Genomic DNA, 242568 nt, shown 5'->3' with positions numbered 1-242568 from the left:
TGGATAAAGGAATTTCCCCTACCAGGACATTGTATTCTGACAGCGGGACATGGCGCTGGCAGAATATACTGATGATCGGCTGCATTCATTGACAGACAAAAAAGTTCTATCTTGTCCATCTAACAATTGACTTCTGTCAAACAATGATGACCACATATGGATCAAAATTGTCTGGGTACTGCTAAACTGGCTGAATTTCAATTCATCATTACCAGCTTCACTTTTATTCCCTCCAAACAATACAGTCAATGTCAAATGTTCAAACTCACAGCTTCATCTGGAGTACACAGATTACAGCACATTTATTTCAGGTACTTATATAGTGCTGTAAATTTACATAGTGCTTTACATATATATTGTACATTCACATCAGTCCACTTACATTTGCATACTAGGGCCAATTTAGATAGGAACCAATTCACCTACCAGCAGGTCTTTGGAGTGTGGGAGGAAACCAGAGTACCTGTAGGAAACCCACGCAGGCACAGGGAGAACATACAAACTCCACGCAGGTGGTGCCCTGGCTGGGATTTGAACCAACAACCCTAGTACTGCCAGGCAGAAGTGCTATCCATTTAGCCACTGTGCTGCCCATTTAGCTGAGAATGGCTACTTCAGTAAAAAGTTCAGAATGCAAACAGCTACTTGTGATTATCTTCATAAATGGTGACCATCTCAAAGAATTCTAGGGTCACATTGGTAATACAGGTGAACAGCTACAGGGATCCAAGGACAAAGAGGGGCCACCCCATTGGAACTAGAATACTCTGGTAACAGTCTAGGAGGTGCTGCCCACAGTAGATGTGTCTTCCGGAGAAGTTGTGTGCTATTAGGCTCTGGCCCCGCTACCTACACACTGGTTCTGATAGTGGAGAGCCTCTCACCTGGCTGTAGATCAGTTGTCCAGATGCATTTGCCTTAATATGTGTGTCCTCTCTGAGCTGCTCTGGGAGGAAAGCAGAGAAACTTATCTTCCCTTTGGTGTGTCAAGGAACCCTGTGACTTTCTAGAGCCAAATGGGAATGTTTAATTAGTAGCACTGGAAACATTCAGAACTCTCCACTCTTAATTTACCTGTACTGCCCTTGTGAAGCCAACCAAAGTAGTTTCACTCATCCTGCTATAATCTATCTGTAAAATGAATTTAAAAGCCTGATTACTGTAAAGTTACCCATCCCAGAGAGAGGATAGAGGTTCTATTCACAAAGCTTTAGGACAAGGGTAAAGATGTTTATTTTGAGCCCCGTGTCTGTGAATTAAGCCTGCTGTTGCCGATCAGGTTCAGTTCAAAGCATGACATGGCTGAAAATAAAGATTCTCATCCTTGTGTTCAAACTTTGTAAAATGAGCCTGTTGCATATTTAGTTGTCAATATCTCATTCTGTAATTTAGTGTTGCAAATTTTTAATTGGTATTTTTTCAGATTGGTAGATCCAGCTTCAGTATGAAGGCCATGCTGCCTATGAGGCCACATGGTTTGGGGTGGTATTGAGGCTGGAATGTCCATTCCGGACATTTAGCACTCGCTGCAGCTCACCACAGGTTCAGAGTTACTGAGCTTGTTGCAAGGGTAGGTGGGTGATACTACCTCTGATTTCCCCTCCTCGATCCTCGATGGGCGCCACATTGGGCGAGGTGTGGGTCACACAACAACATAACAGGCCTATCCCAGGGTAGGTTCTTCTGGGCTATACTGAGCACCTAGTCCGAGTCATTGCCTTGCACATGGGGTACCTTTACAAGTGCCATATTCACAAATGCCCTGGGACAGGATGGAGGTCCCTTTCAGGGATAACGCAACTTTAAGGCGGACCTCTAACTCAAAGATGGACGTACAGTGTGTACATTTGAACATATGACTGTACTTTGGTTAAAGTGGAACTTTAGGCAAAAAAAAAAAAGTGAACAGGAAGGAATTTTAATGCAGAAGAAACATCCTTTGTCTCTTCTGCATTAAAGTTACTTACCTGCCTGTCCATTCCTGTACAGTGAGCCATGCATGCGCAACTCACTGTACAAATTCCGTATTGCCGAATCTGATCCCTTCAGATGAAGTCCGGAAGTGACGAAACGCGTTAGAGGATGTGACGTCAAGACGCATGCACGCTAACCGGAAGTGTAGCCGCGGCCATTTTGTTGGTTTGAAACATATTGTTTTCAGCCATTGATTGCTGGTTGTATTAGACAGCCATTGAAAGAGCTGGAAGTTCCTTTATTCAGATGTAAGTTGCTAATAAATTTGTCCCTATGCTTTGGAGATCAGTCTAAAAGAGTCTTCTTATCTTTGTGAGGACCTTGGAAGATCAATCCCTGAGATGAAGGAATGGGAAGAGTTTTGATTCCATAGTATTGTATATGCATACAAATACTCACAGAGGGTAATAGCATTTAGCACTATTGTGTGTTGGGTCACAGAGTGCACACAGTGTTGGAATGGTCACGGAGTGTTCACAATTTGTGTATTATTAATTATTTTTTTAAAAATTATATATATATATATATTTTTTTTTTTGGTGTTTTGCACATTTTGAATGGTTTGTGATCTGCACAAATTAGAGTATTATTTATTTATTTAAGGGTAATGCACTATAGTTCATTTCTTTGTTTTGAGGTTTTTCGCTAGAAAATTAGGATTATTATCCTTCTTACTAGATGGAAGTCTGGAACTTGGACTTTTGGACTTTTGGATTTTGACACATTTGAATTGGACACTTTATGATTGTATTTAGTGATTTTTTATTTATTTTTTAAGTTTAATTTTATTTTAATTTTACACAAAAAGGTATTTTATCATACTTACCTGCCTGTTCCTGTACAGTGAGCCATGCATGCGCAGCAGGGATGCCACATCGCTGGAGCCGAGTGGAGTATAGTTCTGTTTTAACTCTTTTGAACCCTGTGTCAATGTACACCACTACTGTCACTTGTTGCATTTAGGAGGGACATGCTGATGCCCACCCTACTTGTCCAGCATATCTGTGCTACCTCACTCCCAGTAATCGAATGGAATCCTAGCATAGACTCCATGGGGTTTATTTACTAAAGCTGGAGAGTCCAAAATCAGACTCCCTTCTGCATAGAAACCAATCAGCTTCTAACCTCAGCTTGTTCAATGAAGCTTTGGCAATGAAACCTGGAAGCTGACTGGTTTCTGTGCAGAAGGGAGTCTGATTTTGGACTCTCCAGCTTTAGTAAATAAACCCCCATGCGTGCTCTGTTAACTCCCGTACCAATGACCCAGCCAGGGATCTCTGCAGTGCTGATCTGCTCCTGTTGCTTTGGGAGATGGACCGCTCAGAGAGAGTACCAACGACATTGCTAGAGGATTGCTGGAGGACATCCCACCTGTCACAGGTACATGCTTCACATCAGGCTGCTTGTACTGGCTGTAAACATCCATTACCTCTGGTAACCACTTGCTGTACTCCTTAGCATGTCAACACTTGGAAGAACTGTCTTCATACCCCAATGCGCTTTACTGACCAAGGCTGGAAACCACATGTGTATGCAACTTACTTGCACACGCCTCATTTGGAATAACTTCAGACCAGGCAAAGGCAAAGTTTCAATACTTTACTTGGAAGACACCAGCATTGCAGATGACACAGATCTTCTCTAACCTAGTCCCTAGTTAAAGCGGCTGCCCCAGCATACCCGCAAAGGTAAAAGTCCATACTTGGCATTGTCCATAATGGCAGTAGTCCAGCAACTGGTATCTTCAGGGCGGACTGCAAGTCCCAGCAGCCCTTCCTGCATTGTGGACGGCTCTCTGACAGTTCCGTCATGCACACAATGCAAGCTCTCTCTCTTTTACAGTTTCTTGGCTGCCTGTGTCTTCTTTCCCATGCACCAGGCTGAGTGTCTGGGCAGAGCCCTCCCACCTTTTATTAACAGCACAGGGAGAGAGGCAGAGCCCAGAAAAATGCGGGAAACTGGGTTAACTCTTTTCCTCCCGGCTGGCGTGGCAGCTGTCTCACTAACCAACATTTCAACCTGTTACAAGATCCATACAAAAATGGTCACTTCGGGTGGTATCTCTCCTTGACATGACCCTGCTCAGTATGAAGACATGTCATGCTCACAAGCAGGAGCTGAGGTTGGATTTCAACGTTTCATACCAGTTTGCATGCTACAGTAAGCATCTGGTGCGTGTTGTGCAGTGGCGGTAATGGGAAAGTGCAACTGCTCTTACAGAGTGCAACTGCACATTGCAAAGTGCACGGTCTATTTGCCTTTAGTAAATCAACCCCATAGAAAGCAAAGGTTTTGTATGTGTCACACTATACAGGTGCATTGAATAAATTGCATTGAGGCTGCTTCTATGCAGATCAGCTTTAGGCCCCTTTCACACGGGCGTTCCTTTTCTTTCATCAGTTCAGTCACATTTTTTTCAAGCAAAAATAGAACAGTTTACATCCGTTTTTTCATCAGTTTACATTTGTTTTTTCATCAGTTTTTTTCATCCGTTTACATCAGTTTTTCATCCTTCACATCTGTTTTCATCCATTTACATCTGTTTTTGATCCGTTTACATGCGGTTTTGTCAGTTTAGGCCTGTTTACATCGGATTTTTGTCCGTTAACATCCGTTTACATCTGTTTACATCAGTATTTTGGCCGTTCCTTTTTTTTTTAAGGAAGAAAAATAGGGTTTTCTTCCATTCAAAAAATGGATGATAACCACTTGCCCTCCTTAGGATTTACCCCCCTTCCTGACCAGGCCATTTATTGCGTTATGGCACTGCATTAGTTTAACTGACGATTGTGCGGTTATGCAACGCTGCACCCAAATTAAATTTATGTCCTTTTTTTCCCACAAATTGAACTTTCTTTCTGTGGTATTTGATCACCTGTGCGTTTTTTATTGTTTGTGCTATAAAAAAAAAGACCGACAATTTTGAGAAAAAAACAATATTTTTGACTTTTTGCTATTAAACATGTCCAGTAAAAAAATTTCAAAAATCAAATTTCGGCATAAATTTAGGCCAAAATGTATTCTGTGACAAGTCTTTTCTAAAACAAAATCCCAATACGTGTAAATTAATTGGTTTACGTGAAACTTATAGTGTTTACAAATGGCAGTATAGATACTGGAAATTTTTTTTTCACCAGTAATGGCAGCAATCAGCAACTTATAGCGGGACTGTGGGACAGCGGTGGACATTCTAACACTGGGGGAAACTGACATCCCCAGTGACACCAATACAGTGATCAGTGCTAATAAAAAGCACTGACACTGTACTAATGGCACTGGGCAGGAAAGGGTTAACATGAGGGGTGATCAAAGGGCTAACTGTGTGCAGGGAGTGTTTTTATAGGGGGCCGTGTCAGTGTGCTTCACTGTAAGCACACTGCTTTGGATGGCTGTGCTGTGCCATCCAAAGCAGTGTGCATGAGCTGACAGGGAGGAGGACTGTTAGTAAACAAAACAGTCCTCCTCCCCGTCGGAGATGCTTGGTAATCACCAGGCGCTGGCGGGTAATCACTGGCCGGGACCCGGTGATTGACAGCCGCGGCCGCGAATGGCGTGGGTAGGGCACTCGCGGCTCATGCGCACTCGCGGCTCATGCGCACCCCCTACCTGGAAATGCAAAATCATATATATGTACGTGATTTTGTGCACCCCTGCCGCCCTGTAGCAGTATATCTGCTATAGGGCAGCGGGAAAGTGGTTATCGGATATGGACATTAACAGATGTAAACAGATGATCATCCGTTTACATCAGCTAGTCCATAGAAATACAGAAGAAAAATATATACCTACGCAGGGGTGTAGTTACCACAAGACAAACAAGGCACCTGCCTAGAGCGGCATATTTCAGGGGGACAGCACCTCCCCCCAGAAGAAGGGTTGAAAGAAGGGACACGTGCGCCATGGGAACCAGGTTGGGATCCGAGAGAGGCTGCAGGCTGCTTGATGGTGTATGTAGAGTCGGACTCTCGACTCTCATTCCCGTGGATGTCTGAGATGAAGATGAGTGTCTTTCTCTCCAATTAGTGCAAGGCTCTCCCATGTGGGGGACAGGGATTTTGTTGGTCAATGTCAGGCTCTCTCCACGGGAGGGGAGGGTTGGTGCTGGTCGGTGTCCGTGGGGGCAGACGATTTTTGTGTACAAAACCTAAATACACCACTGTACATACTGAACGCCCATGTGAAAGAGGCCTAACTCAATGTACAGGGTGTGAATGAGCCCTTTGAAGGAAAATACTTCCCTTACAAACAGGTTTGCGTTGCCATTGAACTCTTTATAACTCAAAAAGCCTCCGTGCCAACTTGATTAGAAAGTTGTTGGCGAGCCAACATTTGGTGAGACTATCGCTATCAGTCAGTTCCATTAGTAATTAATGGCGCTGATAAGTGTGTAGAGCGGTATGAAGAGATTATTCAGTGTGACTTGTGAACAGGACACTTGACTGTCTATGCGTGCTGCAACTCCTAATCTGTCTGGCAGCAATCTGTGCGGCTTTATTAGCTATGTAAGCACTTCAGGTCTGTGACTGACCCTGACTGACAGATCTCCTGTGATAACCCATCTGCTGGATTAACCTGGCAACATAACACACACACAGTCATTGCTCAGTGTGCGCTTTTCTGTCCCTCTATCGCCCCCTATCTTCTGAAATAAATCCAACCACCTCTATATTAACCCCTTTATAGCTATTATTCACTTTTATTCAGCTTTATATACTCTGTACATTCATGTCAGTGCCTGTCCTCAAGGAGCTTACAATCTAAGGCCCCTATCTCACAATATATACATCTTACAGACAAGAGCCTATTGGGGCCTCATTCACACAAGGCTAGCCTGAGATCCGTAGATTCCTGCCGCTGGAATCACGGGTGCCTGTGCTTAGCTGTGGCCGCTCTATCTGAGTAAATAAATGACAATCTGGTGGCTGGATATGTCTGTGGCTGTCTGCTGGTAAACTAAGGTTGCCACCTCATCCCTTTAAAACCCGAACACGTATTAATTACACAGGTTCTGGGGCTAATTTAATGCAGATAAGGCATCGAGTAACTCTAATTACCACCTTAATCAGCCCCAGAAGCTGTGTAATTAATAAGTGTTCGGTTTTAAAGGGATGAGGTGGTAACCCTAGGGAAAACGCACATGCCGCGATTACCGACAGTGTTTACATTTAGATGAGGTCGCTCTGCCTATGTAAATGAATGACAAGCTTATGGCAGCTTGGATACACATGATGATCCCGGATGCTGATGTTTGCCTCCGTTGCGATCATCCGTCCCTAACAGTGGCATGTGCGTTTACCACGGCCACTATCAGCCTGTCATACGTTTACAGAGGCAGAGTGACCGCAGCTATGCTTACACTCTGAATTTGCTGCAGGAATTCATAGAACAGCCCTAATCGCCTGTGTGAATGAGGCCTAAATTGGCAGCCTTGTATGTGAACATGTAAGACAGAGTCCTTCTCCCCGGAGATTCCGGCTGCTGATGTCAGCTGCAGGAATTCACAGGACGGCCCTAATCGCCTGTGTGAATGAGGCCTAACCACCCAGCATGTGTTCAGGAGGAACCTGCATGAGCACAGGGAGAACATGCAAACTCCATGCATATAGAGTCCTGACCAGGATTCAGGGCCAGTTCACACTACATTCATTTCAGTTGCTTTTATTTTCTGCTTCCAAAACGCACAGAAAGTAGGTTATATGGTTGTCAATGCCATAGTTCACATCAGTGCTTACAGTTCTAGTGTGTTCCGGGTGCAGAAAAAAAAAAGTAGAACATTTTTTTCTGCACAGAACTGTACTGGCATCAAAAACGCATTGGAACGCAGCAAAATGCACCAAAAACGCACTGGAATGCCCCTACTTAAATTAAAGAAAAAGAGAGCAGGGGAAATATAAACTGGAATGCATAAAAAACGCACGGGAATGTGTCAAAAACGCATCAAAGACTCCAGAATGTGCCACAAAACCATCAAAAATGTGCATTATTTATTTATTTCAGGTACTTATATAGTGCCATTAATTTATGCAGCGCTTTACACATATAATATTGTACATTCACATCAGTCCCTAACCCTCAAGGGGTATACAATCTAAGGTAATGCAAGAACGCATCTGGAACGCATCTAGCCTGTGTTTCTATAGTGTGAACCAGAGACCCCAGTGCTGCAAGGCAGGAGTGGGAAGCACTAGGCAGCTTAGCTCGTGTCCCCCCATCAGTGACGTCACTCCCACACACCTATGTAATAATCTGTTTCCCATCTCTTCCCATTAGCAGCTGTTTGCTGACCCCCGCCTTTTTTTTTTTCTAAGCCTCTTATTCCCCCCTCCCCCCCATGATGCAGCCCCCCATATGTCAGAGTTCCCTCTCCCCCCATGTCTGTCCCCCTCCTGTCATCTCCCTCCTCTCCTCTCTCTCAGGTTGTCAGGGGTGTTCTCTGGCTCCCCTCCCAGCTCAAAGATAATTCCCTCACGTCCTCCAGCTTCGAAAGATCCAGGAGGGCCAATGACAAGGAGGCTGCCCCTGGTCCCGGGCCCTGGATTGGTCCTCTCTCTCTGCTGATTGCCCTGGAAACCCTAAACAGGGGAGAGGAGGAGAGAGGAGGATGCTCAGGGAGGAGGAGGTGGAGGGAGAGGTGGGGAAATGCATGTAGCCGGCTACATGTGGAGCCTCAGAGACTGAGATAGAGAGCAGGCAGGCAGCCTTTGGGTGAGTTGGAGCAGCAGGTGGAGGGGTTAGGCTGCTGATGGTGGGGGGAGGCTGCTGATGGTGGGGGGACACTGATGGTGGAGGGGAGGCTGCTGACAGTTGGGGGGACACTTGATGATGGGGGGGACACTGATGGTGGGGGGGAGGCTGCTGATGGTGGGGGGAGGCTGCTGATGGTGGGGGGGACACTGATAGTGGAGGGGACGCTGATGGTGGGGGGAGGCTGCTGATGGTGGGAGGGACATTGATGGTGAGGGGAGGCTGCTGATGGCGGGGGGGACACTGATGGTGGGGGGGAGGCTGCTGATGGTGGGGGGGACACTGATGGTGGAGGGGAGGCTGCTGATGGTGGAGGGGACACTGATGGTGGGGGGAGGCTGCTGATGGTGGAGGGGACACTGATGGTGGAGGGGAGGCTGCTGATGGTGGGGGGGGGGGGCTGCTGATGGTGGAAGGAATGCTGATGGTGGGGGGAGGCTGCTGATGGTGGAGAGGAAGCTGCTGATGGTGGAGGGGAGGCTGCTTATGGTGGAGGGGAGGCTGCTGATGGCGGGGGGAGGCTGCTGATGGTGGAGGGGAGGCTGATGGTGGAGGGGACACTGATGGTGGAGGGGAGGCTGCTGATGGTGGAGGGGACGCTGATGGTGGGGGGAGGCTGCTGATGGTGGAGGGGAAGCTGCTGATGGTGGGGTGGAGGCTGCTGATGGTGGAGGAGGGGGGTGAAGTGACAAGACAGAATACAAGGAGGGGGGACACAAGGGAAGTGACAAGAAAGACAGGCGTAGGTACAATACAGAAACTGTGAGCATATGAAGTATAAATGACAATCTTGCTTTTATTTCCTGGCAGAGCGAAGAGGAGGTGGACAGGGAAGCTGGCACCAAGTGCCCCCCCCTAGAGCGGAGCTACCATGGGCAAGGGGGGCCAGAATGGAGAGGGGTGCAGTTCTGGCTGCGTCAAGTCGGATCCTCACTACAGTTGGGAAGAAATCCAGAAACACAACACGAGGACTGATAAGTGGCTGGTGATAGACCGCAAAGTCTACAACATCAGTGACTGGGTGAAGCGGCACCCCGGGGGCCTGAGAGTTATCAGCCACTTTGCCGGCGAAGATGCCTCGGTGAGTCCTGGGGACACCTGCGGGGTTTTTCTTTTCTTTTTTTTTTTCCCTGACCTGCAGAGCTTGCAATCACACAGCTGTTGTTAGATTCTCGTCTAACAAGAATGATTGACACCAAATGATAAGGTTAGCATTCACTTTAGAATAATGTGGCTTTTTGTATGCTGTAGATCCTTAACTGCAAAATGTTGAGATTTTGTCTAAAAATCCACCAATTGTAAAAACCTCTAGTAATAGTAGAATATCCCAGAGGCACACAATCCACTGTTGCTTGTGTGCAAGCATGCCAGGGGACAATACAATGTACAAGGAAAGAGCTAGGTGCAGTCCTGACTATGGTGTAATACGGTGTGTATAGGACATAAGGGCACTGAGGGGCAAAAAAATCTGTTTATTAAAATGAAATATTATTTGATTGTTATCAACTATGTTTTTATAGAAACATGAAAGAATAAACGCAACGCATTTCTGTAAGGGCTGGTTCACACCATCGAAACGCAGTCTGGATGGGTTCCGGATACGTTTCTGAATGCACATTTTTGACGTGTTTTTGATGCATTCTGGTGCAATTTTTCTCTCCTTTTTTTTCTTCATCTTAAACAAGGATTTGTGCAGTCTGGTGCGTTTAGGTGCATTCTGGTGCGTTTTATTGCGTTACAGTACTGTTCAGTGCAGAAAAAATGCAGCACGCTGTACTTCTTGTTCCGGAACTGGAACACATTATATTTGACTGCACTGGTGTGAACTATGCCATTGGAAACCATATAACCTACAATCCATACGTTTTTGATGCATACTGAACTAGATGTGGTGTTAATCGGCCCTAAATGACCCATCAAACAATGTAATAAGTATTAAAAAAACCCTGCATAACAATAATAATAATAATGTTTTAGTAAGAAAAACAAAATCACAAACACTTTACAAAATATCATCCTGGATTACACGACCTGTCAAATAATGTCACAAGTATATAAATCCTGTATGATATTAATAATAATAATAATAATAATAATAATAATGTTTTCAGTGGGAAACACAAAATAACAAACACTTTACAAAAAGACTATCCTGGATCACATGTATTAGGAATATACAGTAAATCCGGTTGTATTATTATTTTTATTATTAATAATAATAATAATAATAATAATATAATAACACTAGCAAAAAATCATTCTAGACTGTGACTCATCAAATTTTGTCAGAAGTATATTAATCCTGTATAATAATAATAATAATAATAAAATAATAGTAATAATAATTTAAAAAATGCAGTGCTTCCACAAAAGAAACTCCCACCACACTGACCATGAAAAAAAGTCTCAGTAAATGTATCAAATAGATTGTAATGCACCTCCACTCAGTGTGGAATACTTTAGCATCAGAAGTGAGACTCTTCATAGTAATAAGTGATAGTAATGAGTAAAACGTTTCTTGGCTGTACACTGAAATAGGTGAGGTTGCTCATGTATGCACATGGTCATTATCATAAATTTGTAAATGTAAATGTAAAATTTGGTTATGGAATGTGTAGGTAGATGGCTTCAAAGGATTTGTGTTTGAGAGTCTACATACACATATATGTAAACTCACATGTCTGTTTTAGAAGCTAGATTCACAGGAACATATTTCTGATTGGTTATCAAGTACAACTATCCGTTTTATCCAGCTATGATTAATATTATATTAAATACATTGCCAAAAGTAGAATTGAAAATGAAGTCTTGAAAAGCAAACAGGAAGTCTGCCAGTTCACTGCTCCTCAAGATTTTTACTATCGGCAATCTGTTGATCTGAGAACCCTGCTTGTGATGTAGGAAAGTTATTCTAAAACACACCCACTGTTGTCTGCTTGCTGCCCCTTATATGCAGAAGACCAGTCAGCAGTGACAAGATTCTCTCAACCACCAATCAGATTCAAACCTGCTCTAGAGGGTCGAATGTGACCTGTCATACAGGGGGGGAGCACAAAGAGGAGGTTACATAGCACAGGTTTCAGGATCGACCTTCCTAGTGACCCTGTGAGGTGCTGTCTGAATTTGTGTTACAGTGGGTCACAGATCACTAGAAATAAATGTGACTGTGCAGGGGCGGACTGACCATTCGGGCACTCGGGCACTGCTCGAGGGCCCAGAGTCAGTAGGGGGCCCTATGAGATGCCCCTAGTACCTGTCATAGGCTTTTCTGGGTGTGGTTTGAGTGTGCGCGAGGACACGGCCCCATGATCCCCTATTGCCAGGGGGCCCCATGAGTTCTCAGTCCGCCCCTGTGACTGTGTTGATCCTCTGATTTTAGCATAGTTCCAGTGTTTGCTGGATAGCATTAGTAGCTCATTGCCTTTACCTATGAGGTTGAATTAACATATCCTAACTGCATACTTGGCAACACTCCCCAAACTCAGGACTGTCCCACTACCACGATGGGAGTGGTCACTGGAATGGACAAGGCTTGGGGAACGGGCCTCTTTAGTACGTCAATGTGAATTTTGGTAATATATTTTGTGCTTCAGTAAATTATGCAATAATCTGAGATGGCAAACAAGCAGTAGAAAGAAAAAATAAAGGGTCTGTCTTCCCATAACTAATAATTATTAAAAATATGTATATGCATTAAAAAATAGGTGAATGTGGCCTTACATGGGTTGTGTGTTGAAATGAATTTATAAGAAAAGAGATTAAATGTATATTAATGAAATGAATTGGCACCCAATGTGATCATTTTGTATATCTACAGTCAGAAACCTATCACCCCAGTGCATTGCGTTCACATTCCGATTCCTTGTCTTCATGATTACACTGAATAAAAGACTTTATAAAGAGTGTAATTGTGCCCAAGAATGGTGATTTCATACTGATGCATTTTTTTAGAAATTCAGTTTATTTTAAGATCACAAATTATATGGCATGACTGGTGATGTGCTAAAGGCTGACCGGTGCTGTAATGACTAATGACTCCTGCCTAGTGTGCTTACTTACAGTAAAGATGTTCACATTGCTGACAAGCCTCTTCTTTTCAGATTCTCATCCACAGAGAACTGCATAGTAGATAATGAACTAATCCATCTGTGTCAATGGATTAGGGAGTACCCAGGGCAGGGAAATATTACTCGGCTTACTATATTCTGCTCCAAGACATAATGAATCTGTGTAATGCAACACATTACACATGAATTTATTCTTTTTTATAATGTCTATAATAACATCTCTGTGTACTGGGCCATAGCAATCCATTCTTGTGTTCATTCTATAGCTGTTTCCAAACTGATTGGCTGCTAAAAAGAACATTGTTTTTTTTCCAACAATCTAATTAAAACTAAATATATTTATGTATTATATAAATGCATGTTTAAGTGTAGGTAAGGGCTAGTTCACACCAGAAAGCGGTGTTTGAAACCTGCATTCTGTGTGTGTTTCCCACACCGTGTTCAAAACGTACTGCAGTTGCGATCTGCAGCGGGTGTGTTAATGATACCCCAAACCCAGGTCACAAATGCAGTCCCTTTGCCCTCAAGTCACCTCCAGTTGAGGTGTCCTCAAGTCACCTCATCCGGATCGCATGGTACTCCTGTACCATGTGATCTGGTTGAGATGACTTTCCAAAAGCAGTGCATGCAGTGCAATTTCAGCTGATTCAACATAAATGGGCTGATATCACACCACTCAGAACTGTATGTGACTCCTGGTGATTCCTGATGGGAACCAGCCCTAACTCAGTTTGACCTGACATCAGTCTTTTGCAGTCCCTGTACAGGAAAGCTCAGGCTGCGAAGGGATAAGAAGCACAAGGAGCCAATAAAAACTGTACTGTATTTCAAGGAGCATACTGATAGGAGGCAAGAGCAGAGTGTTAAGAAGGTTGAGGCAGCGGTAATACTGCAGTATGTCCTCTAACCTGAAGAGAGTTGCTTCCTCAGGCTGACAGGTACTCACCTGGGACTAAGTTGTCTCCTAATATGGGCTCCAGTCAGCCATCTTGGAGAAGCAAATACCTGTGATTGGCACCAAAATCTAACAAGAATTGGGTGGCTATTTTGATATATATATATATATATATATATATATATATATACATATATATATATATATATATATATATATATATATATAATTTTTTTTATTATCATTTATTTATTAATTTTTTATGTAATATAATATTCGTGCTCAACATTCTTGATTGGTAAGTGGGAAAGCAGCCAACATGTAACTGGGAGCTAATACCATATGGCAGTGAGGGTTTTTTTTTGCTCCCTAGAAATAAGACGTCAGCATGAAGCCCTCTGAGCAGGTTTCACTCCCCTATAGGGAGGCTCAGTTTGTCCAAGCATCTGGAGAAGTGTATGGCAGGATCATGAGATGCAGAGCAAGCTAAACAACATCTCCTTCGACGAATGCAGGTTATGAGCCTTTGGGAGATGGGATGCACAACCGAGTTAATGGCGAGTAATAAGTAATGTGCAGGACAGAAAATGTAATTTATTGTGCAGAGCTGATACCAGGGGAATGTATTGGAAGTGTTAAGAGCTGAAGACACATTTTAAGTATGATGAGCAAACCCAATGAACCTAGGAGCTGGTGGTGGCTAGCTGAGAGGTTTACTCTCCTGGCAGTGGTTTAGAACCCCTAAAGTGCAGGTCTTAGACATGTATGTGGCAGACCTGAAGGTCTGTGTAGGCTTGGGATGGTTACAGTAGAGAGAAGTTGGCCCCTGGATAGCCCTGTATTTCTTTAGCCCACTAGCTGAAGGGTTTGGCCATGTGTTGCAACTAGGGAGCACATACAAACTCATGTGTTTGCTGTTACTCCTTTAACTGTCCAGTCACAGGGTGGAGGAGGTCACCTGCCCTGCCAGAGAGTGCTTCCTTCTGTGATATGACCCCGGTAAAAGACTGGTCCATGTTTGATCAAATTTGCTCAGAACAATTAAGTCCCTAGATTTGGACAGAATATTGTTTCTTTGACCAGAATGACATGGTAATGAACAGGGGCGAACTGACAACTCATGGGGCCCCCGGGCAATAGGGGATCATGGGGCCCCTGTGTTCTTGCCCAAACTCAAAAAAGCCTATGAAAAAGGTACCAGGGGCATCTCATAGGGCCCCCTACTGACCCCAGGTCCTCGGGCAGTGCCCGAGTTTCCAAATGGTCAGTCCGCCACTGGTAATGAATGACACTGGCGTTAGGGCTCACTAACAAAGGAGACACAGCCCAATGTCCTTAGTTTTAAAACTTTAGAATGAGCAGTCCCCACCACTCACCTGTGTAGTGAATGCAGTCTTTCACTGGTTAACACCCGGTCACATCGTGTGCGACTTGGCATGCGATTTGCGTACCATGCGACTTGCAAATCGCATGCCAAGTCGCACCCTATTGTCCGCAATTAGAGCGGTCAAATTGGTGTGATACTGATTTGGTCGGAGCCGCACCGACTTCTAAAGTAGTACATGCACTACTTTTGGTGTGATTTGCACAGACATCTGTGTCAGATGTCTTGCAATTCGCACCTGAAATTGCCATCTCACCCAACTTTGAAATCGTGCGACTTCACTGTAAGTCGCACGATTTCAGATGGGCTTGATGTGACTGGGGGGTTAGAGCACTACAGCACAGTTCAATGAACACCAGCTACAGCAGTGTAAGCAGTTGAGTGCAGCAGTGATAACCTCTTAGGTATGACAATCTATCAACATAGCAGTGAATGCAGCCATCTTGAAGACCATAAATGCCCCAATCAGTAGTCAGGCTATATCTTTTATTTTTATAGGGGGGCACAGTGGCTAGCACTTATGCCTTGCAGCACTGGGGCCCTTGGGTCAAATGTTAGCCACCATCTGCATTGAGTTTGTGTATTCTCCCTTTTGCACAAATTGACTATGCCTATTGCCTTATTGCATTCTGCATGCCGGTCCAAAGCTGGAGGAATTGGAAAGGTTAAGGAAAGACTTGACGACCTACCTTGTGAAAATATCCCCAAGAAAATTCTATGGAACAAGCCTTCAAGCAAATCAGACATGATGCTTCCCATAGAATTGTCAAGAGCTGGATACAACTGAATGGCTATATACATACATAGGGGCTGATTCATACATTGCAAGGGAATTTTCCCTAAGGTTAGTGAATGTGACAAAAGCTTACTTTGAAAAAATAACCAATCATGTGCAAGACAAGTTAAAAAAAAAAATTATTTTTACTTGCCAATGATTGGATGATGAAAGTCAGCAGAGCTTACTAAATGAATGGGAAAATTATCTTGCAAAGTGAACAGCCTATTTGCCTTTAGTAAATCAACCTCACACATTCCCCATAGGCATGAGCCTGACTGCACTGTGCCCATCATTATTACCTAAGTCAACAAAGGCTTGGGAGTTTGTATTGTGCACTTCAATGAGAAGAGATGTGATCAGATTTCAGTATATCTGCATACCCTATTACATCTGTGTCTGAATCGGATTGTACGTTGTATTAGTGTGATGTTATAATTAGACCCCAGAGCCTATAATGCATGTCTTTATGTACGTAGACATGTAGATCTTTAGTCCCGGGGATCTGTGCGGTCTGCTTCTGTCATATCACACAGTGCAAATCGTGAGCCTTAAGCGTATAAAAAAATTAGGAACAGTGCCATAAAGGGTTTCCGAGGGCTGTCTCGTCTGTTAGAGACAGCTGGTCATGTCTGCCTGTAGGAGGGCTCCAAATAAAGCAGCGCTCTGATTGGAGGAGAGCCTTCTGCTGAGGCTCATTGAGAACAAGGGACACAGAGAGATGCAAAGATGAGGTTACTGCAGTTCACAGCAGTGCAGGCAACTGGCGGTCAGGCGCAGTCAAGGAAACCTTTAATGAGGAAGAATACAGTTCAGCAGATAAAATCTAATATCAATTATACACTTACATAGTACAACATACTACTACTACTACATAAACATAAAAAAAAAAAAAGTATATATATATATATATAGTTAAATAGATAGATAGATAGATAGATAGATAGATAGATAGATAGACGGACGGACGGACAGATAGACAGACGGATAGATAGACAGACGGATAGATAGACAGATAGATAGATAGATAGATAGATAGATAGATAGATAGATAGATAGATAGATAGATAGATAGATGGACAGACGGACAGACGGACAGACAAATAGACAGATAGATAGATAGATACAGTATATTGTCGTTTTATTTTTGAAATATGAATATAGAAGAAACTAAACAGGCAAATAGGGAACATATAATAGAATAGAATAGGTAGGCGCTACATTTACACAAAAGAAATAAAACAAGTATAGGTGCAATAAGTGAGGGATTAATATTGCCAAAAATCCCTGTATATAGTGCCTCAAATTTGGTGCGTACCCCCCAGTGCATGGACCAAACCTGAAATTTCTAGACAGATACAAGCCAATTTTACCAATGGATTACATATGTTACCAATGAATTACAAGTGTCCATGCACACATAGACTTTAATCAACGGTTTTTGGCTGGGAAGTTTTTTGGTTGGAAAAAAAAACCCAGGACTAGTGGGTTTCTAGAGAAGTTTTTTAGCTGTAAAAACATTCTAACACTGAAAAGCGCTGAAAAATGCGGTAAAACACAGCAAACTGGCGTTTTTGGACTTTTTTGACCAAAAAATATTTTTTTTTGGTCAAAAAGAACGCTAAAAACCGCAAATGCGGGAAAGTGTTGCTAATCGAGGCAAAACGCCGCTAAACGTTAATGCATAAACACTAAAAAAAAGCTGAAAAACTCACGTTTTAACATGACTTTACACAGCTAACGTTACCAGCGTTATCAAAATGCCCCGTCTGCATGAGGACTAAAGGTAAAATTGTGAAAAAGTCCATAGATAAAGTGACAATCCTTGCAGCTTCTCATATCTGTCCCAAACCACAGCAGAGATGAGGTTGTGACTGTAATCTTCACCACGTGCTCACAGAAGTATAGTGTGGATTGCTCACTCACCAGATCCTTTGTCCCCAGTTACGGTGGTCAAATACGCCTTTGGTCTTATAGGGGACCACTCTCTTTCGGTGTTATCTCCATTACTCCCCTTCAGCAATTCATTAGGATGGCCAAGTATAAGGGATCACAATTTGCCTCCAATATGATGCTTTATAGATATTCCTCCCACAGGAATGCAGCTGACCATTAATTGAATCAAACAAGTAAATTGTTCCCTAAGTGTAGTATTTTAATGAAGAAACAATGGTTACATATAAAAATACTATATTGCACTCACATGTAAAGGTGTCTATAGACTGGCACCAGTGTTTCCAGCTTGTAAAATTCTAAAAATGGCCACCATGCACTTCAAGCCTCGTTTTCACTCTGCTTGGACGTTCCCGTACCCTGAAGTGATGTTATGACGCTCCGACGTACGTTTCACCCATCAGAGTCTTCAGCAAGAAATAGGGAACATAACCTACCTGGTCAGGCTTTTGATTTTTCAGCTAGGGATTGCCTCTCTTCGGATCTGGAAACTACTTTTGCTTTTTTATTGTAATTGAAACCCAACTTTGGCCTTTTATTTACCTAAGGCCATGGTTGTGTGACTCTGCAGTCCAGAGTCTTCTCTCCTCTCCTGTTTACATAAGGCAGGATCTTTCTTTGTCCACATCACTTTCGAGATGTGGACACTTTGTGCCAGTGGTGGAGTCCTCTGAGGATTCAGAAGTGGAGTGAAGGGGATTGTTGGGTACCAAACAATGTGGGCACATCTTCAGCAGTGGAATAGTGGTCTCTGCACCTGGAAACAGAGCAGGCAAGAAAAATGGACAGCAGACTGAGGTGAGTATATCTTGATCCACAAGGCAAGAAAAACAAAAACATGCAGACTGGGTAAAAGGGAGGTGGGAGAAAAGTATTCTGAAATACACTCACTGCAGGCTCCTTGCTGAATCCCACATACATAATTCTTGTTAGTGCTATGAAGATCCTTACATGCACCAATCATATTCAAACCTGCATATGAAGTTTGAATCTGATTGCTGATACATGAAGGAGAGAGAGAGAGGAATATGTAAAGCACATAGGTTGGGAAGTTGACTCGCCCACGCAACAAGTAAGGAGCACTTTAAAATCTGCTTTATGAGAATTACGGTACATTGACCTCATATTAAAGCTGAAGTTTAAGTATGGCATTTTTTTACATAGGTACATCAGTCCACAGTAGACCAATGCAAGTAGGTATGTGCCATATCTGTGGGATCCCAGTGGAAGCTAGAAACCACAGTAGTAGGCAATGCTACTACAGTGTTCGCCACTAACTTCCATGTCCCATGCCAGGTGGCTTGCTGAACACAGTAGGTCATTTGCTCAGCACTGGGTGCCATTTAGAGAACGCTTACTATTTTCTCAATATCTGCAAAGTGTTATCTGCTTGGACAAGGTGGAGATTGTGACATCACTGCCCCATTTTCCCACCTTGTCCAATCAGAGAATGCTCCAATTCAGCTGGTGATCTGTCATAAATCCCCTGATAAATAAAATGGATGCCGTATGTCTAAAAGGTGTCCCCATGGGATGCCCAAAAAATGCTGTCCATGTGCTTCCAGTTGCTGCCATATTTTATCCTACATCAATGGTACCAGCAGCCACGGACCTGTAAAATGATGCCATGCCAGGATCTCCTGCACGTGCAGTACAATCCCTGCCAGCTGCATGCGTATGGCCCCTTTGGCTGACAAAGAGCTCAAGGTTGTGCTGGGCTTGACAAGAGTAAGCAGTGACTTAGGGTGGGGTGGATGAGAAAAAGAATTCCTGTACATTCGAAGACTTCCCAGAAGTGTTGAATTTAGCTACAGTGAAATAGAGGCTGTAGATTCAGCTGTAATTTTTTTTTTAAACTAAGAGGTGGTGATACACTCTCTTTATGGTAAGTTAGTGGACTTTAGCAGTTGCTGTGTTGGTTTTACTTATTGTTAGGGAATGTTCTTCAACGGCAAGAAATTACCTATTTATTGTTTCTTTTTTTACACAGGAAGCTTTCCATGCATTTCATCCAGATCTGAATTTTGTGAGGAAATTTCTGAAGCCGCTGTATGTTGGAGAATTGGCCGAAAATGAGCCCAGCCAGGACCGTGGAAAAAGTGTAAGTCTTCTATCACATTGCTTTACAAAGCCTGGCTAGAGAAGTAACATGGAATGAAAGGAAATCTCTCCAAAGGAAACAGAATTCCTGTCTTAGGGAATTTGGAGATTTCCCTTACTTCCTGTTCTAAAGACACCTCAAATTGTTTGGGTTTCCCTTTCCCCTCAATTCCTTTTGTGGTGGCTATGGTCAGAAGGACAAATAACGGTGTTAACCTCCCTAGAAGAGATACAGATAGCTGTAAAAATGTGGCAAAGGGTCTAAACCTTGGCTACTCTATCCATAACTATACTAAAAAAGTTGCCTTTACATACATTTTAATGCATATACTAGAGCAATTAAACAGAAAAAAGACTTCTGAGTATATATACAATGGGTATAGAAAAGAATCACCCTGTTTTAAAATAATCACATTTTGTTGCTTTGCACCCTGAAATGAAGACAGACACGTCAGAAAGAAAAAAATAAAAAAATAAAAAACAGAATCACTGATTTGGAAAATTTACAAATGACTTGTAAACTCAATGAGGTGCATGTCAGCACCTGTGGTAGTGAGCTCTTAATCCACAGCTTGGGGTTGCCCAGGGCGCGGAGTCTAAGCCCCAGCCCGCTTGTTCACCAGAGCCCCTGATGGTGGGGATGGACTTGCAGCAGGCTGGGACCAGGTCGCGGCCCCCAGGTACACCCAGCTGAGGTAGAAGAGACCGCCAGCAGGAGCAGAGTACGATGGGAGTAGACTCAGGAGATCCAGTAGGCTAGCCGAGGTCAGGACAGGTGGAAGACAGGCAATGTCAGGAACGAAGCCGAGGTCGGTACACAGATAGACAATATAGGAGGAGTGTGAGGGACAAGCCGGGGTCAGTACACCAATATACTAGAACGGACTCTCAGAGGACCACAGGGGAGCTCAGACAACAAACGTTGCTCAGGCAAAGTGAGACAGACTGAGCATGTCTTAAATAGACAGACCAGCTAGGAGGCGGGCCAGGAAGTGATGAAAGGAAAGCACATAAAACCCAGGGAATAGCAGATGACGCCCATAGGTGAGCACAGAGAAACACACATGTGAAAGAACAGCAAAGAGGTAAGACAAACAAACAAGAGGCTGCAAGCTAACTTGTGACAGTGCAGCGCACTGCAGTGCAGTGTCACCTTCTCAATGGCACAAAAATCCATTAAACTTTCAACTTCGATCAGCTGTGGTCACTTTGATTAGCTCAGCATGAAAAGAGCTTTCCTGGAGAATTTCAGTCCCCGGTAGTGCAACTGAAGCAAACAATCTACTATGTGTGACAAGGCACTGTCAGAATCTTTGAGATAAAGTTGTGGACAAGCAAAAGTTAGGAGATGGATACAAAATTAATTCAGACGCTTTATCAATACCTAGAAGAAGATTGAAGTTTATTATTAAGAATTGGAAGGTATTTGGTACAACACAGACCCTCCCTGGATGAGGACGTTTCTCAACACTGGATGAAAGAGTCAGGAGGAAACTGGTCAGAGAGGCTACCAAGAGGCCTACAGCAACTCTGAAGCAGTTGCAGGAATTTATGACAAAGAGTAGTCCTTGTGTGCACGTGACAACAATATCACAAATTTTCCACAAACGTGGCTTGTATGGGAGGATTGCAAGGAAAAAGCCACTCCTCAAGAAAGGCCACATGCAGCCATGGCTGAGCTTTGCCAAAACACACCTTGAAGAATCTGAGGCTACATGGAAAAAGGTGTTATGGTCAGATGAGTCTAAAATTGAATTATTTGACCTCAACACTAAATTATATGTCAGGAGGAAATCCATTACAGCTCACCATCCAAATAACATCATTCCTACAGTAAATCATGGAGGTGGTAATACCCTGTTATGGGGGTGTCTCTCTGCAGCAGGGAGTGGAGCACTTGTCAGGATAGAAGGAAAAACGGATGGGACAAAATACTATCAAATTCAAGAGGAAAATCTGCTGCTCTCTGCCAAAAAGTTGTCAATGGGACAATGACCCAAATGACAATGACAATGACCCAAAGCACACAGTAAAAATGACCCCGCAGTGGTTGAAGGAGAAAAAGGTGAATGTCCTTGCATGGCCTAGTCAGAGCCCAGACTTATAGAAGGAATCGAAGACTGCAGTCCACAGACAGTCACCATCAAACGTAACTGAACTCGAGCAGTTCTGCAAAGAAGAGTGGGCAAATATTGCAAAGTCTAGATATGCAAAGTTAGTAGAGACATATCCCAACAGACTAAAGGCTGGAATTAAAGTAACAGGTGATTCAACAAAATACTGACACAAGGGGGTGATCCTTTTTCACTCAGTGACTCTGTTTTTGAATTTTCTTTTTTTTTCTGACATGTTGGTGTTTTATCTTTCACTTTGATGTTAGAAGTTGCACTAAGTAAATACAGTTGGAAACAAGAAAAACTGGGTCTGTCTTCATTTCAGGCAGCAAAGCAACAAATGTGATTGTTTTAAAGGAGGGTGATTCTTTTATATACCCACTGTATATGTGTTGAACAATTGTAAGTGTTAAGAAACAAAAGCGTTCATAAATAAAAGTGCTTTATAAATGCCCACAAATAATGAAAAACTTCCACAAGTAAAAAATTCTTCTCTTTTGTGTTCAGATGTAACACCACCACCACCACCTCTTATGGGTACACTCTCACCTTATCGTAATGGTCTTTAAATTGTTACTAAACCCACAACAGTTAAAATCAGTTGTTATATGTAGTAAAGCATGCTGGTTATACTCACTGTGGAACCTTAGGGGTTAGGTCTCTGCATTGTGTAAACATGCTGTTTGATCTTGACTTCTCTGATCCTCCCCTTCTTCGAATGCTCCTTTCTTATCTCCTTATAAGACATATCATGTGGAGACAGTCTACACATGATCAGTTTGGTGTGTATTGCTTGTTTTCTTTTCTCTTGGGAGAGTGCATGTGATCAGCACAGGGCCAATCAGTGCTGTCCAGACAGAGGTCAGGGGTTCTGCATCCTCCTGGAGGAGAATGAAAACTCTTCCTACAAGCTTTAACCAATGCTCTGCTGAACACTGATAGAAGTCACAATACTTCTCTAACTGCTAATGAGAAAAGGTATTTAGCAGTTTATATTTACTAAAATAATTTCCATGTTCTGTGTACTGTGGGAGACCAGATGTAGTGAATGCAGTGTCCTGGGATTAGTAAAACTTTAAATAAAATGTCTAATGTGCATATCTCTTTTAGAACCTGGACAGGTCTGTCAGTCCACCAATGTTTTAAGATCTTGTCATGCATCAAGGATCAATCCATATAACCAGCTCAGAGAGATACAAAAGGAAACACCATGGTGCTCTCTGCCCAGCATGTTTCATCATCACAACATAATCACAGGCTCACATGAAACATGTTGGGCAGAGCAAAGGGAGGTCACTGGTGAGAAGAGGTGCTGCCCTCAGCTTCAGGAAAGACATAACAGAGTGGTATGGCAGTGGCAGGCTCATCGTCTCGCCCCAGAGTCCGTCTCCCCAGCATGTGTGATTTAAAGCAAAAGTGATATGTATTTGTAAGTGCGTTTTTATTCATCAATAAATATTTTGGTTTGTTGAGAGCACTATGGTGTTTTCTGTTGTATCTCTCTGAGACGGTTATATGGAGTGATCCCTAATGCTTGATAACCTGTAGAAACATTGGTGCAGTGACAGCCCTGTCCAGGCTCTAAAAGGGATATGTGCTTTACACCTTTGATTTTAGAGGTCAGTAAGATAAGGTGAGAGCATGCCCATAAGAGTTGGTGGTGGTGTTACACCTGAACGCAAAATGGAAGAATTTTTATTTTTTTCTTTATTTTTGGGAGTTTATAAAGGACCTTTATTTCTCAACACTTTTGTTTTTTAACACGTACAATTGTTCAACACGCATTGTTTTAATGTCTTCAACTGTTTATGGTACATACGGTATTGATTATCACATAAAAGTGGTGAATATGTATGACAAATTGCACTTTGTAATTTGTGGCACAATCCAGCACTGAATTGATTATATTAGTGTGGCATACTTTATTTAATTGTGCACGTCATTTGCTGAGTAATATAATCTAGTTTCTCCATTATTCATGTGTGCTTTTTTGTTCTGGGCTCCTGTATTATTGATATTATTCTCAAGCTTTCTCAGACCCTGACCTCTTCAGAAACATGAGCCTAGACTGCAAATCTGTGATAATTGTGAAACGTGTTCATTACCAGTGGGCAGACATTTAAATGGCCATTGTTATTAAGGAAAGTTTTCCTGTATCAGTTAGTCTTTTGCACTATTTATAGCATATTGTAAGGCAAGTCTCAATCAGGTAGAAGGTGGGCAAGCCATCTGTGTCTCATAATTCAACCTCAGGGGAATGGACCACAATGCTTGACAGGTTTGTGTATTGTCTCCCACTATTTAAAAATCTGTTGCTTCACCTTTCTCAGTTGCGTAGCATTATGGGGGAGCGGAGGTAACCTATACTACCGATACCTGTGTCTTTGGGAGAACATGATTTAATAATGTTTGTATCTTTGCCACCTAGTGCCCTAAACTTCATGATGATGGAACACTGCCATTGTGCTTAAGTCAGAAACTTCTCCAAGTCCTATGTAATCAATTGCAGCCAGAATCCACAGAGCCTATTGCATGTGGGTTGGGTGATGTCTGATTTTTTTAAGGAATTGTTTTCCTGTTCTATAATTTGCAGGACTGTGGGATGCTGGTAGTGGTGGGACATGTGGTAGATAGTGGAACCCAGACACTGTTATTTGTGATAATGGTGCATATATACATGATTATTGAACCCTTTATAGCAGGGCTTGAAATTTCCACTCGCCTGCTCGCATTTGTCGAGTGAAAATAACATGGGGGCGAGTGTGTCCTAGGCGCCGCATCGGAGGGTGGGGGGCGGGTGCTACCAGCAGCACCAACTTCCCCCAAGCACTGTGTTGAGGGGGGGCACACTGCTGGTGCCGCTCCTCAGTGTCTAGAGTGATCGCAGTTTCACTCCTGTCACAGGGAGCAGCTGCTGACTCTTGCTGGAGGACTAGGCCTGGGGTGGGGTTGGAGATGGACCTGGGCAAGGTTTGGTGGGGCAACTGGTGGAGAGTAAGGTTTTTGCCTGGCTAGTAGGTCTAGACTTGAAATTTTAAGCCCTGCTTTATAGACATATATGTTCCAATCAATGTGCAAACCTACCTTGAAACATGAAATGTCCTGCAGGAACCTTCATTCATTATTGCCCTAAACAGACAGCTATCAAAATCAGGCTATGACTGCTGGTGTGAGGGTCATGCACTTTCATGTCTCCTTTATGGAAGCCTAAGTTCTCTTTGCACTTAGGCTTACAGGCGTTCATTTATTGAAGGCAAATAGGCTGTTCACTCTGCAAGGGAATTTCACCAAACAGTATTTTGGCTTGCACATGATTGTACCAAAGCAGTGTTAATTTTGACATCAAATTTCGATTTAGTTTTTGTCATAGCTGACTAAAATGCCATTTTAATTTTAGTTGTATTTAGTCATCTGAATTGTTTTAGTTTTAGTTGTATTTTAGTTGACTAAAATCTGCAGTACATTTCAATTGACTAAAATATCCTACATGTCAATAAAAAAAAATCTCCAGTATATTTTAGTCAACTAAAATCTAATGGGTTTAGTTAAATTGTAATGCATTATTTAAGCATTTCCCTAGAATTTCCAAACTCAAACTCATTATATAGTACACTAGTGGAGTAAAAAAAAACAAAAACCTAATTACATGTTGTTATTTGTGGTATCCCTTCCTCACATTTTCATTCCATTTTCGTAATTGGAATTGATTTCGTCATAGTTTTCGTCAATTGCCGATAATTCTGTGTAATGTTTGCTTAGTTTTCATCACTAGAAACATGCCATTGACGAAAAATGACAAAAATAACATTGCAGTGAAGTCAAAAGAACTTCACCTCATACATTAAGTTCTGAGGAAAATTCCCTTGCAAAGTGAACAGTCTATTTGGCTGACATTAGAACTGTTGGATCTGCCCTGACAGGAATAAGTAGATTGAGTTCAAATCTGTAATCTCTCCGATTGTTCTTAATGTTTTATTAAAGCTGAGTTCCAGCACCTGCCACCGAAAAAAAAAATAAAAGTCAGCAGCTACAATGATTGTAGCTGCTGACTTTTAATAGTAGGGCACTTACCTGTCCATACATCCAACGGTGTCCTCACACGGAGCCGATTCTTCAGTTGGCTGTTGGGTGCTGGCGCCACCATCTTGACTAAGGGAAAGTAGCTTCACTACCAGTTTCCTACTCTGTATGTGAGAAATGTGCTGCACTCTGTGAATGGGACTCAGTCCTCTGGGATCTTGGAAGTATCCCAGGGGGCTGCGGGGGGGGGTCAGTCCGCAGCAAACTGAGCCTGAAGTGGGAGTGGGTACCTGTCAAAACCAGGTACCCATTCCCCCCCAAAGGTGCCAAATGTTGCAGTGGAGGGGTAAAGGAGGCAGAAAAGTGGAGCTTCCACTTTTGGGTGGAACTCCGCTTTAAGAACATCCAGCAAAATTCAAGTAGATGGCAGTTACATTTACGAAAGCAGACCCCCACCATGTGGGGAAGGACTGTTGACTTGTTTTGTTTGGAGTCACCCTGTAGAATTTGTAATGTTCATGTTAATTTAAAGATTCATTCAGATTTTATTGAAGAATGTTAAAGTTATTATAGACCCTCACCTTGTCAAAAAACCCATTTGGTTTAAACTAGAAATGAAAGGCAAAATATTTGTGTATAGATTTGAAAAATATTCTAAATACTTTTTTCCCCCGTTTATATGAAGTGATCACATTCGCTCTAAGCTCCTTATCAGGGGCGGACTGGCAACTCATGGGGCCCTCGGGCAATAGGGGATCATGGGGCCCCTGTGTCCTTGCCTAAACTCAAAAAAGTCTGTGAAAAAGGTACCAGGGGCATCTCATGGGGCCCCCTACTAACCCCGGGCCCTCGGGCAGTGCCCGTGTTTCCAAATGGTCAGTCCGCCCCTGCTCCTTATGCAGCTGAAAACAGAGAACTGGGGGTAGAGAAACAGCAGCACACTGAGCTTTCCAGTAAAAGGCTGTGTGGTGGTGGTGGTGGTTGGCGAATGGGGGTGTCAGGTTAAGTCTTCACAATTGGAAGAGAGCAGACTGAGTTTCCAGCACAACTAGAGAACTGATCATGGTGTGTTCTGCTTTGTGTGGTCAGTTTTTATTAGGAAAGCAGAGGGCTGGCAGGAACACCAGGGATTTCACACAAAGAAAGCGATACAAAAAGAGCAGGATACATTTTCATAATAGTACATGGTACAGCACCCACATATTGGGAATATGAAATGTTGGGTTTACATACTCTTTAAGCTTTCTTAATGCAATACTGTCTTCATACAGATGGAGCAAGTGGAAGACTTTCAGAAATTACGCAAAACAGCAGAAGACATGGGACTTTTCAACAGCAGCGTGGTGTTTTTCAGTCTTTACCTATTACACATCCTGATCCTAGAGGCTCTCGCCTGGGCTACCCTCTACTACCTTGGCACTGGATGGATACCAACTATAATGATCATTCTGCTCCTCGCAATTTCTCAGGTCATTTCAATTCATCATAATCCAATTGCCTAGTGAATTAGTTCATTCTTGTGAGAGACCTAATGGACTTGGTGTATAAAATATTAGGAAACCAAAGCGTTTATGAAAAAATTCCAATTAAATTCCTGGTTAGATTTACTAACGTGGATGGGAAAATTACGGATGGAATCTGACTGTGTGCTATAAACAACACAATCACTTTCCAATTTCTCTATTTTATATGTCAGCCCAGTGCTTAACACTCTTAAACATTTTAGTTTTGTACTGTAAATTTCAGCACCCTGGGTATATATATTCATGGGACATGTATTTTTCTGCAGGCCCAGGCTGGTTGGCTGCAACATGACTTTGGACACTTATCTGTCTTCAAGAAGTCAAAATGGAATCATATTGGCCATAAATTCATCATTGGCCACCTGAAGGTACTGTCATAGAGGGGATGATTAGTCGTGTAATGAAAATATGATTCAGGGCCTAGATATGACATCTGTCCAGCATAAACATAGATAAGGAGAACATAATCAGATTATATGCATTTATTTAGTGCAAATACAAAAAGGTAGAAAGTCAGTATAATGGTATTTTAAGAAAATCATCTTCTTTGTGGATAATGTTATGAATTTAAGGGTTAATGCTCTAAGGTGGATGAGTATACCTTCATTATATGAGTCAGTTCCTTTCTGTGTAGGTTCAGCACGGCATAGGAATTGGTGGTTTTCTGATGTTCTATTATTTCAGACTCATATAAGTAATTATCTGGGGAAAGTTCCGAAAACAGTGGGGAATAAAATAGAAACTCTCATTGGTGTCCAAATGTGAATGTAGATGATTTGTATAGACCTCTGCTATGGAAAACACAGTAAACACACCTCGCCTATGCAGAGAAAAGTTACAGTGTCTCTTTGAAGACCCCTTTTACTCATTTGGCCTGTGTTCCCTTGCTGCTGCTGCTGTTTCTTCCATCACAGCCGGTGACACTATCCTGCAGTTCCAGGCAGGGGCGGACTGACCATTTGGAAACTTGGGCACTGCCCGAGGGCCCGGGGTCAGTAGGGGGCCCCATGAGATGCCCCTGGTACCTTTTTCATAGGCTTTTTTGAGTTTGGGCAAGGACACAGGGGCCCCATGATCCCCTATTGCCCGGGGGCCCCATGAGTTGTCAGTCCGCCCCTGGTTCCAGGTATGGTAAGGCATGTCATCTGCTCCCCCATGACAGTGGTCATGTGTAGCAGCCATTCTCTAGGCCTGAACACTGTCAACCTGACTGAAGGAGTGACATTATCTCTCCTTTGGGTTGCAGTCGTGGACACAGGTAATTTTCTGTGGCAGTGGAAGGGGTGGTGAGGTAGCATAGGCTATGTGAGTATAAAGGACATATCACTGTCACTTTGCCCTTATCTTTGATAAGTTTTGATCAATTTTATCTATTGTTAGCTTGTGTATAAACTATTCTTTTATATATATTTTTCCATAATGTTAAAATTGCTATATCACATATATACATTTAAGACAGTTCTGTCAGAGAATGCTGGACTTTCTAATAAGAAAGCCCAGCATTAGCTTTGCACTTGTTGACTGCTCCCTCCTAATTGATGTTTTGGCTATGTTTTTGACCTGAACATAAAACATCAATGAAGAACATGTATGCAAAAGCATTATAGATTCTCCTTAAAGGTTCTTGCCAGATGGTTGGTCATGCCTTTTCTGTATTTTCCAACACAAGGAAACTGGATGTGAGTTAATCTATGGGGTTCCATAGGATCTGTTTTTTGACTAATGTGTTGCCTTGAGGTGCTAAAGGTTAAAGATCTTGCAAGATGTATTTTTGACTGTGTTTGAATGGTATTTTTCTATTTGTGCCAGTTTATGTGGAGTCTTTCAAAGAGATCACACATGTAGCACTTGTACAATGCAATATTTATTGGTGCACAATTTCGATATGAAATACACTTTTTTTAATAAATTGGATAGCATCTCATTGAACTCTCAGACTCCAGCCGGTCAGCTATTTTTGAATCTCTTTTAGGGAGTCCAGAGCATGCAAATTGCTGAAAAAGGGTTCTGTGCTCCAGGTTCTTTGTTAACTCAGGAGCACAATTTAGGAAAGACAAGCTCACTTCTATTATCCTTCAGTAAAAGGGTTCCTCACCTTTTTCAAAAGATTTTTTATTGATATTCTATTCGTTATTACAAGCACAATGAAACTGTCTATAGCAGATCTTGTCCTATATTTGTCAGTGATAGAAATCAAATCTTTCACAAAAATGGGTTACATCTAGGGAGTTGTAGAGCTATGTACTGATATAGAATCTTGCTGCTCAGCTTACTTGAGTCCATCTGCCATCAGGGAGCTTCAGCCAACTGGTGGAACCATCGGCATTTTCAGCATCATGCCAAGCCTAACATATTCAGCAAGGATCCAGATGTGAACATGGTCCACATTTTTGTGTTGGGTGACACCCAGCCTGTGGAGGTATGTGCCACATATCACTGTGAAATTTGTCATGTAATCATTTACTAACAAATGTGTGTCTTTTTTGTGACTGGGGTAATTTTTGGAATGGGTGAAATTTGTTAATTGTCGTAATTGTGTACTTTAATGTTTCATATAAGATATTTAAGTTTTATTTTGTGTATGTACTATATGTGTTATGAAATAAATGTTACTGGCCACTGGGGGTTAAGGCACTCTGAAAAATGCTCAATGTAGGAATAATGCTTATAACTGCTCAATGAAGGGTTATTGCACATATTGCACTGACAGTTGACTGCATACTCTGGAGACTTACAATTAACTGTGTAATGGAGGGACTCTTACCATTGGCAGAGATTCTGTGAAGGGAGGTGTGTGTGGGGGCAGGGTACAGAAGAAGTCCAATGTGTATGTGCTGGGGGAAGGAGCTTACTGCTAGGGCATGCCCTGTTCAGGTAAACTCAGGACGAGAGCCAGAAAGAATCCCCATGGGAGAAGTAGAAAGTGGCAATCCAGTTTCAACACTAATTAGAACTGGCATCATAATAAAAGCAATTTATCTCAGACCTTTTGGGTATCACTCTAGGTGCATGTGCTGAGCATAAAACATATTCAGTGTTAAAGCTTGTGATGCTGTTCAAAGTGCAAAAAATGATCTTGTCTATAAAGGACCTATACTGTCCACATAAGCTTGTTTTATACCAACCATGCTCAAGAATACTTATAACAAATTTTAAAGAGATATCAGAAATACGTGTCTTTCTACTGGAATCCTTAGTCCTTGGTCTTCACCCCTGATGCCAGTCACATAGTCTCTACAAAAGACGAATGCCAAAAGCAGAGTTCCATCAAAGCTTCTTCAAGAAGGATCAAGTAAACAATAGTTCCAAACTGGTCACTTGATCTACAAAGGTGGAGAGACAAATTTGGAGAAACAAAGATATACCTGATATTTGTGTAATATTACTAAGGTTTATGTGGACACTATAGATTAGCCATCAACTAATCTTTGTACTGCTTGTACTACTGTACATCAAATACCTGATAAGTGAACCGGTATGTAGGGAATACTACAGCTGATATTGACCTCTTCTCTCAATCTTGAGTTTGTATGTGGGCAGTTTTCATGTATTTCATTTGGAAAGATCTTTGACTGCTGTCTGGCTAGATTTCTTACATGGTTTTCTAGTATAACCATTCAATGATGGTAGTCAAATATCTTGCATCTGCAGTGCTGTGTAAAGCACTAAAACTTTCTGATAATCAGTTTATGAAAAAGATTTTAAGCTGATTATGTCATTTATTCATATTGTATTTATCTAACATATTGGTGAACTTGGTGCTGTGGACATCCAACACAGATATGCAGTTAATTATGTTCTCCCATCTCCTCACAGTATGGGACGAAGAAGTTAAAGTACCTGCCGTATAATTACCAACACCGGTATTTTTTTCTGAGTGAGTAAATGCACTATAATTTAATTTCTTAACCATTTTACTGATCTTGAACTTTAATTTTCTAAAAAGTATAATTATTATTTATGTTTCCTGCAGTTGGTCCTCCACTTCTGATCCCAGTGTACTTCACAGTCCAAATTATGAAGACTATGATAACCCGCAAGGATTGGGTGGTAAGAAATTTCTACTACCCCCTTTCACATAATGATGTATGCCCAGTAAAACATTTAAGAATATCTCAATAACTCAAAGAGAACACCCATAGTTGTCTGATGAAGGGGACCCTGCATGACCTCAAAATTTCACATATCTTTCATATATCACATACTCAACTACATCACCATCACCATCCTCATCCGCAGATATTGGCCAAATCGTCCTCCTCGCTCCTTCCAAGACATCTGGCTCTCTAACTCCCTTGCTATTTCCTCCCATGCTCGCATCCAGGGCTTTTCCAGAACATCTCCCATCCTCTGGAATTCCCCACCCTAGTATGTCTGGTAAGCTCCTTCCCTGTCCGCCTTTAGGCAATGTTTGAAAACTCATTTATTCAGAGAAGCCTTCTTCAAATCCACCTAAAAATTGTAATTGAGTCCCTTCCATCAGATCATCTCTTGCAGCTTTTGTACCACCTCACCCTCCCTTTTTTTGCATCAGGTAATTTTTATTGAATTTTTTTTCCATTGAACAGAAGAAAAAACACTCCCCCTCCCTTTAAATTGTAAGCCCCATGAGCAAGGCCCTCCTATTCCTTCTGTATTGAACTGTATTGTATTTCTACTGTCCCCCTTTATATTGTAAAGCGCTGCACAAACTGTTGGAGCTATATAAATCCTGTATAATAATATTCAGATCTTTTACATGTTGAAACGATATATTAGTGTGCAATGACATCCTAACTTGCACAAAAAAATACATTTTTAGTAATCTGTTAGGACTTTTTGGATTTCAGTCACAAGAGATGGCAGATGGATATACAAATGCTAAATATAAAAATATGTGAAGCCTTTATCTATTGTCTCACCTTTATAATGACCCATTTCTTAGAGTCACTTCTTAAGGTGGAACTTTACCCATAACAACTTGATACAAAATAATGTTATTCCGTAAGGAACATACATTCCACATTAATGATTATACTATCAAAATGAATGTGTGCTGTATATTTCCTCCTGCATTGTTACTGTTTCTTCTTGCTGGAGGCTGCCATTTTGCTGAAGCCCAGAGCCCCCGAACAGCAGTAAATATTTCTAGTGTCAGCAGATCAGCCTCTACCCTTATTTTTAATGTTTTACATAGCTATAACTGCAAAAGGAGCCAGCCTGAAGTGATTTAGCAGTACTTAATTTTTCTGACCAACATTAAGTAGCTGCAAAAGTAGATCTACAACCACAAGGTGCATGCCAAGAGTACTATTTATTTCTGTCTGGTTGAAGTGTCTCAAAGGCAATCTGTACTGGGAGAAATGTCGAGGCTTCCATTTTAACCTCCTTCTGAAATTGCTTGTTGGGTATGTATGCCCTCAATACTTTGAGTTCCTGACCCATGAGAAGCATGCAGTAAGTAAAGTTAAAGACAAATCAGACTGACTACTTTTTCATTTTAAGAAGATTTCAACAATGGTCTCCATATTTCTTAGTATTAGATTTCCTTTCATTCTGGATAACTATATGAGATAACGATTATTTGTGTATAAAAAAATAGAAATTCTAAAAGGCTTGTGTTGATGGACTTTTGTACGTGTCAGACGGGGGTTTGCATTCTTATACAAGTCTATAGGATTGCAAAATCCAATTGAATGCAGGTGAAGAAGGTCACATGCAGGACAAATGCAGCTTTCCATGAATATTAAATGCCCAAAGCCCATCGGTACAGGCCCTAATGAAGAATACTTTTAGAATATTCTACAACAGGAAGGACTTTAGGTGAGTCTGGGTGAGGTTTTGGTGGAAGGGTATGTCTTCTCTTTCTCTTGACTGTAGAAGCTTGCGCTAACTCACAAGTGTACTCATCTCATGGTATGTTAACACCTCTTTACATTGCACTGTTTTTATATTCCTATTATTATGTTTTACAGGATCTAGCTTGGTCTCTGTCCTACTATACTCGTTTTTTCTTCACATTTGTTCCTTACTTTGGATTTTTTGGATCCATTGCCCTGCTCACCGCAGTCAGGTATGTAGCTCTGACTGACTTAAACATCTGTCAATTTATTTTATATACTGCTTATGTTTATTACTGAAGCTTGTTCAGCTTTGCCTGGTACAGGGCAGCAAAATGTCATGCAGGTCAGGAAATTACTGAAACCAATTTAAAACGTTTTCACAAAACAAAACGAAAAAAAAAAAATGAAATATAAAATGTATTACTTAAAGCAGATCTTTCCCTTTTCCCCAAATTTCACATCAGTATGCATATCTGTATGCTGATGTGAAATCGCCTAACACTTTATTTTTATTTGTATTTATTTTTTTGCTTTTCTTTCCTTTGGTTTTCCTGAAGGAAGTGTTGATGTAGCCCTGGCTGCACAAATGTCACCTGGGAAGGCAACATTACCATTGCCTTCAGGGAAATCTCATACCTAGAATGCAAGATCTTGCAGTATTGTCACCCTGAGAACGCGTAAGATGAAGCCATGATGTCATACACCTCATTTTATGAACGTGCTGTATGAAATTACTATAATTTGCTGGGAAAAAATTATCTTTGAGATCTCTGGGATTTATTTTTTCCAACAGAGGCATTTAGTGCCAGTATCACATACATTTCCAAAATGGCGGTGCGGGAACCAGCACCAAGACAGGACAAAAATAGTTAAATATGAACAAATAGTCCTATTGATATAGGTAAATATTATTGTTCCTTTCCCCACTATTCATTATTGAGAGGTTTATAGCGTAGGGATGGGGGGTGAGGTATGGGAAGGATCTGGCTTGGCCTTTTTAAAGAATACATAAACCCAACAATTCATTTTTCTGATATGTGCCTACTGTACCATGTACCTGTATAAAAATTACCCTGTTCTCTTTGTATTGCTTCCCTTGTGTGAAACATCTGGTGTTCCCACCAGTCTCTTTCCTATTAAAACTGAACACACTAGACATGAGAGCATAGTGTGGTCAGTTTTGTGGCTGTGCTGAGAACTCCCCTCTAATGCTCTGGCGTGTGCTGGCAGACCCCCACTCTGCACAGCCATTCATTGTGAAGGCCACTGTATGGCTGTTTCTCTTCCCCTAGCTATCTGAGCTCATTTTGCAGCTAAGAACAGAGGGTATGTGATCACTTATAAAATAGGGAAAAAAGGAAATGTTTTTATATCTATACACAAATGTTTTCCCTTTCATTTCTATTTCAAATCAAATGGATTGTTTTGCAAGGTGAGGGTTTACATATACTTTAATTAAATGATTAATTATGAAATAATAAATGACGCTTCCCTATACTGACATATTTATTTCAGTACAGGCTGGCTTTGAGCCTGGGTTCACACATATGTCGTGCGGTACGTCGCATGTGATTTGTACAGGAACCGCACCACATTCCTGTGCAAATCCCATTCGAATTGTGTGCGGTGCGATTGGAGCCATACATTTTGTATGGCTCCAATCGCACCGCATCCACACCAAAAATGTGCAGGACCCTTTTTTTGGTCCGCACTAGAATTGGATCACATGGGTATTCACACCCATGCGATGCGATTCTGCACATCACACCGTGTTTTTTACGGACCGATTTCAGGGTGTTGTTACCATACACACCTGCAGCGGTTAGCATGAACGGGGTGTGATTGTGATGCGGTGCGAAATTCGCAAAGAAAACGCTGCGAATTCCGCACCGCATCAGTGTGAACCCAGGCTGCGGAATATAGCAACTCAAAACGTTTATCTTAGATTGTGCATTAAATGCTCCCACATGTCCCAGCATTTAACATACACACCCAGACAATCTATACGAAATAAATATTAAAATGGCATCTTACATAATGCAAATATTTTTGTCAATAAGGCCATCATAAAGCTTCAGGCCACCATTGAAATTCTAATACCCTTACAATCCTCATTTGTAAACATCCAGACATAGTCAGAACTTATTATATCAGTTCTATTACTATTTATTGGAATTAACTTGTTACATTTTTGGTGGAATAAACATTTTGTTTTCTTAAGCAGGGTATACATCTTCAGTGATTTTTTTTCTTTCACCCTCTATTAATGTCTGCTTCAGTATTGATGTGATTCCTTTAAATAGACTTTCTCTCCCTTGATACCTAATCAAATGGCTTGTTAATTCCTTATGGCTGTTCGCATGTCATCTTCCTTTCTGAAACCTGTCCCCTATGCTTTGCAGGTTTATTGAGTCACACTGGTTTGTGTGGGTCACACAGATGAATCATATCCCCATGGAGATTGACCATGAAAAATACAGAAACTGGCTGGGCAGTCAGGTAGGGGACTAACACCATGGCAGGTCACTAACTGATGATGACAGGTGAACTCTAATCCCTTGAAAGGTTTGTGAATGGGCTTATTGTCACCCAGTCTATTCATAGCTCCACCCATTTTTTAATGAATAGCTCCTTCTAGCAGCAGAGATTCACCAAGCCTCTATGCTACTGCTGTGTTATGTCATTACCTTTATGACCGCCATATGTCACACATGTGATGTAACAATAAATATTATGTCCTACTGTATTCATTTGTTGTTATAAAATTGGGCCTCATTAAATTGGATGAAAATTTTCGTCACATCAGATTTCCTAGACCATAGAGGTCATTGGGGACATTCTTGTCCTTGATAATCTCTATAATCAGCCGGAAAAATCGTTGGCTGTGATCCTGGATTCCACAATCGCATGGGCAAGCCCTGGAAAGGCAGCAGAAGGTGGCATAAGGGGGGGTGCCCCCTCCTGTGGCCTGTTAAAGCAATCCAGCAGCTTGTCAGCCGCTAGGATTGCTTTTACAAAAAAGAGAAAATCACCGGCTGAAAACAAAGATTCCAGGATGATGCCTGTAGCTGCAGGCATCATCTTGGTATAACCACTGCAACTCAAGGACGTTCATGGATGTCCTTGGGTGCCAAGTGGTTGTACACCTCTTAAATGAAAAATGAACAAAGCATATCCTTCTATAGTGTGTACTTGCATTGATCCAAAGCACCAAGTGTGATTTCTGTCCACTCTGTCATTCCTCTGTTATCTTAATTAGTCATTTCTGACAGTCTATGCTAGTGGTCTCCAAACTGGCCGGGGGGGTCGGATTTGGCCCTTTGCTTGCTTTTATCTTTGTGTATTTCTTCCAGATCTGTGCAGTAATCCAGCATGGAACTTTTCATTTGTGCTGGACCTTCCTGTAATAAACACTGCTGTTCTCTCTCCTTGTACAGAGAGACTGGTCTTGTATCCGCCCCCTCTAGTTTTCTCTAGCTTGTAGTGGAAGGACCTGTTGAGTCCCACCCAGCTTTGCACCTTGCACAGGCGATGTGCAGCACAATGACAATGTCATTGCACCTTCTACAAGAGTCTCCAATGGCATTTGGTGCACGTCAGGTGGATTTATAGTGGTTATTGAGGAATGATTGAAATGAACGTTTTTATGCCCAGAGTTCAGCTTTAGCCAAAGTATTTGAGATGGCCACAAGCATTACAGTAGCACATGCATTTTCCATACAAATATTATGTCAGATTTAAACAGCTATTTAAAGTGGAGTTCCACTCGCGCTATCAAAAAATAAAAGTCAGCAGCTACAAAAACTGTAGTTGCTGACTTTTAAAAAACAGCCACTTACCTGTCCCTCGGTCCCTCAGTGTGTCCCCTGCAGCTCATTTCACCGGCCGTTCTGTATTCCAGGAGGCCGCCATCTTCAGTGTGGGCACCCGGCTGTGATAGCTTGCGGCTTCACAGCTGGGTACCCGCTGTGCATGCGTGAGTAGCGCTGTGCTACATGAATGGTCCTGCAGTCTTCTGGGACGTGTCATGTGTCCCACAAGACTACAGGGAGGGAGGACACCTTCCGCTTCCTATTGCCTAGGCGATCGGACCGGAAGTGGGAGCGGGTACCTATAAAATCCCCCCCCCCACTTCCCAAAGGTGCCAATCCTTAATGGGGAGCGGGGGAGCAGTCCTTAAAGCGGAACTTCCCCTTTTGGTTGGAGCTCCGCTTTAACACTTCTTTGCTTTGCATTACATAAAAATGAGAGAGAAGCTATTTTTTTATCCATATCTAACTTGTACATCTGTCATTTTTCACAGCTGGCAGCAACATGCAATATAGAACAATCCTTCTTCAATGACTGGTTCAGTGGACATCTCAACTTTCAGATTGAACATCAGTGAGTATATATTTAATATACTGCAGTCCCTGCAGTCATGAATGGATAAATACATAATAGGGCTGAGATTCAGTTGATTTATTATGCCTCTCCACAATTCTTTGCTTTTGCTAATGAAAATCCAACATGCAGTCCAATGTTATATAATTACACCATTTATAGGGTTGAAAAAAAGACACATGTCCATCCACTTTGAACTATGGTGTCCGTTTGTGAACCAGCGGTAAATGATTGCTGCTCAGTTCTCTGGCATTCTCGGAGAACACAGTTCTCCTGAGAATGCAGTTTATGAAGCAGTTCTCCGAACGAAGGGAGAACGGTCTCCAAACGCTGGAGAATGGTCTACAAACTCTGAAAAACGGCTTATTTTACTATAATCTCTCGAGATTACAGTAAAAGATCAGTTTACTAAACAGAGGTAAACTATCTCTGCTTAGTTTTCGGTCCCTCTGATTCTCCAGCTCTGGGCTGGAAAATCTGGAAGAAGAACACAGATCTCCAGTGAAGGGCTGACATGATCTCCTGAGTGTCATAAACTGTGAATGACCAGAGAATAGCTGAGATCTGTTGAATCACAGCTATTCTCTGTGTCATAAACGGACACCTATGTGTGCGTATGAGTTTTTATTCTCTAACAATTTTCATAGGACACATCTAAAAGTGTTTTGAAGTTGTTGATACTACCAGTTAGCAGGGGCGGACTGACCATTTGGAACCTCAGGCACTGCCCGAGGGCCCGGGGTCAGTAGGGGGCCCCATGAGATGCCCCTGGTACCTTTTTCATAGGTTTTTTTGAGTTTGGGCAAGGACACAGGGGCCCCATGATCCTCTATTGCCCTATGAGTTGTCAGTCCGCCCCTGCCAGTTAGTACCACTTCCTGGGGGAGGGAGTTCCACATTGTACTGCTCTAACAATAAAGAACCCTTTCTACAATCTACTTTTTTCTAATTTCAAATTGTGGTTGTATGTCTTCTTCAGGGACCTTAGAGTAAACAGTTTATTACAGTTGCTGAAGTCACCTTTGATATTTTTGTACAATGTAATCATATCCCCTCTTGTTAGTGTTACTAAACCCAGGCCCCTGCATTCACTATATCTGGTCTCCCACAGTACACAGAACATGGAAATGCAATTATTTTAGCAAATATAAACTGCTAAAAACCTTTTCTCAGTAGCAGTTAATGAAGTCTTGTGACTTCTATCAGTGTCCAGCTGACCACATGGTAAAGCTTGTATGAGGGGTTTTCATTCTGCTCTAGCAGGATGCAAAACCCCTGACCTCTGTCTGAACAGTGCTGATTGATCCTGTACTGATCACATGCACTCTCCCAAGAAAAAAAAAACTCTATATCAATAGACACTAAACTGAGCATGTGCAGAGTGACCCCACACAATATGCCTTATCAGGAGATAAGAGGGGTACACTGGAAGAAGGGGAGGATCAGAGAAGTCAGGATCAAACAGCCTTTTTACACAATGCTGAGGATTAACTCCTTAGTTTCCACAGTGCGTATAACAAGAATGGTTTATTGCGTATACAGACCAATTTTACTCTTGTGTGTTCAGTAACACTTTAAGCACCTCTTCTCCAGAGTAAATAACTGTGACCGAGGTAATTGATCCTCATAGTTGAAGTCTTCCATCCCCCTTATTGATTTTGTTGCTCTTAACTGAACTCTTTCTAACTCAACATCTTTCCTGATGATTGTTCACCAAAACTGAACTGCATATTCAAGATGAGGCCACAATATCACAGCAAAAATTCAGAATTTATCTTAAAGGTCAAGTCCACTCAAAAACCTGTTTGTAGATTTAGAAAGGAAGTGAGGAGAGATCTGTCTAATTGGGACACAGACAGCAGTAGGATGCTGACAGAGGTTCTTACATTTACCCATGCTGTTTGTTTCCTACAGTTCGATACTGATGAACTTATGTGGTGCAATGGCTAACTTGACTGGATACAAATTAAATGCATTTGTTAATGCTAATCTACATGTTTGCCAGTTTTCCTCAAGTTCTATTAACTGTCCCTCCTCTTCTCCTTCAATGTTAGGGGTGCTTTAATTTGGAAAGCAGCCACAGACAAAGTAGAAAAGCCTGTCCCCTTCCAGTTTGCTGCAGTAAAGGACAGTTCTCTGTACAGAAACGGTGGTCTCTCTGTAGAGATCCAACATCCCCCCTGCTGAGTCCAACCTATAGCTCCGCAGTCGCCATACTTGCAATTGGCCAAGTCCCTGATGGTTGGAGAGCTCTAGTTCTTACTCAGCAGAAGATCCTCTGCAGAGAGTCTGCAAAGAAAGAGTCCTTCTCCACAGCATGATGGCGAAGGACAGGCTTTTGTACTCTGGCTGTGGCTGCTTTCATAAATGAACTGTAAGATATCCTGCAGCTTTTGTTTAGCTGATTTATACTAGCAGGCCAATTGGGCTAGAAGATGAATGTTTACACTACCCAATGGTTGCCCAAACCTGTTAATGTTGCAGGTGCAGGATGGGGAATTGGAAGTAAGTGGTCACTTTTGGCTTGACATGGAATGGATAGTCCTTACCAGGGGCGGACTGACCATTCGGGCACTCAGGCACTGCCCGAGAGCCCAGGGTCAGTATGGGGCTCCATGAGATGCCCCTGATACCTTTCATAGGCTTTCTTGGGTGTGGTTTGAGTGTGGGCAAGGACACAGAGGCCCCATGATCCCCTATTGCCCAGGGGCCCCATGAGTTGTCAGTCCGCCCCTGGTCCATCCTTCTTTTTTTGGCATTGTTCTAATGGGGTTGATTTACAAGAACTGGAGGGTGCAAAATCTGGTGCAGCTGTGCATGGTAGCTGATCAGCTTCTAACTTCAGCTTGTACAAATAGGGCTCTTTCACACGGGCGTTCCGTCTGTCCGTTTTTCATCTGTTCGTTTTAGATGAAGAATGGACACCCATGCTTTTTTATGGACTAGCGGATGTAAATGGATGATCATTCATTTACATCTGTTAATGTCCGCATCGGTTAACATTTGTTTTTTTGAATAGAAGAAAACCCTATTTTTCTTCCATAAACAAAACGGAATGGATGAAAACCAGATGTAAACGGACAAAAACCATATGTAGGACATACAGTCTGTTTTTGCATTGGTAAAGGATGTAAAAACGGATGTAAACTGATGACAAATGGATGTAAACGGATAAAAAATGGATGTGAACTGATACGTTTTTTTTCCAAGAAACTGAACTGATGGAAAAAATGGAACCCCAGTATGAAAGGTCCCTTAAGTTTTGGCAATAAAACCTGGTAGCTGACTGGTTTCTATGCACCAGTTTTAGTAAATCAAGCCCAATGCTAGCAGTTGTGCAGAGCACACAACAAATCTGGCGGACATTGTGTCTAAGCTCATATATACAATACATTATATTTACAGGGCATATTCTTACCATATTGGTGGAACTTACTTTATTTGTGTGTCATTTGGTAAAACAGTGAACTTGTATTTTCTCTCTCCTTTCTATAGTCTATTCCCAACTATGCCTCGCCACAACTATTACAAGATTGCTCCCTTTGTACGTTCTCTGTGTAAAAAGTATGATGTACTCTACGAAGAAAAACCCATGTGGAAAGCCTTCAAGGACATCATTGGGTCAGAATCTTTTTCTTCATTTTACAAATTTGTTAACTGCTTTGTTGTAATTTCTAGTCCAGCATGTTTCTTACAGTCTTTTGGCAGCTAAAGAGAACCTTGTAGCAGCTTATATTTCTTTGGTAAAGTATTATGGCTGTTGAATCTTGAAAGATATAGCCATTTATTTAAATTTTACACTTTGGGGTGTATTTATATAAAATATGCATAGCAATTTGCCCAGCAGAAGGGCATGAACATTTAATCTGTGCAAAAAAACAAATGTTAGTAGGCTATTTCTTGTTTGGATTGAATGTTTTTTTATTGCTTTAACAGAGAAAATATTGCATTTAGCCGATAAACCACTAAGGGGTCAGTTCACTAAAGGTTACCACATGTGATATGAAGATCATGTGATTCATTTTGTAGAAATATTGCATGAGATAATAAAAGAGTCAATTCATCAAATTAAAATGTGGAATGTGAGGTAAATAATGCACTTTTGTTAAAATTGTAAGATAAGTACCACCAAGAAATGAGATAAATCATAAAAGTGACACTAAACCTAAAAATGTTTTTACCTTAAAGGGTAAGTTCATCTTTGGTAACACATTACATGCTACACCCATATTCAGGGTGTAACATGTATCATGTCACGAATGGACCGCCCCCGCACCCTCGCCCCCCCCCCCCCGCCCCTCCCGAATCCCGTTGTGAAATCAGAGGTACAATTCGCAATGATCTGCTGCTTTGAAATCGCATTATTTCAAGTGAAGTAGCACAATTTCAAAGTTGCATTCAGTGTTACATAGTTACATAGTTAGTCTGGCTGAGAAAAGAGAAAAGTCCATCTAGTTCAACCAAAAAAAAACAAATCCTATACCCACAGTTGATCCAGAGGAAGGCAAAAAAAAATCCAGCAAAGCATGATCCACTTTGTTCTTGCAGGTGAAAAAATTCCTTCCTGATCCCCCGAGAGGCAATCCGATATTCCTTGGATCAACTGTATCTATAAATGTTAGTATCCAGTTATATTCTGTGTATCTAAGAAAGAATCCAGGCTTTTTTAAAGCAATCCACTGAGCTGGCCAGAACCAAATCTTTCTCCAGTTCCCCAATGTTCTTTTTGTGAATTGGTGCCAAAACTGAACTGCATATTCCAGATGAGGTGTTACTAATGATTTGTACCGGGGTAATATGATATCTCTCTCTGGAGTCTATACCTCTTTTAATACAAGAGAGGATTTTTCTCGCTTTAGAAACTGCAGCTTGGCATTGCATGCCATTATTAAACTTGTGATTTACCAGAACCCCCAGATCCTTCTCCACCATTGATTCCCCCAGTTGTACCCCCCCTAGTATGTATGATGCATGTATATTCTTAGCCCCCAAGTGCAGAACCTTACATTTATCAACATTAAACCTCATTTGCCACATAGTTGCCCAATTAAACAGTGCATTGAGGTCGGCTTGTACAATGGAGACATCCTGTAAGGACGTTATTCCACTGCACAGCTTGGTGTCATCTGCAAAGATTGAAATGGGATTTTTAATCCCAGACCCTAGTGTGTGTGAACCAGGGTTTCAGGTCAATTCACTAAAAAACACACATTTGTTATTTGTCACCTGGTGTTTGGTGGTGGTATTTTAGAAATGTATGAAATAACAATTAGAAGAGCTCTGCACGACTAGGTAGTGAAAAGTATACAATGTATCAGTGTAAAAAAAAGGTTCTCCGCTGTTATCAGGAATGAAAAAATTGTAACAGTTCATCAGAGGGAGATCATTTTGTGAATGAAAGCACATTAGAATGTTTTCATATTTTCACAATATTGCTGTGTGCCTTTATTTAATGCATCTGCTAAATAACGCATGTTTTTAGTGAATTGATTACTTTTGAGATAAATATCGCATGAGTTATTTTAACTCATTCATTCATGCGGTATTTATCTCTTAGTGAATTAACCGCTAAGTATTATACAAATTTCATGTGTTGGAAAGCTTTGAAAAACTTTTTGCAAGGCTTTCCTGAATTAAACTTGGTACACGCTAGCAGGTTTCTTTTATTCAACCCAGCGGGCTGAACAAGAAAAACTGCAGAGCTCAGGAGGAGCCGCTGTACTAGCAATCCAATGTTAGTACAGCAATCTACCCCGCTGAACTATTGTGTTCTGACAGGGGGGCGGCCCCACCACCAGAACATACCGGTCAGTGCTGATTGGGAGCCAATTGGCAGACCTTTTTCGGTCAAAAAGTCTTCTGGTTTTTATTGAACCCAACATTCGGCCTGTGTGTACTAGGCTTGAGCCCTAGGCTGTTTTAAAAGGCCCATACCACCAAAAAACCATAATAATTGCTTTACCAAATTCCCTTTGACTTTTCTAGTGGCATGTGATAGCCTCTTAATACTGAAGTTATTTTTTTCATCACAGTAGTATATTAGATAATTCATACATAACAATGTAAAGATTTAAGGGCTTAATCTGTTTCTTACTGATCATGCACTCACAATTATTCTTCATTTCTAAGTTTTAGTTCCTACTGCATTCCAGCCCTGATAAAGGGGGACCTCTGCACCCCTTGAAACATGCTGGCTACTTTTACTGAATGTTACAAGTAACAACATGGAATACTGTTATATTGGAATAGACTTCCAGCAGAGATAGTGAGCCAGTCAACAGTGAGTGGCATCAAACCTGCTTGGGACAAACATAGATCTATACTCAGAGAAAAAAGTAAAAAAAAATTATAAGTAAAAAAAAAGCGTGGGTGAATTGCAGACTCGAAGGACCACTTGGTCTTTTTTCTGCCATAACTTTTCTATGTTTCTAACATTTATTCTGGACACATAGCAGTATACTGGCACTCTCATATGTTTTCTCTCACATGCTTTTTAGCCGATTTTTAGCCTCCTGTAAGATACTGGAGCTGCCTGTGGATTCAGACACTGCTGGAATACTTTTTAACCAGGACTATAATTGTATCTAAAGGTTCAGCACTTCTCCTCCTCCTCCTCCTCACTATAATATGTATCACTATCAGGGGCGGACTGACCATTTGGAAACTCGGGCACTGCCCGAGGGCCTGGGGTCAGTAGGGGGCCCCATGAGATGCCCCTGGTACCTTTTTCATAGGCTTTTTTGAGTTTGGACAAGGACACAGGGACCCCATGATCCCCTATTGCCCGGGGGCCCCATGAGTTGTCAGTCCGCCCCTGATCACTATACATCCTATTTTCATAGAATGTGAATATGATGCCATTCCTGACATATGACTATAAATGTTCATTGGTTTTATAAAAAAGAAAAGGTTGTATTGTTTGACATGTTGTGCACTCTCAGGAGCTTGCAGTCTAACCTCACGACATACTCCAAGAGCCTGCCACACTTGCTGCCCTCTGTCTTCAGTAATTTGAATAATGGCTAAAGTTATGTTATCTATGGATAGGCAGGGTCACTTATTTTGCATTATTTTAGCAGGTTTGTGACATTTTAGCAGGTTTGTGACATTATGACATCAAAGATCAAGATTTGGCTATTTTGTTTCTCTTTCTGAATTTTGATTGATGGATGGTTCTTTAACCTGTTGCCGCCTGCATAACACTTATGTGTTGTGGCAAAAGGACAGGCTTTAACAACCACACAATGCACATATGCGTCTCTGGGTGGGCGATGTGTCTGTGCTGAAAGTGCACTCATTGCATGCTCCCAGCACAGAGACCAAGCCTGTCAAAGGCAGCCCTTAGTCTTTACTAATGACCAGAATCCAGTAGGACTAGTTCCCAATCATGTGATCACTGTATCAGCCAATCACAGTGGTCACATGATCGCTGAGCTTTCCTGCAGTTCCCGGTGTACAAACCTTATTAAAGGTATACCGGTGCTGGGTTAGCAGTGGTTAAATGCTATGGCAATGCACTTATCACATTCCTGATGAAGGGGTCCTGCGTGACGCCAAAACGTTGCACCTTTACTGCTGAAATGTGATTGCTTTAATATACATCAACTCATTGTAACCAATTAGATCCTACTGTCAGTGTACAGAAAGATGATTTCTGGTTTGTTCTTGTGTGCCTTAGAATATTAATGTTTGTGTTCATATTTTCTTTATCACATTTTTGCTTACTATGCTTTGATCAGCATTTGATCTCATTTTCTTCTGTCTTTAGATCTCTGAGAAAGTCAGGGGACCTGTGGTTAGATGCCTACCTCCACAAATGACGCAACTCTGGAATAACCCCACACAGGAGGACCTCTGAACTTTAAAATAGCACAATTCACAGCTGTACTTGTTATCTGTAGGTTTGTAACAAACTGCCTCAAAAGTAAGGTCGGGGAGCTTTCTGTGTGTCAATGCCAGGAAGACTTGTAGTACTTTGCAATGCAGAGGTTTGAAAGTCTTCCTGGCACTGAATGGAATAAATAATTGATTCTGTAGTACATCTCAGCCTTAAAAATAAAGGACTCTTAATGTAACACCTGATGATATACCCAAACCAAGGGCATTATGCTTCCTTCTATCAGTCCCTGTTTTTACTACACAGCTGATTGCACCAAGGCTTTGTAAATAAATCACTTGTTAATCTGCTGAACCTTTTCAGTCCCAGTATGCTGTACAAAGAGAATATGGGATTTATTTTTTAAATAAAAACGCTAAAGAATGAGAACCAGGAAAAGCAATTAAAAAGGGGATTACATGAATGTGTCATTAATCAAATGAATGTGAAATGAAAGTTGTAAAATGTAAATGAGCTTTGCAGCAGAGATGTGACAACTGCCAATTAAAGATGAGTTACTTCAAGTGAGCATCAACAAAGAGGAGTGACAGTAGGTGGATGTCAATAAAGAAGTATGATAGAATGTTGAGAGAGGTGATTGACTGCTGGTGGGTGTTGACTATAATAAATGACATCTGATGGGTCCAAGAACTAGGAAATCAAAATGTAATAGCAAAACCATTAATATGAACACATGTAGGTTCTTGCTTTCCAAAAAAAAAGAAAAAGTGACTGTATATATGAGATCTTTTCACATTAGATCCCATGTCTGCTCCCTTCTGCCTTGGTCTTGATCAACCTTTCTCAAATAGGGTTCTTCCAGAGTTTGCTAGGGGTTCTTTGAGTGAGGAGCAATTTCTACCTCTCAGATAAGTAATCATTGACAGCAAAGATCTTTTTAGCTACCTATAAGCTTCTTCCCCATGATCACACATGTAAGGAGTGTTTTTCCTAGTGACCATTACCCTAGAATTGGATGGTAATTATTAACAGGGGTTCCTTGAGTTCTGAAAGTTATTTCAAGAGTTGCTCTGTTGAGCTACACTTGAAACCAAAAGGTTGAGAAAGGTTGGTCTTTATGAAAGACTCTTATGTTCTCAATTAAATACAATATCTAATTTATTAATTGACAGGAATTGTGGCTATTATGACTCTGTGGTGGCAGGGGGGTGCCAGACATAGGAACCCAGATTGTAAAATATCCCAAGTCCCCAAAATAAGCTATTGGTGATTCAGCATTCCAGGATTCGGCCTTGATTTAAATGTCATTTTTGGGTGAGCTGGCACTTAAAGCCCACGTGTGATGGGTGGTTCTCTGTCTGGCAATACTTCATCAATGGCAAAATTGCTAAATTAAACTTATATTGTCCAATGAATCTCTTTCTTTCTGATTGAACCAGTGTTTCTGCTCTAACACTGCTCCATTGCTGGCAATTGCTTTTGCAGAAACAGAATGACTTCTATAGTTATAATGGAAGTTACATTTTAGTCATTCTACATTTGCTGTTGTCATAGAAATGCCCATTTGACAGCTCCTACAGTAAAGCGGAGTAGCTCATACTCACATTTCTTTTACTCTCTGGATATTTTGTTCCCTGTTTGGAGTAAGGAGAAATACCCGTACTTCTGGATATAGGAGAGCATGTATGCACTTCTCTTATTTCCATGTGAAAGTGCTGTTGCTTGGTATTTGGCCAATCAGGCATCAACACTGTCACGTGGTGGCAGAGAGAGAGTCTTCAGCCATGTGTAAGCTCTAACTAGGATTGACTTTTAGCTTACACAAGACAGCTGTAGAGGTAATAAACCTCTGCCTATTTGATCATGTGACCTCTGAGTCTTGACACCATCTCCAGTGTGATTCTCTTATTACTCTCCTCTCCTGACCATCATGGCCTGATAACAAGTGCCTAAAAATTCCCTGGTTTCCAGTAGTAGACTGCATCTCATGAATGTAACTTCAATCATGAAAATTGTTGAATACCCTAAACTGGCCAGCAATAAGCTTCCGAAAGTAGAAAGAATGTTGTCTGTTGAGGCTTGGGACCAAGACCAGTAACCGGTACTGCCTTTCTGATATGGGCATTTGCCTTTATTCCATGGTGCTGTTAGATAGAAGTTGATAAGTACAATTTTTGTTTTTAAACTGTTTGTTTTAGTTGTTTCTGAGATAATGGTTCCCAAATAATTACAAAATCCAATGTATGCATTGAGAGATTTAAGTATTCATGAAATATTTCTTACAGTGACCTAGCTCCGCTGTTTATTTTATTTTAAATTAACAGTTTAAGTAGTTTGTATGTATATCAAATGTAGGGGGAAAAAAAGGAGTGGCTTTCTTTACCCACAGAACATTTGCATCAAGTTCTGTTCACAGCTCAATAAACAGAACCAGCCTACATCCTTTGAACATTGTATAGAAAGGGCCTCAATATACACAAGTGTTCACAATGAATGCATATCCAAAGTTAAAGTGTTATTAAACCCTCGTGGTGAAATGTCATACGTACAGTAGCAGCTCACAACAGGACATATAATGTTTGCTCTTTGCTTCCTGTCCCCAGCCTTTGCATTCTGCCTTAGAAGTTTCTCGTTTCCTCATTTACATTTGGTGGCTCTCCTGCCTTGCAAGGTGACATCAAGCCACCCTTACGTGCACGCTTCAGCCTGTAACGGGGCGTGCATGTGCCACGTTATCATGGCATTAAGGATGAAGGTAGTCATATGACCATAATATGCCGACTAGGGCACTTTAACATTGGATAGGGTGTGCGCTATTTTATCAAATAGGTAGCTGACATAGGTGGACCTTGGGGGATGAGGGACCATATATAGGATGGCCTGGGATGAGGGACCAAGTACTGCTGATGTGAGCAGTCATGTGATCTCTACAGTGTGCACTCCCTGCACTCCCCACCCTCCCTGACCAACGTTCAAGCTAGTGGCATCCATAAAGAGCAAGTGACAAAGTAAGAGATTGGGAATATATGCTCAAAATTGTTAATGCTGTAGGTGGTTTTGGTGGAAGTGAACACTTTAAAGGCATAATTCACCTTTACCAAAAAACTGCCTGTGCAGATAAGGGGCATCTGTAGATAAAAACAAACTGTGCAGCTTTGACCAAAGTTGTGGAATGCTCTTGCCATAGGTGTAGGCCGTTTGCAAACCTCCCGAAGCCTGACTTGAAAAGTCTCAGAGATGGCATCATCCCTTCCTGCCTTGTTGCTAGGGCATTGCTAATACACTCCCAGCTGTTACTGTTCACTTCCACCATCACAGGAGCAAGCCTTTTCTCTATTCAATCCCCCCTTGCATACGCTTTCTTTCCCCTGATGCAGTGTCTCTGAGCTAGTGGAGGAAACAGTAACAGCTGAGAGTGTATTAGCAACGTCCCAGCAACAAGGCAGGATGGGATGATGTCATCTCTGGGAGTTTTTCAGTGAGGCTTCACAAGGTACATAGATGATATATCTATAGCAAAGGCATAATTCATTATGCCACCCCTTACCTGCATGGGCAGTTTTTGGTAAAGGTGAACTATGCCTTTAAAATAAAAAAAGAGAAGGGCTTAATGCTACTTTAACAGGAATATATTCTATAGACCTCCACTGAGTGTGAGTATTGTGAGCACTACCACTTAGTTTAGTGGAAACGTATCTGTAGAGCCAGAGGAACATCGTTCAACTGTCATGAATAGAACTCAGACATGCAAACCGTATTGAGCATATTATGTACTAAGTAGAAAGGTGTGACATTCTATATACAGTAATGTTCTGCAGTAATCCATGGCAACTAATCAGAAATCCACTTTTCTAAACCTAGAAGACGGAAACAGGTGACTGGTGAAATCCTGTTTCTGATTGGTTGATGTGGATTTCCGCACACCAAGACTCTCAGGCTTGCTTCATTAATTAAGTAAAATTGATACAACTTGATGCAGCTTATAGGAATTCATTTGGATTACATCATATCAGTTTATGTTATTCAAATGCTTTATAATCATAAGGCTTCATTACATATGGATATGCTAAAACCTCTAATCTGGAATTAAAAAAAAACCTGTCCCATAAAAAAGCTTTTCTGTTTTAATCTAAAAAAAATGATAACTTATAACTAATAAGATTTGGCATGACATTATTTTTCTGTTTTTCTTAACACTTTTATATCTAGGTCTCAAATGTTTGTTTACTTACCAATTTCAGGATGTTCTCCAAATCTAATAATAGTGAATGTAAATTATTCTTTTTGGTAATTTCCAGGAAAAGTGAGAACAATGTTAGTTCTGAAGGTGACTGTTCTTTAGTAAATGGATATATTTGTTGACTTCTGGGTGTAAGGAATAGTGACTGTCATTTATGACTCAAGAGAAAATACATTTACAAACAATTTCACATGGTCTCTGTGTCTTTTCTTATGTAGCTAACAACCCTTTACTTGGATAACGTATAACAGAGTGCTTTGAATGTTCGGTATAATATGCAGACTAAAGGGCCATTTTTCTTGGACCTGTGCCCAGTGCAGCAGGAGAGGGTTGCTGGCACTTGTTTGTGACATTTATTTTTTTAATTACTTTTTATTATTTTCTGTACACTTGTGGGGAATCCAGCAGCAGGAATTGTAGCAGATGATATAGTGGATGCTTAGAGGAGTTGCTGGCTTTGGTTATGATTTGGCACCCAGGATTTGATGCTGATGGGCTGCACTACCCGCATGCATGTAGCCTAAAGCTTACTATGTACGTTATAGTCTGCCTGTGCGATCTTTGTAGATTTACCAAAGCTATGTAATATAAGGGCATACTTAACGACCCAATAAATTAGTATCTAGTCAAGCAGCCTCTTGTATGACATAACTTGGTAGATCTAAAGGAGATTGTACAATCAGATTTTAATGTGCTGGGTTAGATAAAGAGTATCGATAACACAAAGCATCACAAAAGCGTAACCCCCAGGGGCGCACTGACCATTCGAGCACTCGGGCACTTCCTGAGGGCCCGGGGTCAGTAAGGGGCCCCATGAGATGCCCCTGGTACCTTTCATTGGCTTTTTCATAGGCTTTTTTGAATATGGGCAAGGACACAGGGGCCCCATGATCCCCTATCGCCCGAGGGCCCCATGAGTTGTCAGTCCGTCCCTGGTAACCCCCTTTAATAGGTACCGACATCCACCTCCCTGCCCAAAAACTCCAGGGACATGTCAAATACACCAGTAGGCTGCGCGTCCATTCAGAAATCTCAGTGTGACCCGCGCATGCTCACTGGGGAGCCAGCTATGAAGCCATAGGAAGTCACAGCCAGATTCTCACAAGCAACATGACGGTGCCTGGAACCAGAAGGTTGATGAAGAACCAGCCTAGGTTATGACAGCACTGCATCCCTGGACTGATAAGTGTATGTTTATTAAAAGTCAGCAGCTACAGTATTTGAAGCTGCTGACTTTTATTTTTTGTTAAGACAACTGAAACCCCTCTTAACTATCCTCCACAACTTTAAGTAGCTAATAAAACCTAAATGTAATCTAACACCTGACACTTACTGAGACCTAACTCTAATTAACCCCTTCATTTGCTAAATCCTCCCAGCATTTGTGCCCAAGCCATACAATGGCAATTGCCCCAGCATCTAAAGCAACCAAACTTTTGTGGGAGCTTTGTACATGGAGCAATTAACATTCTGTCTCAAACAGTACTTTATTGTTACTTCTCTTGCTAATAAAGTAAATGTAAATCCAATCACAAAGATCTCATATAATATCTTAAACACAATGTAATTTCAAAAGTCACTTTTTCATCTTTTTACCAAGGGCAGATCATGTCAGACTAATCTGATTGGATTTTTTTACTATATTACCAATGTTTTGGACCAGGGTGGTGCTGTGAACATGGCATATCTTGATTTCAGGAAGGCATTTGATACAGTTCCTCATAATGATCTAATACAAAAGTTGTACAAGCTAGGACTAAGCCCTTGGGTGGTTCAGTGGATATGCAGTTGGCTAAAGGATAGATACCAGAGCAGGGGCGGACTGACCATTCGAGCACTCGGGCACTGCCCGAGGGCCCAGGGTCAGTAGGGGGCCCCATGAGATGCCCCTGGTACCTTTCATTGGCTTTTTCATAGGCTTTTTTGGGTGTGGGTGAGGACACAGGGGCCCCATGATCACTTATTGCCCAGGGGCCCCATGAGTTGTCAGTCCGCCCCTGTACCAGAGTGTGGTTGTAAATGGGGTTCATTCGGAAAAGAGACCAGTCCATAGTGGTCTACCACAAGTCTCTGTACTAGGTCCTGTTCTATTTAATCTATATGTAAGTGATATAACTAAAGGTTTGTTGGGTAAGGTATGTCTTTTTGCTGATGACACAAAGCTGTGCAATAGGGTTGATATGCCTGGAGGTGTCTGTAACATGGAACATGATTTGGCATTGCTGGAAGATTGGTAAAAAAAAAGGAAATTGCAGTTCAATGTTTCCAAATGTAAAATAATGCAACTAGGGAAAAAGAATCCCTTGAGAGAGTACAATATTGGGAGTACATTGTTGGCCAACGCTACAGAGGAAAAGGACTTGGGGGTACTCATTTCAGATGATTGCAAAATGAATAAACAGTGTGGCCAGGCAGCGGGGAAAGCAAACAGAATTCTAGGATGCATCACTAGAGGGGTCACAAGCAGGAGGAAGAAGGTCCAGATTCCCCTATATAGATCTTTAGTTAGACCTCATTTAGAATACTGTGTCCAGTTTTGGAGACCGCACTTACAAAAAGATATTGATAAGATAGAACGAGTCTAGAGATGGGTAACAAAAATTGTGAAAGGTCTGGGGGATAAAACATATCAAGAGCGACTTCAGGAACCCCACTGGACGGACCCCTGCAGGACACGGATTACGGCTATACTGATGGTTTTTATTATTACTTTCACATTGTGAGGTTAACCATTTGTGGCTTATTAAATATCTTTTTATACTGCACTTAGAAGGTGCCTCTCCTTTTTTCCTTATCAGGAACTTAATATGTACAGTCTGGAGAAAAGAAGAGACATGATTAAAACCCTTAAATACATCAAGGGGGTGAATAAGGTTCAGGAGGGCAGTATTTTCAACATAAAACCAAAATCAAGAACACGGGGACATGATCTTAAACTAACTTGAGGAATGTTCAAAACTAATCTCAGAAAGTACTATTTTACTGAAAGAGTAGTTGATGATTGGAATAAACTTCTAGCAGAGGTAGTAAGCCAGCCAACAGTAAATAGCTTTAAACATGCTTGGGACAAGCAAAGATCTACACTCAGACAAAAAAAGTTAACAAAAAACAAAAAAAAACACCACCCCCCATAAAAACAAACCACAAAAAAACCCACAAAAACAAAAAAAGAAAATAAACACCGCCCCCCCCCCAAAAAAAACACAAAAAAGAAAAACAGGCACACTCGATGGACCACTCGGTCTTTTTCCACCACCACTTTTCTATATTTCTATGTTCTATGTTTTTAATTATAATACCTGGTACCCACTATGAAGGTAATTTTTTTTAGACACTTTCTGTTATAGTGCATCCTTGTCTCTGAATTGCTGTTCTGCTTTGTCATCCTGTCGCATATGTTTCCACTGGAGACTATGAGTGGCCATGCCAACAGACCCTACGTTTGCATTGTCGCCACTGGCACTGTTGGAAAGCTGGAGCAGAGCAATGATATGCATCTGACACAGGCGTTCATATATGCGGACAGGAAGCGGCTCAAAAGTTGCATCAGGAGATCAGCCATAGTATGCAAAATCTGGTGCAGCTGTGCATGGTAACCAGTCAGTTTCTAGGTTTTATTATCAAAGCCTAATTGAACAAACTTAAATTAAAAGCTGATTGGCTACCATGCACAGCTGCACCAGATTCCGAGTGCACCACTTTTATTATTATTACTATTATACAGGATTTATATAGCGCCAACAGTTTGCACAGCGCTTTACAAAATGAAGGTAGACATTACAGTTACAATACAATTTGGTACAAGAGGAAACAGAGGACCCTGCTCGTTAGAGCTTACCACTTTTAGTAAATCTCCCCCTAAATGTCACCCAATTGGGGTTTGCCTATGCAGGTAAAGGGTGCTTGTACATTAAAAAAAAAAAAAGCTCCGAGTGAAATTGAATAACGGTCTTGCTATAATTGTAGAACATTTATATACCACCTGAAGCCTGGCTGAAAAACTCCCAGAGACAGTGTCTCTCCCCCCTGCCCTGTTACTAGGACATTGCTAAATGTCTCTCAGTTACTACTGCTTACCCCTATCATCACAGGGCTCCTTAACTCTGATTCAAATCCCTTCACTTGCATAATTTGCTATCCCCTCTGTTGGGGAGAATGCATCCATGCGCAGGGGTTTGAGAGAAAGAGAGCTTTGTTTAGCAAAACAAAGACAACAGACATTTTCTATTTTACCATTTTTTCAGGTATGAACCATTACATGTTGTGTAATAAATTGGTTTTAGGGACAAGGGACAAGGGACCTTTGACACACATGATTTATAACAAAAAACATACTTATTGGATAACAAAAAAAGCCATCAGTTTTAACTCATTTATTGTTCCATTATCCATATCAACAGATTCAGGGACTAGGTCATCTACGTGTATGAGTCTGCTTATTGGGAATATATATTCTCAATGCCAGATGGCCACTAGTAATTATCAGCAATTCAACAACCATTAATTCAAAAGTAAGTCATATCCATATCTACCATCCAATCAGAAATATATTTCACTTTTATGACTACAGTAAAATTAAACCTAATTGAGCACATTAGTTTACTTTGCCTTTACATGATGTATATAAAGCTTTGAAGTTTTATTTATTTATATATTCCAGGTACTTATATAGCGCCGTTAATATGCACAGTACTTTACATATATATTGTACATTCACATCAGTCCCTAACCCTCAAGGGCTGTACAATCTAAGGTCCCTAACTCACATTCATACATACACATACTAGGGCCAATTTAGACAGGAGCCAATTAACCTGCCAACATGTCTTTGGAGTGTGGGAGGAAACTGGAGTACCCAGAGGAAACCCACGCAGACACAGGGAGAATATGCAAACTCCAAGCAGGAGGTGCCGTGGCTGGGACTTGAACCAATGATCCTAGTACTGGCAGGCAGAAGTGCTAACCATTTAGCCACTGTGCTGCACAAGTTGCATATGTAATGCTTTATAATTCAAGTGTGGTGTGAATAATATATAAATGTGTGCATAAAAGCTGAATAATATATATTTGTAATGGGATTTTTTTATCTTCCATGTAGGGGAAATTCATTTTAAATACTAAACAAAAAAAATCAGGGGGATCCTCAATTATACACTTATAGAGCTGAATTACAAAAAGTCTTGTCTAGCTGTTATATGGCACCATTGAGAATCACAAAGATCTTTCCTACTGCTTCCCCTCTGATTCCAAGGTTGCGGACTGGAGAGCACCATGTACCACATTTAGTGGATCTGCCTGAAAATCAAACATTTTTGGACCATAGTCTTTAGCCTGATCCATTCTGTGACTACTGTCAATATTGTACAAAATGTTAAAGTGGCCCTCTTTATCGATTTGTCCATCATATAAGCATGGAACTCTCCAGTTGTGTGACTAAGAACAAGCTTTCTTGGATAATGCTCCATGAAAATTCAGCTAGTATTCTTTGCAATAAACAAACTAGATTTGAGAAAATTTGGAACCCCTACAATCTACAATCCCCTATGCAATATTGGGGCTATACTGGGGAGTCGGAAGCCAAGCTGAGGGGTTCAACCATCTATGGCCTGTTCTTTTCTATTTGCTACTTTAGCTTTTAAACCCTTTTCTATTCCTTTTTTTTTCCAATTTCTTCCTTGTCTAATTTTCCCTTCCTAGTTATCTTTTTTTTCACTCTTTTTTACCATACTTACATGGTACATTGATTTAATATGTTTGAGGATCAACACCTAAATTTGGTGAATCCCAGTTCCCTACTAGACAGTGTCCTTTTATGACACAGAGAATAGCTGTGATTCAGAGGATCGCAGTTATTCTCTGGTCATTCACAGTTTATAACACTCAGGAGAACATGTTCAGCCCTTCACTGGAGATCTGTGTTCTCCCTCCAGATTCTCCAGCCCAGAGCTGGAGAATCGGAGGGACCGCAGACTAAGCAGAGATAATTTGCCTCTGCTTAGTAAACTGATCTTTTACTGTAATCTCGCGAGATTATAGTAAAATCAGCCGTTTTCCAGCGTTTGTAGATCATTCTCCCTTCGTTTGGAGAACTGATCTACATATGTTTCATAAACGGCATTCACAAGAGAACTGTGTTCTCCGAGAATGCCGGAAAACTGAGCAGCGATCTATTACTGCTGGTTCATAAATGGACACCATTATCAGTTGTGTTGCAATGGTCTACTGTGGTGAAAACTGCTACAGTCTGATTGTTGATCCTGCTGCTCATTTGTACTTTCCTTTTATTTAAAAAAAATATAATAAATATAAAATAGTATTATTATAAATTATAATACATTATAAATAAATATTAAAATAATAAAAATGATTCATACAGGAATACTAAAATAAAAAAATCTGAACTTTTCCTCTTAGTAACCTTACCTTTTGTCACTGCCTTCCCTTCCCAAGTCAGTGGAGACCCGTGTATTTTCTGCTAAATCTCTAGGGGTACAGTAAGGCAAAACAGCCCACTCCCTTGTCAGAGCTGTCTGTGGGAGCACATGGAGCCGCTTCATCGCCAGCTGTTGTCATAGAAACAAGATAAAGCACAGACCTAGAAATGGCGAGGATGCTAAATATGGCTTGTGATGCATTACAGGATTGTTACATTGCATGAGGGCCAGACTTTTTTCTATTTATAGCTTGATCAGTCATAAGAAGAAAGAGAAATGATTGCAAATGAAGATATTATAGTGAAATACTGCCGTTCAAGGGAAAAAAAATAAAGATTTTACGGAAAGAAAAGACTCTATATTACCAAACAGAATTTACCAAGACATCGACAAACATTTTTAAATGGCACTAAAATAAAATAGAATGATTGAAGTTGTCCATACCTATGTGGAAATGTATTATTAATATTGTTTTTGCATTCCATTAGTGCAGGAGTAGGCAACCTTAACCCCTTGGCGCCGCCACTTCCCGGCCCTTTAAGGGTTTCAGAATTAGGGAGGCGGGGCGGGGTTTAGAGTCATGTGACCGCCATGACACGCTGTCACGGTGGTCACATGATCGGGAAAGGTCCCAATCGGAAGAGGAGATCGGGACCTTTCTGTGAGTACCGGACATGTGTGCTTGGAGCGCGCAGGGCGCGCGCACTCAGCACATATGTTTTTTTTTTAATAGAACGCAAATGTGCGCCCGCTCAGCGTTTAGGCCCAGACGCCGGGAGGCCACACATTTGCATTCGGCTGGCGTGAAGAGGTTAAAGAGGTGGAGATCTACCTGAACAACATAGGAGAAGTCAAAGATCACCGAGCACAGTATTGCGCAGTTTTGCCTCCTCACACCTGATTGCAACCTCTAATTGCCATACTACCGTGTTGCAAACGCATGACAATCATGGGTTTAAATCAGGTGGTGAGGAGGCAACATATTGCTTCCTGACCACCTGCCAAAACACACTCGGATTGCTTTTCAGAGGAGCAGCAGTGCCGGCTGTACTTGTGAAAGAGCCCTCAGCGGCACCCTTAGGGCATGTTCACACGTAAATCTTGGGGGGGTGGAGTACAGTTGGGGCAGGAGCCAGTTACAGAGGAGACATCCACTTATGTGGCTCTTGCTCCCTACTACAGCTCCAACTTTACAAGTAGTCCCTCTGTTTGATGCTCTGGGATGGCGGGTCAGCAAGCCAAGACCGCAATCTACCAGTCACCTGGCTGAGATCGACTGGTAGATCAAAATCTTCTGGTTGCTGACCCCTGCATTAGAGTATCAGTCAGGTATGAAGTCTATTCACAAATGTGGCAATATTCACGAATGTGATAACACATTCGTAAGATACCCTACTTTCAGTCATGTGACTCTCATTGTCACATTTCATTAGACTCAAATGAAAACGACTCACTTATGATATTAGAAATGAAAATGAAGGTACTGGTACTTATCCTGGTGTGGTAACCTTGTGAATTCAGCCTCATGCATCATCTAAACTCCATTAACTGATAAAAATCTATTCTGTGGTATTGATGGATGGTAATAGAAGTGATAGTGAGGTGCTCCTTTATAGAGATACAGTGTGATGTTATACCACATAAGTGTTACCTAAAAAAGGCTAGGACAAAAAAATTATTAATAACACCGCTGTGGGGAGTTTATGATTGTCATGATTTTGTGCCCATGAAAACTTTAAGCTTTCTATGATTTCTTAGGATGCTGCCCAAAAGAATCTAGTTGGCAACCTTGTGTAGGGATCTGCTGCCCTCTATTGTCTGTAAATATTTTTTGCTTATTAATTACCCCAGAGTAATGCAGTCCATAGATGGGTCGAAAATCGGCCAATTTTCGCACCGTTAGTGGGTTAATTGGTCGGCCAATTTTTGGGATTTTGGCACATTTTTTTTTAAGTTGGAAAAAAATCGTCCGATTTTGCCGATCGGACGATTTTCCTGGCAATGATGGGCAAATTGGCCGATCTTTTTACCGATAAAAAATCTGCGCATGAGCCGTGACCTGCAAGAAGAAGAAGAAGACGAAAAAGAAGAAGAAGAAAAAGAAGAAGAAAAGAAGACGAAAAAGAAGAGGAAAAAGAAGAAAATGAAGAAGAGGAAAAAAAGAAAAAGAATAAGAATTCCAGTCCGCTATTATATTTGACATGAAAAAGTATTGCAACAATGTGTCTATTTGTATCCAAATAAAAACATCTGTATCCGAAATGGATACAAATAGATACATTGTTGCAATACTTTTTCATGTCAAATATAATAGTGGAGCTCTCTGCAGGGACAGAAGTAATTAAAAAAACAGCCGGTTTTCGACCCATCTATGGCCTACATCAGTTGGCGACAGGTAGGTACTTCCTGTCCCTGCTAACTGGGTAAGAAACTCAATTCTCCCTAGCTAAATGTCAAATTCTATATTTGAATTATTTTATACAGTATGTTCCTGGCAAGCACTACCTGCATTTAACATGTAGAATAAATATGACCTTTTGCTGAATTTTCATCCTAATTCTCGATGACCAGCAGAGTCCAGTTATTATCAGAGTTAAGTCAATATCAGAGCAGATAACGAGAGAGTATATGCGTGCCAAGTACTATAGTACAATTTACTCCTTTAGAGAAAACATAAAAAATTCTTAGAAAGCATGGAATTATTTCCTAAACAGCAATATGACAAACGTCGTGTATACTACCAACAACAATTATTATCTAGCACAGGGATAGGTAACCTTTGAGAGGTGGAGATCTACCTGAACAAGATGAAAAAAAATCAAAGATCACCGGGGTTCAGCGCCATTTAAAAAAAACCCCCAAAAACTAGCAAGGTCTAACTAAATAGCAAGGAAAATGTAGGAAAATATAATAAAACAAATGTCACTGTAAAAATACAAACTTAGCCAACCTTAAAAATGGACTGTGTCAGTCAGTAAGGCAGTGGACGGTGTCAGTAGAGCAGAGGTTGTCAGTCAGCAGGGCAGTGGATGATGTCTGTAGGGCAGAGGTTGTTGTCAGTCAGTAGAGCAGTGGATGGTATCAGTAGGGCAGAGGTTGGTGTCAGTAGAGCAGTGGATGGTGTCAGTAGAGCAGTGGACAGCATCAGTAGGGCAGAGGTTATTGTCAGTAGGGCAGTGGATGGTGTCAGTAGAGCAGAGGTTGGAGTCAGTAGAGCAGTGTATGGTTTCAGTAGGGCAGAGGTTGGTGTCAGTAGAGCAGAGGTTGGAGTCAGTAGAGCAGTGGATGGTGTCAGTAGGGCAGAGGTTGGTGTCAGTAGAGCAGAGGTTGGAGTCAGTAGAGCAGTGGATGGTGTCAGTAGGGCAGAGGTTGGAGTCAGTAGAGCAGTGGATGGTGTTAGTAGAGCAGTGGGCAGCATCAGTAGGGCAGAGGTTGGTGTCAGTAGGGCAGTGGATGGTGTCAGCAGTTTTTATTTTTACATTTTTAATTTTTAATATTTTTCACATTTTCTTTAGGAGCCCTGTTGAAAGGGGAGCACTTGGGGGAAGGGCCAGACAGCAGAAAAAGAGAAAAAGAGGACAAGGATGGGAGGGAGCAGTGGGGGAGGTGCTCTAGAACCAATCCCCTGGATTATCCTCCTGCAGCAGCAGTACACTGGTGGGTGGTGGGAGGGCAAGGAGGACCTTTCAGCTGCTGCAGGAGGACAATAAAGGGGATAGTTGGAAGGCAGATATTTTAAAAATCTGAACTCCCAGCAAGTGGCTGGGGATTGGGATTTTTCTGCCACCCCCCCCCCCCCCCCCCAGCTACCCTTGTGCCCTAACGTGGCTGCCTAAGCAGCCGTATGCTGGGTGCCAGCATAAGGCTGCTTAGGCAGCTGCCTTGGGGCAACAGGGTGGGGGGGGGCAGAGGAATCCCAATCCCCAGCCACTTGCTGGGAGTTCAGATTTTTTAGATACCTGTCCAAGGGAGGGAAGGGGGGGGAGGACACTGCTGATGGTGGAAAGGGGGGCAGAGGACATTTCTAGGGAGAGGGAAAGGGGGCTAGAGGTCACTGCTATGGAGGAAAGGGGGGCAGAGGACATTGCTTGGGCGGGAGGGGGCCAGTGGTCACTGCTATGGGGGAAAGGGGGGGCAGAGGACACTACTGTGGGAGGGGTGATTTTATGGGTGGTAGAGGACAGTTCTATGGGGGTGGCCCTGCCCATAACAATGTCCTCTGCATGTCACCCCCCTCCCCCCAGTAGTGTTCTCTGCCCCTCCTTTCCCCCATAGCAGTGACCTCTGGCTCCCCCTCCCCCATTTCCCCCAGCCTCCTCCACTGCTGCTGTCAATCTCAGTGCACAGCGGAGAGGAAGGCAGCAGAGCTCAGGACGGAGAAGCTGGTCAAATGAACTTTACATATTAACCTGCAGGTGATTGGTTGCTAGGTTGGTCCTGGTTAGTATGATAAGTTCATTTGGCCAGCTCCTCCCCCCGCTCTCTGTCCTGAGCTGTGCTGCCTTCCTCTACGCTGTGCACTGAGATTGACAGCAGCAGTGGAGGAGGCTGGGGGAAATGGGGGGGGGGGGGACCTGTCCGCGGTCTACCTGTCACCTGCCTGTTCAACGGGTTGCCGACCCCCGATCTAGTGTGTTATTTGTAGCAACCAACCATCTTCTCCCAGTATTACCACACTACCTGAGATTTCATTTCTATAGGCTAAACTTTGTACATCATCCTTCCTTTTTTGAAGCATCTCTGTGCACCTCTGTATATAACATGGAGCTGTATAAACTAAATGGAGGTAATAATGCATGGTAGAAAAACTAAAGTTACTTTAAAGAAGATGTCTCATTTTGATTTTTATTAATGTGTTCTGTTTTCTAGGGGACAAAGTGTGTACTTTGTTCCATCTCCCTAATTACAATTTTGAAAATTCTCACAACATTAATAAATTCTTGAAAATTCATTAATCTTTGCTGTTCAGATATACTGTATATACTGCATACATGGAGACTGGAGATACAGGAGACTGCATACATTTTTTCACACATTTCCATGTGTATATCATTTTTATCTCCTAGATTGTAAGCTCGTAAGAGTAGGGCCCTCTTACCCCTCGTACGTTGTTTGTTGTTGTTGTACTGTGCCATGTATTGTCCCCCCTATTGTACAGCGCTGAGCAAACCCTTTGGCGCTATATAAACTCGTAGTAATAATAATAATAATATCACATATATCCTCTGCTCCCAACGATCAGACCTACTCAATGTTTAGCATCACATCTTCAAAATAAACCTAATCCTATATCCATGTCAGAGTGTCCATGAAGGAATTTCTCTACACGTTTCCCAGACCAATGGTCTGCTTCCTCAGGAGAAACACAGAGGTAAATATATGACATGTAAATTATAGATAAACTACAATTTCTCAAACTCTTTGCCATATACATCTTAATATAAATTTAGGTATACAGTACTTATAATACAATGGGATAAAAAACTTAGGACCTGGACTGGGGGCCCGGCTATGATCCCTCAACCATGATCTGAAAGTGGCACCAGGAGGAATAGTACTTACTTACTTATAATACAATGTGATGAAAAAACTTAGGACCTGGACTGGGGGCCCGGCTATGATCCCTCAACCATGAGCTGAAAGTGGCACCAGGAGGAATAGTACTTAGATACTTACTTTCTGTAGGAACATTACATGAATAATATATATCATGGCTGTGCTCCTAAAATCCCAATATACAGTGAGGGGCTGATTTACTAAAGGCAAATAGGCTGTGCACTCCAAGTACACTTAGAAGTGCATTGAAAGTGCAGTTGCTCTAGATCTGAGGGGAACTTGCAAGGAACATAAAAAAAAACAGTATTTTTGCTTGCACATGATTGGATGAAAGAAATCAGCAGAGCTTCGCCTCAATTAAGAGCTTCCCCACGGATATAACGCAACTGCACTCTCAGTGCACAGCCTATTTACCTTTAGTAACTCAACCCCTATATCTTTATGGATGTTACGTGCAGGGGCGGACTGACAACTCATGGGGGCCCCGGGCAATAGGGGATCATGAGGCCCCTGTGTCCTTGTCCAAACTCAAAAAAGCCTATGAAAAAGGTACCAGGGGCATCTCATGGGGCCCCCCTACTGACCCCGGGCCCTCGGGCAGTGCCCGAGTTTCCAAATGGTCAGCCCGCCCCTGGTTACATGTGTATGTACATGAGATTGACAGCAGCAGTGGAGGAGGCTGGGGGAAATGGGGGGGATGGACCTGTCCACGGTCTACTTGTCACCTGCCCATGGTCAACAGGTAGACCATGTTCGGTGGGTTGCTGACCCTCGATCTAGTGTGTTATTTGTAGCAACCAACCATCTTCTCCCAGTATTACCACACTAACTGAGATTTCATTTCTATAGGCTAAACTTTGTACATCATTCTTTCTTTTTTAAAGCATCTGAGGGGAACATGCAAGGAACATAAAAAAAACGGTATTTTTGCTTACACATGATTGGATGAAAGAAATCAGCAGAGCTTCTCCTCAATTAAGAGCTTCCCCTTGGACATAAAGCAACTGCACTCGCAGTGCACAGCCTATTTACCTTTAGTAACTCAACCCCTATATCTTAATGGATATGTTACTTGTGTATGTATACCCACCCCGATTGCTATTCCCGATTATATACCTAATAGTGTTAAATGGACTAAAAGTAATCACTCTTTAACCCACATCTCCATCCATAAATTGCTTTATTGATCCCCTAACAGTCTCTATTTCGGCACTCACCTCACCCATCTGTGCTCCCATAACCCCTGGCTTTTCCCGTTTCATCACATAAGGGCTTGTCCTTTTTTCAAATAACAAAATGATAAACCGTCATACTTTACAAACCCATTATTTCTATGCATCCACCTATACTCAGATAGTATCATACCTGTATCTCTACCTTCCCTATTGCTCAATCATAGATACTTTTCTTAAGGGGTCCAAAAATCACTCCCCAAGGAAAAGCCCTTAAACTGGGGGTCTGCCAAGAAACTGATGCAAAATTTCTTACATAAGCCCAAGTTAAAAAAAAGCTGCTCAATGTACAAATAGCAGTCGGCAAAATGCTGCGGTGAACTTACTTTCACTTGATGGGTGCCCTGTCAGCTCTCACAACTAGCCTTATGCAAGCCATAGACGGTTCGTTTATCGGCCGAATTTTCATCCGAAAGAATATTCGCACCGTTAGTTGGCCGATTTTCGCGGTTCCTCCTCGTTTCTTTTATCGATCATGCTGGAAAATTTACGAAAAACGTCTGATTTTCGTAAGCATTGGTGGCAACAGAACGACCGATTTTTCGTTTTTCGTCTGAAAATTCATCCGTCTATGGTCTGCAGTAGACAACACCTAGACGATGGGACAAAGTGTTACATGTACTCTATCGCCAGTGATACAGAACACTTTAAAAACATTTGTTAAAATAGATCACATTTGGAGCAAACAGGGGCAGACTGACCATTTGGAAACTCGGGCACTGCCCGAGGACCCGGGGTCAGTAGGGGCCCCATGAGATGCCCCTGGTACCTTTTTCATAGGCTTTTTTGAGTTTGGGCAAAGATACAGGGGCCCCATGATCCCCCTATTGCACGGGGGCCCCATGAGTTGTCAGTCTGCCCCTGGGAGCAAAAGAAGTATTTTGTACAGTGTATGCAGATATACAGTATACTGTGGTTTATATTTCTGGTGTCTAGGCCAGGGGCGGACTGACAACTCATGGGGCCCCCGGGCAATAGGGATCATGGGGCCCCTGTGTCCTTGCCCAAAATCAAAAAAGCCTATGAAAAAGGTACCAGGGGCATCTCATGGGGCCCCCTACTGACCCCGGGCCCTCAGGCAGTGCCCAAGTTTCCATATGGTCAGTCCACCCCTGCTCTAGGCTATAATACATTTAGGTGTAGATAAACCCAGCATTTATGGGCAATGTATACTGTACATATCTGATTGTGTGCGGGTAGGATGAATGCTGCGGCAGGCACATACAACTCTTGGAAACAAAGGGGAGGTGAGATCTCATGAGCACTACAGTATCAGAGGGGCAGCATGCCCTGTATAATTAGGGACAAATGACTGTCAGTGTAGTCCTGGGACTTTGAACTTGCTGCTGTCTGATGTTGTTAGCAGTGAGATGAGGACAAATTCATGGCCAGGATGTGGAGTGATGTGTATTAAAGTCCAACTTGCAAATTAATGTGGCTTTTCCTTTATCATTGTAATCACTCACCACATCACTGTGTCATGAGAATGGAGCATGTTCACCTCCTCTGTGCCTATACATAGCCTGCCTGTACACCCGCACTTTGCACTATGTACAAACGGCTTTGTAAACAGAGGTACATGCTATCTGCTCAGCCTATGTTGTTGCCTGGGGTCTCAAGGTGCTAGGGGGCCCATCAGGGAACTTCAACTTAAAATGTACTTACGTGAGTGATCTGGCCGCTCATAAGGTGACACTCTAGTAAGCAGGTGTAAACATGGAGCAAAAATGGTGGGTCCATCGCTGCCCACCTAGGTATACTTTGGCTGTGTATAACGTATTACTTATTCATCCTTGCATTTGTTCCACATATACTGGGGGTGTAAATGCACAACTGCTTTTTATATTTACACACTGCTGTGCTTATTCACACAATACTCTGTTCTAGGCAACTAAATAAGAAACTGTCATGGGCAAAACCACCAATTAGGTCTGGTTCACACCTATGCATTTTTAGCGCTTTTTGCAGAAATGCACTACAGTCCATTTAACATGGTTTCCTATGAAACATGTTCACATCTATGCTTTTTTGAGCTGCTGCATTCTTGGAAAGGATCAGGGACCTTTTTAAAGGCAAAACGTTGTGTTCTTGGCTCAATAGACTTCAATGGAGATGCTAGAGAAAATGCATGTAGTGCGTTTTTGATGCGTTTTGCATTTTTAATCTGTCCAGCAACAAAAAAAGGCATCAAAAACTCGTGAAAAAAAAACACATGAAAAAAGACCAAACGCACCGCAAAAAGCACTGCTAGATGGACAAAACGCATAGTGCATTGGTGTGAACCAGGCCTAAAGCAGCATAGGCCTAGGTGGGCCCTGGTAATAGCCCTGGTAATAGCCCAATTACCTCCTTCCCATGTTTTCTGATATTTTCTATATAGTACATGTTAGCTCTTGCAGTACTGGGTTTACAAAGGTAACTACCTGCTATTAAGATACTCATAAATAGGCTACTGAAATGCACATACAGTGGATATAAAAAGTCTACACACCCCTGTTAAAATGTCAGGTTTCTGTGATGTAAAAAAATGAGACAAAGATAAATCATTTCAGAACGTTTTCCACCTTTAATGTGACCTATAAACTGTACAACTCAATTGCAAAACAAACAAATCTTTTAGGGGAGGGGAGTAAACATAAAAAACTAAAATACTATGGTTGCATAAGAATGCACACCTTCATAACTGGGGATGTAGCTGTGTTCAGAATTAAGCAATCACATTCAAAATCATGTTAAATAAGAGTCAGCACACACCAGCCATCATTTAAAGTGACTCTGATTAACCCCAATTAAAGTTCAGCTGTTCTAGTAGGTCTTTCCTAATATTTTCTTAGTCACATCCTACAGCAAAAGCCATAGTCTGCAGAGAGCTTCCAAAGCATCAGAGGGATCTCATTGTTAAAAGGTATCAGCCAGAAGAAGGGTACAAAAGAATTTCCAAGGTATTTAGATATACCATGGAACATAGTAAAGACACTCATCAACTGGAGAAAATATGGCGCAACAGTGACATTACCAAGAACTGGACATCCCTCCAAAATTGATGAAAAGAAAATTGTTCTGAGAGGCTGCAAAGAGGCCTACAGCAACATTAAAGGAGCTGCAGGAATATCTGGAAAGTACTGGCTGTGTGGTACATGTGATAACAATCTCCTGTATTCTTCATATGTCTGGGCTATGGGGTAGAGTGTAAAGACGGAAGCCTTTTCTTACGAAGAAAAACATCCAAGCCCGACTAAATATTGCAAAAACACATCTGATATTTCACAAAAGTATGTGGGATAATGTGTTCTGGTCTGATGAAACCAAGGTTGAACTTTTTGGCCATAATTCCAAAAGATATGTTTGGCGCAAAAACAACACTGCACATCACCAAAAGAACACCATACCCACAGTGAAGCATGGTGGTGGCAGTATCATGCTTTGGGGCTGTTTTTCTTCAGCTGGAACTGGGGCCTTAGTCAAGGTAGAGGAATTATGAACAGTTCCAAATACCAGTCAATATTGGCACAAAACCTTCAGGCTTCTGCCTGAAAGCTGAACATGAAGAGGGACTTCATCTTTCAGCATGACAACGACCCAAAGCATACATCCAAATCAACAGGAATGGCCTTCACCTTTAATCTTCACCAGAAGAAGATTAAAGTTTTGGAATGGCCCAGCCAGAGCCCAGACCTGAATCCAATTGAAAATCTGTGGGGTGATCTGAAGAGGGCTGTGTACAGGAGATGCCCTTGCAATCTGACAGATTTGGAGTGTTTTTGCAAGGAAGAGTGGGCAATTTTTGTCAAGTCAAGATGTGCCATGCTGATAGACTCATACCCAAAGAGACTGAGCGCTGTAATAAAAAGGTGCGTCAACAAAGTATTAGTTTAAGGGTGTGCACACTTATGCAACCATATTATTTTGTTGTACAGTTTATAGGTCACATTAAAGGTGGAAAAAGTTCTGAAATTATTTATCTTTGTCTCATTCTTTTACATCACAGAAACTTGACATTTTAACAGGGGTGTGTAGACTTTTATATCTACAGTAAATGGAGTGTAACTACTGCACGTAGCCCAAGATTTGAGCAAAAAAGAGTCTGTGACAATAAGTGCAATCTGCTATCTGGTCTGTATGAGGAGGGCAATAGAAAGTTATATACGACAGTATATAGCAGGAGCGGACTGACCATTTGGAAACTCGGGCACTGCCCGAGGACCCGGGGTCAGTAGGGGGCCCCATGAGATGCCCCTGGTACCTTTTTCATAGGTTTTTGAGTTTGGGCAAGGACACAGGGGCCCCATGATCCCCTATTGCCTGGGGGCCCCATGAGTTGTCAGTCCGCCCCTGGTATATAGTATGAAAAGTTGGGTGTTTATAACATACAACAGAGTGTATAATATGGAGCCATGTGGAGCTTTAAACTGCACAAAGTGTAGTGTGCACAGTGCCAGGATAAGGTCCTTTAGCACCCAAAGTGAGGATGCATCCCCCCCTCCCAAGCTCAGCATTACAAAAATTATCACAAGTTTAAACAGTTTCTATACAAAATGCAAAAAAAAAGAAGAAAATAATTAGAGATAACTAAAATTTTAACTACAAATTTTTGGATTACCAAAATATGTTATGGTTTCCTACCTTGGCAGGGCAAGGCCCTGCCACTGTGGAAAAAGGAGAAAGTGACACAGGGTTTGTACATATGCAGAGTGCTGGGCTCCAGAATGTCAGTTCTGAGTGGAGTGGTTTTTCATCTTTCTTCTGGTTCTGTAATTCCCCAATCAGGAGCTGGAGGTTGGAGACTCCAAAGTGCTTTGGGAGAGAAGGAGTCCCTAAGGCAGTGATGGCGAACCTTTTTGAGCCCGAGTGCCCAAACTGCAACCCAAAACCAACTTATTTCTTTCAAAGTGCCAACACTGCAATGAAACCTGAATATCGAGCTTTTGGTTTAGAAAAAACAACTCGTACAGTAGTGCAAACTAATTAACAGTACAGGGATGACCAGAGACTGCGGACACAGTACAGGGATGACCAGAGACTGCGGACACAGTACAGGGATGACCAGAGACTGCGGACACAGTACAGGAGATGACCAGAGACTGCGGACACAGTACAGGGATGACCAGAGACTGCGGACACAGTACAGGGATGACCAGAGACTGCGGACAGTACAGGGATGACCAGAGACTGCGGACAGTACAGGGATGACCAGAGACTGCGGACACAGTACAGGGATGACCAGAGACTGCGGACACAGTACAGGGGATGACCAGAGACTGCGGACACAGTACAGGAGATGACCAGAGACTGCGGACACAGTACAGGGATGACCAGAGACTGCGGACACAGTACAGGAGATGACCAGAGACTGCGGACAGTACAGGGATGACCAGAGACTGCGGACAGTACAGGGATGACCAGAGACTGCGGACACAGTACAGGGATGACCAGAGACTGCAGACACAGTACAGGGATGACCAGAGACTGCAGACACAGTACAGGGATGACCAGAGACTGCGGACAGTACAGGGGATGACCAGAGACTGCGGACACAGTACAGGGATGACCAGAGACTGCGGACACAGTACAGGAGATGACCAGAGACTGCGGACAGTACAGGGATGACCAGAGACTGCGGACACAGTACAGGAGATGACCAGAGACTGCGGACACAGTACAGGGATGACCAGAGACTGCGGACACAGTACAGGGATGACCAGAGACTGCGGACAGTACAGGAGATGACCAGAGACTGCGGACACAGTACAGGAGATGACCAGAGACTGCGGACACAGTACAGGAGATGACCAGAGACTGCGGACACAGTACAGGAGATGACCAGAGACTGCGAACAGTACAGGAGATGACCAGAGACTGCGAACAGTACAGGAGATAACCAGAGACTGCGGACAGTACAGGAGATGACCAGAGACTGCGGACAGTACAGGGATGACCAGAGACTGCGGACACAGTACAGGGATGACCAGAGACTGCGGACACAGTACAGGAGATGACCAGAGACTGCGGACACAGTACAGGGATGACCAGTGACTGCGGACAGTACAGGGATGACCAGAGACTGCGGAAAGTACAGGAGATGACCAGAGACTGCGGACAGTACAGGGATGACCAGAGACTGCGGACATAGTACAGGGATGACCAGTGACTGCGGACAGTACAGGGATGACCAGAGACTGCGGACAGTACAGGGATGACCAGAGACTGCGGACACAGTACAGGGATGACCAGAGACTGCGGACAGTACAGGGATGACCAGAGACTGCGGACACAGTACAGGGATGACCAGAGACTGCGGACACAGTACAGGAGATGACCAGAGACTGCGGACACAGTACAGGAGATGACCAGAGACTGCGGACACAGTACAGGGATGACCAGAGACTGCGGACACAGTACAGGAGATGACCAGAGACTGCGGACAGCACAGGGATGACCAGAGACTGCGGACACAGTACAGGGATGACCAGAGACTGCGGACAGTACAGGGATGACCAGAGACTGCGGACACAGTACAGGGATGACCAGAGACTGCGGACACAGTACAGGAGATGACCAGAGACTGCGGACAGTACAGGGATGACCAGAGACTGCGGACACAGTACAGGAGATGACCAGAGACTGTGGACACAGTACAGGGATGACCAGAGACTGCGGACACAGTACAGGGATGACCAGAGACTGCGGACAGTACAGGAGATGACCAGAGACTGCGGACAGTACAGGAGATGACCAGAGACTGCGGACACAGTACAGGAGATGACCAGAGACTGCGGACACAGTACAGGAGATGACCAGAGACTGCGAACAGTACAGGAGATGACCAGAGACTGCGGACAGTACAGGAGATGACCAGAGACTGCGGACAGTACAGGGATGACCAGAGACTGCGGACACAGTACAGGGATGACCAGAGACTGCGGACAGTACAGGGATGACCAGAGACTGCGGACAGTACAGGGATGACCAGAGACTGCGGACACAGTACAGGAGATGACCAGAGACTGCGGACACAGTACAGGGATGACCAGTGACTGCGGACAGTACAGGGATGACCAGAGACTGCGGAAAGTACAGGAGATGACCAGAGACTGCTAACAGTACAGGGATGACCAGAGACTGCGGACATAGTACAGGGATGACCAGTGACTGCGGACAGTACAGGGATGACCAGAGACTGCGGACACAGTACAGGGATGACCAGAGACTGCGGACACAGTACAGGATGACCAGAGACTGCGGACACAGTACAGGGATGACCAGAGACTGCGGACACAGTACAGGAGATGACCAGAGACTGCGGACACAGTACAGGGATGACCAGAGACTGCGGACACAGTACAGGGATGACCAGAGACTGCGGACAGCACAGGGATGACCAGAGACTGCGGACACAGTACAGGAGATGACCAGAGACTGCGGACAGTACAGGGGATGACCAGAGACTGCGGACAGCACAGGAGATGACCAGAGACTGCGGACAGTACAGGAGATGACCAGAGACTGCGGACAGTACAGGGATGACCAGAGACTGCGGACACAGTACAGGGATGACCAGAGACTGCGGACAGTACAGGGATGACCAGAGACTGCGGACAGTACAGGGATGACCAGAGACTGCGGACACAGTACAGGAGATGACCAGAGACTGCGGACACAGTACAGGGATGACCAGTGACTGCGGACAGTACAGGGATGACCAGAGACTGCGGAAAGTACAGGAGATGACCAGAGACTGCTAACAGTACAGGGATGACCAGAGACTGCGGACATAGTACAGGGATGACCAGTGACTGCGGACAGTACAGGGATGACCAGAGACTGCGGACACAGTACAGGGATGACCAGAGACTGCGGACACAGTACAGGATGACCAGAGACTGCGGACACAGTACAGGGATGACCAGAGACTGCGGACACAGTACAGGAGATGACCAGAGACTGCGGACACAGTACAGGGATGACCAGAGACTGCGGACACAGTACAGGGATGACCAGAGACTGCGGACAGCACAGGGATGACCAGAGACTGCGGACAGTACAGGAGATGACCAGAGACTGCGGACAGTACAGGGGATGACCAGAGACTGCGGACAGCACAGGGATGACCAGAGACTGCGGACAGTACAGATGACTGCTGACCTTTGGGGAGGGAGGGGGAGCGGTTACCTGAATTTGACAGGTACCCGCTCTTACTTCCGCAGAGTTTTTTTTTTATCTTACCTGTTCCTTTATCCAGCCGCGCGCTGTCTTCCCGGCTTCTGTAGTGTGGGCGCTCGTCGGACAGCCGGATGCCCAGTGCGCATGCGCGAGAAGCGCTGCGCTTTGTGATTGGTCCGGCGGCTTCTGGGATCTGTCATGTGTCCCAGGTACCGCCTTACCATTCACAAAGAGCACTGCTTCTTGTGCATGCGCACTTGGGACCCGGCTGTCACGCACACTACAGCCGGGAAGACAGCGCGCCGCTGGATTCTCCTGGCGTGCCCACAGATAAGGCTCGGCGTGCCGGCTGTGGCACGCGTGCCACGGGTTCGCCATCACTGCCCTAAGGAGTGTAGAGGTGTTCACAGCCTTTAGAATCTAGGACATGACAATAGTTCAGGGCTCCATGTGAGAGAGTAGGAAGATCAGGAGGATCCCAATCCTTCCCCAGGATTCAAGGAGGCTACATGGAGTGGCCAGTGTGTGTTTGTCTGCACAATGCAGGAGCGGACAGTGACAGAGCAGCAAGGCGCTGGAAGAGAGTCAAGATACAGAATGTGTACTGGAGCATTGCTGGTCTGGAGAACCAAGGCAACAGGCCTGAGCAGCGGCACTGCTAGAGAGAGCTTCGAGGCTGGAGTCATTTATGTTTGTGTTGATGGTGGAAACCCTTGCTTGGGAAACTGATTCTCTGTATCAACGTTTCTGTTTTATGAATAAATGTGGGCCAGCATGCCCTTAAACAGCATTTCCCGAGATATCAAACTCACTAAAAAGCACTACCACTGAGTGAAAACCCCCAAACCATCACACTACACATCTAATTCTTTGATTTGTCTCTTTTACAAAGGCACTAGAATCGTGTTTCTGCTTTTTTAAGTTGCCACTACAAATAAGAACAAATGCAAGTTTCAAATGTTTATATACAATGAAAATGCAACATCTGCAACTTCCCTCACCAGAACCAACATCTTCTCACTGGCTTCTGCCAAGCGCAAGATCCTTGGCCATGGCCAGGCCAGGATGACATAACCCCCCCTCCGTCTCTCCACATCGTGGTGACGTCATCCAGGATGCTGGGACTTCGGGTACATGTGGTCCCTGCACTGACAGGCATTCTACTCCACTGCTTCCCTCTGAGCGGACGGGCCGTCCATCTTGGAACCTGGCTTCCTAAAGCCACAGGCTGGTTATTTATTTTTTTACCATATGAATTATTAAAGGCACACCTCCATACAAGGTGTATTATTTTTATCACAAAACTACACAGCGCCTGGTTCCTGTTTATACCTCCCACAAACCGATGTGTTTTTACCATGGCAGCAGTGAGTTTTTTCCCCACCAATCATAGTTGACATATACCATTCACTTATTTCCTTTGGGACACATCTGTGCGCTTTTATCCAGACCGTTCTTCCAGGATGACATAACCCCTTGCGCATGCACACAGGACCTAATTCATCTCAGCACCCAACAGATGCTGGAATTGTACACTGATCTGTGCATGCGCAGCTCAGTATACAATGTAAGCAGTTTACGAAGAGGAATGTAAGAACTGTTTTTGCAGATGAGGCAAAACATGTCTCTTCTGCAATTAAAAAGAAAAACTTTCCTGCTAATTTTTAATTACAGTTCTGCTTTAAAGTAGAGCTAAACCTAATCAGTAAAATATCATACAATCTTAACTACATCCATTTTATTTTCAATATATACAAACCTGCAGGCTTCATTAAAAAATACCTGGTGATCCTGCCATGAAGGTCTTTGCTCAGGCACTTCACTTTGCTACCCCTTTAAATCAGCTTCACCAATTATGTGTTAGGTTATGACTGTATACCAGCAACACCTAGTGGACAACGATTGCATTGCATTATGTTCATAAACTGCAGAGAAGCGCTATCAGGCATCTACTGATTGACATTATTCTAGAGAATTCTGATTGGATTCAATTACTTAATGCAATTTAATATTGCAGCAAAGTTGTACATTTTAAAGAAATAAAAAACACTGACAAGTTCATTTTACAAAGAATTCATTTTAATATGATTTCAGAGATCAATACATACTTATGTCCTTCATAACTACATGTTGCATAATACTGGTAAATGAATACTTCACCGTAAGGCTAGCCTGCAGCATTCTACATTTCTTTATAACACAATGTTTAACACTTACATAATACCGACTGATGTTACTGGAAGAACACTGGACATGTCATCCTCTCTGATCAGAAGGTTGTGCTTATTACAATGCTACATAGCCATTTTAAAGGGAATGCGATTTGTGCCAGCAAATGTCCCTCAAATGGAATACATGATGAATCCAAGATGAATGATTGAATTACACAAAAGCTATTTGTTTAGTATATGGCACAAAGCTTTGCAATTTTATTTCTAAGGTTTCATACACAGGCCAAAAAGTTGCACAGAGCTGAATGGCTGGATACACATCAGTGTATTAGTGAAAAGTTCTTTTCTTCAGCAATCCAGCACTTCCACCTCAATACAATCTGCTATGCCAGCTATATCTTCAGCACTCCAGCACTTCCACCTCAATACAATCAGCTACGCCGGCTATATCTTCAGCACTCCAGCACTTCCACTGCAATACAATCTGCTATGCCAGCTATATCTTCACACTCCAGCACTTCCACCTCAATACAATCTGCTATGCCGGCTATATCTTCAGCACTCCAGCACTTCCACCTCAATACAATCTGCTATGCCGGCTATATCTTCAGCACTCCAGCACTTCCACCTCAATACAATCTGCTACGCCGGCTATATCTTCAGCACTCCAGCACTTCCACCTCAATACAATCTGCTATGCTGGCTATATCTTCAGCACTCCAGCACTTCCACCTCAATATAATCTGCTATGCCGGCTATATCTTCAGCACTCCAGCACTTCCACCTCAATACAATCTGCTACACTGGCTATATCTTCAGCACTCCAGCACTTCCACCTCAATACAATCTGCTATGCCGGCTATAACTTCAGCACTCCAGCACTCCCACCTCAATACAATCTGCTATGCCGGCTATATCTTCAGCACTCCAGCACTTCCAGCTCAATACAATCTGCTACGCTGGCTATATCTTCAGCACTCCAGCACTTCCACCTCAATACAATCTGCTATGCTGGCTATATCTTCAGCACTCCAGCACTTCCACCTCAATACAATCTGCTACGCCAGCTATATCTTCAGCACCCCAGCACTTCCACCTCAATACAATCTGCTATGCCGGCTATATCTTCACACTCCAGCACTCCCACCTCAATACAATCTGCTATGCCGGCTATATCTTCAGCACTCCAGCACTTCCAGCTCAATACAATCTGCTACGCTGGCTATATCTTCAGCACTCCAGCACTTCCACCTCAATACAATCTGCTACGCCAGCTATATCTTCAGCACCCCAGCACTTCCACCTCAATACAATCTGCTATGCCGGCTATATCTTCACACTCCAGCACTCCCACCTCAATACAATCTGCTATTCCGGCTATATCTTCAGCACTCCAGCACTTCCACCTCAATACAATCTGCTATGCTGGCTATATCTTCAGCACTCCAGCACTTCCACCTCAATACAATCTGCTATGCTGGCTATATCTTCAGCACTCCAGCACTTCCACCTCAATACAATCTGCTATGCTGGCTATATCTTCACACTCCAGCACTTCCACCTCAATACAATCTGCTACGCTGGCTATATCTGCAGCACTCCAGCACTTCCACCTCAATACAATCTGCTACGCCGGCTATATCTTCAGCACTCCAGCACTTCCACCTCAATACAATCTGCTACGCCGGCTATATCTTCAGCACTCCAGCACTTCCACCTCAATACAATCTGCTACGCCGGCTATATCTTCAGCACTCCAGCACTTCCACCTCAATACAATCTGTTACGCCGGCTATATCTTCAGCACTCCAGCACTTCCACCTCAATACAATCTGCTACGCCAGCTATATCTGCCCCTGCAGACCCATTCATTTTCATCAATTTCCCTGACTAGGGTCCAAAGCCACACACATAAGAGATGAGATTCAGCATTTGGAGGGTATACAGGCAATAAAGTGATAATAAACCCAAAAATGTAATATATTGCAGTCTATCAATCCTTACATGTGATGGCTGCATTAGTTTTCTTTTTTAGGCTTTTTTCCCTTTATTTCCACTTGGTAATCCGCCCATTAACACACTTTCTGTATTGGAGAGTCTCAACTCTATAAAGGAGTAACAGTGACAGCAGCATTGTCAGTCTGGGGAGAGGGTAGTGTTAGATGGACTAACAGATTTAGATGAACTTTGACTAAGGCTAGGTTCACACCTATGCAGGTGGCGTTTGAGCATTTCTGCATTGCGTTTTGCATTGCGTTTTGCCATGTTTTTGATGTGTTTTGCGAGGAGGGTTTTTTTTTTTAATTTTTCTTGTTGCTAGGCAGATTTAAAATGCAAAATGCATCAAAAACATGCAAAAACGCAGCAAAAAAGGACTACATGTTTTACTGCAGCATTTCCATTGAAGTCTATAGAACCAAATCGCAACTTATTGCATTAAAAAAAGTCCCTGACCCTTTCCAAAAAATGTACTGGGTGAAAATGTCACTTGGAAATCATGTTAAATGAACTGTACTACGTTTCTGTAAAACGGAAAACGCTGTGGAAAACGCTTAGGTGTGAACCTGGGGTAACACATTGAAGCTGAACTCCAGCTAACACTGTAGACATCATGCACACTGGGTGTTTGGCCATCTCTCCTAGATGCCTTTCCTCCTCGCAGCAGAGTTTTGGCAGAAAAAAAGCTTGATGCTTGTAAACATAACTCGTTTAAGTGCCTCAAGTGCTTGGGTGTTAAATCATTTCAATGGCCAGAATGATAATTTATTCCAGCCATTGACATAATGAATGCTCAAACTGTAAATGTGCTTAGCATTTACATGCGTTTAGATGCATTTACACATTTTTAGGCTTGTCTGCCAAAACACTGCTGCTCCTGGATGCACTGGCAGTGTTTTTTTTATGCCTCTGAATGCCCCTGCCTGTCATTGGACACATAGGCTAATATGGAAGGGACTTTTAGAGACAGAAAAGAAAATGCCAGACTCCCCTAACAACATCATTAACCCCTTCACGCCGGCACCTCCCGGCCCTTTAAGGGTTCCAGAAGCTGGGAGGTCGGGCAGGGTTCAAGGTCATGTGACCGCCGTGACGTGCCGTCACGGTGGTCACATGATCGGGACAGGTTCCAATCAAAAGAGGAGATCGGGACCTTTCCATGAGTACCGGACATGTGTGCTAGGAGCGCGCAGGGCACGCGCTCTCAGCACATATGTCCTTTTTTAATAGAACGCAAATGTGCAGCCGCTCGGCGTCTAGGCCCAGATGCCGGGAGGCCGCACATTTATGTGCAGCTGGCGAGAAGAGGTTAAAAATGTCCAGTGTGCAGGACTTATAGGGAGCTACACAAACATTTTTTTTTTTGCTTTTGGAACAAAGATTTTACATAAATGAATAAAAGCTAATCACTATAAGCACCCCTGTCAGTGGTAAATGGTTTTACTCAACCCTCTAACTGACACTTTTGTTGGACAACTTGATCTGTTAAAGTAAGTTGAAAAATAACAGACTTACTGACTGGATCACCAGGTGAATATAAAGGGATCAAAGTCTAAAAAAAGAAAACAAATTCTCCACCACATCTAAGAATTTGCAGCTGCTACATATGACATTTTTGGTTTTTAGTATCAATACTCTACCTGAAGTAGCTACTTATCATTCATGCACAAGATTGACCATACACTACTCAGCTCTTGCAAATGGCATGACTGATTTGAGCATTGCTAGGGGCAGTAAGGTACATTAGTAGTTCTGATGCAGTTGACATGACAATGTTTATTTCAGCATGCTACCAAATCTATTGTGATGGGTTGTCTATCAATTCCATTTCCAAAAGAAAAGTCCACAATCTTATCACAGCTGTCATGCTAAAAAAGAGTATTGCACCAAGTCAGGAGTGGCAGGAGCACCAATGGTAGATGCGGGGTGACTTTTAGGAAGTCCTGCCTGTCTTTGCTAACCTAAAGCTCAAAAAGCTCTACATCACCAAAAAAATCTAAACTTCAAAATGTGTGATCTGATATGAAATAGGCAATATAATGTCAGGAAAGGTAATCCATGAAGGCCTTTATATTATCAAAGAGCAGCTACTGCCTCTATCAGCAACAATGACCGAATGACATATGCAGGAGGAAAAGCTAACATTTAGCCCTGGTTCACAGCGAATGCAGCTTTGGAATCACATTACTTCAGTGACATTTCAAAGCCGCAAATCAGTGCAACTTCATGTGCGGCTTGCCGAGATCTGTGTGACTTCATGCACAAATGTCAATGCAAGTTGCACGCAGGGGCGGACTGACAACTCATGGGGCCTCCGTGCAATAGGGGATCATGGGGTCCCTGTGTCTTTGCCCACACTCAAAAAGCCTATAAAAAAGGTACCAGGGGCATTTCATGGGGCCCCCTACTGACCCCGGGCCCTTGGGCAGTGCCCGAGTGCTCGAATGGTCAGTCAGCCCCTGATTGCACGTGAAATTATAAAAAATAGTGTAGAAACCTCTTTCAAAGTCGGTGCAACTCTGAGTCGCACCGATTTGAACAGCTCCATAGCCACAAATAGGGTGCGACTTGTCGTGCGACTTTGATCTGTCACGTTGCACCGATGTGAACCAGGGCTTAATGGGTTGCTATGAGTCTCATTGCCATGGGCGCTATTTTATTAAATAAAACCCAAACACATAAATCCACAACCATTATTTTAGCTCGTGACATTTTCGCATCATGTGCTCAGTTTACAAAAATAAATACTGCATGACGTGAGACAGATATTTTTCCATGTGAAAAAAACGTTTAAAGTGATATTAAACCCAAAAGCAAAAATGTCCTATATTACAGCATATCAATCCTTAGATGTGGTAGCTGCATTCGTTTTCTTTTTTTTTAAACTTTCCCCCTCTATTTTGACCTGGTGATCTGACCAGTAACACATTTCCTGTGTTAGAGTGCCACCACTCTGGATGAAGGAGCACAGGGGCAACTTTGGACAGCAGTATTGTAAGTAGGGGAGTGTTAAATGTACTGGCAGGATCAGGGGTGGACTGACAACTCATGGGGCCCCCGGGCAATAGGGGATTATGGGACCCCTGTGTCCTCACCCACACTCACAAAAGCCTATGAAAAAGCCAATGAAAGGTACCAGGGGCATCTCATGGGGCCCCCAACTAACCCCGGGCCCTCGGGCAGTACCCGAGTACTTGAATGGTCAGTCCGCCCCTGGGCAGGATTAGATACACTAACAAATTGAAGCCAAACTTCAGCTAACACTTTATAATCAGTCACAGCTAACAGTTTTTTTTCCTTTTGGGATAAAGGTTTTACATAAATAAATAAAAGCTGAACATTGTAAGCACCCTTGCCAGTGTTAAATGGTTTGTCCAATCCCTGTAAAAAGATACATCTGGAAGAGAGCTTGTTCTTTTGAAAAAACAACAGACTTACTGGCTGCATCATCAGATGGAAATAGAAGAAAGTCTTAAAAAGAAATGAATGCAGCCATCACATCTAAGAATTGGTAAGCTGCAATTTAATAAATATTTGCTTGTGGGTTTATTAACGCTTTACCTATTACAATTCTCCATGTCTTGCAAATCAGTATTATATTGGGGTTGGGTATCTTCTCTCCACCTGGATGGGCTTCTTTTTCTTCTATAGTAAAACTGACCAGACTGTAGCAATATTGCAACATTTCTACATGCAGAATACTGCACAATATTGATGATCCATACCGTAAACTCAGCAGATGTGTGCAATAAAGGAAAAATCGACCAGTAAAATTAAAGCTGAAATCTGGGGTAACCAATTATTAACTAAACTTTTGCAAGCTGGCCATACACCAGTAGAATGTTCAAAAATTTTCATTTTTTGAACATTTATTAGATTTTCTAATGGTTACTGGAGTCAGATCGATGTTCATTTTGACCCTCATGATTAGAAAATTTGAAGGCACAAGAAAGAAAGTATTTCTCAAACAAATTTCTAACAGTAAATGTGTTTTTTGTCTAGGAAATTCCATTCATACCAAAATCAAATGTTAAAAACAAAATGGAATTTTAAATTTTAAATGGGATTCAAATGACATTCAAATCTCTGATGGCATTATTGAATGTACTAACAAGATTTTTTTATGTGACCGTTTGTTTGAACATCTAACAGTGTTTGGCCAGCTTAAATCTTCATATATTCATGCAGTTATCGTTTGACTTAGTAGAGCTGTTTAATAAGCCTAGCAATCAAGTAAAGTGTAGTAACCCAGAGCAACCAGCCTTTCAACAGCTAGTAGCCTGAACAATAAAATAGTTTTGTTGATTGACTGCTATTGGTCTTCGCACTCTGCACATTTTTACTCAAAGTTTTGGAGTGCCTGTCAGATGAATCCTGGGACTCCAATTTATTATCTACATTTTATACATAGGCAGTACATGATGTCCACATTTAACTTTCATGCACATTGTAAACTATTGGAGTGTTACAGTGGATATAAAAAGTCTACACACCCCTGTTAAAATGTCAAGTTTCTGTGATGTAAAAAAAATGAGACAAAGATAAATCATTTCAGAACTTTTTCCACCTTTAGGGCTCGTTCACACTTGACTGTTTTACCAACTCTTGCCAAACGCCCCTATAGCGTTTGGCAAGTGTTGGTCTGGCGTTTGCGGAGCTTTTTTTAACGCTCGGCAAACGCTCCGCAAACACCTTATGCGTGGTTCAGCGGCGGTTGCTAGGCGTTTGCCGAGCGTTAAATATGCCCCACAAACGCCTATAATGAAGTTTGAATGGTGTTACCGCTCCGCAACCGCACCGCAAATGCCGGCGGAGCGTTTGCGGAGCGGCACCATAGACGCTTCAACACCTCCTGACTCGACCAGAGGTATCCGTTTTGCCGCGACGCTAACACTCCCGTTAGAACAGCACCATGTGCTGCAATGCGCAGAATTGTCCGAGGCATTTGAGAAGCGGTAAAAACGCTTCCCAAACGCCTTTCTGCAGCCTGCACACAACGCTAGTGTGAACGTAGCCTTAATGTGACCTATAAACTGCACAACTCAAATGAAAAACAAACTGAAATCTTTTAGGGGGGGGAGTAAACATAAAAAACTAAAATAATTTTGTTGCATAAATGTACACACCTTCTTATAACTGGGGACGTAGCTGTGTTCAGAATTAAGCAATCACATTCAAAATCATGTTAAATAGGAGTCAGTACACACCTGCCATCATTTAAAATGCCTCTGAATAATCCCACATAAAGTTCAGCTGTTCTAGTGGGTTTTTCCTGACATTTTTTAGTCACATCCTACAGCAAAAGCCATGGTCCGCAAAGAGCTTCCAAAACATCAGATGGATCTCACTGTTAAAATGTATCAGTCAGGAGAAGGGTACAAAAGAATTTCCAAGGTATTAGATATACCATGGAACACAGCGAAGACAATCATCAAGGGGAGAAAATATGGTGCAACAGTGACATTACCAAGAACTGGGCGACCCTCCAAAATTGATGAAAAGACGAGAAGAAAACTGGTCTGGGAGGCTGCCAAGAGGCCTACAGCAACATTAAAGGAGCTGCAGGAATATCTGGCAAGTACTGGCTGTGTGGTACATGTGACAACAATCTCCCATGTTCTTCATATGTCTGGGCTATGGGGTAGAGTGGCAAGACGGAAGCCTTTTCTTATGAAGAAAAACATCCAAGCCCGGCTAAATTTTGCAATACAACATCTGAAGTCTCCCAAAAGCATGTGGGAAAATGTGTTATGGTCTGATGAAACCAAGGCCTACCTTTTTGGCTATAATTCCAAAAGATATGTTTGGCACAAAAACAACACCGCACATCACCAAAAGAACACCATACCCACAGTGAAGCATGGTGGTGGCAACATCATGCTTTGGGGCTGTTTTTTGTTCAGCTGGAACTGGAGCCTTAGCCAAGGTAGAGGGAATTATGAACAGTTCCAAATACCGGTCGATATTGGCACAAAACCTTCAGGCCTCTGTTAGAAAGCTGAACATAAAGAGGAACTTCATCTTTCAGCATGACAACGTCCCAAAGCATACATCCAAATCAACAAAGGAATGGCTTCACCAGAAGAAGATTAAAGTTTTGGAATGGCCCAGCCAGAGCCCAGACCTGAATCCGATCGAAAATCTGTGGAGTGATCTGAAGAGGGCTGTGCACAGGAGATGCCCTCGCAATCTGACAGATTTGGAGTGCCTTTGCAAGGAAGAGTGGGCAAATATTGCCAAGTCAAGATGTGCCATGCTGATAGACTCATACCCAAAAAGACTGAGTGCTGTAATAAAATCAATAGGTGCTTCAACAAAGTATTAGTTTAAGGGTGTGCACACTTATGCAACCATATTATTTTGTTGTACAGTTTATAGGTTATATTAAAGGTGGAAAAAATTCTGAAATTATTTATTTTTGTCTCATTTTTTCTACATCACAGAAACCTGACATTTTAACAGGGGTGTGTAGATATTTTATATCCACTGTATATATCCTGAAAATTAATTAAATGCTGGGGAGGGGATACATATTCCGTAAATAATCTATTTAATCTCAATTAAATACATAAGAATATTTTTAAATACCTGAAATATTGTATCTCAGGATGTGTTTTAAAGTCGATATAAACTCAATCACTAAAATTTCATAGCTTTACATGTTAATATGATTTCAAAAATTGATTTAAATCTTTTTTGAATATCATATGATATAAGATCTGTGTTCAAGTACTTCCTGTTAAAGGGTGACAACTGGCTCCAAACGTGCTCCTGCGTTGTTACCTTGTGCCCTTGGTGGTGACTACAAACATCCATGCCAACACACATGGCGCAGGCATGGTCCACTGTTGTCGCCATCAGAAAGTTAGTCAAAGACATTGACAGGCAGTAGGAGTAAGTGCATGTAGACAGGAAGTGGCTGAAAATGGCTAAAGGGGTATCTACAGCACTGAGATGCAAAGAAAAAGGTGAAACAGTACTTTATAATGCAACCATATTAGAAAATGTATCTATTTAGAGTTTGAATCTACTTTGAGCATCCTGGGAGTCATGCTGGGAGTCCATATACATACAGTGTAATTCTGAGACAGCTCACCCTCAGGGTGCAATGAGTTGCAAAAACATACAAAGCTTGCTTACTTGGAATCAGAAGCATGCTCATATACAGGTAGTGTACAAAAGGGTCCCACAGCATTTGCTGCACAGTTACACAATGGCTGCATAATCTCATAATCACTATTCCATATATACATAGAGCAGGGGCGGACTGACAACTCATGGGGCCCCCGGGCAATAGGGGATCATGGGGCCCTCGTGTCCTCTCCCACACCCAAAAAAGCCTATGAAAAAGCCAATGAAAGGTACCAGGGGCATCTCATGGGGCCCCCCACTGACCCTGGGCCCTCGGGCAGTGACCGAGTGTTCGAATGGTCAGTCTGCCCCTGACATAGAGTATATGTGTATATATATATATATATATATATATATATATATATATATATATATAAAAACACAGGTTCCACTGTGTGTGTAGTGCTATGAGAAGATTGTATCCATGTTTTCTAAAAGTATCTATAATTACATTTATTGCACTGTTGTATTGAAGAGAACCTGTTAGTTCGAAGCCCAATAACTCCTTTGGCTGTGTGCACATTGTCTTTGTGTCTTGCACTTAGAATTTGCATAGTAACACTACTACAGACTATAGTTTCTAGAGCAGATGGGTAAGAGAAGACATGAAAATCAGAGTTTATTTTGTCTAGCTACATGTTAAGGCCAGATCACACTGCTGCAGTGTGTTGCACAGGCACATTAAAGTGAGTTATATCATGTGTTAAGTCGGGCTATCAACACATGGCATCCAGGTTTTAATGGACTAGCGCCAAAGGTTTTTGTCTTTCCCAATGCAGTGCAATTCTGCACACAAATTATTTACATCCGTGTGTTGTGGTGCTCTAAAATTTATGTGCGTTGCCGTACACTGGAGATAAATGTTGGGGTGCCACTCAAAATAAATTGCACTGCAATGCAGCATACTTTGTAGCTCAGCTTGCAAAAACGATCAGCAAAATGTGCATTTTGTGGGATTTTATGCACAGGTATGAATCTGGCCTAGCATAGTTACATAGTTAGTCTGGCTGAAAAAAGACAAAAGTCCATCCAGTTCAACCACCAAAAAACAAAAAAAAGTTATAATCCTATACCCACAGTTGATCCAGAGGAAGGCAAAAGAACCCAGCAAAGCACGATCCAATTTGCTCCTGCAGGGGAAAACATTCCTTCCTGTTTATCTGAGAGGCAATCGGATATTCCCTGGATCAACTTTAAATGTTAGTATCCAGTTATATTGTCTGTATCTAGGAAAGAATCCAGGCCTTTTTTAGCAGGAGTGATACAATCTAGAAGTGTGGGGTTTCTTGGAGAGGTAACAAGATTCTCTATGGAGGAAGTAAAAGACACCAGTACCTCTTTGTCTGCGATAGTGCACAGTAGGAGCTCTGTATATAGAGAAAATAATGGGACTTACCACCACCTAATCATATGTGATCATAGGGGTTACTGACACCTATAGTGACCCCACTGGCTGTTCTCCAAGATAATAGATCAAACTGTTCTTCCAGGCACTAGACAAGGAAGAACTCAGTTTTAATTAAAACTCTAGATATGGTATTCACACTTTCCATCAAATATTGTTAATGGCACCACAACACATACAAGTCTAGAAAAGGGAAACCACTCGTCGTGGGAGCAGATTTTTTATGATTTGGGTTTCCTCCACTATAACATACAAAGGAGGAGAAAGAGCCACACAGTAACATAAAGAATCAAATTTGGATGCATGTGCCTGGCATCACATCACTGTATGGTGCGGTAGTGAAGTGGGGTCAGAGAAAGGAACCAGTGACAGCCAAGGGGGACCATGGAGACTAATACTCCCAATAGTGTCAGTCTTCTATTATTGTGTGGCATGGGCAGCAAGAGAGGTAAGCGGCCTCTTTTTTCTAGGTGTGGGCTTTTCTGAATTACTTTTCAACACTTTACAGTCTCTTTAAGGGGGTCAGTCTACCCAAAAGAAATATTTTATTGCAGGAGCCCAATGGGCTGAGTTAGTCCCTGACTTTTTATCTCTCTATATTTTGAAAACGCCGAATGCAACATCTTCCTACCATAGTGCCTGTCAACCTAGGAGTTTTAGGTGTCTACACCCACCTCCTGTTTCATTCCGTGTGATGTTAAATAAATATAAAAAATATAATTGGAAAGTGAGACATTCTTATAATGGCCACACTAGGCATTCAGACCCAAGAACACAGCAAAAGATCGCACCTGAAGATGCCCAACTGATATAAGGTATTGTCAGCTGGTTTAAAGAATACTTTAATTTGTAAACAATGTCCATAAATACTGAAATATCCAATTTGCCTTAATATATTTGCATATAGGACCTACTAGAGCCAGTCTCAGGCCTACATAAGATAAGATATGACAGAATACATAGAACTGCTAATGCTACAACATGTGAAAGCATGCCACATAAAGTCCCATGTTTTAGGAGCACCCACTTTTCACAATGCCCACCAATCACTGTGGCACAATGGCACCCCTTGTTTTTTTTTATTTATCCCGCAGAAGTCCCTCCCTATCAAAAAAGGGTTAGTTGGTTTTGTTTGCCTCCACGCCAAAGATTCCCAGGTATCCCCTGGCTACTAAGCACCCATCTAACAAGTTCTCCTCAAAGCTGGAGTTTAGCTAAAAAAAGTCAAAGCAGCTTTAGTCACATCACGTACCTGTAATGAAGGATGTCCCATGTTTTGCAGGCTGCTGAATCCTGGATAAATCTTCACTTCAAGAATGTCCCATCCTCTTCCTGACTCTGAATTTCCATTGCTGCTATGGTAATAACTTCAGGTTTTCATTCAGAATAGCAGCACAGATGGTCCAATGGGGACACAGCCGCTCCATTCTCCACCTCCATTGAGAAAAGTTCTTTCACTGACATGATCTGTGAATGAAGGAGATAATTCTGTGATTGATCAGACTCTCCTCCATTCACTGATCTTGTTACAGGCAGTGTAATCAATGAAAAAACTTTTTTCAGTGGAGAAGGAGGAAGTGCCTCCATCAGACCATCTGTACTGCTGTTCTGCCTGAAGACCCAAAGATGTTAACTACTACAGAAGTACAGAGACAGGAAGAGGATGGGGCATCTGTGCAGTGAAATTTTTTCCAGGATCCTGCTGCCTAAACAATGTGGGACATTCTTCATTACATGTAAGTGATGAAACTAAAACTGTAGCTATTTTTTTTTGGCTAAACTTCAGCTTTAACAGTACATTAGCAAAGAGCATGAATATCCTTAAAATGCCATGCATTTTACCTGCGACAGTAATCAATGGAACTGGATTACTAGTGACACACGTGAATAGATCTCTGTTAAATTTGGAACATACCACATGCAAGCTCCAGCATAAATCCAAGACATTTATGAGCATATGGAAACAATTCATTGCTGTTATTACTATGTCTTGTAAGCACCTCATCAAGTTTTGCATGAGATACACTATAATACTAATGTGGAATTAGTTATATCCAGTTATATTGTAGGGATTTATCCAAAAACATGCAACAATTCAGAATGTCCAGTAAGTCACAGCAAACCATTGGAGATCAGCTGCCACTCTACTGTATATAATACACTAAAGATGATTCTCAATTGGATGCTGTGGCAACATAAAGTTTTGAGACTTGAAACTTCCTAAGGTTCCTTTCATTTTTTGAATTTCTGTTATCTCCATCAGAAACATTGTTAAACCATCAAAACATTCTTTACAAAGTCATACTGCTATAAAGGCATTTCCACTGCAAAATTGTCTGTTCTCAAAAGAATAATATATTAAAGCTCAATACCAGCCCAAAGTTTTTTTTTTGTTTTAGATAGCATGGAGAAGTGTTAGAACCACAGCTACATTTTTACTGCTGGCTATGTCCCTGTTATGGAGATTTTTTATGTTCCAGGGCATGAGAGTGCCATTGTCCCCAGTGTGTCCAAGTGAGGACACAGACATCAATTACATCTATCAAGCCAGCTGCAGGAATGACCCCACAATCTTTGAAAGTTATCTCTTCAAAGTTCTACATTTCAAGTATTCCCATCTCCTGGAAGTTTGAATTACTGATGAAGGGCCTCCATGAACCCCCCAAACTTGTCAATAAACAGACTTTCTCACTTTTTTTAAGAGCATAAAATCTTGGTTGAGATTTTAATCTTTCCCAAACGGGGAAAGGTTAAAAACAGATTTTGTCTGAAGTTGACATTTAGGACTGCCACATTTTTCCAACCTGAATATTACACGCATTAGTCTTTGTGTTTAATCAGAAAAAAGACCTGATTCCCTATAGCAAAAATCAAGGGAAACCCGGGGTTATTGATTAACAGACAACAAAATTTAAGCATGTGTAAAGATAAGACTTTTTTTTAGCTTTAGATAGAATAGGGAAGGGTTAGACTTTATAAAGTTTTTAATGCCATCTTTGTCCTAGCTGGAGAGATTCACTCCTCTACTTGTCATTCTGGCTTTTGCAACCATGACATAAGAGGAGGGAAATTCACAATTTTAGGCGTTATCACCAGGTGAGGGTAAATCATACAAAGGTGACACCTGTTCTGGTGACAACTGTCTTACAGGGTAATACCCTCCACTTTGGAGAGATTGCTTCTCATTTCTTGATGACAGGGCAGAAGTGTTCTCCAACACAAAAAAGTGAATCTCCGTAACAGGACACAGACAGCTACAAAAGGAGTGACATGGGTTTTTATGCTTCCCTACTCTTTGTAACACAAAAAAGTGTTTTACTTTTCATACACTTTAAAGATTAGTTCCAAGAAACATGGAAACGGGATGTTTAATTGGGGCCTCTCTATCAAGCAACATAGCATGGCCACCATATTTTAAAGCTCCTATGTAATCAATAGTGGGGGCATGTAATCAATAGTGGGGGCACAACCAGGGGCGGACTGACAACTCATGGGGCCCCTGGGCAATAGGGGATCATGGGGCCCCTGTGTCCTTGTCCAAACTCAAAAAAGCCTATGAAAAAGGTACCAGGGGCATCTCATGGGCCCCCTACTGACCCCGGGCCCTCGGGCAGTGCCCGAGTTTCCAAATGGTCAGTCCGCCCCTGGGCACAACTACATAACTACTTCTTACATTACTCGTATAATGACTGTCTGATCACAGAGCACCACTGTACAGCAATGCTGCAATGCCAGATTTTAGTAACAGGCGAAATCTGTCATTTAGAGTCTTTTCCCAGGAAAGCTGAGGGGTAGACCCCCTTCTGGTCGCTATATGATAAGGTGACCAGACATCTATGGTTTCCAGAGATAGTCCCCAATTTTAGAGGGCTGTTCAATCTTGGGGAAAAAAACTCAAATTTCGCCCCTAATTAAAACAGTGTGTCCCTGATTTCTTTCCAGTGGTATCAATGGCATCCCTAGTCCAGGGGGCTTCAGTGAAATCCATCTTAGCAACATTTCTGTGACTGACCTGGAGCTGGAGGGAAGGGAGGGGTATGTCTGTTCTTGGCTGTATCTAGGGATATTGACGATGTCACATGCCAATATTACATGGTGTGGGAGGTAAGGATATAGATTATTTGCCGCCTTGCTCTTGCTTGTGAAGATGAAGTGCAGTACACACCTTAATCCTGAGCAAAGCAGGCTCAGGTGTTATTAAATCATAGCCCTTTAAGCCCCTGCCACTCTTTGTCCATGCCCAATATATTGTGTGGTGCACTCTGCATGCTGCTATTGACCCCTCCCCCTGCTCTGCCTCTGTCTCACCCAATAAAAGGGTATGGTCAATAGGGTGTCCCCAAATTTCATTTTGAAAATCAGGTCTCCTTACTATATAAATGGTCCCAAACAAACATGGAATGTCCTGTTGTCCCGTAAACCCTGTTTAACCCTCTACAGCCAATAATTGTGTGCCTTAAAGTGAATCTGTGAGGTTCGAAATATGTAAGTTGCTATAGCTGACTTATTTTTAAAGGGGCAGGCTATACCATCCTTAACCTGGCTCCAATACCTAGTGAGCCACTGACTCCATCTCAGCATACAGAACATAAAATCTGAAAAGTCTGAGTCCAGGTTAGTGACTATGTAATGATGCAAGGTTAAGGGATGACAACCCTGGATCTCATATATTTCAAAACAGGTCAGAATAACAGTCTGCATTTTTCTGTAATCTTTGGTTCCCTTTAAAATAATAATAATATGGTTGTCTGAACTATGGCACATTTAACATCGTCACATGATTCCCATCAGTTGAGACCAAAAAAAATACCAGCGTTCCAACGTGAAAAAGTCTAGTCATACAATGGTCCTGTCTGCTAGTGTATGTGGCCATTACTGTTTCTGTTGTGTCTCTCATGACCTTGAAAATCTGGTTATGTGTGCTTTGACCATGCTGGTGTTTAGCCTCTCTTGACCTTTGTAAACAAGCCCTAATGTATAAATGGCTGTGTGCTCATTTTATCATCATGGGTGGAGTACCATTTGTGAAGTGTCCACACACAGAAGCTGTGAAATCTCAGATGTGTTTTCAGAAGCACTCGCACACTTCTGTTCTCCGTTATTAATGGATCCCACAGCAGCAAAATAGTATATCTGTGTATTGGTCATTTACGTTGTCCTTGCGCTGGAATCGCTAAGATTCAATGACGTAGAAGCCAAGTTTTGCCACTGACATCTCACGGCGAAGTCTCATGATCTCCCAGAATATAAGCTCAGCTGTGGGGTAACAGAGAAAATAGGTTATCTGTAGAAGATATGCTCTGTTATTTTACTGCAGTACACATGGAGGGGGCTACTTATAAAAATATTTCTTGCATGAATACTTCTAAACAAAATGTTTCCCTAATTTTTCTACGAGATTAATGCCTACAATGTCAGCTTCATCTAGTGGCCAAGGTGCAGTATAGCTTTCAGAAATACCTCAATGCGAAAACTTTACCAGATATTGGCCACTAGATGATGATGATGGAATTAAAGGATATGTTCACCTTCTGAACATGTTACATATTACACCCATATTTAGGGTGTAACATGTAACATGTTCAGCATCAGTCCCCTCCCCCCTTCCTTGTGGCAGCGAGCTGTGGGCCTTCTCCTCGTACTTGCAGCCACAATTCAAAGAGATCCCTGTAAATCAATGAACTACAAGTACCAACAGCCTTTGCAGCTGTCAGCTTGTAGTTCTCAATTAACTACCATGGCACTATTGAGCACTGTGGTAGTTCATTGATTCTTCCTGTCAGTGTAAAACTGCCTACAATGTACGGGCAGACAGATTACACTGGCAGTCTGCAGGAGATTGCTGGTGATCGCTGGTGCAGTGCTTTCTAGGCTCCTAAAACACAAAATAGCAAATGCACATTTTTTTACCTAGAAAAAGATAAGTATTTATAATGTATGTCTATAAATAGAACCTAAAAATGAAACTTCACTATATATTTTGTTGTATAAAAAGATTATTTTAGATTGTAAGATCTAACAAGCAGGACCCTCTGATATCTCCGGTACTGAATCGTATTGGAACTGTACTGTTTTGATGTGCACACGGTTGGCTCTATATAAATCCTGTAAAATAATAATAATTTAGTACACAAGAAAAGTAGAATTATAGCAGAGCAGACTATGCGACTGCTAAAGGGCCCTGAAACACTCTGGCCTTTCTTCAGGTGATCGGAGTTACAGTTCTATTCTGTGCATCAGATTGCTGTAAGTGTAATATAGTGTTCTTTATAGTTTTAAAATTTTGGCCAGTTCCTGCTGAATAGTCCACAATTTGAGCCCTGGGTGGCCTTGCAAGTTCAAGACAAAAGTAATTTTAAAAATCAACTGAGCTAGGTAATCAAATTGCCTATTAGATGCAGTCACTGTTTGGGTATTCAGGCAGTCGCAAGCGTCGTGACTACCTAAATAAAGCAGCCAGCAAGGGACAATCCTCCATCTACGCTGTTTACAGTGAATGGGGGATCAATTGATCTTTCTCTCGTTCAGCCTGTAGGCTAGCTTACCAGGCAACCACCATCTTCAAAAGCGGTTGTCCATAATTTATGCCTCTGCATTTTCTTCAAATGATAAGCACACTATAAATACACCTTAGTTCCTTTAATAAACCTAGGAAAATAAAGCAAGTTTGCAAACATAACTTTTTTCTGTCAGTTTAGATTTCCTCCTGATTTTATCAGCAGAGTCACACAACTCCTGACATCCCTTTATATCAGTGGTGGTCAAGTTAATTAATGTAGAAGATCTCAGGTCCAGTCCCTGACATCACCAAACTGTTGCCCATAAAATTAATTGAGTGTAATGCAGCATGCATATATGCAACCGAAGAGACTACAGGCATAGTCACTGTTGGTAACTGAGAACATACTTTAGGAGACAGTCACAGACTGGAGACACATTACAAGAGACTGCTAGAGGCCACTGCGATTACAGTCCCTTTACAAATCAATGTCCCTACATTTCTGCGTTCTATGGCTTGTGCCACATTTGATATTTCTGTCAGCAAGATCCATTATAAAAGATCAGAAGAGAAAAAATAAAAATAGATGGGCAGAACAGAATAAAATAAGATAGTGTGAAAGAAATAAACCATCTACAATTGTGAGTAATAGGACAGTCTAAAGATAAATGTTCTTCACTGGCTTGAGTCAGTACCAAAATAACAAACTACTGTTGGCAGAGGACTGGCCCTTGGGACTACACAATAAATGCCAAAGGGCAGCATGCAACCCCTGGGCACCAGGGCCTTATATATGTTCATGCTCACAGACTCCAATATCCTGCACTGACAAGCCACACAGGACATCAGGAATTCCTTGTCACAACATGGAAATACAGGCCTTCTGTCCCTACTTCAAAGGGAGTCTTTGTGTTTAATAGTATAGAAGTCAATCAATTATACTTTAAGAATGTAAGATCCTTTGAAACATTGAGAGGGTTTCACAAAAGCAGACTTGATACGAGGATACTTACTGTCCTGGCGCACCAGCCCTTGCTGTATATAACGAATGTAAGTGAAGAAATTGCATACAGCTGTTATCTGAGAAAAGAGAGGAAAGTCAAGTAGGGACTGAAACAAGAAAAGTATGGTATATATTAAAAAAAAGTCTGCATTACTTAGGGCAGCCTATCTGATCTTTATATTCAATGTATTATACGACTGAATAAAAGAATCTCAAAGTTTCCTTCCTAGACTAACACAGTTATTTTATTACTAGACACTTAAAAGATGGGCACATAGAGCTGGAAAAGTTTAAGAAATCTGTTGGACTTTGATTGTTACAAAGAATGGCACTAGAGCCTCTATTACTGGTATAACTGGTGTTGTCAAAGGCCATCTTGTTCATCATGCCTAACTTGCTTTGATTAGGCTTTTTGTAAATACCAGAAAACAATCACAAAAGGAAGATGGGGGGGGGGGGGTCTACAGACACATCCAACTATACAGGATACAGGTGTGCCATATCAAAGGTTTGAGAGTCCAAAGCAATGATATATCAAATGATCAGTAGAAAGAAAGCCAACATGTTTCGGGGCTTCGGACACTCACCCTTCATCAAGCCCTGCATACTGTATACCCTCTAAATGTGGCTGGTCTTGATTGAAAAAGCAATAATAGCTATATGTTATATTACAAATTTGTGAGACTGGCAGTCTGTGAATTGGGGAGTCCAGCCACATTCAGCCCCGTTCACACCTGAGCATTTTTCAACTTGCTTCCATATACCTGACTACGCCTGACTATGCTCAACATGCAAAATCCCATTCTTTGTAATTATCCCTGTCCACACTTAAGCAATCTATGTTCTATGTCCCATACTCAAAAAAAGTACATGAGGGTTTTATTTTTTTTAGCATATTCAAGCGTTTGAGGCACCATAGAGTGCAATAGCTACATCTATTACATGCCTTTTGCACCTCAAGATCTTCTCACCTCCCTCAGAACTGCAATTCCTCCCTTGCCTCACCCAGGAAACAAATGCCTTATTACATGTAGAAAATTATGAACCAGCAAACACAAATGCTCCTGCGCTTAGGGATGGACTCGATGCAGGCTACAACAACATTAAGGATGTCCTGGAACATGCACACCTTGCTGCCCTCAACAGACCGGGGCAATCCAAATATACTGAATGAGGAAAGAACAAAGAGAGGGCGCACAGGCCTAGTGAATTACCATAAAAAATGTTTAATAAGAAATAAAATAGGTGTTGTACTCACAAACGACAATAAAGTCAAGGCACATCATAAAAGAACAGCTGGGTCAACACCACGCTGAGTAACAGTCCGTAATGGGGAGTGTAGACATCCAATAGGCTGACGCGTTTCGAGGACTTGCCTCTTCCTCAGAGCCAAAATTGTATAAAATTACCGGAACAAAGATTGAAAAATGGCCATAAAACATCTGATAAAATGCTTCAAAGTCACCAGGAAGACACTTTGTTCAGGAGTGAATGCAGGCTTAGAAATTATACAGTGCACAAGCCCTGACGATAGGAGGATGTCTGAACCCCTGAAACATGATGGCTTTCTTTCCAATGATCATTTAATAAAATATTGCTTTGGACTCTCAGACCTTTCGGAAGGCACTTCTTTTGTTTTCTGTATAGTTTGTTTTTTATTGATGCCTATATCCCATTGAAGAGATTCCAATTTACTTCCTCTCAGAGACTTGACAGAAGAGTTAGTGGAACTCTCCACAAAGTAAGAAAACATCCCACCTTTGCCATTTACCACTGGAAAAGTTATCCCTATTGGCAGCTTTCTCCCTGCCCCCCCTCCACCATGCTAATGACATCTGTACCACAGTGTCCTGTTGACAATGGCTCTACTTTAAAGTTCTTGTCCTATAGGTGAATTGACATAAAATGATGTGAAGCCAGATAAGATCAACACATACTACTCATTAGTAATACTTACCCTGGCTCTACAGGAGGGTGAGATGAAGTAATAATTCCCAGAATCCCCCAGCTTAATCCGATGGCGACATGAACGTGAAAGGCCACTGAGGGCACATTTCCTGAAAAAAAAAAAGTACATAATAATATTATCAACTAACAATTCATGATGCTCCTTTCGTTCAGTGCTGAAATATGTATGGTTACTATAAGGAACACAATTCTCTTTTAAATTATTTTAAACATGAATGTATATTTTAGTGAGAATGTTTGAGAACTTCCATCCAGTGCACTTGCATACCAACTTTGTTACCTAAGGTAAAAAAGACACTTGTCCAATGAGTTCAGCCTTACAGAAAAAAAAAAACTTACTTAAATATTAACCCTAGCTGAGTTAAAGGAATTTAGAAAAATTGAAAACCTTGGTCCTATTTTTGTTAAAAGTGATTAAATAATTTTCAATAAAAAATTTAAATGTTTACATATTTGTTGAATTTATTTATTAATCTCAATGCTACCAATATGAATACAATAGCGGATTTTCAAACAAGCATTCTCATGGAAATTCTCATCAGTACCGTACATTCAATGATATGACGAAAAAGTACTTAAAAAATGCTTGCTTTTTGGAATAAATTAACTTTCCTGTACAAAAACCACACACACTACTTCTAATTTACTTGTCACTGTGATCGAAAATGAATGTCGGCTTGACCCCACTAATGATTATTAAATCAAATAAATGTTCTTAAAATGAGTGCAGGGAGAGCCATCCTTGCCAGGAGAACACAGTGATTGTTGCTAGTGGCTATAGCTGCTGGGAATAATCGCATGTAAAATCCAACAATTGTACAACAATCGAAATGGGTACAATCAGCCTGCCCATAGATGGTTTGAATCTTGGCTGGTCCCTGCTGAACTGGCTGAACCATCTATGGCCGGCTTTAATCTTGCAATGTACCTGTGAACTCACTATAATGAGCATATGTCATAACTGGATTATATGTACAGTATGTTTGTATTGGTGGACAACCACCCTCTGTAACTATTTTACATTTACAACTAAAAAAAAAAGATCTTGTTAAAAAAAATGTAACACCATCTTTTATTAATCTGCTATACAGAGATGTCATTTAAAACACAGCACAAAGGAAAATCAGAGCATGCATAGTAAACAAAAAAGAGAAACAGGAAAACGACAGCTAGAATTTAGTTGATTGCTATGGGCAGTGGCAAAATCTCTTCTTTACGACACGACAGCTATCTTCATTGTAAGACTTCTACAGAATTCTTAGACACTGTTCATATTTTAATGCATTATAACACAGGCATTGGAGCATGCTAAAGCACGCTGCAGTGAGGTTTTGAAAATAGGTATTTTATGTCTACTTTTATGCGTTTTGAGGATCATAGATGTTAATAGCAACAGATATAAAAGCATGTAAGATATGTTTTGCATGCATTTTCATCCCCCTGGTATCAAGCATAAATAGTTCTTTCCAGGCAAACATGAAAACAGGAATGACAACACAACACATGAAAACACATTAAAAACACGCATCAATGCATTTGCAAAATTCGCCTTAATAGGTATCAAAAGACATGTTAGAAAAAGCATAAAAACGAAAATATAAAGCTGTGCACCCAGCCTTAATGTAATAAAACTGCTACAGTATATAAAACATTAAAACATATTAAACATTGGGGGTTATTTAACAAACCTGAAGAGTATGAATAAAAGTTTTACACACACAACCCAACTGGACACTTGCAGGTTTTTACAGCTATGCATAGTTATGAACATAAAATAAAAATCTATGGTGGATCTGGACAAGTGTGCATTTGATCCTTGAGTGGACAACCCTAGCCCCAACCTTATCTGAAGTGAAGAATAACAATTGCTCAGGAAATTACATTTAAGATCATGTAATATTCCAACAAGAAAGGTCAGCCAGGAGATGCCTGTAGAAGTCAATGACCAATGTCATCACTGTATGTTGCCTTAGTGCCGGTTCACATATATGCGGATTGGATGCAGTTTGAACCACATGTGAAATAACATTGCTTCCTATAGTACCTGTTCACATATGTCTGGTGCACTGGCAGTGCAGATTCAGTGCGGACTGAAAGAGAGTCGTGTCTGATTTCTGAGCAGTGCGGTCCAATTCAGCTGCTGATTACAAGCCATTGACTTCTATGGGAACCGTTTCTAAACCACACATCATCATTTATCAGTTGTGAACAGGAAAAAATCTTGACCTGAACCTTATCTAAACCTGTCCTTAACCTGATCTAAATCTGACCTGAACTGCTGTACAACTACTGTATCAATTAGCTGTAAGCCTGAGCTTCAACCCGCACCGCACATGTGTGAATCAGCACTTACCTGATTGCTCTGACCTGACTACCCAGTGTAGGAAATAACCACTTTTTGTTATAGATTTTTTATAAATGAGGCCCCTATAAATGGCCTTCTTGTGCTGTGTTTTTCAGAACAGAAACATTTCACAGTCAAATATAAAACCGCAGTTAGTCATCAACATTGATTAGTACACTTTATATGACAGTGTCAGAGATGTTGAGCTTTTAATATTTTGTCTGTCAAAGTGTCAACGTACAGTATGGTATTGCTAGTACTCCCTCTGTAGTTTCTAGGCCTTCAAAATACGCTCTTCCAAAGAACCTCAAATCTGATTTCTTTCCTTACTTGGATCCTAAAACTGTACTGTGGGTCCCAGTTGACCATGCCAACTCACTAGCCACACACATCAGTGTTATAGTCTCAGTATAGCAGTATAGTTATTCAGTTCAAGCAAAGAAGATGCAGATTAGTTGAGTGTTTACTGGATTAGAGATCATGTCAAAAGCCATTCTCTGATTAATACAGCTCATCAGTGGATTAATATTTGCTTACACATCACACTTACGTTAAGACCTCCACCCGACACCCGCTGAAAAGAATAAAGTAAAAGAAGGTAGTCAGCGTTAACTTATTTAACTGAAATGTACCCGACACCAGATCTTCATTTTTGGAAATATATTTTACATTTGAAAGATTTTAGCCAAGGACAGTTACCTGGGCCCTCCACGTTCTACAGCTGATGCTTTCACGACGGGAAGTGCAGGCTGAATGACTGGTTCCACGGACAATGTATTGTCTTCTACTGCTGCAAGAACTTGTTCTGCCAACTGTAGGAATATCAGATGCATGGAGTTATCACATGGCTCAGCAGGGCAATGGCACATATGAAATATATCATGAATCATGCACTGAAATGGGTGGGGCACATAAAAAGTATTTGTGATGTCATGTGCTCAAAATGAGGTTTAAAAATGAAAGTCACCAGACTTTTTGAGTATACCTTGAATCCTGGGTGCACACTCTATAGGATCTTGGTCTGCCAGACTTGGATCTGAGCTCTAACCTCTGCCAGACACAAGCCCCACCCCACTCATTTAAATATGAATGAGATGAGCCTTGCTTGATATGCTTGATTTGTGCAACTACATCCTATGCTTGTGAGTTGTTTACTTACTAAAAGAAACAATTGAGTACTGCCCGTGATACTTTTTTTATTTGCACTAACATACAATTTTGAGGACAAGCTTTCGGGGAGTGTCTGTTTTTAACCTCCAATACTATACTTAGATGGCGCTACTGTTCTTCCTTTGACTTATCAGGAATATGAAATGTTGAGTTAACATATTCTTTAAGAAGTTCTGATTCACAGTGACTTCACATATTACATATTTGTATTGACTTTTTGGCTCGGAAAGCATTGAAGCAAGAGACAGCTGGACTTTTAGCATTTTCAGAAGGACATCAGAAATGGCAGCTAATATATTTCTCTCAGTGCTTGGTTCCATTAATATTCAATGTTAACCATGTATTAAGTAGATGCTGTTCTCCCAAACATTCCATAATGTCACCTTTTAATGCCATGATGCTTCTATAAAATATTTGATTTGCATGGCAATGTTCCATTAACAAATCATGTACTTGGGTTAAGGCTTCTTGAATCATAAACAATGACCCTGACTGTTCAAGCTGCAGTAGCATTTAAAATATGCTATGTAGCACGTAATGCATGCTAAAGTGGTCCCTCCAATATCATTTCAAGTCATTATAGTATGCCTGATGTTCTCTTTAGTACATGCAGCCTGATGAATGGGACCTATTGTCAGCTGGGTCAAGTATAATATGAGCCTCATTGAAATGCCCATTGCAACTGTTTAGCTTAGCCACATCATATTTTACAAGACCATTCAAATATACAATTTTTATTTTTAAAACCATAAACCAGGCTTAACTTTGTTTTTGGGTCAGAATTTAGATTCTACTCACCTCCCTTTTTGCAAAGTCCAAGCAAGGCGTAATATCCTCTTGGTAGATACGTGACAGGAAGAGGCTGGATTTATCTAGAGTTGGGTTCTCCTTCCATCCAAGAAATTCTGAGTAGAGGAGGGTGTCCACCTGTGGAAGCAGTACAGTACAGGTCAGATCTCATCAAGGAAATTGGTATACAATCTGTAAAAAATGCACTTGGGTAACAAACCCAATTGATGTACTACTATATTGGACAAAACTACAGCCTTAAGGGGTTTAAATACAGGCAACTATGGGAGTTTAAAACTAATCCATCAGTGCAGGACACAAACAAACTTTACAACAATATCAACTGGTGAACCTCAAATTTTTAGATTCTCCTGTATATTTTCATGATTTTCAGATTTGTCCAGTCCACAAAAAATCATACACTTTATGATTTGCAAGTACTGCATCTGCATTCCTTAACTGCATGATTCTTATCAGTTCAGACAACTATACATGCATATATTCAGGAAAATCAAAAAAGTGTTGAATCAGGAATTCCCATAAATCAAACATCTCTACAAATGACTCCCCAGATATTGAACAGGCAGGATAGAAGAATGGCTCCAGTCATATTCTGTTGAGGCAGGGTAAGATCATTTGATGACTTTGTGTAGGTGTGTGGTCCTACAGCTGGTTTAATTGTTCCCTGCACAATCCAGAACTTTGAGCTGAGACCAAAAGCCTAGATTCTACAGAGATTACTTATTGGATTAATCTTGTGAAGATGGGATAATCTGTTCCTTACTTGCAGTGGAAGGCACAATTTTCACCATATCAAGTAACTGTCATTAACGTGTATTTAGAGCCAATACTTTTTTTTCAGTTTTGAAATGAAAATGGAAGTGTTAAAACTCCAGTCAGGTTTTTTTTTCCTGTGGGTATCCCCAATAAGCAGATTTACTCTCTTTGCTTGTCATCATGAGAAGTCATCAAACCAAATTGTGAATGAAAATCAAAAGTTCCTATGAACACATTTTACTGAGAAAAAAAAGGGGTTTTATCAGTAGATTTAGAGATTTTTCATCTCATTTTCCTGTTTTTCTGCAAGAAGGCAAATCTTTCCAATAAGATACAGCCAGCAAAAAAAAGTTTTTTTTTTACCATTCCTTACTTTATCCCAAAAAAGTTTTGGTTTCAGAAACAGTATATTTCAGGTTTTGGCACCTGCAGACCAGAACAGATAGCTCCAGTTGATAATTCAATCAAGTGGTCTCTGGACTTTTAGGGGTTATCATTCAACTAAAAAAATGTAGTTGCTGAAGGTGAATGCTCAGGGCATCTACACTGGGCAATACAAATAATAATCCACACATCCCTTTTAAGCCTGTTTGGCAGTCAAATTGTACACACATGATGCAACTGCCATCTTAAATCTTAGGCCAGTCCTAGGGACAGTACCTGGCGCGAGGAAGTAGAAGAGGAAGACTCATCAGAGACAGGCCATCCGGGCTCGTAGGTTATATGGACAACCTTCCCCGGTACAATACAGAGAAGCAATGAAAGAAGAGATGGAACTGCAGAAAACTAAGAAAAAAGAGACAGAGAAAGGAGAAGACAGGAGAGGGGTGAGAGACACAACATCACAGAAAGAGATCTACAAAACAAAAGAAACAAACACAGAAAGAGAAAAAATGGGAAAAGTGACTGAGAAAGGAAAGACACATAGAACTCCTAGCATATAGAAAATTCTAAGAAGTATGGATGAAGAGGGAAAGGAAGGAATAGGAGAAAAGAATATACTGTAAACACCTATACCAATGTGAACATGGAATTATTTTAAAATTTGGCAGACTGCCTAGATAGATTATAAGCTAAAACCACAAATGTTAAAGTAAATGTTTATATGGAAGCTGCAATTGCTGCCTTCTCTTCTGAAAATGCCAGTTATCTAGCTGTCCTGCTGACCCTTTAGTTGTAAAACCTTATGAGTCAATGATACTGAGAGAGTAAAGCAGGCCATAGACGTGGGGAAAATCAGCCTTTTTTTTTTTTTTTTTTTTTTTTAAAGTCGTAAATCGGTCGTTCAGACGGCCGATGTTGCCACTAATTAAATAAAAAAAAAAGTCGGCGGGTTTTAGTCCTGTCAATTAATTCAATAGCAATGTCCCTGCATAGAGACCCTCTATTATATTTGACAGAAGAAATAGATTATGCAGAAGAAGAAGAAGAAGAGAAACAACATTGTATCTATTTGTACTTGAATAGAAACATCTGTATCCGAAATGCATACAAATAGATACAATGTTGCAACTTTTTTTCTTCTCCGTCTTCTTCTGCAAAATCTGTTTCATCTTCTCCTCTTTTCTTCTATTCTTCTTCTTGATATTCTATTTCTTCTTCTCCTGCAAAATCTGTTTCTTCTATTTCTTCTTTTTCTTCATAGTCAATTTATTGTCAAATTGGCCAGAAGAACGGCCGATCTGACCATAAATTACCGCGAAAATCGGCCGATCTAACAAATCGTCCCAGGATTTTCCACCTTGGACGATATTCAAAATCTCTTAAAATTAAGAAAAACGGCCAACATTTTTCCCCACTAACGGTACGAATATCGGCCTATTTTTTTATCGGCCGATAATTCGGCAAGAAAATCGGAAATCTATGGCCGCCTTTAGGAGATCATGAATTCTGGCTTCACTCAGATTTTGTTCTGCTTCCTTGTTCTGGGTCAGTGACTTAGAAAGCACTGAAGCCATTGAATCAGTAGGTCAGCTAGGAAACTTACACTTTTAGGAGATAAGCAACAGTAGCCCCTGTATTACTCTCAGTACAGGTTTTCATTAATTCACAAGTGACATTTCTGAGGTCCAATTGGTTCTACAGATTACAGATGTTTATATACTGTATGTTATTCAACATTATTCAATAAACCCCTGTAACGCTAAACTGGTGACACACCAGCCATAATGCCTAATAAACCCATTAGATTGAAGGATAGGATCAACATCATTTTACTGTACATACAATTATGATTCATAGTGGGAAGATCCAGCAGTAGAACACCTAAGACTATGTCTGGGCAAATCTGCTCTGCACTGACAATATGGCAAAGCAAGCATGATATGTGCCCTGATAGGTTGAGATTTTTTTATCTGCCTTCTGTATAGTCAACAAGATAATACATCACAATTGAGGGAAACATAACAAAATAGACAGATACCTTCTAGATCCCAACAGAGTCATAAACTGGAAGTCCATACATTATGGACAGGGTGCCTGTTCTGTCAGATGCAAAAGGGTCTTCCCTTAACAGTGCACAGGTTGACTTGTAGGGTGCCCAAAGAACACATTTTACTAGTTCACAGAACAAATCAGAAAAATTCAACAAATACCTACTCTCTGCACATTAGTCGGATTCACTGTTAGTGCAAGTTAAGTCAAATCAATTTACTTCTATCAAGACCAGACTAAAGCCCGAATTGAATATGCCTCAATAGAGCTGGTTGTACAAAATCTGAGATTGTGGTTGCTAGTTCAAGAGTGCAAAGTGAAGAACTATGCTGCTTGTGACACAAAATGGTCTAAAAGAGGTAAACTTTTGAGTAATCCATGGACATGGGACAATCATTGCCTACTCTTAATACTTACAGTTACAACTTTTTCTTACAAAAATTATACAAAAATTCTTGCAATTATGGGAATGAGCAGACTGTGCCAGAAAACTAACATCCCTTGGAAAAAAAACAATCAATGTTGTTTGACGTTTTCATTTTACTACAATTATATTGTTCTGGATTAGGCTGATATATGGGTTGTCTGCCTGCTCTACTCCTCCTACTCCTATAGGTATATTAAATAAATAGGTTCCAATGATCCAAGCATGAGTGTTCATGGAGATACACTTTTTAAAAAATGTTGCTATAGAGAATCTTGTTATGATTATACAATGTACTAAGGTAAGTGAAGATAGAGAAAGAGAAGCATAGATAACAAGCTGATGGGCAAAAAAAAGGATAAATTATGTAGATATTAGGTTATACCAGAACAGGAAAGTATGATGGAAGACTGTAAGGCAGAATGGAGAGAAACAGAAAGAGTTAGAGGGCATTGAGATGATTTCAGAGTTTTGTCTTATGATGCATACATGATAGACAATTTCCTGTTATATCTATTTTCTATATACCATACTGTAAATGCCACTACAAAAAAATGACATAATAATATAATATATATAATAAAAGTTTACACCGTGGATTCATTACGCTTGGCAAAAATAGTGTATACAGGTTTACATTTGGTATTGAATATTTAAATGGAAAATATAGCATTTTTTCTTTAGTTATATTTTTTTATTCTACAATAAACATGTAACAATTGGGGCATTCATGACACAGTTTTGCAGAGCACACAGGTATTTCTGATGGCCTACGTGCTTTTTGCTTGTCTTTGTGTAACTGATTAATCCGAATGATCCCATCTCTGCTAGCACAGAGAAGTAAGAAGTTCCTCCTCTCAGACGTTCACCTATGTGTGTAATCTTTTGTTCACAATGTAGGGAATGCCTACACCCCACTACCTGCTGTCTGCTAAAGGTAAATATGAAATATTCATGTGCCATATATAATGGTTTAATGTTGCCCAAGAGATAAAAAATACCATTTATTTTTTTATCTTTCAATCTAATAAAGAAAGAAAACATACACAGTACAAAAACACTATACAATACACTATATCACACTGATCTCAAAAGAGAAACACATTCGTTTTTGGCTAACACGTTTACCAAGGATGTAAACATCTTTATAGCCTCATGAGAAAGTCTCCTGGTTAGCCATTTGTCCTGGAGAACTAGGTCCAAGTGCATTTTCATTCTTTATTAAAACAACCCTAACAAAGTATTTATTTATATAAAGCAAGCCAATTCAATACATCAATTTCCACTCATAAAGATGGCAAGACCCCAGTTAAATGGACCTAGCCATGAGCCTACTTTTTTATTTTAAAGTGACCCATATTTGATCACATGCTCATTTTTTGTCTTTGGTCTTTTATAGGCCTCTCTGCCACTAAAACCTAATCAATGCAAATGATTATGTTTTTTCCTTTATATGGTATTCTTTTTAAAAATCTCTTTATTCTTTATTGAAGCTTTCAGTTTGATCTCTATGTTCCAGCTTTCTTCCTCAGATTTCATATCCCAGTGTTCCTCCTATGTGCTTTGTTTTGATTTTTTTTTTTTAAATAGTCAATATCAAATGTGAAGTAGCAGCTATGTGACCCTATTCAGTTACTATTCTTCTAAACTATGGGGTTGATGTACTAGAGGCAAATAGATTGCGTACTTTGTAAGTGCAGTTGCTCCAGAGCTTAGTGAAGTTGCACTTTATAAAGCATACTCAATCACATGCAAGGAAAATTAAAAAAAAGACAGCAGTGGATGATGGAATTCAGCAGAGTTTTCCTTCATTTATTAAGCTGCAACTGCAGAGTGCACAGTCTGCCTTTAACACAGTAAATCATCCCGATGTCTATAAATTATATTCATCAGGCCAATATGTTACTTTCAAAAGGCCAAAACATTTCAAAACATTCTACTAGTCCCTCACGGCAAGTTACAGCCAAACTTTGTGGACTCCTGACCACCATACCTATTATCATTATACCTATATAAGCAGGTTGGATATCACATTCCAAAACTGTGGACATTAGAGTGTATCTATAGCCCAAATCTTTCTTTTTAAGTTTTGGATAGAGTGGGGAAAGGTTTGAATGCCTGTCAGGTTTTACTGCTATCCAGGGATATCCACACTTTCTGTTCTGAAAACACAGAGGAAAACAGACAATACAAAGCTGACGGTGGTTTCAACATTCAATTCCATAAAGTGTCAAACCCAATTTCTTTTTTTGCCATTACAAGTACAGTGGGGATCGAACGTTTGGGCACCCCAGCTAAAAATTTGTATCATGCTTTGGGGTTGTGTTGCAGCCAGTGGCACAGGGAACATCTCACGAGTAGAAGGAAAAATGGTTTCAATAAAATTTCAGCACATTTTGGACGGTAACTTGATGCCATCTGTGAAAAAGCTGAAGTTAAAGAGAGGATGGCTTCTACAAATGGATAATGATCCTAAACACACCTCGAAATCCACGGGGGATTACATCAAGAGGCGTAAACTGAAGGTTTTGCCATGGCCTTCACAATCTCCTGACCTCAACATAATTGAAAATCTATGGATAGACCTTAAAAGAGCAGTGCGTGACAGACAGCCCAGAAATCTCAAAGAACTGGAAGACTTTTGTAAGGAAGAATGGGCAAAGATACCTCAAACAAGAATTGAAAGACTCTTGGCTTTGATGCCTTTTGGAGATTTTTCCATCTTTCCTTGGCTTCTTTATGCACATGAATACAAATTTTTAGCTGGGGTGCCCAAACTTTCGATCCCCATTGTAAGTGTTGTCTCTACCTATATGCAAAACCTTTCCAACATCCAAGATGTGATAGTTAGTAAATACCTGGCTCATCCTGCCATGTCAGTGGACATCACTATTGAGAGTGGCAACAAAAAAGCAGTCGATCCTAGTTGTCCTGTGTTGCCACTTTCAGTGTGCATGCGCTTTAATTTTGCTCTTAGGAAGCCTTTTACGTTCTAATCTCTTTGGAAGCTGCCTCATGTGACTTTTTTCATCAGTTTGAGAGGTGGCTTCAGCAGGATCACCATCATCTCCTCCCTCTCCCCTGTTCTCCACCCCACTTGACAAACTGACTCTGATTGTGGAGTGGCTGTAGCAAGGATGCTCGACAGAATCATCTTCTCCCTGCTAGCTGATCCCTTACATGACATACCTATCAGAGGCTTGAGGGATGGCTCCCAGAGACTGATTGGCAGTAGCTCTTATACTGAGCTCCATGCTTTGTGCGGCCATGGGAAAACAAAGGTGTCCAGCAGTGAAGCCCACCTTTATTGCAATGCAGTGTGGGGCAAGATACTGAATGTCACGTAACTGTGACAATGTGATTAAAAATAAGGTATTTATATTTAGAATTATTATGAGATTTGTAGACAGTAGTTTAAAGTGTTACATTTCTTAATGATATACACAGACTTGTCGCATTGTGTTTACTGACACTTTAACTTAAGCATTTTTACTTCTGTCAGTGTTGCTGTTGGAGAACTTCCTATATGTTGAAAATGTTATCCCTGGGACAGTGAATACGTACAAATCTTTCTAACTGTGGTTTGGACAGCAGTAAAGCCTGACATGTTCTAACCCTTTCCAACTTTATCCAAATTTACAAAAACATTTGGTTATAGATACACTTCATTATGAAGTTGCCCCCCCCCCCCCCCCCCCACCTTCTGTGGCTATAACATGTTCCGCTCTTCTGGAAAGACTTTTCACAAGATCCAGCCACGGAATTTATTTGTGGAAATCTACTAAAACAGTATTTGAAAAATTAGGTACTGACAGTGCATGAGAAGACCTGGCTCACAAATGTTGATTCAAATTCATCCCAAAGTTATTGAGTAGTAGGTTAAGTTCTCTGCAGGCCACTTGAGTTCTCTCACACCAAACATGTCAAATTATGTCTTTAAGGATCTGGCTTTTCGCACCTGAATCAACAGTTTGGAGGGTTGCCCACATAAGTTTGTGAATGTAGTGTAGTTCTGTTTTTTTTTTTTTTTGTTATTTGAAGTACCCTTAGATACAACACCAAAGTGTTCTTTGGGTAATGTTTTGAATATGCTGCGTAGCCCATTTGAGCTATCTATCTATCTATCTATCTATCTATCTATCTATCTATCTATCTATCTATCTACCTACCTATCTACCTACCTATCTACCTACCTACCTATCTACCTACCTACCTATCTACCTACCTATCTCAATCCATCTATTTATATATATATCCATCTATCTAGGAACTATGGGGTTGATTTCGAAAAACTGGAGAGTGCAAGACCTGGTGCAGTTCTGAATAGAAATTAATCAGCTGCCAGGTTTCCTTTTGTAAAAGTTTATTTGAACAAGCTGAAGTTAAAAGCTGATTAAATACCATGCAAAGCTGCACCAGATTTGCACTCTCCAGTTTTAGTAAATCAACCCCAATGTATATGAAATGATAATTTTGTTTAGAAATGCACCATTATAAAATTCCCATAGCAATGCCCTCCTGCCATACTGCCTTTGTCAGACTGTGTGGGAAATATCCATAATGCTGAATTGAAGGTATCATAGACACTGACTAATGCTCCAGCCATGATCCAGTTTAAAATAATCATAAACCTAATTTAAGTTCTTATTTCAACAACAAACTGGGCCTATAGTAACTAGCTACATTATTTTCCACTGAGGTAATTTATCCTAATATCCTAACAGGCATAGGAACCTACAACACAGAGAATAGTTCCTCAATTACAACTCTCAGAAATAAAATATTGTTTAGTGTGTAGCCATCTTTTACCCTCATTAAATCTCAAAGCTATGTACAAAAATACTATAGTTGATTTCACCTCTTTGCCCTCTGTGTTGATTGGCTGGGCTGGAGGGGCAACTGGCACGACAGCAGCACAACCTGTGCTCTTGTTGCGAGCATGGCCTTTGCGTAGTGCATTCTTCGAAGGGCTTTGTAACTGGGGGTGCAGTTCGCGGTTTGGGGAAGATGGAGTCGAAGTGATGACCAGTGTCTTCAGAGCAGAAACTTCAGCCTGCAGCATGTCAATCTGAAAGGGCAAAAGGAATAAACACAAAGGTGAATATATAAAGAAGCTTGAACCCCATCACTGTCTAACTAATGTAAAATTACCTTCCCATGGGCTTCTCTCAGTTGCTTTTCAGATGCAGCCTGCTTCATATTAGCTTCACGCACCATTTTATGAGCCTCCTGCCATGAAATGAAGAAATGAGAAAGGAAGCTTAACTCCCCTACTGACAGACAATGGAATTTCTCTCTAAAAATGCCTTTGGTTGTGGTCTCTGTTTACTGACTTTTTCAAATGGATCTCAGCTGAAAACACTGGCACAAATATATTGCACACAGTTTGGGATCAGATGGCAGGATGCTGAGGCCCAGAAACAAGGCCACTAGGACAGTAGAGGCCTACAATCTAGGCAGAAGCCCTAGGGCAGAACATGCTAAGAATCAGAACTTCTAAGTGTGCAGCAATGGCCGAGCTGATTATCCTACATGCAAATGTGCTTGTGATACCACTGCTCACCCAGCTGAAAATTTTCCAGTGAGTAGTGATAAAATTCTAGATCTATCCTGTCCCATACATCCAAAATGGTCCTGACTTATATAGATATAAAGTTGGGTAGCATTATAGAAAGCCTAACATGACCATATGATATAACAATATTACCTACTGGAACCAGAAAAACCAAAGACTCTCTGACCTTGTTTACAAAAGATACTGTGTGGATAAGGAAACCAGACTTGTACTCTACGAAGACAGTTAAAAGGAACTTCCTTTGACAGAAATAAAATCAAAAATCAAAAGAAAGTCAGTTTTAATAGGAAAGTATGTTACGACAACAGGGAGATCAGTTCTTGACCACTGACACTGTGGCAGCAACCTCAGAACACAAAAACTAGTCAGCTTTCTTGGTTCAGATTATGTCTTCATACATAATTGTCTGGAATTCTGAGGTAATGTGATGCATCTGTCAAGCAGGAAATAGAACACAGCAGATTTATAAGGCATGTGGTTTTATTCCAGTTACACTGAAAAGATTCAGCTGTGTTTACAGCTTTAAGGACACAACAGAGAAATTCTTTTTAAAATCATATGACTAGGTCATGTTGAAGGGCAGGCTATTCAAACGCAGCATGCGTTGAATGGCAGACACTGTATTTGACAAAACAGGGCTGTGCTTCGCCTGATTTGCTTGTAGTCCCATTGCATCTCAATAAGACATGCTGCATCCAAAGAAACACAATGCGAAGAAAAGCAGTTCAAACCCTGGCTCTTAACTGCCATGTGTACTGCTCAAGTTAGCGGGAAATTAAGTTCACAAAAGTCTAGAGTCCTAGCTCTACGTCTTGGCCAATGTGTCCCACAGTTCAGCTCCTGTCTGTTCCAAATTCAGAAAAGTGGTAAATTCTTTATTATTTCAAATCCAAGCAGGTACAGGCAATCCAGTATAGCAACAGACTGCTAAGGCGTTTCGACTAGAAAACCTTTAATTATAGGTCATTTGTGAATCACATATGGACTCCAGCGTGAACACTTTTCTCACTTGACGTGCATTCCAAATGAATATCATATGAAGGAAACCAATGCCCTTCAACATGAGCCCTTAGTTACCATAAAGACATAATCATACCTTTCATAGGCAAGCCATCATTGGGGCTGTATCATACTGATTTCTTTAGTGTAATGGTGAGGCCACAGCTAGATGACCCACTTGTAGAGCTTCAAATGTTTCCTGTACATAGCAGGGTATCCTCAAACATCAAATAACAAGGAAATATAGGAGCACAGCAGATTCTAATTTGTGCAAAGTCAGTAAACAAGTGCCCCGGCTTAAAATGTTCAGATTAAATTGACCTAAAATGCACACAAATCATTGTCATTCTCATTGCAAAGGCCTGTACAAACCCATTGGCATTGGGTATTTATGTCTCTGCAGTGCTCCTTCATCCTGTGACATGTACACATGGAATGGTCATGTCCAACTGAAGCTTGATGCATGCGCCCCATACAGCTGCTATTCTCTATGGCTGGGTCCTCTGTATGTTCAACACTTCACTGGTTGAAAGAGCACTACAGGGACATAAATATTTTGAACACATGACTGTTAGAACCAATTTTTTCTAGTCTACAATTGTCTTGTGTCACCATCCTCATCCACACAGCTCAAGGTGGCAACCAAGAATACTTCTAAATTACATCAAAAGTACTACAAAGTACATACCATATATAGACATTTACAGAATGTTAACCAGCTGCCAAAGATACAAATGGGTAGATGAAATGTTAAGCTTGTTGAGTTAACGAACCTCGAAAAGACTAGCCGTCAGCTCCTCTAGTTCCTGTTCCAGCTGCTCTCTGACCTTTGATAACCTCTCACACTCTTCATCTCTCAGCTTCAACTCCTATGGTGAGAACAGGAGATCCATGATAAGCATCTTGTAATATCTCTCTCATCAGAGACATTTTTGTTAGCCACACATCTGGTTGCATATAAAGAACTAATGTAGCACATAAAAAATATACTAGAAAGGAGGTACTGTCTTAGTGGGTTTTTTAACTATGATAATTATGGTATTTTGTACGGGTGATGTTAAAGAAGTTGTCTCTTGCTCCCTTAACCTACTAGCAATTACAGAATCCTGGCTTCAAGCAGCAGATTCTTCTTTTCCCCTAGCACTTTCCTATGGAGGCCTTCTCTGGACCCACTCACCCAGACCCAGTGGTCGGAAAGGTGGTGGAGTTGGTTTGCTTCTATCCCCACTGAGCACCTTTCAAGTCCTCCATAACTCTCCCTCTCTATCCTTCTCTTCTTTCGAAACACACTGCATTCAGCTGTTTTCTCCAATTTCTCTGAGGATTGCAGTGATCTATCGGCCTCCTGGACCGGTGTCTCGCTTTCTTGATGATTTCTCTGTCTGGCTACCCTACTTTCTCTCCTTGGAAATACTCACTATCATTCTCTGAGGTTTTAACATCCCCATTAATGAGAACAACCCGGCTACATCCCAACTCTTCAACTTAACCTCATCTTTTGCCTTAACACAATGGACACAGTCCTCCACTCACTCTGATGGGAATACATTAGACCTTGTTTTCTCCCATTGTTGCACTCCCTACAACCTCACAAACACCCCTTTCCTCTCTCTGATCACAATCTCATCACCTTCACAGTGTCCTCATCTTCAAACACATATCCCTCCAAGCAGTAAACAATTACCCTCAGAAACCTTCACAACTTTAACCCTTCTCTTTTCTACTCTGCAACTGACAGAATTCTATGACAGAATCTCTCCCCTGTCCTGCCCTGACCTGGCCACTGCTGTCTACAACAGTTTGCTTTCATCCACACTAGACTCACTTGCTCCTCTAACTACATGAAGTATCAGGCCCTGACAATTACAACCTTGGCAGACTGACGACACCAGAAATCTTAAGCGACATAGTCGTGCGCTGGAGCGATTGTGGCGTAAAATCAAATCTCACCAATCTTTCACCCTGTATAAATCTGCTTTCTTAACATACAATTCCTCCCTCCATGCTGCCAAACAAGCGTACTTTGTCACTCTCATCAATAGCTTGTCATCCAGTCCTCGTCGTCTCTTCTCTACTTTTAACTCTCTACTTCCTCCACCTCCACCCAGTACCTCACTCACTGCTTACAAGATTGCAAATCATTTCAAAAACAAGATTGATGCAATTCATAGGGGCATCTCCACTGCACAGACATCCATCCCACTTAGAATACCTTATACTTAACCTCCCTCAACACTTTCTTCTTTTGACCTTGCTACTACTGAAGAGGTCACTAAGGTTTTCTCAGAAGCCCATCTCACTACCTGCCCCCTGGATCCTGTCCCCTCACAACTACTATGGTCAACCTCTTCTTCTATCCTATGCTCCCTCACTCACATCTTCAATCTCTCCCTCTCTAATGGTGCCTTGCCCACCCCTCTAAAGTATGTACACATCACTCCCATACTTAAAAAGCCCTACCTGGACCCCACCAACCTGAACAACCTAAGACCCACCTCCCTGCTCCCGTTTACCTCTAAACTATTGGAACGCTTAGTATACAATTGCCTGAGCTCCTACCTCACTGACAACAACCTTCTTGACCCTTTACAGTCTGGCTTTCGCTCACTCCACTTCACTCCACTGAAACTGCCCTACTAAAACTCACTAATGATCTGCTAACTGCTAGAACCAATGGACACTACTCCATACTCTTACTACTTGATCTCTCTGCGGCTTTTGATACTGCTGACCATCCCCTCTTCCTCAAAAAACTCCACTCTCTTGGCCTCCGAGACTCTGCTCTCTCCTGGTTCTCCTCCTACCTATCGCAGCGCTCCTTCAGCATTATCTATAACTCTGGGTCCTCCTCTCCACTCCTCCTTTCTGTAGGGGTCCCTCAAGGTTCTGTCCTTGGACCCCTACTCTTCTCCATCTACACCACCTCCCTTGGTCACCTAATAAACTCACATGGCTTTAAGTACCATCTCTATGCTGATGACACACACATCTATCTTTCTACACCTCACCTCACCCCTTCAGTCTCCTCTCGCATTACTAACCTACTAAGTGACATATTGACATGGATGTCACTCCACTTCCTCAAACTCAATCTTTCCTAACTGAGCTCTTAGTATTCCCTCCAGCCCGTGCCCCCTCCCTTGACTTCTCCATCAAGAGCAATAACACAACCATCAGTCCCTCCCCTCATGCCAGGGTGCTAGGTGTAACCCTAGACTCACATCTATCTTTTCAGCCCCAAATCCAATCACTGTCCAAATCTTGTAGACTTCACCTCTGCAACATTTCTAAGATACGCCCGTTCCTAACCTTGGAAACCACTAAGCAACTTATTCACTCCCTTGTTATATCTCGCCTTGACTATTGTAACTCCCTCCTCATTGGCCTACCTCATTGCAGGCTATCCCCTCTTCAGTCTATCATGAATGCTGCTGCCAGACTCATCCACCTTACTAACTGTTCCATATCTGCCTCCCCTCTCTGCCAATCCCTTCACTGGCTTCCCATTGCCCAACGGATAAAATGGAAAACATTAATAATAACATATAAAGTCATTTATAACTCTGCCCCAAATTACATCACCAATCTTGTCTCAAAATATCACCCAAACCGTTCTCTCCACTCCTCGCATGACCTCCTGCTCTCTAGCTCCCTTGCCTCCTCTTCCCATACTCATCGCCAGAACGTCTCCAGAGCTTCCCCCATCCTCTGAAACTCTCTACACCAATTGATCAGACTATCGCCTACTCTGCTCACTTTTAGGCGATCTCTGAAAACCTATCTCTTCAGGGAAGTAGTAAGGGGTTCAGTGAGCGCTAACAAGAAACAGCAGCTGATACACTAAAAAAGGAAACCGTAAAACCTTCAAAATGACATAAATAGTGCAGCGCTAGGAATGATATATATATATAGGCACAACTGCGATAATGTATATGAAATGGTACAGAAATGCTTCAATATTACCAATCGTATAGACAGAACAGTGTGTGAATATTGTTCTCAACAACAGTGCAGTGATACAGTACATATCAAACACCTTCACTAGTTGTATAAAATACAGTGCAAATGATAGTCCAACAAATATCTGATGGTGATGAAACCCTGGATAAACTGAGAAAAAGGTGACTTGATTAGATCCCAGTGACAGCTATAATCCAGTGCCGTGCAGGAATAATGAGTGAAGTGCACACTCACCAGAGGCGCAATTTGACTGCGCATTTGTGTCATATACACCAGAGGTCCCTTCGGTTATAGGTGGAATGTAGCCTGGAACAGATGACTCCGCGGTGGATGGTAACACATCTGGGGGTCCCCTTAATAGACCTGGCTATAGGCAGGATTTGCTGAATACAGCTCTCCTCTGGGCCCTGGGTTGCTGTCTGGGTGCATAAAATTGCACACCACAGAGGTTTATAATATAATAAAAATATAAAAATGCACCTGTTGCCCATAGCAGTTTATTAGATTTTAGCTATTTATTTCTAATACGGTTTGCAAAGTAGCTAGAATTTAAACTTTTCCATTTATGATACATTTTTAGTTTTAGCTGAACTATGTCTTTACACTGGGACTACAGTGCTAATGGTTTGGCCCCCAGCTATCCGAAAGAACACCTCATTCTTTATACACAGAAAAATATAAATAGCATAAAAATCAAGAAAACGACTTTTGGATTATGTGTATTCTGTAATTCGACACTTTAGAACGGTCTTCCCTTCAGTGCTCAAAAAGCACGATTTTACAATCTCACAATGTTAATTTTCAAAATCCATCTCAAAACATACATTCAGCCTAGTCCCCCATTGACTTCACATCTCTTCCATTTACAGTTGGTAATATGAAACTGTAAAAGTTTTCAAGCTCCCAAGTTCCATTAGAGACTTTACTATATACATTTTTTTCGCTATGTATTGTTTTTCAGTGTAATAAAGAATCGGCTGCCATGGGTATTAGTTCAGAGGTTTTTGTTTGTAAAACTATTAATGCTCAGCTTGCCTTTAAGGTCACTCTTTTTCTGGGAGGAGGAAAAATGAGTTAGCAGAGAGGATCCTGCAAATGGAGCTGCCATAATATACTATACTTTTTCAGAAATATGTTGCGCTGAATATATAAACGTAAAAATCATACATAGTGCATAAATTAAGTGTCATATGAATTATGTCCATTAGAAAGCCATACTTAAATGTGGAAAATAAATCAAATAAGTTCATAAATCAATAAATCTCCCGTGATTAAGAGTCTTCTTAAATTAATGCAGTGAATAGTGTATCCACCACCATCAAACACAGCCCCTTACCAGAAACAAAGACCCCAGATAGGAGGTTTGCAAAGGCATGAAACTGTGTATATTCCAATACATATTTCACTCCAAAGATGTTCAGGTGCTACAATCTCCTCTCCTTGATCTTTATTGGCTCAAAATATGAAAGAGCATCTCCATAGTGAAGTTCTATTTAAATGCTTTATTAAAATTCCAAGATTCTACATACAAAATGCAGATAAACACTTGCATAGATGAACGCCGCTGCTCCAGCAGACGGGATGAAGTCAGCACGGATTCCTCCTTCCCAAGGTATGTTTCATCCAAATGGACGTTCTCAAGGGGAATAGTCGACAGACAGTGTTTGATGGTGGTGGATACACCATTCACTGGATTGATTTAAGAAGACACTTAATCATGGACAATTTTATTAATTTATGAACCTATTTGATTTATTTGTCACATTTAAGTATAGCTTTCTAATGGACTCAATTCATATGAGACCTAATTTAAGCACTACGTATGATTTTTAAGTTTATACAGTATATTCAGCGCAACATATTTCTGGAAAAGTTTGGACACATGGTTGGATGTTGTTGAGTGCAGCTGGATAATTTATGGTCTAATTTTATCACTCGCAGTATAAGAGGTTTTATATTGTTTTCATATAAAATAAAATAAATGTAAAATCTAAGCAGCAAACAAGCAAAGGCCGCCATTGGACTAATTTACTGCAGGAATGAGATTCTGTTTAACTTTTTTTTCTTCTGCAGATTAGAAGAAATAAAGTCTCAGTCACTTTTTACAACTCCCAACTGTCTAAGGCTTGGTTCACACCAATGCGTTTTTAGTGCTTTTTGCAGAAACGCACTACAGTCCATTTAACGTGGTTTCCTATGGGACACGTTCACATCCAATGCGTTTTTCAGTCTCTGCGTTTTTGGAAAGGGCCAGAGACTTTTTTAAAAGGCAATCGATGTGTTTTTGGTTTATTAGACTTCAATGGAGACACTGCAGAAAATGCATATAGTACATTTATGACGCATTTATGACATGTGTCCGATGGATTCTGTGTTTTTTAATCTGCCCAGCAACAAGTTAGCCCAAAAAAACCCATAACAATTGCAAAATGCATGAAAAATGTGTCAAAAACGCTAGTGCAAAAAGGCACTGCAAATAGCATTGCAAAAACAGATCAAACACAAACTGCATTGGTGTGAACCAAGTCTTAATGTATATCTAAACCCAAGAGCAGATGTCGTATGTACTCTCCAGTGCCTTAGGATATGCACAGCCAAAAGGGAAGCCAAGGGTACCAGGACAGCGACAACCAAAAGGAAATGTTCCAGGGGTGCAGCCCTCCTCAGACGGGGAAATCAGCCACTGGATAGAGAGAAAATAGGTGGCGCACACACCTAGTGCATTATCCAAGGTTTATTGTAGGAATGAAATAATAAAAACATACTCACAGACGAAGCATGTATCTAAAAAGCATAGAAAAATGACAATGGCCACAACGGCGGGCAAGGTGTTCTCACTGTCAGTGCGGTCAAATGGCTGACGCGTTTCGGGGACGAATCCCTTTCCTCAGAGCTGATGACCAACCTCTGATGCTGATGTATGATGTATGGACAGAAAGAACCTCGCTGTTGATGCCTCAACAGCGAGGCTCTTTCTGTCCATACATCATACATCAGCATCAGAGGTTGGTCATCAGCTCTGAGGAAAGGGATTCGTCCCCGAAACGCGTCAGCATTTGACCGCACTGACAGTGAGAACACCTTGCCCGCCGCTGTGGCCATTGTAATTTTTCTATGCTTTTTAGATACATGCTTCGTCTGTGAGTATGTTTTTATTATTTCATTCCTACAATAAACCTTGGATAATGCACTAGGTGTGTGCGCCACCTGTTTTCTCTCTATCCAAGAGCAGATGTAACTGCTTTAGTTTCCTTTTTAAGACTTTTCTCTTTTATCACCTGGTGATCCTGCCAGTTACACATTTCCAATACTGCATCAATGGAGGATCAGCATTGCAATCCTAGGACAGAAAATGTGCTAGGACTACAGAACAACTCTCCCTCTTCTCATCTCCATAACATGGGGCGCTGGGGGTGTTCTGTATCCCATAGAACTAAGCAGCGCTGAAAACACTTCTTGATATTCCAGTACAGAACAGGCAGAGTGTACAGGAGGTTAGAAGTTCATTGGATTTTAGCAGGATTATTATGTCTTTTTTGCATTGCCTTGTGGTAAATACACCCCTGCATGTCATTTATGACATTGGATTTTAGGAACATTTATCTGGTGCCCCTTGCCAATAGGATTTGGGGATCTGTATGCGCTGATTTTCTCTGTTTTTAGTGTGTTTTTGTTTCTGTATTACTGTAATGTAAGCCAATGGATATAATATGTATTGGTTATCAACACTATCTAGGATGAAAAATAATACCAAGTACAAAAAACAGTTTTTAGCTAATTCCTTAAAACATACATTACCATCATGTACTATGACTATGCAGCAACTCTTTAACGTTAAAATTCTTTTTTGTTTATGATAACAAGACTGTGTATTATCTATATTCCCACACCTTCTTTGCAGATCTACACCCATTACAGAAAACCAAACCCTAAACTGTAAGCCAGAAGATATTCTTAGTATATACAACCACGTTGTAGTACCGTGAACATGCTTTTTCCATGTGTTGCTTAAGAGAGAAATTAAATGGGTGATTTTTAATCAAGTAATTATAATCTCATGAGAGTTATAGAAAACCTGTTAAGGGAGAAATATATAGGCCGCCTTTGTTGCCCTCTCTAGTTGGAAATGCTAGAGAGGGCAGCATGTTGTCATGTTGAAGTTTTTGGTTCAATACTATTAGGGCGCACCGATACTGGGCATGGTTGAACCATGCCTGAATTTGACTGTCCTCCCTCCTCACTCCCTGTTGGTCTGCACTGGGCTACAAGCAAGTGTTCCCGGGCAAACGTACATCATCAGAATGCGACTGTTTATAATGTTCGAAGAGAAGTTGCCTGGTATAGTTACTCATTTTGCCACAAAACTCTGAGTTCTTGTTTGTTTCATTCAATTGTTCTTGTATACTCTTCTCTGCCCAAATTGCAGTAAGAAATCCACTTCTGCTACAGACCACAGGGAGCCTTTAGATGTCATGTTTTGCCCATGTGGCTGGCACAAAATTCATGTCAGAGTGTTCTATTTCCTTTCTCTGGTACACTTCTGGTAAGATTTGAGCTGACACTGAAGTGAACTGCGCTCGGGACACTTCTTCCAGGTGGTTCCAGGAATGGTACGCTTAACTGTTCCCAAACACAGTTCGCACCACACCAGGGGCGGACTGACAACTCATGGGGCCCGCGGGCAATAGGGGATCCTCACCCACACTCAACCACACCCAAAAAAGCCTATGAAAAAGTACCAGGGACATCTCATGGGGCCCCCTACTGACCCCGGGCCCTCGGGCAGAGCCCGAGTACCCCAATGGTCAGTCCGCCCCTGCACCACACAAATGGACTGGACCAAGGGAGTGAACTGTTTCCAGGACACAATTAATCACTTTCTGCCCGTAAGACATCATATGACGTCCTCAAGGTGAAATGGTTGTACCGGCATGAAGTCTGCACTTCAAGGCATCATCATCCCAGTATCAAAAATTTTCCCTTTTTAGAAAAAGTGATTAGAGTGGCTGAACATTTACTTGGTTACCTCTGTGCACTGCAAAAAGTGGGACCCCTCCTTATTGCCACCTTTCCCTAGCCCTCTCATCCAATCGTGGAGCCCGGGACTGCTGCAACTGGGTACAACACTACACAGAGAGAGGAACTGACATTTTTCTTTGCACTCTGTGACCCTGGAAGCTTTGTTTACCTGGCCATTAGCGGCCAGGAAACCAGCCGATCAGACCGATCTGTGTCTGATTGGCTGCATTGGAGGTCAGAGGAGAGATCTTGGGTCTAATAGACCCCAGACCTCACCATAAAGAAGACCTGTCATGGCCCATGCTTTTACAAGGATGTTGCTCATCCCTTGTGAAAGCAATAAAGTTGATTAATAAAAATAAAGAGACAGCGTAAAAAGAATATAAGAAGTTTCCAATAAATAATTTAAAGTGCCCCCTCCCCCCCCACCCCCGTGCTTATGCGAATGCAAACTCATACCTAAGTCCTACATCTATGTAAATGGTGATTGCACCACACTTGTGAGGTACTGTTGCAAATGTCAGCGCAAGAGCAATAATTTTAGCTCCAGACCTCCTGTGCAACTTTAAACTGGTAACTTGTAACGGCTGTTAAAATGTTGCCTTTGGAAATTTTTATGTACCGTAGTTTGGCACCATTCCATGGGCGTATGTAATTTTAAAGCGTGACATGTTAGGTATCTATTTACTCAGTGTAAAATCATCTTTTATATTTTAACAAAAAATAAGGTATTATATAGTGTTTGTGTGAAATAAAATTCATTAACATGTATTTTTTCCCAAAAAATTGCTTTTGAAAAATCTCAACTACCATGTGAAATAAAAAAAATTGCAACACTCACCATTTTATTCTCTAGAGCCTCTGCTAAAAAAAATATATTATTTTTAGAGGTAATTAATTTTTTAGCAAAAAAGTACTGATTTTTACACGTTGGAGAGAAATGTCAGAATTGGCCCGGTAGGGAACCGGTTAAAACTGCCAGTGTGAGTACGTCAATAGTCACTGTCCTAGAACAAATATGGAGAAATTAGACTTTTGGATGATTTTCATTTGCTGCATACTTGTCTGGTTCTATGAGACAGACTTATTGAAGGTAGACCAGGGGCGGACTGACAACTCATGGGGCCCCCGGGCAATAGGGGATCATGGGGCCCCTGTGTCCTTGCCCAAACTCAAAAAAGCCTATGAAAAAGGTACCAGGGGCATCTTGTGGGGCCCCCTACTGACCCCGGGCCCTCGGGCAGTGCCAGAGTTTCCAAATGGTCAGTCCACCCCTGAGGTAGACACAGCCAAGCAGCCAGCATTTGCAAAAGAAAAGAAGAAAATCAGCAATGGCAGCCCTCACGTACAGTATCTGAAGTACTTTATGCTAGTGATCATGAACAGACTGGATTGCCTATAGCGTAACACAATTTTCTTATTTATCTATTTTATACATACTTCATTGAGATGTGAAATGTTACATACTAGGGATAGATATACAACATTATGATTTCATAATTGCACAGTCAGAAAAAAATTCCCATTTAGTTCAGAAGAAAAATCAGAAAGTATGTATTTGTTCCCATAAAAACTGACACATCAGTATAACCGCAGTGCTCCCTGGAAATAGCACCTCCACTAGAGTCAAAAACAGCCCAATGCCCCCTATAATATACTTAAATATGCTTAGGCTACTGATAGTTTTCCAAGAGAAGCATGTCAAGACCATTTACATGAGATGTGAGCCAACTAGGTGCCGAGACTCCATTCCCTATCAAATAGACCTGAATACAGACCAGAAGGAATTGAGACATTTTACATAATGCCCTTATGTGATTCTGGTAATATACAGGTAGTGTCAGGCAAAAAGAATCTTTATCTGCTCCCTTCCTGACAAGCACTGAGGTTAAGGGTATTGGTGGAGTACTGGGCCCTAGTTTTAGAAGTAGTGTTCGAGATTGAGAGGAGTAGTCTTCAAGAATTAGAAGGGAAGGCAGCTTTCTAAGTAGTGGTGTGCAGGAGTGGGCCTGTGGGATGCGAAGGATAAGTAAAGAAAAAGAAGAGCACCAAGCAAATTCCTAGTAAGTCCAATAGGTCCTTGTTATTGTCAACATAAGTCACAAAAGTATCTAATGTGTTTCAGCTCTCTGGTCCCCAATCATCAACGTTTATAAGGGTGGGGAAACCTGTATAGTATAATGGACACAGGTAGGTGTATTAGGGGTATTCTGAGATGTTCATGTAAGGCTCACCATAATGTTGATAATAATAAAGACTGAACATATTAGGAACTTTTGTGGTGTCTTCCTCCTTTTACTCTACTTACCATTGGCCAGCATTGAGGCATGCAGAATGCTCCATTTCCTCTTGATGTCATTTGGATCGAAAGTGGAGGGGATATTCCTTATCTGACCCTAGCTGCATTATATGAGCCATTAGAGAGTTCAGGGCATCACAGGGGGACCTTTTCACCTACATCTAACATTGCTCAGTAAATAAGGGTTTGTTCTTGGAAATTACCTGAATGTGGGAGAGCCAATAATTCTTCTAACACAGAAGCTCTTATTTTGTCCACTACTGTATATAACATAAAGGTTAAAAAAAGGTGACTAAAGTAGAAGTCTAGTCAAAAGCTAACTAAGCTCAAAACTACTCCCGCCCCAATTCTAAGCCGTATGTTAACTATTCTGTAAAGGAAAGATGCTTGTACTTATCTAAACTAAGAGTGCTCTAGTCCAGTCACATGATCTCCTCAGTGGCTGGCTTCGGTGTAGAGGAGAGGCAGCAACAACAGCTGCAGTGCCTGGATGGTGACGTCACTCATAGACTTACTATGGGGCATCCATTGTCCACTGTCCCTACTCTACACTGAAGCTGGCTCTGGGACTCAATCTCGTGACCAGACTGGAGCCCCCTTAGATTAGTTAAATCTTTCCTTTACAGAGTAGTTATCATAGGGCTTAGAATAAGGGTGGGAATACGGTTTAAGCTTAGTTAGCTTTTGACCCGGCTTCTACTTTAACCACTTGAGCTCCAGAGGATTTACCCCCCTTAATGACCAGGCCTCTTTTTGCTACTCGGCGCTGCACTAATTCAACTGATAATTGCGCGGTCATGCAATGCTGCACCCAAACAAAATTTACGTCCTTTTTTTCACACAAATAGAGATTTCTTTCGGTGTAATTTGATCACCTGTGCTCTTTTTATTTTTCACGCTATAAACAAAAAAAACCAAAAATTTTGAAGAAAAACAATATTTTTTACTTTCAGCTATAAAAAATATATAGTAAACTCAAAGTTGGTTATAAATTTAGGCCAAAATGCATTCTGCTACATTTTTTTGGTAAAAAAAACCCCAATAAGTGTATATTGATTGCTTCGTGTGGAAGTTATAGCATCTACAAACTATGGTATAAATACTGCAATTTACGCCATTTTTCTGCTATACAGCGCTGCGCTAGTTTAACGGACAATTGCGCGGTCATGCAATATGGAACATAAATGAAATTTACATCCTTTTTTTCCCCACAAATTGAGCTTTCTTTTGGTGGTATTTGACTGCCTGTGCGGTTTTTATTTTTTGCGCTTAAAAAAAAGGCTGACAATTTTGAGGAAAAAAACAATATTTTGGACTTTTTGCTATAAAACATGTCCAGTAAAAAAAAATGCAAAAATCAAATTTAGTCATAAATTTCTGCCAAAATGCATTCTGCGACATGTCTTTTCTAAAAAAAAAAAACAATACGTGTGAATTAATTGGTTTACATGAAAGTTATAGCGTTTACAAATGGCGGGAAAGATACTGCGATTTTTAGTTTTTTTTTTATACTAATAATGGCGGCGATCAGGGACTTATGGCGGCGATCAGGGACTTATGGCAGCGACCAGCGACTTATGGCGGGACTGCGGCGGACATTCTGACATTGGGGGGTACTGACTTGGGGTCACTGACATCCCCAAAAACACTAATACAGTGATCAGTGCAAAAAAAAAAAAAAACACTGACACTGTACTAATGGCACTGGGGAGGAAGGGGTTAACTTTATTTTGCAGGGAAGGGTTATAGGAGTGAGAGGAGTGTTTTACTAGGGGGCGGGGGTGTGTGCTGCACAGGACAAGGCTGATCGAGAAAGAGAAACTGTTCTTTCTCGATCAGCTCATCCTCGAGCTGACAGGGAAGTGACAGACAGCACAGCTACTGCAGCTGTGCTGTCTGTCACTGTTTGCCGCCGATCGCCGGGGAATAGCCGGTAAGGACCGGCTGTGACCCGGCGACTCACATCTGCGGCGGTGAACGGCAGGACAGATAGGGCGGTGGCACGCCTCGCGCACGCCCCCTAGCTGTTTACAAAACACACGTTTTAAAACGTGGTTTTGCCTGCCAGTGCCGCCCTGCCGCCGTATATCTACAGTGGCAGGGCGGCAAGTGGTTAAAGGATAAGTTCACCTTTTTACAAAAAATAAATGCACTTTTTTTTTTTGCGAGTAAAAAAATGTGCATGTACTCTTTTTTGTTTTGGGAGCCTGAAAAGCATTGCACCAGTGATCAGCAGAAAGCTTTTGCCATGCAGGACTCCTGCAGAGATGTCAGTGTATCTGTGTGTTCGCACCTAGTGCAGACAAACAGATACACTCTGACAGGAAGAATCAATTAACTACCACAGTGCTCAATAGCGCCATGATTAGTTCATTGAGAACCACAAGCCGACAGCCGCAGAATACTGTGAATGAGTGACGCAGCTTTTAAATTGTGACAGCTAGCGGGGGGCAGAAGATCCCCAAGCTAGCTGTCACAACGGGGGAGCAGGGGTCTGACCTTTCTTAATATGTTACTTTTTACTCCCTGAATACGGGTGTAACATGTAACATGTTACAAAAGGTGAAATTATCCTTTAAATGTGGATCTGAAACAGTTTACAGATATACAGGTGCCTCCAAATTTTAATATCAGTTCACCTGAATTATCATTATTAACTCTGTTACCTATTAATAATACTATTAGTACTATTAGTAATACTCCGCTATATCCATATTGATTGATATAACCAAAATAGAAGACACTGGTAATTACATGACAAAATAATTACCTTCTGAGCCTTGAGAAGCTCCTCTCTCAGGATCTCTGACCCCTTCTCCCTGATCTCCACAGAGGAGCTGCGTAGTCGAGATAAATCATAGGTAGGCTTCTCCATACCTCGTTCAGGGATTGATCTTGAAGTTTCAGGTTTAGAGGATGTAGTCCAATCTTCAAAAGGGGGTGAGTTCTGAAGCTGTGGACCCCCATCCAGGACAGAAGCCTGCCTGTGTGAAAACACAAGAAACCAAGCCCAATGGGAACAATATATTGAGAAAATGAATCTGACTTTTAAAAAAACAGTGACTTTAAAAATAATCAAGACAAAGGGAGAATGCAGAAAGAAAGCTAATATCACAGCCGCCAGGAAACTGCCCATGAATGAAGTTTCCTGTCATTCACATAGAATGCTTAGCTAGAGCTCGACATCCTCAATCAATGAGCAATTCATGCAATGTCTAACACAAAACCTAGAAATCTGTGTCATTCATTGTTCAGCATTATGTAGTACAATTATCCTGGAATATCAACAACACTCTACAAATGGGAAAATATTCACTCTCTGACACTGGAAAACATATAGACCCACAAGGAAGCCTCAGGGAGACTGAGAATAAAAATAAAAATAATAAACACATTTAAAAAAAATCAATAAAAACCATGGTTTTATTGAAAAAATATAAAAAAAGTAAGTGAAGTAAATTCAATTTAGTCAGTATTATACAGTATATATTTAGAATATCCATGAAGATGTAATGGCTACGGTAAATAATTTTATAATAGAAAATTATACTAAATACCCTTATTCTCTAAAAATAATCCATACACCTCCACTACTTAATGGCCCGTAATCTTTTTTCATGAAATTGTTTCTTATTGTGTTTTTCTGCTTCCTTATACCTTCCTCAGTGAGCACCCAACCCTCTCCTTTTTATTCTTTTTTCCATTGGTTTGGAACAAGTAGTGCACATTAGTTACAGTCATGTGGATTGCTGTATACACACTACAAACCCCATAGTCCATCATCCATAGTTCATAGTCCATCTTGGGAATGAGCAGGAGAGGTTGGCAATGTTCTACATACAATGGGGACAATGGAAAAGAACACAGCCACCCTCTAAGAGATTTAGGGATTTCATAGAGGCTGAGAACAATAGAAGGTACTTTTTTGAATTAAAAACACATACTTGAGTAGATTTTTTTAAACCAGAGTCTAGTGTCACTTTAAGGAACAACACCAGCCCAAATGTTTTTCTATATTTGGAGTATCCTCAGGTTTTATGGCTGTCTGTGTCCCTATGGAGATTTCTCATTATTTCCTTTACCCAGGGAACAGAAAATAGGGAAATTATTAAAGTAAACAAAACATCTCACCTCTGACACTTTTCAAAGGAGCAGGTGTCCCTGTTGGGAGATTCCCCTTTTTTTCTGTTCAGGGGACAATTGCAAAATTTTGCATTTCCACTAACCTTCCCTCAGGATACAAATTTGGGAGGAACATACCTAACTGGCACACAGACACAACTAAAACACGTCAACGCCTTCCCCATGCTGTTCAAAACTAGGAATGTATTAAAGGACTTCTCCACTTTAGACTTAAACTGGATCTCAGCCATCCCCCTGTTTACACCCAGTTTCTCTAGGAACATCCATCAAGTCAATGACCTCCAATACATGTAATTTCAAAGATGCTGCCCACAAAGAAAACATGAAGCGATGCCTTTGCTCTAGGACAGTCATCACTAAATGGTGAACCGCAGCATCATAGGAGGATAGATAGTGGATTTTCTAGACCTGAGGTCTGCTCCACCTCCTGGCTCCCACATTCTGCCTTCCTGGCACAATAGGGTACAGGCACTGTGATGGGGACACCTGATGTAAGAGGGCACTCTGTTGGGGGCATTCTGATGGGGACACTTGGTGTAATGAGGCACTCTGATGGGGATACCTGGAGTAAGAAGGCACTCTCCTGGGGACATCTGATGTAAGGGGGAAGTCTGATGGTGACACCTGATGTAAGGGTGTACTGTGGTGGGGTCACCTGATGTAAGGGGGCCATCTGATGGGGACACCTGATGTAAGGGGTCAAGCTCATGGGAATAACTCATGTAAGAGGTATTCTGGTGGGGACATCACATGTAAGGATGAACTCTGATGGGGGATGGGGACACCTGATGTAAGGGGGCACTCTGTTGGGGCACTCTGATGGGGACACATTATATAAGTGGCCATTCTGATGGGGACACATTATATAAGTGGGCATTCTGATGGGGACACCTGATGTAATTGGCACTCTGATGGCATACCTGGTGTAAGAAGGCACTCTCCTGGGGACATCTGATGCAAGGGGGAAGTCTGATGGAGACACCTGATGTAAGGGGGTACTGTGGTGGGGTCACCTGATGTAAGGGGGCCATCTGATAGGGATATCTGATGTAAGGGGGTACTCTGATTGGGATAGCTGATGTAAGAGGGCACTCTGATGTGGATACCTGATGTAAGAGAGCATGCTGATCGGGTCACCTGATGTAAGGGGGTGTTCTGATGGAGACACCTGATGTAAGGGGGTGTTCTGATGGGGACACTTCATGTAAGGGGGCACACTGATGGGGACACTTGATATAAGAGGGCAAGCTGATGGGAAAACCTCATGTAAGAGGTATTCTAGTGGGGATATCTGATGTAAGGGGGGAACTCTGATGTGGATACCTAATGTAAGTGGGCATACTGAAAATTGACAATAAACAATATTAAAATGGAAGCAAGTATGCATTGCTTGTTTTTTGATAGACATAAAATGAATACATATATACTAGGAACTAAGTCATAGCATCAACTTGAAGTTCAGACCTACTGGAAGGAAATTTTACTGATTGGACACCCTACATAAAGCAGCTGAAGACCCCTCTTTTCTATCAGGAGTAAACTGAAGCAGGGAGCTACTAATACATCAAAATTGAAAACTCCAGGATTGACAAGTCACAAGCAACGTGTCATGGGTATTTATTAACACTGTCCTCATACAACCTAAGGCTGGTCATACGCTATACAAATTTCTTTACAATTTTCTGTCCAATTTCTGCCCAATTTCCTTTAGATTTACCTTCAACTATGAAGTGCAAGGGCCTGCCTAATTGGATAAAATTGAAAGTGTCGTTTGGGTTTGACCTCATATTATATGTTTTTTAGTAAATCTAAAGCAAAATTCTCAATAAAATTGTATAATGTATGGGCAGCCTAACTACGAAACACTACTGAGCTGGTATTAGGTACCTATCAGAATAGTTGTGCCATACCCTCTGACTTTGTCCAAATGTTATAGGGACTGTGGCCAGATGGGCACCGTGTACCATCTTTGGTAGCAATGCCCCAAAGTACATGGATTCTGAATTAGAATGTACAACCTGATCTATTCAGTAGCAAGGGTCAACCTACTGAAAGTTCACAAATTTGTTGTGAATGTCCCTAAACATTAAAAGCAATTAGTGTTGATTATACTGTTGGCTGCCAGAATAGCAAAAAACTGGAGTTTAAGAGTCTGAATGAAAAGATGACTTTATTAAAAGCTAAGTAATCTTTCTGACCATATTTCATGTTACACCCACAGAGTCCCCACCCTCAAATCTCCCTCCTCCCACTTACAAAATCCAGGGGTCTTCTCCCCCGCAGTTTCTGTTATATTTTGCGGTTCTACCCACACAGCAGCATCATTCACAGAAACCTATGAATAAAAAAACTACAAGTCCTATCTGCCAGTGGTACTGCCTGTAGTTCTCAATGGAACACAAGTGTGGTGACGCCACTGCACTTGTAGTTCATTGATAATTCTGGCAGCTCTGTAATGGAAGGTCCATGCCTCTGCACAGACCTGAGGTAGAGGAAGAATATACAGGAGGTAGAGCATTGTACCTGCAATCCAAATAACCCAGCTGTAATGCTTTGTAGGTTCCAGAGCAAAAAAATAATACATGCATTTTTTTCTCTTTGCAGTATAGGTGGATTTATATTTTTGTGAAATTGGTGGTATTCCCCTTTAATTTAAAATGGTTAGCAGTTCCTAGCTATTTTAAATGTCCCGAGTGGCACTAATTTCTCCACGATAATCTATGCCATTCTAAAGTCCACTGCTTCTTCCATCACTAAACTTATTAACTGGATTGTGAAGTGTTAGGACACAAGCATAGACAATCGGCTATGTGAGCTATCCGCACTACTCCAATGTAGAACGCTTGGTCATTATTAGGGTCTCAGAAGACCGCACAGATGTCCTGCATTAACGAAACACAATTTACATTGATCTTACCCTGCTGTCCACATCCCACCAGCTGACACTCTCTCCTCCAGGCTGTCTCAGGGAGGGGACATCCAGAAAAAGGGTTAGCGAGGTCGGACGGACATAAGTAAAAGATGGAGGTGGCAGTTGAAGAAATGAAAACGGGATAGATGAAAATGAATGCAGAGAATAGGGGGGTACAGATGTTGGCGGAGAGCTGATGTTGCACCGTAGAGTTTCAGTGCATCCCACATAAGTATGGTTGTGTCTCCCGCCTGTCACTTCCTCCCACCCCCCCTCTCTGCGGCACACGGAGGAAACACTTCCAGCTGCAGGGAGTGAGGGTGGACAGGGGGAGAGGATGGGAGGAAGAGGGGGCTATATAGACAAGTGCAGAAACAAGGAAATGAACCCACAGCTGATTCAGATGCAGATAAGCAAAGCTGAAAAGAAAAGAAATGACATATTAGTACCTCCATATAGTAATATCAAGGATCTGATGTTCAATGATTGAATAAACATACCTACATGGCTGGCAGTGTGTATGTTCCTGTTAGGACAGCATTTGTTTGCATACAACGTGCAGGGTCCTTTGCTGTGCTGGATGATCAGGTAACTGTATAGTAGCTCCTAACCCCCTACACATGGATTTGGTCACATGACCTCCATCTGTTTCCCATTGCAGCAGTGTACGCTGCCTGCTACGTCACATGATTATCATGTGACACACCCAAGGGACATTTTTGGATAGAAGTGAATGCAAATTTCAGTTCCTTTTCTGAAAGCTAGTGAAAATCACTTTTACAAACAGCCAGCTAGAGAGCCAGAGAGGACCTAATCAGTTTTATTGTCTGCATTCTCTGTGCTGACAGATCTGAGCACTCAGAAATCTGCCAAATAGTATAATCCTAGAGCAGGAAGGAAAATGTATATTGGGGGTTTTGTAGAATAATTCAATAATCAGTCCAAAATCAGCTATAAAAAAAATACCCGTATAAGGCGACTGGGTGTATAAGACGACCCCCTAATTTTCCAGTTAAAACGTAGGTTTTGGGCTATACTCGCAGTATAAGTCTACCCCCCTTCCGAGGCAACACCATTTAACCTCCCTGGCGGTATGATTATTTCCGATTTTTTGTGCTGAAAGCGGTACCATTTTTTTGCATGGAAATATGTAGTTTTTTATTGTAGGCTGTAATTTTTAGGAATAACTCACTGAAATCTGTACGAACAAGAGTCTAGTAAACATCCCGGGTATGATAAAATTTGAAACACGAAATCATAAATTATAATTTAATAAATATCATAAAAAATAATAATATAATAATAAATTTAATTCAATAATATAATCAAACCAAAAACACTGACATTTGAAATACAGAGGCAAATTCGCACATCGCTGAGCAAAGTCGCAAAATCGTTTTCAGTGTCTGATGACGAATTTCCCCACAAATCATTATCACTCAATTCTGCAAGTGGTTCTAATTTACTATCGCTGTTCTCTAGCTGGTCTAAAACCGCTTTTGACATAAAGGGACGCTTTTTGGACGCCATGGACTTTTCTAAGTTTCCAGGCAGAAAGAACAGTCAAAATGCAGGCAGGGCACAGGACAAAGCAGTAGGGACAAAATGTATGTGAAATGCATTGAAACAGCAATGTTTTACTATGTAATAATCATTTTTTAAAAAATTACATTTTTTAAAAAATTTCAAATTTGCCGCCGGTTCCGGCGCCCGTACGTCCCGACGTCACAGGGACCGGAACACGGAAGCCGGATGCTGGCATCGGCCGGAGGAGATGGCCGGGGACGCTGCAGGGGACACATCGTGGGAGCGAAGGACAAGGTAACTGCTGCAGGGACTCCCTGAGCAACGCCGCATGGTAAGCCCGAGTGAGTGTAGCTCGGGGTTACCGCTCTTGGTACTCAAATTTTACCACGAGCTACACTCGGGAATACCACTAAGGAGGTTAAAAACATCAGATTTTTTAATTGAAATGGTTATGACTTACCGGTACTTAAAATCCTTCAAAATCCTCATGTTCATCCTCTGACATCATAAATTCAAGAATGACATCTTGTGATACATTTGTAAGACAGTCATCACATGGATCAAATTTCAAATCAGATGGTTCCCGCTGGATGTGCGGTAATACGGTAGCTTCGGCTACATACAGTATACAGTATATATACAGCCCGCTGGATGTGCAGTAATGTACATACAGTATACCGTGCTGAGCCAAGCTGGCTCAAAACAAATGTCCCTATAACAGCTTAATCTGTCAGCCCGCTGGATGTGTGGTATATACAGTATACTGAGCCAAGCGGTTTCAAAACGTACCGGTACGTCCCTACGGTAATCAGACCGTGGGATGTGTGTATGTACAGTAGCTGAGGCTACATACAGTATACGTTGGGCCAATCACAGCGAGCGATGTATTCTACTAATGAATACAAAGCCTGCTCAGATTGGCTGAGGTTGTGACATCATCAGCCCACCTCTCTGACTCAGCCAATCCGAGCAGGCTTTGTATTCATTAGTAGAATACATCACTCACTGTGATTGGCCCAGTGTATACTGTATGTAGCCGCAGCTACCGTACATACACGCATCCAGCGGGCCGATTACAGTAGGGACGTACCGGTACGTTTTGAAACCGCTTGGCTCAGCGCAGTATACTGTATATACCGCACATCCAGCGGGCTGACAGATTAATCTGTCACAGGGACATTTGTTTTGAGCCAGCTTGGCTCAGCACGGTATACTGTATGTACATTACTGCACATCCAGCCAGCTTGACCCAAACAAACTCAAGGTTCACATTTTATACCCCGCGTATAAGACGACACCCAATTTTTGGGGTATATTTTTAAGTATAAAAAGTAGTCTTATACGCCAGAAAATACTGTATATCTATTAATTGCATGCAGTTAAATCTTGTGATAATAGTTTTCAAGATAGGGTTCCTCATCACTTTAAACCCAAACACATATTAATTACACAGGTTCTGTGGCTGATTAAGGTGGTAATTACGCTTACTTGGTGCCCTGTCTGCATTACATTTACCCCAGAACCTGTGTAATTAATATGTGTTCGGTTTTAAAGGGATGAGGTGGCAACCCTAAGAGCAGGAAGAAAAATATATATTTCTTTATTAGTGATTGTTAACAGTGCTGAGAATTTTGGGCACTGTACAATCAACTACTTAAAAATTCAGGGTAACTACTTTTAAGCTGACTTCATACGTATGTGTTGCAGTAAAGCTGGGTATACTCTAGAAGATTTTCAAAGCAAACATTTTTGTTTGCAGAACGTTTTTTAATTTTTTTAATCATTAGTGGGGTGAAATAAATGTTAATTTCTGAAAATTTGAAGGCGCAGATTGGAAATTTTCTTATGGAATGAACATTTTTTAAAAGTACCATATATGTGGTTTTTGTTCAGGAAATTACATTCATTCCAAAATCGAATGTTAAAAGCAAATGAAATGTCCAGCGACATTCATCAAGCTGTCAAATATACTGAGAATTTTCAGTGAATCTTCATATGTATTTTTGTTAAAAAATCCACTAGTGTAAACCCAGTATAAACCACTAGTGTACATTCAACATGTGTTTCAGTGCCATATGAATGGGTTGCATAACACAATGTATGTTAACATCTGAAATATACATTTTAACATACGTGCAGCAACACCGCACACTGGACATACACTATATTGCCAACAGTTTTGGGCCACCTGCCTTTACACGCACATGAACTTTAACCACTTCCCGTTTGGCTGTTGTATATAAACGGTCAGACAGTGGCAGTGCAGGGGCGGGTGCCTTCCCGTCCCGTTTGTGCACGCTCCCTGGGAGCGCGCAGTACCACGATCCGGTGCCCTCTGTGTCCTCCAATCGTCATACAGACACAGTGGAACACCGATTGTCATACGGGACCTCTGTGCGAAGTCCCGATCATGTGATCACTGATTGGCCAATCAGTGATCACATGCAGAGTAGTAAGCAAGATGTCACTTCTGACATCATTGCGTACTACGTGTGAAATCTGTGAATGATCACAGATGTCACATGGTACAGGGCTATTCACAACAGCCTTGTACCATGTGACAAGCTGTGACCAATCACAGCTCACACAGTATTTCTCAATGGCTGCAAGAATGCAGCCAGAGAGAAGGAGAAATGATTGCTTTTACAGCCTTTATGGGTGTAAAAGCAATCAGTGTAAAAAAAAAAAAATTTTCATCACCCCCCACAAGTAGTACAGTGTCACCATGGTGAAAGTATGTAAAAAAAAAACATAAATAATAATATAAAAAAATAAAATAAAAATGTATAAAAAATGTTTAAAAAACTATAATTTTTGGTTATAAACTAATTTAGGTTATTTATTTTTTACTAAAAAGATAGCAGAATAAATGTTGGCCAAGATTTATGATGAAATATTATTTATATGCAAAATTGTATAAGAAAAACACTTTTTTTCAAAAATTTGGGACATTTTCATTTATATACCAAAAAAAATAAAAATCCCAGTGGTGAATAAATACCACCAAAATAAAGCTTTATCTGTCTAAAAAAAAATGCTAAAATATTCATATGGGTACATTGTTGCATGACCGCAAAATTGTCATTCAAAGTATGACAGCTCTGAAAGGTGAAAATTGTCCTGGACAGGAAGGGGGTAAAAGTGCCCGGACTGGAAGTGGTTAATGGCATCCCAGTCTTAGTCTGTAGGGTTCAATATTGAGTTGGCCCACCCTTTGCAGCTATAACAGCTTCATCTCTTCTGGGAAGGCCGTCCATAAGGTGTAGGAGGGTGTCTATGGGAATGTTTGACCATTCTTCCAGGTCAGGCACTGATGTCAGACGAGAAGGCCTGGCTTACAGTCTCTGCTCTAATTCATCCCAAAGGTGTTCTATCGGGTTGAGGTCAGGACTCTGTGCAGACGAGTCAAGTTCCTCCACCCCAAACTCACTCATCCATGTCTTTATGGACCTTGCTTTGTGCACTGGTGCGCAGTCATGTTGGAACAGGAAGGGCCATCCCCAAAGTGTTCCCACAAAGTTGGGAGCATGAAATTGTCCAAAATCTCTAGGTATGCTGATGACTTAAGAGTTTCTTTCACTGGAACTAAGGGGCCAAGCCCAACCCCTGAAAAACAACCCCACACCATAATCCCCCTCCACCAAACTTTACACTTATCACCATGCAGTTAGTATCATTCCCCTGACATCCGCCAAACCCAGACATGTCCATCGGATTGCCAGACAGAGATCGGTCACTCCAGAGAACATGTCTCCACTGCTCTAGAGTCCAGTGGCAGCGTGCTTTACACCACTGCATTGATGCTTTGCATTGCACTTGGTGATGTAAGGCTTGGATGCAGCTGCACAGCAATGGAAACCCATTCCATGAAACGCTCTATGCAATATTGTTGTGCTAATCTTAGGGCCACTTGAAGTTTGGAGGGCTTTAGCTATTGACTCTGCAGACAGTTTTCGACTTCTGCGCACTGTGTGCTTCAGCATGCACTGACCCCGCTCTGTCATTTTATGTGACCTACCACTTCATGGCTGAGTTGCTGTTGTTCCCAGTTGCTTCCACTTTGTTATAATACCAATAACAGTTGACCGTGGAACAGGGGCGGACTGACAACTCATGGGGTCCCTGGGCAATGGGTGATCATGGGGCCCCTGTGTCCTTGCCCACACTCAAAGCACACCCAAAAAAGCCTATAAAAAGGTACCAGGGGCATTTCATGGGGCCCCTTAGTGACTCTGGGCCCTCAGGTAGTGCCCGAGTTTCCCAATGGTCAGTCCGCCCCTGCCTTGGAATATTTAGTAGCAAGGAAATTTCACGTAAGGACTTATTGCATAGTTTGCAACCTATCATATTACCATTCTTGAATTCACTGAGCTCCTGAGAGCGACCGATTATTTCACAAATGTTTGTAGAAGCAGTCTGCATGCCTAGATGCTTGATTGTATACACCTGCGGCCATGGAGGTGATTGCAACACCTGAATCCAATGATTTGGAGGGGTGTCTCAATACTTTGGCAATATAGTGTATGTGGAGAGGCCAAAAATGTTTACCTGCTCCACCTCAGCTGACTACCATTTCTAAAGAGAAACCCCAGCAGGGTAAAGCTGGCTATAGATGGATTGAAATTTGACCGGGTTAGCAGGCACTGGCCGAATTTCTATCCACGTGTTGCTGCTTCTGCTTGATCAGGCTTGCTGAAAAGACTTTTTCCATCACTGCTGTCAGAATACAGTGTCTCAGTATCCAACTCGATTGTGTGGATGGAGGAGTTATGCAGGCCATAGACAATTCCTTTATCGGTCGACGTTTCGGCCGAAAAACAAAAAAGGGTCGTTCTATTACCACCAATGCTTACGGAAATCGGCTGTTTTTCATACATTTCCCAGCATAACCCATGAAAGAAATGAGGAGGAACCGCGAAAATCAGCCGACGACATTGCCCCACTAACGGTGCGAATATCGACTGATTATTCTTTCGGCCAAAAATTTGGTCGATAAACGAACCGTCTATGGCCTGCGTTTGAAAATTAGTGATCCATCTATGGCCAGTCTCAGACTTTGACTGCAGCCACTTATGAGCAATACTTCAGTTATGAGGAATACTTCAGAGTTATATCATAAGCAGTACAAAGGTCTAAAATCTTATAAAGCAGCCCAATCACACCACATCCCTTCATCTGATACACAAAACTCAGGACTGCCACAGCAACAAATAATCCTAGAGGAAAAAAAACTCCAGGTTGTAGAGTGAAATAAATCACTTTTCCTTTCTGCACAGAAAGCAAGTATCCCTCAATTTTTTATAGGTAACAAGCAAGAAACAAGTGTAGCCCTCTTTTAGAGGAATGAGAAATGGTCCCCATCAAACAGGATATTTCACTAAACCAGCAGGTGACTAAGGCTGCTTTCACACTGGTTCGCCTCAAAAATGCTTGAAAAATGACTAGCGTTTTTGAGGCTTTTTCAAACGGAATATCCTGGACATGTGACTTACATTTGTAGCTCAAATTGGGCAGATTTGCACGTTTTTGGCAAGTTTTTATCCCCAAAACCTAGCAACAAATGATGCAATAGATATTAGACACAATTCACTAAGCGGTATCTTACCGAGTATGCGGTAGAATACTGCATAACATTTAAAAAGAAAATGTTTGAATTCACTAAAAAAATGCTACTGAATTTTTTTATCAAGTCATGCGGTATTTTAGTAGTGAAAAACATGCATTAATGTTTCAGCTGTCAGTGAGGATCCCCACTGACAGCTGTATGCATAAGAAAGAATTGCCGTCAAAAAATGGTGTCTGGTCCATTTTGAGGGGAACCCCCATGCCAAAATTTTAAAAGAAATGGTGTGGGGTCCCCCCCAAAATCCATACCAGACCCTTATCTGAGCATTCAGCCATCAGGTCAGGAAAGGGAGGCGGGCGAGCGAGTGCCCCCCACCCCAAGCCACATGCCTTCAACATGGGGAGTGGTGCTTTGGGGTAGGGGAGCTCCCCCCTAAAGCACTTTGTCCCCATTTGATGGGGAAAAGGGCCTCTTCCCCACAAACCTGGGCTGTGGTTGTGAGGGTCTGCGGGCGGGGGGGTTTATCAGAATCTGGAAGCCCCTTTTAGCAAGGGGCCCCCAGATCCCGGCCACCCCTATGTGAATGAATATGGAGTAAATGGTACCGTTACCCATTCACAAAAAAAAACTGTAGTGTAAAAAAAGACAGGAGACAGTCTTTGACAAGTCCTTTATTAAAAGAATGTCCCCGAAGTAGATCCAACGTCAATCACGATGCCCACAGCCATCCGAAAAAAGAAAAAAAAAAGGCTGTTCTCCCGACGCTGACTCCTGGCTGTCTGACTGCTCTACTGGCTTGACAGTTCTTAAATATGTTAAGTGCGAGGCCATCACGTATGTGACCCGACCCCCAAGTGACATCATTGGCCCAGCATGCCCTGGTCGATGATGTCCCATGGGGGCGGGTTAATGTGGGTGATGTCACTGGATGGCCCCACCCCTCCTCCTCCGTCTTCCCAAATCAGCTAATTTTTTTTCCAAGTTTACCGATAAAAAAAATGTGCCAAAACCCGAAAAACGGCCGACTAATTAACCCACTAACGGTGCGAAAATCGGCTGATTTTTTTTCCGACCCGTCTATGGCTTGCATAAGGTAGGCCACAGATGATGCAATTTTCTTTCTTGCAACCATATCAGTGTTGATAGGGGAATCCCTGCCACGGACCTATCGTGTTCTCCTGATAGGGGGGTGTAGGGAACTGTCCCTGCTGGGAGAACATAATGATTATGGGGGCCTTTAGAGACAGGACTTTGCTGCTGGAAGACAACAGCGCTGGACTTTTGAAGCACCCGTCTCCATCCACACGTTGCATTGCATGCCAAGGGGAGCACCTATAGGAGGAGCCATCGGCTTCCCGCAATATTACAAGTCAGCCCAGCTTCTTCTTCTACCAAGTAGGGTTCGGGTATAGTCCACCATAGCTCAGCCAAAGAGTCAACCGTACAGCCTTCTCTTTTTACTAGAATTCAATCACCTAAAAGCAGCAGCTCCTCTATTTTGTTCATGGGTTACTCTGCATTGCATGCTAAAAAAATGAGGGTTCAAAGTGGGATAAGGCTATAGGGGAGGTGCCCGGGGGATTGTCCTCAATGGCTTTACCAGTGTCCAATCACCTGACGATACAAGCAGATGACTCGGGGTCTTTGAATAATCAGCCTGTGTTCTGTACTGTTTGACTCCAGGATATGGAATTTACAGGCAAGTCAAAATTCCTATTTAGTTTTTTGGGTTTTGTAGGGAATGGTTAAGACCCCTATCAGGCTTTCCTTTTTTCTGTCTGTGCCCTGTGAAGAAGATTTCTCTTCACTTCCTTTCACAGCAGGAAAGAGATCTCTCCAGTGATAGCAGTTTCTTTCTTGGGCGGTTTTCCCAATGAAAGATATCCCCTCCTCTGTTCCTATGTCAACTGAAAAATGTTTGGATTTTCCTTCACTTTCTGTAGCAGAAAAAAATGTCCGGCAAGACAAATAGCAAGGGCTTTACACTTTAATAGTCAAGCATTAATAGACCTTTTTCTAAGTTGCACATCTTTAGTCATTGCTATGCATTATATGCATCTACTTTCAGGTGCTTGGACACTGGCAAAAAGAGAAGGCTGCATGGTTGGGTGTGTGATTGTGGACAATCACCCTTCAGGTGGTCACAGCTTGGATCCAGGAGTAATTGGTTTTAAATGTATAATTAACACCATTTACGTGCACTGTCTTGCATTCGGTTGTTGGTGCTCCTGCATGAACTGCCTCCAACGGTGCCCCACAGTACCTACATGACCCTGGTGCATTCACGACTAGATTACAGTGACTGTGGGCCCTACATTTTACTCTTGCTGGACACACTTTCTGACAGTCAACAACTCCCAGCCTCAGCACACCAGCCTTATACTACTGTGTGAACAGCTCGGTGGATGCATTTTGAAAGATATCCAGAATCAGTCTTTACTCCATCCCTAAGTAAAAGATCCTTTAGCATAATTGCTGGCCCACTGAGCTTTCATGCATGAAGTGTATTGACGGGTACCCTTTGAAGGCAAATGCCTGTCTGGTGCCTCCTTGGATAAGCACCTCAAGGGCATCATAGTGTGTACTTTCCTATCCCAGAGAGAGACTTCTTTTAGAGATTTATTTTACTACTTTGTCTTCAAATTCTAAAACTAAAAGTAGGAACATACTTTGGTAAGAAGACATGGCTCTCCAAACCAGCTAAGGCTGTTTTTAAGGCTTTTTTCCACTGATGGGGCACCCCTGCTTTTCAGAGTGGGGGAGGGGGGTTTCTGTCAGCTTTCTGATCCCAGAAAATCCCAGATGCCTGGTTCCAGAGTGTCATTTGTGGGGTCTCCAAACTGGAGTTTCACAGTTTTGCAGCCTCCTCTTCACTTCATGCTTTCAAACTTGCCTCTTTCCCTGTTATAGCAGGTGGATCTTCTTTCTGCTGTCCGAAAGCTCTTGTATCAAATAATGATTTCCTCTGTACCACTAGAAGAATGCTTTCAAAGCTTCTACTCAAACCTTATTATCTCCGCCCGAATCACACACCTGCTGAGCGATATATCAGACTGGATGTCGCTCCACTTCCTTAAACTGAACCTCTCCAAAACCGACTTTCTTGTTTTCCCCCCAGCCCGGACACCACCCCCCATTGACTTCTCTATCCCATCGAACAACGCTACCATCAAACCCATCCCGCAGGCCAGAGTACTTGGTGTCATTCTGGACTCCAACCTATCCTTCCAGCCCCAAGTCCACTCTTTAACAAACTCATGCAGACTCCACCTCCGCAACATCGCCAAAATACGCACGTTCCTAACCCCAGAAACCACTAAACAGTTCATCCACTCCCTCACCATATCACGACTCGACTACTGCAACTCCCTCCTCACTGGCCTGCCTCGCCGCTGGGTATCCCCGCTTCAGTCGATCCTGAATACAGCTGCCAGACTCATTCACCTTTCCAACCGCTCCATCTCCACCATCCCCCTCTGCCAATCCCTCCACTGGCTTCCAATTGCGCAACGGATCAAATTCAAAATCCTAACGCTGACGTACAAAGCTGTCCACCATACTGCCCCGCACTACATCACTGACCTAATATCCAAGTACTGCCCAGCACGCACACTCCGCTCCTCACAAGACCTCCTTCTCTCTAGTTCCCTGGTCTCTTCCTCCCATGCCCGCCTCCAGGACTTCTCCAGGGTGTCACCCATCCTCTGGAACTCCCTGCCCCAACCCATCAGATTATCACCTACTCTCCTCTCCTTTAGGCGCACCCTGAAAACCCATCTCTTCAGGGATGCCTACCCCACCAGTTAAAGATAGTTATTTAGAGGTCGTATAATAAATTACCATATCACCCAATAGATGGCCTCCATTCAGTAGCCAAAAAAGACATGCACAAAAAAGGGGGTTGTGAAAAGAAATTCACAGAGAAAGTGGCTACATTATGAACAGAGTGTGACAATCATAAAAATTTCCAAAAATTATGCTTTATTACATATACAAGTTTGACATTTGGGCAATCGCCCTGGTTTACCATCACCTCAGTATGAGACAATACACACAGACCTAAAACCATATAAAATGACACCAAGACCGGTCCAAATAATTGTGCAACAAAGACAGTGACTAATAAAGCCTAAAGTCTTTGTAGCACTGGTTCACAGGTGAACACTTCCCACAGGAGGTGTATGCAAAAATTATACCATAGGTATACCATGTAACATGTTGTAAATGTGTAGACATATGCTACTACCAAAATGGTTATATCCCAAGCAGGGAGTGTCAAAACATTACACTATAGATATAAAATATCACATGTATGCAGTACAGCAAGCACAGTGTGCGTCAAAAAGAGAAACATGCCTCTAGGCCTATAAAAGACAAGAAAAAATGAATGTCATATATAAAATGCAGTACACTCCTATGCCGGCACATGTGGTTGGGGCCCATTCATCTGTAATATAAGCGACTGTTTCCTTAGGGCTCTTAAATGAGAATAATTCCAATGGGAATAACTGCAAGTTAATTTTTGCATAAATGGGTGGGTCTTAACCCACTATAAATAGAAAATTGGAATGCAGGAATCTCATTGGTCCTGACGAAGCTGAGTGAGATACGCCCATCGGCGAAACGCGTTGACGTCATACGTCAGATACGTCACTTCCGGTCATGCGCACTAGGTGGAACGCACGCTGACCTACAAGGAGGAAGCCATCTTCACATGCCATGAGGCAGGCTTAAGCAGCACAGGCGCCGAGAAGAGGCTGGAACCCGCGGTATATCGGCTGATGTCAGCGGTTGTTCCCTGGCCTCTCTGGCCTTGTTAGGCAGTACCTATGAAGGACATCTTTTCCTCTCCTACTATCCATTGCGCAGGTGGTGAGTGGACTGTTACAGGACACTAGTTATATGGTCCTCTGTGATCGATATAACCTATACATCTTACATAGAGTAAAGCTCTTCCAGTGACTTTCCACATATTGTTTGTTTCACTACAGGATGGGGACATCATGGTGCTTTTCATAGGAAACAGGATATACCACATGTATCTCAACAGGCAGAAGATTTATTGGGATCTGTCTTGTTTTCCTTACAGAAAGTGGTGTGTAGTCCACATATAGTGGTGAAGAAACCATTTCAAGCAGTGCTCTGCTATTTGCATCTATCCTTCCATCCTGGTAACAAATGGGGCTTATTCTCATTTAAGAGCCCTAAGGAAACAGTCGCTTATATTACAGATGAATGGGCCCCAACCACATGTGCCGGCATAGGAGTGTACTGCATTTTATATATGACATTCATTTTTTCTTGTCTTTTATAGGCCTAGAGGCATGTTTCTCTTTTTGACGCACACTGTGCTTGCTGTACTGCATACATGTGATATTTTATATCTATAGTGTAATGTTTTGACACTCCCTGCTTGGGATATAACCATTTTGGTAGTAGCATATGTCTACACATTTACAACATGTTACATGGTATACCTATGGTATAATTTTTGCATACACCTCCTGTGGGAAGTGTTCACCTGTGAACCAGTGCTACAAAGACTTTAGGCTTTATTAGTCACTGTCTTTGTTGCACAATTATTTGGACCGGTCTTGGTGTCATTTTATATGGTTTTAGGTCTGTGTGTATTGTCTCATACTGAGGTGATGGTAAACCAGGGCGATTGCCCAAATGTCAAACTTGTATATGTAATAAAGCATAATTTTTGGAAATTTTTCTGATTGTCACACTCTGTTCATAATGTAGCCACTTTCTCTGTGAATTTCTTTTCACAACCCCCTTTTTTGTGCACGCCTACCCCACCCCCTGCTAACTTGCCGACCTCCTCCACTCTTCCTACCACTCCATCCCCCACAGCTATCTCCTCCTGTACCACCACCCCCTCCCTCCTAGATTGTAAGCTCGAAAGAGCAGGGCCCTCGATCCCCTCATGTTTTGCATTGTATTGGTATTGTTCTGTCACATGTTCTGTCCCCCTTTGTAATGTACAGCACTGAGCGAACTATTGGCGCTTTATAAATACTGCATAATAATAATAATAATTATTGCTATCAGCTATAGTGGCTGGCAATACTCACATGCTAGAAATCCAACATGCTGGTTGTACCCAAGCTGATCAATGGATCGACTTGGGTACAATCAGCCTGCACATAGATGAATCGAATCTCAGACGGTCCCTTCTTAGTGGAAGAGTGAGATTGATCAAAAATTTGTTGTGTGTTACGGCGCTGCATTACTTTAAGTGGCAATTGTGTGGTCATGCAACGCTGCATCCAAATGAAATTTACGTCCTTTTTTCCACACAAATGGAGCTTTCTTTTGGTGGTATTTGATAGCCTGTGCATTTTCATTTTTTGCGCTTTAAACAAAAAAGGACTGACAATTTTGTGAATAAACTATATATATGATTCTCTCTCTCGCCCCCCTCTCTCCCCCCCCTTCCTCTCTCCCCCCCTTCCTCCCCCCCTCTTCCTTCTCTCTCTCTTCCCCCTATCTCTCTATTCCCCTATCTCTCTCTCTCCCCCCCTCTCCCCTCACTCTCGCCCCTCCCCCCCCTCTCTCTTTTCCCCCTCTCTCTCGCTCTCTCCCTTCTATCTCTCTCTCCTCTCCGTCTCTTCCCCTCTCTCGCTCTCTCTCTCCCTCTCTCTCCTCTCTGTCTCTTCCCCTTCTCCCCCCCTCTCTCTCATTCCTCTGTCTCTCTTCCCATCTCTCTCTCTTCCCCCCCCCCTCTCCTCCTTCTCTCTCTCTTCCCTCTCTCTCTCCTCCTTCTCTCTCTCTCTGTCCTCTCTCTGTCTCTTCCCCCCTCTCTCTCTTCCCCCCTCTCTCTCTTCCCCCTCGCTCTTCTCTCTCTCTCTCTCTCTCTCTCTCTCTCTCTCTCTCTCTCAAATCCCTCTGTCTCTCTTCCCTCTCTTCTCTCTCTCTTTTCCCTCTCTTCTCTCTCTCTCTTCCCTCTCTCATTTCTCTCTCTCCTCCCCTGTCTCCTCTCCCCCTGCTCTCCCTCCCTCTCTCCCCCTTCTCTCCCTCCCTCTCTTCTCTCCCTCTCTTTTCTCCTACTTCCTCTCTCTGTCTCTCTCTTTATTCTCTCTCCTCCCTCTCTTCCCCCCCCCCCCCTTTGTTTCTCAGATCATATGGGGCTGCACACACACACCTCCTCCAAGGGCTGCTGATCTCCGTGCAGGGAGGAGGAGGAGGAGGAGGAGGAGGGAGGTGTGCGCAGTCCCATTCGATCTGTCAGTGCAGGGAGGGAGACAGGGAGATCCCACAGACCACAGCACAGCTCACCTTCTTCGGATTCCTCTCCTCTTCCTGCTCCAGGCTGTCCCCTGGTCCCGGCTCATCAGCTGCTGGAGGGAGAGGTACAGGAGCATCGCTCTGCAGCTGCCATCCCCCACATCGATCCTCCTGCTGTTCTCCGGGCCACTGGGTGCCGCCCCCTAAAAATTGCCGCCCTAGGCAAACGCCTTGTTTGCCTCGCTGTAGATACACCCCTGGTACCTTTTGTAGGCTTCTTTGGGTGTGGTTTGAGTGTGTGCGAGGACACAGGGACCCCATGATCCCCTATTGCCCAGGGGCCACATGAGTTGTCAGTCCACCCCTGTTAGGGAGTGATCTTAACAAAATCTGAGAAGACTCCAGGAGACAACTGAAGTTCTGAGAAAGGGTGAATACATGCCTTCATACATGCCTTTCAGGAGTCAAGATTTTTTGTGTGTTTGAGGTATTTTTTCCCTTTTTTCTATTTTTAGGAGGAAATAGCTTGACTCCTTCCTGCTTAGGGGATTAAGTATAGACAGTTCGCTGACACATCCGCTCAGCTACAAAAATAAAACTGGCCATATTCTATGTTATAGAATTATCTCGTATGCTCTAAGCATCTAGTGGCAAAAATATCTTGTTTTCTGTATTTAGGTGCTCAAAGACAAATATCACATTTTGGCCTATGGATGGCACTAAGATCTTTCAAAACAGTTCTATAACATATAGTACGGCAAGTTTTGTTACAGCTGAGCATTCAGCAATTTGCTTATACATAGACCCCTTAATATCTTTTTGTTTTATTAACTAGCACCATGTGGGCTTAATTGCTTAATCTGAAAAAAAATCTATGTCGTTTCAAACATTCATGTCTCCACTTCTATTATTTGTAGCTTCTAGAATCCCTGTCCAACATGTGTAAGACCTGTCTGTGCAGAGGTATTAAGCTCTTTTTGCACACAGTTCCTAAAGCCCCATGCACAGCTGCAGCATCCAGTCCCTATGGCAAGCTGCAGGTGGAAGGGGCTGCACATTGTACCAATGACTGAAACAAGGTTGAGGAACACTGCCCTAGATAGAAATAAATAAAAATATTCCATGTCAGTTTACTCAGTAGCACAGCACCCCTCCTATACCATCCCACATTGGGACTGTCAGGGCTCCGGGTATGACCAGAAGTGTGTGGACTGACACAGGGAAACGCAGGCTTCAGATATGGTATAAACAATATGATTTATTAAGACTAACAATACAAAACGCAGTGCAATACTAAACATAAACACAGTGCAAACAAACCAAACCAAACCACCTACAGATAACAATACATACAACGCAAGAGTCATCAGGCAGGCCGGGTCAGTAGCAAACGGGCAAACGGAGTACCAGGAACAGGCGGGAGAGTGGTCGGGGTCACAAGCTGGGTTCAGTAACTCATGGGCAGCGCAGTGCAGAGGGTCAGGCAGAGAATGGTCAGGGTCACAAGCCAGGGATCAAACATGAGCAGTCAGCAGAGGTCAGGATCAGGCAGGGTCGGCAACAAGTCAGGCAGGGGCAGGAACAGGAACACAGGATACAAGATACAGGGGCCCATGGAAAAACACACACCAAGGCCCTGACTGTGAGTCTGGCCATTCCTTAAATACAACCCCTGCAATCAGTGTTTGGCTGACTGCAGGGGTGAGTCTCTGATTGCTGAGAGCACCCGCTGGCCAGCCCTGGTACTGCAGCCCACAAGGCAGGTGAGTCCCACCATTATTGGCAAGTCCATTCCTGACAGGGACAAACTCAAATATTGATACAAATGACTGTCCACTTAAAGTGAACTGTAAATATTTTAAAAGCGCTGTGTCTAATGCCTCTCCCCAAGATTGGTGCACACACAGCAAGGCACACAGCCACGCACACTGAATTTTCTCCATTTCCACTTGCTCGAATAGAACAGTCTAGGGGTGTATTTTTGATGCTTTATTATAAAATTGAACTGCACAAACTCTTGACAGCTAACTGGTGACTGAAACTTCCTTCCAAGTACTGAGAACTACATACAGTCATTAAGGCCCAGCACGTAGGTAGTTTACTCACAGTTGCCTCCTTCGATATCCCCTGGTCAGTTTTCAGTGAGGGAAACACAGACTCACACTACCGCAGGACAGCTGGACATTCTTCCCCCCCAACTTCTTCCTGGTACTCTCCTGTGAGAGTTCCCTTATCCAGACCCAAACTGAATCCAGGGTCAGACTTTGCAAAATAGGCACCCCAGCTTAAGCTCCAGCTGGGACCTCTTCTAGATGGCACCTCCAGCATTCCTGCCCCAGGGCAGAGCCCCTGCCTAGGGGTCTCTTCTTGCCAGACTGAAACTAGCAACTCCCCCCTCCTGCCTCATGCCTCAGACTATTTATGGGTTCTGCAGCCACCTACTGGGCACACCTCCTCAGAGATTGGCTGGATTCCCCATAAATATTCAGACTGCTTCTCCCACTCTTCCTCTAATTTTAATTCTAGAATCCTCTAGAATGCAGAGGGATTCAATCAACCCCTGTTCCACTGATTGCAGAGGAGCTAAACTAAATTTACCTAATAACTTGCACTAACTAGGAGTGTGCTGCACTGCTTTTGCATTAACATAAGCATTTGACAGCGCCTCCCCATCATCTGCTTTAACTCCTTGAACATCGCACTATTGTACTGCAGCTGCGTGGATTACATGTTAAAGGATGCCCCCATACAGTGGGGATATTATTTTGCTGTGCACACACCTATATACACACCCCTTCACTGTCTTTGGAGCTAAGGGAATGGCTGTGGACCTATAAAACTGTAGCTCAACAGCATGTTTGCTGCCACCCAACTGCGAGTTTAAATGAACCTTAAGTGCTGGACTAGTCATCTAGTCCTGAGGAGTATGGACATTAAAACTGGTTCTGGTCGGGAATACCTGAGGAGTATGGACATTAACCACTTCCACACCACCCTATAGCAGAAATACTGCTACAGGGCAGCACGGGTGAGCAAAATCACGTATATACATGTGATTCATGCTCCCACGGGGAGCTGTGCTTGGCTGGACTGCCAAAAAGTCTCACACATGTGGTGTCCCCATACTCGGTATAAGTAGCAGGATGTATTTTGGGGTGCAATTCCACATATACCCATGGCTTGTGTGAGCAATATATCATTTAAGTGACAACTTTGTGTAAAAATAAAAAAAAATGTTTGGCATTTTCCAAAAACTTGTGGAAAAAAAAGAAATCTTCCATGGACACAATATACCTCTCAGCAGATAGCTTAGGGTGTCTACTTTCCAAAAAGGGGTCATTTGGGGGTGTTTGTACTGTCCTGGTATTTTAGCACCTAAAGTCTAAAAGTAAAAGCTGTGTAAATTCCACTATCTATACCAGCAATGGGCAAACTACAGCCCGCGGGCCGTATACGGCCCGGCGGACCTTTTAATCCGGCCCGCGGAGAACGTGAGGGGAGCTAGGCTCCTCTCACAGTCCGCCCTGAAGACCGGTGTAGCATGAAAATCTGTCTCCTATGAGGATCTGTCCCCCTCGACGTATCTGCGCATGTGCCGGAGATCGCCGATCGGCTGCTAATGCCTGAAACTGGCACATGCGCAGATACGTCGAGGGGGACAGATCCTCATAGGAGACATATTTTCATGCTACACTGGAACGGTGAGAGGAACGCGCGGAGCAAAGGTAAGTGAATTGACACAGGGGGGACTTGGGGACTTAATATGGGGGATGAATTATTATGGGGAATGAATTACTATATGGGGGATGAATTACTATATGGGGGATGAATTACTATGGGGGATGAATTACTATATGGGGGATGAATTACTATGGGGGATGAATTACTATGGGGGATGAATTACTATATGGGGGATTAATTACTATGGGGGATGAATTACTATATGGGGGATGAATTACTATATGGGGAATGAATTACTATATGGGGGATGAATTACTATGGGGGATGAATTACTATATGGGGGATGAATTACTATAGGGGGGATGAATTACTATATGGGGGATGAATTACTATGGGGGATGAATTACTATGGGGGATGAATTACTATACGGGGGATGAATTACTATGAGGGATGAATTACTATATGGGGGATGAATTACTATGGGGGATGAATTACTATATGGGGGATGAATTACTATATGGGGGATGAATTACTATATGGGGGATGAATTACTATGGGGGATGAATTACTATATGGGGGATATAGTAATTCAATAGTAAGCATAGTAATTAATCCCCCATATAGTAATATTACTATGCTTACTATTGGGGAATATTACTATACTTACTATGGATGACACATACACATCATTCATCTACTCTTGGTCCGGCCCCCGGGTCCAATATATGAACCCATTGCGGCCCTCAAGTCAAAAAGTTTGCCCACCCCTGATCTATACCATAGTTTGTAGACGCTATAACTTTCACACAAAACAATCAATATACACTTATTGGGATTTTTTTTTACCAAAAACATGTTGCAGAATACATTTTGGCCTAAATTTATGATGAAATTTGAGTTTTTTTGGATATTTTTTATGACAGAAGTAAGAAAATATCGTTTAGTTTTTTTTTTAATTTTTGGTCTTTTTTTGTTTATAGCGCAAAAAACAAAGTGCACAGGTGATCAAATACCACCAAAAGAAATCTCTATTTGTGTGAAAGAAAGGACATAAATTTTGTTTGGGCACAGCTTTGCATGACCGCGCAATTGTCAAACTAGTGCAATGCTGTATAGCAAAAAATGGCGTAAATTGCAGTATCTATACCATTGTTTGTAGACGTTATAACTTTCACATAAAGCAATCAATATACACGTATTGGAATTTTTTTTTACCAAAAAACTTGCAGCAGAATACATTTTGGCCTAAATGTATGACTAACTTTGAGTTTACTATATTTTTTTTTATAGCCAAAAGTAAAAAATATAATTTCTTTTTGGTCTTTTTTTTTTATAGCGCGAAAAATAAAAAGCGCACAGGTGATCAAATACCACTAAAAGAAAGCTCTATTTGTGTGAAAAAAGGACATAAATTTAATTTATGTACAGCATTGCATGACCGTGCAATTACCAGTTGAAATAGTGCAGCGACGAATAGCAAAAAAAGACCTGGTCAGGAAGGGGGGTAAATCCTCAGGAGGGCTTGGCGCCAATGCACATGGACGTGTGCACCAATACGCCCATGTGTCAGTGCACACTGGATATTAGCCTGAGCTTGTTTGTGTGCCAATACATGTGCACGAACATGAACATTAGCTGCACGAGAATGAGTATTAGCTGTAGTATTAGCATTAACATTAGCTGTTCTAGTATTAGTTCTGTGATAGCAAATGAAGCAAAAAACTATGGGTGGCACAGCACTGTCAAAGTTGTGGACAGGCACAAGTCAGGAAATGGATACAAATACATTTTAAAAACTTTATGAAATCTAATTTTAAGAAGTGGAAGGTATTTGGTACAACACGGACGATCTCTGGATCAGGACTTCACTCCAAACCGGATGAAAGAGCCAGGAGGGAACTGGTCAGAGAGGCTGCCAAGAGGACTACAGCAACTATGAAGCAGTTGCACGAATTTATGACAAAGAGTGTTCATTATGTTCATGTGCAGGGGCGGACTGACCATTTGGAAATTCGGGCACTGCCCGAGGGCCCGGGGTCAGTAGGGGGCCCCATGAGATGCCCCTGGTACCTTTTTCATAGGCTTTTTTGAGTTTGGGCAAGGACACAGGGACCCCATGATCCCCTATTGCCCGGGGGCCCCATGAGTTGTCAGTCCGCCCCTGTTCATGTGACAACAATATTACAAATTCTCCACAAATGTGGCTTGTATGAGAGGGTTGCAAGAAAAAAGCCACTCCTTAAAGACCACATGAAGTCACCACTGAGCTTTGCCAAAACACAGCGTGAAGATTGAGGCCATATGGAAAAAGGTATTGTGGTCAGATGAGACTAAAATTGAATTATTTGGCCTCAACACTAAACGATATGTAAATATATATATATATATATATATATATACAGTCATGGCCGAAATTGTTGGCACCCTTGATATTTCTCCAGGAAATCATGTATTTCTCACGAAACGTATTGCATTAACACATGTTTTGCTATACACATGTTTATTCCCTTTGTGTGTATTGGGACAAAACAAAAAAAGGGAGGAAAGAAAGCAAATTCGACATAATGTCACACAAACCTCCAAAAATGGGCTGGACAAAAGTATTGGCACCCTTTCACAACTGCGGATAAATAAGAATGTTACAAGCATGTGATGCTCCTGTAAACTCACCTGGGGCAAGTAACAGGTGTGGGCAATATAGAAATCACACCTGAAAGCAGATAAAAAGGAGAGACGTTCACTTAACCTTTGCATTGTGTGTCTGTCTGTGCCACACTAAGCATGGACAACAGAAAGAGGAGACGAGAACTGTCTGAGGACCTGAGAACCAAAATTGTGGCAAAATATCAACAATCTCAAGGTTACAAGTCCATCTCCAGAGAACTAGATTTGCCTTTGTCCACAGTGCGCAACATTATCAAGAAGTTTGCAACCCATGGCACTGTAGCTAATCTCCCTGGTCGTGGACGGATGAGGAAAATTGATGAAAGATTGCAACGCAGAATAGTCCGGATGGTGGATAAGCAGCCCCAAACATGTTCCAAAGACATTCAAGCTGTCCTGCAGGCTCAGGGAGCATCAGTGTCAGCGCGAACTATCCGTCGACATTTAAATGAAATGAAACGCTATGGCAGGAGACCCAGGAGGACCCCACTGCTGACACAGAGACATAAAAAAGCAAGACTACAGTTTGCCAAAATGTACTTGAGTAAGCCAAAAGCCTTCTGGGAAAACGTCTTGTGGACAGATGAGACCAAGATAGAGCTTTTCGGTAAAGCACATCATTCTACTGTTTACCGAAAACGGAATGAGGCCTACAAAGAACAAAACACAGTACCTACGGTAAAATATGGTGGAGGTTCAATGATGTTTTGGGGTTGTTTTGCTGCCTCTGGCACTGGGTGCCTTGACTGTGTGCAAGGCATCATGAAATCTGAGGATTACCAAAGGATTTTGGGTCGCACTGTAGGGCCCAGTGTCAGAAAGCTGGGTTTGCGTCCAAGATCCTGGGTCTTCCAGCAGGACAATGACCCCAAACATACGTCAAAAAGCACTCAGAAATGGATGGCAAAGAAGCGCTGGAGAGTTCTGAAGTGGCCAGCAATGAGCCCAGATCTAAATCCCATTGAACACCTGTGGAGAGATCTTAAAATTGCTGTTGGGAAAAGGTGTCCTTCCAATAAGAGAGACCTGGAGCTGTTTGCAAAGGAAGAGTGGTCCAAAATTCCGGGTGAGAGGTGTCAGAAGCTTATTGATGGTTATAGGAAGCGACTGATTTCAGTTATGTTTTCCAAAGGGTGTGCAACCAAATATTAAGTTAAGGGTGCCAATACTTTTGTCCAGCCCATTTTTGGGGTTTTGTGTGACATTATGTCATATTTGCTTTTCTGCCTCTGTTTTATATTTGTTCCAATACATACAAAGGGAATAAACATGTGTATAGCAAAACATGTGTTAATGCAATACCTTTTTTGTGTGAAATACTTGATTTTCAGGAAAAATATCAAGGGTGCCAACAATTTCGGCCATGACTGTATATGCTCAAATAAATGAAAGAAACACTTAAATTAGAGTATAGCATCAAGTCAATGAAACTCCTGGGATATTGATCTGGTCATTTAAGTAGCAGAGGGGATTGTTAATCAGTTTCAGCTGCTTTGGTATTAATTAAATTACCAACAGGTGCACTAGATGGGCATGCATACAAGCACGTGGGGCCCATACAAATTACTGAGCACCATCTTGAGTTGCTGCTATGAAATTTCAGAAAAATGGACTAGCCGGCTCCATCACTTTGATTTTCGGAGTGTCTTTTAATTCAGTCCTCTGTAGGCTGATAATTTTAATTTCCATCAAATAATGGGGCATCCTTAGGTTCCTAACACATTACAAAGTCCATATAGGTTTAGATATCCAGCATGATAGTTTTCTCCATTGAGATCTAATGTGTTTTCAAAGTGTTCCTTTAATTTTTTTTCAGCAGTGTACAATACATCTCACCATCCAAATAACACCATTCCTACAGTAAAGCATGGAGATGGTAATACCCTGTTATGGGGGTGTTTCCCTGCAGCAGGGAGTGGAGCACTTGTCAGGATAGAAGGAAAAATGGATGGGGCAAAACACCGTCACATTCTTGAGGAAAGTCTGCTGCCCTCTGCCAGAAATTTATCAATGGGAAGAAGGTTTACCTTCCAAAATGACAATGACCCAAAGCACACAGCAAAAATGACCACACAGTGGTTGAAGGTCAACGCCCAACGCCCTTGCATGGCCTAGTCAGAGCCCAGACTAAAACCCCCTTGAAAATCTGTGGAATGACTTGAAGACTGCAGTCCACAGTCACCATCAAATATAATTGAACTTGAGCAGTTCTGCAAAGAAGAGTGGGCAAATATTGCAAAGTTAGTAGAAATATATCCTAACAGACTAATAGCTGGAATTAAAGCAAAAGGTGGTTCAAAGAAATACTGACACAAGGGGGTGATCCTATTACCAACTCAGTGATTCTGTTTTTGAATTTTTGAATTTTTTTTTCTGACAAGTTGGTGTTATATCTTTCACTTAGATGGTGTTATAAGTTGCACTGAGTAAATACAGCTGGATAAAACCAAAAACTGTCTCTGTCTTCATTTCAGGAAGTAAAGCAACACAATGTGATTGTTTTAAAGGGGGTTGATTCTTTTCCATACCCACTGTATAATCCTTATGCTGCTACTGTTAGTAGAGAGATGGGAAGGTATAATATACTGTATTGTTTGAAACTTTTTTTTCTACATTTCTTCAGTTACTTCCTGGTTTCCAGGCCTAGGCAAATGATGTCATACATTCAAGGAATCTTCGAGAGGGGCTTCCTCAGCTATGCACACCCTTCTGCCTGCATGCCTGAGCTAAGGGCAGATGGATTCCAGAATGTAAACACTACATGAAACATCTGCCCTTACTCAAAATGGCCATGACCAGAAATGCTAGGGGGTGTTTTTGAAAGTGATTTCCCAGCAAAATAAAGCATGGAGACATGGATAGATGGGGGAATTTGCCTTGAATACTAAAAATTAATTAACCAGTTGCCGCCCGGCTGCCATCTGGCTATAGCTCGTCCCTCCTGGTGGATGCCATATGGCATCCTTCCAGGCATGCGCATTGCACCTGCCCACAGGGCAGCGCAGCGGAGCGATCTGTCGCCGGCCGTGTACCTTGGACACGGCCGATGACAGATCTGTGTACTGGCCCTGTTGCTAGTACCATGTGACTTGCTGTGACCAATCACAGCAGGTCACATGACAGTTGTATACAATGGATGGCTTCCTTTTATGCCATCCATTGTATACAACAGTGTCTAGCTGTGAGTGGTCACAGCAATCACATGCACAAGCTGAGCCAATCACAGCCCAGCTGTGTCATGTGATTAGCTGTGGCCAAATCACAGCTAAGAAAAAAAAATCCTGAATGAATCGATTTCATTCAGGTAAATGCTTGCTTGCAAAGAAATTCTTTGCTATAAGCAAATTGTGTAAAAAAAAAAAAATACTGATCACTTCCCCAAAGTAGTACAATGTTACTACAGTAACATTATACTACTTTGGTCATAGTGAAATATGAAAAAAAAAAGTCTTAAAAAAAAGAACAAAAATAATAAAAAATACAAAAGTTAAAAAAAATTATACATTTTTCTTCGTACTGTCACCAGTCAGTGTCCTTGATCACCCCCATGCCAGTTATATGATGACGCTGTACTGCACTGGTGACAGTATGTAAAAAACAAATAGTGAAAATCATTTTTTTTTATTCATTTCTGAAAAATCATGACAAAAAAATTACAACTTCAAAAAACTCTCCATGCCTGCTATGAAATATGTTGGCCTGTCTACTTTGCAAAAAGGGGTGATTTGGGGGATATCTGTACTGTTCTGAAATTTAGGGGATATCTGTACTGTTCTGACATTCTTGGACCTCAAGAAATTAGATTGGCCGTCAGTACTTCAGGATCGATCAATTTTCAGATCTATACCATAGTTTGTGAACTCTATAACTTTCCTACAGACTAAATAATACATCCTAATTTGGGTTATTTTCAACAAAGACATGTAGCAGAATACATTTTGGCCTAAATTTATGATGAACAATTATTTATTTGCAAACTTTTATTACAGAAACAGAGAAAAACGTTTCTTTTTTTTTCAAAATTTTTGGTCTTTTTTTGTTAATTTAGCAAAAAATAAAAACCCCAGCAGTGATTAAATACCACCAAAAGAAAGCTCTAGTTGTGTGAAGATAATGATAAAATTTTAGTTTGGGTACAGTGTTGTATGACCGCGCAATTGTCATTCAAAGTGTGAGAGCGCTGAAACCTGAAAATTGGCCTGGGCAGGAAGGAGGTAAAAGTGCCCTGTATGGAAGTGGTTAAATAGCGTTTTTAGTTTGTGGTGCTGAGATACAGTGTAGTTCAGCTTTAACATTTCTGCAGATTTAAAATATGTAATATTAGTTTCATCAATTGTACAGCACACACAGACTTTCAAATACGCAGTTGTATTACTCGCCTCACTGCAAACCAACATAATGTTTAAATTTGGGCTGGACTGGAGGGTAAGTTTTGTTGTCACCCTGTCACAGGGGCTTGCACTATAAAGCCCAAGGAACACACCAGACAGGTCAGGGACAAAATTGTGGAGAAGTTTAAACCAGGGTTAGTTTATAAAAAAAATATCCCAAGCTTTGAACATCTCACAGAACACTGTTCAATCCATCATCCAAAAATGGAAAGAGTATGACACAACTGCAAACCTACCAAGACATGGCCATCCACCTAAACTGATAGGCTGGGCAAGGAGAACATTAATCACAGAAGCAGCCAAGAGGCACATGGTAGCTCTGAATAGAGAGAGGAAGGGATATAATACACAAAGTGCCAACTAACGAATACAATGGGGGGAAAAGTCCTCTTTTTTTGGTGGGACTTTAACGGCACAATTTACTTGTATGATAAATTTCAACAATTCAAAAGAGATTTTTTTATAAAAACAGTATGAAATTTTATTTTTGCAATCTTCAAAAATAAATAAATACAAAGCTACAATACATATTGCGGCGGTGTCATCAGAGATGGTATTGCAAATCGAATCATGGATCATGCATGGTTCGCAGTTGACGCAGTTCGAGATCAACAAAAATCTCTTCTTCAGAAGTGCTCAAGAAGGCTTGACATCTATAACAAACATATATATATATCAATATACATGATGGAATCAAATTATTGTAGACAATTTGATACTTTACAATATGATTATACACTTACATGATTCCATGTGAAGTAAAAACCGCCAGGAAATATTAAGAACAAATTGTTATGTGAACACAGCCACGGATTTCTCCTATATCTCAGGCAAAAATGTGAAACAAAAATTAATAAAGATTAAGACCAGTGGATGAGACCAGTGGATGAAAAATGCCACCGAAACGCCTCCTGAAGGGGCCCCGCCCAAATGCACTATCAACAAGATTACCTGCCGGTTGGTACTGATAGAGCAGTGCTACAATGTGATTAATAAAAAGCAATATTAATATCAATTGGATATCATAAACCCTCCAGAAATTGTAAGTTTAAGAACAAGACGCACTTACTATGCGTGCAAAGCGGTGACCATAAGGAATTTGCCTGAGAAAGTGTTGATGACCTGATAAAAATCAGGATTGAGATGTGAAAGACAGCCCAATATGGGGCAATATACCTAAAGAAGAAAACGTGTGCAAACCATTATAGTAATAATACAAAAAAAATTTAATAAATAAATAAATGCAGAAATATAAATAAATAAAGAGGAAAAAGAAAAAAGGTTTGCAAAAAGTAACTGAAATATATGATAACCCCATCAGGTCTATTTAAAGAAGCATGCTTGATGGCTGTGAGCAAAGAAATGAGCTCAATAGCCCGGATTAAATTTAGCTAGGGTGGCTTGAAAAAGCTCCAATCAGCTGCAGTCAAAAAAATTGGTCCAATCAAACGGACCAATAACACTTTGTTCTGATAAAAATCAGGATTGAAATGTGAAAGACAACCCAATATGGGGCAATATATCTAAAGAAGAAAATGTGTGAAAACCATTATAATAATAATAAAAAAATAAAACAAACTAATAACAATATATATAAAAAAAATTTAAAAAACAAACAAAAAAAAAATACAACATTTTTTAAGTGAATAAATAAATAAAGAGAAAGAAAGAAAAAAGGGTTTGCAAAAATTAAGTGACATAATATATGATAAACCCACCAGGTCTATCCAAAGAAGCATGCTTGATGGCTGTGAGCAAAGAAATTAGCTCCTTAGCCCGGATTAATTACAGCTAGGGTGGCTGCAAAAAGCTCCAATCAGCTGCAGTCAAAAATTGGTTCAATCGAACGGACCAATAACGTGGTCCTGTTGTAAACCAAATGGCCCCTCCCTGGCTGCGTGGCACGCAGCATCACCACGTCAGTGGCGTAATGACGTCACGCCGCCGACGCATGGAGACCAGGAAAAAAGGGACGGCCAAAAGGAAGTGAGGACCAAGCCTCACTTAGATGGTATGGGGTGATGTCCCATAGACCTGGTCAGAAATGGCCGCAAGCCCCTGGAGGGGGACCGCGGCTCCCATGCGCCGGGGAGGCATCGGGGCAGCACCAACATCCACATAAGAAAAAAAGAAAGAAAATAAACAAATAGATAAAGTAAATATGGAAAGATTGTCTTCCCTTTAAAAAACAAATAATTACAAAATTACCTGCGCCGAGATATATGATCAATCAACAGATACAAGAGTTTCATTAACAAATCAACAAATGTATTTATATGTCATTAATATATGTATTTATTAATCACATATGTGCAGAAATAATAATAAATATTAAAAAAAAAAAGGAAATTTAAATATCTTTTTCGCACCCACCTGATACGAAACCCTCAAAGAATGGCTTGAAGGACATTGTTTCATTTAATCCTGGAAAGAAAGTGGCATTTAATTTTTAGATCCATCTGAGCTCGCATTGGAGTAACGTTTTGTTCCAATCACCTCCTCGTGAGCTTGCATGGATCCTGTCAAGAATGAGGAAATGGACTTTGGGAAAAATACCCCCATGAATGCCCACTGTGTGACGTCCTAGGGGTACCTCTATATTGTTGGACTTCATGCTGGAAATATGGCGATACATTCGATGCCAAAGCTCCAATTTTGTTTTGCCTACATAAAAGCAGTTACAATCACATGTGAGCAGATAAACTACTCCTTTACAATTGCCATAGTATTTGGGAATAAATTTCTCTCCATTCGGTAGTATAATAGATTTTTTGGTGTTCATAAATTGACAATAATTACAGCCACCACAGGTAAAGGTACCTGGAAATTTACAAGGATCTCGATTCCTTTGTGAGTGATATTCCTCTTTCTAAGCCACTTTCTATGGGGGAACTCGTGCAGGCTCACTCCCAAGCCTCGCTGTTCGCATCTATTGACACAGACAGCGGAACTCGGCCCTGCCCCCCTGCTCCCTCGTCATTGGCATTGATCGACAGCAGCAGGAACCAATGGCTCCCCTTGCCTCAGCAAAGCCAGTGAGAACAAGTGAGGGGAGAGAAGAGTTGCAGATGGCCAAAGATCTGGATTTAATGGGGGCTCAGGTAAGTAAAATGGGGGGTGAGGGGGGATGGTGATGCCTAAACATATTTTACCTTAATTCAAGGAATGCATTAAGGTAAAAAATGTTTAGTTTTTTTTGTCCACAGACCCAATTCATCATATGCCGTGTTCTCTGCTGCCATGGCAAAGCACAGATATGAAAGTATAATGCGTTTTATGCATTTCAACTACAATACATTCGGTCTTCCTTGGGGTGACCCTGAATTTGACCGGCTCCACAAAATTCAGCCCCTCATAAATCACCTTGGCCAAAAATTTGCAGATGTCTATACTCCCCAGCAAAACATCTGCATTGATGAGTCTCTCATTAATTTTTCTGGCCGCCTTGCATTCAAACAACTTCTCCCCAGCAAGCGTGCCAGATATGGGGTCAAGATGTAGAAGACCTGTGAGAGGGCAACAGGTTATACATATAAGTTTCGGGCATATGATGAATCGGGTCTGTGGACCAATACAACCACAATTAATTTTTTTAAATTAATGCCCATGTTGAGGGTTAGGCCCAAAAAAGATTTAAATTCGGAAACCGTAATGGGTTTCCATGGTAATGGTCTGGCAAGGTTTGAATTTGAGTTGGCGGCGATAAATTGTTGTGCATATAAATTGCTTTGATCCACAATCAATGCATACAGATCTTCTGTGAAAAACAGCTCCAAAAAATCAAGGGGAGAAGTTAAATTTGCTGTTTGCACCTGAATTCAAGGTTGAGCAGTGAATGGGGGAAGTATGGGTGCTGCAGAGTTTGTGGGCTGCCAATTGGATTTGCAAGCACATCCGGAAGGATACTAAGGGCTCTATGGGCCTGTGTGCGAATTCTTGGTGGTTGTGGGACAATACTTGTGCTCGCCACCGCACCAGCTTGTACTGCACTTATGGGACTCGCCACGTCACCAAGTGATACTGCAGTGCTGGTATGTATAAGACCAGGATGTACTAGGTCACTGGTGCTCGCCAGTTCACCAAAAGGTAGCACGGCACTAGTACTGGCACTCTGCTGCATATGAGAGTCATCAAAATTTACCGGCAAGTGCTAGCAGAGATCAGGCCTGATTCTGCCAACACTGCGGTTTTGTGTGCAATGTATCAAGTGATAGTGACCTACTGACACTGCACTTGCTGGGGGAGAAGGGGGGGGGGGATAAGCGTAGGGGCTAAACGCAGGTGTTGGCAGGTGCCGGGGCTGATCCCCCTAACGCTGTGTTTTTGAGGACACTATAGTAATGTGAACGCTGGTATAGTGCTGATCTGTTCAAAGATATTGATCCGTTCAAACCCTATACTAGTAATGGAGGTTTATTGAGTATGAGCGTGTTCGTGGCAATCAAGGGGTTAAATGTGATGACTGGTGTACTGACAGGCAATCTGACGCTATCTGGGAGGGGCGTGATAACCACGGGAGCGCGAATCAAGTATATATACGTAATTTTGCACACCCGTGCCGCCCTGTAGCAGTATTTCTGCTTTAGGGCAGTCAGGAAGTTAAAGAAGCGATTTGCGTTACAGCGCAGCGTTACTTTAACTAACAATTGCGCAGTCATGCAATGCTGCACCCAAATGAAATTGTCCTTTTTTTTCCCACAAATTGAGCTTTCTTTCTGTGGTATTTGGTCGCCTGTGTGTTTTTTATTTTTTGCTCTACAAAAAAAAAGTCCAAAAATTTTTCGAGGAAAAAAAAAACAATATTTTGGACTTCTTGTTATTAAACATGTCCAGTATAAAAATTAAAAAATCTAATTTTGTCATAAATTTCAACCAAAATGTATTCTGCTATGTCTTTGCTAAAAACAATCCCAATAAGTGTAAATTAATTGGTTTACATGAAAGTTATAGCGTTTACAAATGGCGGTATAGCTACTGGAATTTTTTTTGTATACTAATAATGGTGGCAATCAGAGACTTATAGCAGGATTGCAGGACTGCAGCGGGCATTCTGACACTGGGGGAAACTGACTTGGTGTCACTGACATCCCCAGTGACACCAATGCAGTAATCAGTGCTAAAAAAAAAAGCACTGACACTGTACTAATGGCGCTGGGCAGGAATGGATTAACAATAAGGGGTGATCAAAGGGTTAACTGTGTGATGGGAGTGTTATACTAGGGGGATATAGTATTATATATTACTCATACAGTATTATTACTCATTTCTTAGAGTCATTTGTCTGAGCAACTTTGCAGGGGTCACTTTCCAGAGTCACTTGTCAGCCCATATATGCTTCATTTTTTTTAATCGATCCCTCCACCCATACACTTGATATGATATGGTGGAACTCCTCCCCCCGGATCCATTGTATTCTGACATCAGGGAGACTTCACGTCCTCCGAGGAAGTTCTCACAACATTCCAATGTCATTCAAAAGATTTAGTTTGCTTTTAACATTTGATCTTGGATTGAATGGACTTTACCGAACAAAAACCACATTCACTGCTAGAAATTAATTTGTGAACAATTTTCCATCCTGCTCCTTCCAATTTTCTCATCAGAAAATGAACATCGATTTGACCTCCTAATAATTAGAAGAACAAACAAGCTTTCTCAGAACCTTCTTTTCCTGAGTATATTTGTTCAAAAGTCTACCCATCTCTGGCCATCCTGTCTAAGCCACTTGTCAAAGTTACTTGCTCAAATCACTTTTCAAAATCACTTGTCTGAGTCACTTTGCAGAGTTACTTGTCTAAGACACTTTTTTTAGTCACTAGTCTAAATTACTTTCAAAGTCATTTGTCTAAGCTACTTTTCAGAGTCACTGGTCTGAAACATTTTTCAAAGTCATTTGTCTAAGCCACTTTTCAGTGTTACTTGTCTAAGTCACTTTTCAGAGTTACTTGTCTATGTCACCATTCAGGTTTAGTTTTTCAGAGTCATTTGTCTGAATCACTTTTCAGAGACATTGTTCAAACCACTTTTCAGAATCGCTTGTCTACATTAATTTACATTTCAGCATTACTTGTCTTTTCAGAGTCACGTTTAAGAGTCATTTCAGTAACTTGTCTGAGTCCCTTTCCAGTGTTACTTGTCTAAGTCACTTGTCTAAGCTACTTGTGTAATTTTTTTTAACCCTTTTTTAACAATTTCTATAAATCACTTAACTTTTCAGTCACTTGACAAATACACTTGTATCACTTGAGTCATTTGCCTAAGTAAATTTTCAATGTCACTTGTCTACTGAGTCACTTTTCAGAGCCATTTGTGTTAGTCACTTTTCAGAGTCATGCGTCTAATTCACTTTGCAGAGTGACTTGTTTATTTCAGAGGCATTTGCCCAAGTCAGTTGGTTGAGTTATTTGTCTGATTTTCTTTTTGAAGTTGCTTGTTTGCGTCACTTGTGTAAGTGACTTGTATGGGTAAGTCACTTTTCAGAGTCACTTGTCTGAGCCACTTTTCAGAGTCACTTTTCATAGTCACTTGTTCAAACCACTGTTCAGCATCACTTGCCTAATTCACATTTCAGCATCACTTGTCTAATTCACATTTCAGCATCACTTGTCCAAGTTACTTGTCTTTTCAAAGCCACTAGTCTGAGTCACGTTTAAGAGTAATTTCATTAACTTGTCCAAGTCAGAGTCACTTGTCTAAAGCACATGTGTGAGTCATTTGTCTAAATCACTTTTCAGAGTCACTTGCCCAACTAGTCACTTTTCAGAGCCACTTGTGTTAGTCACTTTTCAGAGTCATGTGTCTAATTCACTTTGCAGAGTCACTTGTTTTTTTCAGAGGTATTTGTCTAAGTCAATCATTTGAGTCTCTTGTTTGATTCCCTTTTTGGAGTTTGCTTGTCTGAGTCACTGGTGTAAGTGACTTGTATGGGTAAGTCACTTTTCAGACTCGCTTGTCTGAGGCACTTTTCAGCGTTAACTATTTAAATTAATTTTCAAAGTCACTTGTCTGCATCACTTGTCTAAATCACTTGTGTGAGTCACTTGTTTAAGTCATTTTTTTAGAATCACTTGTCCGAGTTACTTTTTAGAGTCACTTTTCTTTCTAAAGTCACTAGTCTGAGCCCCTTTTTAGAGTTACTTGCTTGAGTCCTCTGTCTGTCACTTCTCTAGATCACTAGTTTAAGTCACTTCTCATAGTCATTTGTCTAAATTACCTGTCTGTCACATTTCAGTTCTACTTGTTTACTTCACTTCTCAGAATCACTTCTCTGGGTCACTTGTCTGCTAAGTCACTTTTTAGAGAGGAGCTGTGTCCAATCAGAAGCTGGCATTGTATGTGTAGTCTGATGGAGGTGGGGCCATCTGTCTGAACGCAATATCTGCTCTGTCAGTGTGATTGGTGGATCTGTGTGTATGTCCGGATCAGAGCGCCCCCTTCTTACTTGTAAGGACATTACAGGTCCACCCCTCGCCCCAAGCAACGCCCCATCACTCCTCCCCTATAATCACGCCTCCCCCCCAACCAATCCCCCCAATCATTTCTCCCCTTTAATCACCCCTCCCCCCCTCTAATCATCCCCTCTATCCCACCTCTCACCTGGTCAGGTCAGTATTCCTCCCCTCAGTCCTCTCTCCGGGTCTATCACTGCCGCCGGTTCCAATGTGGGGGACGCCTGCATTGTGCTGGCCCCCGAGATTATCAATCCCCTGTTGTCCCCTTGTGATGACATCTTCCTCTTCTCTCTCCTGATAGGACCCCACCAGCCATCCAATAGCAGTGTGCATGTCTCACAGGCAGCAATGCAGGCACCTGAAGAAGGACCCCTCCAGGAAGTAAACATCAGATGAGAGGACTGGGCCATGGGGTGTCATCTGATTGCAGGTTCAGGTCAATGAAAGAGAAGCAGTTAGAGCTGGGGGCAACTGGGGCCCTGGAACTGTTGAGGAGTCACTATCAGTCTTCCCATCATGCCTCTGGGAGTCATGCTTGTACCTGTCAGTTTTGCAATGCCTCATGGGACATGTAGTTCCACAACAGCTGGAAGGCCACAGTTGCCCACCTCTGAGATAAAGGGGGAGGGGACATTTGTATTCATTAAGTGTACTATATGTAGAATTTCTGTATTTATACCAGGTGGTCCCATCCTCTCGGGGACGCCTCTTCTCCTCCATGCGCCTCACTGGTTTACTTCCCATCTCTGCTCCCACCAGTCATGTTCTCTGTAGCTCCATCCTCGGTACACTCCCATCATCTGAGATGTACATGACAAGCTCATGTTCCTGCAATGAACTCCCTGTATTCACGTGACCATAGACTATATACAATCTGGTTGTACAATCTTCTTTATGGTGCCCATGCACTATGCAATCTGATTGTGCAATCTCCTTTATGGTGATCATGCACTATACAATCTAATTGTACAATCTCTATTAGATCTGACATCAATACAAGGGTCTGCCTGACAGGATACAAAGTGAAAAAGCTGGTTTGCTGTGTCCTCCTATCACACTGTTTGGGTACATCTAATGGAGGCCATACACAAATTGATAAATCATCGATTTCTTTTCTGATCAATCTCTTCTGATAGGAATATTCCTTCTATCAACCCAGTCCATCAATATGAAACACAGGGAAGTGGATTGTAATCTATGGTTAGGATACAATATCCTCCTACCATAACCCTCCCTTACTCTATACATTCTCAACCATATCTCTTTTTCCACCATGCAATCTCATAATCTGATTGATGGAAATACAATCATACTCATGAACAAAGTAACTCCGCTATTCTGAACAATGCAAAACGACTATTATTCCACTTTGGTCAATCGACTCGGTTTGAATGAATCCAATTTAATATGAGTGTAAATCGATTGGGAGGGAAGTAGTGTCTAATAAATGATCATTCTGATTGAATCATACGTTGATCAGATAATAAAAACAAAGGTTGTGTGGTCCCCAGATACTCTACAATCTGATTGTACAATCTCCTTTAGATCTACCATCAACATAATACAAGAGCCCACCTGATTGGATAGAAAGTGAATGAGTTGGTTGGCATGTCCTCATATTACATAATGTTGGTAAATCTAATGGTCTCTCTCCATTGTGACTGAACAACCCCCACAACCAGGCTGAGACCCCCAAAAAAAGATTCACAGTCAACCATAATCACACCAACCAATTTCTAATATTTATGCATTTAACAACTTTAATGAAATGTGTAAAAACAGAAATATTAGAAATAGGTTGATGTGTTTATGGTTGAACATGAATCTTTTTTGGGGGGTTCACCTAAACAATCATTCATAGCTGGCCTCATTAGGACCCCATTCACATCTGCACAATGTGCTACTATGACAGCACACCTGTCACCCTGATTGGTTGATTCTGTCAGAGAACTGCTTCCTTGCCGTTGGGACACAGGACCAAGATATTACAGTTGGGCATCACACCCAAGACTACGCGACACTAGCTTAGATGCAGCTGGAACTACTTTATTGAACAGGAACACAAGATTTTATACAATTCAGAAACAGGGGCAGTCCCCACATGGACAATAAAACAAATATTACACTTTGGGATAAACATCCTGCACTGATTAGGTAAGAGCTTGATCACATTATCCTAAACAATGCAAATGGTAAACAGTACAGCCTACAGCTAACAGTGATCTAATTAACGGCAAGCTAATCAACAGCCAGTCACCCAGACAATGCTTTGAATAATCAGGGAGCCCATCCCAGACAGATGGCAACAAGCCCAACCCTGAATACACAAAGTGCATTACACATGCTGTCTATCAGGTGTTTGCCTTTACTTGTATAATCTGTAAAAAGACAAAACTCATACAATATTCCAACAGTCTGAAAAAGTGGAATTAAACTGTTACTAAACCCACAACAGTAAAATCAGTCTGTATATGCAGTAAAGCATGCTTGTTATACTCACTGTGGAACCTAAGGGGTTAATACTCTGCATTTTGTAAAAATGCTGTTTGCTCCTGCCTTTTATGATCCTCCCCTTCTTCCAATGCCCCCATCTTATCTCCTGATAAAACATACCATGTGGAGTCACTCTGCACATGCTCAGTTTGGTGTGTATTGCTGGAGATGTTTTTTTTTCTCTTGGGAGAGTGCATGTGATCAGCACAGGGCCAATCAAGCACTGCTCAGACAGAGTTCAGGGGTTCTGCATCCTCCTAGAGCAAAAGGAAAACTCATAAAAGCTTTAACCAGTGCTCTGCTGGACACTGATAGAAGTCACAAGACTGCTCCAACTGCTGATGAGAAAAGGTATTTAGCAGTTTATATTTACTAAAATAATTGCATTTCCATGTTCTGTGTACTGTGGTAGACCAGATATAGTGAATGCAGGGTCCTGGGTTTAGTAACACTTTAATTTATCTTCATAGATTTTTTGAGGGAGATTGTTGATAAATATATTTGCCCCAAATAGAGGAGCTTCTCCAACACAGACCGCATTAGGACCACCATATTTCCTCTGAACATTAACCTTGGGCGGACTGACCATTTAGGCCCTCGGGCACTGCCTGAGGGCCCGGGGTCAGTAGGGTGCCCCATGAGATGCCCCTGGTACCTTTCATAGGCTTTTTTGGGTGTGGTTTGAGTGTGGGCAAGGACATAGGGGCCCCATGATTTCCTATTGCCCAGGGACCCCATGAGCTGTCAGTCCACCCCTGTGTACAAGATTAATATTAAATCTTTCCATCTAATCCGGACTGAAAGGTTTTCTGTCTTTATGCAGAGAATGAATCCAAGCCTCGCTCTCCGCGTTCATCACGTTGTTGTCCATCATTATAAATGATTTGTTCTCTCCATGGGCCATAATCAGTGGGTAGAAGGCTAGCCCCTAGTCCCCTCCAAATGCTCCTGTCCAGGGAGGGTCTGTCACAGTTGCTTTTTTTGCACTTGTTTGCTCAAAAGGATAGGGCAGCCCATTCACATTAAAGGGCTGCCTTACGTGCAGCAAATGCACCAAAGCCCCGGCACCTTTTTTTTTTTTTTACCAGTGAACCTCGCATGTTTTTGTAATGCTCATTTTGCTGCATTTTCATGACAAAACGCACGTCTCTTAGCTGCATTTGGGGTTCCATTAAGAAATAATGTTGTTGAAAGCACGATGCACATTTCTACCTACATTCCTAGAACGGGGAGGTGTGAATGAGGCCCAAATGATAGGTTTAGAGATCCATGCACCATCATATCCCAGATCTGGGTCCACTGTTGTGAATGAAGGGAACTACCCACATTTTTATCCCATTAAAAACATGAGGCAGAGGGCTCACTAAGGTACCCCTCAGAACAGAGCTAAAGATCGAGGATATTATGCCCTTAAGTCCCATTCGCACCTTCGCAATTTGGGACTGTGCACAGAAACGCATGAAAAATGCACCAAACCGCACATCGTGCCTATGATGCCATTATTTCTTAATGGAATCCAAATGCAGCTAGGAGACATTCATTTAGATTTGCGAAAAGCAGGCAGGCTAAATCGCACAACCACCTTGAGGCTCATTGCCAAAAAAATGGTGCAGGAGCTACTTTGGCACATTTGTTGCACATAAGGCAACCGTTCATATAAATGAACTGTCCTATGTTGTTGTACTACAAACACGCCAAAAAAACCTACATGGGCTGTCCTATGTTGTTGTGCTACAAACACGCCAAAAAAACCTACATGGGCTGTCCTATGTTGTTGTGCTACAAACACGCCAAAAAAACCTACATGGGCTGTTCTATGTTGTTGTGCTACAAACACACCAAAAAAAACCTACATGGACTGTCCTATGTTGTTGTGCTACAAACACGCCAAAAAAACCTACATGGGTTGTCCTATGTTGTTGTGTTACAAACACACCAAAAAAAACCTACATGGGCTGTCCTATGTTGTTGTGCTACAAACATGCCAAAAAAACCTACATGGGCTGTCCTATGTTGTTGTGCTACAAACATGCCAAAAAAACCTACATGGGCTGTCCTATGTTGATGTGCTACAAACACACCAAAAAAAAACCCCACATTAATTTGCACAGATGTGAATGGTCACCATACACCTTGTAATCGGACTATACAATCTTAGTACAACTTTAGATTTACCAAAACTGTAACTTTAGATTTACCAAAACTGTAAAATCTGTGACTGTGTGTGTCCAGTGGGGAAGGAGGAATTGTTAACAAGAGTCGTGAGAGGTGTATGGGGTGATAATAGTCTCCCTGAGTATTTCAGAGTCCCATATTTTCATTGAATAATTAAAGTTTAACTAAAGGCAAAACTTGTTTTTAGTTTTGGATGGAGTAGAGATGAATAAGTACACCTTTTAGGATTTTATTGCTGTCTGTGTCTCCGTTAGGGAGATTCACTCCTTCTATCTGTCCTTTTTATCATTGAAAGGGAGAGTGAAAGAAAATCCTACATTTTGAGTTGTCCCCAGAAAAGTAATAGAGGGGAAATCTTCCAATGGGGACACTAGTTCTGGTGACCTGGGCGGCCCCAAGAGACTCCCTTAATTTGCAGGGATTTCCTCTCACTTCTTGTTTTGGCTATGGGACAGGAAGTGAAGAGGAATCTATCTAAAGGGAAACAGGTTATATACCTCCCTTACTCTATCCAAAATCAAAAAAAAAAAAGTTTTGCCCATAGTTCTACTTTAAAATGGTTGTAAACATCAGACATAAAATTTGAACAAAGCATATCCCTATATAGTATGTATTTGTCTCAGTCCAGAGCAGTGTCATTTCTGTCTGTTGCTTCCTTCCTATCTGCTTGAGTCATTTCTAACTTTTGTTCTCATGACACCAAGAGGTAAAAGGTGACATGGGAGGGACCTCCAGCACAGTCTGTGATTGACAGCTCAGCTCTCTTCCTGTGAGCTGTGTGAAGGGGGGGGTGTCTCTTCCCTCCAATCAGCTCCCAGAGCTCTTCACTGAGTGTAACTTTAAATCTCCACCCCCTGCTTTCTAAAAGCTCAGACAAGCTAAATAAATTCTGTACTTTGAACAGCTTTAGAGAAGAGAGGGCTGCAGATAAACAGGTAAAACGTATGAAGGAGGATTTGTTTCACCCCTGTATATCACTGTGTGGCCAGTCACTTAACTGGATATAGGTGAGGGTTTGCAACCACTTTAAGCACTGAGTTAGTAATGTGTATATGAAGCCCTGCCACGCTAACAAATCTCACAAAAGTGGATCAATTTCAGTAAAAAATGCATATATATATATATATATATATCTATTACATAGTTGGAAAAAAACAAATTCTTGTAAATATTTATTACAGGTACTTATATAGCACCGTCAATTTACGCAGCGTTTTACATATATATTTTACATTCACATCACTCCCTAACCCTCAAGGGACATACAATCTAAGGTCCCTAACTTACATTCATACATACACATACTATGGCCAATTTAGACAGGAGCCAATTAACCTACCAGCATGTCTTTGGAGTGTGGGAGGAAACCGGAGTACCCAGAGGAAACCCACACAGGCACAGGGAGGACATGCAAACTCCAGGCAGGTGGTGCTGTGGTTGGGATTCAAACCAATGACCCTACTTCTCCCAGGCAAAAGTGCTAACCATTTAACCACTGGGCTGCATATGAACAAGTATGATTAGTCCATCCGCATGTCAGTCCACATCACAACATGAGAAAACCTTTAATCCAAAAAAAACTCCTCTGTGCATCCCAAAGTGCAAGTAAAGCAGAACCCCACCACCAAAAGAACAGAAGATAGCCACTCACCTTATATTATACCTTTAAATTCCCTTTGAAAGCTGTGATCTCCTAGATTGTAAGCTCCAAGGAGCAGGGCCCTCCTAATCCTCTTGTATTGAACTGTATTGTTGCTGTATTGTCTCCCGTTATATTGTAAAGTGCTGAGCAAACTGTTGGCACTATATAAATCCTGTATAATAATAATAATAATCAGCTCTAGACAACTGGCATACCGCTATTGATTTTTTTCTCCTTCAATAAAGGCAGCTCCAAGGTACATAAACAGCCCATAAAAAGGATACAAAAAAAGAAGGCTAAGAATGCTCTATATACATAAATCCAGGTCACTTTATTAAAGCAATAAAAACACACTCAGTAATAAGAGCGGGTCAGTCCCACAGCTCAACGCACTCTGTAGTATCTGACTGACAGCTCAGGTGCACGGACAGATTGGGCTGTGGCTGGAATAAACAAACTCCTCTGCTCCGAACTGATGCCTGGACAAGCTCCGCCCTACGCGTTACGTCATGGATGACTTTTTCGATATCAACAGCCTAGTCATATGAGCTGTCTAACAAGGTTTCTGATTCTCTCACCAAGACAAAATGTTTTTCAAGTAACAGAAGTTCCAGCTCTGATGTATTGTTTGCCAGACATCATGCATTTGTAAACATACATTTTAATTTTTTTGTTAACATTTAATATTTTGTCATTGCTCAATGTTGATTTACAGTTTTATTCTGAAACCATTTCTGTGCTGGACCAGATTTAACTTTACAATAGTCAGCAACTGTGTTTGCTACAGGACACTGTGCATTTTACCTTTCTGAATAATCCCACGTCTCCAAAAATGTATACAAGGTCACAAACAAAACGCACAATAATGAGCTCACGCAAAGATTGCAATGATACTCCTGATCCTCAAATATAACAGTTTACAATTCAAAACAATGCAAAAGGTCAAACAGATGACTAAATCAACATCTGGCATGATTCTAAACAAAAGAATGTTAAAAAAAACATACTTAAAAGGCAAACCTTTTTCTAGTTTTGGATAGAGTGCAGAGGGATTAGAATGCCTGTCAGGTTTTATCGCTGTCTGTGCCCCCACTAAGGAGACTCATCCTCTCTATTTGGCCTGTTTGCCATTAATATTGAAAGTGAAAGTAAAAGAAAATCCCTAAATTTGGATTGTCCCCAGAAAAGTAATCATCCATTGCGGACAGTAGTTCTGGTGGCTGGGGGTCCTGAAGGAATTCCCTTAATTTGCAGGGATTTCCCCTCACTCCCTGTTTGTCTATGGGACAGGAAGTAAAGGGAAATCTTCACCATGGGACACATATGCAGGAAAAAATCGGACAGGGGTCATAACCCTCCCTTCCTCTATTCAAAATGAAAAAAAAAGTTTTGCCTTTAGTTCTACTTTAATAAATGTGAGTATCACACAACAACAAAGATGCCTGAAACATGGGACAACTATTTTTTACATCTTTTTGTATTTTTTACAAATTTTTTACTTTTGCTTGTACTGTTTCTAGATGTTCCTGTCTCATGCGTGGTATACCAATATCAATACCATTTGGACAGTGCCTTACAGAGAATTCTAATGTTGAACAAATTGGAGGAGCTAGTAAAACAACTCATATTGGCAAATGTTAACAAGCAAGAGGTTAATCACTTAACCTCTCAGCTGGTGCAACACTTGACTGTGACCCACAGGGCCTCCTTAGAAGGACAGCAGCAAGTGAATTTATCTCAACAGCAGCAGATACAGGCCCTGTTAGAGAGGAAGAATGAAATGCAGGGGTCAACATCTACACTTCAAAAGCTAGTGTACAGTGCTTTATGGAAGTTGTCCCCAGAGGAAAGTGTTCAGGCCTACAGGTTCATTCAGAGAGATGGTGAAAGTTAGAGGAGGCTACCCCAGAAGCAGTGGGCTTATGTGCTGGCCTGTTTTTAACTGAGGATCTCCAAAGGTCTACTTTGTTGTACAACCTCAAGATGTCAAGGAATATCCTAAACTGCAAAAAGAAATTCTAGTTAGGATTGGGATTACCATGGCTGACAGAACACCATGGGTTCACATGGCAATATAGCCCTGGGAAGCCCACGAGGCCTTTATGTACAATTTGTTCTATAAACAAGTGTTTGCAAGCAGAGGTGCTCAAGCTTGCACTGATCGTGAAGCAAAATATTTGTGACCATGACATCCAGGCTTTACCTCTTAAGATGGCACATTAGACATACAGAGTCCAAGAGTGTGGATGACATACTGCTACCAAGGACTAGCTCTGGAATTTGCCCTTCAAACTGATAACCCTTGAAAACAGGAATACATCAACCTCAGACTATTCCTTTCTATTAATGGGGTAAACATTCTCCTAAGGAGGTGGGAGAGACACCTATACAGTAGGTGCCAAATATGACCAACCTGCTAGCCCAAAAGGAGTCTCTTCCTTCAGTGAAACATGGCATTTTAGGTGCTGGCAACTCAACTCAAGGACTGGGACTTGTGGCTGCCAATTGGCCTATGTTATACTGTAAGAGCCTATGGAATGTGACCTGAGGAGGCATATGTCAATATTTGCCAAGCCTTTTCTTGCAGCACTTCGAGGAACTGAGACTGGAAGACCGATATGTCCAATGTCAATAGAAGGACATCCAGTGGAGTCATTAGTACACTCTGGAAGACTTTTAACTTGTGTCCCCGCCAGTCTGTCAAGCTTGGTCCAGACTGAATGGGAGTACTTCATATGAATGGTGATGTCAAAGACTACCTATTGCATTGCTGTCAGTGAAGACTCCTAGTGCGAGGGGTGTTTAAGTCAACTGAACTTTAGTGGAATGTTCACCCCTTTCATCAGAGGTACCTGACACTTCACACTGTCTCCTGTTTTACTTACAACATGGTCATGGTTGAAAGTCAGAGGAACCTGCCCTAGTGTCAGAAATACAAAATATACCTGTGACCAGGGAAGATTTTGGGACTGCACAGTTACAGTCCCATAGTAGTAGTGAGTAGCAGTGTATTTTTGGATTTGGCACTTATATTCATCCATTTGTCCCCTGTTTTTCTGACAACATGGTGCTTCACATCTAATGCTGTTAGTACAGTGTTCTGGTAAAGCCCCCTTGCTCATTTTTTCCCAGGGTCCTATTTTGTTTAAATCCCTCCTGGTGTTGAGTATTTTCTTTAAAATTAGATCTAAACTCAAATCTCATATAAGCTTTAACATGTTACTGTAATTTCAAATGATATCTTCAATCTTTTAAAACATGCAGCATACATTTAAACTGTTCCATGTAATCTTGCCACAAAGGTCTTTGCTCAGACAATTCCTGTTAGGAGGTCACAGCTGTCTCCCGTTTGTGCTCCTACATTGTCAATATATCACTTGCGCCCTCCCAGTGGAGACTACAAACAATTGTAAGGATGCACAATGCCCAGGTGCACTCTACGGTGGTTACTTTCAGGAAGCTCCAGGGCAATATTTGTAAGCAACATTGGAGTGCATGTAGATGGGAAATGACTTGAAGATGCTAGAGGGAATCAGCAGCACTTAGATGGAAAAGAGTTAAAAAAAAGAAAACTTTATTTTATTTTAAACAGGTTTATGATGTACAGTGTTTTAGTTAACTTTTATGTCATCCAGCTAGGGTATAGATCTACTTTAAGCAACTAAGTTATGTGAAACTAGATGTGATACCATGTTGATCCACTCAAGCAAACATCTATAAAGTGTGACCTCTTTTGTCCCATTTCTATCTTTTGTATGTTTGAATTATGTATCGGGATCCCTAAGGTACATTGTACATATACCCTCCCTCCAGGGAGTGTTGATTTCTACTCTGCTCTTTTTACTTTCTTATCGTATTAGTTAATTCTGTCCCTATTAATCTCCAAGAAAATCCAAACAGGAAAAGATGTAAAGTGCAAACAGTTTATGTCTGAGCAGGGAAAGCAGTGCCAGGAGCTGTGCACACTAAGCCAACAACAGTGTACGGATGGTAGTGGGGGTGGTGGATACAGGGACAACAAAGTGCACACTGTAAGGGGGGATTATTGGATCACAAGGAAAGATTTGGTCATTTCTGCTGTAGATCTCAATGGGTGAAGACAGAAATAAGCGGGGCGCCACAACTCGGAGCTGAATGGTGAGTAACCTTCTAATGACAAGACTTTATGATCATTGGACTGTCATGGTGAACTCTGTTGGTAATTAGTATTGACTACATAATACTAAATAGAAGAATTGATACCCTGACCCATCTAATACTCCAAATGGGTACACAACATTTCTCCTAAGATTCGATATTAAGCTCTGCCCACATACAACTAGAAAGACCTATGCCTGGCAAAAAGCTCTTAAAGGGCCAGTTATCCAAACATGACCAAATGACTCAATTTTACATTAGAAATATTGTTTTGATATATTTATGGCGTACTATATATGGGGATTTTTATGAATATTTTTCAAACTATTATATGAATATGCAACTTACAGTACCCCAAATGACCACCAGGCGGATTTAGTGTCATTTATTTGCATACGGTGTATACTATGGTGTTGATTTACTAAAACCATAGAGTACAAAATCTGGTGCAACTTTGCATAGTAACCCGTCAGCTTCCAGGTTTTATTGCCAAAGCTTAATTGAACAAGCTGAAGTTAGAAGCTGATTGGCAACCATGCACAGCTGACCCAGATTCTGAGTGCACCAGTTTTAGTAAATCTATCCCTATATAGACAGTGCAACTTAATTCTATGTGGGAGAGCTCAAGAGCTTTGTAGTTATGTGTTAGTTGAATATATTATTCCTTTTGTTGGCTTGCCACATTTTTACTGTAAACTGCATATTATGATTTCACTGTATGAAAATGTAATACTAATAAGCAACACAAAACATAATATGAACAATATAATATGAAATTTGTAGCATGACAAATGTTCTTCCACAAAAATTATCTTGCTATTGTGAAGCTACATGTGATTTAATTATCTGTCTACGTTTTTGAAAGGGATAATACTATGTAAATTCCAAGGTGGTATATAATCTATATTGACAAAAGTATTGGGACAGCCTTCCAAATCATTGGATTCAGGTGTTCCAATAATCTCCATGGCCGCAGGTGTATAAAATCAAGCACCTAGGCATGCAGACTGCTTCTACAAATATTTGTGAAAGAATGGGTCACTCTCAGGAGCTCAGTGAATTCAAGCGTGGTACCGTGATAGGTTGCCACCTGTGCAATAAGTCCATCCATGAAATTTCCTTGCTACTAAATGTTATATGGTCAACTGTTAGTGGTATTATAACAAAGTGGAAGCAACTGGGAACAACAGAAACTAAACCACAAAGTGACAGGACATGCAAAATGACAGAGTGGGGTCAGCACATGCTGAAGCACACAGTGCGCAGAAGTCTCCAACTATCTGCAGAGTCAATAGCTAAAGACCTCCAAACTTCGTGTGGCCTTCAGATTAGAACAACAACAGTGCATAGAGAGCTTCATGGAATGGGTTTCCATGACTGAGTAGATGCATCCAAGCCTTAAATCACCAAGTGAAATGCAAAGCATCGGATGCAGTTGTATAAAGTACACCGCCACTGAACTCTAGAGCAGTAGAGACGTGTTCTATGGAGTGACGAATCAGGAGAATGGTACTTGCCTGATCGCATTGTGCCAAGTGTAAAGTTTGGTGGAGGGACTATTATGGTGTGGGGTTGTTTTTCAGGAGTTGGGCTTGGCCCCTTAGTTTCAGTGAAAGGAACTTTTATGGCGTCAGCATACCAAGATAATTTTTTGCTCCCAACTTTGTGGGAACAGTTTGGGGATGGCCCCTTCCTGTTCCAACATGACTGCACACACTGGTGCACAAAGCAAGGTCCATAAAGACATGTATGAGCGAGTTTGGTGTTGAGGAACTTGACTGGCCTGCAGAGAGTCCTGACTTCAACCTGAATGAACACCTTTGGGATGAATTAGAGTGGAGACTGTGAGCCAGGCCTTCTTGTCCGACAACAGTGCCTGACTTCACAAATGCGTTTCTGGAAGAATGGTCAAACATTCCCATAGACACACTCCTAAACCGTGTGAACAGCCTTCCCAGAAGAGTTGAAGCTGTTTGCTACGAAGGGTGGGCCAACTCAACCTTGAACCCTACGGACTAAGAATTTCACGTGCACGTAAAGGCAGGTGTCCCAATACTTTTTGCAATATAGTGTATATTGTACTAATATATATATCTATATATATAATGGGAGAGAGCCAGGTGCAGGCACTGTTATATTAAAGGAAATTTTATACTAGTTTATAGTCAATTTACCTAAATGTACATTTTACTTAAAGTGTTACTAAACCCAGGATCCTGCATTCACTATATCTGGTCTCCCACAGTACACAGAACATGAAAATGCAATTATTTTAGTAAATATAAACTGCTAAATACCTTTTCTCATCAGCAGTTAGAGCAGTCTTGTGACTTCTATCATTCAGCAGAGCACTGGTTAAAGCTTGTAGGAGGAGTTTTATTTTTACTCTAGGAGGATGCAGAACCCATGAACTCTGTCTGAACAGTGCTGATTGGCCCTGTACTGATCACATGCACTCTTCCAAGAAAAATAAAAACCCTCTTTAGCAATACACACCAAACTGGGCATGTGCAGAGTGTCTCCACATATTATGTATTATCAGGCGATATGAGGGGGACACTAGAAGGAGAGGATCAGAGAAGTCAGGATCAAACAGCATTTTTACAAAATGCAGAGGATTAGGCCCTTAGGTTCCACAGTAAGTTTATCAAACATGCTTTACGGCATATACAGACTGATTTTACTGTTGTGGGTTTAGTAACACTTTATTGATACAACTTTATAAAATAACCTCACAGTACGTCCCTTTTTTAATTTCTTGTATAAAATTTTCTTATTGGAAATAAACATTTAGGTGCACTTAGCATCTGCTCTTTTTTTTCTTCTTGTCAAATTAATGTTAAATAACATGTTAAGTATAAAAATTACAGGTATTTGTTACCTTCCAGTGAGATCACATTGCTCCTCCTGAAAATACACTCTTCTACTGTTATCCCTATAAGGCCAGAACGAGTTATGTTCAGGCTTCATGCTGGGTTAGGGTCTATTCCTGGACTACAGATCAATTTTTTTTTTATTTTGGATTAGGGGAAGAGTTAGTACCTCTGTAAGTTTTTGGTGTTTTTTGCTATATCTCTACTGGGAAGTTTCAAAAGTTTCTGTCATCCAGACAGAATGAATTGAGAAATACTAAATGTTATGGGTTGTACCAGAACAAGAGGTGGCAACTGTTCATTGACTTCAGAGAGATTTCAACTCACTTCCTGAAATTAAAAAGAACTCCCCTAATGGGATGCAGACAGCAAAAGTGGGGAAAAAAAGACCAGAAATATTTGTGGTGGAACTGACTCATGCACTTAAAATATTATTTATATGTATATATATATATATATATATATATATATATATTCCACATGAGGCAATAGTTTATTACCAGAAGGAAATATTGGAACTTCCTGCTTCCATTAGACTACATTGTTTCAAACAAGTGTATGACCTTCCTTTATGGCACGTACAGCCCCAACACAAGGACTTTGGCCATCTTGCATGTCAGGTACAGTTGCAGAAGGTGTCATCCCAATAAGATGCCAAAGCAACATCTAATATCACCTGGTAATTAGATTCCAGCAAATATACCCACTGAATATGAGAATATGCTGCCACTTTAAGAAGGGAAAGTAGCCCAGATATGAGGATAACCTTCTTAACGGCTAAGTTTGCCTTTTCTGGAAAATAGCCTATGCAGTCAAAGGGCCCCATTGTATATAAAAAAAAACTATGTAGCTCTGTAAAATGTTCAATAATATTATTATCATATCGGTATGGTCAGTAGGCAAGAGGCTAGCCTGCAGTCCCCAGCAAAAGACCAGGCCATTCGGGTTCCCATGACTGGAAATCATACAGTTAGCAACCTCCATGTCCTGACTTGATGTTAGGATGTGAAAACCATTGGTTTTCACTCCTGCAATGCTGGGAGTGCTCATCCAACCAGTTTCTTATCCTACCAATCCTACCAATGGTTTTCTACATAGCAGTCCCCTTCCTCTTCTTCTGGGGTCCCCTGCCAGTGCTCCTGGCTCCTCCACCTTGACCAATGCCCTCAATAGCCAGCCACTTGCTATGGGAGTACTGGTGCATGCTTGCTCCCAAGTCCCACACTATGCGTCCATAGGACACATAGAAATGTGGCTTGGCCCTGCCCCCATACTCTCTTCATTGGCTCACTGGCTGAGATTGACAGCATTGGGAGGCAATGGCTCCCACTGCTGTGTCTCAGCCAATGACAAGAGAGAGACTCGGGACAGCTGAGACTCCCAAGCACATCGCTGAATCAAGAGGGGGCTCAGGTGAGTATTGGGGGGGCTGTGGGGGGAACTACACACAGAAGGTTTTATACCTTCATATATAGAATGCATGAAGGTAAAAAGCCTTCAGCTTTTACAGCCACTTTAACCACTTGCCGTCCGGCCGCTGTATGTAAACGGCCAGAAGGGGGCAGTGCAGGGGCGGGTTGCCGTTCATAAACGGCGCCAGCCACTTTGGACTGTGCGCGCTCCCTGGGAGCGAGCAGCACCACGGTCCAGTGCCCGCTGTGTCCTCCAGACACAGTGGAACACCGATCGTCATACGGGACCTCTGTGCTAGGTCCCGATCATGTGATCACTGATTGACCAATCAGTGATCACATGCAGAGTAGTAAGCAAGATGTCACTTCTGACATCATTGCTTACTACGTGTAAAATCTGTGAATGATCACAGAGGTCACATGGTACAAGGCTATTCACAACAGCCTTGTACCATGTGACAAGCTGTGACCAATCACAGCGCACACAGTATTTCTCAATGGCTGCAAGAATGCAGCCAGAGAGAAGGAGAAATTATTGCTTTTACAGCCTATATGGGTGTAAAAGCAATCAGTGTAAAAAAAAAAAAAAAATCTTCATCACCCCCACAAGTAGTACAGTGTCACTATGGTGACACCGTACTGCTAGGGTGACAGTATGTAAAAATAAAAAAAATAAAATAATCTAAAAAAAAAATTAAAATGTAAAAAATGTTTTTTTTATTTTATAATTTTTGGTTATAAACTAAGTTGGGGTTTTTTTTTGTACTAAAAAGATAACTGAATACATTTTGGCCAAGATGTATGATGAAATATTATTTATTTGCAAAATTTTACAAGAAAAACACTTTTTTTCAAAATTTTTGGACTTTTTTATTTATATAGCAAAAAAATAAAAATCCCAGTGGTGAATAAATACCACCAAAATAAAGCTTTATCTGTCTCAAAAAATTGCTAAAAAAAATTCATATGGGTACAGTGTTGCATGATCGCGCAATTGTCATTCAAAGTGTGATAGCACTGAAAGCTGAAAATTGGCCTGGACAGGAAAGGGGTAAAAGTGTCCGGACTTGAAGTGGTTAAGCATACCTAAACCCAAAAACCCTTTGATGTGGTGGGTGCATCATCTTTCCTTTTTAAATTTTTGTTTTCTTTATTTTCACCTGGTTATCCTGCAAATAGCACACATCCTACTGTCCTATGGTGGCTACACTCACCCACTCTGTGCACTATATCTATGGAGGGAGCAGCATTGTCACAATAGGCTGCTCTGTAGCACTACAGTAGCACTACAAACATATCCTCCTCTCTTACTGCTTTCCCGCCGCCCTATAGTAGATATACTGGTATCCGGGTACTGGGGCTATTCGCGGCCTCGGCTGTCAATCACCGGGTCCCAGCCGGTGATTACTCACCAGCACCCAGTGATCGAGGAGCATTACCGACGGAGGGTAAACAGTACAGTCCTCTCCCCTGTCAGCTCCTGCACACTGCTATGCATGGCTTTGAATATCAGAGGCATGCAAAGCAGTGTGCTTACAGTGAAGCACACACACAGCACACAGTAAAACAGCACACAGTTAACCCTTTGATCACTCACAACACATGTTAACCCCTTCCTGCCCAGTGTTATTAGTACAGTGTCAGTGCTTTTTATTAGCACTGATCATTGACTTGGTGTCACTGGGGATGTCAGTGACACAAAGTCAGTTCCCCCCAGTGTCAGAGTGCCCGCCGCAGTCCCACTAGAAGTCTCTGATCACCACCATTACTAGTAAAAATAAAAATTAAAAACACAAATCCCAGTATATATACCACCATTTGTAAACGCTCTAGCTTTCATGTAAACCAATTAATTTACACATATTGGGATTCTTTTTTAGCAAAGACATGTAGCAGAATACATTTTGACCTAAATTTATGGTGAAATTTGAGTTTTTTACATTTTTACTGGACATGTTTAATAGCAAAAAGTCAAAAAATGTGTTTTTTTTCTCAAAATTGTTGGTCATTTTTTGAGAGTGCAAAAAATTAAAACCGCACAGGCGATCAAATACCACTGAAAGAAAGCTTTATTCATGGAAAAAAAGGACATAAATTTAATTGTGTTGCATGACTGCGCAATTGTTAGTTAAAGTAACGCAGTGCCGTATCGCAAAAAATGGCCTGGTCAGGAAGGGGGGTAAATCCTCTGGAGGGCAAGTGGTTCATTTTTATTACATGGGTGCCAGGGCAAACAGTGGTTTACAAAGGATAGCTTGGAGAGAAGATAAAATTGTTTAGGATTTCAGTTCCATTCACAGTAAAGCAGGGTATATACGTTTTTATTTGTTCAACCAGCAGATCCCTGCATGAACCAATGCTATGTGATGTAGGGATCTCTACCACTGAGCTATTGTATTCTGACAGGGGAGATTCAGAATACACTTATCATCTCTGCAGCCATTGGCCGAAAGCGCTAATTAACTGCTGGTTTTCCAACATGATTGTTCAACAGAAGTCAGTCATTAAAATGGATTCTGTTGAGCAGTCAGGGTTACACACAGACCAGACGTCAGCTGGTTCTTGTTGAAAAGATAAGGACACATCCAACAAGATCAACAGGTATTTTCTGTACTGGCTGAAAGTGTTCTTAGCCTAAAAAAAATGAAAACTAAAGCTGCCACTGCATCTAAGGGCTGGTAAGCTAACATAAATTCATATTTTGTTCTTGGGATTTTGATATACTTTAATGTTCAAAAGGAGGCAATGGAAGCTTACACAAATAACTACCTTCTACCCTTTTACATGTAGCAGAGTACTTTTTGTAAATTTATTGTGATTTGTTTTAGAAAGTTTTCTTGGTAGAAATATTGAGAAAAACTTTCATGTTATCTCTTTGTATTACACAATATCATAATCACACCACCCTATTAACAGGATTATCTATAAACATGACGGTCACGTACAGTAATCGTGTGGCAGATGCTAAACTTGGCACTTTCTCTCGGTTGCTTCTTCGCTGGAGAGGCAGCATCTACAAATTATTATACAGGGAGTTCCTCATCTTCATCGGCTTCTACTTCATTATCAGTGTAACCTACAGGTATCTAACCCGCTATGCATTGTAGCATCTAAATGTAACAGATTTGTTTTTTAGAATGTATTTCTATATTATGTTCACAACTAAAAATAAAAAATGTATTTCTTTGTGGCCAGGAAATTGTGAAATATTGAATATGATGTAGCGCAGACCCCTGACAGGCCCAATTAATTTGTCCAAGGTTCTCTTCCCTACAGGGTGTGTCTTTTTAGGATTCAATGCTTGTTGAACTTGGATGTGGTGCAAGGTGGGTTTTGGGATACTCCGAATTCAGTGCACTAAGAAAGCAGAGGACACTCTTTGCCTTGTCTACGCTCTTCAGGACAATACCCATCTTGGTAGATGATAGGAGTTTAAGCAACTCTGGGACTTTACTGGTACTTGGATACCTCCATTCGATACTGGCCAGACACTTGTGTGAACTACCAGGCCAGATTCTCAGTGAACCCCCTTTGAATTTGCTTCAGCTCCTATCTGAAGGTAGGCCCCCCAACTCTCCCTGAACTGAAACCTTGATGAACTCCTGCCACTAGGGCAACAGCCCTTCAGGCTGGGGTCTTCTCAACTGAACAGGAACCCTGCTGCTCCAGGCCCCAGACTCTCTATACACTCTTCATCCATCTACCAGACATCCCCCAGTTATTGGCTGAGACCATGTATATATTCGGGCCCAAGGTCTGCCTCTGCCAACCCACTACATTCTAGAATCCAATAGAAGGCAAGGGGAAGCAGTTGAGCCTGCAGCTAGTGAAACCGTGAACAGAAAAAAATAATCATACACCGCTCCAATGATTACAGAGAGCTAAAGAACTACATTTACCTGAATCTTTCTAGCAACCTATTGTAGGAGGGTGTTACAATGAATACTTCATATTTGCCATATTTTGCCAGCAAGTGGTGCACTTGAGGCAGTTAATTTCTGCTGAATCATTTACCTGCTATGCCGTGGTAGCCTGGTGCAATTTGACTTCCTGCTATTTAGTTCTCTTTATGACACATACAACTGATTGAATCAGAGAGCTACTCCAGAGAAGAGACACTGGTTTCTGGACCAGTGATATTAAAGAAAGAAGATGACACTATAGAGGTAGGACATAAGAATTATGGTTTGAGGTCAGTAGGATGCTTCCTGAGGTCACATTAAATGTGCTTCCTCCATTGTTACATGTTTTTGGCCACCTAGCCTTATATTATATATTTTTGTATTCTTCAAACATTGTTCCATTATTGCAGGTTTGAATAAAAGAAAATGATAAGCTAATAAAACAAGGAGCAGTGTACCACCTTCTATTATGACTTTCCGGTCTCAGGGAACCCGTGCTAGTAATTACCATATCTACAGCTCATCTGATGGTCAGATGGAAAGAATGCTACTCACATTTGTGATCAATAGGAACAATCCCCCCTTCCACGTAGTTAAAAGATCATTGGTGTTAGTGGTTACTTAGAGGCACAAATTTCTTATTGCTCACGAAATCCCTAGCAACCTCTGGAGCAATTTTAGGGTTTCATGGAGCCTTGGCTGAGAAAGGCTGGACCAGAGCATCATGAGCCTAAGAAGGTGATCCTACCACCCAGGGGAATACTGGGCTAGGGGTGGGACATTTGAGTATTAAAAATATTTTTGGGGTTGATGGACCTAAGTGGAGATACTTCACCATTGAGGCATTAATCAGAGGGGGATCTGCAGTCAGTGATACGTTCTGTTCCCTGTTAAGACCTGGTATCACACAAAAAGGAAAAAGTGTTATCCAGTAATGGATAACAACAAGAAAACAGCGCACAACTGCCCTACTGTAGCTCCATTTATTGATAGTTAATGTCATAAAACCAATTGCACTCACATGGTACACTAGAAATGAAGCACTTTCAATATGATAATCCTCTTCAACTCCTTTCCAGCATCAGTGGCATACTTCATGTGATGAGCTGATTAGTAAACAGCTCTCCCATCCTACTGAGTCCTAACGGAGCGTACCGCCTCTACTGCACATGCGCCTGGGCCAGCCGGAGCACACGCAGTGTTTACGCCTCTCTGCCCCGGAGAGGGGGAACGTCAGATGTGGTTGCTATAATGATGCGTTTCAGAGGTGTGGTATCCTTTGTCAAGATCCAAAAATACCAGGGACTTGTCACCGACTACATGTGTAAACTCTATGCCATATGTATTGCCACTTTACATGGTGGGAGTACCCAGGGTTTAGAACTTTTTGGGATAAAAGCTATCCCTATGTCAGTACCTGAGGGCGAGAGATTTTCCATATTATGTCAGCGTGAGGAATTCTGGATTTTCACACTGAACACAATGTCCCCCCAAGGGTTAAATGAGGAGCTTGAAATTAATTCCTTCATCTAACATTCATCAGTTAGGGTGCTATTGCGACTAGGCTCACCAGCCATGGCCATACGTTGCAGATTATGGAATTAGGACATAGATGGTATCAAAAAATCCCATTCATTTTTTATTCTAAGAATTTTTAATCTGTTATATACAGTACCTTTTTAGTGATAGGGTTATCTCTGGATAATTGATAGACATGTGCAAATGTGGGCTTTGTGTTTATGTGGGGCCCTTTTCTGAAAGTATTACGACTGAATTTTATTGTTAAATGTCTTTTATTGTAACTGTTATTATATCAGCAATATATTCCTTTAGGAGACTTGAACACTTGGTTGTTGTGGTCCCACCGTCGCCACCTTTAGAGGAGCCCTTTTAAGGTCCAAAGGAGGATCATAACCAGGGGCGGACTGACCATTTGGAAACTCGGGTACTGTCCAAGGGCCCAGGGTCAGTAGGGGGCCCCATGAGATGCCCCTGGTACCTTTTTCATAGGCTTTTTTGAGTTTGGGCAAGGACACAGGGGCCTCATGATCCCCTATTGCCCGGGGGCCCCATGAGTTGTCAATCTGCCCCTGATCATAACATACTATATATAAGGCTTTGAGTGTTGCAGGTAGGCCTGACTTGACAAAAGAGGCCACGCCTCCGACACACATCATCATAGCACATTCCCTTCTCTCCGGGGCAGAGAGACATAAACACCGAGCGTGCGCTGGTTGATCCAGGCGCATGAGAAGTAGCGGTGGTATGCTCTGCCAGGCCACTGAGGGGAGCTGTTTACTAACCAGGTCATCACATGAATTATGCCACTGATGCTGGAAAGGAGTTGAGGAGGATTATCATATTAGAAGTGCCTCAGTGTACCATGTGAGTGCAATTGGTTTCATGATTTTAACTATCAATAAATAGAGTTACACTAGGGCGGTTGTGCGCTCTCTGTTTTCTTGTTTTGTTATCCAGATCAATCTCGGCCACCCTGTGGAGCCATTGGAGAGATGAAATACCTTTCCCTTCATTCCCTGCATTACCAGTCTGAGAGTTTGACAGAAGATCAGCACAGTAGTGACTTTGTCTGTTTGTAAGTCTTCCAGTACTGACTTTCTTTGTGGCTCTCAAAGATCATGTGAACTAATACAAAGGAAGCTGATGCTGAAATATGTAAAAAGCTACACTATATTGCCAAAAGTATTGGCAATATTGGATTCAGGTGTTTCAATCATCTCCATGGCCACAGGTGTATAAAATCAAGCACCTAGGCATGCAGACTGCTTCTACAAACATTTGTGAAAGAATGGGTCACTCTCAGGAGCTCAGTGAATTCAAGCGTGGTACAGTGATAAGTTGCCACCTGTGCAATTAGTCCATCCGTGAAATTTCCTTTCTACTAAATACAGTATTCCATGGTCAACTGTTAGTGGTATTATAACAAAGTGGAAGCATCTGGGAAAAACAGAAAATCAGCCATAAAGTGGTAGGCCATGTAAAATGACAGAGCGGGGTCAGCGCATGCTGAAGCACACAGTGCATAGAAGTCGCCAACTTTCTGCAGAGTCAATAGCTGAAGGCCTCCAAATTTCAGGTGGCCTTCAGATTAGCACAACAGTGAATAGAGAGTTTCATGGAATGGGTTTCCATGACCCTGCAGCTGCATCCAAGCCTTACATCATCAAGTGTAATGCAAAGCGTCGGATGGAGTGGTGTAGAGCAGTGGAGACGTATTCTCTGGAGTGACGAATCAGGAGAACGGTACTTGCCTGACTGCATTGTGCCAAGTGTAAAGTTTGGTGGAGGGGGGATTATGGTGTGGGGCCGCTTTTCAGGGATTGGGCTTGGCCCTTTAGTTTCAGTGAAGGGAACTCTTAAGGCGTCAGCATACCAAGACATTTTGGACAATTTCATGCTCCCAACTTTGTGGGAACAGTTTGGGGATGGCCCCTTCCTGTTCCAATATGACTGCACACACTAGTGCTCAAACCAAGGTCCATAAAGACATGTATGAGCGAGTTTGGGCTTGAGGAACTTGACTGGCCTGCAGAGAGTCCTGACCTCAACCCGACAGATTACCTTTGGGATGAATTAGAGCGGAGACTACAAGCTAAGACTTCTTATCCGACATCAGTGCCTGACCTCACAAATGCACTTCTGGAAGAATTCCATTAAACATTCCCATAGACACAATCCTAAACCTTCATCCTTCCCAGAAGAGTTGAAGCTGTTACAGCTGCAAAGGGTGGACCAACTCAATATTGAACCCTACGGACTAAGACTGGGGCGCCATTAAAGTTAATGTGCGTGTAAATGCAGGCATCCCAATACTTTTGGCAATATAGTGTATGTCACAATTATTATTTTCACTCCATAGATTCATAAACCAACAAGGCAATGTTGATGTGTGAATCTATAAAATTAAACTAATATTTAAAATTTTTAAAAAATAAAAAAGTTATGTTGTAGACCCTGGTGGGTGGTGGGGAAGATGCATGGGTAGCAGAACACATCATCCCCAATCTATTGGTTAATTTACTTTAGCCACAGAAGTTTGTCCCTACCTTGTAAAGGCTAGTTGGTTGTGTTTGCACCCTATCCCAACTGTGCGAAAGGCTTCAATGTTGTAGACCCTAGTGGGTGGTGGGGGAGATGCATGGGTAGCCGAACACATCACCCCCAATCTATTGGTTAATTTACTTTAGCCACAGAAGTTTGTCCCTACCTTGTAAAGGCTAGTTGGTTGTGTTTGCACCCTATCCCAACTGTGCAAAAGGCTTCAATGTTGTAGACCCTAGTGGGTGGTGGAGGAGATGCATGGGTAGCAGAACACATCATCCCCAATCTATTGGTTAACTTACTTTAGCCACAGAAGTTTGTCCCTACCTTGTAAATGCTAATTGGTTGTGTTTGCACTCTGTCCCAACTGTGCGAAAGGCTTCAAGTTCTCCCCTGCCCTCACCTGAAAACAACTTAAAGCCCCAAAAACATGATAAGAATATTGGACTGCGATATACCAAACTAGTCTGAAAAATGTTCCCCTCCCATCTTACCACCTATTCTGACTAACCTGTGTAAGAAAGATCTGTATACTTAAGCCCCGTACAAACACTATGAGAATATCGGACGAATGATCGTCCGGTTTTTTTTGCACGCTAGTCTTATAACGAAAGTGAAGAGGTTACTAACATTATGAAAATTCTTGTACGACAGAAAATAAAAATGTGATGTAATGTATTTGTATTGTATTTTCAGATGAAAACTGTGTTGATTAAATGAAAATCGTATGATCTGGTACCATACGAGAAATATTTTCGTGCTTGTCCCTTCAAATAATTTTGGACAAAAGCTGTGTACTAATGATCAGATTTTCGTACCATCATTTCGAAAGCGATATTTTTTCGTACAATTTTCTGATCATGTGTACTAGGCATTAAAGCTAATGAGTTTTTCCAGGATTTATGACTTTTTTTTTCTTTTTATGCAGTCATAATAATTCGCTGCTATCATTAATGACAATATGTAAATGTATTTCAATCGCTCAAAATTAGTGACATTTGCAGGATACAAAAGACTTATAAAGGGGATGAGTAATAAGATTTTTGCAAGAACTGATGGAACGGTCATCCTACTGCAATTTACGCCTCTGCTCTCAATAATGAGTCACCTAGTCATGGAAGTGACGTCTTTCCATTTGTTCTACAGGCTCCTTCTCAATGAACAGCAAAGGATTCACTTTGAGAAGCTGGCACTTTACTGTAACAACTACGCAGAGCTGATTCCGGTATCGTTTGTTCTAGGTAGCACATATTTATTTATTTATTACAGGTACTTATATAGCGCTGTCAATTTACGCAGCGCTTTACATATATATTGTACATTCACATTGGTCCCTAACCCTCAAGGGGTGTACAATCTAAGGTCCCTAACTTACATTCATACATACACATACTAGGGCCAATTTAGACAGGATCCAATTAACCTACCAGCATGTCTTTGGAGTGTGGGAGGAAACCAGAGCACCCGGAGGAAACCCACACAGGCACAGGTAGAACATACAAACTCCAGGCAGGTGGTGCCGTGGTTGGGATTTGAACCAATGACCTTTAGTACTGCCAGGTGGAAGTGCTAACCATTCAGCTACTGTGCTGCCACACATAGATTTTTTGTTCAAATTCCCTATTTGTATTGCAATGATTATGATAGATTCTCACATGCTACACAAGCACATTATAAAGATGTTACATATTACAATCTACCCATACAATCTTGGTACAATCAACTTTAGAGTTACCCAAACTATGTAATATGAGGACCTGCTTAATTCCTTCCATTAATTTGTTTCCAACCAGGCAGGTCCTTGCATTACATAGTTGTTGGTAGATCTAAGTTTGTACAATCAGATTTTAACATGTGTGATGAGCTTTACAGAGATAGGAAGCTACAATTGAAAATTGCACATGCAGCCCCACCTGCTGACAGATATGATATCGTTGCACATCAGGGGCGTTTCATGAAATCAGTGGGCCTATGTGAATAATCATAAGTTGGGCCTCAAGCTTGATTTAAAAAAATGCTGTGTGTTTAGGGCCACAGCAAAGAGTGGGCATGGTTTTTATTGTGCCAGGGGCATTGCTAGGATTGTAAAGGACCTAGGGCACAATTGGGCAAGCCAAGCAAAAGAGTAACGTGGCACTTGTAGTGCACCATGACGAATAGTGGGTATGGCCTAATTGTGTTAACAGTGTGAGAGGCTTAAGGGCATGGTTAAATCAAACAAGGTCAGTCTGTACTCCAGTACAATCCCCCTATGTCAGTCTGTCCAGCAGTATAACTCTTCCCTCTCCCAGTATAATCCCCCCCAGATCAGTCTGTCCCCCAGTTTTTTTTCTACATCCCCCCAACTATATCTGTCGCCCTATATAATCCACCCAGGTCAATCTATCGCCCGGTATATTACACCCCCCCAGCTCAATATGTCCCCCAGTATAACATCCCCCCCCCCCCCCCCAGGTCAGTCTGTCTCCCAGTACCTCCCCTTGGTTGGTCTGTCCCCAGTATTATCCCCAGGTAACTCTGTCCCCATTATAATCCCCCCAGGTCAGTCTGTCCCCCAGTTTCATTCTTCCCCCACCCCCCAGGTCAATCTGTCCTCCAGTATAATCCCCCCAGGTCAGTCTGTCCCCAGTACAATCCTTCTCCAAGGTCAATGTATCCCCCACTATAATCCACCCCAGGTCAGTCTGTCCACCACTATAATCCTTTTCCCCCAGGTCAATCTGTCCCCCAGTACAATCTCTTCAGGTCAGTCTGTCCTCTAGTATAATCCCCCTCAATACATTCCCCCCACCCAAGGTCAGTCAGACTGACCTAGGGGGATTGTACTGGGGAACAGACTAACCTCCAGTACAATCCCTGCAAAAGTTGCAGAAATGTTTATCAATTCACTGTTTTTTCTAAAAATAACCCATTATTAGTACACAAAAAACACACAGCATAATTTACAAAATTAATGTTAAATGCCTAGAAAGGCCTTGTTCACATGGGGTGTACTAAAGCGCACTCCCATGTGAGGGCCGTGTTTACATGCATGGGGATGTACAGGTGTTCCGTGCATCCCTGTGCAGGCTGTTCTATTCATGTCAATTGGGATGCAGCGGCTGCACAGACACAGTTGTTGCTCCCAATCTGACATCTATATGGGTGCACAGCCCCGAACACAGACAGTGTGAGTTCAGAAACATGTACCCGCACCAACACAAATGTCTAGGGAAGAGCTGTGGCTGTGTCCTTGCAGCTGCTGCTTCCCAATTGACATCAATGGGACTATCTGTATGGGGATGCATGGAACATCTGTGAATCTGTGCATCCCCGTACGCACAACACTACCTGCCTAGTGTCATACGATTGCTTTCATTCTCTCTGTAATCAATCAGCTTGTGGGAAGATCACTTCATGTGTATGGCTGGTGTTTTGGGCGTGTATGACAGTATACTTCAATCTAATATTGTTCCTTCAGCCTGTGTTCTAAAACTGCATAGTCATGGGTTCATTCTATAATCAGATCTTTCCTGTTCTTTTGTTTTCATGCTATTTCTGATCTCTAAATAACACCATTGTAGCATACATTATACTTATCACATGTGTAATTGTCATTACAGGGTTGCGTAAGCAAACTATGGCTCTTGGTAAACACTGCTGCCTACACATGAATGAGAGGTTTAAACAGGTTTAAAATCAGATTATAGTCTTAACAATGTTTAATGATGCTGTTCTGCATGAAAGAATATTTATAGCTTCTGGATATTTGTGTTACATACTCACAGTGATTGTGTCTGTTTGCATTATGATTATAAGTCACATAAGCTGCACAACGTATCATCAATAGCAAGGAATGATGAAAGCTTTGTCCTTCATTTCAGAAATAAATGGGCTAATAAATATAAGCATGCATATAAAAGATCACTACCTCATCTATGATAAAGAGACTATCCTATAATAATTGCTGAGATTTGCTAACATTGTTGTTATTGCTTATAAGAATCCCTTAAGCCAGGCATCATTATGATGGACCGTGGTCCAGATCCGGACCAAGTCAGTGTCCCATCCGGACCACTGTGGTCTCCCCATTTAGGAACAGCCTCTTCCCTGGCCTCTGCGGCTGTCCTTCTCACAGCAGAGTGGAGAGTGGGAGGCAAGATAGTCCTTAAAGCAGACTTAAAGCAGAGCTCTACCCAAAAGCAGAAGTCCCGCTTTAAGGACTGCTCTCCCACTCTCCATTAAGGATTGGCACCTTTGGGGGCGGAGGGGAGCGTGTACCTGAATTTGGCAGGTACCCGCTTTCACTTCTGGTCCAATCACCTAGTGGAAGGTGTCCACCCTCCCTCCCTCCCTGTAGTCTTTTGGGACACGTGACAGGTCCCAGAAGACTACAGGACCATTCATGAAGCGCAGTGCTACTCGTGCATGCGCAGTAGGTACCCGGCTATGAAGCCGCAAGCTATCACAGCCGGGTGCCCACAATGAAGATGCCAGCGTCCCGGAATACAGGAGGGCCAGTAAAACTGGCTGCGGGGGAAACGCCATGGGACCGAGGGACAGGTGAGTGGCTGTTTTTTAAAAGTCAGCAGCTACAGTTTTTGTAGCTGCTGACTTTTATTTTTGACAGCGTGAGTGGAACTCCACTTTAATGGAGGGTAGGAGCCAGGGGCAGACTGACAACTCATGGGGCCCCTGGGCAATAGGGGATCATGGGGCCCCTGTGTCCTCACCCAAAAAAGCCTATGAAAAAGCCAATGAAAGGTACCAGGGGCATCTCATGAGGCCCCCTACTGACCCCAGGAAGTGCCCTAGTGTTCAAATGGTCAGTCCGCCCCTGGTAGGAGCATGAGCGGCAACCGTTAACGTTTCAAGCTAACCAGCAGGTGATTGGTTGCTAGGATGCAAGGTGGTCCGAGAGAACAATCAGCAGCCTGTTAATACGAAAAGTTAACTCCAGCAGCTCACACTCCTGCCCTCCATCCAGAGCTGTCCTGCCTCCCACTCTATTGTGTGCCCATGTAAGGTAGGAGAGTGAAGGAAGGGAGAGGACATACAGTTGTGTCCAAAATTATTCAACCCCCACTGAAATTGAGTGTTTTGGCCAGTTTGACATTGCTTTTGATCATTCAGTCATCTTGCTTACATTTACATTAAAGAGGCACTTGTAGGTCAGACAAATATAACATAACAGTTATAATGAAATAACCACAAATGTCTTTTCTGTGCTCACAGCATTATCAGTTTTATTCAACCCCCAAGTGACATTCAATCTTAGTACTTAGTACAGCATCCTTTTACAGTTATAACAGCTTTTAAACGTGAAGCATAGCTTGACACAAGTGTCTTGCAGCGATCTACGGGTATCTTCGCCCATTCTTCATGGGCAAAGGCCTCCAGTTCAGTCACATTCTTAGGCTTGCGCACTGCAACTGCTTTCTTTAAGTCCCACCAGAGGTTCTCAATCGGATTTAAGTCTGGTGACTGCGATGGCCACTCCAAAATGTTCCAGCCTTTCCTCTGCAACCATGCTCTAGTGGACTTGGAGGTATGCTTGGGATCATTGTCCTGTTGAAAGGTCCAACGTCTCCCAAGCCTCAGGTGTGTGACGGACTGCATCACGTTTCCATCCAATATCTCCTGGTACTGAAGAGAATTCATGGTACCTTGCACACGCTGAAGCTTCCCTGTACCTGCAGAAGCAAAACAGCCCCAAAGCATGATTGACCCTCCACCATGCTTCACAGTAGGCAAGGTGTTCTTTTCATCATAGGCCTTGTTCTTCCTCCTCCAAACATAGCGTTGATCCATGGGCCCAAACAGTTCTAATTTTGTTTCATCAGTCCACAGAACACTATCCCACAACTTTTGTGGTTTGTCCACATGGCTTTTGGCATACTGCAGTCGACTCTTCTTATTCTTTGGAGACAGCAAGGGGGTACGCCTGGGAGTTCTGGCACGGAGGCCTTCATTACGCAGTGTGCGTCTTATTGTCTGGGCTGAAACTTCTGTACCCACATCTGACAAATCTTTTCTCAGTTCCTCAGCAGTCACACGGGGACTTCTCTCCACTCTACGCTTCAGGTAGCGCACAGCAGTCGAAGTCAGCATCTTCTTTCTGCCACGACCAGGTAGCGTTTCAACAGTGCCCTTTGCCTTGAATTTGCGAATGATGCTTCCTAAGGTGTCTCTTGGTATGTTTAACATCTTTGCAATCTTCTTATAGCCATTGCCCTTCCTGTGAAGAGAAATCACCTCTTCTCTTGTCTTCCTGGACCATTCTCTTGCCTTCACCATGTTTGTAACCACACCAGTAAATGTCTAGAAGGAGCTGAGTATCACAGTCATTTTAAAGCTGCCTAATTGGTGCTTATTATGCTTGATTGCTGCTCGGTGACATCCACAGGTGTTTTCAATACCTGATGGAAAGCACCTGTATGAACCTCTGTTCTTCAGAGTGGTAGTCTTTAAGGGGTTGAATAATTGTGGCAATGAAGAAACCACATAAGAACCATTTACTACTGTATTACATAAACAATTGATGTCATTTTAGTTGCATTTGGGTAGTTACAACGTCCTTGTAGGATTTGATTCTGAATACAATTCCAAATGTACACTATAGTCCCTAAACCCCTTTACAGCATTGGGGGTTGAATAATTTTGGACACAACTGTAGCTGGCATGGCATTTATAGGGGCAGAGGATGTGTGGGCGGATGGTGATGTGAAGGGGGCAGAGGACACTGCTGTTGGGGGGTGATGTGAAAGAGGCAAAGGACACCACTGTAAAGGAGAAACTGTGACACCAAGTAGGGGATGGTGATGTAAAGGGGGGATTGACAACTGAAGGGGGGATCGAGAACACTGATGTAAGAATAGGATTGTGATATAAGAGGAAGAGGGCTGTGATGTGAATCATTGTAGAAATATACTATTCAGACCTCGGCTGGAAGAAAATTTTACTGAATCGACCTTCATGAATTTTATTTCAGTGCCCCTGCCTTAAACTTTCCCAGGTAATCTAAAGGGGTTTTAAAGCCATTTTTATAGTTTTCAGTAAAGTGTAAAAGTGTTAGAGACATAGCCAAGTTTTTGTTTTTATCCCTACTGGGGGATGGCCCTTCCTTTTAGTCCTTGTAACTAGAGATGAGCGAATCGAACTTGGCGAAGTGGAATTCGTTTCGAATATTGGGAAATATTCGATTCGCGCTGAATCTGAAAATTAGCAGACTTCGGATGCGCGAATCAAAATTTTCCAAAAATGGCGGCGACATGTGTGGCGACGGAGCGGGGATCTCTGGGAAGGCGCGCAGACAAGGCGCGCTGACCCATAATGCATTCATTCATGTCATGTGATCGCATTAGCCAATCAGCAGCCAGCCAGCCAGCACTGTGTAATGGTCGAGCTATAAATTGCGGCCATCTTAGAATTCTCCATTAGCCTCCGGTCATTCAAGAGAGACAGACCTCTCTGTATTAGGGACAGAGTTAGGGCCAAAGAGACTTTAGGGCCACAGAATCGTTACTTAGGGACACAGAATTGTTACTCAGGGACACAGAATTGTTACTCAGGGACACAGAACTGTTACTCAGGGACACAGAATTGTTACTCAGGGACAGACACAGAATTGTTACTGAGGGACACAGAATTGTTACTGAGGGACACAGAATTGTTACTGAGGGACACAGAATTGTTACCCAGGGACACAGAATTGTTACTCAGGGACACAGAACTGTTACTCAGGGACACAGAACTGTTACTCAGGGACACAGAATTGTTACTCAGGGACAGACACAGAATTGTTACTGAGGGACACAGAATTGTTACTGAGGGACACAGAATTGTTACTGAGAGACACAGAATTGTTACTCAGGGACAGACACAGAATTGTTACTGAGGGACACAGAATTGTTACTGAGGGACACAGAATTGTTACTGAGGGACACAGAATTGTTACTCAGGGACACAGAATTGTTACTCAGGGACACAGAACTGTTACTCAGGGACAGACAGAATTGTTATTCAGGGACACAGAACTGTTACTCAGGGACACAGAATTGTTACTCAGGGACAGACACAGAATTGTTACTGAGGGACACAGAATTGTTACTGAGGGACACAGAATTGTTACTCAGGGACAGACACAGAATTGTTGCTGAGGGACACAGAATTGTTACTGAGGGACACAGAATTGTTACTCAGGGACACAGAATTGTTACTCAGGGACACAGAACTGTTACTCAGGGACACATAATTGTTACTCAGGGACACAGAACTGTTACTCAGGGACACAGAATTGTTACTCAGGGACACAGAACTGTTACTCAGGGACACAGAATTGTTACTCAGGGACAGACACAGAATTGTTACTGAGGGACACAGAATTGTTACTGAGGGACACAGAATTGTTACTCAGGGACACAGAATTGTTACTCAGGGACACAGAACTGTTACTCAGGGACACAGAATTGTTACTCAGGGACACAGAACTGTTACTCAGGGACACAGAATTGTTACTCAGGGACACAGAACTGTTACTCAGGGACAGACACAGAATTGTTACTGAGGGACACAGAATTGTTACTGAGGGACACAGAATTGTTACTCAGGGACAGACACAGAATTGTTACTGAGGGACACAGAATTGTTACTGAGGGACACAGAATTGTTACTCAGGGACACAGAATTGTTACTCAGGGACACAGAACTGTTACTCAGGGACACAGAACTGTTACTCAGGGACACAGAATTGTTACTCAGGGACAGACACAGAATTGTTACTGAGGGACACAGAATTGTTACTCAGGGACACAGAATTGTTACTCAGGGACACAGAATTGTTACTCAGGGACACAGAACTGTTACTCAGGGACACAGAATTGTTACTCAGGGACACAGAACTGTTACTCAGGGACACAGAATTGTTACTCAGGGACAGACACAGAATTGTTACTGAGGGACACAGAATTGTTACTGAGGGACACAGAATTGTTACTGAGGGACACAGAATTGTTACTCAGGGACAGACACAGAATTGTTACTGAGGGACACAGAATTGTTACTGAGGGACACAGAATTGTTACTCAGGGACACAGAATTGTTACTCAGGGATAGACACAGAATTGTTACTCAGGGACACAGAATTGTTACTCAGGGACACAGAATTGTTACTCAGGGACACAGAATTGTTACTCGGGGACACAGAATTGTTACTCAGGGACACAGAATTGTTACTCAGGGACAGACACAGAATTGTTACTCAGGGACACAGAATTGTTACTCAGGGACACAGAATTGTTAATGAGGGACACAGAATCGTTACTCAGGGACACAGAATTGTTACTCAGGGACACAGAATTGTTACTCAGGGACACAGAACTGTTACTCAGGGACACAGAATTGTTACTCAGGGACACAGAACTGTTACTCAGGGACACAGAATTGTTACTCAGGGACAGACACAGAATTGTTACTGAGGGACACAGAATTGTTACTGAGGGACACAGAATTGTTACTCAGGGACAGACACAGAATTGTTACTGAGGGACACAGAATTGTTACTGAGGGACACAGAATTGTTACTCAGGGACAGACACAGAATTGTTACTCAGGGACACAGAATCGTTACTCAGGGACACAGAATCGTTGAATTAAAGAGTATGTCAGACAACACGCAGAGGAGTGGCAGAGGAGGCAATGTTTCAGGAGCGAGCAGACGTGGCAGCAGAGGAAGGGGTCGAGGCAGCACTAGTCGCAGCCAGAGGCCAGTGCTCCCGGTGTCATCCAGCGGTCGTGTCTCCACCGACAACCCTGCCATCATCGATTGGTTGGCTCGGTCGTCTTCCTCTTCCCAGGTCACCTCTGACACCTACAGCCAACGGTCGGTGGGTACGTCAGACACAACCGTTAGTTGGCATGGCCCGGGAGCAAGCCCACTGAAATCACGTGTCCTCTACCTGCCCTGTCCTTTGGTGTTCCCTCACCAAGCAAAGTATCGCATGCTGTGGGCTCAGCCCCACTGTACAGTGAGGAAGAGCTAACAGAGGGCGGTCAGGAACGGGGGGAGACATCCGCCTCTTCAGCAGCCAGGTGAAGAAGTACTGGCGAGGAGAGTGGCTCGGTAGCCGGTCTAGAGACAGGTCTGTCTTCTGACCCACACGCAGCCGAGGGGGCTAGTAGTGAGGCGGAGACCCTAATTGATGATGATGAGGCTGATCGCACTTGGCAGCCTCGTCGTCATCAGGCTATTGCTTCCGCATCATCAGGAGAAGAGGGTGCCAGCTTGGCAGCAAGCAAAACAGTCGGTGGGTTGCCCAGGAGGCAGCAGGGTCGCAGCAGTGTCAGTGGAGGCAAACGGCCACGGAGTAGAGCACCAGCTCCACTGCAGCCTACCACCACGGCCAGTAGTGGTGCCGGTGTGCACGGAGGAAGTAGCAGTCAGCCAGTGAGGAGTAGCGGGGGCAAAGTTTCCTACTCGGCGGTGTGGCAATTTTTCGTCAAGCCGCCCGAGGAAGTAAACGTAGCCGTATGTCGACTATGTGGCCAGAAAGTCAAGCGTGGCCAGGGGGCCCATGTCTCCATCGCCACACTCAGCCATATGCCACTTTCAGGTCTCCTCACACTGCTGGTGGGTTCCATTTTGTCATAGGGTGCTGGCAGATTACGGGCCTCCCATTGCTGCTGCCAGGCCCGTAATCTGTCATGGGCCCCTGTACCGCCTCCTCATGCTGCTGCCAGGTCCAGAGTGTCTCATGGGTCCCTGTACGGCCTCCCATTGCTGCTGTCTCCATCGCCACACTCTGCCATGTGCCACTTTCAGGTCTCCTCACACTGCTGGTGGGTTCCATTTTGTCATAGGGTGCTGGCAGATTACGGGCCTCCCATTGCTGCTGCCAGGCCCGTAATCTGCCTTGGGCCCCTGTACCGCCTCCTCATGCTGCTGCCAGGCCCGTAATCTGTCATGGGTCCCTGTACGGCCTCCCATTGCTGCTGTCTCCATCGCCACACTCTGCCATGTGCCACTTTCAGGTCTCCTCACACTGCTGGTGGGTTCCATTTTGTCATAGGGTGCTGGCAGATTACGGGCCTCCCATTGCTGCTGCCAGGCCCATAATCTGTCATGGGCCCCTGTACCGCCTCCTCATGCTGCTGCCAGGCCCGTAATCTGTCATGGGTCCCTGTACGGCCTCCCATTGCTGCTGTCTCCATCGCCACACTCTGCCATGTGCCACTTTCAGGTCTCCTCACACTGCTGGTGGGTTCCATTTTGTCATAGGGTGCTGGCAGATTACGGGCCTCCCATTGCTGCTGCCAGGCCCGTAATCTGTCATGGGCCCCTGTACCGCCTCCTCATGCTGCTGCCAAGCCCGTAATCTGTCATGGGTCCCTGTACGGCCTCCCATTGCTGCTGTCTCCATCGCCACACTCTGCCATGTGCCACTTTCAGGTCTCCTCACACTGCTGGTGGGTTCCATTTTGTCATAGGGTGCTGGCAGATTACAGGCCTCCCATTGCTGCTGCCAGGCCCGTAATCTGCCATGGGCCCCTGTACCGCCTCCTCATGCTGCTGCCAGGTCCAGAGTCTCTCATGGGTCCCTGTACGGCCTCCCATTGCTGCTGTCTCCATCGCCACACTCTGCCATGTGCCACTTTCAGGTCTCCTCACACTGCTGGTGGGTTCCATTTTGTCATAGGGTGCTGGCAGATTACGGGCCTCCCATTGCTGCTGCCAGGCCTGTAATCTGCCATGGGCCCCTGTACCGCCTCCTCATGCTGCTGCCAGGCCCGTAATCTGTCATGGGTCCCTGTACGGCCTCCCATTGCTGCTGTCTCCATCGCCACACTCTGCCATGTGCCACTTTCAGGTCTCCTCACACTGCTGGTGGGTTCCATTTTGTCATAGGGTGCTGGCAGATTACGGGCCTCCCATTGCTGCTGCCAGGCCCGTAATCTGTCATGGGCCCCTGTACCGCCTCCTCATGCTGCTGCCAGGCCCGTAATCTGTCATGGGTCCCTGTACGGCCTCCCATTGCTGCTGTCTCCATCGCCACACTCTGCCATGTGCCACTTTCAGGTCTCCTCACACTGCTGGTGGGTTCCATTTTGTCATAGGGTGCTGGCAGATTACGGGCCTCCCATTGCTGCTGCCAGGCCCGTAATCTGTCATGGGCCCCTGTACCGCCTCCTCATGCTGCTGCCAGGCCCTTAATCTGTCATGGGCCCCTGTACGGCCTCCTCATGCTGCTGCCAGGTCCAGAGTGTGTCATGGGTCCCTGTACGGCCTCCCATTGCTGCTGTCTCCATCGCCACACTCTGCCATGTGCCACTTTCAGGTCTCCTCACACTGCTGGTGGGTTCCATTTTGTCATAGGGTGCTGGCAGATTACGGGCCTCCCATTGCTGCTGCCAGGCCCGTAATCTGCCATGGGCCCCCGTACCGACTCCTTATGCTGTGACGTTGCAACAAGGTGGAATTCAACCCTACATATGTTAGACCGCCTTTACGAACAGCGAAAGGCCATCACCGATTTCCTGATTTTACAAGCGGATAAAGGTACTCCCCTGTGTAACTTAGATGTCAGCCATTGGCAGCTCATGCGTGACACCTGCCGCTTGCTCAGGCCCTTTGAGGAGGCCACGCTATTCGTGAGTCGGCAGGACTATGGGATGAACGACGTCATTCCTCTGTTGCACGTCCTGGAACAAATGCTGTTAACAATGGCTGGTCAGGGTGCGGTAGACATGGCGCACAGATCTCAACACCACATGACCCCTGTGGGGGCAGGACAGGAAGAAGAGGAGGAGGTAGAGGAGGACATTGGTGCTCAGGAATTATTGAGTGAAATGGGTGGTTTTTCCACTCAGCGGACAGGAGTGGAGGAGCAGGAGCATCTGGTAGAGGAGGAGGAGGAGGAGACAGAGGACCCAGACGCACCGTGGCAGTATGCTGTGGAGATGGAGGCAGGGAGTCCCTCGCATTCCTTGGCACAAATGGCCCATAGCATGCTCGGTTGCTTGCGTAGCGACAGCCGAATAATAACCATCAGACAGAGGGATGACTTTTGGCTGTCCACCTTGTTGGACCCTCGCTACCGTTCAAAAATGGTGGCCTTTTTCACACCTGCTGAGAGGGAGGCCAAAATAACGTACTATAAAAACCACCTATGTAGTCAGTTGGTCTCTGCCTTTCTGCGCCAACGTCCATCCTCAGACACTGTGGGCCCTGTGCGCTCGCGTTCCGCTGCCATGGCAGCAGGGGAGGGGTGGGGTGGTAGGAGCAGTGGCAGCTCCACCAGCAGCGGCTGCCTCAGTCTGCAGTCGATGATGAGTAGCTTTCTTCACCAGCGCAGTGAGGAAACTACTAACCAGCCGCAGCAGCAGCATCAGGTGGACCTGGAGCAGGACCTCAAACAACAGGCTTGGGCCTACTTGGACAGCACCCTGCCAACCGAGGTAGACAATCCCCTTGACTACTGGGCAACGAAACTTGACCTTTGGCCCCAACTAGCTGAATTTGCCCTTGAAAGGCTGTCATGCCCGGCCAGTAGCGTGGCATCGGAGCGCGTGTTTAGTGCGGCAGGAGGTATTGTAACTCCGCGGAGGACACGACTGTCCACCCAAAGTGTGGAGAGACTCACGTTTGTGAAAATGAATCAGGCGTGGATTAGTCTGGATTTCAAACCACCAGTTCCTGACACAACTGACTAAATCCGCCATGAATCATGCCCCAAACATGTTATTATTTTTAACATAGGCCTCTGTATGGCCTTCAATTTAAGCTGCTTACGCTTCGCCACTCTGCCATGGGCCCCTGTACCGTCTCCTCTTGCTGCTGCCAGGTCCAGAGTGTCTCATGGGTCCCTGTACGGCCTCCCATTGCTGCTGTCTCCATCGCCACACTCTGCCATGTGCCACTTTCAGGTCTCCTCACACTGCTGGTGGGTTCCATTTTGTCATAGGGTGCTGGCAGATTACGGGCCTCCCATTGCTGCTGCCAGGCCCGTAATCTGCCATGGGCCCCCGTACCGCCTCCTCATGCTGCTGCCAGGTCCAGAGTGTCTCATGGGTCCCTGTACGGCCTCCCATTGCTGCTGTCTCCATCGCCACACTCTGCCATGTGCCACTTTCAGGTCTCCTCACACTGCTGGTGGGTTCCATTTTGTCATAGGGTGCTGGCAGATTACGGGCCTCCCATTGCTGCTGCCAGGCCCGTAATCTGCCATGGGCCCCCGTACCGCCTCCTCATGCTGCTGCCAGGTCCAGAGTGTCTCATGGGTCCCTGTACGGCCTCCCATTGCTGCTGTCTCCATCGCCACACTCTGCCATGTGCCACTTTCAGGTCTCCTCACACTGCTGGTGGGTTCCATTTTGTCATAGGGTGCTGGCAGATTACGGGCCTCCCATTGCTGCTGCCAGGCCCGTAATCTGCCATGGGCCCCCGTACCGCCTCCTCATGCTGCTGCCAGGTCCAGAGTGTCTCATGGGTCCCTGTACGGCCTCCCATTGCTGCTGTCTCCATCGCCACACTCTGCCATGTGCCATTTTCAGGTCTCCTCACACTGCTGGTGGGTTCCATTTTGTCATAGGGTGCTGGCAGATTACGGGCCTCCCATTGCTGCTGCCAGGCCCGTAATCTGCCATGGGCCCCCATACCGCCTCCTCATGCTGCTGCCAGGTCCAGAGTCTCTCATGGGTCCCTGTACGGCCTCCCATTGCTGCTGTCTCCATCGCCACACTCTGCCATGTGCCACTTTCAGGTCTCCTCACACTGCTGGTGGGTTCCATTTTGTCATAGGGTGCTGGCAGATTACGGGCCTCCCATTGCTGCTGCCAGGCCCGTAATCTGCCATGGGCCCCCGTACCGCCTCCTCATGCTGCTGCCAGGTCCAGAGTCTCTCATGGGTCCCTGTACGGCCTCCCATTGCTGCTGTCTCCATCGCCACACTCTGCCATGTGCCACTTTCAGGTCTCCTCACACTGCTGGTGGGTTCCATTTTGTCATAGGGTGCTGGCAGATTACGGGCCTCCCATTGCTGCTGCCAGGCCCGTAATCTGTCATGGGCCCCTGTACCGCCTCCTCATGCTGCTGCCAGGTGCAGAGTGTGTCATGGGTCCCTGTACGGCCTCCCATTGCTGCTGTCTCCATCGCCACACTCTGCCATGTGCCACTTTCAGGTCTCCTCACACTGCTGGTGGGTTCCATTTTGTCATATGGTGCTGTATGGCCTCCCATTGCTGCTGCCTCCACCGCCACACTGTGGCTCCACACTCTGGTTTTGGCCCCGTGACTGCCCAAATGAGTGAAGTGTGCGGTGATTCTAAGATCGACGGCACTCATCTGCATGTCATACTGACTGACAGTATTATTTCTCTTCCCCAGAAGACTCCAAGGGCATTTAAATTAAAGGTACAGTGTTCTGCACTAATATAAAGGCTCTCTGAAGCCTAGAAACACCCTTTTTATAAGTTAAATTCGCAGCGAATATATTCGACTCGAATCGAATTTATTCCGCAAATTCGCCGAATCAGCCGAATCGAATTTTTGAATACTTCGCTCATCTCTACTTGTAACCATTGTTACTGCCAATCACAGCAACCACATGAAAGTCTGTCCTGACCCCAGCGTAAAGATCCAGTTAAAGGGCCACCTGGAGGGGGTGGAAATTGATTTTCAACCTTATAATGTCAATAAAGTTGCCACTTTGTTAAAATATTAGCCTTTTAATAGCTCTATCCAATAAATAACATTGGCATCAATGTCCATTTTTCCTGACCAAATCTTTCACTGCAAATGTTGCAGTTAGTGGTTGAACTAAGGATCCTGCCTCTCCACTGAACATCCAAACACATTCTGCCTGTATTGTTTTGTATCACAATGCTTTAGCAGTTCCATACCTGTTTCCTTTTTCTTCCTATTAGGTTTCTATGTCACCCTGGTGGTTTCCCGATGGTGGGCCCAGTATGAGAGTGTGCCATGGTTAGACCGTATCATGTGCTTGGTGTCCAGTAATGTACATGGCACAGATGAGCGAGGGAGGATGCTGCGACGGACTCTTATGCGTTACGCCAGCCTCAGTGGTGTTCTGATACTGCGTTCAATCAGCACTGCTGCTTACAAGAGATTCCCTACCCTGCAGCATGTTGTCAATGCTGGTAAGTATCAATGGACTAGGTTCCAGCTTTCAATCCAAACTAGACTATCAAAGGAAACTTATTTACATACAATAGAATTAGGCCTGGAATTGTGGAATATCTTAATAAACCAGAGCTTATCATATCAGATTGATACTTTTATTTTATCATCACTTATGTTTCTCAAGTTATGGATATAGGGAGGTGCTCTTGGAAATACAGGTACTTAGGTAAAATTGTCCATGGCAGGAATGCCAGACTGGTGTTTTATGGGTCCCCTACTACCCTCCCTCCTCTTTTTTGTGTTCCTCAGTGGTGTAAGGATTTGATAAGTTACATTTACTTACATACAGATACTTTTATGGCCCAATTTTTCTTGGATTAAATATTGCAAGCTGCAGTTTTAACTATAATGTTAAATTCTGACGTGGCATCATATTTTTCTGGAATTAAGGAGGTGCAGCCCTCAGAGAAGATCTAATGCACCCTGTCCGTCCGTCCCCCATCACTCAAACACACACACTAGGTATAATTCAGCCCATTTAAAGATTTAATCCTCTCTGGCGATGGGCCCTATGCTGTCCCTCCTCTGGAACCTGTCAAGAGGGTTCCTGTCCCTAACCTAGCCACACGCTGAATGAACACCAACTGATGCGATCCAAGGCTTTTTATAAGCTCTGCCCTCACTAAAGATGGTCACAGAGGTCACCAGGGTGGCAGTATCCAATCGGACAGCAGCTCACCCAATGACACGTCCGGAGGCCTAGGACAAATGAAATTTCCTCCTGTCCTCCACTCCCCCTGCAAGGTGGATGCAACAGTGTTACCTGTGTAGGAAGGTCAACCTGCACCTGCCTACAAATGATCTTCCCAAATCTAGAATTACATTTTTTTAGGTTTACTGTTGCTGTCTGAGGCTAAGTTCACACCCATGCAGTTTGCGTTTGATCCGTTTCTGCAGTGCTTTTTGCGGGGCGTTTTTGCACGTGTTTTCAATGCGTTTTTGTTTATTTATTTTTTTGGCCAACTTGTTGCTAGGCAGATTCAAAATGTAAAAAGCATCAAAAAAGGTTTAAAACCACACACAAAACGCAGCACTTACATTTTAAATGCGGTTCCATTGAAGTCTATTGGACTAATGCAAACTGCTATGGCAAAAGAAGTCCCTAACCCTTTCCAAAAAATGTGCCTGCAAAAAAGTGCATAGATGTGAACGTGAGCCTTAGGAAATGATGATAAATGGCATATACTTTATTCCTGCAAAATGCAAAATGCATAAAAAAAACACACAGGTGTGAACCTGGCCTGAGTCCTCATCAACGAGATCTCCCCTTACTTCCTGACCCAGTGACAAGGGGGTTAAAAAAGACAGAAAGTGGCGGGAAATCTCTCCAAGGGGACCGAGTGAAAAGAAAAACTTTGTTTAAAGTGTTACTAAACTCAACCGTAAAATCAGTCTGTATATGCAGTAAAGCATGCTTGTTATACTCACTGTGGAACCTAAGGGGTTAATCCTCCATATTGTGTAAAAAGAATGTTTGATCCTGTCTTCTTGATCCTCCCCTTCTTCTACTGTCCCCATTTCATCTGCTAATAGAACAGAGGTTGGGGACAAGCTTCACATGCTCATTTTGGCACGTATTGCTAGAGTTTTGTTTTTTTCTTGGGAGGATGCATTTGATCAGCACACAGCCAATCAGCACTGTCCAGACAGAGAGTCAGGGGTCCTGCAGCCTCATGGGGGAGAATGAAAACTCCTCCTACAAGCTTTAACCAGTGCTCTGCTGGGCACTGATAGAAGTCAACACAGAGGACAAGGGGGCACTCTTTACGTCTGGAGGGAAAGAAATGTAATCTCTAAACACGGAAAGGTTTCTTCACAGTGAGAGCTGTGAAAATGTGGAATAGACTCCCTCAAGAGTTGGTTATGGCCAGCTCAGTGGATTGCTTCAAAAAAGGCCTGGATTCTTTCTTAGATACACAGAATATAACTGGATACTATCATTTATAGGTAAAGTTGATCCAGGGAACATCCTTCCTGAGGAATCAGGAAGGAATTTTTTTCCCAGCAGGAGCAAATTGGATCATGCTTTGCTGGGGTTTTTTTGCCTTCCTCTGGATCAACTGTGGGTATAAGATTATAACTTTTTTTTTTTTCCTGTGGTTGAACTGGATGGACTTTTGTCTTTTTTCAGCCGGACTAACTATGTAACTAGGTAAGTCACAAGACTGCTATATACTGCTGATGAAAAAAAGGTATTTAGCAGTTTACATTTACTAAAATAATTGCATGACTGTGTACTGTGGAAGACCAGATATAGTAAATGAAAAGTCCTGGGTTTAGTAACACTTTAAAGGATAGGTTCACACATAGCAACATGTGACACCCATATTTAGGGTGTAATATGTAACATACTGCTAAGTACCATTACCAGGGGCAGACTGACCATTTGGAAACTCAGGCACTGCCCGAGGGCCCGGAGTCAGTAGGGGGCCCCATGAGATGCCCCTTGTACCTTTTTCATAGGCTTTTTTGAGTTTGGGCAAGGACACAGGGGCCCCATGATCCCCTATTGCCCGGGGGCCCCATGAGTTGTCAATCCGCCTCTGACCATTACCCACCACCTTCCTGGCAGCAGGCAGAGATTCCTTTCCCTGTGAATGAATAAACTACAAGTCCCATCTTCCACCGCAGCAGAAAGACCTGTAGTTTTAAATGGACTATGGGGACTCTGATCAGGGCCCTTGTAGTCCATTGAAACTTCCTGCAGATCAGTAACTGGCAGCCTGTATGGGGGTAAGGGCAGACAGATGTAGAAAGTGTGTGCAGGAGCCTGACATTGTACCCGAGATCCAATAATGGTGGGTGCAATGCTTTAAAGGCTCCTGTGTTAAAAAATAATAAATGCACATATTTTTTTTTACCTGCAAAAATATGTGCATTTATTATTTTTCTTTAAAAAAGGAGATCTTAGCCTTTAAAAGCTTGGAGAATAGATGTGACATCTGTGAGGTTTTTATTGCTTTCCATTTTTCTTTTCTTCACTTCTTATCCTCCAGACACACAAGGAAGTGAGAGATAAGCACTTTAATGTGGTGGGCATGATGATAAAAACCTGGCAGTGGTTTCAACCCTTCTGTACGTTTTTGGCTAAAGTTCTGCTTTACATTTATATTGATAAGCAGCTTTTAAATCCACTGAATAATAATATCCTGTGTTTGCTGCTGATAGGTGGACTTTTCTTTATTGACAGGAACTTTATGTTTCTCATGTTTGCTGACCATAGGTTTCATGACACCATGTGAACGTGTGAAATTTGAAGCTATTTCTTCTCCCCATAATAAGTTCTGGATTCCATGTGTCTGGTTTGCCAATCTGGCGGTGACAGCGAGGACAGAAGGACGAATCCGTGATGGTTTTGTGTTGCACCTCATCCTGAATGTGAGACGGTGAATCATGTGTGCCATAATAGATCATGTTACCTATGTGTGCAATGAAAGGTCAGATATGAAGGGCTTTCATTATACTGCATATAGATCCTGAATATTTGGACTGGGCCTATAAATGAGGCATATAGGGCAGCTTTCTAAACTATAATCAGAGATGAAAAAATATATAAAGGAATGCGCTAAATACCAAATCACATGAAAATGCAAATAAATACATAAATAAAATAAAAAATATATCTATAAATGTCCGTAATTCATATATAATTCCAAACACCAATATAAGTGATTGAAAAAATCTCTTCAAACAAGAAAAAACACCGTGTAGCAAAATCCACCACCGAATGAAATGGGTAAACTCGGTGGTGGATTTTGCTACAGTGTTTTTTCTTGTTTGAAGAGATTTTTTCAATCACTTATATTGGTGTTTGGACTTATATATGAATTACAGACATTTATAGATATATTTTTTATTTTATTTATGTATTTATTTGCATTTTCATGTGATTTGGTATTTAGCGCATTCCTTTATATATTTTTTGTCACTTACCTTTTCTTTGGTTAGGTTTGCAGCTTTATATATAATTTATTGGCGCTGTGTCTATATATTTACATTTATAATCAGAGATGGTTTTAATATATATGTGTGCTGTATTTTATTTGTTTGTAGAGCTATTTGAAGTAAACTTTTCACAAACTTGGGTAATTCAGACATTGCATAGCCTTTACTGTGGACTCCATGCCAAAATAATCAGTAGATACAAAGGCAGGGCTTTCTTTCATCAGGAACATGGGAAACACAGTTCTGGCACCTCCAGTACTGAATGTATGTAATTACAAGGGGTGCTGGGGTACGCCGGATAGTCTATTGATGGTGGCTGCTGGGGGATCTATTGCTGCTGGAGGGGATCTATTTTTGCTGGTGGAGGGGTCTCATGTTACTTGGGGGTCAATTGTAGCTGAGAGGGATCAACTGTTGAGGGTGAGGTCTATTTATACTGGCTGCTGGGAGATTTGTTGTTGCTGCTGAGGGAATCTATTGTTGCTGTGGTGGATCTATGGTTGTGGTATTTTTTGTGGGGGTGCATTGTTGCAGTGGGAGTCTGCTGTTTTGGGGGGATCTATTGTTGCTGGCTGTTGGGGATCTATTTTACTGCTTACTACTTAGCACCACAAAATGATACTTAGTTCTGTATTCTCAAAAAGAGGCGTTACTGGGAGGTGGGTAGTGGGTGGAACCAAGGGTAAGTGCTCTGAGATGGGCAGGGGGTGGAGACAAGGGTTGACCCGGAAGATTGGAGTTCTTGCACCTATTCTCTGCGAAAAAAAGCCCTGTATTGAGGTATCATCAGCTAAAGGCATATGCAAATCCTGACTTTACCTTTAAAAGCTAATTTTGGCCTCACCCTCTCCTACCTCTCAACCCTTTCTGTTGGCCTTTTCATGTGATGGACAACCTCAGTGACCAATAGGGAGACATCTCCTTCTCTAACCACTCTCCTTTGGTGCCCTGTGCCTTGCATGAAACAGAGACACGGCTGTCAATGCAAAGGTAGACTTGTCTTTGATGTGTGGTCTGTTGCTGACAGCCTGGCTTCACATTTAATTGTTACAGTCACCAATGAAAGGGGATGGGGTGTTTATTACTACTGCCACTGACCATCAATGAAAAGGGGATTAGGGGGTTAATTATTACTGTCTTTGACCATCAATGACAGGGGGGAGTGGGGAGGTAATTATTACTGCCACTGACCAGTAATGGAGGGAGGGGGGGTAACTGTTATTGCCACTGACCACCAATTGACAAGGGGGCTTTAATATTGCTGCCCCTGACCTCCGATGCTAGGGTTTATTGTTGCTCCTACCAGGGGCTGACTGACAACTCATGGGTCCCTGGGCAATTGGGGATCATGGGGCCCCTGTGTCCTTGGCCACACTTAAAACACACCCAAAAAAGCCTATAAAAGGTACCAGGGGCATTTTATGGAGCCCCCTACTGACCCCGGGCCCTCGGGCAGTGCCCGAGTGCTCGAATGGTCAGTCTGCCCCTGGCTCCTACTGATATGAATGTTAGGAGAAACTACTACTGCCTGTTACTGACACCAATTTTGGGAGCTACTACCAGTGATGGGAATTATTTTACTTTTACTCCCACAACTTCTTCAGTGTTCCCTTAGGCCCTAATAGCGGACCCCCCCCATATCTGCTTTACTTACCCCTGATGTTGCTATGCTGTCAGCATCCCCGCAGTCACACCAGTGGCCTGGGCATTTGAAATCCTTGTTGTTCTTTCTCTCTTCTCTGTCAGCACTTCCAGGACGGACCAGACGAATTCTGATTGCTCAGCGTTGTCATATTGATCAATCAGAATCCATCTGGTCTGTCTTGGAAGCACTGACAGTGAAAAGCACAAGAAATTTGAAATTCCCAGATCGCTGTAGTGGCTGCAGGGCAACTCAGCAATTACAGAGGTAAGTAGAGTGGGTATCAGAGGAAGCTGGGTGCAGGGGCCGACTGACCATTTGGAAACTCGGGCACTGCCAAGGGCCCGGGGTCAGTAGGGGGCCCCATGAGATTCCCCTGGTACCTTTTTCATAGGCTTTTTTGAGTTTGGGCAAGGACACAGGGACCCCATGATCCCCTATTGCCCGTGGGCCCCATGAGTTGTCAGTCCGCCCCTGGCCGGGTGGGTGTTAGTTCACCTTTCCATTTTCTCTGTAAAGGTGTACTAATCCTTTTAAAGGTTTCCCTTCTATTTATTTTATCAAATAGTAGCAACCATGATATTGCTGGTAATGCAGTACAGTTTATTCAAATGCACTGGTGAATTACTAAGTTGTTTTCTAAAGGGCATGGAGGTTTGTACATATATTATACAAGACTACAAAGAAACAGTGTAAAAACATAAAGTTCTATTAAAAGAAAAAACAAAAATGTACTATATTGAAGCTTACCAATTCCTAGATTAATAGTGGCTGCATTAGTTTTCCTTTTTTTTTTTTTGGGGACTTTTTGTCTTTTATTTTATGTTTATCTGAAACATCATTGAAACAATATAAAAAAATATCTTGTAAAAAATGTCCTTTAATTGCAAGATCACATTTCTTTTCATTTACATACTGTATAGTGAAGTGACATAACTGCTTGCAGTAAATAATAACGCATTGTTTTCTCTTGACTGGCTCAGGAACTGAATTCACTGCGCACACAGTGTGGAAGGTTGTTTGCCTACGACTGGATCAGCATTCCATTGGTGTATACTCAGGTGCCTTCTTTCATCCTCCCTTGTGTTTTTTTCTACTAGAATTGTGCTAAATATGTTATTGCTAATTCTCCCTACATTTATATTTGTTCTTGGAAGGTGGTCACAGTGGCTGTATACAGCTTTTTCCTGGCTTGCCTAATTGGCCGTCAGTTCCTGGACCCTAAAATGGGCTACCCTGGCCATGAACTAGACCTGTATGTCCCTGTATTTACCCTGCTGCAATTCTTTTTCTATGCTGGTTGGTTAAAGGTAAGGGAAACTTTTGTTTTGGTTTTTTTTTACACTACATACTCAGTTCTGTTTCCATGCAGGTAGACAGAAACTGTCTGATTTTTAATAAAGAAGGAAAATAGAAGTTCCTCTGTCTTTGTACAGGTAGCTGAACAGCTGATCAACCCATTTGGGCAGGATGATGATGACTTTGAAACAAACTGGTTAATTGACAGAAACTTTCAGGTAATGATTGACCATTATTGATGAGATCTCTGCACTTGAGTTCCAAGGTCTGTACACCTGCTATGGCCATTATGAGGGTCTCCCACTTGTTGGATTTTTTGTTTATTTTATTTTCTGATAGAGCAACAGGAGGTGCAGGAATACACAACACTCAAAATTCCCAGCGGAAAGCAAAAAAGACAAGAATTATGTCAGGGAGGCCTCAACTTTGGAGTATCCAAGACATATAAAAAGCCAGGAGATGACTTTATCCACCAGGCACCACCTATTACTAAAGTATCACTTTTTGGTTTAGTATAACTCTAACCCTGTCACTGCCATGGAGATAAGTACTACATCTTTGGCAGCACAGCCCTGTGAACCGACTCCTGGCCGCTATATATATGTCACTTCAGACATCGGGTTTCCTAAGAAATTGATTTGATCATTTCCACACATGCTACAAGGTGGCACCCCCAGGCTTGACATGTTTGGTATCTATTTACTCAATGCCACCTCAACCTTTATAATTTACAGATAAATAAGGTAATATATTGTCTTTGTGTTCACTAAAAGTAATTTCTGTGGTTTTTTTTTTTACTGAAAATTTAAGTTTGATATACAGCTGCACTACCATCATTTAATATTTAAAAAAATGCTTCTACTATCAATTTGTTTTTCGGGATCTTTCAGAAAAAATTAGTTTTTTTAAATTTTGGGTTTTAACACTTGTGTAATAAATGCAAAAACATCTCTGGCACTGAAAGGATAAGTTCACCTTTATACAAAAAAATAATAAAAGCACATTTTTTTTTTGCAGGTAAAAAAAATGTGCATTTATTATTTTTTGTTGCAGTAGCCTCTAAAGCATTGCACCAGCAATCAACAGCCATGCAGGTCTCCTGCAGATCTGTCAGTATATCTGCTTGCCCGTTCGAGATGTACAGACAAGCAGATATAGTAATAGGAACTCTCAATGAACTACCATGGCGCTCTACAAGCCGACAGCTGCTAAGGCTGTTGGGACTTGTAGTTTCTCATTCACAGAACACAGTGAATGCGTTTCTTTTTAATTTAACAGCTAGTGAGGGGGGAGAAGATCCCCTTCTAGCTGTCAAAGCGGGGGATTGGTGGCCAGTGCATTCATTATATGTTACACCCTGAATATGGGTGTAACATATAACATGTTATGAAAGGTGAACTAATCCTTTAAAGTATAACTGAAGGCAAACTTTTTTTTTTTGTAATTTTGTTTTGGATAGAGTTTAGAGGAATTAGAACACCTGGTCAGGTTTTTATTGCTCTTGTTGTCCCTGTTTGTTCTGGTTACCAAAAGTGTAAGAAAATCCCACATTTTGCAGGACACCAAAACAGAAATAGAGGAAAAATCTTCTGACTACCAGGAATATGCCTTATTTTGAAGGGATTTACTCTCACTTCCTGTTCTGGCAATGGGACAGGACAGGAAGGGAAATCTCCCCGATGGGACACAGATGGCAAACAAAATGAGGTTAAAACCCTTCCTTAACTCTATCCAAATTAAAAAAAAAAAGTTTTTGTTTTAGTTCTACTTTAAGGGTTTATTGAACATGAGTACCTACTCATAATAAAAATAAATTTTAATAAGGCACCACATTTTTCTGAATATAACTATCATGTCTTCCTTGTTAAATATATGAAGACGTCAAGCTAATATCTTTTTAGCATAGTAGAATTTGTAAATGCTTTCCAGTGAGCAATATATTTGATAGGTATGCAAGGATAAAGTATAAAAAAATAGTGCTGTGTTCCTTTAATTATGCTGCAAACCAGTAATCTGTTTATTTACTGTACATGCTGTGCATGCATACAATGTCCCCAGCATCACTCATACTATAAAAAGCAAGAGCAACTATGGTGAATATAGATAGTAGTCAGTAATTAAAGGTATGCTTGATTGCACAACACTAATTTTAGTGCTGACTGCATACTGCTTCTTATATGTTCTATAGTTTACTGGTGAACCAGGAGCTCATTCATCACAATAATCAGTTATCACACTGTGGCTCCTATCTGCAGTTTTTGGATGCATGGCAGATGGTTGTCACCCCCAAATGCCCTGCAAGTGCTGGTTGTGCTTTCCTGAAATATGTGGCTGATATGTAACCTATTGTATTTTTATAGTGAACTTGCTACTTTTCCGATGAAGTGCAGAGCAACAGGTTCACTTTAATTGCCCCTATCCAGCATCATGTAAGAAGGACCCCCAGGGGTTTATTTACTAAAGCTGGAGAGTCCAAAATCAGACTCCCTTCTGCTTAGAAACCAATCAGCTTCTAACCTCAGCTTGTTCAATGAAGCTTTGGCAATGAAACCTGGAAGCTGATTGGTTTCTATGCAGAAGTGAGTCTGATTTTGCACTCTCCAGCTTTAGTAAATAAACCCCCCAGTGTCCAGGCTGTTAAGCTAGTTTAGGGATGGGGCTCCAACTCCACCCTGTCGGTTCTATACATACTCAGGTTCTTAATACTTCTTCATCACTAAAGCCAGCCATACATGGGTAGAATTCTGAACTAATTTTGTATCAAAAATTGTAATTATTAATTTTTGTTTGAATTTCGCACCATTAGTGGGCCACAGCAATGAATGATTTTTATGCGGTCATTGAATTTCATGCAAGTTGGAAATTAATTTCTAATCAATGATGGGAGAATTGTGCAAGAAATATCATTGAGAAAGAATTGTGCATGAACTGTGACCTGCAAAGAAAAGGTTACTTTTCTGTAACAACATGAAGGTTTGGTTGGTTGAATTTCAAAATCAATGGTGGCACCATTGGATCACAAAACATACAAAATTTACAATTTTTGATCAACAATCATTCTGAATTTGACTCATGTATGGCCTTCATTAGCCTGGCGAGGAATTACTAATCACACATTACCCCTGAGGCCTCAACTTTCCGGTGGTTACAGTTCTAGTCCATAGGGGATCCTGTCTAACACCTGAGGCCCATAAGAATGGCAGGCTCATGGACCTGGGGATCCTTCCCTGCCACCTCCACTCTCTCCCAAACCAAACTGGCTACTTGATATTCTTTTATATAGGTATTGGCTGTGCCTTTGCTTCTTACAGAATCTTAACTACCAGTCTTTAGCATATTTAACAGCAATATTGCTTACCATACCAAGCTGTTGGAAAGCAGTTACTAGCTGAGCTTCATAAAATAAATTGATGGCGCTATATAAGTACCTGTAATAAATAAATAAATAAAATGCTGATGATCTTCACCTAACACATCAAGATATTTCTTGACCCTATGTTTCTTTTACTGGTCAATTACAGTTTATAGGGTAAATGTCAACTTGGGGTTCAAATGTTAAAAGCTGTAAAGAACACAGTTCAAAAATATGGCTTCTAAAAACACGGGTGGCAAATTTTTACAAGTGTTCCCAATGGTCAGTTGTCTTAGGAGGGGTGCTGCGGTGCTCACCATGCTTTATCAAAAATACTGCTCCATATCGTACTCTCCCTTATTTCTTCTCTGGCTAGGAGGATAAACACCCAGTAAGGTGGGACCAGCTAACAGGGAGTAACCCTCTTTTACAAGTACATACAGTACTTACCTTCCTTTTGCTGCCCTTCTGCTCTTTAGCTGTCAAAAGTGAGGAAAAGAAGCGTAAAGCTCTAGTCATTCTATTTACCCACATGGAAGAAAAAATATATTTGAAATATATTTTTAAAATATAGTTCCCAAATATATTGACATATTTAAAATGCTACAATTTTGGTCATATTCAATATATTTCAATTAAAAAATATATATATATATATATATATATATACTGCATGTTGAAATGTGTTTTTATTACGTAATATATAAAAAGTAGTTACATTTCAAATATACTGTATGTCTTTAAAAATATAAACTTACATTTTTGGAATGCATTTACAAATATATGTAAAAATATGTTAAAATGAACTTTTATGTTAAAAAAATCTGAAGAATATATTTAAAAAATATTTATTTTTAAAAATATATTTCATATATTTTGTAATATATAAAAAACGCATATCAGTATGCAGTGTGTGTGTGTATATGTGTGTGTGTGTATATGTATTTACATATATATATATATATAAAACCAGTCCTCAGACTGCCGGCAAGTGTGAACCTAGCTTCAAATATATGAGCTTGCTCATCTTGAGGCTGTAACATCCAAATGAGCATTTGTGAGATCAGGTACTTATGTTAGAAAACCTGGATCAGTCAGTGCTCCCGTTCATCTCAAAGGTGTTCTGTAGGCTTGATGTCAGGGCTGTGTCCAGGCCACTTGAGTTCCTCCACACCAAAGCTTCCTTAGGAACAGGGGTGGACTGACCCTTTGGAAACTTGGGCACTGCCCGAGGGCCCAGGGTCAGTAGGGGGCCCCATGAGATGCCCCTGGTACCTTTTTCATAGGCTTTTTTGAGTTTGGGCAAGAACACAGGGGCCCCATGATCCCCTATTGCCCGGGGGCCCCATGTATTGTCAGCCCGCCCCTGCTTAGGAAGCACAATTTTTCTAATGTGGTCATAGACAGCAATAAACACATTTTTGAGCAGATTTTATTGCTGTCTGTGTCCCCAACACAGATTTATAGAAACAGGAGGTGAGGGGAAATCTTCCAGATGGAACAGTGATACAAATCTGACAGAAGTCTGATACAGTGATACAAATCTAACCTTTTCCAATGTGGAAATAAATGTGCCTTGAGTTTCCACATCAATTTAATTGATGACCATTGCTGTGTTCCTCTCTCCCAGGTCTCTCTGATAGCAGTAGATGAAATGCACCAGAATCTGCCCCCACTGGAAAAAGATATATACTGGAATGATACCGACCCTCAACCTCCATACACTGCTTCCACAGTAGAGACCCGCAGACCATCATTCCTTGGCTCTGCTTTTGATATCAGGTAAAGGAGAAAAAACTAGAGAGAACCAAGAGACCAAGGACAAAGTGAGTTGGGGCTGTCATGTCTATGGCAGAAAGAGGCAAATACTTTAGTATATGTATGGCTGTGCAAAACTAAGTAATATGTAGTTCTTAAAAGAAACCTTTCTTGAGAGAACCATGGATGGTTGCCATTGCTTATTTGCATAGCTGTCATACTGACCATTTGGATTCAATGCTGTAAGTCCTTAACATATTAAGAACATCTGACTTTACTCTTACCAGTGACTTGGGAAGTACTAAAGACAGACGAGCAAACGATTTCAACCAGGGTTTTTCAGAAAGTGGTCAGCAATGTCAGCTCACATTTTTCCTATTAAAGGTTTACATTAAGGTGGTTGTAAACCTCAGACTTGAAATATGAACAAATCATATCCTTATATAGTGTGTACAATGAAAAGCACTGTCATTTTTGTCTACTGCTTTATTCCTTTTCTATCTGCATGAATCACTTCTGACAAGTTTTCCTGACACCATGAGAAAAATGGTGATGGGAGGGACCCTCCAGCAGATTGACAGCCTTGGCTCTGTTCCTGTGAGCTGTGTGGACAGGGGTGTGTCTCTTCCCTCCAATCAGCTCTCAGACCTCTCCTCACTGAGCTTTTTTAACTCTCAGACAAGCTTTATAAACTCAGCAATTTGAACGGATGTAGACCAGAGAAGACCTCAGATAGACAGGTACAATTTATGTAGGAGGAATTGTTTCATCTTTGTGTATCACCTGAGGATAGTCCCTTCACTGAGTATATGTAAGGGTTTACCACCACTTTAAAGAGTAACTGAACCTTTGTAGTTACACTTATATGGTAGCCCTCCGCCGTTACACGGCTCCAAAAAATTAAAGGAACACTTTGAAAGCACATCATATCTCAATGGGGAAAATATGCTGGATATCTATACTGATATGGACTGGGTAATGTGTTAGGAATGTAAAGATGCCCCATCTTTTGATGGAAATGAAAATTATCAACCTACAGAGGACTAAATTCAAAAACACCCCGGAAGTGAAAAAAATTATGGAGCAGGCTAGTCCAGTTTGCTGAAATTTAATTGCAGCAACTCAAAATGGTACTCAGTAGTTTGTATGGCCCCCACCTGCCTGTATACATGCCTGACAATGTTGGGGCATGCTCCTAAAGAGACGTCGAATGGTGTCCTGGGGTATTTCCTCCCAGATCTGGACCAGGGCATCACTGAGCTCCTGGACAGTCTGAGGTGTAACCTGGCGGCATCAGATGGATCAAAACATGATATCCCAGAGGTGTTCTATTGGATTTAGGTCAGGCGAGCGTGGGGGCCATTCAATGGTATCAATTCTTTCATCCTCCAGGAACTGCCTGCATACTCTCGCCACATGAGGCCAGGCATTGCCATGCACCAGGACCAGCACTACACCAGCGTAAGGTCTGACAATGGGTCCAAGGATTTTATCCCGAGACCTAATGGCAGTCAGGGTGTCATTGTCTAGCTTGTAGAGGTCTGTGCGTTCCTCCATGGATATGTCTCCCCAGACCATCACTGACCCACCACCAAAACGGTCATGCTGAACGATGTTACAGGCAGCATAACGTTCTAATTTTTTTGACAACTAACTAACAACTAACTAATAATATCTAATGTCAGTAACACAAAAACAACTTATCACCAAGTTTTGTTTTATGATTTTGCTTGAAACTGTTGGTTAAACTGATCTGTTTGCTTGTTTTTTTGCAAATGAAGAATGGTCAAATATTACTGGACCTTGCCTGGTTAATGGCAAACCCACTCACCATAATCCAGTAAACATAATACTATATACTGTACAAGAGGCAGGTGTTAGTGTGTACTAGGCATTATACACCAGCTATCAGAATATCGGGCAGATGATTGTACGTTTGTTTTTGTTTTTTTACATTCTAGCCATTAAATAGAAAATGATTGAATACAACTTCCCACATACAAAGCTACTTACCAACATAGAATCAGAAATGATGTAATGTGCTTATTACATGTAATGTGCAAGTACACTAGTAGCATTAAACTTTACATTCTCAAAAGCTCTATACAAACGAATAGGTTATCGAATGATCGATTTAAATGCGGTTTTCTGTCCGATTTTCTGATAGTGTGTATGAGGCTTAACATTCCAAGTGTGGGTGTATTTAATCATGAACTCTATTTAACCCCTTGACACCGACATCACACAAATATGCATCCTCAAGGAACTGGGCTTTTTTCCGTGGGGCCGCATATTTGCGTACCCGTCTTTGTGCTGAGATCGCGCCACACTGCACGCTCCCAGCACAAAGACCATGGTGTCACTGAGAACCCAGGTTCCGTTCTAATGATCGGGACCCGGGACTCCCGATTCCGGGTCACATGATCGCTGTGATAGCCTCTGATTGGCTATCACAGTGATCAAGTCACTGTGCAGCCCGGCCCCCTTATTATTTTTTTTCTCTCTCTATGAATGGAGAAGAGAGATACATTGTATCTCTCGAACTCCTATCTCTCTAAAACACAAAAACAAAATGCGCACTATTGTTTCTGGGCTGTACTACGCGTCCAAAGAAAAGATAACATACACATATATGGTAGCGCTGCGATCGTCAAGAGCTGAAGAATTTATTTTGGGGTGTTCTTTGGTGGTAGGTTATGGTAGTAACAAGAAACTCACAGCTAAATAAAAAAACATGATTTTTTTTTTTTTACTATTTTGAGCAAGTTTTCCTTTGACAATAAAAAAAAATCAGCAGATATTGATTATCATTTACCATCAAATGAAAGCCCAATTTGTCCTGAAAAAAACATGGTATAATTCACCTGGATGCACAAGTAGTTGTGATGTGATATGTACGGTTTTACTAACACGTCAACATTGCAAAATTTTGCTTAGGCATTTAGATTTGTTTTACCCTTAGGTGTGCAGGGGTTAAACATCTGATTACCAGACTTAGATAACGTTTGGTGTGAAACTGCTGTGGTAAGACATCAGTACTAAAGGAAAATGCTAATGCTTCCACACAGTCCTGTCAGTCCAGGCCTGGTTACCTAATTTTTTTTTTTTTTTTCCTTTCTTTCAGTTTGCAAAAAGAAGATTTGGAATTTCCCCCTCTTGAGCAAATTAATGAAAATGAAGAAGCCAATCATTCGACACCATTGCTTGGACCTCTGGGGCGTCTTTTGGGTGTTCATTCTCCAAGTCCACCTCGCGCTAACTCACGACTAAGCTTGTTGATGAGACGCAGGAGTGGTGTTCCCCCTGCACTACACCATTTTAATCACAGAGATACTGGAAACCCAAGAAGTGGAGAAGCCCTACGTGACCTTAATGTTTTCATGACCACACCTTTCTATGAGAGGCCTGGATTTTACAGTGCCCCTCAAACACCACTAAATGGAGGTCCTGCATTCTGTCCTGCTCGCTTTTCTGTGCATGGGACGACCAACGTTTGCTCAACCCAACGTATCAGAAAGATGGGGACATGTAGTGAAAATGAAGAAGAGACATCCAGTCTTTCTCCAGGGTCCAAGGAGTGCTTTGTGTGGCCCCAGAGTGGTATGGAAGACCAGGAGGAAGCTATTGTCAGCAGCAATGAAAGTGTTCCTGTTATGAAAACCACTGAGCAACCTATGCAGAGCCCTATACAATTTCCCAGAAGGTTAGCAAGAGCCCCAGGTATCTCTGCATTACTTCTGGGAAACCAAGCTTTAGCATCACCTGATATCCGACACACTCCAGTTCACAAGACATCTCGTCCCATTTTTTCATTTTCTCCAGCAAATTCCCCAAGTTTGCAAAGGGCAACCAGAATTTCTGGGCTGGGAGATGCAATCTCTGATGGAAGTAGCAAAGAGCAGCAAGGAACACAGTGTTCCTCTCCCAAGGACTCAGGCATCAGTCTAGCTGAGGGAGACTTTACACAGCTTATGGAGGTTATAATGGAGGCTGGTGAGCCCTCAGAAGAAGAGGTAAAAAGTGAACAGTAGATCTGTCCATGTAGATAATCAAAAAGATACACAGTAGTAAAATGAACTTACATCTTATAGATGTTTATTAAATGTCCTAAGGTCAAGAGATGCTTGCCCTTATGTTCTATTGAAAAAGATGGCATGTCCTTGCCAAAATATAAATATTTTATCTGAAATGTTGATTTAGCAACTACTGTATAACCCAATGCATACGGTTGTGTATCAAATATACACAGCCTCCACACTCTAGCACTTTTTCCCCAAGGTGTGGCATTTGTTCCACTGATGATTATTTAGGGATGACTTGGTAGTAACATGGAGGTCTGCTGAGGAGGGAGGCAGGGAGTAAAACTCCCACTTGTAGTCCTGGGATATCACTGCTTGTTCCCAGTCATTTGAGATACAAGCTATCCAAGTCTCTGCAAAAGACTTGGATAAAACACTGCACCCACCCAGAAAACTAGGGGCACACCTTAATGTAGGCTTGTCTAAATCCTAGTACATAAGGGCCAAACTGTTGGATGATTTCTATTGAACCAGTCGATGCCACCCAACATTCAGCCTGTGTTTGGCAGCCAGGCCAGCATGACCAAAAAAAGGTTGGCCAATCAGCTCCCATTCAGAGCCCTAACCGGAGTGTTCTGGTGGGGTGGGCCTACTGAGGAAGTCACGTGATGTCACATCCAGGCAGAGCCAAGAATCAGAATTGCCATAACTGGAAGGGACACAGGAGCCATGGCCCCGCTGTCTGTATGCAATGCCTGCATTTTAACTTTTTTCTTAAGTACAATTCATTTAATAAAAGTTCTAAATATACTGCACTATGGTATATTTCTATTCTATGCAAGCATAACACAGGAGAGGGGATTTGTATTTAAGGGGCCAGATCACCACATCCTTTGGGACAGATACATCCCATATACAGTGGATATAAAAAGTCTACACACCTGTTAAAATGTCAGGTTCCTGTGATGTTAAAAAAAAAAACAAAATGTAAATCATTTCAGAACTTTTTCCACCTTTAATGTGACCTATAAACTGTACAATTTAATTGACAAACAAACTGAAATCTTTTAAGGGGGAAGTAAACCTAAAGGAATGTGGCTGCATAAGTGTGCACACCCGCTTATAACTGGGGATGTAGCAGTGTTCAGAATTAAGCAGATTCAAAATCATGTTAAAGAGCCAGTACACACCTGCAATCATTTAAAGTGCTTCTGATTAACCCCCAAATAAAGGTCAGCTGTTCTAGTAAGTCTTTGACATTCTTAGTTGCATCCAACAACAAAAGCCATGGTCCGCAGAGAGCTTCCAAAGCATCAGATTAATCTCATTGTTAAAAAGGTATGGCAGGAGAAGGGTAAAAAATTTCCAAAGCATTAGATATACCATGGAAGAGTGAAGAACAGTCAAAGTGGAAAAAATATGGTGCAACAGTGACATCACCAAGAACTGGACATCCCTTCAAAATTGATGAGAAGAAAACTGGTCTGGGAGGCTGCCAAGATGCCTACAGCAACATTAAAGGAGCTGCAGGAATATCTGGCAAGTGCTGGCTGTGTGGTACATGTGACAACAACCTCCCATTTTCTTCATGTTTGGGCTATGGGGTAGAGTTGCAAGACAGAAGCCTTTTAAGAAAAACATCCAAGCCCATGTAAATTTTGCAAACCCATCTGAAGTCTCCCAAAAGCATGCAGGAAAATGTGTTGTGGTCTGATGAAACCAAAGTTGAACTATTTTTTGACATAATTCCAAAAGATACACTGCACATCACCAAAAGAACACCGTACCCGCAGTGAGGCATGGTGGTGGCAGCATCATACTTTAGGGCTGTTTTTCTTCAGCTGGACCTGGGGCCTTAGTCAAGGAAGAGGGAATTATGAACAGTTCCAAATACCAATGAATATTGGCACAAAACCTTCATGCTTCTGCTAGAAAGTTGAACATGGAGGAACTTCATCTTTCAGTATGACAATGACCAAAACATACATCCAAATAAAAGGAATGCCTTCACCAGAAGATGGGTAAAGTTTTGGCATGGCCCAGCCAGAGCCCAGACCTCAATCCAATTAAAAGTCTGTTGGGTGATCTGAAGAAGGCTGTGCATAGGAGATGCCCTTGCAATCTAACGGATTTGGAGTGTTTTTGTAAGGAAGAGAAGGCAAATGTCAAGATGTGCCATGCTGAGACTTGTACCCAAAAAGAGTGCTATATTAAAATCAAAGTGTTTCAACAAAGTAGTAATTCAAGGGTGTACACACTTACGCAGCCATAGTTTATTTTTTTTACCCCTTCACCTAAAATATGAGTTTCTTGTTCAACTGAGTTGTAGTTTATAGGTTAAATCAAAAGTGGAAAAAGTTCTAGAATGATTTGTCTCATTTTTTTACATAACAGAAACATGACATTTTAACAGGGGTATATAGACTTTTCATATATTCACTGTACAAGCATAGGAATAGTGCTGTTGGCATGTGGAAGTAGTCAAGCACGTCTTAAGAAAAAAAAGAAAAGGCAGTATAAGACCTTATATTGACAGGTCCATCTTTTAATGTGAGCACAGTGGTAAAAGGTGGTGGGTATCACTACACAAACAAGAATCACAAGGTGATACAGAAGGACTGAGTTTTAACTCGTCAATTTAAGATACACATCTTATTATGGACTTTTTTGGTGTGACAATTTGATATGTATTCTGATATGATCTGGTTTTCAAGTACTTGATATATTGGGAAAGCACAACAATCTTTATTATTCACATTAGTAGTGTGTACTAGTCTGAAGGTTGTGGCAGTCTTTCAATGCCAAACCTTGCAGGTAGATTGGCTTGATGTGGAGGTCAAGGGAGTGGAAGCATAAAAAGGGCCACTTACGCTTGGATCTGGATAACATTTGTAGTTATTTCCAAAAAGTCACAGTCCCTCTAAGGTCATGCAGATTTTTTTTATTTTTTTTATTTTCACACGTGCTTTAGTCAGCTTCTCATGCAAGTGCATATGCTCAGGGAATTTAAGTAAAAGGCTTCTAGAGAAACTTTTAAACACTAGAGCAATCTGCTCTACAAACAAGGGTAAACCATTGCCTACTCAGATAAGCATCTTTTACTGTTGCCCCCAGGGTGGGGGTAGGCACAGCCCCTCTGCAAGGAATATTTCTTCCCCCCCCCATTTGGCTGGGAATAGGCACAGCAGGAACATGTTACACCCTAAAGCAGGTGGAACATTCAACATGTTCTTAAAGGTAAACTGGCCCCAAGGAGAAAAGCGGTCGCTTCCACTGCAGACGTACATAGGTGTCTAGCTTCCTGGTTGATCCAATGGCTTAAATAGTTCCAGCTTCGCTGTATGTGCATTTCAGGAAAGCAAGTGAACATAGGCATAAATGCTTATCAGCTTCCAAAAACTGATATCTTGATGGAACCCACTATGTTAAGACATGCTTATTTTTTTTATATGATCACCTGTGCTGTGTGTAAATTGTCAAAACCCATCCTTGTGTGAATCCAGCCTCAAAAATATTGGCTGGGATCCAAATTTTGGCTGGGATCCAATAGTTGGGTGTAACCACTGCACCTGGAGCATAAGCCTGTCTCCATTTTACAGAACATTTGTCAGATTGGAGATACACTTCAAGAAACTGGAAGCCGAAGTCTTTGCAAACATCTCCTTTATTAGCTTTGATTAAAAAACGGTCTCAGCATAGCAGCATGCAAAAACAGGCTATTTATCTGTCTAAGGACCCAATGACCAAACTCACCAACACATACCAATAAATTAGCCACAATTCATCTTTGGATGTGTTAACAGAAGTATGGTACACCCAGCAGTTTTTGCCAGTAATGTCCCATTTAAATCAAAACTACCCTTGCACAGCTAAAGCAGACAATTTGCTAGGTTGTAGACAAATCTTAACATATGTGCATCCCTCAGAAAAGTTGTCATTAAAAATGTTTATATTAGAGAGAATAGAGATAAATCTACTAAAGTTTATGTGGTTTGTCAAAAAGCCATAAAACCTGTGCTCAAATCATCCAAACATTATCTAGATTTTGCTTTAGGAAGGTGTCCATCTAAAAAGGGCTTGTACTGTTCTGTTGTAAATGTGAGCATACATGCTTGAGGGGAATCTGCATTTAAGTGGTTTTGATAATGTAATTTGCATATACACAACTTCAGATTACTAGTATAGGCCTTCAGTCAGGGCTGACTATTTTCTGAGGGTAGTACATGTGTGGCAATCACTGACCTGGTTCATCTATAATAGAGTAGGACTGATATAAAGAGTATAAGTATAGCTAAGCACAACTGAGCTGTATCCTACTGCACAGAAAGTTGGATGGCATTTTTTTTTTTTTTTTTTTTTTTTTTTTTTTTTTAATAGGTCCCTAGTATACTCCATAAACATTTTCTGCATGTAACAGAAAACATTAGCAACGCATAATACAAAATCCAAGTGAATAAACCATGGCTGGTACCTTTTTTGGGCTTCAGATCTCATCTGTGGAAACATTCCCTTGCTCCATAAAAGCATGTCAAACCCACGATAAGACAGCTTACTACCCAACCTTTACATGTACAGGCTTTTAGTGATGTAATCTTTACATTCCATTTATGCATTTCTATAGTACGGTTATCCATACAGACATCTTGACCACTACAGGAATCCTTATACATTTTATTAGTGTCAAAAATATAGCAGAGAAACAGAACTATAGATTTCACAAATAAACAGAATAGATAAAGTAGAGGGCAGGAAGCAGAACAAAGCTCAGTCGTGGGACTCTCCTAATGTGTGTTTGTCAAAGAGGTATTCAGCCATGCCATTTTGTGGGGCTCCCATCCTGCGCAGGTTGGTCACATGATCACCCAACTCCTTTATTGATTTCACTTGCTCATCCAAGTAATGAGTTTCCAAAAAGTCACAAAGCTGCAGGAAAAAAAAAACCAAACATTTAAACTGAGCAGAAATGAAAGTGTTAAACTTTTCTTAACAGTGAATCCACTGAAGCTCTTCTCTTATGGAAGTGCCATGAGCTCACTACCTACTTAATGCAAAGGATGGTCTTCCCAGCCCTTCTAATTCATGTATTTAATGGATAAAAGTAGGTATTGTACTCTGACAGTATAGTCAAAGGCACATCATGAAACAGCACTGTCAAAACCGCACTACGCGTGTCCGCATAGGGGATTCTGGACATCCAACAGGCTAACGCGTTTCAAGGACTTTCCTCTTCCTCAGCCACTCTGAGGAAGCAGCAGGTCCTCAAAACACATTAGCCTGTTGGATGTCCAGAATCCCCATTGCAGACAGAAAGGTTTTGGCAGCTGTTCTTTCATGATGTGCCTTTGACTATACTGTGAGTACAATAACTACTTTTATCATTCATTAAATATATTCTTTTAAGGTAAAGCACTGGACGGTGCACCCTCTGTTCTTTTCTCCATTCAGTACATTTGGACTTCCCCAGTCCTTTGAGGGCAGCAAGGTGTGCATATTTCAGGACATTCATGATGTGGTCCTAGTCTACACTGAGGACATTCCTAAGCACAGGAGCATTTGGGTTTGCGGTTTCTTCGATTCATGTCACACGAGCACAGAAGGGTAGGAAAAGCCCATACTGAATGCTGCAATTTTTAGGGGAGTTGTTAGGTATTTGCTTCCTGCTTTTGTCAAGAACATTCCTCTCACAACACAAGCCAAAACTATACATATCACCTGAATTTGTGTACTCACATGAGGGTCGTTGCGATCTGTAGCCAATTTGTGCAGTTCCAAAAGGGACTGGTTGACACTTTTCTCCAGCTGCAGAGCACATTCAAGAGCCTCAAAACCACTGCCCCACTCATCACGATCTGGCTTCTACAATTCAGAAATAAAGACTTAGAAAACATTGGTTTAAGCCATTATGTCCGATAACAGCTACATCTATACTAAAGCAGAGCCCCACCCAAAAGTGGAAGTTCCACTTTAAAGACTTGTTTACTGCTCCCAGTTATGGGCAGCTTTGGAGAGTGGGTACCCAATTTTGACAGGTACTCTCCTACTTCTGATCACCTAGGCAGTCAGAGCGGAAGTTCTATTCTCCCTCCCCCCCAGTCTTCTGGGAGACATGACAGGTCCCAGTAGATTATGGAATCACTCACAATGCGCAGCACTGCTCAAGCATGCGCAATGGGCACCTGGCTGTGAAGCTGCAACCGCTGGATTCCCACAGTTAAGATACTGGCACTGGGGAGCACACCACTTTTTTTAGTCAGCAGCCACAGTTTTTGGAGCTGCTGACTTTCACAGGAGACTGGACCTCAGCTTTAGGAAACAACCCGACGCTGGTCTTCAGCTCAACCTGCTGTAACAAGTCTGAAAAGCAGCTCACACTGACATAAGTTTAAAAAAAAAAAATATATATATAAAAAGCAGAATGGAAAACAAAGATAAAATCCCACTTGGATTAGTTTCACAGCTACCTCCAAAAAGGCATGTCAGATATGCAGTGCATGCCGCAGGCAACAAAAACACCCTAAATTCATCTGTTTTATAACACTGTATTTACTGTAAAGTCTTTAGGAACCACCATTTTTAAATGTTGGCATAAAGGAAATTGTTTAAAAAGGCCAAATCCACCAAAGATGATATTTCATTACTGCAGACACAGCACATACTGGCTGCCTGCTGCCCTGTAACCACACTGACTGCACATTCCAAGACCCACTGCATGCCATAGACAACAAAAGAATCAAAAAATTCATCTAACGTCACAGCAATGATTATTTTGTTGTCAATGAGACAGCTACATACATTCTGAATCTTGTTTATATTTAGAATAAAAAGGAAATTAAATCTATATATTGTTTGGAAATCTATGCCATCAACGACCTTTCAAGAAAGTGTTTAACCACTTGGTAACCACGCTATAGCCGAATGACAGCTACAGAACAGATACCCAGTTCTGGAAGGGAGTCATACGTCATCCCAGAACACGCCCTCCCGTGTGCCCCCAGGGGCACGCACCAGACAATCTCAGTGATCACTGTGTCCTACAGACAGCTGATCACGTGATGGAGGTAAAATGCCAATCACAGCAGCCTTTTACCATGTGATCATCTGTGTCCAATGACACAGCAGATCACAGAGTAAATACAGTTGCCGGTTATCGCAGCACTTTCCTCAAGCTGTCACAGCATGAGGAAAATACTGCCGATAACTGGCAGCTGTCAGTGGAGATCAGCACTGATCCAAGAGGGCACTGATTATCACCCCCCCCCCCCATCAGTGCAGCATCAACACATCAGTAAAGAAAAATTACCTGTTTGCAAAATTTAATAGAAACAAAAATAAAATTTCAAATGTTTGCTCTTTGTTTATAGTGCAAGAAACAACCAGTGGCAATTAAATACCACCAAAAGAAAGCTGTGTGAAAAAAAATTTAATATGGGTACAATGTTGCATGACCGCACAATTGTCAAAGTGCGACAGCGCTGAAAGCTGAAAATTGGCCTGGGCACAAAGGGGGTATAAGTGCCCTGTAGGCAAGTGGTTAAGTGAACCTTAGGGAAAATCCTTCCTAAAACCAACATTATTCACAATCTACAAGAGATGTCAGTGCAGTTAAAGTGGCTGCACAGGCTAAAGGGTTTTTTATAGGTTTGTGCACTCTATGCATGAAGGCAAATACCCTTCTATGCACTGCTCCCCCCACAGCCCACAAATACTCCCCTGAGTGCCCTCTTGATGCACTGATGTGCATGAGAGGTTGAGCTGTCCTGGGTCTCATTGGCTGAAACAGTGGTAGTCATTGGCTCCCACTGCTATCACAGCCAGTGAGCCAACAAGGATAGCGTGGCGTGGGACTGCGCAGCGGCTCTGTCTTACTGATGGTAAGAGTGAATCTCCAGAGCAAGCACACATCAGTGCCCCCATAGCAAGCAGCTTACTATGGGTGGGGCACTGGTCATGGGGAGGAGTCAGGAGCACCATCCAGAGACCCAAGAAGAGGATCAGGGCTGTCCTGTGCAAAACCATTTCACAGAGCAGGCAAGTAGAATGTGTATTAAAAAAAAAAAAACAAGCTTCACACAGCTTTAATATCAAAGATCAGCAAGCAGGCAGTATTGTTCCATCAATGTGCTGGTTGGCCTTCCCCACCACTATAAAAGCCCACATTTACATTCTATTTTAGTACGCAATTAAATTGAAAATGTAGTAATGATTGGATCAGACATGGAAACCCCTGAAAATATACAGCTTTCCACATCCACTGTGAAGAGTGCCTTCAATAACCCAAATGTCTCCATGAAAGGACTGCTTTAATTATATGACAATCTGTTATTCATACTGGCTACAGAATGCATTTATACATATAAAAATGTAGGTTTTTTGGAAACCATGATTAAACAGTCTTGTACCTGCCTATACTTAAACCAATTACTTTAATTGCCATTTGCAATTACAGTTTGTAGTTTTCTTTAAACCTGCACACCTTTGACTTCATCTGCAACATCTGATCCCTGGAGCCAAAATTCAGCCAGACAAGCACAAGTTCGATTCATTTGTATGATCCTGTAAGTCTAGAATGCTAGTCATCACTGGTATATGACAGCCAACAATGTCTAGACAATGCACCCATGTTAGGCAACATTGTGCTGCACCTTTTAATTAATGTGGGCTAAAATGTTTTGCTCAGTCACCAAGATTTTTGTACCTAAAGGTCATAATTCAGGTTCACAGGTAGTTTCTATAGCCATATGCCAACATTCATTTGTTGCATAAGGTTGGCTGCAGCATTTGATTACACAGCAAACTCATTTGAGTCAAGTTAGATTATCCTTAAATGTCAGTTTGAGGTGAACTCTAGACATGTGTTTACTAAAGGGTAGTTACCAGTTATGCATTTAAGACCCAGCTGGGTAGATTTCCCCCTCAGTAGCAAATGTCACCAAGACTGGAAATTCCTCTGAAACTTCACCCAAAACAGGAATACAAAATAGCAATAACTTGACACTGACAGTATCTCACTGCCTGGCAAAACAGTCACCAGCCTGCACGCCAAACAGGGAGGAAAATTGAGCAAATTGTATAAGCCAGTCAGGCTGCTCTACTGCATAACACAATGCTATCCTAACACTGGGAGGATTCTGAAAGGTGCCAGCACTTCTGCTTTGTCCAATCAGAAGACATGTACTTCACCAAGCTAAGCTCCTGCAACAGGGCTCTGGCCATACCATGCAGCAGAGGTGCTCACTGAACTTCTTGTTGAGGGTCCGGCAAGAATTAAAATTTAATTCTGCCCTTGTTTGGGTACATCTTTTAAAAGCACCAGTATTGCATGCAGGCTCCCTGCAGCTGATGTGTTTGCCATTAAACTTACCATGCGTACTCTGCAGGGTGGATTTGATTTAAATCAAACGGATTTAAAACACTAGTCAGTAAGGCTTGATTTAAATCCTAGTTTTCTACATAAAGACTAATTCTTGCTGGTATAACTTTAATATGCAAGTAGATGAAGATTTTTAGAACAACTTTTCATATTAGTTTTTTTATCCCCAGTTTAATAGGTTAATCATTCATATTTGGACAACTTTTCTGTTGTACTTAGGAAGGAGAAAAATCATCATTACCTTAATAACAATTTAAATAGATTTATTCAACATAAAGTTAGGATTAAGGTCTTTCTTAACTCTGTTCATGTTATAACATTTTTGCTGTGAAGAAGAGGCATGTGATCTCCGCTGAGTCAAATTCAGTTTTGAGAACTGCAAAAGTAAACCAAGCATCTGTGATAATATCTTGTAGGCAGAGAAACTGCCCAATCTTACAAAAACCTCTGGAAGAGCATTACATTGTGAATGGATTAATGGAATTTATTTATCAAAAAAATTAAACATATACAGCCTTATTCTACATAATTAAAAAAACTAATCTATTTCATGATGGAATAATCTTTGGATGGTAATTTATTTTCCTCAAAAAGCAAAAAAAAAAAAAAAATCCCATTTAACCCAAAAAAATCCCATTTTTTTTAAATCATTGATTTATCCACCCTGGTACTCTGCATGGTTTATGAAAGCTGTCCTCTTGGTAGACAAAAAGGCATTGTCAGCACCAAATCCAAGACTAGCAGTCAGACAGCACTGCTTTGGATCTCACACGGCAGATATACAGCTATGAGGCTGTATATGCGCAGTATTGAGCAGGCACTCATACCAGAAAGTGCACTGCTATTTTTTGGCCTCATACCAATAGGATGAAACTTTACATCTGTCCCAAACTGTGTGCAAACCGTTTGGGACAGATGGATGCAGCAGCTGAACAGACATTTAATGTTACAATTCAACATGTGTAGGAGCAGGTGCAGTTTGGACTGCAGACAGCACGTTTGTGGATATGCACCCACTCCTGCACACCTGTCAAGTATTGACGTGTACAGCTGATGAAACTACATCCACTTGTATTGATTGCCTGCAAGCATCTCAGGGTAGATGTGAAAACAAATGCCACATGCATACAGTACAGGTGACTTGAATGAGGCCTTGAGGAATACAAAAAAAGTAAATCTTTCTGGGTACTAGTCCAGAACCATTAATATTTTTGGATGTTGCCTTTAAACTTTGCATTCAGGTCTGCTTTCATTGCTTGATTTACAGGGAGGGATACATTTCTGGTTTTAATACAGTATAGTGGACAGGTTAGAAAAACCTTTGCTTGTCTGCAGACAGCCTTCTTACCTTCACATCCTGCAAAAATATCCTCCCTCCACGTTGGTTCTGCATCTTCATAAGTTTCTCTGCATGCTCACGTTCTTCATGGGACTGGTGCAGGAAATATTTTGCAAAGTTCTTCAGTGCCACATCATCACGGTCAAAGTAATAAGACTGGAGAAAAACAAAAAACAAAAAAAAAAAAACAGGACAAATGAGCCATGCACATCAAAGTGTAACACACAGCCAAAGTTTAACTGAAAGTGCCTTTTAAGTGCAATCATTCATCTAAAGCTGGCCATACATTGATCAAAACCAAGCTGGTTTAAAAAAAAAAAAAAAAAAAACCAAGTTACACTTACGGTAACGTCTTTTCCAGGAGTCTTTCAGGCCAGCACTCTGAGAGACCTCGGCTCCTCCCCATCTGAGGAAACACCTCCACCTACAATAAAAAAGCTCCACTCCCCTCTGACCTCAGTTCTCCAAGCATCCTCCGGTCATCTGGGGAGACACAATGCGAGACAACATAATCATAATAAGCCATCTTCACATAACCAATATCAACAGTGGGTGGGAAACCGGTGCTGGCCTGAAAGACTCCTGGAAAAGACGTTACCGTAAGTGTAACTTGGTTTTTCCCCTACCGTCTTTCAGGCCAGCACTCTGAGAGGATAAGCGAGTACTCACCCTTCGGGCGGGCTAACTGCTTGTAAGACCTTACGACCAAAGTCCTGCTCCTGCACCGAGACCAGGTCCAGTCTGTAATGCTTGGCAAATGTGTCATAGCTGGACCATGTTGCCGCTCTGCAAATCTGCCCTGGGGAAACCCCTGCTAACTCTGCCTGGGTAGCCGCCACAGCTCGGGTGGAATGTGCCTTGATACCCTCCGGGACCTCCAGGCCTTCTGCCTGATATGCTCCTGTAATCGCCAGCCGCAGCCAGCTGGCCAGCGTCCTTCTAGACGCCTTCTTGCCTCTTCTAGCCCCCTTAAAAAAAACAAAAAGGGATTCGGTGCTTCTGAACTCCCTAGATCTCTCTAGATACTGGAGAACGCACCTTCTGACATCTAAACAATGATACCTCTCCTGATCTACCCCCACCGGGTCAGGAAAAAATGAGGGAAGGACAATGTCCTGTTCCCTCTGGAAACTCCGAGCTACCTTCGGAATGAAGGACGGGTCTGGTCTGAAAACGATCCTGTCTGAAAAAATACGGAGATAGGGTGTTCTGATCGAGAGGGCCTCCATCTCACACACCCTCCTCGCCGTGGTAATCGCCACCAGAAAAGCAGTCTTAATGGTGAGCTCACCTATCGGACAGGACTCCAAGGGCTCGAACGGAGCCCTAGTCATCCCCCCGAGCACCTTGGCCAAATCCCACACTGGAAATGGTCTGGACCTCAGAGGCCTCTGCCTCACCAGAGCTTTGAAAAACCTACTCACCAACGCCTCCCTGGCCAGGGGCGTCTCCAAGAACACACTGAGGGCCGAGACCTGGCCCTTGAGCGTGCTGACAGACAATCCCTTGTCCGCTCCCGCCTGCAGGAATTCCAACACAGAAACCAAACTATGGGTTGCCACAGCTGTCCGGTCACACCAGGCTGTAAAGCAACCCCAGACCCTACCATAAATGGCCTGGGTCTCCTCCTTCCTACTGGCCAGTAATGTCGCCACCACCCTAGGCGAGAACCCCTTCTCTAAGAGGAGCTGCTGCTCAGAAACCAGGCCGTTAACCGCAATCTTCCTACGCTGGGGCAAAGAACCGGCCCCTGTGTTAACAAATCCACTCTTGGTGGCAGCTCCCAGGGTGGACGAGAGGCCAAACTCTTCAGGGTCGCAAACCACGCCCGCCGCGGCCAGAAGGGAGCCATCAGGATTAACGAGGTCCCCTCTGTCCTGAATTTCCTCAGGACCAGGGGGAGCAAAGGAAGCGGGGGAAAGGCGTAACAAAGCCGGTAGTCCCACCTCTGACCTAATGCGTCCACCGCTCTGGACCCGTCCCAGCGGGATAGAGAGAAGAAATTTGGGACCTTGTTGTTCCTTCCGGAGGCAAAAAGGTCCACATCCGGGGATCCCCACCTTCGCACAATCTCCTGAAAGACATCGGGGTTCAAGGCCCATTCCGACTCCCTGAGCCGAGTCCTGCTCAGGAAGTCTGCCTTCTGGTTCAGCTCCCCCTTTAAGTGTATCGCAGACAGGGACGCCAAATTCAGCTCTGCCCAGGACAACAGTGTCGCCGCTAAGGCCCCGAGGGCCTTGCTCCGCGTCCCTCCCTGCCTGTTTATATAAGCCACTGCCGTGGCATTGTCCGTCAGGACACGCACGTGCTGGCCCGTGACCCCCGCCTGGAAGGAGTGCAGAGCCTCCCACACTGCCCTCAATTCCTTCCAATTCGAGGATTTGTCCTTCTGCCCTAAGGACCATTCCCCCTGAGTCACCAAATTTCCCAGGTGGGCTCCCCAGCCCCTGGCGCTGGCATCCGTAGTGACCTCCGCGGAAATCGGAAAGCACCACAACAGCCCCTGAGTTATGCTGGACGATCTCCTCCACCACCATAGAGACCTCTTCACACTGGGGGGCACCAAGACCCTGCGTTCTAGGGAGTGACACTTCCTGTCCCAAACCCTCAGGATCCACAACTGGAGGGGACGCATATGCAGACCTGCCCACTGAACCGCCGGAATGGACGCTGTCAGCAATCCAAGTACCGACATGGCCTGTCTTACGGACATCGACCTGCTCCCCTGCAGCAATCTGACTCCGGCCTCCAACTTGGTGACCTTTTCCAAAGTCAGGCTGGTCTTTTGGTCTACCGAGTCTAGAGTGTAGCCCAAGTAAATCACCTTCTGAGAAGGCACCAGGCAGGATTTCTCCAGATTCAAAACCCACCCCAAGCTTTCCAGATGGTTCCTCACTATAACCAGGTCTTGCCGTAAGTGAGCCTCTGAATCTGCGAAGAGCAGCAAATCGTCCAGATAGGCCACCACTGAAATCCCCCTCAAGCGGATAGAAATCAGTGCCTCCGACAGAACCTTGGTGAATACTCTTGGCGAGGAGGAAAGGCCGAATGGAAGAGCCCTGAACTGCCAGTGTCGAATTCCTTCCTCCCCCCCCACTGCCAACCTGAGGAACCTCTGAGAGGCTTCCGCCACGGGCACGTGTAGGTAGGCGTCCTTCAAGTCTATGGATGCCATGAATGCACCTGGTGGGATTAGGGACCTGATTGTAAAAATGGAATCCATGCGGAACCTCCGGTAACGTACGGACTTGTTCAAGGGTTTCAGGTTCAAAATCAGTCTGAACGCCCCAGACGGCTTTTGAACCACAAACACATGGGAATAAACTCCCTTCCCTCGCTCCGCTACCGGAACCCTGGAGATGACCCCCTGGGACTCCAGAATCTCCAAAGCGCCCACCAGAGCCGCGTCCTTCGTCGGATCCCTTGGACGGGTCGTCACTAGAAAAGTCTCGGGTGGCGGTCTCAGAAATTCTAACCGGTAACCCCTTCGGATGACATCCAAAATGAAGGGGCTGGTGACCACGGCTTCCCACTGTGGGAGGAATGCCGCCAATCTTCCCCCCACAGGAGGAACCAAGTCACCTTGGTTTTTGGGGCTGCTCAGGAGGGCGAAAAATCGCCCCCCCTCTTCCCCTACCTCTCTGTCCAGCCGACCTACCCTGACCAGGCGGTCGCAGGCTCAGCCTCTTTGCCGGGCGGGCCTTCCGTGTCCCCCCCTCCTGCATTTTCCTCTTGAGGGGGAAGGACTTTTTCCTATCAGCCGTCCGGTCCAATAATTCCTCCAACCCCGGGCCGAACAGACAGTCTCCTGTGAGGGGGATGCCGCATAACCTAACTTTTGAAGTGATGTCCCCCTGCCATGTCTTTAGCCACAGCGCCCTTCTGGCTGAATTGGTCAGGGCAGCAGACCTGGCCCCCAATCTCACCGACTCTGCGGAAGCATCCGCAATATACCCCACTCCTTGCAAAAGGGTCTCAAAAGAGGCCAAGATTTTTTCCTTGGGAGAGTCTGCCACAATATGGGCCTGTAATTGCGTAAGCCAATACTCTAAGTTCCTGGCTACCACTGTCGTAGCCATGGCCGGTTTCAGGTTGTACAGGGTCGAGTCCCAGGCCTTCCTAAGGAGAGACTCTGCCCTTCTGTCCAATAAGTCCGGTAAGACCCCCATGTCCTCAAACGCTAGGTCAGTTCTCCTGGTTGTTTGGGAAAAGGCCGCGTCTAGCCTGGGGCTCTTGTTCCAGACCGCCTCCGGGTCTTCCGAAAACGGAAACCTCCTCCTCAATGCTTTTGAGAAGAACGGTTTCCTTTCCGGGTCTTGCCACTCCTTCTTAATCGTGTCTACCAAAATGTCATGCACAGGAAACATTCTGTGCTGGTGCTCCTCCAATCCCTGATACATTTGGTCGTGGAGAGATAAGGCCTTAACCTCCTCCTTAATGTCCAGGGTTTCGTATATAGCCCCCAGGAGCTCATCAACCTCCTCTAGGGTCAACTTATACCGTGAGGGGCCCCTCCCTTCCTCCGAGGGACCCTCACCCGCTGATTCCTCCTCAGACTGGGAGTCCCCCACTGGTTCCTCCCCAGTCATAAGGGGTTCCCGACGACTCACCGAAGCCACCTGGGGGGGGGGGGGGGGAAGTGTAGGTAATGGGAGGGCAAACCTCTCCATGAGGGACTTGAAGGAGTCGAAGGTGGTAGCCAACTCCTTCACTGACCTAGCTAGGTCCCCCTGTTCCGGCTTCTCCTCCCTCACCAACCCCTGTATACATGGGCCACAAAGAACCTTTCGCCAAGATTCTTTTAAAACTTCCTTACAGGAAGGGCATCTCCGCTTGGGCTCCTGGTGCCTAAGTTTAGCCCGGGCCTTGCCCTGCAAGACACAAAAGAAAAAGGGGGGAGGAGGGAAACCCAATCAGTCCGACACTAAACACCCCCCCCCCCCCTGCTTCCCGGCAGAGCAGCAAGGGCCTGAAAAACCGCAGACCCCTTGCCCTACCTCCTGCTAGGGGCCCACAGGTAGGGGAGGCCTCCACTGAGGCACCTTACCTGTGACTGGCTGGTGCTGGCATCTCCTGGTCCCGGTGCCTCCGACATCCCGTACCGGAGGGTGGTCGCCTGGTGCAGGTCTGTCCCCCAGACCGCTGTGCACCGCCACCTTCGAATTTCGCGCCGCCGTGGTGTGAAGGCCGCGACCGGAAGCGGAAGTCGCGGCCCTGGGCGAAGCCCCGCCCCTTCCGCCGGAAACCGCCGTCTCCCGACGTCCGGCCCGGCAAAGCCCTCAGACCGCCAGCATGGGAAGGAGCGGAACTCCCCCCGATCCTCCCCAGACCTCACCACGGCCACCCCGACACCCCCCCTCGCCGGAGGGGGTCGGGGGGCGAAGAGCAGGTAAGTGCCCTGTCCCGTCCCCCGGGATGCACTCTCACTGCTGGCAGCCTGCCCTGGGAGGATATGCAGCCGGACACTCCGGCCTTCACTCCCGGCTGCGTCGGGCCTCACAGCCGGCTATCCGGCCCTCGGCTCCCCTATCGTCCTCCTGCGCCTCCTCGTGTCTCCCCACCGGAGGAAACACCTGAACTGAGGTCAGAGGGGAGTGGAGCTTTTTTATTGTAGGTGGAGGTGTTTCCTCAGATGGGGAGGAGCCGAGGTCTCTCAGAGTGCTGGCCTGAAAGACGGTAGGGGAAAAAAAGTGTAGCCAGCTTAAACAATTGTTGCCACAACCAGCTAAAGGCACCTGCACATTGTACAGATGCTTGAGGACCGCTGGAGACTTGAAACCTGAATACATACTGTGACCACAGTAGACAGTCCAGCATAAGCATGGCTCCCATACCTCTTCAGCAGAAAGGTTCCCAAGCATTCCAATGGTGCCAATTTACAAAATGACTGGGGGAAGTTTGTATGTCTGTAGGCCCTTTCCAATCACGCACCTTCAGGGATAATATATTTGGCAAGGACAACATTTTCAGGAGTTGGAAATGGCAGATTAATTTATTAACAGTACATCTGACATGCGTGGATGACCAAGCGTCTGGTATGCAGGTCCCATTTCACAGACTAGGAATTGAGGGAAGCTTTCCCCAATAACCCCATACCTGGAAAAGCAGACTTGATGCTTCAATTGGCCCTTCAAGTACAGTAGCCTGCTGTGCAGTTCTAAAACACACTTTAATCTAGGTTATCACTAGAATCCATGATGTGGGAAGGGGCTGGCCTGGACTTCGAACTGCTCAAATCACAATATAGCAGTAAGTGAAAATTCATCCTGGCCAATAGACCGCCAGTTCCCACAGAATTTAAGCAACTCTAAAGGGCTTTACTTAAAAAAAAATTAAAGGTCTATACTTGCCTGATGCGTGTAGTGGTGTGCTTCTGGCCCTTCCCACCTGTCAGGTGCCCCCACGGCAAGCAATGTGCTATGGGGGCACCCGAGCATGCAAACTCCCCAGCTGCTCCTCCATGTGTCGACTCAGACGGAGCTGCAGCTCGGCCCCACCCCCCTTCTCATTGGCAGTGATTGAAAGCAGAGGGAGCTAATGGCTCCTGCCTCAACCAATGAGGAGAGGGAGTCCTGGGATAGCCAAGACTCCAGTGCACATTGCTGGATCAAGAAGGGGCTTAGAAGAGTATGGGGGGGAATGCTGCACAGAAAGGTTTACATATAATACATGAAGGTAATAAACCTTGAGCCTCTACAACCACTTTAAGGCCCCATATACAGGGTGTTTAGCCTCAGTGCACAGGTTCTGGCTTGTAGCTGTAGTGGAAGGTCACAGGTGCCCCACTCAGCCCAACAGAGGGGCTGACAGTTACTGCAACTGGATGGGGTACCTAGCAGTATAAACCTTTAGGGTAATATGCACCAGGAACAAATGACCAGAAAACCATCATTTGCATTCATCCCCTGGGGCAAAATGTTTGTACAGCTAGGTGCAGGGTCCAGCCACAGCAGCTGCCAGCATCCAGGCCTCTGTTCTCCACCCACAGCTAAACACCAGTGTGCACAGAGCCTAAAAGGAGTCTTGCTGGAAATTACAATGTAACTCATGTTCTGACAGTAATCAGAAAACTGTTACCTCTGTCCAGCATTTTACCAGTCAATGCAAGTGAAGTTCTAATACATGAACTGGAAACCTTTGATCAGAAATTAAAATTGTAGGCCTTTACCATTTATGTCCTGTTCTTCACAGCAAATTTGGGTAAAATTAGTCTTACGCCTTTTACACTCACTTGAATTTCAGTTTTGGGTAAACCAAGTCACTGCAGGTGTTCTTAAAGACCCCAAAAGAAAGATTTCAGCTCTCACTATGCAGTCAGCTGACACCAGATAATTTCTACATATAGATCCCATATGAATAGGACTCCACTTAGTTATGTTTAAGGAGTAAAAGTGGAAATTCCAGTGGCCAACTGCTCAATATTCTCAAAATGAGATCAGATGAAGGGAGTGCATTTAGTGCAATATCTTGAGAATTCAGGCTGAAAAAAGGTTTTGTTGTTGTAATGAAACAGTGTGCATTCAGGGCTGTGCATCCACATAGATGTCAGACTGGGAGATGTGTGTCCATGCAACCACAACATCCCAATGGTCATCAATACAGCTATATTAACACTGCTATAAGATGCCCCCCTAAGGTCATTGTCCTCCCCAGCTCAGGTGTAGGGGTACAGAAAACCTGTCTGCACAGGGATGCAAGAAACACCTGAGCGAAAATAGAACTCCCCAGGCATAGGCATTAGCACTCATATGAGCAAAGCCTTCCCATTCTTCAAAAACAGTATCCCTAGCCATATTAACACCTCTTGCCATTTTAGAACAATGACCTGTCATGTTAGCACCAAGTTAAGCAGCAGTGATGGGTACACTAGCCAAGCAGAAGTAACAAGACCATGCATTCACTGAAGTATATGTAACTATGCAATATCTTTTCAAAGACAGCTGCTTGTGTTTCCATTCCAGTAACCCTTCAGCCAGACATCCTAAAACCAACAGAACTCTTTACCTTTACCCACAATCTGAAATGTGTACACCCAAAATAATCACCCAGCCATAGATCTTTTAATATTAAGCACGGAGCCAATCTGAGGACTTTTGAACATCCAGATGTCAAAATTACACACTGATAGGATGGAAGTAAACATGTTCTTTTCTTTTAAGAGACCGCATTTGTGTAAACAGACCATGCTGTCATACTTGCACATACAGGACTTGTAAGCACTCAGTGCTGCATTCTGCTCACCAGAGGGTGCTACAATGAGCAGATCTTACCATTCATGCATCCCACGTGGTAGCTGGACCCACCCATCATATACATACCCTCTTAGAGGTCAGAGCGTCTTTGTGTCAGAATCTGCCACGAGGCAGTCAGAGCATAGTGTAACCAATATTACACACTTCTGTACTATGATCTGCTCTTTAGACAGCTCTGTATCAAACCCAACTACTACAAAGCAGGCTGCTATTGTATTTAATCTTGTGCACCATGCAGGACAAGTGACAGACTTAGCCACACTTGATACTTTTTATGCTCAGCTTTCAATCTTCAAGCAACAGACGTCCTTTTAGACATGTAGACAAATTAGGTTCAATACTTTATGAAAACAAACAAAACATTTTACCCCATTCCCCTCCCCTGCTCTGTTCGCCCCTAACTTTCCATGCAGCTAGGGAGAGTCATTACCCCCACTGTTCACTCTTTGCAATATGTTAATACCTTTTGTTCATAATTTTGTTTTCCTGAAATCATAAGTTGTGCAGTTCTGCCCATCCATCCATCTATATCTATCTATCTCTCATCGACAGTGTCCATGTTTCTCCCCAATATCTTTATGTCAATGTAATGTTCATTACCTGCTGTTAATGCCTTGTTCTCTATGTTATAATTCTAATAAAATGTTTGAAGAAAAAAAAACAAATCAAGAACAAACTACACACCCCAGTCTGACAGGCATTGCCTTTGTTTGTAAATATGCACTTTGTCTTCAGGCAATAGTTTAATGTTTTTATGTCATGTGTCTGTAGTATACAAGTTTGAGGTCCTATACACTAGGTATCCAGACTCCGGCCCTGCATCACAATGGCATATACTACTCCAAGGCCTTATGCTGACTGCACCATTACAAATCACTTTTCTAGGTGTTTGCAAACAATATCTTTACATGGAAGCTATAGCTACAAAATACAAGCATTTTATACAAATGCAGAAAATCATTTAGGTTCCTTGAAGTAAAGGAAATGTTACCCTGGCCTCGTGCCATTTTGTAAACTACTACTGGACATATTAGATTAGCAAACACCCTTCACCTAATCAGGTTCGTTAAACACCTGTGTGATTACGATATCAAAATGGACCTCATATTGCAACATGGGACTAGGAGATAAGACTAGTTACTGGGGGAGCAAGGTGCAAGTAACTTGTCCGATGAGCTCACATGTCAGTACAAGCAAAACATGTTCCATGGAGGAGGGTGGTTGATATGAAGATGTCCAACATCAGTATTAACCAATTTGCATCAAAGGCAATATGCAGACCCTCCTTCACAGGCAGGATCATGGACGACATCTTGGGGTTGATTTACTGAAACTGGAGAATGCAAAATGTGGTGCAGCTCTGCATTGAAACCAAACTGCTCCCCCCCCCCCCCCCTCGTCAGTTTAATTGAGCAAGCTGAAGTCAGAAGCTGATTGGCTACCGTTCACAGCTGTACCGGATTTTGCACTCCAGTTTTAGTAAATCAACCCCATGTATTTTCTTAGGCACACACCACCCTGAAATCCCCATCTCTAGAAAGTGTAGTTAGATTCTACTAAACCAAACAGGGCAAGCTGGATGCTTCATGTTTTCATTCAGTGCCCACCGACATGCGTTTAATGGCAAGCATTGATGTGGTTTCTTCCCCTCCAAGCAGGAAATTACACATTTTGCCTAATGCATGCTGCGTCACTTTGAACATTTAAATGTAGCAGGTTACATTTTCACTCCGCATACACCAGCATAATGCAGTGGTGTGAAACAGGATATTGGAAACAATGGATCGTCTTATTGTGGCATGAAGAGACCTATAAATATGCCTGTCAAACCCCAGCACTTAAAACTGAGGACTACTGTAGATGAGGGGACATTTTTCAACCCAAACCCTGCAGAGCAGTAAAGTGAAGGTGATCCTGTACCATCTCTGGCTAGCTAAGTTTTCCCCATTGACCACTACAGCACGTTGACTTAAAATGGGTTGTAAACGCAGAGACAATTCAGTCTGCAAGAGGTTAAATCACTTGGCACACCATTAAAGCACTCACACAGAAAGCACTAAATGTACACAAGGACAATATCCTGGACACACAAGGGAAGACTGCATTGCTGAATTACCAGATCTCCAAGGAACACTCCCAACATGCTGGCCTCTTGGATCCATTACTACACAGACCTCTTAGGAGCAGCCTGGCATAGAACTAGCTGCAAAAATCCCACCTGGATTGTAAAGCTAACCAAGTCCTTACAATCGGATTGGAGAATCTTGTTCTGCCAAGAACTAAATGCAGAAACCTAGGAATCTGATAACAGATGTGGTCATGTTAAGAGCCATGTCAGGCAGGTTGATCAAATTACTAAAAGCAGCACGAAAAACCAAGCTGGACATCAGGGGAAAAAATAAATAAAAACGCCTTATAGTGTGATTCCCCAGCATTGCAGGGCTCATTCTACCTAGCAGGAACAGCTTGTGGATGTAGGTAGAAAAGGCAACTACAGATACCTTATCCCTCACTTCCCAAGCAGCTGGTGTTCTCTACCTCCCTGATGCTCCCACAATGGGGGTGAGCCCTCGTTTGCAACACAGGACCTCCCATGCTCCATTATACACAATGACATCAGTGTGACTGATGGAGCAGTGTCAGGGACAGATATGAAGATGGGAGGAAGATTGCAGCGCAAAGACAAGTACAGGTGCCTTCTAGGTTCCCCATATGCAAAAAGCATCAATTAAGGGGGAGCCCCACAGTAAGGGTTTGTCCCCCAGAGCCAATAATGCTCATCTTATTCCTTGCTCCTGCAGATTCCCCACAATCTGGCTGATTTCCAAAAGCCCTTTCAAGTACAATGCCGGACCAAGACCTACATTGTATGCAAGAACATCGATAGGCCACCCACAACTTTGAGCAGATTAGAATGCCAGGAGGGCAAAAGGCAAACATTACAGCATTCCCCCCTACCCCTGGACTTAAAGCGGAATTCCACTAAAAAAAATAATAAAAGTCAGCAGCTACAAATACTGTAGCTGCTGACTTTAATACACACTTACCTGTCCCTCGGTCTAGTGGTGTCCTCCCCACCGCTGGTTTCTCAAGCCATCTTCCCTTCCTGGCACCAGCATCTTCTGTGTGGGCATCCGGCTGTGACAGCTTGTGGCTTCACAGCCAGGTGCCCACTGCGCATGTGCGAGAAGCGCAGCACTTTGTGAATGGTCCCCTAGTCTTCTGGGACCTGTCATGTGTCCCAGAAGACTACGGGGGGGGGGGATTAGGACAACATCCGCTTCTGATCGCCTAGACAATCGCAGAAGTGGGAGGGTACCAGTCAAATTTGGGTACCCCCTCTGTCCATCCTTAATGGGGAGCAGGGGACAAAGGCTTAAAGTGGAACTTCAGCCTTTGGGTGGAGCTCCGCTTTAAGTAGCATGGTCAAGGCTCTCTTGGGCCATACCTCCTTGGTCACAGTAGTGCACTTTTGCTCATCTGTCCAAGAGGCAGCTGACAGTCAGCTGATGGGGCAGAGCCACTCCAGGATCCTAACAATGTTGTCAGTTTCGTCCTGGCTGCCCGACAGCTGGCACAGACAACTGCACTTTCTCCTACTTGGAGTTTCAGTGAGTGCTGGAGAAACAGTTAAAAGTGATGACTAACTCACGCCACCCTCAGACCAAGAACCGAGCGATAAGCAGCCAATCAGTTTAATGTCCTAAAGCTGATGTGTGAGAACTGCATCACAGACTGGGCAGCAAAGATGAGCACTTTCTTTTTTTTAAATGCCAAACTTCTTTAGGTGTAAGCTATAGAACAACCCATGTAAATGCTGTATACACTGTAGCATATGTCAATTTAAATACGCTTTTTTAATGTGGTCACATGACCAAGCTCCAACGGCACCTTGACCAGTGGAGGACATCAGTGCTTTATGGAAGTCAGCACCAAGGTCTTTCCTGCACATTAGGCTGCTGTCACACTGATCTATTTTCCACTTTAACGCCAACACAGAATAAAAAAGTGTGACCATGTAATCCTATGGAACTCTGCACACTGATCTGTTGCGAGTTAGCAGCGTTTAGTAAAATCCTGCTTGCTGCATGTTTGGTGCAGTAGAAAAACCGCACCAAAAAACCTCCCCATTGAAATGCATGGAAAATGCAGCAAAAGCACGTGAAAAAAAGTAGCATTTGATTCACATGTCCAGTGTGTAAAACCACAAATGCAGGAAAAAAAAAAATAAAAAACAGTGAAACCGCATGCGAGTTTTTCTATGGATCAGTGTGAAAGTGTCCTCCATAAATTGAGATTAGTCACCTGACCATATAAAAAATTAGGCAAAAAGGATTTAAATTGCAGCTTTTACTACAGTGGATGCAGTGCTGGGGGAGCATTTAGAAGGTGGGTGACGCAAATCTAACCTTCAAGCATTTAACCCTTGTAGTGCAGGTAAGCCCCACAAGGATTGTTGAGCACAGATCAGCTTTACAGCATTGTAACATGTTGAAGTGGCTGTAAAGGCTGAAGGTTTACCTTTGTGCATTCTATGCAGGAAGGTAAAAACCTGTGTGCAGCAGCCCCAAACACTTCCCTGATCCCCATCACGATCCACCGATATGCACGACAGCCTCAGCTGTCCCGGGTCTCTGCCTCCTCATTGGCAAAGACAGCAAACAGGAGCCAATGGCTCCCACTGCTGTCAATCAACCAGTCGGCCAAGGAGGAAAGCGAGGGGGGCACGGCCAAGCCATGGCTGCATGGGTGAATGGACAGAGCAGCATGTGCCCCCATAGCAAGCTGCTTGCTGCGGGGGCACCCGACAGAAGGGAGGAGCCAGAAGAGCCTACAGGACACCTGAGGAGGATCCAGGCTGCTCTGTGCAAAGCCACTGCACACAGCAAGTATAGCATGGTTATTTTCCAGAGAGGAAAAAAAAAACAAACAGATTTTCTAGAAGAAGAAAAAAAAAAAAAAAAAAAAAAAAAAAAAAAGCGTTCACACTTGCCTGCTCTGTTGCAGTAGTATTGCACTGAACGGCCCTAAACCTCTACCAGGATCCCCTACCAGTGCTCTCGGCTCCACTTTGTCATATGAAGCCACTTGCTATGAGGAGCACACATGCAGGATTGTTCTAGAGCAGGCTGTGGGCATCCATAAGCACACAGGATGGCCATGACTTGGCCATGTGACAGGAGACCTCCTCCACATGTGCGAGATGCGCAGCACTTTGTGAATGGTCCCATAGTCTTCTGGGACCTGCACCTGTCCCAGAAGACTACGGGGGGGGGGGGGGGGGATTAGGACAACTTCCGCTTCTGATCACCTAGACAATCGCAGAAGTGGGAGGGTACCAGTCAAATATGGGTACTCCCTCTGTCCATACAGCACAGCTTAGCCCCTCTGACAGGATTTGATGGACAGCAGCAGGAGCCAATGACTCGCACAGCTGCCACTGGCCCCTGTACAGAGAGGGGAGGACCACTGGAGATGGGCACTGCGCTGGATCACAATAGGACACAGGTAGGAGGGTGAGACAACTTCAGGGCCTTCACCTCAATGCAGAGAATATATTCTAGTAAACCAGGTCCTGCCTTTACAATCACTTGAATCCCTCCTACCATACACTGTAAAGCAGGGGTGGGCAACTGTGGCCCTCCAGCTGTTGGTGAACTACAAGTCCCATCATGCCTCTTGCCTTTGGGAGTCAAGCTTGTAACTGTCAGTTTTGCAATGCATCATGGGACTTGTAGTTCTACAACAGCTGGAAGGCCACAGATGCCGACCCCTGCTGTAAAGCATCAAACCTTGTGCCATCTTCTCCTCAGCCTTGGCCATGTGACAGGAGACCTCCTCCACACCGCCCACAAGGCTGCTGTCTCCACACAGCCCTACGAGGCCAGCATTACGGCTGCTGTGGCACTACAAGTCTCAGAAGCCCCCTCAGGGAGAACACTGAAGGCAGCTATGAGCCCTTCGCCGCCCCCCTGGGGCACAAGACACTCACCATAGACAGGTAGACGTAGGAGGCGTACAGCTCCAGGTTGACCTGCCGGTTGAGGGCGGCCTCGCACTCCTGGTGGAAGTTCTGGCGAACCTGGGAGTTCATGGTGTCCAATGGCGGGTTCCGTCCAATCACTGTTGAAGCGCCAACCCAATAGTCTCTAACGCGAACGAGCAATCTGACGCAGCAGCTCGCAGCCTGCCCCTTATATTAGAGGACGGACCCGCCCTCTAGCGCGGCAGCGGCCCGCCCACTGGGGGATGACCTGTGAGGGAGAGAGCGGGCAGCCATATTTTTTAAGGGAAAAAAAATGTGTCACGTTATGTGATAATACTGTAAAGCGTGTTAGCATAATACTAAATCGAAGGCTATGCTTGTTTGCTTAAAGGAAATGTAATGAAGTACAGGCTCTCCAAGCTGGTGATATCTGAAGTCTAAGTAGAGCTGGTCTGCCAGTATCAAAAATGAAGTGCTCGGGATTCAGTCACGTGGGCACGGCTTGAAAAATAAACATGTTTTTGTATTGCTGACAAGCGCGCTGGAGACTTATTGCATGTTGTTACATATACAGTGACCCTGGCTGCCTTCCTGATGATATAGTAGACATGTTTTTATTATTATAGTTCCACCAACCATCGAGGTTACCCACATTTTAGACATTTGTCATTTATTAATGCTTAGGCGGCATGCCAGCTGGATGTTTTGCTCGTGTTCACCAAATCCTGGCGTTTTCAAGCGCTCAGGAGGCACATGTGCAGCATTCTGCCCCGCGTCCTGGGCATATGTCTCTAAACACATACAGCCTTAACCGCTTGCCTGCCAGGGGAATTTTTTTTTTATTTTCTGCATGTTAAAATCAGCATTTTTTACTAGAAAGGACCGTAAACTGTTAAAAAATATATAATTTCGATAAACTGAGACCCCGGAGAATAAAATGGTGATAGATACAATTTTTTATGCCACGCAATATTTGTGCAGTTATTGATCAAACGCATATTTTCAGAAAAAATACAATGTAATACTCTGGGGGGTTTTTAAATATAAAAGATGGGGTTGCATTGAGTGAATAAATACCAAACATGCCAAGTCTTAAAATATCACGCACCCATGGAAGCGCAAAAAAAACCCAATGCACCCAAAATTTTTCTATAGGTGACATTTAAAGCAGAGCTCCACCCAAAAGGGAAATTTCCTATTTTAAGCCTTTGTCCCCCGTTCTCTATTAAGGATTGGCACCTTGGGGGAACGGGTACCTGAATTTGACAGGCAATCAGAAACGAAAGTTGTCCTCCCCCCTCCCTCCCCGTAGTCAGGTCCCAGAAGACTACGGGGCCATTCACAAAGCGCAGCGCTTCTCACACATGCACAGTAGGCACACGTCTGTGAAGCCACAAGCTGTCACAGCCGGGTGCCCACACTAAAGATGCTGGCGCAAGGGAGAGAAGACGGCCGGTGAAACCAGCCTTGGTGAGGACACCGCTGGACCGAGGGACAGGTAAGTGACTGTATTTTAAAAGTCAGCAGTTACAGTTTTTGTAGCTGTTGACTTTTTTTTTACAAGTTGAACTCCGCTTTAAAAGTGACATCAATGATGTCACATGGGGCAGGGTCACTGGGATGATGTCCCCGGCTGGCCCTACCTCTTATATATTTAAGAACTGTCACCCAAGCTCACAGCAGAAGGCTGGGCTGCCATTGTCCGAAGCGGAACCTTTTTTTTTTTTGTCTTTCTATTTTCGGGTCGCTGGCGCCTTGCACCGTGATTGACGTTGGATCTACTTCGGGGGACTTTCTTTTATTAAAGGACTTGTCAAAGACCGTGTCCTGTGTTTTTTTACACTACACTTTTTTTTTGTGAATTAGTAGCTGTACCATGTACCCCATACTCATTCACGTAGGGAGGGGCGGGATCTGGGGGGCCCCTTGTTAAAGGGGGCTTCCAGATTCTGATAAGCCCCCAGCCCGCAGACCCCCACAACCCTGGCCGGTGGTTGTGGGGGTCTGCGGGCGGGGGGCTTATCAGAATTAACATGGGGACAAGGTGCTTTGGGGGGGAGTTACCCCTTATGATCCATACCAGACCCCGAAGGGCTTGGTATGGATGGGAGGGGGGACCCCACGCCCTTTTTTTTTATAATTTTGGGGTGGGGCTTTACCTTAAGATCCATACCAGACCCAAAGGGCTTGGTATAGATGGGAGGGGGGACCTCACGCCTTTTTTTTATTTATTATGGTGCTGGTTTTTAAATGTAATTCTGGCTTTTTTTTTCCTTCACTATAGCTCAGAAATTCAGTTGTCACTTCCCCCAGCTAAAAGAGAAAGTTTTCTTTGAGTTTATTTCCCTAAAGGAAACAATGTTTACTTTTAGTTTATTAAAAGATACAAAGTTTTCTATAACTTCGGGGAAAGTGATACATAAGCTTGTGAACTATACAGTAGTGAAGAAAAAAAAAAGGCTGGCATTTGCATTTAAAAATCAGCACCGACATACACTTCGTATTGTGCAAAAAATTATGAAAAAATTTGTACACCGAGGCATTATTTTCAATGGATTTTCCTTCATAAACCGAAAATTCCGTTAACCGAGGTGTTGGTAAACGGAGGTACACCTGTATTAGTATTGCAATCCTTTGTATTGGGATACATAGAACCAACATACATCTGAATTGGCAACATAGTACAACATTTGTGTCACATTTCAGATATCTGGATAGTTACACTGACCTTGCCCAGGAACCTAGGATTGATTCACACCACAGAAATACAGGCAGGTTTAGTGTTCAACAGCTCCATGGATTAGTGGTTAGTACTACTGCCTCACAATTCTAGGGTTGTTGGTTTGAATCCCAACCACGGCAATGAAGTTGCATGATTCCTTGGGTGGCTACCCTAACATACATGTGCTGGTGGCAGCATCTTTGCTTCTGTCTAAATGATCCCTAGAATGTGAATTAGAATGAGGCCTTGTCTGTTCAAACACCTTCAATGCTGCACCTTATATGAATGTCAAATGATAGGGTGAGATAAGGGCCTGGACTAATGGTTGATTTGATAATGCTGGTTTGCACTCTACCCCCTTTTGGGAAGGATTTGTCAAGCCAAGAGCTAAGAGAGAGAGAGAAAGGAATTTAAAAAAATAAAATAATGGCATGGAGTCCTCCCCCCCAAATCCATAACAGACCCTTATCAGAGCATGCAGATACCGCATGCCTTCAAAAATGTATTTCCTTTGTTGAATTGCCTGCTTGGTTCACACTAGATGCGATTTAAAATTGTACTTTTTGTTGGCAATGTCACCATGTTTTCTGAAGATATACCAATGAGTTATTGCGTTTTCCATTGTGTTTTGCATTGCGATTTCTATTGTAGTCTATATGTGAAATCGCTACAAAATGCTGAAAAAGTTAGACAAGAACTACTTTTGAAATTGTGCTGCAGCAAATCGCTTACGTTAAGACTCTCACATCCATATTCATTAGATCTGATATCAGGTACAATTTCAATTCCCAAATCGCACCTGAAATTGCGCACCTTGGATGCAACTTGGCATGCGATTTGCATGTCCTGCAACTTGCAAATTGCATGCCAAATTGCACCCATTTTGACTGGGGGCTAACACCACAATCACATCTAATCCGATTTGGAAATTGGTCAACTTACAGTGAAGTCGCACGATTTCAAAATCAGATTGGATGTGAATGGAGCCTATAATGGAAAATAGGGTGTGACTTGGCCTATGATTTGCAAGTCGCCTGGCATGCAAATCGCATGCCAAATTGTGCCTGATGTGACTGGAGGCCACCCTGGTCACATCAAAGCAGATTTTGAAGTGGTGTGACTTACAATACGGTCACATCATGTGACTTACAGTGAAGTCGCATGATTTTGAAGTCATGGGACATGCTGATTTAAAGTGCGATTTGCAAGACATCTGACACAGATCTCTCTGCAAATCACATGAAAAGTATTGTATTCATTACTTTATAA

At 42.6% G+C, this 242568-nt stretch overlaps 5 protein-coding genes across 10 annotated transcripts; 2 read left to right on the top strand and 3 right to left on the bottom strand.

The window, feature by feature from the left end:
• Window positions 1–8529: 8529 nt before the first annotated feature.
• Window positions 8530–50021, top strand: FADS2 (fatty acid desaturase 2). The gene is made up of 13 exons (XM_089655033.1): window positions 8530–8679; window positions 9529–9799; window positions 19783–19893; window positions 27298–27495; window positions 27816–27917; window positions 29843–29968; window positions 31366–31426; window positions 31523–31599; window positions 33504–33601; window positions 35774–35870; window positions 37675–37754; window positions 41250–41375; window positions 45523–50021. The coding sequence occupies exons 2-13, from the start codon at window positions 9590–9592 to the stop codon at window positions 45572–45574; spliced, it is 1338 nt and encodes a 445-aa protein (XP_089511159.1). The 5' UTR covers window positions 8530–8679; window positions 9529–9589; the 3' UTR covers window positions 45575–50021.
• A 23253-nt stretch (window positions 50022–73274) lies between these two features.
• On the bottom strand, window positions 73275–126863 carry RAB3IL1 (RAB3A interacting protein like 1). 6 transcript variants are annotated; one of them, XR_016306576.1, is made up of 14 exons: window positions 126732–126863; window positions 126238–126650; window positions 121948–122161; window positions 108673–108768; window positions 106477–106554; window positions 106184–106393; window positions 99129–99254; window positions 97701–97829; window positions 96432–96544; window positions 96283–96306; window positions 93378–93477; window positions 91431–91497; window positions 74481–89174; window positions 73275–74376 (listed from the first exon to the last, which is right to left on the bottom strand). XR_016306576.1 is itself a non-coding variant. In XM_089655028.1 (13 exons), exons 2-13 carry the CDS (start codon window positions 126249–126251, stop codon window positions 89092–89094), a joined length of 1254 nt encoding a protein of 417 aa, XP_089511154.1. In that variant the 5' UTR covers window positions 126252–126650; window positions 126732–126863; the 3' UTR covers window positions 73275–89091. The 6 variants fall into 6 exon arrangements, 5 of the variants coding, with proteins under 5 accessions (XP_089511154.1, XP_089511155.1, XP_089511156.1 ...); XM_089655028.1 differs by having other exon boundaries at window positions 73275–89174; XM_089655029.1 differs by having other exon boundaries at window positions 73275–89174; window positions 126736–126863.
• A 49544-nt stretch (window positions 126864–176407) lies between these two features.
• BEST1 (bestrophin 1) lies at window positions 176408–214445 on the top strand. The gene is made up of 9 exons (XM_089655025.1): window positions 176408–176559; window positions 182588–182682; window positions 197339–197572; window positions 200839–200993; window positions 204186–204263; window positions 204360–204512; window positions 204639–204719; window positions 209484–209635; window positions 212736–214445. The coding sequence occupies exons 1-9, from the start codon at window positions 176408–176410 to the stop codon at window positions 213640–213642; spliced, it is 2007 nt and encodes a 668-aa protein (XP_089511151.1). The 3' UTR covers window positions 213643–214445.
• A 2831-nt stretch (window positions 214446–217276) lies between these two features.
• On the bottom strand, window positions 217277–238782 carry FTH1 (ferritin heavy chain 1). Its single transcript, XM_089655027.1, has 4 exons — window positions 238584–238782; window positions 224349–224495; window positions 219361–219486; window positions 217277–218553 (listed from the first exon to the last, which is right to left on the bottom strand). The coding sequence occupies exons 1-4, from the start codon at window positions 238683–238685 to the stop codon at window positions 218395–218397; spliced, it is 534 nt and encodes a 177-aa protein (XP_089511153.1). The 5' UTR covers window positions 238686–238782; the 3' UTR covers window positions 217277–218394.
• LOC149444047 (uncharacterized) lies at window positions 227916–229204 on the bottom strand. Its single transcript, XM_089655026.1, has one exon. It carries the CDS (start codon window positions 229007–229009, stop codon window positions 227918–227920), a length of 1092 nt encoding a protein of 363 aa, XP_089511152.1. The 5' UTR covers window positions 229010–229204; the 3' UTR covers window positions 227916–227917.
• Window positions 238783–242568: the final 3786 nt, after the last annotated feature.

This window comes from Staurois parvus, unplaced genomic scaffold, assembly GCF_062004578.1.
Source record: "Staurois parvus isolate SC_StPar_1 unplaced genomic scaffold, SC_StPar_1.0 ptg000818l, whole genome shotgun sequence".
Lineage (NCBI taxonomy): Eukaryota > Metazoa > Chordata > Amphibia > Anura > Ranidae > Staurois > Staurois parvus.
Note: the sequence above shows the minus strand (reverse complement) of the source record. Positions and strands in the feature narration are given on the sequence as shown.

Coding starts and splice junctions, on each gene's coding strand:
- FADS2 (XM_089655033.1), top strand. CDS start 9,590: ATGGGCAAGGGGGGCCAGAATGGAGAGGGGTGCAGTTCTGGCTGCGTC. Junction 19,894..27,297: donor GCCAGGACCGTGGAAAAAGT/GTAAGTCTTCTA, acceptor GTCTTCATACAG/ATGGAGCAAGTGGAAGACTT. Junction 37,755..41,249: donor AACTTTCAGATTGAACATCA/GTGAGTATATAT, acceptor TCCTTTCTATAG/TCTATTCCCAACTATGCCTC.
- RAB3IL1 (XM_089655028.1), bottom strand. Junction 96,545..97,700: donor TGGACTTTGCAAAAAGGGAG/GTGAGTAGAATC, acceptor ATATTCCTACAG/TTGGCAGAACAAGTTCTTGC. Junction 91,498..93,377: donor CACCCTCCTGTAGAGCCAGG/GTAAGTATTACT, acceptor CTCTTTTCTCAG/ATAACAGCTGTATGCAATTT.
- BEST1 (XM_089655025.1), top strand. CDS start 176,408: ATGACGGTCACGTACAGTAATCGTGTGGCAGATGCTAAACTTGGCACT. Junction 197,573..200,838: donor GCAGCATGTTGTCAATGCTG/GTAAGTATCAAT, acceptor TGCTGACCATAG/GTTTCATGACACCATGTGAA. Junction 204,264..204,359: donor TTCCATTGGTGTATACTCAG/GTGCCTTCTTTC, acceptor TGTTCTTGGAAG/GTGGTCACAGTGGCTGTATA.
- LOC149444047 (XM_089655026.1), bottom strand. CDS start 229,009: ATGGAGAGGTTTGCCCTCCCATTACCTACACTTCCCCCCCCCCCCCCC.
- FTH1 (XM_089655027.1), bottom strand. CDS start 238,685: ATGAACTCCCAGGTTCGCCAGAACTTCCACCAGGAGTGCGAGGCCGCC. Junction 224,496..238,583: donor CCTACGTCTACCTGTCTATG/GTGAGTGTCTTG, acceptor GTTTTTCTCCAG/TCTTATTACTTTGACCGTGA. Junction 218,554..219,360: donor CAGATCGCAACGACCCTCAT/GTGAGTACACAA, acceptor TTTTTCCTGCAG/CTTTGTGACTTTTTGGAAAC.